This window comes from Anas acuta, chromosome 11, assembly GCF_963932015.1.
Source record: "Anas acuta chromosome 11, bAnaAcu1.1, whole genome shotgun sequence".
Lineage (NCBI taxonomy): Eukaryota > Metazoa > Chordata > Aves > Anseriformes > Anatidae > Anas > Anas acuta.
The window spans coordinates 10362254-10649462 of record NC_088989.1 but is presented as its reverse complement, the minus strand read 5'-3'; the positions used below and the strand labels follow the sequence as shown (position 1 = coordinate 10649462).

Sequence of the window (287209 nt, the reverse complement as noted above, 5' to 3'; positions counted from 1 at the left end):
GCAATTAGCAATATAAAGGGTTGCACCTAATGGATTACAATCCAATTCAGTTAACAAATCTCTGCAGACACACTAGAAATAGCATAGATAACAGCCAAGGAGAGAAAGAGAGAGCGAGCTTGGGGGAAGGTCTTGCTGGACTTTGCCACAACAGCAGGATACTTCCCCGTTTTATTTGAGGAAAAAGATAGGAGAGAAGATATTTGATTAGATATAAGGTATTTGTATATATGTATAGAAGAACAAGTGCACTGAAAGATCATGCTCAGGGGTAGTACTCCACCTGCAGATCTGTACACAAACTCAGGTGACAAATGTGCCAGCTCCAATGGTGCAGACTGCAACACACTTTGTGCTATCCCCTTCCTGATCTCTGAGGAGCTTTCTTGGACTGTCTTGTCAAGACGTTGTTGTCATCTTGTGTTATGCTCAGCCCAAGTAAACTAATGTGGGTATCTGATGTTTTTCTGCCAGTGCCATAACAAGGAGGAATCAGAAAAATCTCATGTCTGGTGGTACAAAGTCAACAGATCAAGGGCAATTCTTAACTGCATTCACCTTTCCTTAAGAGATCACTACTCTTGCTTGTCCAAGCCATTTAATCATACTCTGTGTGCAACAGCCTTTAGAGATCAGCACATAAAGGGCCGGGTACAGCATGCATGCAGCAAATGGGTACAGGGAAGGCAGGCTGGGAACAACAACAACAACAACAAAAAAGACAAGACAAAACAAGCACCCACACCAATCATCTTCTATTCCGTGCTTTCGTGAGGATCTTTGTTACTTGACAATAAGCGCTAAATCTTTTGAACAAACAGTTTCTAGCCTGAGGAGACCACAGACTGTTTGCTGCCCTTTATTTGTTCGGGGATGGCATTATTTCCTCGCTACAGCTGAGTGGCAATGTTTTTTAAAAAATGGTTTACCAGAACAAAGTGCTGCAAATACTTGTCTGGGCACAAATGGCTTTGTTTGCCTGACAGGGAAGATGTTTATATGAGTAACAATCACTCCTGTACAGGCATCATAGAGACAACACATTCACAAAAGTGCAGTTGGAGTTCCACACCCGTTCATGAGCAAGCATGAGCACAGGCAGCACACTGGCCTCCCAGTGATGTGAGTTGCACACCTTCTCAGGATGCGTTTCCACCCAGAGATTGCATTCCCAGGCCTGCAGAGAAGTGACCCACCACCATCCATCTCATCTGTCTTACTGTTGTCACCATTAAATTAAGAACTGTTTGTTTCTTACTTAATTTACCTGACATTTATGTGTTACTAGAAGACAGAAGTGTCCTGTATGGGAAAATGACTCTTGTACATAGTTTGTAGACTTGTGGTTGGACAACACACTATAAGGAAAGTAGATCCAAAGGTCACGGTTTCTACAAAAACTCACCTCCATCACCACAGGAGTTGCAAGCTGGCAACACAGGCAGGGCTTTTATGATGGCATCTTTTGCAGTCCTGCACAGGGTCCCCCACCTCCTTTCTGCAACAGCTCCCCAGCTGTGGAGACACGTGCCACATGCTCTCACTGCCAACATCTTGCACAATTATCTTGCAAGCCTTTAAGGCAGACTCTGCTGCCTATTCTGGGCTCCTGGAGAGGAAGGGAAAGTGAGTGCTCCCGTTTTAGCTTCAGATTATTTAAAACACATGACGACAGACGCTCTGAGTAGGAAGGGCCTTTGGCTGCTTCTGTGGCACAAGTGCATGCAGATGCACACACACGGCTCCAGAAGATGGGGAGCAGAGTCAGCACATTTTCTTGCACAGCTATGTGACCCTGCTGAAGCCCTGCTGAATGGTGACACATGAAGAGTCTCCTAGCTCGAGGTCCCATGTTCCTGCCAAAAATGCCACACAAGAAAACCATGGAAACAACCGCATATTAACACACGAGTAAGCAAGAAGGGAGGGAGCCTTCAGTACATCTTCAGTACAACTCCTTGTCACAATTACTGCCACATACCGGACACAATTTGCCCAGTATGACTGGAAACGAGCAAACAAATCCAGTCATACAGCAAAGAGCTATACCATATCCTATCAAGTAAGTGTCACACTTCAGTGTGCCACTGTATTAGAAAGGATTTCCCACAGCTTGGGGATACTGCCTAATCCTATAATCACCTCTCAACTCATTAGTCACCACTGAGAGTACAGTTATCAGTCTCAGCACAGAATGAGGTTGAAGTTCAGAGCAGGAATGGGAATTGCTGGAAACCAGCATTTCTGAAAACGGCTCAGAGCTACACTGAGATACGCCTACTGAAATAGGTGCCCACTGGCAACAAGCACAGATGAGAAGATGGATCTTCACAGGCCATGGTCTGATCTCTACCACATGCTCCTACTTTAAGAGCAGTTATAACTGTTCCTCATTGCCTGCACAGATAGCCAGGCAAATCCAAGTATTATTTCAAAGTTCTTAAATCTGAACCTTAGCACAAGCTGGATCAGTCTGTGCATACACAATTAGCCCTCACAAATGACTCAGGGAAGACCTGATGTGTAGCACATGCTGCCCACACCTAGCAGGTGATGACCACCATACTTGCAACTACGTTATTGCAGACTTCAGCCACTAGTAAATTAGAAGAAAAAAAGAATTAGAACGCATATAAAAAAAAGGAAAAGTTTTCCTGATATTTTTGAGGTATGATTCACTGCTGTTTAAGACTCCATATAATAAAATAGCTCTAAAATACAAAGGTCTCATGGTGCTACATGGAGAAATCTACATAATTCCCAATCTACAGAGCCCTACTAAAAGCCAGTCTTCTTCACAGCTTTATCCCAGATTCCCCAAGACTTCCTTCAGTCCTTTTTGCAGCTCCAGAAAACATTTTGGGACATAGACCCTGAGCATACACCCATGAAATCCATTTGTCACCTACATAAGACAAGCACATGCATATTTTTCAAAGCCTCTCACGCTGCAGGATGACACTGCCTCCATGCCTTTAAACATTTCCTTCAGGCAGGCATTGGAAGGCCCCTCAATTAACCATCTAAGGTGTCTCCAAGAGTCCATTATTTTGCTGATACTACACACATTTTACTGCCATTAAAGATCTGTGCCCATAAATACCCAAAACACTGACAGATGCTTGAACAAGATGCTGTAAGACATAACAGGGAGTGACCCTGTCAAATTAGAAACTGATCCCACCTCTTGCCAAAAGCAACCATCACAATCCTGGAGTAAAATGCTTCTGCTCTTCCTTTTCTTTTTTGAAACAGGTCTCCCAAGCAGATACAGAAAAATGAATGCATTTCAAATACAAATGCAGAGAACACACAGAGTTACAAATGAGATCACACACTTGCTTCTGTTCTCTCCAATTCTCTGCATGCCTGTGCTTAATTTTAGTACAGAAACCTCACAGTTTCTGTCGCACAGTTTATAGAAACTAGGGTAAGGACACTCCCATCTGTAGAATGGGCCCACAACGATGGCTTCTCACTGCAACATCAGCTGGGAAGCATCTCACTGTGCAAAAGGGAAGTCAGGAGAATAAGTTCACCATTGGAGTAGAACCTGCAGGGAAATGTCTGTTGGTTAAAGGGCAGCTATCACAGCAGATAGATCTGCAAGACCAGTTTAATTTGATTCTCTACCTTACCAGAAAAAAAGCAGCCATCTTAAGAATGCTGCAGTTCTATCTGCACCCACTTGGGGCACTTAAAAAAATAGTATTTGTATAAAATAGTACGTATTACAACAACACAGCAAAAGGATTAAGCCCCTAATCACACAAATTGGAACTAGGAAAGGACAAGCATTCAGACAGTAAAAACAAACCTAGAACATAGCTAATCTCAGCTGAATTATTGTAGCAGCCTCTTTAAGGAAGTGTTGTAGCCATTTGTCAGGCTAGAATCAACTCAGCATCTTGCCTCCCAGAGGCAGCTTTGTAAAGACTTCTTACAGTCTGGGAGGCACCTGCTCAGCAATTAACAGCATGGCATCCATTTAGCAACACCTCCTCCTTTCAACCTACCTTAAACTGGGCTAAATTTTTATTACCCCCATATTCTGTTCATTCTGAAGTGTCATTAGTATGCAAAACAGAATTCAGCAGGGGTCAAGGATCCATCTTCTTTCATATGAATCATTACAATAGGGACTCACTACATTAAAGAGAGTCTCAGTGAAGATATTTTGCCAAGATGTACCTTTCAAGAACATGAATAGGACAGTTGACTACAACGTTCTAGTCTAATAAAATCTTTTGAAATGCATCAGTCTCATCAAGTGCAGTGCCTGGCCCTACAATATGTCAAGATTCACTGGTAGGCAGGTTTGGGGAGTCAGTTGAATTGTTATTTTTTCCGACCGCTGCCTTCCCAGACAGTGCAACTTACACTGCAGGATTTTTTGCAGATTCATCACAACTTAGAAGTTTCATATCCCAGACTATTATCTATGCAACATTTTAGATGGTTTCACAATTTGAGCTGTACTGCCGGTCTAGAGACCTGGCATAACATGTCAACAGATGGTCTCTTTGGCATTTGGAGAGCCTTGCTTTTTCCCCATTGACCAGATTTAGGAATTTGGCCTGCACCAGATACCAGCTTATTTTACTAGCTTTCCCATTTTGATATATGAATCAAGAGTCTCAGTCCTGAGCCCATGCTGAGCATGGGCTATACAAATGCAGAACAAAAAGACATCTCATCTTTTACTCCACTTTGAAATCAGTTTTTAGACATCTGACAAGATTTTTCTCCCTTGCAATGAGCAAAGACATGGAGAGGTGTAAAGAGAGACAGCCTTTAGGAATTAAGACTCACTGTGAAACTCCCCAGAGAAAGGGCTGAATAGATCAATGGCAGGCCTACATCTGAAACATGTATTGGGACACTGCCAAAAAGGAATGTCTCAGTGTGTTTTCTGCTTTTATTCATGTACCAAAAAAAAGTTAAAAAAGTTAACCAGACATGAGTAAGAAAAACGAAATAATGTGTTTTTCTATGCATTGTTTTGTTGTTTTTGCAGCAGTTTCATTTTAAGCCTCCCCACTCAAAAAAAAAAAAAAAAAGTACTCTGCATTTCAACCTTCCCTTTTGGGTTATGATGTTACCAGTATTGCTTCTATATGCGCACACATTCCTGACAACTCAGTAGTTCCTTGCAATTCCCCCCCAAAAAATATTTCTGAGGACAAGAGAAAAAGATCATGCAGACAACAGGGAGACATATCCCGTATGAAACTGCAAGGCTGGAAAAATAGAACTCAAATACATGCCTATAGACAAGGCTACACACATGCCCTCACATGCCAGCTCTTACTGTCATGCACAACACACCGTTTTCACATCGGCTATTGCTAGGGACCTCAGATCTAAAAAAGCTGAAGAGGCCATTCGATGCCTAATCACCCATGATTAATTCAAACAGAGCCTTTCCATTCACAGGAACACTCCCTGCTTCTAAACGAGAACTGCAGTGTTCTCAATTGTGTCTCAACATGCTCTATGAAGTGTTATGAAAGAAGACAAGAGATTTATCCTAGAGGAAGACAACAGACTACTAGTGTTTTAATAAACTTGTACACTTAGTCCTTTATGAATGCAGCCTCCCATTATCTGTGCCAAACCAAAACTGCTCACCACATGCCTCTGGGATATTCCCTTTAGAGTTCTCAGCCCCCACATTAACATGCCAAACACGCTAAGGTTTAACTTCTTTGTCCCTCTCACAGACCCATCTGTGATTTACTTGGTGAGACCCTGGTTTCAACATGTGCAAGTCACACTGAGAAAAATACATTCTAGCAGGTCTGCAGCCACACCTGCTGTTCTTTGTATAAACCTTTTGTATAAACCAGGCACAGTGGTAAATCATGCACAGTGGAAGCCCATTCTCACCCATGCACTACAGCAGACAAGAGATGAGTATGTTCCCCTTTGTTAGACCGTAGCTTCAGTTTACATGTAGATAGAACCATTTCCCATAGCTAATCTTTCTTACTCAAGGAAGAACTTAGATGCAAGGTAAGGATTTCTCAAAAACAAATGTTATTCCAGACAGTTTACTTCTGCAGTGTTCAAAGTCATGCACTGTACACCTCATAGAGGGGAGTCAACAGACAGATGGAGGAGGCTGTGGGAGGGGAAAAGCACACACATTCACCAGACTTTGTTACAGATCTCAAACTGAGACACCAAGAATCATCATTTCAAACAAGAGGTCACACCCAGAATCCTTGGATGACACTCCAAGCCTTTCAATGACTTCACGTGTGGTCTCAGTCACTCCCTGCCTCAGTTTCCCCAGTTGCACAATCATAATGTAGTTCTTATTTGCTAGCAGTAAGGAAATATGAGTGACAAGGGGGTTTGTTACTTGCTGTCATGTTTCAACCTGACACAATGCCCATGATTTACTGCTTGGTTTCATGCAAGTATACTAACTTTTTTCCACAACACCAGAAGCTCCAGCCTCGGCCTGCGACACCCAGTTCCACCTGAAAATCCCCAGAAACACTGACCCCACCCTCCACGGAAACTTCATAACCAAGAACCACATCAGCACCATCCACCAAATCATTTCCGTGACCACAAACTCAAAACAAAGTGTGAGGAGAGGCATAAGCCCAATATGCAGTAACAAAAGCAGCTCCAGGTCTGAGCCCAGGCAGCAGGAGACACGCGCACACATTGCAGTTAGGCCTCTCCCGTGACCTCAGTTATATTAGCCAACCTTTTGATACTGCAGTTCTAGACAGCCAACAACACATACACATCCCCTTACCTAAAAAAGAGATGTTGCAATGACAAAGAGAGATGCTATCAGCTTCCAGGTAAGCAATGACAAATAAGAAACTAAGATGGATAATGCAAATGTAGGCAAAAGAAAGCAACCAAACATCAGAGAAATACATGCCAGGAGGTATATGCATATACAGTCCACCCAAGTCTCTAGATAATGAAGCACTTCCTCCCCACACACGCCATGATGAGTTTTTACAGCATTTACACTGTGCAAATACGCAATGACATGAGGCACGCAGAGCCTTACCTGCTACCCTGGAGGCTTCCCCAAGCAGTGCTGCAGGCTCTGCTAGGACAGGGCTCCCCTCAGGTGCCTTCAGAGGATGGAGAACACATGAGTGCTTCACTTCTTCCATCACCAGAGCTGCCAGTCTGCTCGCTCCTGCAACAAGAACAAAAAAAAACATTTAACACAACTACATGCACAAGCCCAAACACCTCCAGCCAGAAAGCAGGTCTATGAACTAAAAAAGCTTCCCTGGGTTACACAGGGCACTTTCAGCCCGTCAGAGATCCTGACCTGCATCAGCTGAGCTCTCTGGCCTCACTGCTTCCAGGTGGCCTTCAGTGAATTCCTCCTTCAGCTGTGCTAAGGAAAATATATTCCTCCCAGTGTTTCACCTACGAATTAACACCCCCTTGAAAGAAGCACAGTGATCCCTCATTTGTTGTGTTTGCAAGCAGACTCTAGGGCCTGTGGAGAAATGAGAGCTCTCCTAAGAAATGAGGTGGGGCAGGCAGAAATTTGGAAAACCCTTTACCCTCCTGGTAGACCACAACGTGCCTTGATAGCTGTTTTTAAATTAGCAGTGTGCTTCAGAAATCATAGGGCTTGTAGTTTTACAGCATATAAAAGCCCTAAACCGCTGTAAATGGCCACCAGCTGAGGCAGCGTGAAAGCCATGAGAGGTTATGAGCCTGGAGCTGAGCTGTGTCAGAGCTCTTAGCTCAGGTTCCTCAGGGGTAAAAACCCTGAAATTTGCAAGATTGATACAGGCTTTATAACACCACTGCACATCCTTGGGATACTGGACATTTTTTAGCTCCTGCAGGTGCACTGGCCATGCTGGCAAATCACCCCTCTACACCTGCATTGTATTCCTGGACTGTGAAGCCCCCCCGCAAAAAAAAAAATAAATTAAAAAAAAAAAAATCACCTTTTTAAAAAAAGGCAAGGAAGCTGGATAAACACACAATGTTAGCCTGTCTTCTGAGCCAAACCAAAGAAGTTGTATGTTTAGGTCTGTGAGTTTTCCTGATACACCACAATGGTCATCTTGTGTCTTGAAACGGACCACATAGCTGATAGAAGATTTCAGCCTACTTGATTTCCCAGTAAGAATCCTTGGTGTTCATCTGTTCTAAGGTCTCTCCTTCTTTATCAAAAAAAAAAAAAAAAAAAAAAAAACGGAAGCCATAAGACTAAGACTGTATTCATTCCTCTCACTCATCACTCTTAAGTACCAAACCTAGGATGTCACAGTATGATACAGCTTCCATCTCAGTTCCCAGCTTGTCCTTAAAGCTGATGAAGTCACTTGTCCTGTAACTTGATAGTAGAACTCACCAATACAATGCATGCAACTCACAACTGGCTGCCAGATGGCAGGAAAGCCATGCGATCTCTATTAACTTTACTAGATTTGAACCTGGGAGTTGCAGAGCCTCATATCTCACAGCCAGTCCTCGGCCAAATCCATTCCCTGCTGCTCTCCTTTCTTTGAAGATTCAGATTTCATTCAGACAATGAGACACTCACTGTTTTAGCCAAATACCACCTCCAGCCTGCACTAAAGTAAATCCAAATATCCACATGAACGATGAACACAAACTTAACTATGTGAAGCTTCAAAATACGGCATCTGAGCAGACAGTTGGAGATGATCTCTCTATGACAAGTCCAAGCCACCTACGCTGCAATGGTATTTATACACCAGCACTGTCATCCATGAAAAGCGCTTTGAAGGCAGCAATGATTTTAGTTTCACAGGTAAGTGTAACTGTTCATGCTGTAGATTAAAAGCCCTGTGGCACAGGTTTGTTAAGCAACCCAAATCTGTGGTAAAGCTTGGAACAAAAAACACTCTCTGCTTTATGGTGTTAAGCCGTAACTATAAAAACAATTTTCCTTTATATTAACACCTCCTCTGCCCAGTGTCATTGAGATTAATGAGATAAAAATTGCACCAACATAACTGGAATGGAAATTAGTCAGTAGTTCTTGATAGGATTGTTTTCATTGCAAGGTGATACTGCCTTGCTAGTGTCCAGCTGACACATGCGGAACTGGCAATAGCCTTGTGGTCTTGCATCAAGCATGAAATGATTGCACTCCCAATTTTCCAGATGAGCATTAAATGACATGCATTGATTTTCTCCTTAGCCCAGAGGTGTCCTTCATGACCTGGGACCTCAGGCAGTTGGCCTGAGCGCTCATGCTAGAACTGGAGATTTTGACAGAAAAGCCCTGTTAGATGTTACACCATAACTTTGTTTGAAGGGTGTGGAGAAAATGCTGTCCAACCTGTTAACTGAGTAAAAGGCCCTTTGAACTGTAGTTACCTGTTAGCACAGAGTTCGGTTGGGCAATCTTAATTGTTTGCATTTGATTAGACATATAAAGAAAATGTGAAGCTGCGTCACTTTGAACTAAGATATTTTCAAAAAGACGTGAATAAACATCTCAGGAACATGCTGTAGGAACACCTAGAGGTCTCTACCAGGAGAACAGAAGAGAGATAACAAAGGACAACCCTTCACACTCAGTCATCTGGTTGTTCATCCATTCATATTGTCACCATCCTCCTCTACACTGCAAGTGATTTTTTGATAGAGAACAAAGGAGGAAAGTCTTGAATGGACAAAATACAAAATCAGTATCCTTGCACAGTTCCTGGTCCTCATAGTTGGGTTAGATTCTCCCACAACAACTACATTTCGGGAGACTGAGTGTTCACATTGCACTTGGACCAGATCTGGACTCACATGCATGCGTGCAAAGAGACACAACAATGCAGTTCTTGAGGGGTTTTATGGGACTGGTGTTAATATTAAAAAAAAAAAAAAAGAGCACGGAGTATTCTGGTTACACAGCATGCAAGAATCCCACACTCTCTGTGGCCAGGCTCTCAAAGGGTATTTACTATGTGTTGGGGGGGGGGGGGTGTTGGTAATGGGGAAACTATCACAGCTACAGGGAGGCAGCTAGCTTGGTTCAAAGATCAAACACTGCGTATGTATTTTGGAGGAAAAATGCAGTGATGGCTAAGGGAGGGAAGACAGGAAGGGAAGAAGATATTTAATGCCAAGGGGCCCAATGCATATCCCAATTTTTAGCATCAGATCTTTTGGGTCTACCTACATTTATATGGAACAATTCCTGGGTGGTGAGAGAGAAAATAAATGTAGTTCTGTAGGCTATATGCCAGAGTATTCATAGAGCTGTAGATAATTTATAGCTTACCAAAGACACTGAGATCAGTGCTTGGACCACAGTGGCTATTTTTCAATGACAAGGCACAGGTCTATAAAACACAGAGGAATGAAGGTCTATCCATCCATTGGAGTCACTCATGGGACATCAGGTTTATGATGCCAGGGAAAAAGCTTCCCGTTTGCTGCCTCCTGGCTCTGCCCCATGAGCTGCAGTGGGTCGTGTGCACTGCTAGTGTTTCAGCTTCTTTGTTTGCTTACAAAGCAGATGTTTGACAGGCACAGAGATAATTCCTTCAAGATCTCTAACAGCTGTGGCCAGCATTCAGATAAGAGGCCCTATATTTCTACAGCCACCCAGCCAAGGCCTTATGCAACGTGGTTAAATTGCCCTTTGAGACACTGCCTTGCCAGCTCGAGTAAGTGGCAGACACCTCTCTACGGGAGAAGAAAATCAGTCTTTTGTTAGACGTCAATTTGCTTTTCCTTTGGGCTCAAATTTTGAAACGCTTTATTTTTCTTTTTGTATTGTTTTTGGGAGGTTTTCATAATGTGGAGTCTTCATGCATCCAAACGTGGGCTACTTCTGCCCCTGCCAGCCTTCAGTGCTTGGTGTGGAAGCAGGTTAGCTCTGCCTCTGTAGGAACACAGTTTTCTTGAGGTCCTTGCTGTTGAGTAGCCATTTTCACAACCCTAAGTCCTCCTCCTGTCTGCCTGACAGTTTTTGCTCTGTGCAGGGCACAGTCTGTGTTTGACATGTGGAGTTTAAAGGATTCTCCTTCTGGAAATAAAGTATGTTTCTGTGACCATATGATTAAGGAAAAGAAAAAACAGGCTGAATTCAGCATAAGCCTTTGGGTATCCTTTAGGAAGAAGATGACAATCCCAAGACATTTTTGGACACAAAACAGGAAACGTGGAAAGGTAAAATACAGAGGTACTCATGCTGCATGGATACAGCTCAACATGGGCCTGGTATTGTACCCAACTTGAAAAAGAAAACCCAGTATCAAGGATCAGTCCATACCTATGGTGTCAGCACAGCATCTTGGTTCACTGAAATCCAGGCTTAGTACATCCAGCTCAGAATTTGAACACACACCCTGTGTACCACCAAGCAATAGAAAGTCAACCTGGCACATTTCACACGTGGTTTTGGTTTTCAGATCCTAAAAGTACTAGATCATGTGCAGAGGGCATGGAACAGTTGACAGTTGACCTTTAAATTAGGAAGACTTTGGAAAAAAATGCAGGTGGAATAAAGCCTTCCATGTTCTCAGTGAGGAACTGACAATAAACCTGAGCTTCATCAGTCTAGACATGAATTTCCTCAGGGTTGATTACTATGGGAGTGCTCATCACAAAGGCAGATCTAGGAAACAGAACAAACACGGGGTGAAGTTCAAAACAACAGCACATGATCACACTGCAAAACAGGAGTCATAAAAAGCCGGAAGAACTACTAACACTTCACCCTCTGATTGCACCTCCCTTCTGAGAACTTCAAGGTGGTTCACTAGAAACACGTCAGATGCTGATGCCTTCACTCATACACCTTGCTATATGTGACCCTGTACAATTTTATGATTTAATGCAATAGAGTAAGTACAAAGGGATCAGACTTTTGCCCTGGCCAATGCAGTGTCAGTCATTTTAAGAATGATTTTTATTGATGAAAATGTTGAGTCAGAAATTACCACCACTTTCTCTTGTCATTAGTTTTCATATCCAGAGTCCAATGTAACATCAATTACAAATATAGAAATCCAGTGATCAAGATAGTTGTTAAGGAGAAATGGAAAACTGAAGTGTTAAGCACCACCTCAAGTGGTTGTTACAAGACATATACAACATTATTTACTGCATTAAAAGATACGAAGAGCTTTGACCTACTCTTACACCTGCTCATTCCGATTCAGTTGCAGAATTGTCTTAATTCTTTCTTGCATGAATGTGGAAGGTCACTGAAATCAGGCCCATGGAGGTATCAGTAAACTGCAATATTTTGCTCTTCACACAGAATCACAGAAGAAAGGTAACCTACAATGGCAATTCCACAGTGGGAAAAACATGATGGTCATGATGTGGCATATTCCTATCATTTTTATGGTGATCCTAGTAGAAACACTGACAAGGCTTCTCCTGGCCATGGCTGTCATTGACAAGGATTTCCTCTTGCAACATACTGCAGTTCAGTTAAGTGATAATTCTGCTAAGGAACAGTGTCTATATAGCAGTAATATGTGTGAGTTGATCCTGCAGAAGCTTAGCATTTAAAAAAGTAAAAATGTCTCAGATGCTTTTGTGGTGATTTCACAATAGTGAGAAATGAAATTAGATTGGATGAGATTGGATTTGATTAGATTATTTTTTGTTTTGGACCATATTCCAGGGGATTTCTGAGCACTTGAAATCCTACCATGAAGCCATTCTGCCAAATGCGAAAGCTGGAGTAGAATTTCCCAGAGCTTTTCTGCTGTTTTCCTCAGCTCCCAGGTGCACATTGTGCTGATTCTTCCCCTTTCTCTCCTTCCTCTGAATTTCTTTAAAGGAATGTTTTGGGAAAGTCCTGCTAAACTCTGATCAGACTCATTGAGGTATGAACTGCCTGTACGTTACCTTCACAAAGACTTTGACCTAAGACTAGGGTTTCTCTGCTCTGCTATAATCCAACCAATATCACTGAAAACTCATTAAACTCTTCCTGTCTTTACATCATGGTCAACTGTTAAAGTGTCCCCATTAATAACAGAGATGCCTCATTAGTTTGCCGTGGGAATCAGATCCAATTAAACACAGTACTTTCACATTGCAGTCACCAGCCCACAGCTAGTGGGCTAGCAGAAGAGGTAAGCACATCAGAGAGCAGCTGAAATGCTGAGCAAGGGGAACTGGATCCTCTCATCCAGCAGAGCAGGTAAAGCCATGGTTGTCAAAGATGAGGAGGAATGCTTTGAAGCAGCAGTGTAGATCTGGGAGCTGTTTCACAGGAAATATCTTCTCTTCAGTGTTGCACATTAATCAAGTATTTCCATTCCTAGTGGATCTTACTTCTTGGTTTTTAGCTTACAGATGTTCTTCAAAATGGTTCAGTTCTTCCCTTTCCCTGTACAACTGCTCAATGTGGTCACAATTTTGAGACAAACTACATTAGTCAAGGGCAGAACTTGAACTTCAGTGCCAGAATTTTGCATTTGCAACATTTCTGCAAGCACATTTCTTTGTTTCAACCCTCAGGTCAGACATCTAGCTGATATATATAGAAATTACTTTCCATGGACCCAACTAAAATGAAGCTGAGTGTCCAGTGAGAGAATTATTGTTTGCAACTGATTGCACTCAGAGTTGCAACACACGGGAGAGTGGTTGTTTTTTTTTTTTTGCTTTTTTTGCTCTTTTTTCCCCTTGTCATCTTTGGAAATTTCACAACCTTCAGTTAGCCAGACTGAGTCTGAGATGAGGATCTTGCAACACTTTTATCAATGCCACTGAAAAACAAATCCATATAGCGTCATAACTTTCATTGATCCACCAGGTCGGATCCAAGCTGATAGCAGCTCTGATGAGATCTCAGGAAAATGAGAGCCAGGCTTGTTGATTCAAAACTGGCTGGAATTGCAGCCTGGCAGCTGCTGGTTAGCAAACAGACTGCGTCCAGACTTCACTCAGTGCAAACTCTGACATAGCAGTCAGTCAGGTATCTATCTTCTGGGATAGGGCTTCTCTGGTCCAGGACTTTCTCTTCACAGTCTCACCTCTGTGAGTAGCCAAGAACCCAGCGGTGAGACAACTGATTGATAAAAGGGACTTGAACTCAGGGAACAACTACCTGCTGTTGTTGCATGGGCAAGGGAACACGTTCAAAAGTGCTACATAAAACAGTATACTACTACATACATTTAAAATAAACACAAATATATCTCATGCTGAGCTTCATGGACCCATGAAACTGGTTGCTGCAGGACATTATGGAGGCCAAAGGCATGAGTGTGTTCAAACAGAAGATCAGCCCGTGGGTGATCTCTAGCATTAACCTGAAGACCCACAAGGAACTTGTGGCTTAGAAAGTCCCTAATTTGCTGCTGGCTGTAGCTGAAAATACAGGCTTTAGCCATACCCATTTCTTCTCTGCCTGCAAATAACCACCACTGGCCACTATCAGCAAGAGAAGCTAAGGCCCTGATCTCAGGCCGTATGGTGAATTTTGTGTTGCAGCCTAGACTTCAGCCAGTGAATCAGGATTTACTGAAATTAATTCCACATCAGGTGCTGTAGGTATTTACCAAGCTACAGCTATGATTTTTCTTTTCATAACATAGCAGCACATTCCAGATTTTACAGGCACCTGTGTGAATAACACCTAGTTAGCATGCCTCATGAATAAAGACTGCAGACGGTACGGATTTTTCTTATTGCTTCTCCAAGTCTTGGATTTGCTCCATAATCTAACACCGATTTGTGTTGGAATGGTCACTGGAGCGTAGAGTACCTACCACTCACTTCACAGCAAAGGAGCAGCGGTGTGTTAACTGCAGATTTGTTGGTACTTCTCTCTCCTGCAACTTCACCACTGACCCTTGCAATACTGACACAGCACGACGGGACTTTGTGCGGGCTGCCTGTGTGGATGTGTGAGTTGGTTACACAAGTGAAGGATGTCTGGGGAATGTTTTAAACCCTTGACCTGCTGCAGCTCTCCAGACATGGATTTTTCCAGCAGATTTGTGCAGTAATAGAAAATTGTCACAAGCTTGGTCCTGCCTGCCTGGGGCTGAGAGTTTGAGCCTGGATCTAACACAGGACTTAAGCACATGAGAATCTTTGCAAGATTCTTGCTAAAACTTAAGCATGATTGTACAAGCTCTTGTTGGAGCTAGACCAGAAAAAAAAAAATCAACACCAAAAAGCACCAAGACACACAGCTACAGCACAGAAATCTATACAATTGGAATTTTTGCTGTTAATCACAATGTTATCAGAACAAACTGAGTTATCTTTCATCACCCAAGTGTTCATTTATCAACCCCAAAATACAGTTGAGGATAGTCTGCCGTAGCATCTGTTGAGGAAAGACCAGTCAGATTACATTACAAAGGGATTTCTAGGCCATATCGGACTTGGAGAAAATGATGGACGAAGGAAAACATGCTCTTAGCCCAGCTGGGCACTTAAAAACAGCATGGCCAAAAGTAGAACCACACATCCTGAGGAGGAATGGCACAGACCCTTTAGGAAATGTTGTAGGTAGACAAGTAACGTGCAAAACAGAAATGAAAAACCTAAGGAAGCTCAGCTAATTTCTCCTGCTGCTGCCATCAGGATCAGAGGGCTGGAAACTGCAGCTGCAGCCTGTAGGAGGGATTTGACAGTAGCTCCCAAGAACAGCTAGCATCCCTACCATGTCCCTCCCTCATGGCAGCAATAGCCAAAACGGCCCCGTGGGGCAGGGCCAGCCACCTGACTTCTACCAACATCCTACCTGTGAGTACTGTCCTCCTGTCTTCCATTGGCTAGGTAATTAGGGATTTCCATTGCATTTTCTACCACTTGCTTCCACCATATCCATCATCATCTTACCTGATCAAGGCATGTCAGGGTTAGGTTTCAGCAGCGTGTGTCTATCACACACCTTCCTATCCGTGACCAGCAACACTGTGAGTGTTGCTACCCATCCAGGTAACCCCAATCAAGGTTCACCACTTCTGCACTTGCAAAATGAGAAGAGCTTTAACAATGTTCTCATTTATGCTCTTGGTATATGGGACCTGGGGCTGCTGGTTTTGTTTTTTCTATTAGTACATTAACGTGGAGTCCCCTATAAGCAATGTCATCTGGATGTCTCGTGTTTTATTTAGTGATAGCACACCCAGAGCCGTGACCACTTGTGGCAGCACATGCAAAAAATAACCCTACAGAAGATAAGAAAGCCACTGGAACAACTGACAGCCCAGGAGGCAGCAATCCTGCTTCTGTGTGACGTGTTCCGTACGAATAAACCATTAAAGAAGGGAAAAACAAAACATAAGGACTAAGAAACTCATTAAGCATTAAATTTTCCTTTAAGAGCTGACCCTGGGCTTAACACGGAGACAAAGGATCAGGGACTTCACACCAGTTTTCTCTCCTCCATCCTGTCTTTTGATGGGCGCAAGTGAGAACGTGAGCACTGACCTTTCCTAGAACCTCTTCCGATTTTCCTGGAAATGAGTCTTCAGTCACATGATTGTGTTTTGCTTCTCTTTAGGAATTCCAGATCCTGAATGAGGCAGAGCGTAAACAAGGAAACCTGATACCTCAAGGACACAAGGAGGGAGAGAACAAGATGTCCATAGGCACACTGGAGTGTGTTCAAGCATTGCAGTGTGTTCTGTGGTTTGTTTATGAATGTGTGTGGCTCTGGGTTTACACACACACATATATATACGCTCTTACAGAGTACATACTGTGATCTTTATTTTTTTTAATCCTGCATCACTAAATGCTGCCTAGAGAGAGTCCTGACCACAGCCCTGTCTTTGTGTCTGCAGCTCTGTGGTTTCAAACGCAGGTATTTTCTAGCAGGAGGCAGGGATTGCTGGGCCTTGTTTGTGGGTGCAAGCAGGTACACAAGCTGCCATGCAATACCAGCCTCTCTTGGCTGACTGGGTATTAAAACCCTGTTTGGCTTTTAAGGAACACAGCTGGCTTTGAGGCTGGTGTGGAAATAAGGCTTAGGGGGGATGCTGGAGAGCAAAGGGAGGATTTGGTGGGCAAATGAGCAGCATGGTTAAAAAACAGATGTGACAGATTCTTCAAAAAGCACAAGGAGAAAAAAAGAAACAGAGAATCAGGTGTAGCAGGAGGATTGGTAGGCCATGCTGCTGAGACCCTTGTCCAAAGGGAGGAAAATAACCACAGGGGAAACTGAACCTTTACACCAGAGCATGCTCTTTCTCCTCTGAATCAGGAGACAGTTCGCAGTCCCTTGCTAAACACTCACATTAACTCCAAAGAGCTCCATAATCCTAAGGCATTTTTAGCATTAATGTTAAATATTTACCTCTTATCAGAAAAGTAGCCTAAAACCTAATACAGCTGGAAGCCGTCTGTAAGTGGGGTCAAAACCAGCTTCTTCTCCCTTCACTTATTGCAGAAAACTTTTAGACAGTTGGAGACAAACCTCTCTATTGAATCCTTCTCAAGTGAGGAAACTTGTTGCCGTATGCAAACTGTTGATGAGAAGCCCTGTTTGCTTAAATCTTTTTCAGAGGCACAACCCTCAATGGTACTGTGAGAGGTACGTGCACAATCACGGCAACCAGGCCATGAATTACAGCCTTATAAAACCTCACTGAAGTCACTGGAAGGATTCCCATTGATCCATTAGGTTTTGGATAAGTCTTGAAATGCTGCAACTGAACTGAACAGAGCATAGAGACCTCTTCTCTCTCTTAAAGGATTTTTCCTGATACAGGAATTTTCCTTTGTGTATCCAATGCCATAGGAATCAGTGATCAAAATCTCTGTCAGGAAGAAAAGGTGGTTTGTTTTGTGTGTGAGCACTGCTGCTAGGGCTTGGTTTGGGCTGCCAGGTGCTGTCTCACTGTCTTCTGACTGACTTTGACTGTAAAACTTTGTGGTGTCCCCAAAGTCTTGCAATACCAACACAGCTGTGACTTTAACACTACAGCACCCGCTATGTCATTGCTCTGTTTCAGCGCTACTTTCTGTAAAGTAGAACTAATTATTATTATATGTCACTAATACTATCGGTACCCAGACTAAAAGGTCTAATAAAGGACTGGAAAATTCTTGAGGAAATATGCATAGAATTGCAACACGACACTAATGTTCATCGTATAACTGAAAATTTAGCTCCCCTACCAAATCAATGGGGCTATGACATTCCTGCTATCCCCTCCTGCCCAAGCACAAACAACAAATCACAAGTTTTCCATCCCAGAAAGATCTGCCTGCGTGCAGCTCCTACCCTTCAATAAATGTCAGTGTGCTTCCTTGGCCATGAACACCCAGGAAGATGCTTTCAGTCCTCTGCAGTGTCAAGGTGAGCAGCTGGGCTGTGACTGGGGAGGAACGGACAGGCCAGAAATCAGCCCAAACTCATCTCAGGCCAACTTGTTCATGCAGCCATAGCCTGGAGCTGCTACAAGATACTTCTGAGCCCACGTTTTCATCTCTGGATCCTCCGGAGATAGTTCTAATGTTCTGAAACATCTCAGAGGAAGATTAGAAAAACAGCCAACAGTAGTATCGTGTGCCAATCAGCAAAATGTTTTCCTGACAGTCCACCAGTGTGTGGATGTGTGTGGATGCCTGATGGCTTATATCCCTTCTGATATTTCCTCTCCTATCATGTAACTGTGAATCCTCTCATTAGTCATACTGTGCCATTTCCAGCACATCGTTTAATCCTTCTTCATCAAAACACAATTTAAACAAAGATTAACCTATTTGAAAATGTGGGTGCTGTTGTCACTTCCTTCTGAGCCATATTTATTCACTGTTCTCTTCTTTTTTCGGGTAGTCATGCCAGGTAGCTTTGGATGAGTAACATATTGTTCGCGTGTTGCTGTCATGTAGCCAACAAAGCCCCAGAGAAGCCAGCAGAAGTAAAAATAAAGCCCATTGTGTGATACTGAAATAAGCTTTTCTACAGGAGAATGTGTGCCCTACCCTGTCAGACAGCTCTTTTCCATATCATTCTCTCAGTCCCTCTTTGGAAAACATCCTGCTTGCTTACACAAAAAAAGCACAAATCCCCTAGATCTCACACAAAGGAAGCATAACATTTCCCTCAGAGTCACTTTATGAACCAACAACAAAAAAATTGCTGCAGATACAAGGTGTTAGAGAGGGGATAGAATATTTCTGCTGCAGCTACAGCCACCGTACAGAGGAAAATTGCTCCTATTCACATCAGTGCGAGTGCATGCCCATTTCTTGGCTAAACAGTCGTGCATACACCAGGAATATCTGCAAGCATAAGTTATTTTATGTTAATGTTGCAAACATATTTGCAAGTATAACTACGCAGCTTCAGAAATCTGACCTGCAGTTTTTCTGTGTAGAAATGGCCAGCAGAATGGACTGTACGTGCAGCACAGATATCATTTGGCTCATTGCTCAATGCCCACAGGGCCAGGGTTAATAAAGCAAAAGGGAACAGAGCACCAAAGCACTGTGATAACTGTGTGCACCAGAGACTATTTTACTGGCTTCTGTGGAAGAGCTTTCTATCATCTAATTGCTCAATATTCAAAACAATACTTGATACTGCTTGTTCAGAGATCTACGGTTCCAACCAGAAAAATATATAGACTGACAGAAAGGGCAGTGTTGGGAAAGTCACAGCAGGAATTGCAATGAAAGAAACATCTAGCCAAGAAAAAAATCTGTGATCAAACGCTATGAGGTAAAGGTTGGTCTAAGATCTTTAATAAAACTCAGGCTTTGCATAGGAAGGGTGTAATTCTGGAAGGATTAAGAGGTCTCCACTCTAATTTGAAGTGGGCCACATGTTATTCCCATCAGGCAGGTAGGAATGAAGGTTAATGGTCTGCCCAAGGCCATATGGCAGAGGAGTAACCAAATGTGGAGCCTAGACTTTTCTCCTTATGATGCTCTTTCCTGCCAGGTCTGATTCCACATGGTGCTCAGCACCTCCTGTTTATTCACTCCTGCACGTCCTCAGGTTCTTTGAGAGAGCTCCTGCACCTGGTCTGGGATGGCCAGAAGTCATTACCAAACAGACAAGGACACTTTCTCCTAGCTTAGGACAGTAGTTCAGATATCATTTGTAAGGATACCTGTAGGGGAAGAACTTGTGACAAGGGAACAATCTTAAACAGGAGTACAAGAAGGAAAACAAGACTGAATTCCTACCACATTTTGCACATGGGAAAAGTAGAGGGAGCAGGCTAAGAGAAGCATGGACCTGCAGGTGGAAAAGGAAGCAGGACTGGAAGGAACAGGGCTGGCAATGAAATGTCAGACAGCTCTAAAGGGGAGCCCTGTAAGATCCCCATCCCCCTGTCCCCTTGGGGAGGGATTTGGGGATCTACACCAAAGGGTCAGGAGGAGGAAAGGGAGACACTTGCAAGCCAGATGCAGGCAGGATGTTCCCCAGGGCCAGGTCCAGCCATGGGAAGGAAGGAACCTGGCTGATTTGTGTCCCAGCTGTAATTTTACCAACCAGATGGCAGAAGGCTTAACGCCTAGCCCAAGGGTAGGAGCCCGTATGTTTTCCTCCAACAGCTATGTCACCATTTCTCAACCCAACCTGAGGACCTCCACTTCAGCATGATTTTCTGTCATGGAGAAACCAAGCCAGACATTGCCATGTCAGAGAGCTTTGGGTGGGCATCACCATCCCTGTCCATGGAAGAACAGTTTGAGTCAGCCTTTTGCAAAGTGGTGTTTAAAAGCAACAGGACAGGCCTACTTTCTGAAGTCTCCCACCCTCCTTTATCTCTAATAAAGGGTTGAAGAAGGTCTCAGCTGGCCATCCAGGCTGGGCAGACTTCCCTGAGGTGGAAGGGCAGCACCCGACACAGCTTGCTTTGCACATGTTTTAATCAGCAGAGCAGTGCTTCGTCAGTACTCTCACATGTGCCAGGAACAATCCTCCTACAGAGCTGATAGTGATATTAAACAGATTGAGAAGGCAACAAGGCCCAACCTCATCTGGGTCAGAGCTCCTATTTTCAGGGTTAGACCCAGAACCTGACGGCTGGACTGTCTCAGAAGATGACTTTCCTCTCAATTCAGCTGGACACAGTGAACAGGCTCTGTCCTGGGGCAGAGGAGGGGAAAGAGTGATGGGAACCACCTGCAGAAACCATGGCTTTTTATGATAAGCCATCGAAGGCTGGGTTTTCACACAATTCCTTGAATGCACAAGGAATTGCACATCTTTTCTCTGATAACTTCATATTTGTCCTTCTAGGCAGTACTAGGTCTTTGCTCCAGCGCAGCGCTGTGACTGATGATACTAAGAATGCTTCACTTGGGCAGCTAGGAGCTCATACTTCTCTTTAAATTCTGTATGGTTTATAAATATATGTGTGTGTGTGTGTGTGTTTGTGTGTGATATATGTGTGTATATCTACACATGCATACGTATACATCTGTACATATGTAGACATACACATTTATTTGCAGATGAAGCTGTGGCCCACCTGTTGATAGCCTGTACATCCCCCTTAAGGTACAGGGAGAGGAAAAATAATAACTAAAGACATTGAATAAAGAAACACCAATTGTAGAGGCTTAACCCTACTCATATCATCACTGACAACTGAAGTCCCGTTGCCTTCAGTGGGGTGGTAAGCCTGGCAGTCCTCTGGTACTTGGTGATCTGTGCATAAAACACTCAGACAAATAGCTCCATGTTTGAGTTTAAATTTTAAACTCTTTTGGACAAGAGACTCTCTCTGCAGTGTGTCTGTAGTAATATGAAACCTGTATTGAGGTCTCTCATAAATCCACTACCCTGATAGTAATTACAGGGATGATCAGTAGCAAACTCCCCTGGCAAGATACAGCTGCCAACTCCCCCAAATAGTGGCAGGGAACTGCCCAGGGATGCTCCTAGTCATATTTTCCTGTCATTTACGCCATTGGAAGCAGGCAGAAAGTCCAACGGAGCCAATGAACCACCGTTGAGCTGGGCGTTCCCTGGGACCCATACCCACCCCCAAATTAGACAGCGATGTGCCAGAGCACGAACAGAGCCTGCCATGGGAAAAGTCTTACTCTCAACCACTTCCCAAACTGCTGCGCCGAGTGCAAGATCTCTCACCTGGGGGTCCGATCCTGCCCAACACGAGTAGTTTAGGCACGGACTGCTAAAGATCCCCTCGCTTCTCATGGGCCCGTGATCAAGTTGTAATTGCTCAGCTATTGCATCTGTTTGCATAATTAAAACCAGCTGTCGGTGCACTAGCTTCCATCCAAGAAATAGCTGTGCAAATACATTTTTTACTGTTAATGTAAAGAACAATTTTGTGGCCTCTGCCCTAACTGGCCCTTCAAAAGTAGCATTTGTGTTTCAATTCCTTCCAAGTTCACACAAAAACATAAACCCCCAGAAAAGTCTGTTCCTGTCCATTCGTATTATTCAGCACAAGAGCTGAGAGGTTTCCCACTTGTATGGATTTATTGCCTGGTAATTATAGTTCAAGAAACCCATTCACAGTAAAGTGTGTCCTGGATACTCCAACTCTTCCTGGCAAACCAAAAGCTTAACATCATGAGGGGTATAAAAATATAAGCAATCATGTTTGAGTCACTTTTAACACAACAGATTAGTTTGCAGGGTCTGGCAGTGTTTATAGCATAAATCACACTTTAGAGATGGGAAAATACTCCTAGATTATCTAGTTCAACTGCTTTTTGCTAGAATCTGTTGCCTTTATCCAAACCTAATTTGAGAAATATCTACGTATGAGATTTCCACCATTTTCCTTTGGGATTATCCAACAGCTTGACAGAAATCCCTGTTAGGAAATATACCCTGACATTTAAATCTACAGTTTCCATTGCTCAGTTTAAGCCTTTTACTCCTGACACTCAAACCTGAATTACTTAAAGTAAGCACCCTATTCCCTTCCCTCCCTTCTTTCAGTGTTCATTGTGTTTCTAGATATTTGCAGAGGGTTCAAAGGTGCTCTTGTTGTTCACCGTTTCTCCCAGATAGCCCCTTGGATGCTGTGGAGGAGGACATTTGCCCAGCTCCAGCTCCCTCCAGGTCAGGGATCACTCTGGAGCTCTCAGACAGTTTTGAGAGGAGAGGATCTCTAAGGACAGGTCAGTGGCCGAGGCAAACAGCCACTCTTGCACAAGGGAGCCATTTCCAGTATTTCGAAGCATTCCACTTTTAATAGGTGTTTTCCATGCCCTGGTAATGCTTCAAATCACCTTTCCCTTAGCTGAACCACTCCTTGGACAAGAAAACAGGAGCAACCAACCGAGACGTGTTTGGAGCTAAGGGCTGCTGCTGTTTACCTGCGTATTTTTCTTTCTCACAGAAAGCGCTCGGTACGTTGTGGCCTTGACGCTGAGCGAGGAGAGACCGTGTGTATGGGGCATGTAAAGTACATATTACCCACTTTAGCCAGGACTTGGCAGGAGGCCCTCGTCAGAGGCAGCTCAATGCACAGCTGGGCACCCTGACTTCCTCCTCCCAGCCCCCTGGCTTCATTTGGGACCTGAGACACACGGGAGCTCTCCCCTCTGCTCACTCAGTGCCCTTGTGGGGACACAAAAGGCAGAGAAGTGCCCAAAGTCAGCGACAAAATTTCCACTGACTCCCCCAAGGCTGAGATTTTGCTTTAAGTGACTGTTCTTCAAAAGCAGTGAAGGATTAAAACTGTGCCACATGAGCGCACTGGTTAAAATGAAAGACTTGCTAAGCAGATACAGGGTCCAAAAAGAGTTACAGAGGTTCAAGTTTCCAGTTCAGTGAACCCTGTCAGCTGTCCCAGGGCAGTGCCTTGCTCAGGAGGAACAGACTTGCTGTCAGCACACACACCAGTGAGAATTAAAGGCTGAAATTTCCAAAGCTCAGCCTCTTGGAGGCACAAAATCTGCTTGTTCTTACACTGGTTGGGAGCGGAATTCCTACCAGACCTCAGCCTAGGAAGGCAAGCACTCTCCTCCAGGTTCAGAGAAGTGAAGTTGTCTGGATCTGACAACATCTGGCATTGCCACAGCATCCTCAACATCCCCTCGGCACCACAACCCACACAGCAAGGTGTGAGGTCTGCCGGGAGCAGCACCGTGTGGTGGCCCCCTCCTGAGGAGGGGGATCAGCACTGACATGCCACCAGGCTGCATCGTTCCCTCTGCATCCCCGCTTTTTGGCAGATGTACAGATATCTTGCAGCAAGCACTCAAGCATTTCATTGCAGTTTAACCATATTTTAAATGAATGCAAAACAGCATCTCTCTTCAAAGATTTTTAGAAAAAACACGTGGACAAAACTAGACAGCTCCTTTCTCTTGTACTTTTATCAAAGGCAAAGCTTCTGCCTGATCAGCTTCCAACATGCTGCAGCAAGCACCTTCTCATGGAGATGAAGTATTTATAAAACAGCGATCCAGAGCAATGGTAAGACCAACTCAACAGGTAATGTCAGGTTCAGCTGCTTCTGTGCCCACTTTCCCTGTGTGGAAATGTCACTAACTAAATAAGGTTTAAGCACAGCCAGAGGAGCATCTCAGCCCTTCCTACAAACCCCTATTTCTGAGGCAGTTACCTTCTTAGAAGCAGGACACATCTCTCCAAGGGAAATCAGCTCTTTATCTCCTATCTTAGAGCTTACAAAAGGGCCCAGTGAGACAGGTTTCAGCTGAGCTCCTGCTGACATCCCACTGCAGAGCTGGCCCTACCAACACAGGCATGGGCACGTGTCAAATGCCCCCCACTTCGAATAAATGGCACCTGGGCATACATAGATTTTTGGGTCAAGAGGGTTTTGGTGATGCCAGCAGGCCAAATGACCTCACGTTACTCCCACTCCTCATGTACACTTGGCACATTGATCGCTCTGAACATGTATTGCAAAATGCCTATATGCTGGTGGGATCCCAAGCCTGTAGAATAGGAAGGTCTTAAGACAGAAAATGCTAGGGTGTGAAAGAACATCAGTTCTGGATACAAACACAAACTCATGGCAAGGTCCAAGGAGTTTTTCCTTGTTCCAAATATCAGAACATCACCTTGTGCTTAGCACGAACACGTGGGTCAAAAAGCCTGGAGCCTTCTGACAGACCCCAACCCACAGCACCACATGGCTCTGCTCCAAGAGTGCTGTGGGAAGACCTACACTGCGTCCTGTCATCTCTGCAAGCTATTTCATCAGTCACCAGGCTGTTCTGCAACACGCTGAACAGCAGAGTTGCATAAGCTCAAAGAAAGTGAAGGCAAAGAGCAACTTTGGCAATCCCTGCCCAGGACAGTGAAGGTGGTGAAGGCTGGGAATGGTGCTGCCGTTCAGTCACGTTACAGGTGGTGATTAGATATTTGCAGAGAGTTTTGCAGGTGTTTGCGATCCTGAGACAAGGAAGCAAAGGCTCTGAAAGGAGATTTGTGTGAGCTCTTTTATTGCACCAAGCTGGGTGACCGAAGGCAGCAAGTGGTGTCAAGTTTCATGGCTGTGGTTTCTCCCTTTGCTGGTGCTGATACCACGAGATAAAACCATGGTTTATAACACCTCTATCAGAAAAGTGATTATCAGCACTAATCGTAATCAACACTCCTTTGCAAAACAGCTCTGGTAGGGAGCTGAGCTTGAGGGAATGGATTTAAATCAGCTTCGTTGACATTTGGCCTGATTAGTATAAAATTGGAAATGGTCTCCTATCTTGTTTAAAGCCTGGACACCTCACCACCAGGAGAACCAGTCTTTGGATTAGGTCAGAGAGGGGAAACAGCTACACACCATGTTTTCTTGCACTTCTACGCAGCCTTTTCCTGTTCTGAAAGACACCTCACAAGTTGGCAGTGGCTCCTTTGAACAGACAAAAATAGTTTATTTTTGGCATCCCATCCACAGTATCTCAATTAAAAGATGCCTCGTGCCTGTCACCGAGCTCTCTGAAAACCAATGCATGAAGTTATTTTACAGCAGAACCCAAGATGGAGTTATTGCATCCTCATCTTGTTTTCATTCCTCCATGCCTATATTTTCTATGCTCTCCTGCTTTGAGGACTACAGATCAAAAGACAGTTTCCAGAAGCAGAGACAATGCATCCAGATAGGAATCAACTCATGTGAGCAACCTGGACAAAACACTTGCATTCCCCAGGCTGGGATCTTGGGACACACCCGACCTGTTTCACATTAAACACAAGTGAGGACAGTCCCAATGAAAGGTGCTGAAGTGGCGAAGGCTGAAGTCCTATATTGATCTCCCAAACGGGCAATAGCAATGCAATGTGCCCCGACCCTGACCCCCACGACCAGCTGCTCTCTTCAGCCCTGGGCCTCTCCATTGAGAAAGCCAGCACAGAGTGTTACCAGCCAGGCAGAGGACATCTATCTAGCAGCTATGTGCACTTAGGAGACTATCAGGAGATGGGGGTGTTTAACACTGCTGAACATCTCCAAAGTATTTTTATGGCCCATAAACTGGCTTTACATTATCCACAGGGGGTGCTTTTTTGCATAAGGGCAGTACCAGGGTTTATTTCCAGCAGTTCTTGCAGCAGCATCTTGCCTGCTTCAGGGATGCTGGGGAGCAAAGCACCAGTTTGCTGATCACAGGCAGTAGTGCAGCTGGTCCACAGAAGAATATTACCTTCAATAAAGATTAAAGGAATTAAAAGCTGACTCAAAAGCTTTGTGACAGGATACAAAGTCTTTTTCCCTGAGATAACTGGTGCTATTTATATAGGGTGTTTTTTTGTTTTGTTTTGTTTTTTTGACTAAGTTACAAGAGTTCAGGTGTTTCCTAGGTTAAACAAGCCACATTCTTGCCACTCAGGGCTTCAGGCAATGAAATCCTAACAGCAGTTGCCTTCTGCCAGGTCTCAACTTCAGGGCCAAGGCTTGGCCATCCTGAAGTGAAGACTCACTTCCTAAGGTGGCATTCCCTGCTGAGTCACAAACCACATCTCCATTATCATCCCAACAGCACAGTGGTAAGAGTTATTTTACAGGCAGTCTCGAAGACAAAATCCTTATGACAGATTCAAAGTCAGAGAAATAAAAGTAACGCAGGAGGAGAAAAAAAAAAAAAGGAAGAAATTAAAAAGCAACTGCAGTGCACTGATTGGGGCCCTTTGGGATGCTCCAGGGGAGTCGCCCTGGGGGCTGACAGATAATCCCAGGGCTTTGACTCCAACAACTTTTGCCAACAGCATCCTTTGGTCCTAGTAACATAACCAAACACCTCAGAAAGGGCTGCTGGAGACATTCAGGTTCCCTTGTGGCTAATTATAGATTTTAAAGCCATGGAGGGAGCGGGTGTTTCCCCTGTCAAAAAAAGGAGTATAATTATACAACTCCACACCCCCACGCTTTCTAATGCGACGCACATAGGAAATCTCATACATCAACTACAAAGTGTGTATTGTTCTATGTCAGCAGATAAATAATTCACCATCTGAGGACTTGGAAGCTTTTCTCTTAGCTCAGGATTATTGTTCCACTTGATGCATGAAGTTGGCAGCTTTTCTTTCTTCTTCTTCCCAAGAGAACTGGATCACTCCAAGACTTGAGTAACATCCAGGCTAATAGCTCACCAAGATTTTGAGAGAATGTGTGTGTGTGTACACACATGCATGCCTGTGAAAGAAGTTAGGTGGAGAGGTGATTTCATTTCTCTTTTATTGTCGTTTGTTTTTAATTATGTACTTTTCTTCCTTAAGCGATGATGTTGCAACTGTTGCCTCTTGAACATCTTCCAGACATGTTTAAGATCTATGATGCTCTATCAGCCAAAAGTTTCGAGGGAGGAAGAAAAGGCCATGTTTCTGGTTTATGAACTGTTTTTGTTTTGCTTTTTTATTTTTTTTAAATTCAGCATGGATTTATATTAACACACATCTGACCACAACATTACTGTGTGACCAAGGCTGTCCTTGCTTGACTATTCCAGCAGGGAAAAGAACACGAGCTTTCTGGCAGGCATGAACCCGTCTCATACCCCATTTCTTCAGACCAAGTGGAAGTCCAGATCCTTATCTGATAGCCCCATTCCTACTTCTCATTAGTGCAAAATAAAAAAAAAAAAAAAAAGATCAACATGGACCTCTGTCAAGAGAGCAAATTCCTAATGTGATTATGCTTTTATTCTGATATACTTAAGAATAATTAAAATTCTCTTGAAGAGGAATGTTTTTCATTGACTTCAGAAGGCTTTGGAGGAGAAACAGTCTGGAGGTTTTTGACAAAAATGTTACTTTGACAGAAAATGCAGACTCACTGAAATTGAAACAGTTCCTGGGAATAGCTATCACAGTGACAGCTCAGGGAAAATGTTATCTCAGGTCCAGGGTGTACTTTTCAGAACCAGAGCAGGAAGCAAAAGCATGAAGCAGCAAAGCACTGTTAGCCAGGCCATCCACCCCAACACGGGAGACTGATTCAGGCTGCCGATTGAAATGTGCCTCAGCTTCCCCAGGAGAATGCAAATGACTGAAGCTTTAGCTAGTTCCAGTGGGCTGCTTCTGTCCTCCAGTTTGGGACCTGTTGGTTCACCTCACGATGGAGCAGGACTATTTTAGAAGGTTTCAAGTGTTCTTTAGGATAGGGGGGGAGGGGGGGGGGGAACATTTTCCTGCCAGCTGTACTGTAAATCAAGCCATGAAGTTTGAGTTGTATTTCACAATTGTTTTTAAATGTAAAACAAGATGCCCTCAAGGCTGTGCTCCAAAGACAGCTTTGCCATCAGCTTTGATGAGCACTCAGCTATAAATCTGTAACCCCACATCTCATTAAAATATTGCTACCTTTCAGAGAGAGGGAGAATGCACACTCTTCCTAGAAAGAAAAGTGAATACTGCTCCCCCTCTAAACTCTGGACCTCTGCATATGTCAGAGATGGAGATGCAATTGCCCGGACATAGCAATATGAAACAATAGTTGTCCTTGAAAATTAGAGAGAGGAACTCACAGTGTTAAGAATAAAATTAAGAGAAGGCAAGAGAACTGAAGTTTCTACTGCTGCAAAACCAACTGACCAAAACCTCATCTGGCATTAAATGGCACAGCTGCAGTGAATCCAACAAGGCAATATTAATTTACACCAGCTGAGAAGCTACTCCAAAACTTGTTTGTAAAATAGAATCAACATTTAGGGTAAGTTTCAAATGCTTTAAAATTGGGAGGGCTCAAATAATAAAGGACCTTCTGGGCAGAAGCTGTGTTTGAAAGGGACAGAAGGCAAGGCAGCTGAGATCTGGCATGGTGCTGTGTTCAAGCACATGCTGGGAGGAGATGCAGATGAAAGCTGTCCTTCTAAAAGTCAGTCTGCATCGCGCTTCACTCACTGGTGCACAGCAGATTGAAGAGGGCATGCATGTTCTTGTGCCAGAATTACATTGCGTACAACGATAACTCAGCAAGAAGAACAAACGAGTCTGTTTGCTTTCTTGAAACAACATCACTGAATGGCTTAATGCATGTCAGAAGGGCAAAAAAATATAAGTTTTGTTCTCAGCTGTGCGCAAGAGCCGATGGATTGAGATGGGGTTGTGCAAGGATTGCATTAAACCCCGTGGTACATTTCCAAGCCCTGTTTGCCTGAACAATTGACTCTGAGCACAGACACTTATCAATAGAAGCCTAAACAAATTTCAGAACAGGCTTTATTTTATTTTTTTGCTGACTTGAACATCAAGGTGTTCCAGGGTTGCGGTTGCTGTAGCAACAGGAAAGAGCTTATTAAATGATCAACCTGAAGGCCAAAGCTATCAGAGCTGAAATGACCAAAAGTTAATGTTTAACCTAAATCCTCTTATTTGTTTAAAAACATGCAGCTCACTTTGTATTAGCAGTTGCCTTGTGGAGCTACTTCAGAAATAGCTGTGCAGCCATGAGACCATCAAGATTTTCATATATATCCCAAATAAAGTCCAAATCCTCAGTGACACAGGCTCCAACAGCTGCCTCCTACCACAAATCATCTAACACCATACTTAGGAAAGGAGCCACTTCCTCTGATAACTTATGTTGGACAATCACTTGAAACACGTCTAAGGATATTGTTCTTAAAGATCTCCACAAACTAATGGCATTACACATTACTTTAAGAGCTAATGAGAATGAGTGTGATTCATTTTTAACCTCATTAGAGTCTGTCCTTTGGACAACTGTTCTGGGATGAGTTACGTTTTGCCTTGGGCCCAGTGAGTAGAACCAAATGGAGATTGCTGCAGCAAAATTAAATGACCCATCCCCTCCTATTGCTTCAACATGTCTAGCCTCCCTCGGTGCTTTTTCAGATGCCTGGCAGGTTACTCCTTTCCCAGCTTTCAACATTAACTGAAACTTTTCATCAATGAAAACCTGTGAACACCCAGGTGGGACCCTTTAGCTGAGGCTACTTTATGCTTGCCCTCCAGCTGAGCAAGAACACCCCAAGGAAGGCTGCAGAGATATCTCACTTGGTCATCTTCTACTTCAGGATCAAAGTAACACATCTTTGGCAGTCGCATACTAAAGGAGGTCTTCTGTAGACCACTGCTTTTAGCAAATTCCTGCAGCTCTGACCTACTCTGACCAGGTCCCACATGTCTGACTATACCTATCCCTGTTGGACACAGCCCTTAATGAAAATTAAAAGGAAAAATGCTTCTCTACTTCCTACTCCTAAACTTAACCAAAAAAAAAAAAAAAGTTCTATCTGACTTGGAGATACTCCTCTCCCAAGAGGGAACTGCGGACAGATCTCAACTGCAGATAGTAGCCACTAACACAACACATTGTAGTCAGGAAAATCACCATGTAAAATTAAGCTGTGAAGCATGATTATATTGATCAACAGTTTCACAAAAACAATATTTATTGGCATTGCGGGTGGAAGAGGGGAACCCAAAGCTCTATAAATACATTAGAGGAGCCAGGCCCAGGCCCAGCTGCCTGTCATGTGCTCAGATCATGCTTTGATGAAAGCTTGTCATCAGCTTTGCACCATTACAGCTGGAGGTAGTTGATGGGAAACTGTCTTAATCTAATGCAAAACAATTTGTTTAATTATAAGGATGTACCATCCTTGCTTGAGCTGTTGGGTCTCACTTGCAGAGCTAGGAAACTGCATATAGAGACTTGAGACACCCAGACAGTCCTGAAATTGGCCAGGCATCTTAACACATCGCAGTCAGATGTTACCTTGCTTGCTTTTTGCTATCCTTCTGTCCCTCCTTCAGCAAGTTTCAGCTGACCTTGTGAGGGGCAGAAACATGAGTGGGACTGGGAAAGCCATACACCATAGATCGCTGGCAGTGATAAGAAGTCTAGAGGAATCATCAGGATGGTCACATCCAGTTGTGTTTGTTTGTTTTCCAGCTACCTCTATCCTACAGCAAGCATACCACACTCACTATCAGGGCAGCCCAACCCTTCCCAAAGACCCTACAACAGGCACAGTCATCTTCAGCTTCCTCCCTGCCTCCTTTGTCCTTTCCCCCCACATTACAGCTCTGCCAGTAAACGAACACAGGTCCAACCAGAAAAGGTTCGCTATGGGTCACCTCTATGCTGAAGCTGAGAAAGGACTGCTCTGCAAGGCAGCAGAGCTGTTTCCACAAGGGTGAGGATTAGAGCACATGCTGAGCCATCCTGAGGAGGAACCCTCCAAGTGGTAAACCCCAGAACATAAACAAACAAACCCACCAAGAGCTCAGCTTCACTACTGCACTATCCCCTGGCTGCTTTCTGAAACCAAACTCCAAGGAGGAAGTGCACTTGGACTTTGCATGCACATGGTCGGCGTTGAAAGAGGCTGGGAAGGATGCCTGTGAGTTCCTTCTCCCAAAAACACTCCCCGTGTTTCAATCTAGCTGCAATCTGCAGACCTGCAGCTGTCGGAGTCAGCTCTCCCCATGCTTGGTAATCCGAGGCTCTGCAAGCAAGCGCTCGCTGCTTGCCTCTCCTGCCTTCCTAAGGCAACACTTGCTCAGCAAACACAAATATGTTTACTGTGGAAACTTTGTACTTGCCTTACTGCCCTCGCTCTTTGCCAGGTGTTTTTCTTTTTATACCCACAAGAGACACAGAGCCATGTTCTAATATAGAAATATAGATTCGGGTGCAAGTGTTTATTAATAAACAGGCGGGCAAATCTATTTGCTTACTGCCTCATTTGAGTGATTTATTCAGTTATTTTTAGACCTCATAGTCTTAAAGCAGCAACATCAGGGACTGGCTATTGTAATAAAACCAGGCTAGAGCCACAGACTAATTTTTCCAGAGAATAAAAGATAAGTACACACAAGGGCACCCCGCACCAGTTAGCTTTTTTTTTCCCCCTCTCACCAACTTAAAGTTAGTGTTTTCCATGATGTTCCTGAACCGCTGGGGATAGAAGAGCAGAAAATTCAGTGGCCAGGTAGACTATAATCTCTACTAAGGGCTGCAATACAGAATCATGTCTAAGCATCCTGGTAGTACAGAAATATGCTGCTCTAAGCAACAATATCTATAGAAAAAGAGTTATGTACATACACATGTGAGCATAAGAAATCAAGTTTTTATACTCTGACTTTAAAAAGGAGTTTGAGATATACCTTAAAACCCACTAATATCACTTGCAAGGTGGAAAAAAGAAAAAAAAAAATGAAGTGCAAAACCTCCTGTCCTCAGGGGATTGCTCTCACTTCCTGAGGGTGCAGTCCTACGCAAACCTGCATAGAGGGTCCTGAAGGAACATAGTCAGATGAAGAAGAGGCTCATGAGGATGAGATCCAAAGAGTTCCTCAACTATTACAGGTGAGGGTCTGAAAAAGGTTTCACTGATAAGGCTGTTTTTGGTCCCTGCCTCCCTCTGCCCACTGTGTGGAGCCTCCCTGAGATGACTGTCATAGGCTTTGCATCCCCCAGGGATGTGGGCTCAGCTGAACTGGCGTTTTCGCTGTTCCTAGCATCCTCCTGCTAGCCTGCTGCAATAAGCAGAGATGTTTGTTGATTTCAGCCAAATAAGCAAGCATAAATGCCAGTAAAACAAGACATTGCATATAACCCTCATCTGGAAGTTATTTTTGTTTGTATTTATGTTCCCGCATGTTGTCAGGGTGATGTCTGGGCTCAGGCCCACACGTGGAAAAATCTGGACTGTGCCCTGCTCTAGGAAACTCTCTAGCTCAGAGGCTAAATTGCATTTGCTCCTCCCCACTTCCCCAAAAACAGCCTATATGCTTGCCTTTAAAGCTCAGTGTACAGCCTCTTCTATCCCAAGAGAAGGAAAATGAAGAGTTGAGGTTTGTTTTCACAGTATGACAGTGGAGCAGGAGGAAGTCCTCAATTCCGTGCCAGGAGAAGAGAAACAAGCACGCATCCAGACAGGAGCAAAATCCCCTGAGTCACACTTTGTGGTGCAGCCTAGTTCTGGCCACCTGAATTGGCCAGGGGCCAACTTCACATCCCCCTGGGCTAGGCCAGGCTCAGCCCAGACCCTCAGCTCAGACACCTTGGTTAGAGCACCTCAGCTTCCTCCCAGCCAAGCACAGTTCATCACCATGTGGCTCAAACACCAGAAAACAGTCTTCAGCCACCTGCCTCAAGCCTCTTTCACCCCTACAACGACCCTCTTCTCCTCAAAAACAACCTCAAGGGGTTCAACTGTGTCAGTGACAACCTCCCCAGCACAGTACCTGCTGAAGGCTCGTTCCTCAAAACATCTCTATGCAGGGCAGCTGCTCCTCCCTGCAGTCTCCTTTCTTGAAGGGTCTTTGAGGGGTCTGCACCCAAATAATTACCCCTGGCCAGCCACAAGCTTTAGCAATAATTAGCAATTTTAGTTGCATTAGCAACTCCACTTACAGGGGCCTGGAGGAGCCTTCAGCTGAGGTCTCTAATTAGCCCCAGGCCCTTGGGGGAATCACACATCCCACCTGGGGCCAGCCTGAAGTCATCAACCCTGAGCAGGGAGGTGCTCAAGTGCAAACAGGGTGAAGCCATGGCTCTGACAAATTCAGTAAGAATTTAGCCTTTGCTGACAGAGCCGAGACTTCACTTGAGCGAAACCTTTTTTTTTTTTTGTCTTGGTCTCTGCACTCAGAGCCTGAATGGGACAGGCTCCAAATCCGTGTCCTGCTTATCAACCTGGCAGCCACAGGCTCACAGATCAAACATGAGGCAGGACATCAGGTCTGCAAATCACGTTTCCACCTATGTCAAGGCAGCCACCAGTGTCCCTGTGTCTGTCTAAAAATGTAGGGGAGTTAAAGCCACTGCATTGCCTAAACAAAATCTCTGACCAGAAAAAGCAAAGCAAGGTGGAGGGTACAGTTTAGAAACGACTGAGAATATGACCTAGAAGATCTGAACATCTTTTCTCTGCAATATTTTCTCTTTTCCCTCATGATGGTAGCTGTCACACTGCAACACTAGTCAGAACTGTCGCTGTGTTGTTGCTGCCTCCAACTAAAGGCCCTGAAAACTTTAGCTGAGTCTTCACATCTCTCCAGTGTTGCATTTGCCCTGGAATATGAAAAGGGCCTTGTCATGAAAAATCATATTTCTGGGGTTGCTGAAAAGTGAGGGAAAAGTCAAATTCAAAGATAGCTGCTGAGGTTTGAACAAAAACAGACAGTTCTCCTGAAAATTCCCATTTGACAAAATATATATCTGGGAAAAAAAATAAATAAATAAAAGACAAAATCTGAAGCTTATTTGACAGGAAAGTTTTGACTGGTGGAGGAAGACCTTGACCAGGCAAGAGAGTAGAGACAAAGGGGTTATGGAAAGGGGTTATGGAGAGTCGTCCACTGCCTGTACTAACCTTTGTGACCCATGGTCCCAGGGCTCCTCCATTCATGTGGACACAGATGTGACTCGTAAGGGCTCCTCAAGGACAAAAGTTGAGAGAAGTGCTCTCACTGGATTGCACTCCTTGCTGCATAGCTACATGACCTCAGTAAGTCCCCAAACAACACCTCACTTAAGTAAAACCCTTAGCAGACTATGAAGTTCTGCATACTTTTGTCTTTTACATTAGCTTATCAATAGAGCTTTTCTGGTAAAATCAAGATGTTCAGTTCACAAGGGAAGCTTCAGTGGCAAGAAAACAAAAAAGGAGCACCATTTCAATATGGCCAATTTGAGGGACCAAACCAGCAGCTCTGGGACCCGAACCAGGACAGCCAACATTCCCTGTAACTGCCTGCCACCACATTAGCAGTTCAGCTCTCTCTCATGCTCCCTCATATCTTCTGGTGAATAATTTTGGCATTTCCTACTGAAATTGAATTATGTTTTTTTCTGGGCAGCCCTAACTGTGCTTTCTTTGTCCTGCCCATCTGATTAAACTGCCTGCCTCTACAAATATACTGCGTCTATGTCACAGAGACCCTACTTGTGAGGTTTCTGGGTGGATTACACGTACCTAAGCAGTCACTGTGAACAAGGCAGGCAAAAACCTGTTTCTCAGCAGCACATCTCTCTAGCTAGTGACTAGTTATTTGTTGATCAAATTAACTGCCTTGAAAACAATAATTAGCACTTATCACAACAAAGAGTAGAGTTTATTAATTCCAACACAAATTATCTAGTTGCAGAAGTTGAATAAAAGATCAGAATAAACAGCAGAGATTAAATTGGACTAGATCTTCTGTACCAACTTTCAAAATGAGCACTCTTACACAATCTGAAATGTTTGTGTTAATAGATAACAGCTAGATAGATAGCTCACATACCGTGCATCAGTAACTGGTCATTTTCTTTAAAACAAATGAGTTTGAGGAGATTCCTGATAAGCAGAAAGTTTCAAAGTCAAGGAAGGAAAGGTTGCAGGCAGATGAATAGGAAGACCCAGCAAGGTGCACATTGGATTTTAGCACAAGGAATCCTCTGAGGGTACTTATCAGCTTCACACCATAATGGTAAAGTTTTAAACAGTGTAGAAGTGCTTTATGGAGTGATAAAGTCAGCAATAAAAGGAAATCAAGCTGAACTTCTTGCCACTTACTGTGGGAGCTAACAGGGCCCCCACAGAAGAAGAATATGAACCATCTGCAGAGGCCACTTAGGGCCATTGCAAGGACTCAAAAATCCACAAGCAGATACAGCCAAGCTGTCCCTTCCTGTTCCCCAGGGTTCTGCAGCAGCCACAGGGACCACAGTACACCTGTTCCAATGTCACTCATGCTGCATCAGCAAAATGAACACATTTGTCACCCCTTGTGCTTGACCTGATGGTTTTCTACAGTACAGATCCTAGGCCTATCCAGAGGGCTAAAATGCATCCCCAGTCCTCTCACAGTGTGCTTCAATTAATTGCATCTACACATCAGTGTACATGTCTCAAAATCACATCATGTGATGAAGGTCTGGGTCTGTGAGAAGGAAATGTTGTGTTTGGGTTTGCTGTACAGCTCCACTACAAGCTGCCCAAGAAATACTAGTCAAATCATTTAAATCCATTTTCTGCCTTTGTGCAATGAAGGTGACAACTACTCTTCAGGGGGCTTGAGAGGCTTAAATCCCCAGTGGGAAGCACGTTCTGCTCTTCAGCTGAGAGATGCTAGTGAAGTGCCAAATATTGTTATTAATTTAGCACAGCTAATTTGTTCCATGGAGATTAGCATATGACTGCTGAAGCCAAGTGAGGAAGGTAGCTCCAGCTCTCCCTGGATTCATGGTCCTCCACCCACCAGGGATCCATGGCAGGGTATCAGGTAACTCTCATGAAGTCATCAGGACTGATTCTAATTTGCTAATCATTTCCTGAGGCATGACACAGATTGATTCACATTAAACTTTCATGGGTGCCTCTGATCTCATGCACAAGCTTGGACTACCCGCAAGGCACTGCCAGCAATACTGAGCAAGGGGCAAGCACTCGGGCAGCTGGGCAGTGCTTGGGAAAGGCTGTTATAGGCTTTGGTGGCCAAAGAAAACCCACTCTCCCTTGAAGAGAAATGTGTTACTAATGTGTGTTTATTTATCAGCTGTTGGAATACACAGCAAGGAGACTAAAGGTCCCAGGTGGCAGGTAAATGAACACCCTCCAGTTGTGCCATTAATTCCTAGGGAGCGAGAGGAAGAGCTCACCAACTTGCCAGCTGTAAATCACTAACTGGCTTTTCTGGAGAGGACAGATTACTCCTCATCTCTTCCAGCCGAAGCTGGTCCTCCCCAGCAGCCCTTGCCACTTCCAGAAGAGATGGACATCTATCTGCCTTTTCATCATCAGAGGCTGTTCCCCCAGCAGCCAAAGCAGAGGGATCTCACTGACAGCAAGGGGCTCCCCGCATCAGCCCTGCCCCAGGACGTTCACATCCCATCTCAGCCCCATAGAACTGCAACACTACGTGGTCAGACCCCAGCTCCCATCCATCAGCCCGCGTGCAGACGCGCTGCTGCCCTCAGCACAGTCCGGGTGTTTTTCCAGCCTCTCTGACATAATAAAATTTCCAAGCCCTTTGCCCTCCCTGATGCATTATCTGCCACCAGGGACAGCCGGGCTGAATGAATCAAGCCCCAGCCAGCTCTCTAAGGTCCAGGACATGCTGTCCATGGAAAAACAACACACAGCAGAGAAACAAAAAGTGAGAGACTACCTGGCTGCCACTTATAGTCTTCTCAGAAAAAGCCAGCAGTCAACAGCCAAACCTGAACATTCACGTCACTCTTTCGCTTATGGAAGGCAAGCGTACTGAATGCCTGGACTCTTTTCAGCCCAACAGTCCCATCTCTGCATTTGCAACCATAACATTGGAATAACTAGCAGGGCTCAAGCTGGTGCCCGCTGGAGTCCATAGGAGATGCAGGTGCCAGAGGCTTTTTTAGATGCAGAACAGTGATTCTTTGTACCTTTCTTTCTGTGGGTTGCAGGACTCCACCCTCAGTCACATGCAAAACAATTCCTGGATGGATGTTTCCACTAAAGACCTCAGAGTGTTTTGTAATTATTGAGTTTCCCGGTATCCGCGTCATATGGATAAATAACATTTCTGCTTATGGAAGTGTTAAGACTCACTCGAGACCCCTCCAAGAATCAGCTACAGCGTCAGGAAAAGTGACATCCTTATAGCAGGAAGGCGCCAGGGGACTCAGTGTGATCCCAGCCCTGTCTCTCCATGCCTGCCAGCTGCCCAAGGCGCAGCCCTGGGACTCCCCTCCATGCCATCCCTGCCACCGAGCTGCAGTTGCCCCAGGGCTCTGCACTCTGACTGCCGCTGGCTGCTGGCCGAGACCACCCTCCTCCTACACAAGACGCAAAGCCCTTCTGCGCGCAATGAGCCTGTCACCTATTCATGCTGGAAAAAGACCAAATGGGGTCTGTTACACCATAACATGCTTCACTTTCTGTTTTCATTCCCCTCTCTGTTCCCTTCCAGGAAATTACAGGCCACATTCACCTTGATTTTCTCTGCCTTTCAGGACAGTTACAATTCCAACATGAGCAGAGGAAGTTACTGTCATCGAGTTCAAGCAAGACGAGTGCAGGTTTCTCCAACAGTTACTTGTCACCCCCGCATTTTACTCCCATTTTACCTAACGACTTGGCCCTGCAGAGATGCAAACACTGCCCTCTGCTCCTGCTGGCCAGAGGGCTGCTGGATGTTGCTCTGCACTGCAGGATGCTTGAACAGAGAGCTGGGGCTCAGCAAGATGCTGGCCAAGGCATACACACTCCATAGGGCAGGACAGGTGAGCTGATGAAAGCTCTCCACAGCAATGTCTCCAAGGGCCAAGAGGTTCATCGAGCTGTAGCAATGTAGGAGACCAAGTATTAACATGGGCTTTGAGTCAGCCTGACCACAAAACCATTAGAAAAGTGGTACCTGGGCAGGGAATGCAGCAAGAGCTGGAGGATGCGCTCTAGCTCCAGCTGGAGGAAGACCTGCGGAGCTGGCAGAGCAGATCAAAGCTTAGCCCTGGGAAGTACTGAGCACTGAGTAGCTACAAACCTTACAATAGAGAAACATTGGACCAGAAGAGTCACTAAGTCCTATCTCTGCAATTGCATGCAAACACACACTAGGTGTTAAGGCCAGAAGATTCTTTACAATATCTACTTTTCACACACCACACACCCTCAGCCCCTTCCCCCAGGCAAACTAGAATAAAACTAAAACCTGTGGGATAAGAGACTGGTAGCCACAAAAGCACAGATATCCCAGAAGAAACGACTGAGGGAAGCCAAGGACCTGCCGGGATCTGCGGTCCCTGCCTTAGCTGGGAATATTTTTCCCTGGGTAAACCATGGCAGTCACTGTCCTTGGCTTGCACTGAAGTCAGTGGGAGCTTAGCACAACTCATTCTTTAAGAGCAATGTCTCTGAATAACAAGAAAACACAGCATGGCAATCACTGAGCCCAGTGAATAACGGGTTTCATAGGTGCTCTCAGAAGGGGAGAAGGAAAATCCCGTCTGGCTCCAAACAGCTTTCTATGTGCATTGGCAGGTCCTTGGTATTTCTCCCAGACGGGGAGGGCAGGCCCGAGCCAAGTGCCCATGGTACAGCACATCCAGGCTTACATAACCCAAGGGGCCCAGGGTAATAATTAACACTGGCTTATTGCCACTGGCTTTGTGCTGGAGTCACCTGGCTGTTTGGATTAAATGTATAGTGGCCATTTAGACAAGGAGAAGGCTCCCAGCACAAGGATTTACGTAGAAACAACCCCCAGGGAGGACTGTTGCAAACGTAATGTGGTCAGGGGAGCAGGACCCTTTTTAGGGAGCTTTGCCTGGGTGAGTCCCGAGCGCAATGCACCAGCAAGCGAGCTCTCATTTCTCTCTCCTTGGCATCCTTTCCAAAAGCAGACACTATCAGCACAGCTCAACTTTATCTCATGTCCCGTCTTTACCTTTCTTTGCTTATCTGATGTCTCACTTACACGTCCTATCACTCTTTGCTTTCTATAACCTTCTGTTTGCTATTGATACGCGGTCTGTGCCACTGTCTGGGGCAAAGGAGATTTGGGACTTCTTGGTCCTGTTCCCACTTTCCCTCTGCTTTGCTCTGTGGTCTCGGACACATCATTCCACTGCACTCTGATTAGCCACAGGTCATACAAGTCAGGTCACCTTACAGAAACGTCACTTTACTCTTATTCCTTACACTTAGTCCTTACCTTGAGAATGACCTTCCCAAACAACGGTTCCTCCACCACTAGCTCTCATGAAGAGTTTATAAACAGCCAGAAATTGCCAGTAAAACCATTCAGAATCATAGAGAGCACTCACAAGTGTTAAGGACTGGCTCGCAGTCATTATTCAAAGGCTGTTACACTGCACAGGTGTCCATTCATGCCTCAGAAAGCCAATTAGAGATGTTTTAAGTTAATGAGACAGGTATATGCATAACGATGCCATGCTGTGCAGAGTTGCCAAAGCAAAGACATGATAAACCTATCTACAGATGTATTGTCGAAGAACTTATATATATGCTTATCTTCAGGTGGCTTAAGGCAAAGCCACCTTTTTCTCATGAATTAGCAAGACCTACAGCCCAGCCTAGGCAGGCCAGTAATTCCATGTAAAACAAACACCCCAAACTATTTTTTTTAAATTTCTACTTTTTTTGTGTGTGACAAACCTCTGAAAATACCATTACTTTTCATGCAGAATTAACTCTCCTTTCACAGCAAATATGAACCCGCTCTTCTGAGCAAAATGCTGAAACTTTAAGACAAGCTTATATTTCCCTACAGGTAAGTATCTAAAACTAGGGAAAAAAATACAGAAACACACACACACACACCCCACACAGAAACTGTGCTTAGAAAAGGAAAACAAAAAGTAAGAGAGAGTAAGTGTTTCATGGACAATATTCCAAGCTAAAACATAGCTTAGATCTTAAGATTTCTGCACTGCTGTGCTCCAAGAGTGGGTATTTTGTATTACTCCACTTCAGCTGTAAGTACTGCCTCTTGTAGAAGAAATAACAACTTCTGCCCTAAGTACCTTGCAGGGTGAATTACCCAACATTACAGCAATATCAGAACTCCAAAGGAGATGGGGAGGAGACTGAGACACTGGTTAAAATAAAGCAACTTGTTTAATGCATAATGTCTGTAGGGTGAGAACAGAAGGGAATCGGAGATCCTCTTGGTGCAGGTTTGCTAATTAAAGCTTCTATGCAATCAGAACTCTTAAAGCAGCTGTCCTTAGGACTCTGGTCTTCAGGCTACATCTCAGGAGGTAACAACACCACAGAGTGACCAGAGCTTGCTCTGCCAAGTCCCTCAGTCCTCTTGCCAGGCTCATAGGAGTGCTCTAGGAAAAATAAAGGTCTGGAGATCCATGGCTCATCAGCTGGCCTGTTTTGGTGGCTGTACTTCAGGGAAATGCTTTAATCCCCACGTGCCCATTAGTCTCAGTGTGATTCTTGCTGGGAGAAGCTCTGGACCCGCTGCACCATTGCTCCCATAGAGACTCAGAAGCGGACACCAATAACATTGCTGGTTTCTTCTTCCAGTGTAGGCCGAGAACCCGAAAGCATATTGCAAGAGATGTCCCAGCTTGCAAACCACAAGACTATCGTGTTCGTGCCTGTGTTGTTGCCCATGGGAAGCAATGGTTGTTGCAGGACAGGGCATCTTCTCCTCAGGCCTGAGGCATGCTTCTTACCGCAGGTTCCACACATCTCTCCTTCAGATGTGGGATTCGCAGCAGAGCCAACTGAAGCGCCTTGGCACCAAGACCTCCACCGTGCTGAGCCATTCTTTCACAATCTAATCCCGTGACTGGTCTTACTGCATGCTCCTTCCATCCGAGGATCACATACACAGCAGTCAAGTCCCACAGTGTCACCACGATGAATTGCCATCCCCGTTTGACAAGACAGGGAACTGAGGCACATGGCAGTGGAGCCCTTTGCCCTGGGTCACACAGCGAGTCACCATCCCAATCTCAGACTCTGAAACCCTCCTTCTTCATGCTAGCCCCTAGAGCTTGAATTTCCTCAAAACCTGCTCACTCTAATTTATTAACCACAGTCTGACTGAGGTTAATAGTCAGCTGCAGACCTGTTCCACAGCCGTCAGAAACCACAGACGGCATTCGGGGCCCAGCGGCTGCCAGGCGAGGCGTGAGAGCTCCGGTGAAACATCTCGCACCTCCCAAGAGCTTTGAGGTGAGGAAAAACTGAAGGCGGCTTGAGGTCTGTTCCATCACCTCTCTGTTACTCAGCACCTGAAAACTTACATCCAGGTGAATCAAAATTTCATGCGCTAACTTGATTTCAACCACTTTCTTGATTACAGAGCTGGCTACAAAGGAAATTAATGAATAATAATTTCAAAAAGGGATATAAAATTTCCATTTTCATTTTATTGTCAAAGTAAATATATTTTTATGAAGAACAAAAGAAAATATACAGAATTGTAACTTATGTACACTGGCTTTATAGGTATTTTTGTTTCCAATTTACACAAATTTTGATACGTTATTAAAAGATATTTTATATAGATATGCATCTATGTACAGTTTTATTTACATACATTCATAGGATGTGATATAAACCAGTCAATAGATGATAGCTCATTTATATTAATTTCTAGAGGACAAAAGGAATGCATTCGCTTTAGCTAGACCTGCTGTTCTTACACAGCGCGGGCTCCTGCTCTGCCTAGCACTAGGACGGCAGTTATCTATTTCCCATTTTGCCAACAAAAAGACAAACAGATGCTGTCTGCGAATGGAAAGGAAATGCAACATCCATTATAAAATCGTTCCTAATTACTGTATTCTATTTTCTTCTAAAGCTTCTTACAATCGCCAGAGTTCAAAAGGAAAAACAAAACAAGAAGAAGAAACACAAACAAAATCGCTTGCCTGCTACCATCTGATTATTTGCTTAAATTCCCTTCTTAGCCATCTGCCATATGAATTTGTTTCTTTTGGCTACTGTTCTCACCCATTTGCCCAGCCCAGCTGCGTGGAGCTCTGACATGGCTGTTGGTAAGGGAAGGTTCAGCGCTGAAGCTCACCCTGGGTCAGAAGATCTCCTGGTGCTGTCCCACCAGGCCATGATGCTCCCCTTGTTCCCAAGTCACTGGCACACCCTGACAAATGGTCAAGGATACAGAGGCTCAGCCCCAGCCAGTGTGGGCAGGGGATGCTCGGGATGCCCAGTGCTCACCAGGACCACTGGGCACCTTGGGGTTTCTCCTCAAGGATCACACAAGAGGACAGGAGTGGAGATGGGAGCATAGCGCAGCCATTCTTACAAACAGCTTCCTGTTGCTTTACACTCTAGACAACAGATCTTCTGCTAAAGACAGTGGATGCTTCCAAACTGTCAAAGGAAAGCAGCGTTTCCTTTGATGCGTGGGCATCCTTTCACCCTCAGTGGCAGCACAGGACAGGAAAAGCATGCACATGATACGCAGTGAGCCACACCAAAAGGCCTCCACGCCAACCCATTTCACCCAGCCTGAGCTTTGGGTTTGTTTGGGATATATCTTTGCTTAAATATATACATATATATATGTATGAATATATATACATAAATATTTATATATAGCCCTAACCGAGGAAAAGGTAAATGTGAGCTGGAGAAATGAGAGAGGTGTGGGGGTGCATTGCAGCGCTTGCCTCTCCCTCTCCCCGACTCCCACTGTTCCTCCTCCTATGGCCAGCCCCTACAAATCCTTGGCTCAGGCAACCCAAAAACAAAGGAGTTGTTTTCATTTCAAAAGGAATTTGCTGTTTCCAAACTGGACAAATAGAGCAGCTTAATAAAAACTCACAATGAATGGCCTGTACATGAGCAAAGCCCTCAGGAATGCCAGGGCTATAATTAACTAGCTGCAAGCAACTCTTACATTTTCATGTGCAGCAGAAAACAGCTAAAAATAAAACACTGTAATTTCCAAAAGAAGCAGCAGGAAAGAAGGGAAAGATAGGAGGAAAGGAAAATAACATCCTTAAAAAAAAAAAAAAAAAGACAAAAAAGGAAGAACACCCCCCTCCCCTGACCCAAAAAGAACTTCATTCTCAAATCATCTTTAAAGGACATGGGACACTCAGACATGGTGGTATCAAGTAACAGCATTGACTGTTGTGTGAAGACAAATAAATTATCACTAGAAATATAGTGAGCAAAGTGCTGTCATCGGCTGCTGTAGGACGGCTGGGCGGGAAGGGGAAAGCGGGACTGATCAGTTCACGGAGCGGACGGAGCGGTTGCTTCGGGGGAATCGATGCACCTTGACGTGTTTGGACAAGTGGTCGCTTCGAGCAAACTTCTTCTCGCAGACGGGACACTGATAGGGTTTCACCCCCGAGTGGGAGCGCCTGTGCCGAGACAGCTCATCTGACCTGGAGAACCTGTGAGAGAAGAGAGGCCTTTTCAGACAAATTAATAAATTCTCTTACAGCCCCCAAACCTCCCCTCAGGCCACTCAGAAACTCTGCTTGTGGCAAAGCCCAAATATGCAAACTGAAAGGGCCAAGACACACGACAGAGCCAGTCTAGTCCCAGCCAGAGGTCAGCAATAGTGATGAAAACACACAATTCACAACCTCATCCCATGTAAACTCAACTTGGCACAATGCATGGATGCATCATTTGTAGAAACCTTGCCCTAAGTCCAATCATAAGGCTGCAGCTCAAATAGATGGCTCTGCTCCTGATCCCTCCACTAGTCCCCTTCAGAGCCAGTCCCACAGCCTCCCTCCTGCAAAGCCAAGCAGAGGTAACCACCAACATCCCACAGGTGAGGTCTGCTCCAAGCTCCCACCAGCACTACGGCACATCCATCTGAGATGGGCTCCAGATAACAGCCAGATATAGTTACCCAGAAGCTATCCGGCTTATCAGATTCAGCTGAAAAATTAGCCTTTGCACATGCTCCTGCAGGCTAAATGAAGAGCAATTAGCATCTCAGTACCAGAGATGCTCAGGGCTGTAACAGCTGAAATCCAGGTGGGCCCCATGGCCATTAGCACAGATACTTCAAGAGCAAATTGAAATCAAGATGGGGACTTTAATTACCAAAATTGTCTCTCAGAGTCATTTTAATTTCAGATATTCCCCACTTCCCACCTCAACAGAAAAATCCCCAAATCCCACTGCTAGTCTCATAGGCTTTATTGAACTCCAATCAGCCAGTCCTTTGGTCTGGGCAGCAGGGCTGGCTCTGTTTCCAGCTTGGACATGACTGGGAGCCACAGGGTTAATTAGCACTGTCATACTAAAACAGCCCTGTCCAGATGGGTACAAAAAATTTGCTGCCTGACAAAGGGCAATTAAGTGTTTTGTTGCCAGCACAGTAACAAAGAGCAGCACAGAAAGCGAGCTTGCAAGAAATGGTATCAGCTGTTTATTTACAATAAATAAATGAAGTCATGGGCAGTAGTGGAATAAATGGGGGAAAGAACATGTAGAAAAATGTGCCCTTCTGGAGCAAAATATCACATCACCAACCGGGTGAATACGCTATTTTTATGAAAGGGGAAAAACAGGACTGCTGGGCTCCTATGAATAAGTCCTTCATGCACGAAAAATAAGTTTCCACATAAAGGTTTTAATTAGCAGTGATCTCCCGCCACTAGTTGCAGAACAGGGCACGGGCACTGGGAACACTGGGAAGAGCTCCTTCAGTTCCCACAGCTCTTCAGTCTGCTGCTGCTACCCTGAGAGAGCCAGCACAGAGCAGATGCAAATACTCGCCCTGGGCAAGGTGCAGTGTGGATGCATCTCCCCCTGGGGCATTTCTAGGGGAGATTCCTTCACCTGTTCTCTTACTTTTCTGCCTTGTCCTTGCTGTGGTACCTCCATGGTGAAAGAGTCAAAGTTATAATCAAGAGCAAAAGGCAGGTGCTCTAGTGGAGCCACCAAGCCATCCCTTGCCCAGGATGCATCTTCTTCACAATGGCTACCACAGGAACTTCTTTTTGCCTCTGGGACCTGCAGACTTGCGTGCTGTAACACCCCTGCTCCTTCCATCCTAGGCTTCCTGAAACCACATTCCGGATCTAGAAGCAGCAGGGCCAGGAGCTTCTCCCATGTCTCTAGCAGCGAGCAGGTCCCAGAGCCGCATCCCTGGGGTAATGGTCTTACAGAGCTAGAAGCAAATGGGATTTGGCAGCGTTCTGGAGAGAGCAGGTTGTTGCCTGTGCAGGCTGTCTCAGAGGGACTCAGGACTAGGAATAGACCAGTTGCCAGTGATGGCAATGGCAACCACATCAAGGAAAAGAAGGAGCAGCAAGAGGAAAGCTCCTTTGCAAAGAGCTGCCCTCTTATATATTGCCTTATCATCTAGGGAAGGAGTAAAACCAGATGTGGTTGGGTTGCTTTGTCCCATGTCCTTGGCTGTTAAGGTCACCATCTGCAACAGAAGTGCCGTAGCACATGGCTAATCCCGCACAAGAGCTCCACAAGTGCATTTCAATGGGAATCGCATGGTGAGTGGGGGAGAAGGAGGTGCACATTGGGAACAAGCAGCTCTGCTCCTACCCTGGGAGCTCGGATGAGTTCATCTGATAAAAATACACTCTGCCTCATAACGATGTCCTTAGCTGAAGAGGCAGGAATGTTGCAATACTGTTCCCCAGCAGTCACGGAAAGATCAACTTACGAGCCCACAGAAATAAACCTCAAGCTATCGGTGTGTTTACAAAAAAACAACGCAAAGGTTAGGACAAGGAAGCCGGGAAGACCTGGCGGCCTGGCTCCACGGTGAAATGATATTTGCAGCACATTCTGGCGCTGAAAACACCCCAAGAACCAGGCAATCCCACAGCAACTGGAAGAGTTGCTTCATCCCCCTGTCCGGTGGGACCCCACAGGACCTGTAAGCGCATCTCCCTTGGAGACAAACCTCAGAGCTCCCTGGTGTGCAGGACACGTGGCCTGTGGCTCCTGGCTACACAAGGACACGTGGCTCGCAGGGCAGGAAAGGTCAGTCACTTCAGCTGATCCTCCACGGCCCCCACCATGGCCACCAGCTACTGGGCTGAGCCAGGCTGTACCTCTGCTCTGCAGCGGAGAGGCTCTGGACGTGCATCCTGACCTGCCCCAAGCCTCTAACCCACCCCCTACCCAAACCTCTGCCACCTGCAGTGCTCCCAGCCCCAGGATGCGCAGGGCCCTTAAACGCTCCGGCCTAACCCTGCAGGTGTTAGGAACAAGGGCAGTTTTGGGTGCTGGTACCCAGCAGAGGGACAGTGAGAGCTTCTGCGGCTCCTGACACAGCATGGCTGCTTGGGCCAGCCCGTGCCACAGCCCCGTGTGTTGGTGGGGATGTCTGAGGGGCAGAGAACCAGTGGCTGCCAAAGGCACGAGCTGGCCAGGCACGGTTCAGTGCGCCAGCCAGTCCAGTGGGGTATTGAACTCAACGGGTCACTGGCCACTCCTCACCACCTCCTCTGCACCCTGCAGGAAACATTTCTCTCCCTGCACCAGGGAAGGGCACCAGCAAAGAGGATTCAGCCTCCTCCAGGGCTCTGCCACTGTCCTGGGGACACACAGCTTCCCTGTGGCAGCGCTGCCCAGTGAGCAGGGCGAGCTTTAATCCCCTCCACTCAGCCGCCTTGTGCTAGGCAACACTTTGTTTTGTTTTCGAAATGACCATCTTCAGCGAGCTCAGATCTCAAGTGTCTTTGGTGAAAAATAAATACACAAGCACAAGAATGTGGGGGAAAGAGGGAGGGAAGCAGAGCCCTGCAGCACTTCGGTGCTTAAATTCATTTGAGATGATACAAAACTGGGAGAGGACAGAGAGTCCGGATGCATTTGACATAAGTCATGCGAGACCACAGCTCTTGTTGCACTTCTGGAAGAGGTAAACACGCCTTATTAATGAAAGGGGGCTGAGCAATTCAGCGCTCTGTTGGGTCTGCCCTTTGGTGTGGCAGTGGGATGCACGAAGCCCCAGCTAGCAGCGAGGAGGGAGGAGATGCCTCCCTCCCTTCCCACCTCCATGGATGCCCTGCTGAAATCTGGGGGTGCCGGGGGCCAGGTACCTGCCTGTGCCACGTGAACACAAGACAAGCAGCCAAAGTGAGTTTGCACAGCTCCCCCAGCAGCTGCTGGTGAACAGGAGAAACTCCTCATAGATAAAGGGATTGATTCATCCCTAGTGGGCTCCTCTTCTTTAAGGGGCTTGGCTGGCAGACAGCAAAAGGTGCAGATGCTCCGTGCTGCTGGAGCAGCACATCTCCTGGCCCATCCAACGATGCACCCCGTGCTGCAGCAGCAGGCACCCGGCTGCCAAGTCAGCATCCCTCCCTCACTGCTTCACGTGTTTCCCTAAATGCTTCCCTCTGGTTCTGCAGCCTGGAAAGCAGCAGCCCTGCGGGAAGACAGAGCTAGAGGTCACCCAGAGGCAACACTTCAGACTCCTGAGCCTGAGCCACACAAGTCACCGGAAGCATTGGCATAAATCTCGGCATGGACCAGACCCAAACTCTCACGTGCCACATGCATTTGCCACGGAAATGAGGGTTTTGCTCACATCCCAGCACGAGGAAAGCCAACACGACACCTACAGGCACGTTCGCAGGCAGAAGGCAGATCTGCTGCCTGCCTGCACGTACGCTGACAGCCGAATAAACAGGAGCAGTGCCCCTGTGACAGGCCAGGAACCGCACCACCTGCGCCTGGTGGGACAAACTGGGGAACAAGGGGGCTTTAATTTCAGTGCATTTCCAGCAGCAGCCCCTGAGCCCAGCTCATCAGCAGTGCCACAGGCACAAATGAAAAGAAAATCCCTGCCTGTTTATACAAACACCACAAACTGAAACAAGGAAAAAAAATATCAACAAAGAAATCAATTGCAATGATCCCCCCAGGCCCCCAGAGAGGCTTCAAACTAGTCCAGTTTGGGAACAGAGGATTCAGCCCTATTCTGACCTTTTCCCTCAAACCAATCCAGCCATCTCTAATTGCTGCATGTCTCACATAGTTGCATTTTTACTCAACGCTCTCCTGTTACTTTTTACCTTGTCTGTTCCCCATGATCACCACCCATTTCCTCATTAGCCATTGCTCACTGAAGCTCTGCAGGATATTCTTTGAAAGAAATGTGGTTTAATTTACTACAAGGGAGTTAAGACTATGTTTTGCTCCCATCATAATTTGTGGTGCTCTTTATTAACACTAGCCAGCAGGCAGACTATTAGCACAGCTAATTGGAAAGAGGGATGAAGGCCTCCATCAAAGTTTCTGTCAAAAAAATTTCAACCTTTTCTCTTAAAAAGTTTGAATGCTTTCTACTGGTATATATATATATATATATAAAAATAAAAAAAATCACCTCTACTTTTGTAGAGATCACCTGTACAAAACGTTTTGCTCAATCAAACCTGCAATCTTCCATTCAAGCAACACTCAATTCCATCTCAGCCTTCTGGGTATGTTGTTACATCTGACAGCTTTTTGCAACTTTGAGCAGCACCCACGCATTTTTCTCAATCAATGCAGAGAATAAAACCCAGAGCAGGCTGGAGTGCCAGTGCCAGCATTTCCAGAAGGAACAGGATGGAGTGCGTTTTCTACAAAACTGCACAAAATGCTCCTCTTAACTGCATTTACATGTCACAGCCCTTCACTGATCATGCTTAACCCCCCGCAGCTGGAACCCCACACAGCTATGCGCACCCTGATTCTGTCCTAAACCACCCAGCTCATTTACAGCCCTCAGCTGGTACCAGCTGAGCATCTGCTGCAGCTGGTGTGTTGCAACCAGATCCATGTGACTGCAAGGCATTGCCTGCAGTAACAGGCTTAATCTGACCATCTTGGAATGAAATATAAGTTATAATGGGCTTTAAAGACACTCATACAGCTGGTGGCAGCAGGTGATGCTCTGCCACTTAATTTATCTAAGCCCTTGGATTACCTAATAGTAAGAAAAAAGTTCAAATTCTCAAACAAACCAAGCCACTTTTGGGAACAGAAACTGTTCAGAAATGAGTGCAAACACTGAGAGTGCTCAGAAAGTTCAGTGAAACGAGCAAAAGGGCGAGGGGAACTGGACCCTGCTGCACCCCAATACTAACCTCCATCCACAACCTGGCCACGTGCACGCAAAAGGCTTTTCTCCTGTATGCCTCCTCAGGTGGGCTTTCAAATGGCTGCTTTTCGTGTACATCTTGGTACAACCAGGGAAAGAACATTTGTGCATTTTAATGAGTTCTGCTGCAGGGTTCTTTTGAAATTTCTGACCCATGATGATTCCCGTCTGACCCTGGATCATGCCTCCTGGCCCAATTGGCTTGGCGGCGATGGGGACGGGAGCAATGCGGACAAATTTAGAGGACAAGTTCAAATTGGATGACTGCACTATCTGGGGCACAAGGGCAAATGTCTGTCCTTGGATGTTGACTAGGAGCTGTGCAATTTTAATGTTGTCTTGTGCTGGTCCTTGGGAATTAGGGCTGGTGTTGGACTCCTGTTTGACCTGTACAGGTTGAATTTGGAGCATAACCGGTATCCCATTCTCCATGGGCATTCCTCCATTTGAAGGCTGGCCACCTTCCGTCGAGCTGCTCAACTGTTCGTTTTTACTCTCTTTTAAGCTAGCGCTGGGTAACATATGGTCTTTTTGCTGTAGCGAGGCAACAGAAACTTGGCTGCAAGCTCTCAAGTCCTTGGTCTCACTTTTAGGTCTGTCTTTGAGCTCCAGCTCCATGTTCTCTTCCAGAAATTCCTCAATTTCCTCAAGTGTGGGCTGAAATGGTCCAGAGTCTTCCATATCCACAGCAAATTCAGGCAACCTAAAGTACTCCTCTTTGACTATGGGCTGAAGTCTCCTTTTGTCCCACCATGACATGGCGGTGTTCCCCAGAGATGCCTGGGACAACAAGTAGTCTAAGATGCTGTCCTGACTCTCCGCACTGGACGTGCTCCCATAGCTGGAGCTGAGAACCTGGGAGTCCGGGCTGGAACAAGAACAAAAGCTGGACGAGTCGCTGTCATCTTCTGACAGGGGAGAGGGCAGCATTTGGTAGGACCTCACCCCTGCCGTCATGTCCCCAAAGTATCCCAGAGAAGACCTCATAGATGAAAAGGACTCATCGGTAGGCAGCAAGTGATCCACCATTCCTGGGCGATGTCTTAGGGTATCCCAACAGCATATACCACGCGGCAAAGGTTCAGGTGGGAGCCTGGGTGCAGGGAAACAAAACAGCAGCAGTCAGAACTCAGTTTAATCATTTACCTCCATGAACTAAACCTCGCAAAGCCCTCTAGCTCGCAGGAAAGTCCCAAGCATCCAGCCTTGGTGTGCACATGCTGCTGCACGCTGCGATACGTCTGTACCACCCCCAAAGGACTGTCAGGGCCTAAGCGCCTCGCAGGATTGCACCACATATTTGCAAAAGAATTCTTTCAGAAACCATTTCACAACCATGTGTACTCTAGATTTACAGCTCCCTTCCAGAATATTACTGGCCAGAGGAAATATACTGTGGGCTTTCACCTAACAGTGAAACTGAGAGCCAAAGAAGGGAATGGAGAGGGGAAAAAAAAGAAAAAAGTATTGAAATTTTTAGCACCCATAAAAAAAAATAATCAAGTTTACTGCTGGTATCCATAAAATGCAAATCCTTTCCTTATCTTGTAGCTTTCCACCAACCTTATTTTTAACTTCCTCCGTTCCACAAATATAGGCTAATCAGCGGAATGCAAGGATCAATCTGTCAGGAGCCAGGAATATTTAGTGTGCTTCAGCATTTACTAGGCGGATTTTCCCCTCCAGATGTAATGAATCAGTGTGCCAACGTCATCGTCACCTGCGCTGCCCTTAATCAGGCTGGCACGGCGCTGAGCTAATTGCCACGGCCTGGCAAGGCAGCTGGTGGCTGCTTTCACCCCATCACTCTGCGCTCCCATCTCTCTCTGGCGGTGGAGAATGAGCTGACCCCAGCCTCGTGCCAGTTGCTGAGTGGGGAGGGCAGCCCCGTGCCCGGTCTCCCCCATGTGGAGGTGGCAAAGGGGCAGTGTCCCATGGGGCCACCCCGCCGTGAGCCCTAACCCCGCTGCCACCCGTGCAGACACCGCGGCCAAACCTGACCTCGCTAGCACAGCCGGGCACATCCCGTGCTTTCCCAGTTAAGCCCAGCAAAATTCCCAGTACAATTACTGGGGAGGCAGGAGGGACAAGCTGTGGGTTTGTTTTCTTCTTTTTTCAGCCCCACCCCGGTGGAAAAGAAAAAAAAAAAAATTGCTTACGGGCTGGAGACTGTGCCCCTTAGAGAGCGACTGCAGAGACCTCCGGACGGAGCAAACACTGGCTCTCAGTCATCCGCTCAAGGTGACTGATTGAAAACAGAGCTGTATATGTGCATAATAAAACAACTCTTTCTGTGGAAGGTATGCGGAGCGCAGAGATAGAAGTCATTTGATCAGCCTATGAGGTTTTGTGTGTGTGTGAATTAGGAGGCATGTGACCAGCGCGAAGGAAATGCCAGTCAAGCTTGTTACACGCTGTCATTTTCCACAGGCTCTGCCGCTGCGCTTTGGACGTTTTGCCATGAATAGTCAATAGCTCCCAGTTTTGTGCAGGGAAGGGGAAGCTTGTTATTGCTACTGCCGAGCATCCTTGCTGCCTGAGCTCCAGAATTTGCCCGTCTTTGCCTTCTCTGGAGAAAAATCAAAAGCCATCTATGTGCTTAGCACCTAACGCGGCGCGAGATGCTTCACGCAACACCCTTAAAGAGCTCCATCCCACTGGCAGCACCTATTAATATTTCACAGGAAACAAGGAAAAAAACACCACACATTTCTATATTTCTTAAAGACACAGCTTCCTCCCTTATATGCACAAGTGGACGCAGAGACAGGTTGACAGAAAGAGACTTAAAAGTAAGCCAGCATTTTCCTGGTTTGCACAGCCCGTCAGCCAGCTACACCTCTGACCCGATAACAAAATACTCACATGTGCTGAACACGAGGAAGTTCAAACAGAGGTTAGTGGCTCTGCTTTGCGACCTCAGACTATAATAATCTCTTATAGTAAAAGTGAAGAGCCAGGAGAGCCGTGTTTAAGACACATGACGTCTCTTTTTGTAAAAAAAACTCTGCTGGAGGAACTTTCCCTCGAGGCAAAAGTCACAGAGCTGAGCGATGTGAAACAGAAAACCCAGTCTGTTTCTGAGAAGTTTTTGTTGCTCCCAGTAAGAATTCACCCCGGCAGCTCGCTTTGTGCCTGCACCAGAAAGGGGTGACTGCCTTGTGACACGGGAGGCAGAGAGGAGCTCTTGCCCTCAGCTGCTTTCCGATCCTCCCTCGTACGTCTGCATTGCTCCAGCCTCAACTGCTGAAGAACAGTGCTGTGAGTGAAATCTGGACCACGACGTGTTTTTTCTAAGAAAAGCTGGCGTGCTCTGCATGCGCGGGGAATGAGCGTGCACTCAGAGCAGCTGGCAAGGTTTTCCAAAAAAAAAAGGCAAAAAAAAAAAAAAAGCTCAAGTTTTCTTTAAATGCCTGCAAGAACTGGGAAGCCACATATCAAAATATCCATGGATTTCACAGGGAATAAAACTAAATCTTATTTTGAATGGAGACTGAAAAGAGAGTGGGGAAAAAAAACAACCGAGCCCTAGCAGCTGCTGTGAGCAACATACCTCAGCAAAACCCAGGCAGCACGCTCATTTCCCCATCGCTTTTGACAAGGAGCAATGTCACTTGGTGTAACCAGAGTCGTCTCGAGAAGACAGGGGACTGTCAGAGGCAAACAGATCCAGGCACATCGCGGGCCAGAGCTGCTTTCTGCGCGCTCGCAAAACTTGCACAGCAGCCAAGAAGATTTTGGGGAATGCCTGGAATGCGGGATCGGGCCCAGGCTCTATTTTATCCTAAAGGCCAGACTAACAACTAAAAGGCTTTCATCCCTACTTTGTCTAAAGCCAAAACCAGAAGCTTAAAAAACAAAAATAAAATAAAATAAAAAAAGCCAGGGCTACGCGAGCTATGAAAACTAATGATGCTGTTTACATAAAGCACTTTCATCCCTGGGAGGGATGAAAACATGTCAGAAATGTAAGCACCTATACAGGGAGCTGAGTGCCCGAGCCACTGGAAAACAGCCGCTTCTGGAGTGAAATAGAGCAGCTGTTCAACAGCGCACGGCAACGCGACGGGCTCCAACTTTTAAGAGTTCCCTAGGTTGTTATGATGTCCCTTCTGCCAGAAACATGTTGTTCTGCTTAAAATTTGTCCGCCTAATCACCAGCTTAAAGGAATACAGAGAGAGAAGGCATATTCTGTCTCAGAATAACCTTAAAATGTGAAGTCCCGGGAACTTGCTGCAAGATGGGGACCCATTTCCCAGCACAGATAACACAGCAGTACCTGCGTTCAGATACGCCGACAGTCATTTCCCATGTATGTTGCTACAGCTCTTTCTAGTTTAGGACTAATCTGTTTACTGTTTTCCCTTGTTCCCTGGAAGATTTAATATCTGTTCAGGCTGACTCGTGCTCCACAGACAGAGCCATAAACTGGGCAGTGAATCAGGGCCAGCGTTTCTAAGAAATCAAATGGAAATGCACGGGGAGGTAATAAAACAATAATTAAAAAAAAAAAAAAGGAGCCAAGAGCCAGGGAATCCGTTTACTCTCAGCCCTGCTGCAAGGTGGCTGCACTGCTTATCGGACACTAGGGGTAGGGGGCTACACTTAGGGGCCTCCCTGGCTTTTTTCAACGCCACTGCTTCTGGAATGCTGTAAAAACCTTCCTCAAAGCCCTGTTTTCACCCCGTTTTCTGCAAAGTGCCCACCTTTAGACCCAAACTTCGGTCTCCACGAGCGGCACGCACCCCGGGTCGCACCAAACTCCCCAAACACCGCACAGTGACAGCGGTCGGGGGGGACACAACCCTCACCCCGCCACTGCCAGATCTCCAATGCTGCGAAGTTGTTATTATTTTCCCCTATTTTATTGATCCTTTTTCTATTTTTTTAGCAGGCTTTGGTAGCTCTCCCCCCCATCCCACCCGGCCGGGAGCAGCGCACCCCCCCCCGCCGCCCCTTGTGCACTGCCCAGCTCCAGCCCTGCTGCAGCCCCCCCGCTGCCATATCCCACCCTCCCCCGGTGCAAACCCTCACCTGAACTCCTCCGCAAGCCGAGCCGGGGCAAAAATCACCCAGAAAAATGCAAAAGCAACGACGAAAAGGCAAAGGAGCGCGGTGCAAAAATATAGTAGAAAATGCAAAAAAAAAAAAAAAATTAAAAAAAACAAGGCCGAGACCCCCCCCCCCCAGGGAGCGTAGTAGCCCCCAGCCCAGCCCACCCCCCGGTGACAGATCCGAGCCCCGAGCGGTGGGCGCAGCTCCCCCGGGAGGCGGCTGCACGGGTGCGGAGCGCGGCGCGGGCCGCGTAGTGCTTTATCCCCGCGGGCCGGGCGGCCGGCGGCGGCGGGGGGGCCGGGGAGAGGCTCGCCCCGCTCCGCCGCCCCCATTGGCCCCGCGGCGCCGGGGGCCGGCCCCGGCCCGGCCTCGATGGGAGCCCGGCCCCCGCCGTGCCCGCTGGATGCTTGTGGGGGGGTAGGAAGGGGGGTGCTGGGGATGGGGGTGTCCCCCGTCGTGCTAGCATATGGGGGGCTGTAGGCACGCGTGTAGGGGCTCGGCGGGGGGGGGTATGTGCACGGATATGCACCTGTATGTGCGCTGTGTCCGTATGTATATGCAGGGTATGTATGGACTGATATGCACTGATCTATGCGCTGGTTACATACATATAACCAGTGTATATGTACGTGGATGTGTACATATATATACATTCGTTATATATATATATACTGCTTACATATATACACATGTATTTACATATATACACTACATATATACATGGATATATACACAAGTTACATATATACAGAAATAGGTACACTTGTTATATATACACATACATATACACTTCTTGCGTAACTACATACATGCACACTGGTTACATATATCATAGAATCACAGAATATCCTGAGTTGGAGGGACCAACAAGGATCATCAAGTCCAATTCCTGAGTCCACACAGGACCACCCAAAAATCAGACCATATGCCTGAGAGCGTATATAGATGTATGTATACACTGTTTACATATATATGTATATATACACTCATATATATATACACACACACACACTAGTTACATATATACATGGATATATACATTTGCTATATATATACATATATATACTGGTTATATATATATATACACACACACACACACACATACACACACACATACACACTGGTTAAATACACTAGTATGTATGTATGCATATATGTATATACAAACTAGTGTGTATATAGATATATATACAAGTACATATACATTAATTATATATACACAAATTATACATACATTTACAATTTAAGTATAATTTACACATAAATCTATACATTTATACATAAATTTGTAATTTATACATAAATTTACAAGTTTTATATATGCAAATATTCATGCAATATCATTGGGGGGATCAGGATCCACATTTAACACCCACAGTGGTGGAGCCCTTCGAGGAAGCTACTGTTCGGACGCACAGGGCTGCCAGCTCCCACAGCAGTGGGTTTCCCTACTACATCAGAGATATTTCAAGTCACTTTTTTTTTGTTTTTCTGATCCTTGGGAAGGCGCAGGCTGGGCTGGCCAGGCACAGCCCAGTGAGATAAGTCTGGGCACCTTTCTGAGGTCTGCACTCTGATGCTGCAGGACTGTGGGCCGCAGGGCTGCAAATTGCTATCCTGTAGGAAAAATTAAGCATTAACGTCATTTTATGAATTTATGGGCAAACTGAGGCACAGACGGTTGAACCAAATGTCTGTGGTAGAACCAAGACACAGCTTATTCTCTTTTCAACTCCAGCCCAGTGCCTTGAAGAGGAAAACTCTCCTCAGTCTTCATTGCTTCAGAATTGCTAGCAGCAGATTTCACACTTTGGCAAACACCAAACAGCCTCTTCCAAAAGGACTTCCAGGCAAGACAAGCCCCAACAGATGTAGCTGAAGGACCTGGGGGTGCCCAGGCAGTACCCAGTGCCTAAGGATCTGAGGGGATGCAATGGCCAAGCTGGGCTGGGCAAAACCCTGAGGGGTTGCAGGAATGGTCTCAACAAAGTGGAAAGGCTTTTCTCATTTCAGGCAGTTTTATTCTACTAAGTTTGCTTTATCAGAGATTAGTGAGGTTTTCACCTTCCCTTGGTTTAGCCAGAGGAATTAGAGATGCAATTTCCACTTTCTCCAGATGCTCAGTGCCCTTGCAACCATCCCACGTGCACAGTGCTGACTTTCAGCTTGCAGCATGGAGCAGCGTGCACACGATCGCTGTGTCCTGCTCTCGTGCAGGGACCTCGCTTTTCCATTCCTGTATCTCAATGAATAATACATAAGTGCACATTCATCAGATTCCTACATACTATATTTATATACAAACACCGGGGCCAAATTCTGCATTAGTGTAACTTCACTGATGTAAGAAGCATTGCATCGGTAAAAACACTGGCCTTGAATATTTGTACCCCAAATAGATCTTTAGCAAGTCTTGTTTCACTGTTTTCTACCCCTTCGTTCCCTGAGTAGGTGAAGTTTAGCTTGATGCAATGCAAAGGATTTGATTTAGATATAGCTAAAATCCCAAACCCTCAAGGCTGGATTTATTGCAATCTCAATTGCTGGTTTGTGCAGCTACAGAACTACCTCAGAATGTTTAATGCCATGAACACAACCCAGATTTATAGTCTTAATGTTATCATTATGACCTAGAAATGCATTGGGACACATTAGTGTTTGCTCTGAATTTTGGACAACTTCTTTAGATTTAAGTTACAGTAATTTCCAACTTTTTCTTGGTCACAGAAGGGGTAGGGAAATCCCATGTTTACTCACATGGAAACAAACCAGTCCCAGTTCTGCTTTCAAGCTGCTTCCACTTCACCAGCTCAAAACCTTTCTGTTTCCCTGTCAGTATCCTGCAGCGCCGGATGCATTCAGCTCTTACTGAAGCAAATACAGAGGCTGGTGTTTCCAGAGGGCTCCAGCAGAACCAGATGTGCACCGCTGCTGCCCCTTGTGCTGGTGCTAGCCCTGTGAGGCTGCACACAGACAGAGGAGGGATCCGTGTCTTTTTCCCACCTGCTATGGACCAGTCGCTTTGAGAGGCAGGTGGCAATTTGGTAAACCAGGTAACGAGCTTGTGAGTCTGAGCCCAAGGACACCCATGGGATGAATAAACACAGCTTCAGTTCATCATCACTCAGGGAGGAGTAACTTTAACCACATTGCAGAACCCTACAGAGCTTCATACCCATTCAGTACAAGGCAAGAGCAATCCTTGGGAGTTCAAATGCAATGGTAATAAACAAGCAAGTGTAACTAGGGCCTCTATATTTCTCCTGGAGATTTCCCTGGGAAAAAAAAATAAAAAATTAAAATGCATGCATGCAACACATACTGCCAGAGGAGATGAGTCCAGGGCATCCAGGATGAACCCCTGACATGAGCTCACTCACCCACCGTGTGACAGGTTCTGGATGCACCAAAAGCCTCGCACATGTCCTGATGCCCTCAGCCATGCATGTGGGATCAGCTGTGCTGGGAAACTTCAGGAAAGTTCTTGTACATTTGTGCAGAGGCTGTGCCTTGGGGACTTCTGGAGGTCCAGCAATTTTGTAGAAATTCCTGCTCTGTCCAGGCTATTGGACATCAGGACACCCTGGACAAATAGCCAAAGTCCATTTTTTTCTGACCAGACAAAAATTCTAGACAGACAAAGGACATGCTAAAAACAAATAAACAGGATACATGAAGGCACGCGTTCTGATATTTCATTTCAGCACAAACAATTTAATTCCTGTGCTAACCCACTACCATGCAACAGAATAATTACAAAGGATGCAAAAGTTGGTGTCATGTGGAGCCCAGATCTGGGGTCATCCTTGGTGAAAGATGCCCACAGCCTCATCCTCTACAGCATCTTTTCTGAGCAGATTTTACCTCAGAAGTTTTTTTTCCTCCTCGCACAGAGCCTGTTGTGAGGCCTCACATCACACTCCTGGTTCTGGGGTCCATAGAAGTGCTTTTGGGCTTAAAACCAAAATTGAGATTTAGAAGCTGCAGTGGCAGTGCCAGCCTCTTCTCCATCCATCCAGGATAACTGAACAAACCTTGCAAGCTGCGAACTGATTTACTGATCAATTCCTTGGAGCCCCATGACAGTGAAAGCAAATTGGCACACATCTCAGCTTTGCTCAAGGTTTTGGAGGCACTCTGAGCTTTTGCATAACAGCAGGAGAAATGCACATATTGAGACTTATCCTCTGATCACTTCTGGCTGCCAACTTTTCACAAGAACCAGCAATGACTGTTGGGCTGGGCAGGCTTTTGGGGATGATCTTTTGTGCCGTTGTCACCGATGTCTCACGTCAGCTTTCTTCTGTTCGGTGGCTTTATTTGGTACTGCAGCAAAACTGAGCCCATGCTCACTGACCTTTTCCCCTGCCCCATGCTTTTTGTGCATTGCTAGGTGACTTCCTTCCCCGTCCAGCTCGTCACCAAGTTCTTTAAAAACCAGTTGTCACCTCTATGGCTTGATCATGCCTGGGGAATTTCCATTGTCTCTTTTGCCACCTTTCAGGAGAGAACTTCAGTCAAACTGGTTTCCCTGCTCAGACAGCCTCTGTGGCATTCCTACTGCCCCACCAAACACCGGGCTAAAGCGAAGTTAAGGCACTTTCCATTGTCCTTTGTCTGATGGCTGTGTGCTAAAGATCCAGTCAGGAAAGGCAAATAAAGCTCAGCATTCAAGGCTTTTAAAACTTTCCTGGGGATAATAATAGCACTGCATTGTAAAGACAAAAAAAAAAAAAAAATCGGGTTGAAGTTGTTCCCAAGTTGCTGTGCCACGTAGCACAGCACCAGGAAAGGTGGGAGAGGGAGCAAGAAGCTGCTCCGTGCTCAGCAGTTTGCACCTCAGGCTTGTTTGACTGCCCACACTTTGCCTTTCCACATGTGGCTGTACCAAAACTGATTTTTTTTTTTTTCCTGCCTCAGGTTTTCCCATCTTCTGTAAGTTTTTTTGTAGTTTTGCGTTACAAATGGCTTCTCGCTTTTTGAGGGGACTGGAAGGGAAAGTGTTTGAGCTTCAGGGATGGGCAAAAAGAGGGTTTGGGCTGCACAGGGTAAGTGCTTTGCTGCCTTAGAGGTCACCTGTGGTATTTCTGCCCCAGCCCCTGCTATTCCCGTTACTGCAGCAGCAAGCTGTCAGCAGTCTGGAGAGCCAACCGGCCGCTTGGCAGAAGGGTTAGCAAGGCGGAATTGATTACTTGCACATTTCCATGTGATTTACAAATCGCGGCCGCTCTTTCCCAATGAGAAAAGCAAAAACAATCAGGCGAAGAAAAATTAAAAGAGTTCAGCTTCTATTTGGAGATTTTCCTGAACCAGCCACACGCAGACAGATCCCATTCCTCTGCCACAAAGCCAGTGGCAGTGTCCGACCGAGCCTTGCTGGGCTGCAGCTCTCAGCCCTGGAACAGTAACAGCCCAGGGCGAGTGCCCAAGCCTGTCAAACTCTCCAGTAACGTTACAATCGCTTTAACTCGGCAGTCCTTGACACTCACAGATAAGGACTGCAAGTTCTTTCGGTACTACAGAAATATTGACACAAAGAATATGTTTATCCCTGACTGTGGTTCTGCAGGACAAGGTGGAAACGGCAACAGCAATCTCAGGGCTTCATTTCTTTGGCCTTGCAAGGGCATCTGTGCTGCAGAGCCAACAGTTTATTGATTCTTTCATATAAGTTTTTTTCTTTCCTTAACTAGTTTGGAAATTATGTGGTCTTTTCAAGTCAGAGTTATAGGCCTAGGCAGGGATAAGATGGAAGAAACTTATTTTAGGATTTTTGTATGTTAATGCCCTTTGGAATATTAAAAACTGCGGAGAGCTGGCGAGAGTTTCTGATTTTCTCCCAAACTTTCTGTTCATTAAGATACTGAGAAAGAAAATATCAGCTGACTTTCTGGCTGCTATTTTTCCAAACCATCTTTAACCAGGTCCCGTTCCAAACCTGGCTTTCGATGCAGACCCCCTGGGTTTTAATCTGTGGTCAAACACACCCAAGAGCAGAGCTGCACTATTCTGAACGGCCAAGGGAATCAGGCCATCTCCTGCAGGAATATGGGTGTGCTAAGTGAGTGATAGACACGCTGTCCCATCACTGCCTCCCCTGATGTGATGATATGAAGCAGAAGAGCTGGGCCTCAGCTGTTTAAGCCTTGGTCCCACAGCTGCGCAGGAGCTGATGCCTCAAATGTGACAGATGAGGCTCGTTCCTAGAGGTTCAAGAGCAAGGCGAGCAGCACAGCCCAAGCTGTCCCTTGTGAAGATGACTCAGGAACAGGCAGGTCTGCAAATGTGACAAAATCCACTGACTCACTTCAAGATTCAGCACTTACCTCTCTACTGCATTTAGGAAAGCAAAATAGACTAGAAGACATACAGGAAGATCTGGGACATTACTAAACCTGGCTCCTGTTCAGGAGTGGATCTGCAATAAACTGTATTCCCCTGCCCTCTCCTGGAAGGAATACGCCAGAGCTGGGTGTGTTTGTGCAGGAGCCTGGTGCTGAGGACTCCAGGGAAGTGGCTCAAGGTGGTAAGAGAAGATGGTCCTTTTGAAGACAACGTTTACAAAATTGAACAACTATGACTGTGTTGTATCCATCGTATGTTGCCAGTATCGAGTCTGCCAGAAACTGGCACATCGCAACAGAATTTGAAGGTTTTCAAGGAAGAGCTACCTTGCCTGTCTGTCCGTTTACATTGAGTTGGGAAACAGAGAGGATGACCCAACCAGTGGAATCCAGAGCCTCTTGCTCACCTTAAATAGTAAACACAAAGTCCACACAAAAACACTGGTAACCTTCGCTCAGGTCACGGAGCAACAGCGGGTCAGAAATGCAACACTGCAACACCAACAGGCATGTGCCTGGGGGCACCAGTGCTGGACAGGCAAATGGGAGCCCATCATTTGGCCAGAGATTTAGTGAGAGCACAGCAGGGAGGTTCAGTCAGTCTCTTTGGAAGTTAGAGAGATGAGACAAAGCCAAAGTCCACAAAAGTGGGGAGATCTAAGGCTGGGGGTCTGGACCCTTTGACTGTGATGTTACTCCAGACACTCAGCTCAGTGTGTGTGGCCCATTTACATAGGATCAATGTTGAATGGATAAGATGCTTTTGTGAAGTTTCATTCTTCTCCAGCACCACCTGACTGTGAGCCACCAGAATTACAGCCATCTTCTTCCAAAATGCCAAACATCCAAAGCAATACTGGTCCTGTTTTAGAAAGAGGACTGATTAGTGAATTGCTGCTGTTAAGATCAGAATGGGAGCAATGAATCCCAAAAGCTGAGTGTGGACACTCTACAGGTAAGTCTACAGTTCAATAGTTACCACAAGTGCACTGTATAACCCGAAACATCTCACATGCTTTGAGCTTTCTTTGCCATTGTATTTCAGCTCCTCTAACATGCAGTAGAGCTGAATTACCTCCTTGCTGCTGAGGTGCTGCTCAGCACAAAGGCAAATGGGACCATGCCTTGCAGACAGACCATGAGCAAATACTCCTATGGAGAGGTGGGCATTAGCTTTTAAACTCTGGGATATTGCCCCAATCTTCACATTGGGGAAGTCAGTGAAGACCACGATAGATACCACATAATATCTCAACAAGCTCCACAGGTGGTTTCTTTCCCTGCTCCAAGCACAAGGCACGTTTGCTGGGTTTGCAGCATGTTCAGCACATTTCTTTATCCTCCCCTTCACCCTCTTATCAAAGATATGAACTTCAATAAAGCAGTTCCAGCTGCCTCAAGAAGTGAGAAGACTCCTATTTCCTGCTTCAGCACAGGGGTTAAGAACAACGTTTCTGTTCATCACAGAAATAAACATTAAATGAATGTTGAGTTATATCCCTCCTGTGACTAATGTTCTAGCTTGTTTTCTAAAGTTAATTCTTCATACACTTTTTTTCCCTCTTGTTCTGCCTTACATTTGTCCAGACTCCCGTGTTCCTGGGGGAATAATTACCCACTCAGCAGTTACTCTGAAGTCCAATTGTAATAGCTGGCAAAACTCCATTCTTCCATGCAAGCTTTCAAAATAATACTTCAACTTATTTCAAATAGCACCACTCTCTGGAGCTTCTTCCCAATTTGTTTTGCCCTGGACTGAGATTTATTTCACTGCTGTTGAGAGCTGACTGCTTTGCTTGTCACAGGGCAGATATTCTCAACAGAATAATTAACAACAAACAAATAAACAAGCCAGAGGGACTGCTCATTTAAAAATGATCCATTGTGATGTAATGTTCTATTTCTTCATCTACTGAATCCTTAGTAGCAATGTAAGCAATGAAGAAAACACAGATGCAGACCTGGATTATACGTCCTCAAAATACAGACATGATCATAGGAAGTGTTTTCATTCACACCAGCCCTGGACTTGTCAGAAAGTTTGGGGAAATTTTAGTCATGCATCCTGTGATCTAAAAACGCACATTTTCTTATGCTGTAGGTGTTCCTGGGCAAAATATTCACCTCTACTAGCATCACAAGAAATAACTAAGGGCTGAAATCAGATCATTGGCATGTATTTTTTCCCATAAACACTGCTTTGGAGGAAAACATGTCCTTTCCCAACTCTGCTCCTATTTAATTAACGTCTATATGGCCAGAAGCAACTCACCTCATCTCCTTGTTCCTCTTTTTTTCCAATGGTTCCCTGAGGATAACAGTCTTGACGCTGAACAAACTGATGTTCATAAAAAGCATTTTAACTGTCTGGTGCAGAATATGTAGCAAAAAGATGATGACAAAGCCTTTTCTTCAGGACACCTGAGTTGTGCCAATGTCACAGGGAATGTGGCAGCTCCTGCAGGAAGAACCTGCCATCACTGCATGGGAGAGAGCAAGACATCTTATTTAATCATTTCACTCTTCTATAACCTCTGCTTATTGACATGATAATTCAGTGTTTCCTTTAAAAAAATATATAGAAAAATAAAAAAGGTTCTAAACCATTTCACATCACCCAATAGTTGACAAAGCGGATGTGGGATCTGTTGCAGAGACACAGAGCAGCACCAGCCCTTGGCACTAAAGCTGCTTTCCCAGTGTTGGGGAGCATTTAGGTCTATTTTTGTTTGTTTGCTTTTGCTTAAGTCTGTATTTAATCGTGAGCATCCCACAAACTAATGCATGCAGTAGGGCTTCTCTGGATAGCACTATGGCTCCTGTCAATAAACAAGTATCAACTCCACTATTACAGTCAAGTATTGGTCATGCTAACTTGCCAGGTTTAGCTAAAGTTCACCACTGTAATTCCCCTTTGCAATGGAATTCCTGTCTAAATATCACAGCCCCTAAGGTAAATATCGGCTAGCTGCTGCCCTGCAAAGTATCGCAACCTCGCTAGGGTGACCAGTAAAGAAAATTATTTTTGCTTTTACCCCCAGAAATAAATAGCTGTCACTGATGAGAGAACACAGAAAGCATGTTGGTTCTAGGATGTCAAGTTTTTCATTTTTACCATGCAAAGTCAATTATAATCACAATTATAAGTTATTTGCTGATGGGACCCACAGCAACACCAGTACTACTAACCAGGAATTTCACTGGTTGGTGCTGCAAGGGATAAAGAAATCAACTGCAAACTCTGGATCTTCATTAAAATTGATTCAGTAATTAAATATTTACCTTCAAGACTTATCTCAGTCCTGTTTCCAGATCAAAATTATGATTTTTTTTAAGGATACTTCCAAAATCTAAACTTGGGAGCGGATCTTTTTCTGTAAGCAGCTTTGAAGAAGAATTGAAGAATGTGGGCATTCATATAAAAATTGAAACCGTCAGTCGCTTTTTCTTTCCTTCTGACCTATGTGCAGAGCTGTCAAGATGGACCCTAGCCTGGGCCAGCACTCAGCTGACTAGCCGAAAGATTTAGAAGCATCATTTCTCCGGTTTGGGGTTGGAATCAGTCTGGGCTGGTGAGGCGCAGGCAATGCTTGTGATGATGCCAGGAAGTCCCAGCAAATCCACTCCTGCTCAATGCCATTTCACAGCTCTCCTGCCCTGCCTCTGGGGAGTGCAAGAGGCCTGGGTGCCTCGAGGTGCAGGGATGGAAGCGTGGGCTGCCCTGAGGATGTGAGGCTCTCCTCCTTCCCTGCAGCAGCAGGAAACCTCCCTGCTGCAGTCAGGTGTAGCCGGTGTATCCACCACCCTTATATTCCACCATGGTGGGTTGGATGCAAGCTGAGGCTGCTGTTTTATCCATCACTATTGCCTTCAGCAGACCTCAGCAGCAAGTATTCACAACGGCTGCTTGTAGATAATGTACTCTTGTTCTCTTAATCAGAGCCACGGGGATGAGCACCAAGCCAAGGCCAGTGATTTACTGGCACTCTCTGTGGTGCTGGCTGCTGCAGCTCCATGACAAAAGGCATTCGCTTGTGCCAGCCCGAGCCCCAACCTCAAGAAAGGCTGCAAATTTGCTGGAGTTTTATCCCAGCCACTGCCCTGCTCACAGGTCAAAACACAAGGATCCTCCTTTTAAAAGCAACTACCATTTGCTTCCAGTCAGAGGTTTCCGGAGCTTCAGGGCCACCCATGTTCACCGTCGGTAACCTATTAATTGCGGGTCGAAGCAGCAGCAGCTGAACAACCTCCAGCGCGCCTGCAGCTGCTGCAGCAGCAGAGTGCCAGGACGAGGTACAGTATTGCAGCCCTTGACGTCACTCCAGCAGGATCAGTCTGCCCGGATGGGAGATTGCGCACAGCCCCCCCGAGAACAGATGCGTTGTGCAACACCAGGACAGACTTCGCTGAGGAACCGGGCATAACTCTGCCTCACAGCGCATCAGCTCAGCACTGCCAGTAAAAGTAAAGTAAAGTAAAATAAAAGTAAAGTAAAATAAAGTAAAGTAAAATAAATGAAATCGGTGCAAGTCTGCTCAGAAAACCCTATAATAATTTGTCTTCAAGCAAAAACATTTCAAAAGAGGGTACACTCACATGCAGTGTCAAAAAAGATAGACAAAAGGGCTGTTTCCCCTCCCAAGCCAGAAAGTTTGCACGGGGCAGAAGTAGAGGGTTTGAACCCCCCTTGGACTTGCTGTTTGGTGTTAGGACAGTGCAATTGGGCTTGGGCAAGAGAAATAAAGGTTACAAGAATCTCAGGGATCAATCACTATGGATAAACACATGGAGACATTTAGGTCTTTTCTGGAATCAGAGAATCAAGGAAAGTTCACGAGGAAGCCAAAAGGGGATGAAGTTTTGAGGAAAGGGAAAGAAATCAGAGCCCATGGTGCAATAGGCACCAAAGGAGCTGGACACAGACAGGAGCAAAGCAAGCCCTGAGGGCTCCCAGGCAGCTCCGTTTGCTGCTTGGAGCAAATGGTTCACTGCTGGACTCAGGCATGGGCTGTCACCTCCAAGGAGAATGCTGAGGGCTGGCGTTTATGCTAAGCCAAGAGAAAATGAGCAATGGGGAGGGAGCAATGGGCTCAAAGAGGGACCAGAGAACTGTAGTGGCAGCCTGCCGGGGCAGCTGATGGACACATCCAGGCGTCCTGGGTAGGGCCCAGCAGCAGTGATGCTTTTCTGGAAACAGGGACCAAAAGGTGTCCCAGCCATCAGAGCCCAGTGGGTGAAACAAACCCTCATAAAAATACAAGCCAGCAGAAAAGCTTCAGCAACCCAGAAGAAGAGGTACAGAAAGGAATTAAAATGCTGAAAAGTCACCTTGAGCAGAGGCTCCTGAGCCACACTGGAAGGCAGCTGCCACATGGGACAGGGCCAGCCCGAGAACTTGGCACTTTTCAACCCTCTTTGGAGCCCACTGAGACCCAGACAGGAGACGAAAAGTTTTCACAGCTCAATTATTGCAGCCTCCTCCTCCTTCATCCCCAGCTTTGAGGAGAAAACATGCCAGGAGCCTTCTTTGGCTGATTTCAAGGCCACGTGCCTGCAGACGAGCCACGTGGGCTGCTTCACGGGGCCATTGTGAGCAGCTGTGTGTTGATGGAGCTGCAGGATTTACCCTCTGAAAAGAGACCAAGACATGACCCAGGAGGAGCATAGCACAAAGTCCCAGGTCTAACACAGTGCACAGGAATGGAAGGTAAATGAGGCAAACTGATAGTGCTCGCTGGGCTGATCCCAAAATGATGCTATACATTAAAACTTAGAACAACTCACAAGACCTTCAGTCAGGAGCTGGGCTCTGTTCCTCCTGCTGTAACAAAACCTAGATATATTGCAGTGGTGGAACTGCTTGCTTCACTCCTTAGCAGTGCCAAAGACAGAAGATGATTTACAAGACACTAGGAACAGCATCAAGAAAACAAACAAGAGACTTCAACTAGTCCTTGAGAATGGTTTAGCCATAACTCAGGCTCAGAAAGCACTGAAAAGCCTACGGGAAACTAAAGAGTAAGATAAGGGAAATCTAAGCACTCTTATTTACAAGACCTTTTCCCACAGCTGCCACCAATCTCAACAGCTTTAACGAGCTCCATTAAAATTTATTTGGGAAGCTTACAAAGGGGGCGCTGGCCAGAGGGGTTGGATCTGAAGGACCCGCACCAGATGGGTTTGCTGCAGGGTACAGCCTGGGGTAACTGGGCTCAGAGAAGATTGCTCCATGTATCCCACACGCAGGGCAGGCCACTGGAGAGGATGCAGCACAGCGAGGGTTTGCAGGCTCCTTTCCATGCCTGGGTGGTGTCCTGCTGCGATACTAAACTTTGAATGGGAGCTGCCGTATCGAGAAATTTCACAGTAAGACAGGGGCTGCCAGTCTGAGCCTGAACCAAAGCAGTTCCAAAGATTTACCTTGGACATACTACTGCTGACAGGGGGAAAAGTGATGGGCAGGCAGTGAGCTCACTGAGCTGCACCGGCTGCTCCTCCGCCACCAGGCTGACCGGTGCCAGCATTGCACAACCCCTGGGGAGACGGGGTAAGAAGGGAAATTGTTGCAGTGGGCACCTGAATGCAATTGAGCCTCTTCGGCAGTAGAAATGGCTCTCGTTCCTGTGCCCTGACTCAGCCTCCCAATGTTGCAAAATCCCTGTTCGTATCATATGCAGGTGGTAGGGTTTCCAATTTAGAAGCTGCATTGGAACAAGAACAGAAGAGGCACTCAGGGGTGAGTGCTTAACCTGGCACAAGCCTGCATTCAGCAGAGCGAGATTGCTGCCGTACCCAAAAGAAGCTCCCATCAGAGGCGTTGAGCACCACTTCCCCCATTCTCTGCAGGGAAAAGTCCTGGGTCAGGATCCGTCTTATGTCTCTGGGGTGCATGTTTAGAGATAGCAGCCACTAAAAGCAACTCTAAGGATCATAAAACCTGCAGTGGTGCAGGCCCCAACCCAAAGGCAATGACACTGGTGCTTGCTCCAGACAGTCCAATTGCACACACCATTCTCAGGGCAGCTCCATGTGAGGTGGGGATGGGCTGCAGGGATGCCAGCTGCAGAATCCACATTAGGAGTTTGTCTCCTTTTGGGAGAAAATGGGCACAGTCTGAACCTGAAACCAGCTGAGAGGGAAAACAGGACAGACAGCAGATCACCGCTGAGACCTAGATGGCAAGGAAGCAGGGTGGACCCTGATAAGGGGAGATGCTGGTGCTATGTGGGAGGTGAATATAAGGAGACAAATATCAATTAACTTTATCTCCTTGCCTCAATAATCAGATATCGGCACATGAGCCAGTCACCCATGGCTCTCGGTAGTCAACAAGACACCTCCAGAAGGAGGATGGGCACTGAGAGCTCAACACAAGGAGTCAGACGGAGCCGCTTACCTCAGCCACTGGCCCCAGGAGATGCCTGTCTGCAGCTGAGCTGATGGGAAAGGAGGTGTCATTCAGTAATGACAGCATTAACACCTAGGAAGAGAAAGCAGCCAAAAAGCAGAGTTACATTAGGATTAGTATTGGCAGCATTGCTATGAAAGAATGCCCAGAGGAGGGAGAGGGTTTTTGAGCCCTGGCTGCAAAGGGGCCAAGGACTGGCAGCATTTTGAGCATGACCAGCTTGGTGTTGCAGAGCAGGGACCTTTGCCCCATCTCAGTAAAGACAGAGGGTCGCCGCTCAGCGGCACCCGTCCCCTTTGCTGAGGGCTCTGGGGAGCTTATCCCACCCACAAGCAGTGATGGGGTAAGCGAGCTGCAAGGCGTCTTCGGGCGAGATGCCTCGGCTCTAACGGCACATGCAGGCAGACGCCGCTGTGCAAAGTGAACTTTATTCCATTTGCAAAACGACACAAGCTCCACACGCTGCCACTCGGCTGGCTGCCGGCTGTGGCTGTTGGGTCAAGCTTTGTCGGAGGGATCTGACTCACTTCTTGCATCAGACTTGCAAGAAAATGAGTCAGGGATAATCTCTAATATCCCAATCGGCCTCCCTACATCTCCTGCCTACGTTCAGCTCTATTTAGGGGGCTCTTGGGGAGCTGAATTTGAGGCTCATTCAGTACAAATGCAGGTGGGAAATGAAAGTTATCACTCAAGGAGGTTACCAAAAGAAAAAGAGACTAAGAGAGATGTACCAAGGAAGCATGGAGGAGTTTGCACAGGGTTGTTGCTGCTCCTAGTTCCCTGGAAGGCAGAGGACTGCATGGCATTTAGATGGGAGCACTGGTGCTCAGGAAAGCATTGCAGGACAAATCTCTGCTGGGATTGCCAGACCTATGACAGATTCAGTGAGTCCAGCAAGGAAACAGGATCTGTCCCTGATGGAGAAGGAGGAAACTGGGAGTGTGAAAATGAAGGGAATAGCAGGAGCCTGGGGGCAAGCTGTGTGCGAAGCAGAGGGGAAGGACTGGGACTTGGAGCTGTACAGAGGGAGCCCCAGCCTGCACCCATGGAGCAGGGAGGGCAGGGAACAGTAAAAGAGCCTCGTTACCCAAATGATGCCTTTCCCTCATCTCTTAGGGAGGAATCAGAGACTAGGACGAGATTGAGGAACTGCCAATCTGGAACAGAGCAGTGGTGCCTGCAGTCAAGTACCCAGCTTCCAGAAGAGGCAAATTTGGATGCTTTAGAGGAAAATCTTCGATAGCATCCCAGTTCCAGGAAGAGTGCAATACGTTGGGTGTTTACTCGTGTTGGGATAGCTGCAGAACCATAGCAGGGCAGACAGGCTATTTATAAGCGTATCAGATATCAGCTAAGCTCTTTGCACTTTCTATGGAGCATATATCAAGATTAACGAGAAGAAACATGGGCTGAGGGCAGCAAACAAGCAGAGGTTGGAGAAGAGGTGTCCTTTAATACAATGCAGATGGGAAAGAACAGCAGCTGGCCCTGTGCCCAGTGCTACTTCTAAGACCTCTCAAAGCTGAGGAAGATCACTTTATTACCAACACTGTGAGAAAGAAGGGTTGAAAATGCTGGGTTTGATGGCTTTGCATTATTAAATGGAGAATTGTTTGCTCCTAAATATATATACATATATATATATGCACACACACAAATCTATTCATAGATATTTCATTAAGCTCTTCTAAGTACATGCTGTGTGTAACAAAATAATAAGCCAGATAAAGAGTTAACTCTCTATAGATCTCCAAACCTACTAGGAGGGAGCTAGAATACAGATTTAAGCAGACAGAAGATGATACTTGTTCCAATTAATGTTCCAGCTAGCATCTGCTCTTTTTAATTAGTTGAAGTCTGGTTTTGTCTGGAGACAGAATTGCTGAGCAGAAGCGTGCTGGCTTCTTTTCTGCTTAGTTGGCTATTCTGATCTCTCTTGGTCTTTGGAAACTTTTTCTACACTTCACAGAGGCTAAAAACTATTGTGCACTGATATTTGTGTGTGCCCACAGGCTCTCTATAAGTTTCACTGCAACCAGCTTCCATCTGGAGGGAAAACAGGCACAGGAAGAGTTTTTACAGGTGTCCTCCCCACCACACACACATTTGTGCATTGCTTCACTTATCTGAGACTCAGTTTTCTTCTGCAAGCAAGAATTCCTGTTGAGCAGATGCAGGTGGATGGAGAAGGGTTCCCTAGGACCTGTTAACCTTCCTGTTTTGCTCGAAGCTTGCTGATCCTTCACCTCACCCTTTGTAACATGACCTTTGAGGATCTGCATGTTTCAATTACGCACAGATGAATAATTTACAAGCCACGGCTGTTGGGATAAACAAGCCCTTCTGCTCTGTCCAAGCACTAGACAGCTTGTCTTAAATTTCCCTCACTTTGCTGAAACCTCCACGACTTCAGCAGCATTCAAAAACTTTTAAAGGAGAAGCTGGTGAGGGAAAAGCAGGATGGCATATCACAGCAGCAAACAGCACTCACAGCAAGTATTCCTCTTATCTCTGAGCAGGGCACTGACCTGTTGTACAAACTCCAGGTAGGAAAGCCACTGGCAAAGCAACCTCAGATATAATATTTACCTAAGAGGAGACATTTCAGTGGAAAACAAGCTACAGGATCTGCTGACACCCTGGTGGAGAGAACAGCGGGCATTCACGCAGGTGCAGTCAATGGAATAGGAACAGGATGTGGAAACTTTCTAGCATTTCCAAGTAACAAGGCTGTTGTTGCATGAGGGGCATGTTTGCGCTGTCTGTGATTGCAGCTGAGCAGCTACGAGAAGCTGTGGATCTGGGGCTTGACCTGCCAGAGCCCCACCGTGCGGCATCAGAGGAGTCACTTGGTTTCTCTGCCCCACTACTCCATCCTTAAAGCAGGGAGGCAAACAGGCAGGTCCTGCAAGGAAACAGCCAGGCTGGCACCACATGTTTAGGAACTGTTTTGATGGGTACCTGCTGACGCCTAGTCCTCTGGCAAGGGAAACAGATCCCATGAGCTGCCCTGGGGATATAAGCTGCAGTTTAGGACCACAGATAACAACTCCTGTCAAAGCTTCTCTGGAGAAGACGGACAGGACCAAAACAGCTCAGCAGCAAAGTGAATAACTGGGTTGTTTTTTCTCTTTAATCCTTTCCACATGAGCAGAAAGGGTTTGGAGCCATAAAGCATGTGCTCTCTCTTGCAGCTCTCAGAAATCAGCCCTTTACTTTACAGATCCTTTTTGGTCAGATCCGTATGCCTCTACTGAAGGAAGGGAGCCTGCACCACCACCTGTTCTGCTAACAAAAAGCCACAGTTTTGCTATCTCCCTAAGCAGAGACTGGCACTGACAGGGCCAATCCCACCTTCCCCCCGCCTTTGATCACGGTGATCAAAATAAAAGGATTGTTTCCTCAGGCAGGGTATTTTTCAGCTGGACAGTCACAGCAGCTGTACTTTTGCCATGAAGCAAGGGCCAGGAAAACAGCTGGAACTGTGCCGTAAGAGCTTAATGTAAAATCATGAAGTTGCAACCTCAGGTTCCTGGGTCATTTGTCCCTGCAAATAGCAAGAATTTATAGCCCTTGTTATAGCCCTGGTTAGGAAAGTCTCCTTGGCTTCAGCTCCGTGGCTCTCTTTCCAATGGGCCAAGCACAAACTCCTAGGCCCCAGACGTACTTAGTTTTGAGGGAAATCTGGAACCACTTTTCAATTTGGGATTAGGTCTAAACAGGTATTCGGAACTGGCCTTGAAATCACAACTATGTCATGTATTTATCATCCTTACCAACAGAAGGCTGTGGAGCCACTCAGGGGCCCAAGCTCAGCCTCCCAGATCTCCTCCCCGCCACCTGGAGAGTCTGTGAAACATCCATTCTCCGAGGTTTTCAAAACAGCTGTGCAAGGCCTTCAGCAGCCTGATGTGACTTTGAAGTTGGCCTTGCTTGGAGCAAGAGGTTCGGCCTGAGACCTCCAGTGGTCTCTCCCAAGTGGTATTGTTCTGTGGTTCTGTCATCTTCAGCTGCATTTGCATCATGCTCTGCTAGCCCACTATCAGCAGACAGATCAGCAGGTGTCCCCACACTGACTAATCCAGGCCAGAAGTCAGAGAGCCTGAATCAACTGACGCTTCAGCGTTGGCTGCATTAGTTCAGGAGACAGAGCAAAGCCCAGAGCTTATCTGCATGCGGTTGTCTAAGAAGAGTACCACTGACAGTCATTGCAAGGGAGGATCCTTGCCACCATGGCACGTGCTAGAATAAGCTCTACGTTGCAAAAGAAGCTGGCCCAGGTCTGGAGAAGGTCCTAAAATACAGACAGCAGGGTATTTTCTCCTCTTCTCAGCAGGAAAGAGTCCACAAGCTCAGCAGAAAAAAGAGAGCATGAAGTACAAATCATTGAGCACTTGCTACTTGCTGTCCAAGTCATTACACAAGTACCCTCACAGCAAAAGGATGGATGACAGGGGCTGTCCTGTCATTTCCACATGTAAAAGTATTTATCAGCTTTCAACCACCAGATTGAATCCAGAATAATTCTTGTTGCAAGAATATCACAAATTCATCTTGGGTGAGGCAGCCCTGGAAGACACTGGGTGTGAGAATCAGTGGTAGGACTCAAAGACCTGCGTGAGTCCTGCTCCATCAGCTTGTTTGCAATGATGAGAGCTGAGCTCACAGGTCTTCTTGAAGAGCACCCTCTGGGGACACAGAGGATGGGCCAGGTTTTTCTTGGTGCTCATCATGTCTGGAGACCTCACCTGTATGGTAGAAGTGGGAAATACAGATCACTGTGCCAAATCCCTGTCCATGGCAATACAAGGTTGCTGCCACCTCGTGGCTGGCTCTGACCATCCAAAGGTCACCGGGCATGTTGTTCCAGCTGGAAAATTTTACATTAAGATAAAAATCCCTCCTAGAAGTAAGCTTCGGCTGGGGGTAAACAGCAGTGCCTATAGATAGACCCCATGGAACCAGGGCGCCTGGGTATCACAGCTTTGCTGTGCACATGAGGTCTTTTGCTTACCTTCTGCACTAGTTGCTTATCCCTGTTTGGGATGGCTCCAGCCCAAGTCATAGTACCTCTTTTTCTGTCAGGCCACCACTTCCTTGTGCCCCACAACCAAAGGAGACAAGGAAACATCCACAGTTTTGTCAAGAGGCCCTGGGTTTGCCGTGCACATGGAGCAGTTGGTATGTGTAGCAGTTCAGCACGGCCATTACAACAGTCAGGTGCTGGGAAGGAAGAAAATCTGCAGAGAAGCAGAGACATGCTTTAGCCCTAATGCTTGATCAGGTGGGATGGATATGGTCTCCCGTACTGTTTCTTTATGGCATCTTTCATTGAGCTGCGGTGCTGATGCAGGGATGTGTACTGTAAATAAAGCACAGAGGAGAACCACCTGGTCAGTGTTCCTCCCTGAGTCAGTGTCTATACAGAGCTCAGCGGTGTGTACAGACCTTGCAAGAAGGGTGTGAGCAGCTGTAATTTCCCCATCTCTTCGCCACAACCAACCTGAAGCTACTCCCCTCTGAGCAGGGAAAATGCACAAGAACAGTCACCCTAAGAGACCCGCCAGCAGAAAAGCACCCAGAAGCTCTAAGACCACACTGAAGCAAAGTGCTGGTTTCATCACCTTCAGTGGAACTCTTACACTTTGTGCTGTGGACACTCACTTGTGGATCCCTCCTCCTACCCCGTGTGCTACCTTGGAAATAGGTTCTGATTTCTTCTTCTTCCTCTTGGGATGTTCTGGGTTCTGCAGCCACACAATTCAGCAGGAAACAGAGGAACAAAAGCTCCAGAGAATGAAAAAGCTGCCAAACCATTTAGTATTCCTGTGCCATTTGCTGTTTACTAAGGCTTTTCCCCTTGTGTGGTACGTATTGTGTCTCACTTTGAAGAAACTGAAGCAGAATACTTAAATAAATGAGTTCCCCTTGAGAAGACTCCAGGCAATGGGGAGATGGCTGCTCAGTGACCTGTGCAGTATCCTGGGTACACAGGGAGTTTCCTGTAAAGATAAGACTACAAAGGAATATTTATTTATCTAGATACTTATTTAGCTTTCATCTCTGGCAGCATTTCTCAATCAGCCATTTCAAAATGTTTTGCCAACACTAATTAACCCTCACAGCACCTCTGTGCTAGTAGAGAAGACAAGCAACACCTTCAAGAAATAAATGAAAGGAGCAAAGAAATAACCATATCTTGCAATCCTAATCCCAGGTCCTAACAAAATCATCCCCTGAAAGCCCCCAAAACATCCTTCTGTTGGAAACACAAGAGGCAATCTGCAATTCTTATCATGTAGCCTGTCTTCCTCAGATCTGCACCAGGGAAGCACTGTCCAGACATTTAATAAGACCCAAAAATGCAGTGCCCTGAAGCTACATTGCACAACCCGGAAATCCCTAACGAGCTACAGCACCAGTCAGCTGCACAGCCTATGCCACCAAGCAGGCTTTCCCATGATGTGCACATGATATTTATTCCATTCATTAACTAAGTTAATGGTGGCCAAGAATAGACCCCAGATGTCCTTCTGGCCTTAAAAACTTCTTTGCCCTTAAGGAAACAAAGAGCCCAAGTGGCTTATGGCATGTGCAGGATACAAAGAAGGAACCAAAACTATGAAGAGCTTGTGCATTTCCAAGAATTCACAAAATACATCTCCGATTTTAAATAATTTCCCCAAACAGGAACAGAGATAAGCGTTTAGGAAGGATGGCACAGAATTGAGCAATGGTTATATAAATGCATCATTCATTGATGTAGAGATTACGCCAGACAGAGCTGTAGCTGTTCCAATGTCTTAGTCCTGTTATCTATTTCTGTGATGGCTACTGCTGTTACTACTACTGCAAATTTGCAGTTCTGTAATAAACTGGTATTTCTGAACAAAGGCCATTTGATCAGAAAAGTGCGTCTTAAATACATCTCATTCCTGAATTATTTTTTTGGTATTGGAAATTACTTTACAGTCTCATTTTTGATACATACTCCCAAGTACATTTGGAAATTTTCCCCAAATATACCAAAGATAGCACTTTTCTGCATCACTGCTAAAAATCAAAGTAATCATGTGCAGAATAAAGAGAAATTTCTTTCTTTATAAGCATTTTCCTTCTGTTGCCTGAATCCAATCTTTCAATAATCAGCAATCATGGAAAAGAACAATAACAATCAAATGAGAGTTTGCACTTACAGAAAATCATGCTATTTATTGCATGACTTATTCAGAGGGAGAAAGCTGTTTGGAAACCTATCTGTAAATGAAGGAAACTGCTATTTCCGAAAGCTGAAATTATATTAATAGAAAATCTAAAGAGTCTAGAGAAGAACATGGTCCATTTGGAATAGACTCAGTCTTTTCAGAAAAAGGAAAAAGAAAATATGGTATTTAAAGATCTTTCCCTTCTTAAAATATATTACTTTTTTCAACTGATAAAGTATCAAATCATCTTTCAAATTACGTGACTTTATGGAATGATTATTTGGGTTTCTATAGCATTATTGACTTGGGGAGAATCCAGTAAATGTCAGTTCATTCACCCACACCACGTCAGCCCTGAACTGAGACTGTTCACACCTTGTGAACAGAAAGACCAAAGCAGAGAAAAAAAAATGGTTCAAAGTCACATGGTGACTAAAAATTACAGTCACTTCCACAGTCCAGGGCTCCAACTCCCATCTCCTCAGCCCACTGCTTTGCTTGTTGAGACGAGGTTAAATGCCTGATTTCAGGCCAGGTGGATCAAAATAAAGAAACCCAGCAAGGGGGGAGCCTTTTACACCTGAGAAGTTTTCTCTCTTTACCATCCAGATGGCTGGTTTGTACTTAAGGGAGCTGCCTGCTTGGCAGACACATAGCATCACCTGTGTCGGGAAGCCTCCCGGGAAGACCCACCTGGCTCAGCCCTGTGCCATCAGGGCAGGGACGCTTGTCCCTGCTGCAGGGAACCTGGGCCAAGGCATCCCTTCCGTGCATGGGCTGGGTGCCACCCGACAGCAGGCGCAGGGGTTCCCATGGTAGCACAAACAGAAGGACAACAGCCGGAGCTGAGCCGAGCTGTGCTGCGTCTGCTGCACCGCATCCACAGCCGTCCACAGAGAGGAGCCCGGTGGAGGTCTCCTTTGGGTGAGAAGCCATAAAAATAAAGGGGTGAGGGCAACTGCAGCATTTTCTTTGCTTGTCAGCATCGGATATAACTGTGTTCAGACAAGCAAAGGTACTGGGGTGTTTCAGTGGGAAATCACACGCACTAACGGCCTCCTCCTCTGCGTGCCAGCTGGGAAATGGGACACATCTGTCCCTGCAATAGCTGCCCCACAGCTCAGAACTTGAAGCAATTTCCCAGTGAGCACGAGCCTTCTCTGTGAGTGATGTTATCATTTAAATTATTTGAGTATATAGCACATATGCTTATCACATACTCTGGGAACGTGGTGGATGGATTTTATTGTATTATTTTTAGAATTGTTTGCATGTTTACTTTGGCTTTGTTTTTTTTTTTGTTTTTTTTTTTACACAGCAGATTGGTGCTTGGAAAAATCACTGAATAAACGTTTCAGTAGATTAAAGCCATGAATGCCTTATCTTCTGATTCACATACTACTGGACATTGATGTGTAACTACTGAAACATAAAAGTGTCAGAAACAATGAAATATATGCCAAATGATTCTAGCAACAAAGTATTTTTCATTAGCATTATAGAGCTTAATAATTATAATTAGCACAACTTGCGCTTCTGTAGCTTTTGGCATTATTTCTAAAGTGCTGTGCAAACAATCTATTAAAAAAAAACAAACACCAAAACCAATATCCTCAAAACAAAAATACTTCAAAAAATGAATATTTATAAGTTAATCTTAGCAACAGGGCTTTGTATACTTTGTTAAGTGTATTACAAAGCACTTTTTATCTCAGGGAGCTTCTCTGACAAATTATTTGCAATATATCAGTATCTTCTGTCTAGTCCTGCTTTTCAGTCCCATTCCCTGTAGCAAAAGTTGGAATCAACCACTTGAACAAAAAGATTTTGATGAGAAGGTTTTGGGATTACAGAAGCCAAGGTGTGCACTAAGAGGGCTGAATGTTTGCTAGAACTGCTCTGTGTATTTCACAAAGTGTATTCATCTGAACATTGCCTTCCTACACCTGGCCTGATGGGTTTTTCCTCTAAAACTCACAACATCAGCAAGGTTTATGTTGTGGCAGGACACAGATGGCGGACCCCTAGAGAAAAAAATCCCATGAAGTTACACCCAGGTTCAGAGAGACATGAAATCTAAGTGAACAGTCAAGGATGCTTTTGGAAAAGGTACTTCAGGATCTGAAAAGCAGAGAGAAAACATTTGGGGCACATTCAAACAGCTTAAATTCTACCTCAGTCTCTGTCTCTCATCAATGCTGAAAGTTTGACACCTCTGAAGAATAAGATACTAATTGGGCAGCTGCAGAAACACAGCCAGTAGAAAACACAAAGCACCAAGGACGTACGTGGAAATTAGGCCAGATGAGTTTAGCTCAAAATACATGAAAACTGGAGGCTGTTCAGAGCAAATAATGATGCTTTAAAATAGCCTTAAAACTAGTGCAAGCGGAAGAGGATATTTTCTGCTGTGTCTTATACCAGTGTGGATCAGGAATGGTCCCAGCAGCAGAATTACATCAATTGAACTAATACCTCCCTGGACCCAGCTTGCTGCCTTTGTTGATTACAGGGTAACTGTAACAATGATCTATCTGTTCTTTGTGAGTGAGATCATTACAATTATGTCTTTTCCCCTAGGACCTACAGCAAAGACTACAAAAGAGATTGGATTCAGAGAAACAAAACGCTAACCTTCAACAGTTTGCCAGCCTAAAATTAAACACGAATCAGTTCCCTACAGCATGTCTGTGTTGTCCAGCAGTCATTCAGCCTTATCACAAGAAACCCACAGTACTGGAGCAATTTCTGGTAAGAGCTTTAGGGAGTAAAAATGTTGCTTGTGAACCAGCATGGGCAGATGAAAGCATGGGTTTAGATCAGAACTGGAGCTGTGAATGGAACAAGAAAAGGCAAGGGACTCAAGCTGCTTATTGCCTCCAAATTGTTTTGTCTTTGCTTTCCTATCATTGCGTATGTAAGGAGGACTCTTGTTTTACACAGCCTTCACATCAGCCAAGGATCAGCATCTCCTGTTTGGTGTCAGAACACAAACATTTTCCAGTTTGCTGAAGCTTTTTTTAATTCCCCCAGATGCAAAAAGCTCAGTGGTTAAGATCCAGAAAGCCCCTAGGCCGTCACTGCATCACTTACTGGCAGGTCCCAATTGATTGATTTGTTTATGATTTTCTTTGGGCCAGGGTCAACGATGCCATCTCCACATGAAGAGTCAATCTCTGAAAGTCTCTCTTCCAAACCTGCAATGGAAACATACCTTGGGCTGTCAGGTAAGGTCATGATGCTCTGGCAGCTTTTTGTGGTTAGGTCAAAGGAGAGGTCTGTGTTCATACTCTTCTGCTCATGATCAGGTTAGACTAACTCCCAAAAGCTTCAGGAAAAGTTCTGCCTGAGGAAAACAATGAACAAATACTTCAATAAATGAGGTTTGGAAACAGGAAGATGGACTGTAAGGGAACACAGCTCTTGCTCTGCCATCAACAGCTCCTCAGAGAAGGGCACAGGAATTAGTCTGGTCTCTGATAGATCTCCTAGTCGAGCCAAGATCTGAGGTCCTTCCTGAGTTTTTATTGGTCTCTCAGACACTGATTTTACCTTGAGCATTTACCCAGGCTGACTTTATATCACAGTATTAAATCATGAACCAGAGTCTTCCTGCACAGGGGCAAAAAGCATTCTGCTCTTCAGACTTGGGCCTGGCTAAAGCTTTCCTGATTTACAGATAAACCAATTCTTTTGAGGCTTTGACAATTAACTAAAAGCTTATATTTATATTAACAGGTATGACCTATGTATAATACTTTTCCAATTACCTCTCCTGAGGACTAGGTACCTACCAGTTACAAGAGAGCTGGAGAACGTCCAAACAATTGACACTTGTTATATTGGGGCTTCTAATCTTGGAGTGGGATTGTTAAATGCTAATGTTAAATGTTAAAGTAGGCAGTCAGCTGTCACCACCAGCCAGAGGCATACATTGTCTTGGATCAGGAGATGTGCTGCTGTGGTCCAGCACAGCAGTGTCCCTTTGCACTAGGTCCTGACGTTCTGCCTTGCACTTTCTACATCTTTGTCTATTTCTTGCAGAATTCCCAGAAGAAAATGAAAACCCAATGAAAAATCCTTTTACAATTCCTCCAGATCTTGATGTTTTCTTAATAAGGGACAAGGAAAGAAAAAAGGCTAAGGAGGTATGTACACGTTTTACACCTGTGTATATAGAAGGGGCTCACTAGGGGAGGCAACCAACTAATACAAAATGAGACCAAAGTTTACTGCATGAGAGAAACAACACCTGCCATATTCAGCTGAGAGTCCCCCAGATCAGCTACAAGTCCACTGAGGTCCATGATGAAAGATTACGCTTACCAAGGGCAAACGTGAGCATAGGCTTGCTGGTCACTAGTGCACTAGCCTGGAGAGCTGGGTCCGTGGAACATCTTTCTTCCTTATTTCCACTGTGGATTTTCCCTAGGGCATGTGATCCAAGTGGAGTAGGAAGCATGGAGAGCTTATGGTGCCCCTGAGAGGCCCGAGAATTTAGACGATTGCAGAAGCCAGGCAGTAGTGTGGAAGCAAGAGGTTTTTGTTTCTAAATCACAAAGGGAAGGCTCCAGACAAGCTTAGCCAAGTCTCCTCACCTCACCAAATGATGACTGATAGTCTGTGTTCAGCTTAGGTTCAATGTCACAATGTAAATATGGGGAAAGGCCTAGTAGGAAGTGCACTAAGGATGTCTGCTGCCTGATGTCCTCAGCCTAACCCAGGCCCACACTGAGCAGGGAGCAATGAATTATAGACTTCAGCCCACAGCTTTGACTGTGGGCTGAAATCTGTAATTAATAAATAAGACATCCTCAATTCAAACCTGAGGGTTTACATGCCTGTGTGAAGGCTGGCTGAGGTGGTACTGACCGTGGGCTGTCCTGTTCCCTTTGACTAGGGGAAGGATGAACCTCTGATAATTTTCATTCTGTCCCAGGAATAAACCAGGAAGGAAAAATGAGGACATTGAGTGGGTACAAACTGTCACAGCTAGTGGCTGGATGCAGAACGCAAAATCAACAAACTAATGAGAACAGATACTAAGAAAAGAAACTAAGTGTTTTGGTTGCACCAAGAGGGGGTATCACTGAGATCAGTCAGATAAACCAGGCAAACAGGCATCAGCAGGGTATCAGTTGCTGCTAATTTCTAGACTGTGAATAACCACTGATGTCATAAAAAACCACAGCAGACAAAACACATTATCAAGCTGTCCGCATAACTGCCTCCTCCTCGTAGGAACGTGAAAAGATGAAGACCATGAAAATCCATGAGAAAATGACATACTCCACTAAAGTAAAAGCAAAGCAAAAAGGGTTCAGGAAAGCTCTGCAAAAGGAGGAGGAAGAAGAAAACAGCAAACAGGCAACAGATGAAGAGAGACTGAAAGCTCTTCAGGAGTGTCTTTCGTGGAAGATAGCCATTAAAAAAGGTAGGGAACAGTTACCGTCTTTGTAGCAGTGCTGCTCAGCTGGATAACAGACTACATCAAAAGTCACCCAGGGGATGGGACTAGCAGTTTGCTCTAGCTGACTTTAGTGAGCTCTTGCAGACACAGTAGTTATCTGCTGCATCTTTCTAGCCCTTGTGTGGCTAGGCTGTCTCCGTCTCGTGCATTTACATATGCAGCAGGTGTCACCACCACAGTAGCTGGGGTTCTGCCATCCCCTGTGGCCACAACAGTAGCTGGGAGTCCTGGGAAGCAGCACAGTAGTCAGCTGAGATTTTGGTGGACCTTGTGTCATGGAGACATTTCCACTAAAATCGACATTTAGGTTAGCTTAGTAGACATGACCCTAAATTCCTGCCTCTAATGTGGGGAATAGCTTTGCCAACTGAGCCTAACTGATGTCAAAATGGTAATAAAATAATTGGTATTGCTGCCTTCTGTGCCAACCACATCCATGCTCACAGCAGCCACCATATTCACTGTTCTTTGCATGACCATATCCCCCCCAAGTCTGATGAACTTCTTGTCTTTGTTTCAGATTACCCACTAGAAAAGGAGACCTTCCGCAACTACATAAATGACAGAAGAGAAGTATTTTTACTTGAGGTACTTGGCTTTCTTTAAGGACGTTGTTCTCTGATCACTTAATTATTCTTCCCTGTGTTGCTTTTTCCTCCCATTGCATAGATGTTACACTAGTAGAGCATACATGAGACCTCATGAACTGATTGTCCAAACCCTGTGTTAGAGGCTCTTAATCTATACATAGGCCAGCAACCCACAACTAAGAAGTGAACATAGGTCACTCACACCACCCAGTGGCAGCCATCCAACGATTTCCCCTTCATTTACAAGATGTGCAGATACACTGACCTTTTGGCTTTTGCTGTACCATACGTAGTTTATAGCTGGGAGCCTTTACGAAACCAAAATATGGGAGCCGTGCTGGAATATCCCCATTATTCACCCTTATTGCTTTACTAAAACACCACTGAATCAATCTTTATCAGCTAGGAGTTAATTCAGTGCTGGGACTTTTTGATTCTGCCTTCAGTTTCACCACTTATTTGTTGTGTTATCTCTGAAACACCTCCTGGCCTCTGTGTACCGAGTTTGCACTAAGACATATCTTGGTTTGAAATCCTTACCCTCTCTGCCAACAACTAGAAGGCAAAAAGGGAAGCAAGAACGAAGCCAAAACACCACACAATTAACACCAATGAACTGATTTGCCTTTATGGGTTCATTTCAGTATGCCATGGCAGTGAAGAGAGAGGAGATTCAAAGGTTGGAGAACATAGCAGAGAAAGAGGAAAAAAAGCTGGAAAAGGCTGAACACCGCCTGGAGAAGGATATTGCCACGTTTGATGAGTTCCTGAAGGAGAACCACAGAAATTCTGTTCACGCCCTGAAAATGTAAAGGACGTTGAGGGAACCACACATATACTCTTTTGCATAGGACAGCAAGTTTTTTGCTTGACCTCCCCTGAGGGTTTGGACTAGCATCCAACCTCAAATTCTGTGTGTCTGGGTTTTCCCAGAGTTACAGTCCCAGTAGCATTTTCTCCCCACACATTCAATGAAACATGAAGGAATCAATAGTAGGGGAATCATCTTATTGCAAACACCCTCGATTTGGCTGCAGTGAAGAACCTAAAATTGTCTCCACCGCTTCTGTTCTCACAACACCCTTATGACAGGCAGATTCTTCTTCCCAACCCGTCACAGCAGGAACAGTTCCCTACGAGAAGCAAGTTGGGCACTTTGGTCCATTACAGGTATCATAAAAGCAGAACAGCAAGTGATGCTCAGCAGCAGCCCAGTTAGGGACCCCTTGAACAGAAAGGGGACCCCACAAACCCTTTACCAAGGCAAGTGGGACCTTCAGGCAGGAGCCAAGTGTCACCTGTGGTACATCTGTACCATTAAAAATATATACATTTATAGGATTCCTCCCCATCTTTGATCTGTTTTATATGCATCACAGCTTACTACCTGCTTATCGCTAAATTGTTTCATGGCTTATTTTGTTGCATTCTAGCGCTGAAAAAGAATCTGCAGCAAAGACAAAGAAAATAACAGAGATCCTGATGATCAATTCCCAAATAAATAGTCTCCAAAGGTAAGAGCAGCACATTATTCTTGCTCAACCTTTAACAGCCCCTACAGCACTATACCCTTACAGTCCTTGGGGAGGGGAGGGAAGTTCAGAAAACAGTACTATTTCAAAAGTCAAAACATTTCAGTGATTTCTAGACAAAACATTAGAGCTTTTGTTTTCCAGATACTGATTTTGTTCTCTAAAACAATTTAACAGTTTAACAAGTTTAACAGTATTTTAAAAAAGAACTAATCTGAAACCAAAATGAAATGCCTAGTCTCAGATTAAAAACAAATAAAAACTACAGCAAGGCATTTTAATAGTGTCTTTAAAAATGATAATTCCCATGACAAGCGGAGCTGGCAAGATTTGTATTAATTTTTCAAGTAAAAATTCTATTATTTGGCATCAAAGCTATAAAATGTGGCTTGGGGGTTGATTCACTGACTGAAAGACTGAGTTTTTTTTAGAGGCAGCAGGAGCACTTGGTAATACATTAATTACTCACTTTGTTAAATGCTGCCATGCTCCCTCCTATGGGCAGCGTGCAGGGAGCAGGTATTTCTTTCCTGAGGTGACAGATACTTGGGGGAAAGTAAAAGAGCTGAACCAGTTATCACCTACCAGCCAAGGCACAATACCTCATCACATGCATCTTTTGAGCCCTTCTGAAGTAAAACAGATATCTAATGAAGGTAACTTGACTGCTTTATTTTAATATCCCTTCTTGGTGTTTGCTCACACTGAGCTCAGAGCCAGGTCAGGTCCTTTAATCTCACCACTTCCATCTTCCACACCAAAGGTGACACAGGCCACATCAAACCCCTGGAGATACCTGCAGAGCGTGGGTGCTCTCTGCTGGCTTCCCAAGGCGCAGGTGCTGAAGTTTGGGTTGGACAAGACAGCAAAATGGAAGCATTTCTTTTCTTCTAAATGTACATCTCTGCCTCTTCATCACAATTGACACCATCAGAGTGTATTTTAATATCCATCGGTGTATTTTGACACTGGCCAAGCTGCAGATGGCAGCTGGTCACCACTCCTATCAGAGATATGTGGGCAAGGGAGATCTCTGTTCACTCCCTTCTAGCTGCACAGGCCTTGCAGGGTTGACAGATGTAAAAACTGAGCTCCAAGACCTGCTGCTCAGATTTCAAGACTCTTCTGGAGATGTGGGCAAAATGCTGCAGCTTTGACATCAGGTAACTCTCTCTGGACATGTGCAATTAGACCTGAACTTGTCTGCCTGTTTTTCAGGCTGGCCAGATGCCAGTCAGCCAGACAAACTTTCCTAGTATTGTTCCTGTATTAGTAAGCCCAGTGCCACAGAAGAGGTCTGCCCACAGAGATGTGACCAGAGGGATTTCAGATGAGGAACTGCAGCGCAGGTTCACATTTGTCTGTGTGTGTCCACAAGGACATGTGCCTTCTTGTCCCTTTTCTGAGTGGAGCTGACTGTCAAGAGTTAGAAAGAACCTGCTCAAACAGGGGCTTTCCTTCTTGCTAACACACTTTGCCCACTTCTCTCACCCTAGTGAAATATCCAGATTTGAGAATACTCTGCAAGAGTACAAGATCTACAAGGACTTCCTCTATCAGCTATCTCCAAAAGAGTGGCAGGAGGAACGTGTAAAAAAGCACACAAAGCAGTTGAATACAGCCTCCAAAGCTAACCAAGAAAGCGCCTCTCCTCTCAACGCTGATGAAGAGGGTAAGTGCCATGGAAAAGCTCCCCACTCCTCAGCAGGCCAGCTCCATGCTCTAAATGTACACCTCTTCTGGTGTTCAGGCCCAGGCCTGACAGCTGGGTTAATGCTGCCTGTCTGTACACTACAGGTTATACAGATGCATCAAGTTCTCTGCTGTCTGCAGAAAGTTTGAATTTAAAGCTGTTATGTGAGATCAGGCCACAACTCAAAAGCCTCCTGAAGCCTTTCTCGACAAAAAAGAAGTAAGTACAAGACAACAAAAAACAACAGTCAAGTAATATGGAGAACACTCAACTGAGAATCAGGAAGATAAAACCTACTCCTCACCTTCGCTCTCAGCATGCATAGGTCTGGGTCTTATTGGAACAAATCAACATATCAGATGTTCCAAAGATGTGCAAGTCAATACTTGTACACCTACCCCAAAAAAGCTCCATCCCCAAATCCTCTGATAAGAGCCTGCACAGGGTTTGGGCCCTAAGGTGACCCTAGGAGGAATCATAGACCTTGGGCTGGAGCAAAGCTTCTCTGTGGCCTGTTTGTGGCTGGGTTACTGGTTCCCGCTGTTGGCCACATCAATCCCATCAATGAGGTCCACATTGCATTGACCACCTGCTTTCAATAAGAGACTTCCATAACACGGGCAAGCCCAGACTGAGCAGTGGAGAGCAGGTGAGAGTAAGAGACAAGAAGGGCCCACTCTTTTTTTTTTTTTTTTTTGGAAGGCAAATTGAACAGTTGCCTGGAAATGCAAAGCATGGGCTTGTGGTGATTCTATAGCCTCCTGAGGCCAAAAAACACCTGGTTAGCAGTAGAGTTTAAGCCAAGTCTCTACCTGCAGGGCCAGCTCCTCGGCCTCCCCTCAGAGCACTGCAGGTGCCAGGCCCTCCCAAGCGGGGCTGCTTTGTGCCACCCCTTGTGTTGCCACTGCAATTACTGGGCTGCTGCCATGTGGCAGAAACAATAAATACGCAAGTGGGTCTGGCACGAAAACCATGCAAACTGAGGTTTTTCACCCCTCCCATAGCCCCGGGGCAATAGGTGCGAATGAAGGCAATGAGCAGACTGCTGCCAGTGCCAGAGAGGCTCCTCTTGCCTTGCTTTTGCAGCTCAGGCTCATCCCTGGGGCTGAGCAGGGAAGAAAGAGACTGCAGTGCTGGTAAATGGCAGATGGCTGTGCAGAAGAAGCACTTAACAGCCTTCTCCAAGGGCAAGTAAAAACTGCAGACTCCTGTGGTGGCCACAGCATGTTGTTCGGGAGCAGTAGCACACTCCACACAAAGCTTTCTCTACATTTACTGTGCTGCTGTGTCTTTTTAACAAGTCTTTTGCCTCAGCCTTCTCATTACCCAAGAGCCCAGCTTCCCACCACATTTAAAGGCATTTGGATCAACACCCTCAGGTCAGGCTCCTCTGTTGAGTTCTCACCCTGCTGGCCAGCAGAGCCTGGAGCAGCTCAAAAAACATCTTGCCTGAGGACAGACACAGCTCCTACAGTGCATCTTGGTGTGGCCTCTAGCTCCTACTGATGCCCAAGCAGCCCACAGACAAATGGGGGGCAAACCTGCAAACATTCAAAGGACTATTCAGGAGCAAACAGCCAACACACAACGGAAAGGGAAGCTGTCAGCTACCTGCAGCTGAAACTAGAAGTTGTTTGAGGCGTCAGTGTTGGCTAGTTGCCATGTTCATGCTATACTAACAAGGTCTCCTTTGAGCTGTCATTTCTCTAAGAGCCTGATACACAAAATGCTTTTTCAGAAGTTCACGGGAGGAGCGAGAGAGCAAACCCTGCTCAGATGAAGAAGATGAGGTCAGAAGTCTTTATACTGAAACATTTACACTTTGTTCTGTGTCATTTATTGATGTTATTAATTTCTCTCACCTTCTAACCATTCATTATGGGGTTGAGGTGTTATTGTGGCCACTAATTGTAAATGTATGTTTATATATTCATAAACATTCATGTTTTTAGAAACCTTCATTATAAGTATCTTCATATAACTTTCCTCCGCTGCTTTCCAAAAACCCACCATCACTTCAAAGCTTGCCAACCCACAACAAGATGATATGACATGTCACAACAGGAGGTTTTGAGATTAGCAACGTTACCGTTTTATGTCCAAAACCGAAGTTTTCTCACTCAGATGTTTGCATCACTTTTTACTTCCCGAAATTCAACTTGGTGCAGCTACTGAGGTAGTGTCAAGCTAAACACCTGGCAGGAAAGTAGGAGACATTTGTACGTGGACAGCCAGGTACCTCTTTACATGCAAGAACAGTTTGACAGCTGGGGCTGAATAAGCTCTTCACTTGCTTTATTTCAGTTTGTGCCTGTTTTCTACCATCTGTGCAAAAACTGAAGTAAGAGCTTCCACTGTTTTACATCAGTTGAATGAAATTAAGGCAAAGCTAACAGCATCACCACCCCAAATCAGCCAGTGCAATAAGGCACACAGACTTTGTGTAAGTCTTGCCTCTCTCTTCAAGTAAGCCTTACCTCCCTCTTTTCTTGAGTTCATCACATTGGCTGAAGATCACAAATCACATAAACCTTCTCCATAACAAGGCAAGGCTTCAGAGACAGGCCTGGTCCTAGAGAAGAGACAGAAGGTTTCAGGAGTCAAAAATCAATGCCCAGAGTTGGGTGCAGAGCACTCAGCTTTCTGTAGCCACAGCCCCTCCAGCCCACACTGCCATAAGAAACCAGAGAGCCACTCTGCTGAGCAACAAAACTTCTTTAACCTAGGGCAGGGTCTACTTGGTAGTTTCCCCTAAGTAAATGCATTTTTTTCTTTAAAGGGAATATAGTCATGTCTGAGGATCATGCTTGGCTGTCCTGCTGGGGGGAGCCACAAATAACTCCAGTAGGCAAAGGCACTGGTGGGCATTTCCCTCTTTCCTCATTGTGCAGTTTGATCTGGAACAGAGAGAGAGGAGTCACAAAATCATTTTATTTGGATATTAAACTACTGTTATGTTCCAAAGTTTTAGGAAACTTCTCTCTCTCTGGGATTGAACTAGTTACAAACAGCATGTTGTTTAGGCAAAGTTTTTCCAGAAAAATAATACTTTTTTCAAGTCTTTTCAATTTTTTTTTTTCAACACAGTTGATAAAACAAACAAGCAACAACAACAAAAAACACAAGGAAACTTTAGGGCACCTTCTTCCAGTCTCAAATCAAAGCAGCAGAACTAGAACAAGCAGAGGGCAAAAACTCATCACATGTGCTTCCCTCTCCAGGAGCCTGAGCTATATTTTACTGATCCCCAACAACTGCTGTCTATTTTCACGGAGATGGAGGAAGAGAACTTGTCCTTCATCCAGAATTCCCAGGAGATGGAAGAAAGTTTGGATGAGCTCCAAAACACTTTCATCACCACACACCAAAGAACGTAAGTGTGATCCTGCAATTCTGTGAGTGATGGGAATGGGGTCCCTGTGCCCCGGCTTTCAAGCACAAGTGACCCCCCTCCATCTACTAGCACCTTCCCACCAGGCTGCCTAGTCCTCAAGGCACAGGCCGGAGAACTGATGCAATTAGCATTCTGTGGGGTACACACGCCAGGAAGTATCATGTAATTCTCATAAGAAAAGATCAAAGCAAGTAACAATGAACCTGGAGCGATCCAGACCAGCATCTGTTTTGACTCAATGCAAACCCTTCCCAGAGGAAGCCAGCAGGGAACCCGAGTGTAATTGCAGCACAGTATTTGTACGGCAGGTAGGCACACCTATTCCCATTTGCAGTGCACCTTAACCCCTTGTGAATGTTTTTAAATGCAGTCTACTTCCTGCATCAACTCATTAGAAATTCTCAAGTGTTATTTAGCTATGCTATTTCTCCATCCCCCACACCGACACAGGAACTGTTATTCCAGAAAACCCAAAGCTCTCTGCTCTCAGAGCTACAGTGCAAGCTGTCCAGAAATGGCATGTAGTGTTACCTCCATCTGCCGGCAGCAGGAGGGATGGTCCTGGGCTGGAAAGCAGAAGAGCAGCCAAGGGGTTCTGAGATGCCTTTTTCAAAATACCTCCCTTCTCTTCTGGCCTAGGGAGCAGGAGATAGGACAGCTGAAGCAGGATGTGGTCAACCTCAAATCCACCATCGCCAAAGAAGAAGAGAGGGCAGCAGATCTGAAGCACAGAGTTCAAGTCTTTTCTTCTGAAGAACACAACACTGATGTCCAGGTACTCCTTGAGATCAAGGCAAGGTGGGATAGCATGGCAACGAGCAGTTCCTCTCCACTGACTATAATCATCCTGGGTAAAAAGGGACAGAGGGCTGGGATCAGCACTTTTCTCAGCAGTGGAGCTGCAGCAAGGGCAGGTTTGGGGCACAGTGCAGGCAGCAAACTGGGACAAATGTGCCCACACCACGCAGCTGCCATGAGGGGGGAGGAAAACCCACAGAGGCACCCAGGCTGCTGCAACCTGGCCTGGGCCACAGCAAAGCTGGGATGAGGAGGCCAACATAAGAACAGCTCAATACAGCCATCCACCCCAGGCACTGCAAAGCAAATTGAGAAGCAAACAACTGAGTTTTGTTGAGGGAATTGAAATCTACTGGTTTCCTTTTCTATTCTTTTGAAGGGATGTGGTGTTTCTACTGGGCAGAAGCTCACTGGTGCATCTCACCTTATCTCCTCTTATCCCTAGGACAAAATGCTCACAAGCTTGAACAAAAAGGTGCAGGAGGTCTATAACCAGTGCATTGGAGACAATGAGGCAAACCTGACGACACTGCAGATGCTGGCAGCGATAGAAAAACGGCTCAACAATTTATTGGACAACCTGGAGAGAGTCCCACCAGAAAAGATAGCACAGATTGAGAAAGCCAAAGAAAAAGAAAGGAGGATAAGGTAAAACAAGACTCTCTGGAAACAGGTCCTCTATTTTTAAACATTGAGGGTCAAAAGCAAAACCACTGAAAGAACTAAATTTTTCAAATCAACCCTGGTAACTAACAGAAATATGACTGCCCAGATAACCAATAGATCCCATTTTACTCCTGTGTTGCTTCAAATTCATGGTACTGACAACTCTTCATCAGCAAACAGCAGCCACAGCTACGTTAGAAAAGACCTGGAAGGTGCCTGTGTTCTGAACTGAAAGGTAAAATCTAGAAAAAGATTAAAAAAAAAAAAAAAAAGTCTTCTGAGCAAATTTGATGAGAACTGTAATTTTAAGAAGACAATTTGCATTAACAGTTAAAGTAATTGGATAGAAAATTAATTCTCTGTATAAGTACATAAGAATTTTTGGCAGCTACACCAGTTTCTAAATGTTTCTCCTACAGAACTCTAAATTTAACTTGTGCTTTTTAATGGAAATAATAGCCAGTTAATACAATAAATTCAGGTTTTGAGACATTGCTATTGCTTCAGTTACCCACCTGAAAGTTCCCCTTGCAAACTGCAAAGAGAGCTGGAATAAATGGAGAGCTGACTGGATCTGGCCATTCCCAGGTGAACCAGATTAATCAGAAGATAAAGTAGTTTGAGCATTTAAAGCCAGAACAGTGACATTCTGCTCCTGCTTAGTTTCTTTCTCTGTATTTTTCTTCACCTTTGTAGTAGAAAGGGTGCAATACTTCTTCCTGATGTTCTGTGAATGATTTTGCACTCGTAACTGACAAACGAAACAAGACACACACATAGCGTGCTCTGGGGATGGAAGAGAGGAACCCAGGAAGGAATCTGACCAACCCCTACTCCTGCCTCCACACCCCCCATGCCAAAAAACACCATTCAAAGATCATTTAAAATCCAACATCATCTATACTCAACCCCCACACTCCATTGCTCTTACGCTGTTAGAGGACACATATATCAAAAGGGTACTCTGTGTAGCCACATCTCTGTGTAGCCATGCACGTTTAAATCCTTTTTTCATTCCCTTCAAAAGGTTCAGAGAGGAAAAGCTAAAGCAACAGAAGAAGCTGCAGGAGGAAAGATTGCAACGGGCCCTGGAAAGAGCACAGGCAACCGTAATAATAAAGGTCAGTGCAATAATCCATAGGAATATCTTGTCTCCATAGCCTGCCTCAGAGAAATTGGGGATACCCTCAAGCATTCAAGGGAAGAGCTGTTGCAAGGAGGCCTCCACAGCTGCATGGGGATGACACCCATGCTCAGGTGTAGGCCAGTTTACAGGATTCATATAATTTAAAACAACTGTGAGAAGGAAGCTGTGCAGAGTTATTCCAGTTCTGTGTCCTTCTACTGTCTTCCCATTCTTGTGCCTTGATCATGTGGTCCTCTCCATTGCTTGCCAATTTTCTCATTAAGCTCATTTCAACTTGATAATCTGGCAATATTAAAAAGAAAAAAAAATAAAAGAAAATAAAAGAAAAAAAAAAGAAAAAAGGCAGAAAAATCAGCAAAGGAGAAAGGAGGCAACAGTAGGACATCCTGCAGCAGCAGCAAGCCCCTAGACCAGCTCGGCTGTATCCTCAAGCCCTACTTTTTGGTGCATAGTCCTCATCACAACAATCCAAGACTTCCCTCCTTAGGGGTATGTGCAGAACCACAGGCCAGGGCTCCTGCTGCACACCAAGTGAGCACATTTCACAGGTCAACGTGACCGTGAGGGCAGCCCAGCTCTGCCACACACCAAGCTGGTGCCAGGACAGGTGACCAAGAACAGGCACCATGAGTCCCTGCTACTTTACCGAATATACAACAGTTCTGCAGGCTCCCTCAGATTCCAACTTCCCACCTTCTTGGAGCAGTACTAATAAGGCTTTAATCAGAAAACAGCTGCAGGAACATCTACAGTCTTTATAGAAGCTGAAGTACTAGCACATGAATCATCTTCAGGTGCTTGACGCTTACACTTTAATAGAAAAAACATGCTGAATAGACACATTCAAGCCTGCCTAGAAAGCAGCCAGCAAAGGGCCATGGCTCCAGGCAGCAGGAGAACCCCATGGTGTGAAGCAGCTGTAGCAGGAGCCACAGGGCTCATAGATGCTGCTCAGCACAACACCAATGTGCACGGCCTCTGCTTTCTCTGCAGCCTGGCAAGAAGCTGATGTTCCGCTCCAGCCCACCCACCAAGAAGGAAAAGAAGAAGCGCAGCCAAGAACAAATGGATAAGGAGAAGGAAGAACTACTCTATTATTTCACTTGACAGCACAGCCTTTGCTATACCACGTAGGGCTGATAATCATTCTAGAAAAAAAGGTTTTCCTAGATTTAGTCTGTTAAGAGTCTAAGCCATTTACTCAGTGAATGAACTTCAATGAAATTCCGTATCTTATACCACAAGATCCCAGGGAAAAGAGCTAGTGACAGGTAAATATTTTTTAGCCCCCGATTTTTTGCTTACGGAAATAAAATTTTCTCTCATTTCATTGCAGGCAACAATGTTTTTCTCATTCAGTTCTTGAAGCAGAAAGCTTTATTCCTAAAAAGCTGACTAGTGAGATTTATCACAATAACGATTTTTTTGTTATGGTAGAACTAAGTCAGGCACTTACCAGACATCTATTAAAGTCACAAACGTGGTGAATGACTATAAAAACAGAGGCTATCCCTTAGCCTAAAGGATGGGTTTTGTTATATATCAATAACTTGAGCAAATGAAAAAAGCTATACAGAAACCAAGCTATTGACCATTAGCTTTATGTCAGATGCATCCATACAAAGAACACCACCCAGTGACAAACTGACCATAAAAAAAAAGCTTTATTAACCCTTTTGCACCAGCAGTTCTTCGGGTATCCATTGCCAGCAATGGACTTCAAGCCAAGTGATCCAATTTTCGGCCCCCAGAGGTTAGCGCTTTACATTCATTTACAAAGCTGAATGAGGTACATTTTCAGAAGTATAAAGATTCATTTGCAAGTCCCATAAAAAGATGGTATGTTCCTTGGCCATTTTATTAGATTAAGAACTGGTATGGTCCTTGAAAACAGATTAACACAGGCAATGGGAGCTTGAGGAGTTTCAGCTTCCAGAGAGAGCACAGTGACCACTAGGAAAAATACCAGTAGTCCCTTCAGCATGATTCCTCCTCAACCCTTCTACCTCTCAGGAGTGGATTCTATGCTGTGGTCACAGCCATCAAGTATATCCCCTACCAATTAGCGTGGTTTCGAAACCCCACCTGAGAGGGTTATGATATTCCCTGGACATATGCTGTAAACTCAGGATGAGAGGAACAGAGAGACCTCAATGCTCAGATAGTTAAGCAAAAGATAGAAAAAATAAAGACCGGTTAAACCAGAAGATAAAATACTGCCTACAAACCAGGACCTGAAGTTAAATGTAACCTGTAAACTCCCCCCTGCCCCCTCCCATCAACCAGAAAAAAAGTATTGTTCTGGACACATACATAGTTCAAAAGGCACAGGAAGTAAAAGCATTTCTGAATGACCTCGTGTGAATTCAACATCAGTAAAACTGTAAAATAAATAAATATGTGCAAGATTAGAAAGATCACAACGTTCTTCTGCATGACATATCTTATTTCATAAAAAATATACACATACGTGCATACACACACCTCATTGAGAATAAAAAACAGTACATACACCCTTTTATCAAATTCCTATACATAAGTTTATAGGCATTCAGTACATTACCATAAGAAACATTTAAATTGCCACCTTAAAATGTAACCAAATGGTGGTTTTCCCCCCTATACAACCCTAAACTTACTTAACTGTCTGCAATCCAATCCAGGGAAGTACAGTACGTACAAACTCTTCCCCCCACCCCCCGGCAGAAACTGCAGCTTTTCAACTGGACAAATCTAGTAACAATTCTTTTCCCCTCCCAACATATTCTAACAACTGCATATTCTGTAAACCAGACGGAAGCTCCACATGCATGTGATACTCTGTGATATCAATAACAAAAAAGTGTTAACAGTGTTCCATGAAAAAAAAAAAAAAAAAAAAAAGGGAAAAAGTAAAAAAAAAAAATAAAATGAAAAAAAAAGGTAGTGGCCAGTTTACAGCTAACTTGGCAGCAGTTCATAGATGAGATATAATCAAGGTGCTTAAAATTTACGTGACGGTCAACATCTCTCCCAAAAAAGGGAACACAAAGATAAAACTAACCTCTCTCAGACACTGTTGGAGTCTTAGCTAATCACTTACAGTGAGTACAGTTCTATTGCAGTTCTTTTTTCAAGTTTTGCTGGAAGAATTCAGCAGATAATTTGGGATGCAGGAGCAAGGAAAGGGAGAAACTCAACATGAGCTACAAACTGATTCACAGCTAAGTTAACATTTAGAATCTAGCTTGCTAAAACAAAAACTTTAGAGCATTTCATTTTCATGGTGTAGGACATTAACTTTGTTACATGTGACAATTTATTCCAGTTTTCTGCCAAAACACAGGGGCCAAAACAATCTGTGTGTGCACATGTGAAATACTTGCAAATTTTAACTTTTAATTTCTCAATGCCACTGGTTCCAGCAGGAGACCAATGGAAGGGAAGTTTGAACTGTCATAGGCAGAGGTTTATAAATTTGTACTTGTTAGCTGTAGAATACTTGCTTTCCTGTGAAAACAGTAAATATTACCTCAGTTTGAAGTTTAATACAGTACTTCTCCCTGAAACAACACTGTACAGCAGCCTGCCTTGGTCTCTGTGACCGTTAGGCAGACAGGTTATACTACACAGGCACATCAAGTAGGATTTACATTTTTTTTTAAGGAAATCTTTCAGCTGTAACTGTCTTTAGCAAATTGCAAAGAGTGCAACCATAGTCCAGTACTCCTAGTTTTCATATTTTCCTTGGAAAAAGACCCACACAGTTATCTCACTTTGTTGAGACGTGATTGCCCAATTTGTTTTCAAGTAATAGTTCTTAATAATGGTCACTCCAGATCCTGTAAGTTTATTGTGCTTCCAGTGAACTGAGAGTTATCAGAACCTGCATCATCTTCAGTGGAATTGTGTGGCTCCTGTTAAAACAAACAGATAGCATGAAGAGTTCAGTGGTGCTCTAGACGTTCTTAATGCTTATCACTAAGACTACCTTGACATTTATCCAAGATCAGAGAAACACTTTTAACTGTTTAGAGGAAACCCAAAGTTCTCCTACTTTAGGGACCCACTCAGACAGTGCCACTCCATTTTTTCTTTGGAAAATTTCACACAAATATTACTAAGGGAGATAAAATTTAAAATCACTGACTATTTGCTTTCCCTCTGTTAACGCTCTACTACAGCCAATGATCCTAGTACTCCTGCACTTCTACATTTATCATAGTAAGGTGCTTCTCCCAAATACAAAAAGTTATTTTCTATCCAAGACACACACACACTTGGTAAGAATACTGCATGGCAGAGTTTATCAAAACTATAGCTCCACATGGTCAAATAGAAAATCTGGGGTATGTATATCTGTTAATCACTCATTGCTGCTTGGCTCTCAGCTGCTCATATTCACTGACAAGCAGCTTACCAGAACAGCAGATAACAAAATATTCATGCTAGCAGCAAGACACCGAGCCATGTGAAACTTTCTGCATTTGAACAACTGAATTTCCACTGACACTCAGTAGTTAACAAGCAGTCAAACCATGGATTGCAGAACTGAGCAGACTTTAACAGCCATTCTCACATAGACACCTCTTTGACGTGTAGGACCATGATCTTATTGCCCACTTCCCACCCTTCATGTAGCCTGTTACAGTTAAGAATATCAATTCTGATCCTCTTTCTTGACCTACTTAGTATCTGCAGAATGGGATCAGGAAAACAAGAATAAGGCACTAATAAATTAGTAATGTGTAGTTATTCATTGCTCAGTAGCAGAGGAAGAAAAACAAGTGGCTATGATGCATCACAGGTTGGTAACATACACAAGATAAAACTCGCAGTGCAGTTCTGAACTCCTAATGGAAAACGAGGTATTTCCATTAGGCAGAACATCAGGGTTCACAGTAAGCTATATTCACTTTCAAGCAAGCCAATAAAACCCAGCAGCTTAGACATGCTCTACCTGAAGTATGTGAACAGGTAAATCCACTGTAAGCTGAGAATGTGATGAGGAGGACTGAGAGCTCAGTTGAAAGGGTAAATCTCCCTCTCCTGAGGGATCATCCTGTGAAGGCAGAAACATGATGCAATTACAAGACTCTGAAGCATCTCAGCACAATACAGCAAATTTCAATCAACCTTAGAGTCTTAAAAGATCTGATAAAGCAACTACTCTGTACTAGTATAAAGCCTAGACCCACCAAGATATGAAGAAAGCTAACTACCACTTAAATCCAAACCTATAAAGACAGAGACAAAGAACTCTGCCCATAGCTTCCTCCATACCAAATCTTAAGTGGAACTTACCTTCCCTCTGGATAATACGCAGATATCCACCATACCAAAAATGTACTGCCCAACATGCTCCACCAACCAGCCCACATGGATTATTAAGTATTTAAAAAAAATAAATTCAAACCTTATTTCAGTAGTTTAGAGGAACACTAGTTTAAGCTAAAACTTCATTTTGCAGAAAACTTTTCGTGTCAGTTTTATTTACCTTGTATATGTGACAGAGCAATGCAAGAATTTTGGTGGAAGGTAGGGACAGGAGTGGAGGTGGGTTGTCAAAGGGAAAGACTTTTTTTTTTCAAAGAGGAAAAAGTTCAGCTTAAGTTGAATAGGATGCTCCCTACAGTTACAGTGCCCATATGGTCCAGACTGGACTGAATGTTAACACTAAACCAAATAAAAATATCTTATCCACTTGTGCAATGCATTGGGATTCTGGCTCCAGCTGTTGTATGACTGAACCAGCTGTTCTCAAGGCACTTCTACACCTCCCTAAAGCCACATTTCATGTAAACTTCCAGGAGAATATTTCTTAAGGGGCAGTCATACCTGAGCTCACAGTCAGTCAGATTTGTCTGTAAATGTGCTAGCTCAAGTAACAGAGACGAGCATGTTTGTCCTCATCAGCTCTTACCTGTAGAAGCTGAATTTGCACATACTGTGCTCCAGTGGCAGGGTCCCTTATTGTCAGCCCCCCATTTGGCAGAACAATGTTGCCACCCAGTCGACTGCCAGTATTGGATGTTGAGAAGTTTGTAGGGCTTACTTTACCACCCTTGCTTTTCCTCTGACCAGAGCCAGAAGCCCCTGAAAAAGACGGTTTAATATTTAGATAGCCAGAAGCAAGTTGCCAAAGTTTCTTGCTAGCATTTTTCAATTTTATGCAGTTAATTTACACTGCACCACTAATTAGCGCTACATAGCAAACGCCTGGAACAGTGCAATATAATTAAGCACCATCTCATAGCTAAAAAGGCCAGACAGCAATCAGCTGATGAACTCCACCTGCTGACTGAGCAGTTATCTTTCTACATGAATGCCATTAAAACCACATCACAAATTGCTAAGCTTAGGGCTCTCCCCTCTGGTAGAACAGAAATACCAGCACATTTGTTATAGTGAGGAATTAGGAACTAGAACTTTGTTTTCTATTTTTAATTTTGCAACTCATTTCCTGAGAAGTCATATACACAATTTTTCCAAACTGAAAAAAAAAAAGCATAGTGAAGCAATGAAGTTTGCATACTTCCATGTCTGCATGACCTAAATTTCACCCTGCTCCTTACAAGACTAAAATCTAACAGAGATGTTTGAGTATTTCTGGGTAACTGAAAAAATAAGTTCCTTAACACTGCATAAACATTGTTACCAAGCGAAAAACAGAAGCAAGAGAAATCCAGCTGATCTTTTCATTGTCTGTACAGAATAAATGAAAACCCACAGCGTAAGACCAAAAGCGACCTTAACTTTTTTCTACACGTTTTAATAAGAAAAAATAAAAAGCAAATGAAGAGACAGAAGGATCATCTTTTTAAACATCGCAGAACATAGGGTGCAAAGTTCTTTGTAAACTTACTGTGAATTTGATATTCCACAGAACGTCATTTTCTTAGTAACAGATGGTAAACCATAGGCATAATTATTTTAACTACCAATAAATGGACGGGTTATTTAAGAATGTACTCTGATACCTGCTCCCATTTCACTGCCAAAACCCCTAAATTCTTGTGTTTAACAAATTTAACAAAATGAGCATCTTCTCACCTGTGCTGCTCCCATTCCCTTTCTGTTTTCTTTTCTTGGCTAGCTGAATGGCTCTGTAGTCTGTTCTTGCAGACCCACTGCTCTCCTGAGGGGATAAAAAAAAAAAAAAAAGAGGGGGGGGGGCAAAGGGTACAAAGTGTTTTGAATGCAAGAACTAAGCAAGACAATGAGAACAGACTAATGAATTCCCAGTCATGGTTATCTTTTATATTGCAAACACTGAATTCCAGTTTCCCATGCTGTTCACATTAGGGTTTCAGTAACTTACCTGCATGTAGTTAATAACTGGAGTTCAACACAAAAGGAAGTTAGCTCCATATTTATAAGCTTTCAGATTTTAATATGGTAAACATCACAATAGAAAGAATACCTCATGCTGTAAATAAACAGGCTTCCAATAACATAAGAAAGCAGAAAGGAATGACTATTTGAAACAGCTATGGGAATGAGGACTAAGATGAAAATGTTTCAGTTACTCTCCTATCTTAAATCTTTTCCTGCATCTAATGTACGTGTAATGTACATGAGATCATCTTGTTCCTGGGTTTTCTTGTACATCCCATTTCATTCTCAGATGGATGGTTATTTTTTAAATCCATTATTTTGAAAGGTTTTCCCTCCACTCTCACCACCAGAATTCCAATTGTTCTTAACAGAACTTATCACCATGTTGATCGCACTTCTGACAACACACAATTCAACATAACATCTTACATTCTTCATCCAAAAAAAAAAAAAAAAAGTCGAAACACATCACCTGCAAACTCCAAGAAAAGAGTCTGCCTATAAGGTGTAAGTAGCAATGGATAAATTCAGGGTGTCTCACTCATCTAAAGGTAAACAAGTATAGCTACTGCATACCAAAAACGAGCTGCCAGTGACTGCGCTAAGATCCATTTCTTTCTGAGCACTGTAGCTTCCTGGAGGGTTGGAGAAAACAAATTGAGTCACTACTTTGCTGCCCTCTTGCTGACCAACAACGTCCGAGCTGGGAAGCAAATTCCGTTCAATTTTAGTTGGCGTTAGTAACTCAGGCACGTTGGTACCACCAAGGCTACTAGAAGGAGTCAAAGTGGCTGTGTCAATTGTTAAATTATTGCTGGATGTCAAACTGTGCACATCTTGACTGGAATTCCTCACTGACAGAGACGCTAGCGAACCCAAGGCTTCTGCATTGACAGTCTGTACATCATCCAAATTTAAAGTGCTTTGCTGTAGAACTGTTGTGCTGGTTCCCAGCAAGAGAGAACTGTCCAGGCTCTGCGGCATGTCACTGCTGGCCACCAGTATCAAGGGATCAACCGCCTGACTTAAAGAACTGTTACTGACAGGCAGGTTTCCTCCGAGAGTTGAGCCCACCGAAGCAACATCTATCGTGACTATTCCAGAGTTCACTAACGCCATATCTGTTGCAATTCCAGAATTGTTACTTGACACGTTGGAGAACAGGGACACCAGGTCTATGTTGCTGAGATCACTTTGTCCCGGACTAGTAAGTTCACTGCTGGGTGTGAGGGAGCTGGTTGCTTCAAGCTGAGTTAGGAGATCTGCAGCAGAATACAGTTTAAACATCTTTAATTGCTAGGACAAACAAAGAAGATAATGCTATGACTTATCAGGAGAACGAGCTATTAGGATACAAGAACATGGATAAGAAAGTGCACAAACAGACAATACTGTCATCTGCTCTTGGGGAACACAGTGAAGATAAAACAGCAACAGTATAGTAAAGGCAACTAATCTTTCTGGGCAGGGTTCAGGCCCCTTTTCATCAGACAACGGGGATGAAAGAATATGAAAGATCAAAGAAGGAAGCTTTTAGGAACTTTTAGGTGTTCAACTGCACCTTGCCACAGTTTGAAAAAAATTCGTTACCTGGACTGAAGTTGTGCTGTTTGACCATGTGTGTCTTCATACTGTGTTTGGAAGTGAACAATTTATTACAGCTTGATACAGGGCAACGCGTCTTTAATGAGTCCACATCCTGAAGATGTTTTTTGGAGTGAATATACAGACTACTACGTGCTGAGAATTTTGCGCAACAGCCTGCAAAAAGATACAGAAAGCTTTATAGATTCATCTAGCTTCATTTTGATGTTTCTTTTTACTGTCTTAACAAATCAAAACGGCTCTGCAGAACTCTATGTGTTGCTTTGCAGTGTCTGGACATATGTTCAGAGGAATCAGAAGACAGCCAAACATACATTTTCTTGTTTTACACTGAGGATATCTCAGTGGGTAGAATAGTTCAGCAATCTCTTTTCCGACAAGAAACGCTAAATCATTCAGTGTAAAGTACATCCCTTCCTTACTGCATCATCTTAAGTGAAAACTCTTCATGCTGGCTGCTGGAAAAAAAACATTAAAAGGAGAAACAATCACCAAGGGGAGCTGTTTTACTTTATGAGGAAGAATATTCAAGATCAGACACAAAACATTCACATTCCTGGAATCTTACTGAAGCAATGGATGTAGTGCTAAGAAACTCAGAGAGTCAGTTAGGTTCCCATGTGACCACAAACCACAACAGAAAACACTCACACTGCCTTTCCAGCAGCAGAGCCTATCACAGAGCAACCACTGAACACCCAAGATCACATCACAGCAGCAAAACGGAGCCTTGGAAGCGCTGGATGGTATTTTTCACTGCTTTTGATGAACAAAGCTTCTGACGAACCAATCTGAGCTGCAGAAACTGAGCATCAGAAGTAGGATTTTCCAGAGTAAAGCAGTTTTTTTTTTTTAGCATAAAAGGAAAAAAAAAATCAACCTAGAGCAAGCCCTGTTTTCTTGGCAATCCATAAATTTGAAAATGATCCCTCAGTTAAATTCAGTTACTTGTCTTCTGTTTTACCTCTTCAAACTGTGTTAGAAGACTCACTCTAAATTTCTCTGATCCTGTACCTAGCTTGTGTCTGGGGAAAAGCACACAACCTTTAGGCTATATGTACACCAATTATCAGTTAATGCAAAAGTTGAACTATACCTTCTACTGGACACTCAAATGGTTTTGTACCAAGGTGGGTTATGCTGTGGCCTTTCAAGTGTTCTGCTCTTGTGAAAGACTTCCCACAGCCTTCTACTGGACATGTAAATCTCCTGTCATCTTCATGTTTCCTACAAAGGAAGGAAACCACCAATGGCAAGATTAAACCCGCTGCTTAACTTCTGCAATAATAATGAAAAAATAATAAACAGCAAGTGACTGAGAAGAGCATAATCGGAAAAGGCTACCTTTTATGTCTCAGCAGCTTGGACATACTGGTGAAAGACCAGCCACAGCCTTCAAAGTCGCAAATAAAAGGCCTTTCACCTTAAGCAAAGAAAGGTTACATTAATAATATAATACCAAATTACACACTGCTATCAAGAAATCTCAAAAGCTGCTTAAATTCAAACAGATTAAGACAAGAAGACTTGACCACCCCCTCAGGCAAATGATTTCTGAGTAGCGATGCTACCTTCCCTCTCCTAAAGTCTGAATGTTGTTTAACACAAGGACTTTGCCTTTTCTCACATGTACATGGGAGCAAGGATTGTTATCAATCCATCTTGTGCTTGTCAAAACACATGGTCTTTCCTGGTTTTGTGCTCTTTTTTCGTTCAGCAATCACGGTCCATCCTGCCTTGTTTGTTTTCTAACACCAGACCTTCCCCAGTGTTCTCCTAATTTTCTCCCAAATACTCTTTCCAAATAACCCACAGCTATCTTGAAGTTGCTTCAATAACCAGTGAAGACATTGTTCAAAACAGAAACATGACTGAGGATTTTTTCCTGTTTCCATGACCTGTGAATATATGTTGATTACAGTATAATGAAGTACTTGTATTTTCCACCACTTCTATTAACCTTCACTCAACAAAGCAACACTTCTTGAAACACATTGTAAAGCCATGAAACCAGGAAAACAGAGGACAGTAGCAAGTACACAAAATTGTCTTAAAAATACTAAAATGTTGGATTTCAGCCTACCAGTAGTTCTTCCAAGTCAGGAGTGCTTGCTTGTGTTGAAATATATCTTTGTGCTATTCCAAGTCTTAGTACAGATGTTTTACATGTTCTGAGTATCTTTTTTAGCATCTTATTTTGAACAAGATTAGAATTTACACAGTGATCTGAATGTCTATGAACTTGGGAATAGAGCTATGATAATTTTTATGAACAAGCTCACATGCCAAAAGCTGTATCTCTTGCATGTCAATTGTTATCTCAGATTGGGGCAGTATGTCCCGTGGACTCCTAGAATCCCAAGAATCAAACATTTTCACTGCCTTTAAGTAACTCATGTCTTTCTTCCTCTCTTCAAGACTGTCGGTCTTTCCAGCAAACTGAAATTCATTGTTGACACTTTCCCTTCTACATACTTCCCCGAGGTGCAAATTGCCCCTATGAATACCTGTGTGACTCCTCATGTGGATCTTCAGTCGGCAGGCCTTGTCATACTGCTTGTTACAGCCAGGGAAGGAACAGGAAAACTGTTCTTGCTCTCTAAAGTGGGCTCGGTTGTGGGAGAATAACGCGCTCACTGTGATGAATGTCCTCTCACAGCCTGAGGAAAGAAGGGAGACAGCGAATCAGCTTGATACAGGAGTAGTTCAGGAAAGGTGTGCTGCTTTCTTGTGTTTTAGTTAGCGACCTTCATTGTCTTCCTGGATAGTACATCCAGATACAAAGAAAAAAACTATGATTGTGCTGTTTTTTATGTTGTTTGTATCAATTATAGCTACTTAGACAAGGTGAGTGACCAGAACACGTAGAGCCCGGCCTAGGGCACACAGCCAAAGACCTGTGCTTCAACCTCAGGCTACCACAGCCGTAAGGAAGGTGCAAAGCTCCCAGATAACCGGTGGGGGAACAGGAGCCTGCTGGAGACCCAGAAGGCGATCCCAAAACCGAACGGGGGCTGCAGAACAACCGGCGGGCGGGGCCGGGAGCCCCCATCCCTATCGGGTGCCAACCCCAGCGGGTGAATAAAGGCACGAAAAGCCAGGGGACGATCGCGGCGCTGCCTTACCGGGGAAATCGCAGCGGTAGGGCCGCTCGGGCTCCAGGTGGCTGCGGCGGCGGTGGGCGGCGAGGCGGGCGGCGCTGGGGAAGCGCTGCCCGCACGCCTCGCACTTGTGCGCCGCCTCCTGCTCGTGGGCGCGGCTGTGGGCCCGCAGGTTGTAGACGGTGGTGAAACGCTTGGAGCAGCCGGGAGCGGAGCAGACGAAGGGCCGCAGCTTGTCGTGCGAGTGCAGGTGGCGCCGCAGCTTGTAGGCGGTGGCGAACGACCAAGCGCAGCCCGGCACCTGGCAGCTGAAAGGCCGGGCAGCCGTCACCACCGCCGCCCCCCGGCCGTTCTCCTCCTCCTCTCCTCCTCCTCCTCCACCACCGTGAGCAGTCAGGCGGTGCAGCCGCAGCTGCTGCTTGCGGGGAAAGGCTTGGCCGCAGCGGGGCTCCGGGCATGGGAAAGCCGGCGGGGAGCGCGGCCGGGGCCCGCCCGGGGGCTCGGAGGAGGATGAGGAGGAGGCTGAGGTTGACGAGGCGGCCGCAGGAGGAGGAGGAGGAGGAGGAGGCAGCGCGGAGCCCGCGGCCTGCTGCTCGGCGCCGGGCCCCAGCGTCAGGACGCCGTTCTCGATGCGCACCACCAGGCTCTGGTTGTTGATGGTGATGGTGCCCGAGAAGGAGCCTTCCTCCTCCTCCTCATCATCCTCCTCCGCCACCTCACGGGCCGCCGGGGACGGAGGCTGCGGAGGAGCAGGAGGAGGTGGTGGTGGAGGAGGAGGAGGCGGCGGCGAAGAAGCGGGGGCCTCGCCCTCCTCCTCCTCCTGCTGCTGCTGCTCTCGCCCCGCTTCCCCACAGCCCGGGCCGGCCTCGGCGGCGCCGCGCACCACGTTGAAGACGAGCAGCAGCCCGTCGCTGTCGGGCGGCGGCGGCGGTTGCGGCCCCGCCGGCGGCGCGCAGGGGCCGGGCAGCGGGCTGGAGCCAGGCTCCGGCTTCTCCTCCAGCAGCAGCACCGGGAAGCTGACGTAGAGGCCGGGCGAGGAAGAGGAGGAGGAGGCTGAGGAGGAGGAGGCGGCGGCGGGCGGCGGTTGCCAGGCGGGCGGCGGGGCGGCGGGCGGCGCGGCGGGGCCGCCATGTTGGGCGCCGGGCCGGGCCCGGGCCGCCTCCGCGGCGGGCAGCCCCTGCGTTTCCATCTTGGGGGTCCCTGTAGCAGCGGCTGAAACCGGAGCCGCGGGGCGGGGCCGGCGCGGCCCGCGGGGAAACGCGGAGCGCGGAGCCGCGCGGAACGGAGCGGAGCGGGAGGCGGGGAAAAGGCGGAGAGCGGAGTTGCGGAGCGGAGCTGCTGCAGGAGTGGGGTTGGGGCTGTGCTGTCCTACAGAGGCACCGCTGGAGGTGTTTTATTGTTATTATTAATGTTAATTCAAGGGAGAAGGTGTGGCAGTGCAGAACCATGCAGCCATGGTGGGAGAGGTGGAATATGTGAGTGGTGTAGCAAAATGTGAATGTTTTGGCAAAATAGCCCATGCGCTGTTATTAGGATCATGAAAACAGCTTTATGAACCAGCCCTGAGGGATGCAAATTATTTCCCCCACGTTGAAATCCTGGCTGTGCTGCTCCCTCACCCCAGCCCCTCAGAGAGGGAACCCAAGGGAGGGAGTCCAGCAAGAAATCCTACAATAACTACCTAGAATCATTAAGGCTGGAAAAGGCCTTCACAACCACGTGGCCCAACCCTCACCCTGCTGCCAGTGTCACCAACAGAGGGACAGGCAGAAGCGAGTGGCTGAAGGTGGTGGAAGTCCTAAAAAAACAAACAAACAAACAAAAACAAACAAACAAACAAACAAAAAAAAAAAAAAAAAAAACACTACAAAGGTAGTTAGTGCATAAAGAGTGGTGTGCATTTTTTTTTTCCCCAGTTATTTGGAAGAGTTTCTCTTGCTCCAGTCTTAAGCAAAATGGAGAACTCTGTAGTTTGTTGTAGAAATAACCTAAGTCCCAGCAGATGGTGCTGTGATTCTTCCACTGGGCAAATTTCTCCTTTCCTTGGAGCAATTTTGCATCAGATCTCCAACAGCAAGGATGGGGAGCTGCTGTCCAGCCACACTTGGCTCTGGGGAAGCTGGCACTTGTTGCAATACCGCTGTAGGTGCCTCTACTCTGCACCTCCACAGCTGTCTGTGCAGAGGCTGAAGGCTCTGGGTGCCTGAGCTTAGCCTCCCCAAAATCCCTGTTAGCCCCGTGCTGACTGGGTCAGGGTCACTCCTCTTGCTGGCTGCCCCTGGCCATCCTGATCTCACCTCTGAGCAGCTCTCCTTCACGTTTTGTTTTTTTTCCCACTTTTTTTCCTAGGAAAAGAAAAATGTGCCCAGGACCTACTGCTCAAGCCATAGGTTCATCCCAAGTTGATGTCAAAGCTGAAGGATAAAACAAAAAAAAAGCCACAAATCTAATTTGCCATTGCCAGGAGAGACTTGACAAGATTCTAACTAGTATCTTGCTTAGGAGTGCAAGCAACAGATATCAGAAACTTTATGCAGTCAAAAGCCATTGTACTTAGACACACATCTTGCATGTTGTTCTTCCTCCCAAGGCTCTGATGTTCTCTTGCCTCTATCTGCAGCCACACAAAAGGTTTTCAGACAAGTGTCTGTGTTACGAGGAAAGCATAGAGGTACTGCAGCTCATAGGAAGGACACCAGCCTGTGGCAAGCTTGGAACCTCACTACAAAAATTCACTACTTCTATATCCACTGTCAGGATCGGATACAATGACTGCAGATGCGTGGTTTGAGAGACTGCTCTGCCTGCATTGAGCTTTTCCAGTGGTGAGGTCATCTACCTAGAAATGACATCTGCATCCTCACTGAACAAGGCAGAACAATTGCTCATTCATAATCCCAGTTTCTCTGCAAACAAGCAGAGAGCAGAAAAAAATAAGGAGGCTCAGCCGAGCTCAGAAAGGGAATCTTTGAGCACACAGAAGCCATAGGCCAGGCCAGGGCAAAATCACCTTCTGTTTCCTCCCAGCAGGCAGGAACAGGTTGCTGTTCCCCTCTGCTTTCCCAAAGGTACTGTAAACCTCAGTTCACATGTGTTGAGTAATTTGAAATATACCATTAAAGGACCACAAAGTAGACTAAGAGTATACACATAACTACATGTACTTTATAACTCAGAAATTATCATTGCCTTTCTGTAATCCCTTTGCCATATTCATACTAATTAATAGACAAATATTTCATAGCCTCATCTTCAGCTAGAAGCTCTTGCATATACCTTCAGGTGCCATGTCTCCCTACAGGTAGACCAGAGTTACAAACTCCCAGGGACTTGAGTGACATTAATATAGTCATACTTGCAAGGTTATGTCCTTTTGGCAGTAAAGTTGCAAGGAGGAAAACAGGGTTCCCTTGTTTTGTCTAGGATGTGAAGGTGAGCATGCTGGCAGGTGTCTCAGTACTAAATAACACAATGGTGAAAAACTCATGACGACTATGGAGCAGCTGTAGATTCTGTAATACAGAAAGCCATTATATTCTCTGCATGTTCCTTATAACAAAACAGTACCCCAGTTCTTTGGGGCTATGAAAACTAGAGTGGTTTTGTATGATAGTTACTGAGATGCCAACTTCAGGCCCAACCCAGTGTGGTTATTAATAATAGGTAACGCATAACATATGTCAAAGCAAAGGCTGTCAAATCTGGCTGTCAGCTACTCACATCTCAATCGTACAACTTGTCAATGTGTGCGTTTTTTCCATAATGTAAAGCAATTCCAATGAACTGCAGATTGCACTTCACAGAAGGTTCAGCTGCAAGCAGATGCCAGACTCTCACTATTCGTCTGGAGACACACACAGTATGTGAACAGAGTAAAGAACTGATTTCTGATTAAAAAAAAAAAAAAGTAAAAGGTTTTCTTTGCCTGACACCAGAGGCAATACAGGGGTGCAGAGATTGCACGCTTGTAAGTGCCACAGAATCTAACAATTATTTGCTTTCCTGAGGCCTGACAGTTCAAAGGACTGCAGCTCATCACTCACCTGCAGCAGGCAGCATGGGTTTACCTGTGTAACCCCCACCTTCCCACCATGGGGTGATGGATCCCGTGCCAAGCAAATCGAGTCCCAGGCCGGATCAGCGGTGCATGTCCAGAATTACGTGCACACTGAGGCAGGGACTTCTGGCACTCTGTGTTCCTGTCAGAATGAGGCCCGTAGGCAAGGGCCATACTTAACGTGAGGCTAATGATAGCTGAGAACTATTTTTGTACATGTACCAATATGTAAAACATTTCTCTGTGTGTGCATATATAGATATACATACATGCATCTGTCGATATGTATGCGTATAGAGAGTTCATTCACAGTTAGCCTCAGATTTCACTTCAGCCTCATAGCTGATTAGAACAAAATATACTTCAGTGAGCTACTGTTAACAAATATAATGGTAAGTTCAAGTGCAAAATAGCAAGTTTCTTTTGGTTGCATCCAGGCATATTGGGGTCTGTGTCTTCCTCTCTCTTTCTTGGAAGAAGAGAGGCCAAAAGACCTTTTTATCTCTCCCTTTATAACCATTTTCTGTGTGAAGGAAGCCCATATCATCCTGTCCTTGATGCTTTAGTTTATTTCTTATGAGAAAAAGTCAGCTGGCACTCAGGATCTAGATTTTATGAAGGTTTCCATCCATTTGGAAACTGCTCAAGTGCCATGCGCTTCTACAGAAGAAACCCATTGGTGTTAGGCAGCAAAGCACACGGCAGATTCAGCAGCAGGGCACCATCTCACACTGAGGCAGAATTTGACTCCCACTAATTTATTATGAGCTGTTCCATGTTTTTCTGGCCTTAGTCTAAGATGTTTGGAAGTGGTCTACTACTTACCACCCTCTGGTTCTCCTCCACCACCACCACCCCTCCCAACCTTCCTAAATAATTGGCACTAGATTCTGTTCTTTTTTCTCAGGTAACAATTTCAGGGAGAAACACATGCAGGCAAGCTGCACTGGCCATTTACAGTTTATCTGTCTGTTTCTGTTGCAATAACTAAATGTTTTTATGGTGATATAGAAAAGTTTGATTCCAGCACATGTAATATTAGTACATACTCCTACAGCCAAAGAATAAATCTGTTTTACAAATCAACATGTTGACTACTGGATTTCATGACTATTTGCTGATAGCAGCAGACTGAATTAGGACACAGTTCCAATTTCCAATTCAGAGTCTGATCTGCCAGAGCTAAGAAGTCTCCTCAAATTCTGAATTATCAGGAATATTTTTATATATATGGGACAAAATTCCAGTTTATTTTCTTAAAATGAACGATTTCTCATTGCAAATACTCCTCCATTTTGTTAGTGAAAAGGCTGTTCCTGACAACAGTGGACCTGTCACAGACCAATACAGGCCTGCACTATTAACAAGGAAAAAAATAACAACAACAAAAACTCACATGGAAGAGACAGTTGCAACACATTTATCATTTGCACAGGCAGGATATCAAGGAAGCAGCTTCAAATGTTTCTGCCAGGATAACAGTGCACTTGGAATACCACTAACTTTGCAGGGCTTGCTCTAAGATGTCTTCATCTGCCACCTTTTGAGGAAGAGTCACCTTCAACATGACATTCTCTTTCATTGCTTGGCAGATCGTTTCATAAGCGTAGTCATTACCTGACCAGCAGCGTCTTGCGACCTGTCAGACAAGAAAATCAATGAGTGTAAAAATCGTACATTTCTCATGCCACATCCCATCTTATGCGGTATTTGTGCAAACACTGGCACCCAATTTCATTACAATAAATCTTTCAGTTCTGCCAGTTTCTAGTTTCCTTACTAATTTTGGAAGTAATTTGTTAATAGGTACTTCATTTTCATGAGTATTTGGTTGGTTTTGAAACATTTTCATGCAGAAGCATATTGCTGGGCTGATAACATTGGTAGAGCCAACTTCCCAAAATTCTCTCTACAAAAACTTACGTACTCCATCCCAGTTTGGTAAAAACAAGCCTTTTATTTAGATACGAGTCTGATTTAAACAATCAATGCTTTTTCAGTTGGATAAATAAAAGGATAAATGACACTCAATGCATTTTCAAAATACAAAATCACGGAGCCAAATTCTCTGCCAGTATGTATGAGTAACACTCCACAGACAGGCAGTCTCTTTCAATAGCAAAGTTCTGCATTTAGGTCTGTGTACAAGAAAGGTACCCCAGATGAAAAAACATCATGTATTGGCACAAAGGAAAGAAGCACTTGCTTGTATCCAATGCACTACAAGTCTCTGCATTATGAATTGCATATCAGAGTGTGAAATGTTCAGGCTCAAATGTGTTCAAGCAAGAAAATCACTCGGTTCCAATTTAGCAAAATATTTACACATTTGATTAATGTAGGGCTAATAAGAAGTTGCCAGGATCATAGCAATAACAGCTAGAAATGACCTTTCAAGTCAGCAACTCAATTTCCCTGCCACTCACCTATGATTATTCCTGGCAGTATATGCCAGTGAATGTATATAGTGAGTTTTACTTACTCCATTGGAAACATCCCAGCTGAGCATCATCTTAGCTCGTTCTTCAGCCTCTGTGGACCCATCCAAAACCAGGCCAAATCCCCCATTGATCACTTCACCCCTAAAAATATAAACATAATAGAATTCAATCAAAAGAACTGGAGCCAATCCCACAAAATCTACAGGAGTTAATTTGTTCAGTTGCACTGGACGAAGGATGAAAAAAGAAATTACACTGAATAAGAGAAACTAACAGTGACCTCTTCAATACTTAAAAAAAAAAAAAAAAAAAAAAAAAAAAAAAAAAAAAAAAAAAAAAAAAAGGGGGGGGGGGGGGAGGGAGAGATAGTTTCCTGAGCTGCATAAAACCTATTCTACCTTTCATGTAAAGTTCTGCTAGCAGTGAGTATCTACTCCAAGCAGGTGTGCCAAAAACCAAGCTTATGCTGTGTTTCCTGGGGACCGCACTTTATACTGGCTCTAGAAGCAAGTAAAGAAAGGTTAGCACTTCTGATGGACTAGAGAGTTACCTATCTTAGGGTATTTTTGAAGGTTAAGCTGTTCGTGTTTGCTACGCTAGAGCCTGCCATAAACTTAGCATCATGAGGATTGTGTACTTACTGAAGCAGACAGATGGATCTATTTATATTCTCTCAAGACAAATGAGAGAGCATCTCTAATTAAAAAAGTGTTAACCACTGCTTAATGCACATCTGCCTTGATCATTTCAAAAGTTGTCATTCATTTTGTATGAGATATGTAGATGTTTAAAGACACCAGTGCCAACTTTTCAGGAAGCAGACTTATTGGCAGAAGAAGAACAGAAACATGCTCCAAACTAACAGACCATACTTGGGAGAAATACCAGTCTGGTTTTAAAAGGACAGGGAAAACACAGAGAAAAACATCTTGTCTCACTTCAAAATCTGGTCTGCTCAACTTCCTATTTTGTTGCATATGGTGAATAGTAGAGAATACAGTTTGAAAATTATCTATTGCTGTAAATCTGTAAGAGACTTCTAGCACTATAACCCGGCATCAGCAATGTGTGAGATGGGGCATGTTTTACAGCAAAGCAACATGTGGTGTGAGAGAATATTAACGAAGGTCCTGGAGGAAAGATTTGTCCTCAGTGTTTTATAGTTAATAGAATGAGTACATTCACAAAATTTACTTAGAATAACATCGGACATACCTACGAATCAGGCAGAAGTTAGGTATCCAGAAAAGAATCATTTCTTACATTTTCCAGCAGTAACTTTTGCTTCTCAGGAAATAGGAAAAATCAAGCTGCATTGGAGCCTCAACAAACTTGATCTGCTTTGTGAAACTAAAACTCACATTTTTCCCCTTTTCAATGTTATGTTGTTAATTATGTGATGTTAATTCCCTTTCACTGGTTATATACACTACCTGAGTGATAAGTAGGACCTTGTCACATAGCTGAGCAAGAGACTCAGAGCTCCAGGTGTCACAATGATTCTACCCATTATTGGAACTCCCTCCACTTTGCCATTGTTAGATATATTGCTATTACAAATACATTTTTTGTTGAAAAAAAAAAATTTTTCAACAAATGTTTGTCATAGCAGAATATCAGAAGATTAATCACTTTCTTATATTTAGCAGGAAAATCTGAAACAAAATCGTGTTTTAACTGAGATGTTTGAATATTCTATCCTCTGACATTCAAAATAAAACATTTCATTTTGATTGACACTCAACATGTTTCAGTTTGGAATTTAATTCCTAGGATTTTCTTACTGTGTGAAATCTTTCATTAACACTGCTCTAGGTCTCATTTTGGGATGAAAACAAGCATCCAAACATTTGTATTTCTTGCCAACTCTACTTTTTGAATGGCTCATGTTACTATCTTCTCCAAAAGAGGTGACCAGATTGGACTACAATATTACAAATGTCACCATATGAAGACCATGGCCAGTTACCACACTACACTCTGCTTCTGTTACGTACAGAGACCAAATTGACAGTAAAGAAAGACTAGCTCGAAAGTATAAGCTCAGAGTACACTTACAAACATCAGTTATGGCATCAGGATCATGGTATGATCACACCTCAAGGCAGCCTACTGATGATTTCAGACAATAAGAAGATGAGACTTCTGAATTGGTGCTTTGTAAATATTATTCACACTGACAGATGATGTTCTGTCAGTGGTAGAGATCCCCTCCATGCACAGCATCCCAGAGAGCATCCTTTGAAGCTCAAGCATCAGCAGTGAGTGTCTGATCTAGCTTGCACTCCATAAATTCAAAATCTCTCCATCAATTTCCATGGAGTTACCCCAGTGTAAATCAGAATTACTCATCAGAATCTGTCCTACTGTCTAAAAATCACTCATAAATTAGATGTCAACATTTGTTAGGATGGATTTTCTAGCAAAACCTCTCACTTTTAAAGGGGAACTCTCTGCCTTCATTAGCATTGGGTCATATTTTCAGGTAATTAAAGAAACATGTGGCATTTTGACCTAAGCTACCTCCTATAATTTCCAGATGTCTCCTTCTAAGGTGATCAAAGAAAACAAGGCCTCTCTCACAAACAAGATGTCACACTGTCAACAGCTCAGTTCAATTCTTAAATTACTTCTGCCTTTTTGTTACTATAGGTTACCCAGGCTCCATGCTAACATATATTCTCCTGCAAATAAAGAGGCAGCAAGAAATGAATAACATTCATTTGCTGTAATTATAGTCAAGACCATGTTAATCTTAAACCTCTACAACAGCACATGATGCAGATTCCAGCTAAATATTAATCCTGCTTTTTTCCGTTTGCCCACCAGGCTATTGTGCAGGATGTCAGAGCAGGTAAAATACATCCCTCTGGTCTCAGAAAGAAGACACAGCAGATCTATCAACAGATCCAGGCAAGCCCAGCCTCTGCAAGGAGGACAGGGAGCTTGGCACAGTGCAAATGCTATTTTCTGAACTCCCTGAACAAAAACAGTACAATGGCAACTTCATTTCCTTCTAATCATACGCATGTTTGTTTATAAATATATGTTTATTGCTTATAAATATAAGCTTTCACATGCTTCACATTTCCAAATCAGCTGACAAGAATATTTTATCAGGCACATGGAGATTTCTTTACAACAAAGTCAGCTGAATTTCTACCTCCCCAGAGAGAAAGCAAAACAGTCCTAAAAACTAGAAGCATCTGTCTTTCAGGCAAGGAAAGTCATTTATAATGGTTGGGGGATGGTTTTGCTTCTTTTCCCACCTTTAAATTATTCCTCTCTTTCTCCTGAGAAGGCAGAGGGGCACAGTGCTTTAACTAGCCCGGGTGGTGCCGTGATTAGTTAAACCAAGCAGAACCACCTGTCGTGCCACGGCTTTCGGGGCTCTGCAGACCGCGGCATCTAATGACATGACATTGTTACTGCATCTGAGTCCCAGCATGGAGGCTTATTAAAGCTCATGCAGAGACAGGACTAATTTTCAGGCACCGCATTCTTCACTGAAGCACAGTCATTTAATCACAGAGGGTTAGGACTACTCCTGAGAACAAGGTGAGCAGACACTGTGCCACAATGACAGGTCACTAAGCAGCCATAGGAGCTGGTGAAGAGGACAATCAAGCCCTGCTTTTCCATTGATATTTTGATTTCAGTGAATAGTCACATGCTAGCTTCCCAATTCATTACATAAATGACAGCACCTTTCCTCTGCCTGCAGGGACAACTTCTTTCCAATGATGCAGTTTCACTTCAGAAGCAACAATACAATGAAACTGTATTCCCAGTTTTTCCAGAAGTCAGGGCAGTCTCACCATTGATTCACTCTGTTTGAATTGCTCAGAGGGCTAGGAATGTGCAGGAGGGATTGGTTTTATAGAGGCCAGAAAGAGACAGGGAATAAGATCATCTTGATTAAGCATCATTAATGCACAGAACACTCATGGCATAAGCAATTACTTAAGCAATTCCAGTAATTATAATCACCATGAAAACATTCCAAGTATTTTGCACAACAGTTAGCGGAAAGTGTTTTTCTTCTCTTGTATTCCATAAGCAATGTTTTAGAAGGTTAAACTCAACTAAAGCCATTCAGACAGATCTAGTCTGCTACTATCTGGAGTCTGACTGCAATAACCAGAATAAGTGGATATTCTGGTATTTTCCATTCAGAATTATGGAAGTTGTGAATAAAATCCTGACCGTTGTGGTTGTTACAAATGAAATCAGTAAAGTCAGATTTTCACTCCATGTGTCTAAGCCCGCAGAAAACTTTCTTATCCCATTGTTCAGTTTTGCTCTTGCATACCTTCTATTCAGTAGCTACTTCACTGAAAAATCAAAGGAGGTGGAGTACAGGGGAGGGAATTCTCCATCTGACTTGAAGGGTTATTTTTCTAGCTCCAGCTCATCCAGATGAGTAATAACTAGGTATCATCAAGTGTCTCTGAGGAAAACATCTGCAACAAGTTCTTTAGTTTGCTGCTGTTGGCATATTCCAGAGCTGGATGAAACAGTGAAGTAAGAGATCACCAGAGTATTTAATAGAGGGTTGTCCTCCTTTTGACTGGCTACACGACAAAATTAAGACATGACTGTAAATGGCAGAGGTTTTGCTGGACTGTGCCATAAAGAACAAACAAGAGTTAAATACTCTGTAGTGTACCCAGGCTTTCCTTTACCCTTAGCCTGTGCCAAGCCAGAGTAGCCTTTTAGTAGCATATGAAGGAGATTAATTTCCCTCTCAATAAATGATAGTTCTTTCATTCTGCTTCTTAGTCGAAGCATTTATCCTAGTTCTGCATCTTACGTGAAGAAAGTGCTTAATCAAGTCCTTGCTTAGTTGTAGTCTTTTATGGTACCACGCAGAAACAAGGGGAGAAAGAAGAGTGGGGGGTTTGCTGGCACCTGAGCTGTTTTGTATCAACAACCCCTCGTTGCACTTTAGCACATGGGCATTTATATTGGGGTCCTAAGGTCACAGATTTAAATACAGCTTAAGGGGAAATCTAAACATAATCCATCCACTAACACTCTGGCTGTGCATGTGTGAAGACAACTTTGGAAACGGGATCTGTTCAAAAAAGACCATGGCAGACTGTCCTTGTTTTGCAAATTAAGTTCTCCAAACTGTGCTGTGGCCAATGTCCAAAACACTTTTTCTTGACATATGGACATTAATTAAGAGAGCCTCATACAACACCACACTTTACCTTATAATGCATCCTTCCAGCCCTTGTCTCCAAACCCATCCTTCCCATCATACTTCTCCAGTCATACGCACACCTCTAAAATTCACCTCCTGTCTCTTGTCCCCACACACATGCACAGCAGTGATAACTGGATTCAGAGTCCAGCTTTAGAAAATAAAAAAGTAAGTTCTTACCAGCCAACTCCACCACCGTTGTGCAGTGCAACCCAGGTTGCTCCTCTGAACGCATCTCCTACAAAGTTTTGTACTGCCATGTCTGTGAGGAGAGGAAAGGAGTTACCAGGGCTCTGACATGCTGCATTTGTTTTTGTTGTTGTTGTTGTGCTGCTCACTTCCTTCCACTGCCACCTTGATTATAGCTGATTGAAGGCAGTGTTGGAAGCAGGGCTTACACACAGCTTCTCTCACATATATAGTAAATATCTCATGTTGGGTGGGGGGCAAGAGTTCTCCCCATTCTTTCTTTCCTCCCTACACTGCAGGAACCAAATGCTGATTTCACACCGTGGTTTACAAGGAGTTTTATGTATTTGTGATCCAGTTCAAGAAACTGAAGAAAGTACCGCTCCTCAGCTGGAAGGTAGCTCCTGAGCGTGGAAAGAAATACAATCCTCTCCTTGGGAGTGCCTCAGTCATGGAACAGGCTGTACACATCCACACAGAAGATTTCAAAGTGAGGAGACACTTGGAAAATTACATACCTCGTAGCTCTCAGGAGAGCCTGAGCTAAAGTATTTTCAGATCAGACTGAGGAGTTAATTCAGCCCTGTGCAGAAAACCAGTCTAAAGCTAACAGGTTGCATTTTAGGAACAGTCACAATGAAAATGATATAAGCTGCCATTCTCTGGACACAGGAATTTCACCCTTAAAACTGGGACTGTTGAAATCACATGGGATGTTTCTTTTGTTTTAATAAATGAAGAAAAATAAATGTAGGAGCCAAATGTAATTTGACTAATGTTAAATGCACGATATCTGCTGAAGTGTTCACTACAACTTGCGCTAAAAGATACACCCAGAGAGGTGGAAAAAGGTACACACTGAGGATAAGAGTAAAAAAAAACACTTGTCCAGATTTAATTCAGGAGCAATAGATTATTTGCTAAGCTTTTAACAGCAAAAAATGGAACATAGCAAATGTCCCTAGTCACATTTGTAGACCTACAGTAGTTACACGTCTGATGGAAAAATGAGTTTACTTGAGCACTAATCTATGTTAAACCCTGTCAAAAGCCCCATTATGGCATCTTTTATCTGGCATTATGTCACTTTAATAACCCAATTATCATAATTACAGTGCTGTCAGGAGGAAATGGGAGAGATTCAAATCCCTATACTCTAAAAATGTACAGATTTCTTCCTCAGCCACTTGCATGATAAGAGTGGAGCTTAGATAAGGAGCACGGTAAATAGACCAACAACGTAATAACACTGTGCTCCTTGGTTTCAGTAAAGGTCACTAACTGTGCAAATGTCTGTGCTGAAATACTCTGCAGAGCAGCGATGACCCATTTGACAGGGATCAGACTGAGGTACTTACTGCAAAACAAAATGACACAGGCAAAGACTCAAAAATTCCTTTTGTGCCAGAGAGGAGCCAATTTCAATCGAACTAGCTCAAATTTGGCATTAAAACAACAGAAAAGGAGGGAGAGAAGAGAGAGGAAGACCTAAGATGCAAGGTGTTCTTTAATTACCTCCAGAGGCTCATCTGGAAAACAGTTAGACTTGGTTTTAAAGACCAGTGAAATCAGTGGTCAACAGGATTTGGATAAGCTCATGGAGAAGGCAAGTAGTTCATTTAATTCACAAAACTCGAAGAAAAACAGATAACATAGTAAGCAACCGGGTTAGCAGGCCTTGTTTCTATTTGCCCTCTTCTGAGAGCATTGCCTGGTGTTTACTTATATGGTTAGGCTCTTTGGTGGAGACTTCAATTTGGATTGCTGTTCTCTGTGCAGCTGCACCATTTTCTCACAGCTTGGCAGAAGCAAACATTATTTCAGGCCTCTATCCATCTGGCACATTAGAACCAGCCAACATACTCAGAAAATGTTGAAGTGGGACTGATAGGTACTGCTAAAAGCCTCGTTTCATCAAGCAGTCCATTTAAGATAGCAGGGAACTTTTCTCCTTAACATTGAGCCATAATTTGTTTCTATTATGAATTCTCAGTCATAATGGGAGCCATTCAATATTCTCAGCTACCTCAATCATAATTTCTCTTTCTACAGCAGCTTGCATCCTCCTCTCTGAAGTCACTTCATGATTGTCAGTTCATGGCATGTGATAACACTACCGGGCTAAAATTATCGTCATCACTTCCACTTTACGGATGGAAAATTGAGGAAGATTTAGGTTAAAAACATTTAGTGCTTCACTCATTCTTCACATCTGCAGTCTGATATTTGTTGGATTTATTTTTTTTTTTCTAAAGCACCATTTCGCAATCTTAAGAGCAGATTCTGGTTAGCTCAGGTCAGGTTTCTTTTGAACAGAGTATACATAATTTGCCCACAGTCACACTGAGTGAGCAACAAGGTTTGGAATATAATCCAGAACTCCCGACTTCCATTTTTGTGCTTTCACTAGCAAAGTATGTATGTACCCTTATGCCCAGAAAAGTTCCTCTCAGAAACTCCAGACTTCTGAGTCCTTGATTTTGCTTTAAGCAAAATGCTACTATAGATCTGATTTTGTGCATCCCGAGGAAGTACTGCTGTAATTCTGGTCAGATCACCTCTTTGAAAGAGTGAGGTGCAAAATTAAAATCAAACACAAGATGCAGTCCTCTAAAACAGATTGCTCTCCATTTACAGTGAAGTAAATCTGGTGCATCTTCATTGAATTGTCATTGTTTCGAGCCTCTCCTATTTATCTAGCTCTACAGACATTTCTTTATCTCTTGACAGCTATGTCACATTCACAGAAAATCTGATTAATTGGGATTATAGGGTTGAACAAAAACATTTCAAAATGTTGCATAAAAAAATTCTCTTTTAAAGCAATTTTCTTGTTTGCCTGTACAGACAAGTCTCAGATGTTCTGCTGACCTGCACAAAAGGCTGATCCATCATAAATGTTTGACGTTTCTCTGTAAGGACTGTCAGTCCCGCTCACATCATGGTGATCTCGGCTGAGGACTACTGGAGCCTGCAAAATCCAAGGACAAGCAAATGGAGTCCTTCATGGACTGGAAATGTTACCACAGATCATATTTTGCTGAATTCACTTTATCTGAAGTCATCTCAAATCTCAGCTTTGTTCCATCTCCTAAACCCCCTAAATCTCCTCTCCCTGCTATTATTTATTAGCAAAGAGACATTGATATGCTGCTTGTTCATGAGAGTCATCCTCATTTCATAGCCAGCAAAAGGAGTTTGTTCTTTTTGTCAGTGCCATCCTCAAACAGGACAGGAAGAAGAAGAAAAGTAGTGTGGCAATTTCATCTGAAGCCTTTCTTTGCTGAAATTTCAAAGACACTTCAGAATGCAAAAAATCTTCCTTCACAAGTAGTTATTTCTCTGAACAACAAATAGCAAATATTACTGTTTTCATTCTTTTGGAAGACTTCAAGACTAAAAATAAGGCAACAATGAAAATTAGTGATCTCCTGCATCTCAAACAAGTCCATTCTTGATTTGGAATTTAACTAACAGTATGAATCTAGACCAGCTGCAGGTCTTGCACCAGGCTTCTGTAAGAATAATTCACTCTTTTGGCATGGTTTGGTCTAGAATTAGCTGGCTTTGTTTTATGCCGGCAGTGGATTGGAAAATAATTGAAAATAGAAATGAGTACCCAGCTTGCAAGAGGCGGAATGGAGATTTGAAGAAATGAAAAAAGTACATAAAATCTGAAGGGCCTGGGAGTCTGACCCTGTCAGTCACAGCTCCATGGGAGTGCTCTGCCTGGTCAGGTTTATTTTTTAAGACTAGCTTGCAGTGATGTTCGTTTTGAATCCCGAGAAGGTCAACAGCTCAACATTCGAAATATTTTAAAAAACATTTTCTGCGTAACAAAAACACAAGCCTTCCCTAGCTGGAATCCATTTTAAATTTTACTTGAATTTGCTCCTTTTAATATGGCAATTATTGTAGTTTGGCTATAAAAGAGATTGAGATGAGTAAACATGCCTAGGTCTGCTGCTGCTGTAATACACCCAGCAGGGACACTGATGAGGACTGTTTAAAAGCAGGTATCACAATCTTTCAAAAGTTAAGGAACAATTTTGAATTAAATCAGTAGATGTAATAATATGGCTGAAAGCAAGGGATTGAGGGTACGAAACACTGGGCAGTGGCATGGCCTCTTGTTATGTGTCATCTTGGGGCACTGCTAAGGAGTTTGAGACCCTGTCTTGTGTTTTCAGCAAGTCACAGTGTGGTGCCTGCAGTTGCTCAAACATAGAATAAAGCAAATTTCCAACATGAAATAAAGGGCAATGTATTTCAGTTTCTAAACCTGTCTCTTCCTTTACACAACACAATACTGGTTACATACAGAGGAGGACTGACCTTTAACATATTTTAACAGAATGGTCCCACGTAAATGGCAGGCATTTCTGCTCTTATTGATTGAAGCTTTCTTTTTCCCACCTGCCACCCTAGCCTCAGATACTAAACACAATTACTGGACCATATCAAGAGGAAAAAGGCAAACCTTAATCCTTCCTTCAGAAATCGCTCGATTAATAGCCACAGCTATAGACACACGACCCCTCTGATCAGAATATAAGATTCTAGCTTGAGAGCCGACAACCTGCAAAATAAAAAAGCCAGAGTGATAAGGTTCTCTGTGCAACTGGCTTATCTTCAGGTCCCAGATAGATATAGTCACAGGATTGCCTCCTTCTGTAGGAGAAAGTACAGATTATTCATTCATCAACATCCAGCTTCCAGAAAATATAAATTAAAGCCCTTCTTTGAACTGAGTTTTATCTCCACTTGCACAAACAGTGAGATGTATTTCTGTATTCAGCCACTACTGTCCAATAAATCCCGTTTTTAAAATCAACCTGATTGCTAAACTATAATCCCCCTATCAACAAACCCCTTATCGACATCTGAGAAGCAGAGGTTTGGAACTGGTGGTGGTGGGCTGGAAGGGAAGAGAAATACAGAGACAAAGAATGTCAAAGAACATCTGTCCTGCACTGCTATGCTCCTCTCCAGCCTTTACTCCACAGACCACTCTGGTTTCCAGATGAGGAGAGCACATGTAAGCCCTTCAGTATTACCAGTTAGCTTCACAGTGAGAGCCTGCCCTAAAAGAAAAACAAGGGATGTTTCATTGCCATCCTGCTTCCCATAATATAACATACCTGTTTTGAAAGGGGAACTGAGAACTGTAGGCTTAATGAGGTTGGGCCAAATGAAGGACATTTTGAATGGTGCTGAAAGGTAGTTACAAATCAGGTGGAGAAAGAATCACTAGCCTGTTTCACTCCAGATACAAGACTACAGCTTGCTGTATTATTTTAACATTTCCAGATGAAGAGGTGAAGGGAAAGAACTGCTTCAGCTCACCCTAAACCCCTGCTGTGGAGAGATGTTTAGTTATGAGCCCTGGTATTTACAGACAGTGTTTTCATTCATACACATTCCTACTTTTCACTCCAGCATTTGAAACTGTCCTGGACCAGGAATGATCATTTGTGCTGAAGGAGGTTGTGCACTTACCAAGCTGTGCCTGCCAGCTTCCCGAATCCAGCGGATGTTGTCATGGTACTGCTGCTTCACAGATGTGCTCACTTGCAAGAGAAAGCAAGAAAAAATAGGTTTTGAAAATGAATGCAATATGCTCTAAATTTAATTTAATTCATCTGACAGCACTAGCAAGTCAAATTCTGCTGTGAGATATAAGCACGCATATATAAAGTGCTGTAGAGTCCTCTTCACAGCCAATGCAGTAATTGGTAAAATATATTTAGAGAAAGGTATGAGATGCTGTGGAGCAGGCAGTTAGAATTATAGCTCCCATTCAGGTCTTTAGCAAACTAAATTAAACCTTGAAATATGGGCTGCACATACTGCTCATTTTCAGTGACCTGGCTTGCTGCCTACTAGATGACCAGACACTTTCTGAGCCTTTGCTAAATTAGTAACTTCAGCAAATTCCATGATATTGGGTACCACAGCCCAGTGTTGCATCAGGTAGTAAATAACTCTTCTGAGCATCTATCAGAAATTCTCAGAAGCAGCTGGTAATATATACTTGAGGATAAGTTACATCAGTGCTTGGGATATAGATTTATAGGATTGCAATTGCTCTGTACTGAATTGCTCGTGTGAACATTCTTATCCCAAGATAAACCTGAAGTCAGTCATGTATATCTTACAAACTGAGGTACGTTGCCTCACATTATTAGAGCACAAACTGCACAGAAAGACTTACGGGTTAGCAACTGTGTGTAAATCCACCCTAGACCTTGTCTAGACACGTATGTTATCTGAGAATTGAATACAACATCTTGAACTACTCTCCAGCTTCTCCTCTCATTTATACCTGTGCAATTCCATCTCAATCAACCAAACCAAAGAGGACAAAGAACAAGGATATTTGAAGTGAAAGACAGGCAAATATGGCACATATCAGTCAGATACATGGCAACATCAGTATAGCCAGCTGCCTCCAAAGGCATGGCACCATCTGTATCACATGAGTAACTAAAGGGAGGAGTGTAGAGCAGCACAGAAGCATTGTCTTATTATCTTAATTCGGGGGGCTTTCACAGTTATGACTTTCTACAAAGAGTGCATGTGAGCACAGCTGAGGTTACAGTGCTTAGGAAGTTACTCCCTAAAGGCGTAGTTACAGGCAAAGATTGGCCTAGAGTTATGTTGCATTACTTTGGCCTGAGAGACACAGGCAGCCACCAGGACTCAGCTGGCATGTGGCAGCATGCTAAGCCACAGTGACTTGCTTGTGCACCGGAGCTCCAAATCATAATCATTTCTGCAGATGCCAAGACAGCATGTCTCCTACCTCTTCCCAGCTCTCACCCATTTACAAGTCAGATTATAACGTACAAATGATTTGCATTTGCAAGTCAAACTGGAGTAACTGCACACTGCTAACTTGAAATTGGCCAGGTAACTGAGCAGAGTGTTTAGACTGCTATCTTTCCATTTAGGCAATATGACAGCATGTAAAACTAGAACTACTTTGGGTTAAACATATCGTTAAAGAGAAATACAAAATACATTTATTCTTGCAGAGGAAGGCCTTCCAAGACACAGCTTTAACAATCCTAAAAGGACCTGTCAGGGCTTTATGGGTTGCTTCCAAATGAGAGCTTCTAAACACTGTGATGAGGATTAACGTGTCAGCTCTTAGACTCATAGGGAGTGAAAGACAAAACATCTGCTTGTGCTGTCCTAGTCGGATTGTGCTGCCATTCAGAAGTTTCAAGGAAACATCTTCTAGAATGTAATGGGTAGTATTAATTTAGGTTATTACAGACATTTTGTGAGAGTTTACAGGTGTTACTCTAGAAAACCAAACAGTGAAAGAGTTCCTTTCTACCATTTTATAAACCATTGAGTTCCTTTCTACTATTTTTATAAAACATCTCAGAATACTTAACATGTTTCATACCTCGCTGTGCATGGACTTATAGAAAAGATCCATCTGTTAATTCTGTAGAACATCACCAGAGGGGTAGCCAGATGAGCAAACTGCCTACACGCACATATCTCCACACAGCATGTCTGTCTCTCCCAGACAGCTCCAGTAACAGTCATTCTCTGTCCTAAACTGCAGAGGTGACCACCAGTTTGGTTTTCATCTGTTAGCCCTGGGGAAGTGAAGAATCCTCCCTTTTATTTAGGCCTTCCTGCAACTGAAAATCTTACAGCTTTTTCTAGAAAGAGCTTAACTTTCTAGAAAGAGCTCCGTGTGTTCCATTTGCTAAACTGCTGCCAGCCTTCAATCCCACACCCCAAAAGGAATCCCTTCCTAAACAGGCAAGGCAACCATGTTACTTCTGGAATTTCATGGTCTCCTGTGCTTTTTTAGGCTTTTAAAAATACTAGAAGACATTGTGTATGCAGCAGAGGAACAGTCCTCATTAACACAGAGATTGCTTCCCTTTTGCTCTTGGGAGATTTGTGTTGTTGTTAACAGCTCAGCCTCCAAGCTGCCAGAGAGGTAGTAAATCCAAGTTACACTTCAGTCATCAGTGCTGCATCTCTTGCACAAATGCTAATTTAAAGCTGAGGTGCCTTGGCATTGGAAGCAAATAAAACTATATTGGATTTTTTCAGTTTGTGAGGTTTAAGCATAAAAATTCATCTCCCCAAAAGAGGAAGAATGCTTAACATTGAGTTCAAGGCCGGGTCAAAAGTTTAGAGTTGGAATACAATAGACTTCAGCTCTGTGGAGTTTTCTTTCAACCATCACAACCAATTCTTTTATAAAATTCAAATGCAGGCTCAGATTTTAGATACATATGCATATGAGTATATCCAGACCCTGGAATTTGGTCTAAGCTCACGTCCCACAGGGACTGAACAGCAAGTGTAACAGTTAAGAACATGAACCCATGAATGGCTGTTTATTTTCTGGCCAAATTCTGTTTTCATTTCTCTTTGAAATCCTATTCCCATTGTCCTGCCAAACACAACAGCAAATCAAATAATAGCATTGCTAGCATTTCCCTTAAGCCTGTTTTCACCTGTTGGGATTTTAAAATGCCATTTTAAAATTTGAATTAAGAATATACGTGCAAGAGTTCAATTTTTATTTTTTTATTTTATTTTTTTTAAATGTGGAAGAGAATTCTCTCCTCAGCTTTACAGTAGCATCTGTAAAAATACCCACATACTATTGTGCACACAGTAACCGATCCATTTCCGAGTCTTGCAATGCAAACCATCCAAAGGTCATGCATCAGTTCAGTCTTGAGAGGTGACTGGTGATTTCAGTACACAGCAGAAAAATAGCTACATTATTTTTTAAAGAAACTACAGCATTTTGATATGGAAGAGTGAGAGTGTAATTCCTAGATACTGGTGCAGTATACACAACCATGAATCCCAATTTGGTTTCACAAATGGCAGAATCAGCTGCCACTTTATTAACAAATAGCAAAAAAATTTCAGATCTCAAAATTGTAATCCCAAATAAATGACACTGGATGGAGCACCAAGCCCATGAAATCTGGCTTTCATGCCACTGATCTGCTTACTAACCTCTCACAAACCTCTGTAGATTCCCATATCTCATTCCCCTGAGAGACAGGGGCAAAACAATTTGATTCCTTTATGAAGCTCTTGGAGACCTAATGAAAGATACTGTTTGCCTTAAAGTTTCAAGGTGACAGAGTACAGGAAAATCTTTAACAAATGAAAATAAATACTCTTAGCCAAAACTGAAGCAATAGTTTTGGGATCAGTAACCTCACTACTTGGTGTTTTTACATCTTACCTACTGGTTACATTCCTTATACGAGTTTTGGGAAGAATGAGATCTCCTGCCCATATGGAACAAGCAAAAGACTGCTTTCTGTGGTTTCAGCCAAAAGCCATCACATGTTGTACAACTCAGTTCACTTTTGTCCTCAAAAACGTTCCCAGTGATGGGGGCATGGGATGTTGTCTTACCTCCCCGACGAATGGAGTCCTCCAGCACAGACATGGCAATTGAGTCAGTGGTAGCAAGATCCTGTGGGTCACCTGAGGTACAAACCCAGCGGAATGGCCCAAATCCCAGGGAAAATATGTCCCTGGGAAGAGAACATGTTTCATTAACAGATGGTTGAAATTCTTTCTTTATTTATCCTGGCTGCTAGCAGTGCTTTTCTTTCATTAGCTGGAGACGGAAGAATTTCAAACATTTTCAATGAACTAATCTAAACAGAAGCATCAGGAGCCATTAACTAATTAAACAGTGCCGTTTCCTGCAGCCAATGACTGGCGTGTAAAAAATACAGTCAGACAACAATTTTGATAGAAATGTTGGACAGTTCAATCAAACAGGTGCACCATCAGATGAATTGCAATTTTGTTTTCTGTTTCATAAAATTTACTATCTATACTATCAGACTATTGTAGGTTTGAGAAAGTGCCTGAGTCCAGACTCATCTGTTGTCCACATTGTTTACACACAAGAGTAAGACACTTCATTCGAGCTTCAGAGAATCTGGTGGGTGCCTACATTCAAGCTTTTATACACATAGTACAGGCAAGCTAAGCATGAGTCAGAAGGTGTCATAACCAAATCTTTCAGTGGATGTCCTGAGCTCAGGTCTTTCTATCTTTCTACAAGCTTGAGTGAGGAGTGCAGCTGGTGACACAGGCAGAAAAAAGTCTTATTTCAGACGTGTTTTGAGTTCGGTGCAGACATAGGCTCCAATGATTTGAAATTATGCTCTACTGCTCTGAAGAGACAAGCTCTTCAATTTAAGCTCTTAGAGGTGAATTTGCAGATAGTTACAGTCTGAGGCAGCAACTTGGCTATTTTCTTGAGTAGAGCTGCTTAAGGAAAATTGATGCAACAAAAGAGAAAATGCAACTATTCATGTAAAGGAATAAAGAGTTTTGTTTTGGCAATGTTTTAGCTTACTGTTCAGACATCTGGTATCTGTTTTCATAAGGCTTTTTAATCCAAAAAAGGATAAAGCTTTTACACCAAGTTAACAAGACTTGTCATGCCTTTCACCGCAAACTATTAGCAAAACACCTCTGCTATCAGAGTCTTATACTAGTCACACACGTCCTTCCAGGTCTGTCACTTCTTTTCCTTGTAGCTCTACTGAAACCAATAGAAAAAAAGCATGATGCTTGTAGAACATCCTCCTAAGCCATACTGGGCACTACTCCAAATTAGAAGAGAATTAGACTAACTCTGACATAACACCTGTAAGATCAAATTTCCTACTGCTGTAGCTGATTCCTTTTCATTGTACACACTACACTGCCAGATTTTCATTAAGTGAAGTCTCCAATAACCATAAAGCATTAAAGTACTTTAGTCCCAGATCTACCCAACGTACCCCATGATGTGCTGAACGTAGGAAGGATATCTGAATTCTGTTTTATTGCCTCCTTTTTTCTCAACATCAGCACCTATAAAAGGATTTTAGAGTCATCAGTAGCTTGATTTTGATGAAAAAATATAAAATATATAACCAGACTGCACCTGGGTTCCCATGAAGGCTTTCTCTTAGCCACAGAGGAAGTAAAGGACCCCAGAGAACAGTGATAGAACAAGAGGGACTAAAGAGTTGGCATAACGCTGTGACCAACCCTATCCAACCAAAGGATAGGGATGGAAAGAGGTATTAAGAATTGCCCGTTCCCATCTAAGAACTCCAGAATCTACTCACCAGCCCTTTGAGCTTCCAAGAGAAACGCATTGCCATAATCCCAAAAAAACATGCCCTTATCAGCTAGTCTGTTAATAGCAGCCACATGTCTCCTCAGACTGAAATAAAGAATGAAACCATTATTCCTGATTGATTAAATATCAAAAAGAATCATATCATGAGCTCACTAAAGGCAGGGAAGCAGTGTAGAGACAGATGGAACTAAAAAAATTAAATCAGACATAAACCCATAAGACATTTAAGATACTTTCAATCTCTGTAGCACCTGTTATCCCCAAATCTTGAACTGATGCATAGCCATTGCAATTAACAATTAACAGTGAAGGGTCATATCTTTCAGCAAAGAAGTGCAGCCAGCTCTGAGGACTGAAAGCAGTAACAGCTTTTACAAATATGCAAAAACAATTCAAAGACTTCAGAGAGAAAGCCTGCAAAGACAGAAAAAATTTAAATGGCCAGACATCACTGTTCTGGCCTCTCCCTTGGCCAGAACAGCCCAGATTTTCCCTTTGCTTGGGTATAGTGGACTATACTCAAGGATTGTCCTGATACCTTTGTCACTTAGCAATATCCAGTTCTTATCTCAATGTTTACTTGCATGTGGAGTTGTACATGCAAAGGTGTAACCTCTTAGAACTCTAAAAAGGTAAACCAATGCCTAGCAAACTAAATTGTGTCTGTTTAGGTCTTATCAGACTCTTCCAAGAAATTCACCTGTTACCTTTGTCTTAGTCCATATGATACAGACTTGGGAAACTGGAAAGGTTCTTGTAGGTTCCTAATCCAAAATCAAATAGACTACATAGCCATGTTCTAACTTCTACTAGAAAATAGCTCTCCAGTGAGAATATTTGAGGTGAACAATAACAGAGTCATCTTTGTTTGTATATAAATTATACTAAATTGTTCCCTTTGTAACATCCAATTCCAATTTCACTTGCAAACTTGTAAATCAGGAGTAGCTCCTTGAAATCAAAATGCTAAAGAGAACTTGGTTACAGTTGCAGAAAGCTGGGAGGACTGATTGGGAAAGTTTGTCCCCTTATTATATCATTACATAAAAAATGTATCACCAGCCACAGCTAGAAGTGTGGTAGGCTACATGGATTCCTGGCTTACGGTAGGCTACATGGATTCCTGGTTTACCAATTGCTGTTTTATGCCTTAGTCAGTGAACCTAAACCAATTGTTAGTCTACATGGATTTGTATTTATTGCCTTGGATGTTTAAAATCTAATGCAATTTAGGAATATTCAGACGTGAAATAAATCGTAAGTGTTCAGGCCTCTGGATTTTGTATGCTAGTGATGACTACTAAAATGGTGAGTAGGTGACATGTCTGCCAGACTTCGAGTGACAACCGTGTAAGTCCAAGTCAGCAGTTACTAGTGTTATTGCTACAATAGCTCTACCCCAGCTTTCTACTGAAGGGCAGTAACTCATACTTAAGTGAAACTTCTTGTGAAAAAGACAAAGATCCAATCACTCGCTGAGCAACAAAATTTAAAGGTTAGAATATGAATCATCAAAACATTTACCTCTCTTGTACCATGGTCCGGAACTTCCCTGGATTGGTGGACAGGAGCTGCTTTGCTTCCTCAAAGCCAAGCTGGACTGGATAATATCCCCCACTGAATGGGTTATGACATGAAGTTTGGTCAGACCCCAGATCAACTAGCAGCTCTCCTGTTGTGTCCAGCTCATACACTAGCCTCTCCCTAGAGGGAAGGAAAGACAATAAATGAAATGTTTGAACAAAAGCTGTTATCTCACATTGAAGCTCCTCTTTCAGGCAAACTCCTTCCATCACAAAAAGTTGTTTATGAAGGCATGCCATGGCAAGCTGGCTTTATTTTAGCAGTCAGGAAGTGGGAAACTAAAAGTTGCATGCAAATCTTCATCACCATATACTTCACATTTCCCTGCACAGGAATGCCAACAGGTAAGTCAAATGCCAGTGAGGTTTACCATTGAATAAAGTCACAAGAGTGCTAGAATTTACATCCATTATCTGATTATTTTTATTCAATCAATGCCTCAATATTTCTATTCCTCACTGAAGTCAAGGCTATTTGGCTAACCAAGTAGCAAAAGCTTAGGAGATGGAGAAATTCCCTCTTCATCCAAGGACGAATTTTACTGATTTCTTTCCCTAAGAAATTCACTGTTCCATAAAGATAGATGATGCATTTCCCATGCAACTGGAAAATGGGACACAAGGATGAAAATCCCTCTTTTGACAATACAGTTTCATAAATATCTAGAGTCATGAACTCAGCACTACATTTAATGCTGCTTCTCTTCCAAGTCTGGGAATTAATCCCAGGTTGACTTAACAAACAAGAACATTAATATATCCATATATGCTACTTACCACAGATCCACCACATTCCCATGGTAACCCAAACTAAGGGCAATTTTATTCTTTCTTGCATCTCTAGAATAGAATTTAAAAAGACAGGTTGAAGAAAAAGTACCTCGTAATTCTGACTTGCAACATACAAATTGCAAACAAAACTATAAGTCTGTATGTTGTTTCCAACACTCATCTGGGCAATAGAACTTCTGACCTTTAGGCAGGTTGATTCTTCAAGTGTAACATTATTTGTAATTGCTATATGCATGTTCATGAAAAAAATATAGACATTTAACATATGATATAAACTATATGAAGCACTGGTAACTGCAAGTTGTAAGCACTGGTAGTCACTAACAAGGAAAGCTGCTGTTTGGAAGGATAGATTCACATTCAAAAGCAGACCTAGGGTAAGAGGTGGTGTCCTTCAACCTCTCCCCCTATGCAATACTAAAATAGCACAATGCAGAAAGATGTAAAGCAAGGATTAGGGAGCAGAGATAAAGTAACTGAATGTTACAAATCATACCTCAGACGAGCAATGCAATGGTCCAGGTTGTTAGAGATTTCCATGAGCCAGCCTTGCTTGTAACGTTTCAAAAGCGCTGCTTCATCAACCTAAGACAAATAACAGAAGATCTTAAAACTCCTGTTTCTCCCATTGAGTCCCTTTTACTTTTTTTTTTTTTTAATAATAAAGTAACAAGTGAGTGAAAGGAATAGCCCTACATTGGCCTTAAGATGAAGTGATTGTTCAAATACTTATTTTCCATCTCTGATTTTTACCAATCCCATTCTCTATCAGTTAGGGTACAAGCTAGAAAAAAACCTGACCTATCACTTCTCAATCATATTTTACAAACCAGAAATTCTCATTAAAATTGTGCAAGAGGTAATATATTTACATCAATTTTAAGTGATCTTTAATGTTTGTTTTGATGATTTTCATTGAAAATTGTAAACTTTTTTTTTTCCCCTAATAACTCAGACTTTTCTGCCAGACTGCCCAGGACAAAAGAATGGTTTGCTTTTGACTCGCACTTTTGTACTTTGACTTCTGGTTGAAAATCTCAACCAAATATGGGAAAGAAAAGAAGAAAGTATTTTCTTGTCCCAGCTGGCTGGTGCCTCTGTGAAAAATGGAATGGATCAAAACAAAACTACGCCTTCAATCCCCTCTTGCTTTGAACTTTGAAGCTCCAAACAAGCTCAATCCCAAATTGGTACTCTTCTGGAACCAGTTTGTGTGTATGCACCAGAGACAACAGGATAAAAATATAAATGGATAGACAAACTGTGGAGGCTTTGGCACAGATTCCATATTAATGATTCAATGCACAAACTTAATGATGCATAAACATCATTAAGACATTTATAATGAGTTATCAGTGGCATAAAGCAAATGGCAAAATTAATTCAAGCAAATTTTCTGTGGTGGCAACTGATTTAGACACCCAGAGTGTTGTGTGTGCGCACAAGAATGCATAACCTGAGTATCTTACAATATTACATTAAAGCATTTTTTACTTCTCTATAATCCACCCCCATCATTTCCATTTAATTATTTCTCATTAACAAAGTATTTATATGTAAATTAAATAAGTTCTGTATTCAGGAGTTGCTTGAACACCAGGAAACCTTTTCTTCCCCAATTATTCTTAGCATGAGAAACCTTCCATCATTTCCCACATCAGTAATAAAGACTGTCCTTCCAAAACCCCAGATTATGATAATAGCAGTGTCACTACCAATAGAATTATTCAACAAAAAAGTCAGGTGCCGTGGGGGACAGCTGCTTTGGGAATTATTTAAATCAACACAGGGGAAAAGGATATTAAATGGCCCATATGAATTACAGGAATGGGGTTCATTTAAAGCTCTGCATAATACAGATCAGATCTATTTAAATCTGTTACCACACCTTATATACTTTATTTCAAACCTCTCTGACAGTCTTGGAAAGTCTTTCAGACTTGCTGGCACACTCAAAGCTAGCTTCCTTTGAACCATCTTTTCAAATATGGGATTTTTTTTTTTTTTAAACTCAGTTTTAAAAATTGCACAAACATGATGAGCTAATGTCACCTCCAGTGTAACCCTAGAGAGCTTAGCACAGCTCAGAGGAGATCATCTGGCCCTCCACACAGCTATTTCATAAAATTACAATCTGCTTCATGTCAAACAGAAGAGGTAAAAGACTTGCACCATTAATCCCTTCTGTCTGAGCTTCGGAAGCCCTGGCTGACAAAATGACATCTCTTGCACAATTCATCAATGCCATTTGCATAAATAGTTCCTTAAATAAATAATATGTACATATATATAGCTATCCACATGTGCTCCTGAGACTCATTTCCGACAAGGATCATCTCACAGGAGATAAAAACCAGGCGATATTCAGTCTCCTGAACAAAATCATCTGCAGCCGTGGAGATGAAAAGGACAAAGGACTGCTTTGAATAGCATTCACTGAAATCTCTCCTTTTGTATTCTAGCATTTGAAAGTTCATGATGACAGAGTCAAAGTCTGAACAAGATAATTTATTCAATAGTAATTTATTCAATAATAAATTTGATCTTCATTCAATCTACCTGATGAGATCTCAAACACACGCAAAATTCATGTTGTGCAAAAAAAAATATTTTTGCACCATCATTACAAAATAGATCAAATTCTAACTTTCCATGAGTAAGACTTCTGCTAGCCAGAGTGGGACAGATTTTCTGCATGCCATGTAGGCAGTCTGAGCCATTATGTTTTGAACTTACAATTATTACAGGTTAGGTTGCAATATTCTTATCCTTGGGATTGCAGCAAGTGGCATGTCCGTAGCAGAGGTCTGCCAGCTAATTCTTTTTATAAGCTACTTTGGCCGAGAAAGCTAAACTCCCACTCTAGTCTGCTCTGAAGTTATTTTCTGAAAATCTTCCTCTGAAGCAGTAGCAAGAGCTGATTACCTACCAATCAAAGAGCCCAATGCATTTTGGTCAGCTCTTATATCTGTTCCACTAAGAATGTTTCCCCAGTGTACTGAATTTAAAGGTTGTCAAGAAGAAAGAAATGCATGGAAGGGTTTATTACTTCTCAATAGTCACTATCGTTAAAGAAATTCGCTACCATTTTCACAGAATTGCAGAGCAACATTTTCAGTTAAAAACTACTGCAATGATTTTATAGTCCAGTCTTCTGATTTGTTGGAACAGAATTTCGTGATAAAAATAATAGCTGAAAATGCAAGTATTAGGAGACCCTAACATTACTTTCTTTATATAAAAATCTATTTTACTTGAAAACTATACATATGAATACTTATCAAGACTTTGTTCAGGTTCAGCATCAGATATATGATACTTAGAGATATCTATGTATCCAGTGGATCCTACCATACACTATTCTAATCACTCAAACATTAGCAATCTTTGAATTGCAGATCATTATTAGATTCTCTTTGTTTATGGAAGGAAACAGATGGGTTATTTTAACATATTTGGAACAGAAATATTACATCAGGATGGAAGACTCTCCAAAACAATATAAGCTGTGGGTGAGCTTCAGGGAACAGTGAAAATGATAGCACAGAACTTCTCCCCAACAGCATTTTCTCTTAGCAGAACTTACCTTTGTTGTCTACAAAGATAGACAGTCTACAACTGAAATTCAGTGCTTGTAATTACCCTCACCATTTTCATGCTGAAGCCAACTTTGAGTTTCCCAGTTTTACAAAATCTCGTTGACTTCAGAGAATCACAACACTAAGCAAATTTGTTAGTCCCAACCTGGATGACTGAATCATACCACCATAATTAACAGGTATTTTCACTGCACCTGATAAGGGTGCCAGAGGAATTAAAGGTTAATTGTAATATAACTATCACTTTTTTAACCCGATAGACTTTTTGGCAAAAGAAGATATAGTTCCCATTGGAATTGCCTGTGGAAGTTATATCCTTTCACACATTCAATGATGGTAGTTCAAGTGCTGAGTATGGCCTATCTAACAGAATCATTCTGCAGTATTTGTGAAGCAACTATAAGAAGTAACAGTTCATATCTTTACAGTACAACCCAGTGGGCAAACGGATAGAAGGTGGAATAGCAGTGAAAGATGCTCAGCAATGGAAAGACATACAGATCTTGGAAGGCAGTATCTTTTTTTGAGTTTGTCCTGACAGAGTTGATAGAGGAGCATATGTGATCAGGAGAATGAGGCTTCTAATGCAGCGCACGAAGACAAGATGACAACAAAAGAGAATTGCTCTCACCTCTGCGATGATTCCCACACACCCAGCAATGACCGCAGCCTTTGCTTGAGCCCCACTCATCCCTCCAAGACCAGAAGTAACAAACACCTTTCCGGATAGGTCTTCTGCCTTCAAGTAGCGACGGCCTGCATTCAGCACTGTGAGCTACACACAACACAATATAGCAGTTATCAGGAGGTATTTCTTCAAGGGCCACATCATATTTTTTCATTAAATTTTGGTCACATTTTCCCAATTAATTTCCATAGGTACCTGTAACACATGGATGTTTGCAAGCAGGACTGTTAAGGGGACTCACAGGCACTTATTTCCTACATCCAACTGACATTCTGTTCCTTTTGGTCAATTTATACTTCATTTACTGTAGCTAGATGTGATCTCAGATTGAGACCTTGACAATAGATTCCTTCAGGTCTGCTTTCTGGTTATGTCATGGACTGAGTAGAAAGACACTGCTTTTTTAAGGAGCAGGCAATGAGAATTTCTTTGATAATTGGAACATCCTCTCACAGCAGTCCACACCACTCCAGTCACCAGCCACTGCAGGAGATACCCTCCTCCAATAGCTATCAACAAATAAATCTTTCCTTGATTTCTTACCACAGTCCCATGGACTATTCCCTGAGGTCCGATGTAGCAGTAGCTTCCTGCAGTCATCTGGCCGTACCTGGCAATATCAAGGAAAACAATAAAACCAGAAGTTACTGAGGCCAGAAGGAGGGCTGTGTACCTCTAAATATATTTCTAGTATAACAAAAACAAAACGAACAAAAAGAAAGAAACATGTCAATCCCCTGTGTTTCTTTTTGATGCTGAAGGTCTGGCATTATTAAAATCCTAACCTAACTGACCTTCCTCATCTTCAATGCACAAACAGGCTTTCAGAAGATCATTTAACTCTTTAAATTATTGAGCTCCAAAATGTGTAGAACAAAAGAATTGAGTGTAATTTTTATTTTAGCTTTTAGCATAGCAACTAAGACTCAAAAAGGCTCCTTTTCCCATTTGAGCATATACCACTGGATTTTAGTGGCACTCCCACTTTTAAGTCACAATTGTTTTTTGAAGTTGTAACCCCAAAATCATTGTCCACATTCCTACAAAATCCCTGAGAAAGCAGCAGTGAACATACTCTGCTCATGCCTTTTCCTTTCCTCCAGCATTCTGGTCTATATACATCCAGCTCTCTCATAGCTTAAATTGGTTCTCTCCATCATACACAGCAGAATAACAATCCTGTGCTCATTGGCTAAATGAGCATTTAAAAAAACGGACAAACAAACATGTCAAATATATTAAAAAATATATAGCTTTCTACTTCAAAGCTCTTTCTTAGTGTAGAATTAAAGGAAAACTTCATAACTTATGTGTTTTGTTTTTTTTTTGGTTGGTTGGTTGGTTAGCTGTTTTTTTTGAAGATTGCTAAACAACCACTGCAAAGTGTAACTAGCCCAGCCTATAATTAGGTTATGATTATGGCTTCAGGGTGTAATTCAGCCAAGTCTTACACATAAACCTAATACTAATTCCTAGCAGACCTCAATGACAACCTTATATATGTGGTTGAACATAACTCAAACCCCTAAGCAGTTGCACTTAAGTGTGCATTAATGCTTTGCAACATCAGGAGTTTATGCGGTGCAGTTGAAATCCACCTGTATTGGAAATTTTAACCAGCCATTGCTCAATGCCTGAGTTAAATTTTAAATAAATATTTTGTATATTTTAGTAGTAAGGTATCTTCTTACATTGTTACTCCCAAAGCAAACATCTTCTCATATTCGTCTCTGGTAGAATAGTTGGGAATAACCTAAGAAAACAATCAAAAAGAAAATACAGATAAGCAAATTAAAGATTTAAGCAGATCTTTTTCACCACCTGAATTTTCCATGGTCAAACACACAAAAAAATAATGAAAAACAGAAGTAGTAATTCAGGGGGTTTATTCCATGCATTCTAGTATTACACAAAATATATCTGATCTTTCCATCAGCATGGCTGTCATACAAATCTTAAAGAAAGCAGTTGTCTAGCCACAAAACCAGCCTACAGAGAGATGAATATTGAATAGCTCAAGAGGACAGGCAATGGACCAGCAGGGACATTTGTCTAGCTTGCCTTCTGAGCAAAGCAGTCCAGGTATCTAAGCATTTGATATAGGTCATCTGTTTGACTGTCGAGGACTTTCATGCCTTCCAAAATGAGTCTAGATTAATTGTTTTGGTCAAGAATACGTATAGCTCAGGCTGAGTCAGAACATAAATCCTCTGACAAGGCAAGAATTGTTCTCTCCATCACTGCAGATCAGCCTGCTTGAGGTGAGAGTGACTGTACTGGAACAAATACTGCAGAATTTAGACCCCAGATTCTTTGGTGTGCTATTATAAGTTCAGGTAGCACAAACAATGTTTAATTCAGCAGAGACTTGAAAAATAAACCAAAGAGGAGGAAAAAAAAAAGAAAGAAAACAAGATGTTAACACCTACCATGCCATTAGTAATGATTAACCGAGGAGCATATCGATGGCTGGGAAAGAGTCCCAGAGGATGTCCACTGTACATTACTAATGTTTGCTCTTCAGTCATCTCTGACAAATACTGCATTACCAACCAGAACTGAAAGAGAAACGTATTCCGTCACTTTCCTTGCTTTCCATCTTGCATTATGTTTCTTCATGAAGCTGCTAAACAGAGTATGATGGCAGCCACAGAGATAATGAGGTGTATTCACATACAGAGTAACAGCCAGACATTTCAACACATTCTTGCTTTTAATAAAGTCCATTAAGAGACATCGCTCAGCAGGAAACATAAATCAACTGGCAAAGGTCTGAATAAGTTCCAGAGTAATTTCTGCAGTACAAACCCCAGAAATGCTTTGCTAGCTTCTCAGTGCATCATTTTTAAAGCCATTCTAATTTTATCTTGAGGTTAACCATTTGGACCTAGCAATTTTCTGGCAATCTTTCCAAAAGCAAGCTGTGAAATTTTCACTTAAAAAGAGATCAAAACACCCATGTATAATGTTGAGCCTAACCTGATATGGTTAAATTCAACATCTTCTGGTTCTTGTCATCTCTTCAAGAGATCATCATTACAGTATGCACTTAATGAAATAATTTCTCAAAAAATAGCTTTCACTATGGACAATGAAGAGAGTCCTAGAGACACCCTGGAATCTAAATAAATGCATCTCAAATCTAACTGCATAATTCAATAGTTACTCTTGATCTGTGCCAAGAAGTAGACTTGATCATCTAAACTGTTATAAATTTAACTCACATCCATTATCATCTACTACAAAGCCCATTATATTCCATGGGAATTTTAGTATGAGCAACCAGGTCCAAGAAGCAGCTGTTAACTGCTGTTAACACATTTAACTTTTGTGGCTGCCTTTCACCCATATTAAAGGGGTACAGATTTGAAGCTAGTCCCTTCTAACCCAGATAATTTCTAAGATGGGTTTAGCAAGTTAAGTTGGGCAGGAAAGAATTACTTTTATGTTTGTTTGTTTTTGTTTGTTTGCTTTTCATTTAGTATGTTTTATGAAAAGTTTTGAACTTGTTCCAGTACAGAACAGGTAACTAGCTGTGAAAACTTTAGCAGGCTGGGAAAAACTTGTAACAAAACCAGAAGCTGTGAGATACTTAGTTGTATCTTTCAGTCAATGCAGAAATATCTAATAAGTAGGAAGGAAAAGGAAGATGGAGTCTGTATTTCCTAGCCTGCAGGCTTGCAGACAAGTTAGTAAGGGGAAATTTACCTCTGGTCATATTTTTCTCTTTAAAAGTCATTCAGTAGAAATGCGTGTGGATGACCAGCCTGTGTGGATGATATAAACCAAACTCAGCCTTTTCCCTAGGAATTTTGCAATGACAGATTTTCAGAAAGGATGTTGTTTTCAAGCCTCAGAGAACAAAATGTTCCATCATAACGGAATCATTCATGTGATTTGCTACTCTAAGCAAGCAAAAACAGAAAGGTTTTGTTTGCTGTGCAACAACTGCAGGTCAGAGCTCTAACTTGGATGAGAACAAGAGAAGAGAAAATTTCTGACTTTGGCAGAGCTTCTACTTCACCTTGCAGCCCAACATCCGTCTTAGTGATGTCAGCCCAAGCAATGCCACTATATGAACTGCTGGCACTGGACATGCAAGAAATGCTGTAAAACTTTCATGCAATGCAATAACTGGCATAATTGACATTTATGAATTAACACAGTATAAAGAAATGGTGTGCATTGCCATAGTACCTTTACTGTAAAAAGGTACAGGTGATTATTCAACCTCAACAGCTACCTAAGACTTCCATTAAACTCCCATTTACCAGATCTGGAAACTGAACCATGATTTTTTCCTTAGCTACAGATAAAAATCACAAAGAAGAAAGACCACGTCTCTCAGTCCTGTGCTACAGTGAGGAATCCATTTCTTTTTTCCTTAATGATGAATTTCATTTACAGATTAGTTTTGCTTGAAATTTTTAATAAGCATAAAGCGAGATTCAGATAAAGTCACAAATTTCTTCTCAAAATGTTTTTCACATGCATTTTGCAGTACTTGGATTAAAGCAAGTGTATTTAGTGCCACTTTTGGATGGACAATTATACCTTAAACATCTCAGTTCAGATTTCAGACAGGACTTTACCCACCTGCCATTAGTATCAGAAGTCCAGAGTTAGGCCTGAAAATAAAGTGCACTATGACCAGCTAGCATGCAAATATTTTCAGCTCATCTGATTTTATTGGAAAAAGACTAAGGACTACACTTTCTTAAAGCCATACTGTTTTCTTTTTTTCTTTTTATTCCACTATATATTGTGCAAAAGTACTACAGAGAAGCAAGCAGAAGTTATACATTGTTTCCTAGAATTTATTCTGCCTCTAAAACTATCTGTGCAAAGTACAGGCACATACACATGCATTATAGAAAGACAAAGAACTTTTACATCATCTTACACAGCTTGATATGTTTAAAATACAGTATTTTTATTGGGCTGTCTGTGCTCTCCTTACTAAATAAAGCTCTCCCCATCTATGCAGTTCATAACTGGGCATTCCTCTATCCAGACAGGATGTTTTGGAGTATTGTGAGACAATGACTGCAAGAATTATCACAAACTCTGCCTAAGCAGAATGTGCCTGGGGGACAGTGAAATGGGTTTAGTGAAAGAAGCTGCAAAGCCAGCAGTGTCCTACCTGTGCCCAGTTGCTGAAGACCTGACCATTTCCTCCATAAGTGACAAGCTCCTGGGGAAACTGAGAAAGACAATTTAACAATAATAACACAATTATTTTTCTGAAATGTTTCACAGTATCTTCAAGTTATTTAAAAAAAAAAATCTCAGTAATAAATTCTTTCTATAGTTTATATAGCTTATTGCACCAACACTATTAAAAACAGGGAATACCATCCAAAAAGTTAACGGTTAAGCAATAAATAAATAAATAAATACTAAAAGTCTTTTTCAAAGTAAGCATCTATTATTGTTACAATGGCATTTTGGTGATACAGAATGCTTGAAAGTAATTCCTGGATTGTAGGTTCTTTAACAAACATACACGCCAGTAAAATCCCTTAAACTGAGCCTGAGTAAGCTTCCAGTTTGGTTGCCACTAGCTTTTACGGATGGAAGAGTCTAAGACCAGCAGGACATTGCTGAACGGTCTCTTCCCTGCCATTTGTAGAACAGATGCATTACACTGGACAGTGCTTGTAAGAAGGGACTTAGTCCGGTAACCCTCTAGTAAATCTGTCCTTGAGGCTAAATTTGCCAAGCTACAGGAAATATCAACACTATTTTTTCAACATATGTTGTAGAAGCAGTGCACTAAGAGCTGAACTCTGCCTATCTCACAGATAGCAACCAAGCTCCTGAAAATAGTGGGAGCTGGAGTGAGCCTTGTTAGTGCTGCAGAAGTCCTCATAGGTCTAAATTAGGACCCCCTACAGAGACTGAAGAACTATGCACAGCACAAAACAAAAGAACTTAGCAAATAAGAACCACATTCCAAGGTATCAAAACCACCACAGAAAAAAGGTAGAATTGCCTTTACTCCCTCACAAGGTTAGCCTCACAGAAATGATCATTCTAGCACATCACTCTGCAAAGAGACTGCCTTAGCACTACTAAAATGTGCCTGCCTAGCTAACACAGCAGCCAGCACCACAGAATCAGCAAAAGGCTTCTGTACAGCTGAAATCCTATTCAATCCACTGAAGGAGCATCATTTGCACAAGGATTAATTCTACCTATATGCTTACATTCTCCAATTTTTATGTTAGCAGGAAGGAACATGCAGATTTGTTTCTGTTCTATCAATCTAGCTTCCTTTATTATCACCGTAGCTTACCTGAGCCACTGAGGGATCCAGATTATTCATGATCATCAGCATAATGGCAGCAGCTGACTTGGTTTTGCAGGGATAGTCTTTGATGGGGTACGCTCTGAAATTGTATTCATCAGAGGTCAGGAAACAAACAAGGGACTCATAATGGTAGTAACAGCAACAAAACACACCACAGAAACATCCCTGCATGCCAACACATCCCTTTGAATTACAGGTTTTTACTCAAGAGGGATTAAGAAAATAACGGAAAAAGTGCAGAACTGATATGACGTGTATCTTAACAAGCAAACCAGGTTTCAACTTTTAATCAGAAATAAGCAAAGAAAAAAAAAAAAAAAAGATCACATTCAGCTTATCATTTGCTGAATTCATTAATCACAACTGTTTATTAACATGGCAGCCACAAGCACTCATTGCTTTTCTACATGAATTTTTTGGTTCACACTTGCACTGGCCTCTATAACCCAATTGCCAGGCCAAGCAGCTCAGTCCTGCAAAATACCACGGGAAAGAGCAATGGGAAAAATTGTCTTCAGGCTCACTAGCCCTTGTTATTTAAGATCCTATCTAAGAAAAAATGCCCAGCTTGAAATTTGGTTCCAAAGAAACTCTCAAACACAAAACTAGTTAGGAGAAATATGCAGTCCAGCTTTGCAATACCTTTCAGACTCTCTTCCAGTTGTTGTCCCCATAGCTGATTTCTGCAAGAGCTGACCCCAGTCTAGTGTGGACAGCACAGAAATATGTATGTCTGTGGAAATTAAAGTGCTTTCTAGTTGCTTGCTTTATTCAGATTTATGTACAGACATTAACCAGACCCCTGCTGGATGCAAAAAGGAATCAATCAGTCTAAAAAAAGCAGCTAGCCCCTGGCAGCCCTCTCCAAAACTGTTCTGCTTCACAAACATTAGCCCCATCAGCCCTATAATGAAGCGATGCTCCAAGATCAACAGGCACAGCATATTACAAACCAGGGTCAGATACAGGTTCCAAGGAAGGAGAAGAGAGAGAAAAAATAAAAAAGTACTGCCTCTCTTTTAAGCCCAGGAAGACTGGAAAATAACCAGCCTCTCACAGCAGGTCCCAGTGCCATCCACAGTGCTATCACTATTTAGAGTCAGTTCCACAGGTGAAAGCTGGTAAGCAAATGGTAGCCAAATGCAGTGTGAACCCCTTAGTTCTTACCTCATCTCAATATCTGGAAAGAATCTATACATGTAGATATGGCCATACAGCCTGAGTTCTTCAGCAAATTCCAGCACCAACTTCTTCTGTATTTCAGGTGGGAAATAGCGTAAGGCATTACGCAAAGCAAGCTGCCAGGAAGAGAAAAAAAAAAATAGGTAAAAGAGAAATGGAGGTAAGTGGGTGGCCCTGAATTTTAGTCAGCTGGAAAACTGCCCCAGCTATTACAGAGACGATTTAATTTAAAAGGCCAACCTCACACCAGGGGAGCTTCCATTCCTGCTTTCCCATTGAAATATTCCCATCTGCATCTTTCCTTGTAAACTCATTTGCTGCATGTATATAACTTTCCCCTTCCCTCCCACCCCCCAAGTCTTTATGGAAAGACCTCAAGGATTCGTTAAGTAGTGTTCAATCCTACAGACACTTGACACAGATGAATCCCTTCCTACAGTGCTAGGGGGCACTGAACTACCAAGAAAAACATTGTCCAGAAATCCTTATCCCGAGATCCTGAACTCTTAGAGGCACTGAAGACCTTACTATACTTTCTGTTAAGAAAGAAACCTTAGCCTTGAATTATGAGACAACAGATGAAGATATTCTTGGCCTAAGTTTTATTAAAGATTCACTACATTTAACATACTAATGTATTACAGAGAGTGGTGGTTTACATTATTTTATTGAAGCTACACGTATCACTTCTAAATTAGCTAAAGTGATTAGTAGGCATTGAATTAAATTCTGCAGATGATACTAAGTGGCTTATAGTCCCTATGGCCTTCAAAGACATCACCCATAGTTTGCAAAGTACAGTGTGTCTTTTTGGATGAAAGAAATCATAAATAAATCACCATCTTTAGTAACAGTCTGTTAGTTAAGTCATGTCTCTGTATTCCATGTCCCACTTGATTAAAACCATAATGAGAATAAAGACTTTGTAATCTTTAAAAAGCCAATTTCACGCAAAGATGCCAGAAGCTCTTATAAGTTCCCCAATAAATGAAAACACTATCCAAATGAATCTTAACTGAAGAGATTCACAACTCACATGGAATTTCACATCTTCATTAGGATGATTTTTAAGGAGCTTTGGAAAGGATAGGAAGGGATCAAATTTGGTTTCTGGTCTGATAACAGCCTAAAAACAACCTGGAAAGACCAGTTTTGGAGACTGCTGACTATAGCAAGGATAATTCATATTTGTAAAACCTGCTGTTGGAAGATCAGAGAGTTATGGAAGTATTTACTGGAAGAAGTGAAGGGGTTGCATATAGTACAGAAAATAAGTATCTAGAACAAAGGCGCATAGAGCCATGCAGCCCGGGTATCTTTACTCTCCTTATTCTTCTGGGAGGATAAAACATATTGGTATAAAATCTGAAAAGCTCTACAAAGCCACCTTCTCAGCTTATTGACAAACCTCCTCATTTAACATGACTATACTGTGTCTCTTTTGGCTAGAGTTCTCCAGTCCCTTCATCATCTGAGCATGTTGGTCTCACGTACCTTAGAGCAGATGAAGTACAATGCCCCAAATCTACAAACACCTCATACTAGGATGTTCTTCTTGGTGTACTTGCTTCTGAACAGGAACATGGGTCAGACCCTTTCAGACCAGGGATGCTAAGCCTGCAAATGGGCTTTGCTATTCTACACAGAGAATGACAAGGGGTAAAATGCACTTAAGACAAGCGAACACAAATTCCACCTCCATATACTGCCTTATTCTCCAGCTAGATAAGCAGTCATTTTTCAAAAACAGGCTATTAAACACAAAAATCCCAGCTATATACACACTGTGACAAAATACAAGGGGACTTTCGAAGTCTCAGAGGCAAGCAGCCATCACAGGAGGCTCTACATCTAAGAAATTCCTACAGTGAGAATGAAGTAAGCTGTACCCCATGCAACAACAAATCTAGTTCCACAAGAGGAAAAGAGTGATATGGTGAGGAAAAAAAAAAAAAAAAAAAAAAAAAAAAAAAAAAAAAAAAAGTTGTTGCATTTTTCTGCTACAAAAAACTATTAGGATGAAAGTGTTTTACTTGCATCCTGGCAAGGATCACCTAGCCTTTGATCAATATACTATTTTTATTATAATGAAACTGATGAGAAAATATTTTTATTTGCTCTAAAAATACAAGAAGGCGAAATCTGTTTGGATTTTCAAATAAATTCACTTAGAGTGAGCCCCTGTACTGTTAGTGTTCCATGCTAGCAGAAGCCTGAATTTTGATGATGCAAACATTAATGAAACATGAACTTCAATGTTACATGAAGGGTGAGAAGGGCTCCTGGGTTGCACAGACAATAGAGAGCTGATTTTATAAAAGAAGACTAAGACTGTGGCTTGTTTAGCTTAACAGAACAAAGCTGACGTTTGATTGCTGTCTTACTGCTGGATAAGTGTCAAAGCAGGAAGGAGCTTCAGGGAAATGCTGGGAGAAGAATAAATAGCTGTAAATTAGCCATGAAGAAATGTAGTCTTGAAATTCAAGGAATTTAAATAACGAATTCTGAAGCAGTCTCTCAATAGCAGTGCTGTGTCCCTTAAAATTGCTTAGATGGAGCCTGACTGCTTCATGAAAAAGCAATTGCCATGTGCATCAGGGAGAATTTTGCATATTCATGATTGAGTCATAAACTGGATAACCTGAGAAAGGCATTTAAGGAACAAATTTAAATAGACTGATCATCAGGCTTTCATGGTAAGTCAATACAAGGCCATTATTCCTTAAGTTTTATTAAAACACCATGCAAAACTCTATTTTGACCTCTAAGATTAATTTTACCCATAACTGACACATTCCGCTCTGATATTAGACAGCATGCATTTGATATTTAGGTGTTCCTGTTCATAGCTTCCTCAGACAGCAGCATGAGCTGCATTTGTCTGCTCAGTACCTCTGAAAAATCATGTTTGAGATCACTTATATCTCAAAAAATAAATAAATAAAAAACATCACATTTCTGAAACTGATACGTTGCTTTTAAAAACCTACTGTGAATTTTTTGAGCTACTGATTCAGTTCAGCTCAGTGCAGTGCAAACATCTGATGGAGAATCTCGTTCTTAGATCTATCAGGCAGCGCTAACATTTAATTTTGGTTCATAAGCTCTAATCACTAGTAGAGGGTCCTTTTTTGGTTCTCGTTGGCATTTACACAGCAAACCAAGATCTTGCTGCCATTTAGTCAAGATTTAGTGACTCTCGATGTCAACTAAGTACTCCAAAGAAACCATGAAATCCAGCTCCAGTTTATCAACTGTTTTGCTGTGGGATTCTCTTGAGGAACCAAGTATACCAGCTTGTTAGTCCATTGGTGTTTGTTAGAGAGCCACTGCCTCTCTCAGAATGGCGTTCAGTCTTCTTTTCTAACACCTTGATCAAGACTTCCAATTTAAGGATCATGAGACAAAAACAAACAAACCACTAAGATTTGCATTCACCCTATTTACTGGGGCAAAATATTTTGCCCCATTTACTGGGGCAAAAGGGAAGCATGAAGAGAAGAAATGAGAACCATTCTTAGTTCTGCTTTTTCCCCACTAGAGATGTTGCTTGTCATCCAATCTTCTGTGTGATGACATCCAGGTCCAAAATCATTTGTGGTATTATTATCTAAACAAATGTAAAAGCAAAATTGTGATTGCATGTATTCTCACTCATAGGCCGTAGCTCAGATCAGCTGTTAGGAAGTAAACACAGCAATTTCTGAGTAGCAGTTGCTATAAACGTCCCATTGGCTGGGAAAGTATGCCAAGATCTCTATCATTCAGACTTTCCAAAACAGAAGGCACCAGGCTAGCCTTCCCAATCCATATACAAACATCCAAAATCAGCCTAATTTCTAGGCATGTAAAGCAGCCATTAAGGACAAATGTCTTGCTTCTTCTCCAGAAAATTCAACGGGAACTTCATGTACCATACATCTTCACAGGCTCTGGTTTTCAGCTTTTTATACCAGGACGTCACAAAGCAGCAAAGACCAGCTGCTCCCTGAGGGACAGGGAGACAAGAAGAATAAAACAGCCAACAGGACAGGCACCTCACCCACCATGGCCCAGGCCCATAATGCCCAAGGGAGGTAAGCAGGGCAGCCCAGGGCTGGCAGCCTGGTTCAAACAGGAGTCTAGGTCATCGGGCAAGGCCATGGTGATGTGCAGATCTCAGTGAAATCAGGAATGCAGGTCTGGACCAGATGATGGTTACCAGAAGGAGATACAGCTCAGAGATTACCAGAAGGTCCATAACGACAAGGCAGGCTCAAGGTCAAGTCATCCTACAGGTTGGGGTCCAGATCAGTTAGGCCCCTGGCTAGGCACAAGCAGACCCCCATGACAGAGCTCTAACATAAGCCAAATCTCCAATGTAAGTAAAATTAAGCTTAAATGGAGCCCCTAAACCTATGGGCAGAGGGTGTGTGTGTGTGTGTGTATAGCTCTCAGGTGAGGCTGGTTAGAGCCATCACAGCTTGTTAATTCCCTCAGGGCCCTGGGACAGAAACACAGGTGATAATACAGTCAGCTAGCAGGTGATCGTGCTAGGGAGAAAGAAACTGTAATGTGATTTGGCTCAAAGTTAGGGGAACTGCTACATGGATGAAGACGTGACGTTTTTTCTGATTCTAAGCAACACCAAAAAGCGTACATTCTTCCTAAATGGCACTGACTTTACTGGAACGTCAATGAGTATCAAGCATGCAATGCCCTTGTTTTGCAAAGGACACAGCACACGTAAGATTTTAGGGATATTTGCTTTGCAGCATATTTACACAAAGATACAGATGCTGAGAAACAGAAAACCAGAGTTTCCTCTTGCGGAGGGAAAGGGAGAGGATGTGGATGTTACAGGCCTCAGGCAAAGAATGCAGAAGGAAGAGGACTCAGGAAACATATAAACAAAAATCAGTTCTGAGAAATAGCTTGATTTATCCAAAGAGATTAAAGTTGATATGATAGGAGGAATTGTATATCTTTCAGCAAGCCCCAAAACACGCAGAACTTTATAAATCTTGCCTATAGGATTTCTGTTACAGTCACAAAAGGAAGCCTCAAAAAATTAAAAAAAAAAAAAAAGGCACTACTACAGATCATTAGTGTAAAAAAGGGTAACATCAGAATGAAAGCATATGAAGAGAGGGACAGATCCTTACTGTGAGAAAATTAGCAGAGCATTATTAACTTCACTACTGTCAAAGCTTCCCATGAACACTTCAATTAGAAAATGAACGCGGTGTCATACATAATGACAAGCCTCACAATATGCTCAGCATTACACACTGCCAACAAAATCTGGAAGCCTGTCTCAAGACTTACGAACCACCTTGTAGACAGACAACCTTTTCCCAGCATGAAACACCTCTTAAAAAAGAGATTCGGCCTTTCAGATATAAAATAAATACCATCTGAGCCCCTAACCCTGTTAAGAGTTTAAGGTGGAGGATTAAGAGTAAAATAAATCAGAAAGGAAGCTTTTAAATTTTTAACAGGCTAATAAAAGACCCAGTCAGCATGACCTTTTATCACATGTGGTAGATAAGAAGGAGAGATGAGGGTAGGTTGTTAGACAGTAGACGGACCAAAAAAGCAGTCTACTGCTGTCTCCTTGAACACTTAAAGGAGGCAGGAAACAATTCCAGTTTCTGTATAGGAAACTTTGTCATTACCAATCTTTCCCCAGGTAAAGAGTAAGGTTTGGCATTGTTTTGTGAGATACCATCTTCCCCCTCCGATGTTGACTTCTCATGATAAAGCAAACTTCTCCTGGGGAAAGGAATAAAGTGGAGATGGCTGGCAATGTTCTACCATGCAGTGAAGATCACCCCCTGCTCCTTTATCTCCACAACTATCACCACAGCTTCCTTCCGCACACTCAGTAGCTACACTTCCACCTGACTGAGCTGTCCCAGGCACAAACTGGATGCCTCTGCCATGAATGCCCCTGACATTGAAGTAAATCCTTTTTGGATATCTCACAGCTGTTCTTCCTTCTACCCCTTGGCTGGGCTCTTCTCTGCTTGTGGAACTGGACTTCTGTCCAGAAAGAATTTCTGTGCTGATGCCAGTGAGGAACTCCCACGAGGGCAAGGAAGTTGCGTGTAACTTGCTAGTGGGGAATGAACTTCTGCATTCTGACCAGAAAGTCACATTGTAAGTTACATGTGATGAAGCAAAAGGCTTTCAAACTAAGAAACCAACCTTATCCCATCATGCACAAAATTCCTAAGGATGTCCACCCCCTTGAACATTAGTTTCTGCTGCTGTTTTTTTTTTTTTTTTTATTAAATATATATATTATTGTCTCTAGCATGAAATAATTCAACGATTACTTTAGAGTGTGCACAGACTATTTAAACAAAAAGCGGCAGAAAAAGAATTACACAACTAAAGACAAATAATTAACTCAATCCCTTACAAGCTTGTCTAAATGCCAGGATGCTTCAGACTGCTGGTTAAACTAACTTATCTTTGGATCCCTATGCAAACATACAGATACATAGTTTGAACCATGATGGTGATTTGCCACACTTCATGTTAACTGTATTTGAGGGGATAGTATTCACTCCCATACATATGCAGCGTTTTTGCAGCAGCATTCATAATTTCATCTCCAAGGAACAATGCTGGATTGACAGCATTGAAGTCTAAGGCCTCTTGTTTAGCTATTTAAAGTCATGCACAATGCTGCTGTGTGTCAAATTTCCCTCATATCAATCAACTTAGGGAGAAAGAGAAAGCAAGCACACAGAAAAGTTTCCAGTATTTTGTCTTACTATTCATTACTGAAAATATAACACCAAAGAAATATATCTGCTGGCACTCAGAAGAGCATTTGAGGCGATCAGGTCTGCTGCTCCTAGCTGCATTTATCTGAAAGGAAGAGAAGTGAGGCCTTGTGAAACCCCATGTTACCTTTTTCTCCTGAGCAGTGAGATTAGGGGTTCTCACAGGTGCATGGGGTATTCCTTTCCTCCGACCTCTGTTTTCAGGCAAAGGGTTTAGAGGAAGGCCACGACAGATTTCCTTCAGGCTGGTCATAGTTGCTGAAGAAATACAAGGAGGAAAGGCAAGGCAAGCCGGAGAGATGCAAGGAATGGAGACAAAGGGTGCAGGCAAACAAGATGCTAAGCGACTGAGATGTGCCACCACTCTGGGGCTATCTCCAAGAGGACAGCCCGTCCTCTGGCTTTTGCAATCAGGCCTGTGGAGCACAGAGGGCAGGCAGCACAGGTGACACACCTACCCCCTCTGTGCCATGCCATTGGCTCTCCTGTCCTCCTCCAAAATGAATGATTCACAGTTTTGCTGTTTGTTCTCTGGGTGCTTTGTCAGGTGGTGCTGTGCTAAGCCACCAGAGCAGTCACTTTCCACAATATCTGGCTCCCCCAGTACTCCAGCGAAAGTCATGGTCTGGAGCATGAACCTTGCTTGAGACTTCAAGGATTGTGCTTTTACACTTCTATAGTTTAGGAGCTGACTAAAGCAAATCATCATTGTTCACGTTATTGTTCATACACACCGTGCAGCTAAGATGTGCATTCACTGCCTGACACCTCTGGGTATGGGCTGTTCCTCAAATATCATCAGGCTGTCTTCTGGACAGCAGCAGCTGTCAATGACAACAGCAAAATGTCTCCCTTAGATTTTAGCTCCTCTTAGCTCACAGGCATGCCTGGGTTTTAGTAGTACTAAACTGAAAACATTAGCTCTGTTACTGCTTTCCTCAAGACAGGCAATAATAGGGAAGAGAAATTAAGGCTTTCAGTTTTAAGTCACTTTTATAACCCACAGTCAACAACAACTGGAAAGTCTTATGTTGTTGCCATCCAGACATCACTAGTAAATGAATATGCTTAACTTTGACTTTCCACTTAAAGAGCAACATGAACTTTGCTCCCCATTTTGAGTTGTTGTTTAAATTATACAGGAGCTTCTTGACCTTTATTACATCCACGGAACTACAACTCACGGCCAGGGAATTTTCTCAAGTGCCACAGTTTAAGCCTGATGAAATTATCTGGAAGAAACTTTTCAGTTTGTTACAAGCCTAATACCTAAGAATAAAAAAAATGCCATGTTATTTTTTTCACAAAGGCAGCAATCAACAAGCAATGGCGACAAAGCACAATTATTAAATGACAGCATCTCATTAATGTCACACTGCCTGTAGCTCTAGGACATACTGCATTTCCCCAGCTCCCACTGAAGATGCTTGAGTTGAAAGAACTCAGAACGTCCCAGGGGAGCTGAGCGCACCGCTCTCAAACCCTCAGAAGGATGCTGTCACTTATGACAGAGAATTATGTTTTGTAATTATACAGTATTTTAACTGTTTTCAAACAAAAGGCAAAGACAAAAAGGAGAGGAAAAATTTCCTACATATTTTAAAATTTTCTATTTGGTTTTCTTATTAAAAATGCACAACAGAAAAAAAAAAAAAAAAAAAAAAAAAGGAAGATAAGGGTAAAGTTAGAAAATTCTACTCCAATACATAGCTAAATAACTCTGCCTTACATAAACATTCCCACCCCAAAGGGAAATAAATCTTTCCTTATTCTTCTTTGTATGACCCACATTCTGCAAATCCCTCTAAGGTCTGATCCTGTGCACACATGGGCACGAGAATAACCTCGTCTACTCCCATTGAGCCTGCTTCCCTCCGTGACATCAAACAGAAGGTAGTGGTATGACACTGCCTTAACAGCTGAAGAAAGAGAGAATAGAGCTGGGGGGTGGTTTGGGGAGGGGTTGTCACTCCCTGAATTAAAATTATTTCTAGGGCTGTGCGCTTTTACCCCTGATGCTGGAGCCTCGCTGCGTGTTGGAGTTACCACCTCCAAAAAAATCTGGGGCTGGCAAATCCGACTTCAAGGTCATGCCCTGTGTGAAGGCAGATGTGTCAGGGGTGGTGCAGCCCCCCAGGGAAGCCCTAAGTCCCCTCGCTGGCTTTGCCCAGCTCGTGTCTGCCCTTGCCTATGGAAATAAACCCGATGCTCGCTCCCAATCGCCCACCTTGCGAGGGACAAATCCCCCCCCAAACCTTCCCCGCTGCCCCAAAGCCTTGGGGCTGCCTTTGGGGTGCCCTGGGGGGGCGGTGTGGGGCTGCTGTCATGTGCCGGCAGGGCTGGCAGAGGGTGCTGCAGGGACAAGGGACAGCAGGCAGCAGCCGGGGCGGGCTGATGGGGCTGCCCCCGCCCCGCACAGCCACGGCCGGACAGACGGACGGGCAGGCAGACAGACGGACAGGCAAGCAGGCAGGCAGGCTCCTGGAGGAGAAGATGCTGCCGGGGAACAACGCCTGCATCTGAGCGCACCGAGGACCAGCCCAGCCGACGCGAGGAGGTGCGGAACCGACCCATCCTCCTCCTCCTCCTCCTCCACCCTATAAAAAAAAAAAAAAAAAAAAGCACATATAAAGAGAACAGGAAGAAGATCACATGTTATAATAATCCCCTCTGCAGCCAGACAGGACCAGAGAGGCGAACTGCCCGCTCGGGACCGAGGGATGTGCTAGAGGCAGAGAGGAAACTTGAGGCTAACTCCCAGCCCCGGAGGGAGGGAACCCCAACCCTGAGCCTCGCTGCAGCCGGAGGGAGGCAGGAGCTGCCCTCCAGCCCCCCTTTTTTTCCCCGCACCTGAGCGCAGCCCCTGCCCCAGGCTCCCTCCGGCAGCCCCGACCCCGAGCAGGGGTCCCCCGGCCCCGGCGAGCCCCTCCCTGCTTTGGGGTTTTGCTCTTAGCCCCTGGCGCTCGCTGTGGGATCAGTGGCTTCCGTGCCAGCGGAGGGAGGAGGGCTAGGAAATAAAATCGAGCAACCCAAACTGAAAAGAGAGAAGAGCCAGGAAAGCACTTGCTTCTCATCAGCTCTCAGCGAGAAAAGCCAACTCTCTTCTTATGACCCTCTGCTGCAGGGAGCAAAGGGGAAGCGGGTTTTGGGGCAGAGCTCCCACCCAAGCGGGGTTCCCGCAGCCAGGACCCCATCGCCACCCCGGCTAGCTGCGGGGGCTGCCAGGGGGGGTAGGGAAGGTTGCCAGGGGGAAGGAAGCCAAAACGAAGCTCCAGCAAAAGCAAGGAGCAGCAAGGAAAGTTTCGGACTAGCATCCGCAAGAGAGCGGAGCGAAGAGAGCTCCCCCGCGTCGCACCAGCCCTCGATGGTGCATTCAGGGGGCTGCAGCAGGGATGTGAACATCCCCGGCCCGCTGCATGGAGAGGGGTGAAGACACGGAAAACCCTTGTTATTTATTTATTTATTGGAAGCGATGTACGGGTGACACCCAGAAGGCATCTGAGCCCTGAAAGAGAGAGAAAAAAAAAAAAAAAAAAAAAAAAAAGCCTCCAGACCCAAAGGAAAACAAGAAGAATGAGACAGCAGCCTTGACCCCTGCACTAAGAGGAAGGTGAGCAGAAAGAAAGAAAGAAAATACAGAAAAGCCATGCAAGCACCAAACCTGTAGTTTACTGCAGCTCTTTTTTGCTTCACCGAGGACAGATATTTTACTGACAGCCATGCAGCATAAAGGCATCGTGCTGATTGTGTTCTTGGAATATTTTATTTCTGGCCACGGAGGAGCAGGTAAGCAAAATAAATCAATATTACCATTCATGAAACAATTTATCCTAAGTTGAGCAAGGGGAAAAGGAATAGAAATCTAATCTGTAAAGTATGGTAATTTTTTTATGTCAACCTCATTTTAGATCGCATTTTTACAAGGAATCTGTGTTAGTCAATGTATACAAATGCCTCTTACTCCTTGTGATACACAGCTTTACAGCTCAGCTTCCCCCCAAAGACTTATAATAGGATGTACTGTTTCATACATTTTGAAAGGGAAAAGGTGTATTATTTTTGTGAATGGAAGAAAAATAAGGAGAAAGAAAGAGGTGGATAGATTGAGATATGCTGGATGTTTGTTTTGAGGAAGAACCACTGCCTTCCTGGGCAGGACAAGAGTGAAATGACAAGATCCTTGGACAGCACCACTGAAGGAATCTGAATTATTCTCTGCTAACTTCATTTTTCATCATTAAAAGTCAGAGACACTTCTTAGGAATTCCTGTTCATCCAAGAAAACCCACTCATTCAGTTTATTCACTGATTCAATAGTTAACATGCAGTGGACAAGATTAAATCAGTATTAGAGAAAAAACAAACAAACAAACAATCAAAAAAAACCAAAAACAACAGGGTAGGGCAGAAAGAGAAGTTGATAAGTTGTGTGTGTATATGTGGGTGTACAAATGAGCATACATAAGAGTGATATAGCTGTGCTGGTATTCACATAGGCTTCTACAAATGCCTGGATTATGATAGAGACTAATTCCTTAAGGGAAAGGAAGCAAAGCATTAGATTGCTTTCTTTCTGCTATGGTTTAACAAATCTTTAAGGTTAAAAGGGATGAATTATACAGATCAGCCCAGAAAAAATATAAACAAGCGTTGTTGACAAAACAGCAATATGTCCTTGGTGACTTTCTCATTGGGATACTGGCTTGGGATCTGTCTTTCTGCAGAGCAAAGCATACCAGTGGTTTAAATTTCACCTGCGTGCTCAGAGTATTAGGACTGGAGCAACGCTCCTCATGCAGTGATTATAAAGTGACTGAAGTGTTCAGATACCATGCAGGCTTCGGTAAAATCAAAGGCAGATCAGGAGGCTTCAGCTCAGATTATGGCTTAGTTAGAACCTTCTTAATAACACAGACATTAGATTTCCTAACTGCAGAAGTTATTTTCTTAAAAACTGAAAATAGCTCATAAATTTAAAGTCCTGCCAGATTATCCTGTGACTCACTTGGGAAAACATTTGGCTATCACAACATTACAGGGACCGATTGGAGGGAGGACACGGTATCCTAGTCCTCTTGGTGTTTTATCTTGGGCATTCACTAGTCTCCTGGGCTAGGACTCTCCCTGCAGGATACATATGTTGAAACATAGCACAGGAAGGTTACGGAGATGTCTTGTAATCTTGCTGATGCTGCTGCAGAAATCAGCCTGCTATAAACTAAACTTAATTTGCTCTGTATCCAATACATAAAGTGAAAATGAATCTTCAAGGAAAAGCAGCCCACAGCTGACCATGTGGAGCTAAACACTCTCAGAATAACATTGTAGGACACTGTGATTAACAGCAAAATAATTGACTATTGAAGGTGACGACACTAAGAATTCAAAGTCACTTTAAGTTAATATAGACTGCTTGGCCAAAAGGTTGCACAAACCACCCTTCTGTGAAAGCCTAAGGGCTACCTGTTCATTTTTAATTCTTTTTTCTTTTTAAGAAGTAAGGTAAAAATCTTGAACTGACCTTAAATCTTTCTGGGTCCTAACGGAGGCAGGGACAGTATTGCTTGGACTGTGGCTAGTTCTGGGAATATTTAGCCAATCCGTGTAAAAGGAAGCAGACAGGTGTACAGAGAAGTATGTCCATCATATTCTATTAGCCTACACAGGAAATTCCTTTTTCAGCACTATAGTTGGTCCGTCCTGGTCAGAAGTGAAACAACTTGCTGGGCAGTTGTGTGGGGAGTACCTGGAGTACAAAATTTGTGGCAAGTGGCATATTTGCCTTCTGCCACCTCTGTGCAGAGGAGACAGCCACAGTTGTCAGGATTGGCTCCTTAGATCTTTAAATACAATGCAAGGGGAAAAAATCTTAGCTGTTAGGCTGGAGGAGTCACCTAGGTTTTATATTGTCAGACGTGGACCTTCCCCTCATCTTATGCAGGTGTAGGGCCTTATTCCCTTCATATGAAGCCCACAGCAGCCTGAAAACTCTTGCATATGGGGCCAGCTGCTCACAGGGCTGACAGCAGCCAGGTCTCTCCCTTTGCTCCCGGCCAGCCGCAGCCCTCCCCAGGGAGCAGCACCCAGGGTGCTGGGCCAGCTCTCCTCCCGATGGCAGCCCTCCAAAAGGGGGCGTGGTGTGGTCAAAAATGGCCATTTCTTGCACCAAGCTTATGGTCAGCTGCAGGACCTCATTATCCACTGGGTTTGGTTTCCCCTGGGCTGGGATTGTTCAGCTCTTCTGCAATAAGGGTGCAGGTGCTGGTGCCCACTGCTGCTCCAGAAAGGATGCTGCAGGCAGACTGCAACTGCCTGCAGTGAAAGAGAGCCCAGATCTGGGATCTTATTCTCATTCTGCCCATGCCTCAGGCCATGGGAGCAGTTTAGTCTTGTAGCATATTCAGAACATCACCTTTAGGGTATTTATAGAAGGCTAGCTCATCAGCTTCAGTTGTGAGGCTACTCACAAATGGGTGACAACTTGCCACACTTGTTGCATGCTGGCCCCAGACAAACCAAAGGGTTGTAACACTTCTGTTGAAACCAGCGTTGAGGACCGAAGTCCTAGATTTGATTAATAAAACCTTGAGCAATTCATGTCCCCAGGATAGTAGGCTTTAGAATGGCATTTAAAAGTCTTTGCTTATTAAGAAAAAAATTAAGCAAATGTAGAACAAGTGAAATCCAGGTTGGACACAGATGGTAAAACTGCTCCATCAAAAACTTTGCAGAAGATTTTCTGCAAAGATCTTCTATTCAGAAGGGTGAAAGTTGCTCTCCTGTTTCACTGTAAGAGACTCAAATGCACAAAATTACAATTTTTGCATATGGAAAAGAAGTAAAACCCCCAATTCAAATCACACAGAAAATATTAGGCGTTTTTCTAGTCATGTCAGCGAGCTTTGACTCAGTTGCCATATGACCTTTCTTCTGCTGGATATCCATGGAGGGCAGAAAAATAAATAAATAAATAAAACATTAGATATGTTTTTAGTTAATATCCATAAGGTTACAAGACCCTGAAGGAAGACACCTCTGTTTGAAATGGTGTCCCAGCCATATCATCAGTGTGACCTCCCCTAAAATGTAAGTCTCCCCAGCCATCAGCTAACACCATTGTTAGAACACGTGCCAGCCAAGTGCCACTGACCTGCCGCTTTGTGGCACAGCTCAGAGGGAGCAGAAAGACAAATAGATTCATGATATCACTTCTGGAGCCAAGCTGTCCATCATGGAGTATAAGCTAATCAACTTCAATACCGGGCAGTGCCCGTGCACAATCAAACTGTTTCATTTTTTATTAATTATTCAGTGAGCCCTCTCGGGTTAAGTTGCTTGTTTGCCTGGCTGCTGTTTCTCTTCTGCAGCAGTACCCCCTCGCTGTCCAAATTCCACACTTGATGTTGTTTCCGCAGAATGGGTGAGTGATGGGAAGGCTGCACTATCCCTTCAGCCAAGCAATGTTCTGCCAATTGATTTCTTTAAATGCAAAGTTTTTAATCAACTACAGATTTTGTTTTCCACCATCCCTCCTTCTCTCAGACTCCCTTCTGATAATTTACATGTTGCTCTTCTCCCATTTTCCTTATGGCACAGCAGTTTGGACAGAAACTATTTATCAATGTTGCTGCATTAGCTGGCAAGGCAGATAAAGCTTCTTGTGACTGTTGTTCAGGAGAACAACCACCATTCTTCCTCCTTTTCCAGGTTCAGATAAAAACAGCTGAAAAACTTGGTGTGGGACTGATAGCCCATTAATGGGAAATGTAAAAAGCAGCCATTCCTTTTAAAAAATGTTTCCTTTTTTACTTTCTCACATTCTTGTCTGCAAAGCTTCCCCTGTGCAACTCCTTAAATTTAGAACTCCAGCATGCCATTTCCTCTGTGAAAGCATCAGTGGTGTGGTGCATCAATAAAGATGGACTTTCTTTTAATTACACTGTATATGAATCCATAACCCAATAGCATTTGTAACACGAAGCCACTCTTGTTCAGAACTAAGCAATCTGGACTCTTGTCAGAGCTAATGCTCATTCAAAGCTCAGCTATAAAGCTGGTCCCACTACAATTCTCTGGAGGCACAGATGACACCTCTCTGCAGCACGGAGCAAAAGCACTTACTATCCAATCTACTTTAAATGCAGAAATTGCTGCACTTTCCTTATTTCCAGTAATTTATACTGAACAGCTGAGACATGAGCAAGTCAGACCAGATAATGTGGGCATTTAAGTGCCACTTGCAAAGACTTTCTTGAGGCATTGCAGTTGCAGGACATTTTATTTTTGCTGACCTGCAAGGATGGATTTATCTTTATCTCAAGAACTGTGCATGACTCAGTGAAATTCACCCTCCAGGCAGAAAAATTTGGAATGTCAATAGTTCTGCAAAAAGGACAAAGCTCTAAAAAACTTTAGGTGAAACCTGAATCCTTTCCCATGAAAAGACTCAGAGAAATTGCAAGAAACCTTCCAGGTAAAATGTCTGAACCTCATGGTGTTCCCCTGTTACTCTACTAGCCTCAGATAAGAAGTTTATGTTCAGAAAGAAAATTACTTGACGTGTTTGTCAAGCAGTTAGGGTGGTAAGAGGGCTTGGTGGAGGATCTCCAGCAGTGCTAAGAATCAACTGCTCAGTTGCAGATGGGGAGCAAAGAACAGAACAAGCATCACCATCTTCTTTCCTTTCATTTCCAGCTGACTTCTGAAAGTCCTCATTTTCTTCATTCTCCTCATTCCCACCTCATGGTGGGACAGCTTTCATTCCTTCAATCCAGGAACAATTAGGTGCAGATCAGACACTGCTGCCCTCCAAGCTCTGCCAATCTCCTAGGATTTCATTGGAAGACCCAAATAAATCTTGGCCATCCCATCATAGCCAATGGTGGAAGACCACCTCCAACAGGAGGAAGCCTACTATGTCTCCTGACAACTGTCCTTCCCTGAGACTCCTGCTAAAACTGTCTGCAAGGCAAACACACATTAAATCCAAGTGCCCCTGAAGGTGGCTTCCATCTATTTCTAAGTAAAGAGCATTTTTGGATCATCCACTTCCATGCTACCTGAAATTTAACATCACCTTACACTGTATGTAAGCTAAAATAGCACACACCGTTGGTCAATGGGATCCAGTGGATGTGCAGCAGCTTGATTATTTGTCCTAATCCTGGAATGCAAAATGCATGAGATGTTTTCCAAAACAATATCTATCCCTTTCTCTTCTGGCCTGTGTAGAGCTATCATTAAGTAACCAAAGACAGAAGTAACTTAGAGGCAAAACTGCAGGCTCGATGCATTTTTTTCACCTTAATTCTTTGGGAAAGAAGAACACCAGCTTCACCCAAATACACTTATGCTTGGGCTAATTTTGTAAGGCTGAATCAAAATGAATTTTTTTTTTGGCCTAACTTGATTTGAAAATTTATTTTGCCTGTGGAAAGACCAAATATAAACTGAGCGGGGATTTTAAAATTTGACCTAGAATCTTGAACTAATAGCTGACCTTTGAACTGCTCCTAGATTACCCAGGGTTTACGGTCATCCTATGTTTCATTGGAAGGGTCATTTCCTGTAGGACTTATATTGAGTCATCTGACTTGTGACCTCTTGGATTAGATTTGTGACCTTGCAAGGTCAGTCTTTAACTCATTCTGGACTGTTAAATTGCAAAGAGGACATTGTATGTCATTAGAGAAACAGTTTTCTCCAATTTGGTAATAAGGTTTTGGGAGTGACCTGTAAATCCAGTGTCACAAAACACTACTAATTTCCAAACAATATTAGGATTTTGTAGTTGTCCTTACCTTTCCTAATTTAGAAATAAGTAGATGCATACATTGAAGATACCAAAACTTTTTTTTTTGCTGTACCCGCAAACTTGGCAAACAGAATGTATTCCCCTATCTCCATGTCAATGTGTTAAAAAAAGAAAAAAGAAAAAAGAAGAAAAAAAAAAAGAAAAAAAAAAAAGACTTGATTTTCAGCTCTGATAAGTATTAGAAAATCCACCTCATCTCAATAGGAGTAGCAGAAATTCAGTGCCTTTTAAAATCAAGTCAATAACATATAAGTATAGAGATATAAGCTTTCTTCACGTGATTTTATGTGCAAACAATGTCTGCAATTTGTTGGACAGGAATCATCTCTTTTCTTAATGAATCTATAATGTACAGTACAGTTTAGCTTAGCTTTCTGATTACAGTAAAATAAACATATTGCACAGATTCAGCCCTCAGATATGCAGCTGTACAAAAGTAAGAGTAAGAAAACACAAGATTCCTGTAGTTAAATGTAAAACTTAATAGACTGATGCAACTGCATTTGCAACAGGTATCAAAGTTAGAGCTTCAAGTGCTTATGGGTAAAGGCTGAGTTTTCTGAAGATTTCAGTTTCTAAGTCAGGCACCTAAACCAATGACTAGATTTATTGAGAATCTCCCTCCAGACTTTGCGTGAATGAAGCTCTCCTTAGGACAAGCCCTCTTGGATGTCGGTCCCCAGAAGAGGACTCCAAACATTTGCACGGTCACCTGTCTTACAGCTTGAGAATTGTTTGAGGAGTTCTGCTTAGCTTTATTTCTTATGCCTGTCTTTCAGATCCCATGAGGCTACAAGCTTTCCGCTGTAATGGCCGTTCTTGCAACCCTCCGGTGGGAAACCTTGCAAGAGGGAGGACACCAGTCACCCTCACCACGTGCGGGCAGAACAGCACAGAACTGTACTGCTTCTACCCAGACCAAAACCTCCTCCACCTGGCCTCCCGTGGCTGTGGGCAGCCTCGCTGCACCAAATGCAATGCCAACCAGCCTGATAACTCCCATCTCCCTGCTGACATGACAGATGATTTCTTCGCAAATCCAGTCTCCTGGTGGCAGTCTGCCCAAGGGGTGCACAGGGAAGAAATCAGGCTGGACTTCGAAACGGAGTTCTACCTGACCCACGTCATCGCTGTGTTCAAGTCCCCGCGTCCAGCCGCGATGGTGCTGGAAAGATCCCAGGACTATGGGCAGACTTGGAGGCCCTACAAGTATTTCTCTGTCAACTGTACAGCGACTTTCGGGCTCCAGGATGATCTCACTGAGGAGGGCTCCATGTGTACTTCCAGATATTCAGATGCAGTGCCCTGCACCAGAGGAGAGGTAAGCGATAACTAAGGTTTGGACAAAGTTTAATGTCAGACAGTTAAAGACTGGCTGAGACTTGGAGAGTACAAGCTCAGAGAGACACTGTGCCTATAAATTAAGAAATGTAGCCCCTTCTCAAAGGCTTTATGTTAAGAAAATAAAGGGGAAGAAATAAAGAAATGATATATCAATGAAAACGAATGGAAATGTTTTAGCAAGTTTCTTTTATGAGAGCTGCAGAGGATAAGATTAACATTTTTGCCTATTTTTACATTGCAGATGCCAATAACTGAAGTAAAACACCACTAAAAACAGATGTAGAAAAAACACACATTTGTAGAGCCTTATTTATCCAAAATGTTTTCCTCCTTTATGATGACATGAACAGCACTTTCAAATTGTCTTTCACCATATAAAAGGTCCTGAATGTTTTAAATACTACCTTCCCTGAACATTTCATGCAATGACTCCTGCTGGGGATGTCCATTCTGGTTGTATCAAGACATAGGCTCCAAAAATGAAACCATTTAGAAACAGGAACTCTGACTGAGCAGCCAGATTCCACTGTTCAGCAGGGGGAAAGGGTCCTCCTTTGGTATAAATATTCTGATTAAATATGCAGAAGGCTTTCTTTTAAAATAAATGCACAATTGTTCTGATAAATTCCTCTGAGAAGAACATAAGTGTCTGCTTAGTAACCAGATTATTAGTTTAGTTATAACCTTTTGCATTTATTAATCTCAAAACAATTCAGATGGGAAAGAAGGTAAGTATCATTGGTGTCTTTTTTTTTTAGAGGAGACAGAAAAGCACACAGAGAGACTGTGAGACATTCCTGTAGTCCCGCCAGAGGCTGGAATCCTTTCACTTCCTTCTCTCTTCCTTAGAGAAGTCACAGTCCTCTTGGTTTCCCTGTCTGGAAGTGATCACACAGGTTTGGCAGTAATACTTGCTGTAAATTAAGCTCAGGTGTGAGGTAAATGATCCCAATAGCCTTCAGAAAAACACAGTGGTTTCAGCAATGCACTTCAAAATGCACTTGAGAAGAAAGAAATCAGTATCCTACACCTGAGACAGAAAAAGAGCAGCAAGGAGAGACTGAGTCAACCTTTGTGCAACAAGGCTGGGAAACATCTCTGAGTACTGGAAATCTGGAGCAAATCATCTAACTACTGTCTTCTTCCTGGAGTAGTAATTCTGCTAGTTAGTTATTAGGATACAATGAAGTCATATACATCCAATTGTCTTCTGTAGAGAGGTTAGAATTTGCCACGTCAATACATAATCTAGGCAACAATTGTGATTTTCCACTGTTTTGTGCCATCCAACGAAAAATCTGGAAGTACTTTGCAAGATCTATATAATGATCTTCAGCACGCATACAACAGTCCTGTTGCCATTTCACAGATGGGGAAGCTTCTATAGAAAGGTGGAAGTGGTTTGTGGTGAAACAGGACAGTTCTGGTAAAATAAGGAATAGAATTCAGGGTTTGAGGAAAATGGCTTGGCCTTAGACACAAAACAACTCTTCCTTTTCTATACAGTATCTCCTGTTACCCTGCACTATATAGGGTTTTGTGCTTGCTTAACCTTGGGGAATATCATTAAGACCGCGTGTTGCTGCTGAAACAAATCCAAGAGGTGGATGGCAGAAAATCAAATAATAAAACACACATCCAACAAAAGCCTTTGTCATTACAAGTGTCAAATAATTCTTTCTACTTGGGCAGCAACCACACCAAAACGAATATGCGTATCTTTAATCAATTCACGCTGTAGTAGTAGATGTTAGAAAATAATAGTAACAGTGAGAACAGTCATATATTTACAGGTCATGTCCTTGCAGATCCCAAATACTTTCATGAACTGTTACATGAATTGAATACATGCAGAGGTCACTTCCTCTATGGGATGGAGAGCTGAAGCTTTAAATCAGCACATGGGAATCTGTACAGCTACTTAACAGAGAACAAGCTAAACAGTTTCACAGCAAATAAACTCAAAAGGATTCTGGAGTTCTGAATAGACTTTACAGAGAACTCTTAACCAAGCTATCAAATACTGCTATGGCAAGGGTGCAAAAGCGTCAGACTTTTCAGGTCAGCAATATGACACAGCAGATTCTTTTGTGAATGAAAATAAAAGGCAGCAGAGAGTAGTTATTTAAAGTGATACCTGATCAGATTTGCCTGAGTGACATTGCTGCTCTTACTACAAGTCTCGTGGGAGCTTTGCCCACACATCCCAGAACTGCAGCTTTACAATTTATTTTAAAGATGTCACAAAAGTCACAAGGGTATCCCTTCAAGCACTAACTCCCAGCTGAGGTGGATGGAAGCTGAATCCCCATCAGTGCTTTGTGCAGTGTTCTCTCCTTTTGCACCCTCACTCTGACCTATCCAATTACTGATGGTGGCTAAGCCTTGGAGGGCTCAGGAGCTCACATCACAAGCTGACATTTCTGAAATGATCAAAACTGTTTCCAACCTAATTTCTAATTCATGCACTGAGATGAATGTCAGTTTTCTCTACTGAGGGACAGTCAGGTTTTTCTTGGGTGCTGTTCTATTCACTTTCAGAAGAGACGCAAAATTCCCTTTTAACAGGGCACAAAAGGAATCAAAAAGAGGAGATTGCTTACTAAGAACACTTAGGTTTAAAACCCATGGGAGACACATCATGGAACAAGATTTCTGGTCAGCTGGCTTCCAGACCTGAGAGTGTGGGTGGGTAAAGAGAAGGTGGCAGAGTTGCAGTAACCTACAGGCATCTATAAACTGACACGCGTGTCCCTGAGTCAGCACACTCTGGTGAGCCTTTAAGACCACTGGAAGAGTCTGGGAGCATAAAAAGAAACATGGCAATAGAAAAACTTTGAGAAGCTTAGAATGGAAGCAAAATCCCTTTGCGGGGGTGATATTACAATGTCACAAAAGAACCCAATATATCACTACGTTAAGCTGTATCCCCCTTTTTTGGTAAATCATCCTTTATCTTTCACCTCTTGTTAGGGTCACACATCTCTACTTCAGACGGGGTACAGCTGAGACAGACGGTGTCATACATTCAGGAACAAGTCCAGTAGAAATGCAAGGAGATGATTTTTAGTGTCCCTTTTGCAGTTTTCTTTTACTCCAGCATTAATTATATCCCTTGCTCCTGCACTTTTGGAGATAAAATCTCAGATCCTGGATCTCCCCATCTTAATTCTTCTGACAAAGAACTTAGGCTATTGATAGTTTCTGATTTTGGAGTCAGAGCAATTTATTCACTGCCAGTTGTCTACAAATCTTTTGCTTCACTTGTTTCATCTCTTCGAACAAGAGCTTCCATTGGCTGAATTCCCAGGACATCATTCTTGTCATTTGTCTCACCTTTTAGCCACAGCGAAACCTATACTATTAGCTCATTAGTTACGTTGGGCATCCAAACTTCCAGCTACAGTTCCAGCACTCCAGTTTTCAGCAAACTGTTTCTTCCTCAGTCTTTGTAACCATTAGAGATTAATAAGGAGCCTCTAATTCTCAAGCTTGTTCAGCAATGTTTAGCAATGTCTATTAGTTGTTATGTTTGCACCTGTACTCGCTAATTCTACATATTTTATAGATCAAATTTACACTGGTAAGTTAATCACCTGAAGTCATGTAATGTTGAAATCTAAAAGTGAATAGGGAGCCCGACACTCATTCATTCAAACTTTGCCAGTTCAACTTAGCAGTCCTGCAGTTTACTAGGAGAAGCACTAGACATGCAATTTCTTTAATCATTTGTTTATAATACCATATACAATATGTTTTGAATTGCAGCAAGGGAAGAAATAAACTACAAAGCATGTTCCAATCCCTGCAAGCATTTTGTTTTCTTTCATTGGTGTTGATCTGCAAGCCACCTGAGCATGATACATTGGTTTCTTGCCACTCTTTCCTAGAAGTCCTTGTTACTGAATATGCCAAAAACCTGTGTCTCCATAGGCCTTTGCCAGTTCCAATACAATTTTTCCTCTTTGTCTCCAAATTGTAGCTGAGTCAGGGCCAACCCAGACTGACAGCTGGCCCCAAACATCATGTCAAGGGTTTGAATCACGCCTCGATAAGTCAAGTTAATTAGGGGTACAGCAGTCAAAGTGGTTTTAAAAACCAAGCCGTTTTTTCTGTCTAGCAACCCACTTGCCTATCATAACCCAATAAGCTTGTTACAGGGTCTTTCCTTCCAAAGTGGTGGTGTGTTAGTTAAGTTAGCACAGTTCAGTCTCTAGTTTCTTGGGTTACAAATGAAGTAGAAGCCTAAAATGAACCTTCAGGTCAGCCATTGGAAATCTAACTCTAACCCAGACAAAAGGAGAAATTACCACCATGTTGCATCAGATGTTAGTGTGAGTTACAGTTCATACACCAGCTGGGGAAAACAGGGACCAAAATGTTTCAACCTGCATCCTGACAGCATGTGCAGTTAAGGAGTGCAGTCAACTATCTGACAAATTAAGAGCAGGTTTTTAATAAACTGGAATATTGGGAAACGAAAACAAATGTTCTCTTCCATCTATAGTGATGTTTGCATGAAAGGAAGACATTAGCATGCAAAGCTGGGTGTAACACTAACCTGCTTATAACCACAAGACCCTAAAGAAGACTCTACCGCTATTGGGTCTGGCTCGAGGAAGGTAGTTTTAAATCAAAAGCTGGTTCGTTTATGTGAATGTCTGCGTGACAGATGACACCAACGAAGTGTGATATAATAAACCCATTACTGGAATTCACTGGGGGCTGGAAGAATTGTGTATGGCTGAATTAGGTACTGGTTTCTATGGCAACAAGTTAAATGTGCCTTGTGCAGAAGACCTGTTCCTTCCCCGTTTTGTAGCCTGTGGTGACCTCTTTAGGGACAGAAGTCTCCAACAGCGTCTTTTATCAAAGATAGTGGACTTGCTTTGTAGCTGAGAGACTTTTAATCACTCTCCTGAACACACTCTGTGAGTGTCAGATCAAGACGTGGTGTGATGGGATGCAATTCTGTCTGCTTCAAAAGCCACCGGGCTGTTCAGACAGAAGCCACAGACAACCCTACTGAAGATCTTTGCCTCTGCACTGACACTGTGGATCTCTGCTGCCTTTCTCCATCTACAGGGACTCCTTGAGCAATGATTACTGCGATGGGGAACCACTTGTGCATTAAACCAGGCCAGGGATGGGGCTCTGTGTGGAATGTGTGTGATCCTGCTCTAACAATCCATGATTTTTGCTGTCTTTTCTCAGGTTTTTCTTTCAATGTATTCATACCAAACCTTTTGATAAACAAAGGAGGATCCCCCTCCCCTCCCACACATACCTCATTAAGTGGCAGCATCAATAATTCAAGAGGTCACCACTGAGGCTTCAGTGACATCTTAAAGGTCTGATCTCATACAGCAGTGGGGTCACTAAAAAGAAACATGCTCAGCATGTCACGAGGTTGAATTCCTAGTAGCTAAGGTGCAAGGGCAGGGTCTTGCACTGCAGTGAATTGTCCAACAGTCATCAGGGCTGTCCTCTAAAAGTTGTATGATGTTATTCTGACTTACAGATGGAAAAGATTCCAGGAGGGATTAGTCACTCCTGAAGGTAAGTGCCTGGTTGTTATGACTAGGGCCGTCTGTTCAGCATTTCGTTTAACTTGAACTGTAGAGGAGATAAAATGCAGAGGAAAGTTGAGAGGAAGCAGTTAACACCAGCAGTGTAAACAAACAGATAGCACTGCCAGGCCCTGCTTCCCTGGAGGAAGAATTAAGGGGCTCAAGTATTTGTGTCTGAAGGGAATTTGAACTGACATGAGACCAGTCCAGGATTCCCGTCCGTGACAAGTGAATTCAGGAGTGCACCAAGTGTCCTGCTCTGACCTGGTATGCAATGAGCCATTTCAGAGATATTTGGCACCTTATAAACCAGCTAGGAAGACAAAATAGTATTTTGAGCATTACTTCTGAATTTCCTGACATAATAGGCAGCAGATATCAAATCGATTTTTCTTCCTGCCCTGTTTTATGAAAGCTTAGTGAAAGTCTCAACTGTGAAAAAAGTTCTTGTCTAAAACATTACAGATCTTAGAGATTCATTGTTGTAATTTTTGAACTCCAGGCTAAAAATCACTTACTGTTTGCTCTTTTTGATGAGTGTTGTCCACACCTTACTCTCCTGGTGAGACTATATTCTTTACTAGATCTTTTCATGTGTAAGATTTCAGCGAAGACTTAAAGATATAAGTGGCTCCACTTATGAGAAATGGATGCTCTCCCATGAGGATGCAGCTCAGTAGACACTATGTGATACTAATGATAACTGGGTGTTTTAACTTTCCCTGACAATTCGGAGGAGTGAAATGAGACTCTTGTTCTCAGCCCAGGTCCCAGTAGGGCTGTCTGCGTCACAGAATTCCTCATGCCACCCTCTGCCATTTCAGAGCAAATATCATAACTCATCATGAAAAAGGACACTGCGCTGTGTGGGAGCAAGGAAGTGTTTTCAGATCCTCATGTAAGGTGATGCTGTGTAGAATGGAAGGAATTTTGTCCATTCTCTACATACGGACTGCAGACTGAATGGTTTTGTACCCAACAGTCTAGATTTTGCACTCCAAATACATTATTTGGCTTGGTACAAGATACTGCTCCTTCCTACAAACCTTGTTTTTTACACAGATGTAGAAATTTGTATCTGCAGATAACCTGAAGCTACAGGAAACATTTGGTTCAAGGAAGAAAAAAAAAAAGTCTGCATGGTTCTTCAGATTCGTCTGTCTCTAATCACAATTGTGCAGTCTTTCCCCATCATTGTATTGGCAGCGACGCCTAAATATTAATATTAATGCCACACTGACTGGATTACTGGAATAACCTCAAAGCAGATGCAAATTGAAGGGACATTGACCTGTCCTGTTTTGGAAAACACAGAATGGATTCAAGACACCACTGTATTGAAAGTAGTTGGTTTTACACAGATCAGATAACTTTAAAAAATCAAATGGACAAATAGATTATTTCTTTAACAAAATTTCATATTCCATGCTGGCTACTAACTTTTTTTTCTGCAGAAGACAGAAGAGCAGGGGATCTTGACTAAGAAACCCTATTCCATGAATCATCAGAATAAGCCTTCTGATAGCTAAGAGGGTACCCAGATTTCTTTGTGCTCTAGGCTATTTCAAAACAGGAAAAAAGGCTGCTTTTATAGTAAAGTCTACTGTTCCACAAGATGGAAGAATTTTAGTCAAGAGCTCCATCAAATAGATCAGAGGATATTTGCCACTGGGTAGGAAAAATTCTGAGACACAATTGTTTACTATTCCTTTATGAGCAAAATCAACTCACATGAAAATCTCTTAATGAAGAGGATTTAGGACTGATGAGAGTTTTTATTGCAGCTTCCTTCTGATGGGCCTAGTATAAGCACACAGACATTTCTGACCTCATTAACCTGATTGTGTGCAACATGATCAGCATAGCTTAAGGATGATTTGTAATACCAAATTCTTGTTCTGCACAAGGATCTTCTTTTGTAGGAGGCCATGCATTGGCTCTGCCCTCCATTTGTGACTCATATTCCTTGACCTTAGGCTATAAGCTTGCAAGGGGGAACCTTTGCTGTGTCCACATCTTTTCTGAATAATACTGGCTGGAAGATCAGGTTAAGAAAACAGAATTATCTGCATCAAGGATGGAGAGGCAAAACATGTGGCAAAAAATCAAAAATCTGAGGCACTGTCTCTGGAATGAAGATGATCTTTTGACTGGGGATAAAACATCACCCTCTGTGAAGCTGTGCCAACTTGCGTACGGCAAAACCAGCCAGCCCTTTAACAGTGGCTATCATTTTTAGCTTTGCACACTTACAGCATTCTCCAAACTTCTTTGCTCTTAGAAAGGTCAGGAGAGGACACGGTACTGACCATCTTTTTGAGGCGTAGCTGATTGACTTTTGAAAATGAGAATGACAAATATGCGCTTGATAGCAGATATGCTGATAAGCATGAATGCCCTACTCAGCATTCGGCTCCAGTGGCAGCTCCTGATTATAAGGGAAACTCAGGATCTAGGATGTATTTCCACAAAGGGTCGAGACTATAAAGGTGCTGAATACCCTTAACCTGCACACAGTTCTATGGAAACCGAAAGATTTCTAGGGTGTCCTTACATTACTCAGCCCTTAGCAGACTTAATCACCAGCAGATTTTCTTCTGTAGCTGTGCATATGCTATTTTTATGAAAACTACATCCTGATGCTTAGAGAAGTGACTGGGGGATAGCCTGTTACAACAAGAAAAGATCTTCCATAGAGCTTGACACCAGATAGAGACTTATATGAGAAATATCCTTGTGGTAATAATATCCCTGGGAAGCTGTTTTCAGAGCTTGCATCTTAATTATTAGAACATCTTTTTCATCACACTTTTTAAATCTCTTTGACATTAATGTAATGGAAAAGAGCAAATTTGCAAAACGTCTCTGGGAAATGAACAATTCACATGTTTTTCTTAAGCTAAGCAAAAGGCATAAGCCAAATGCCTATGTGTACAGAAGGAATCTCCTTCATGCGCTTCAGAAAGCAAAACACGACCTTGTGAAATAAACAAAGAACAGATAATACAGTGAAAATGAAGTGTCTCTTCCCACAGTGTATGACTCTAAGAGTTCATTAAGACAGATCTATTTCTAATCTAATCTTTCAAACATTTATATCAAAATGGTTGAGATTGCTAAACTTGTCTTTGACCTATTATTATTTTTTAAATTTTGAATGTATTGAACATCCATCTGTAGTGATTCTAAGAGAATTTACAGATATAAATTTATTAATCTTCCTCCCCTCCTGTTAAGTACTCAAGTACTTGTATCCTATTCTTAAAAAATGTAAGCAGGACATACAGTAGATGTACATGCTAAAGGAGTACTAAATACTGATTAAAACTATGTTACCTCCTCACAAAGTGCAGCTCACCTAAACCTATTTACATCGTCACAACATATCTGTTTAGACTCTGCTGACACAATCTTTGTTTAATTAAGTCCTTGATATCTTTGACTGGTATAAGGCTAGGGAAGACAAATTCTTTAATGGTTGTTGAATCCAAGAACATCTAAATGGCACTCCCAAAAGATTTCACTAGTGTTATGTCACCCAAATCAGATCTTTAACATTTAACAAATCTTGCTTTGGGAGAGATGAGGACAAACAAATCCAGCCTTATCGCTGAGCTTATTCCAGGCAGAAATGTGTCATGAATTAATCATACAAGCAAACTCTTGTATCTCAACTGGAATGGAGCACTCTTTTTGCTTAAAAGGATATTGCAATCCCTGTGGGACAGCTAAGCTATTAATATGTCTATTCACAAACAAAATTCAGAGTTCTAAGGAAATATGGAAATGCCAAAACAGCTCTCCTGAAGACATGCAAAGCCTGAAATGAAAATATCTGGAAAACAATAAATCCACAGGAAATCTGATCTTTTTTCCAAGTTGTAAAGCAAAGAAACAAAAAACAACCCAGCTTCATGAAAGCAAATGTCACCATGCTGAAGAAGAGCACCCAACAACTGTTCTTTTGCCCAAAGAACTCAGTGCTGTCTGGGTACCAGTTAAGACATGGCGAGGATGGATGATCGACTGGAGATCCCAAGATGTGGACATCTCTCTAAACTTATTATGTATGCAAAATGATTTTCTACTAGCACAATATACAACATTTCCTTCATATTAATTGTAACACAAAGCAAGGCTATTGCCAGCAAGTAGAAGTATAATGCTGGAGAAGCACAGCAAAAAAAAACACCACAAACAATCCTTTGGCCATTATCTGGTCATTTCTTTCAGAGGAGCCCAGTAAAAACTCTGGTTCTTCACCTCATTCACCCTTCCTTTCTGTCTCCTGTGAGGAAATGCATACCTGTTTACAACTGGGAGCTCTGGTGCCCAGATACATTAAGCCTCTTGCTCAGGCTTGTATAAGGATGTCACTGGCAGGACCAGTGCAGATCTTGCAGAAGCTAAAAACATATTGGTTACCTGTTTTCAGATCTCTTGTCCTGGAGCAAAAAACTCTAATATTTATGTTCTTGAGCCAGTGATCTCTTAGGTATCCTCTGTTGAGCCATCCTGAAAGGAGAGACCATTTTTTACTAAGCATATATATTAGAGAAGCCACAGACAAGAAAGTCAAGTGTGAGAATGCAGCTTATAAAAACTGGTAACTGAACAGATTGCTTTACCCCTTGGCTCCTCTGTTTCACACCAATTTAAAACAGCTTCACCAGGGCTTTTAGCTATTAATGTCCTAGTAGTTAGTTTTTAACCCTGGGAAGAGGGAGAAAAGGTTCTTAAAACTGGCTTCCAGTAAAAAGACCAGACCACCCGGGATTAGGGGGAACCGGACAGATGAGGTTGGTCTTTATCCTTTGAATCCATCACAAGGGGAATGCTAGGCACCAGGACAAAACCAGATGGGCCATTTGCTTATGGTTCCGTTGACTGGGGGAATGTACACATTGGTGTGGAAAGGCCCAGGCTATTTTGTCATGGCTTCATTGGTCAGGGGAATGTAGGCACCTGCACTGCACAGCCTGGGCAATCTGCCCATAGTTCTATCAAACAAGACACCTCTCATCACACCAAACAGGGCTATTTGTAGCTCTGTAAATAGCTGACAGTACAAGATAAGGGAATTAAGAGAAAAAAAAAAAAAAAAAAGAGAGAAAGAAAAAGAAAAAAGATCAGAACTAACCAAACAGAAAATGCTGCAGACAGGTGGGAAACGTACCGCTGCCTTCACTGTGTTACTGTCAGGTGCAGCTCTGTGTGAAGCCTGGAAACCGATGCTGTTAATTTAAGGGGTTTTATCTCTCCATGTGCCATCAACATGCAACAAAATTATCTTCCAGGTGTGTACCACAAGCTCTTTCCTGGATCCCGTGAGCAAAACGAAACAGAAGTATTTTACATGCTGCAAGTATTTAAATTGGTTGGTTCACCAACCAAGAAAGAAAGAAAAAAATAAATAAATAGAGAGAAAGAGGGAATCCCTATGGAAACAAAGCTTTCACTCCACTAACAGAGTTAGTCAGACAGAGACTGTCACCACTCATTAAGCTGGGCCAGAGAACCCTCAGGGCAAGTCCCTCTGCTATGATGGAGAAACTGAACCAGAGGAGAAAATAGCTCTTGGTTTGAAGTTAGCGTATCCATAACGGGCATCTAAGCCTGGGAATGAACGCATCCAGCCCTCTAGCTCACTGCTACGGACTGTGGCACAGCTCTCCATTGTCACCCTCTCCCCATAAAACCAACAGAGACAAACACACCCTGAGACATACAGAGGGGCAGAGTGGTACATGAGCTAAAATGCAGCAGACAGCCAGCAGACAGCAGGCAGGCACAAAGCCCTCCTATCCTGTGAGCTCGCTGCCATGTAGCTATTTCTCCTCTTCCAATGAATAAACCAGCTTGCTTTGTTTGAAAACAGGGTTATCTCAGTGCTTACTCACCCTAAGCCAAGTTGTGTTTTCTAGCCCATAGTCCAAGTGACCGTGCCAAAAGTGTGATCACAGTTCTCACTTCTGTCACAGATCCACTTCGTGCCTTAGTTTACCTAGCTCTAGAGCTCATACTAAAGCCATATTCCTAAAATGCTTCAAGAAATTTCAGTGTCAATACTGTATTTATACCAATAAACCCTGGGTTTCTCCAAGTGACATTCTGTTGTCACTTGGCTCAGAAACACAAGGAAGTAAACAGTGTTTGACAAGTTTCCATATATTTTCCAACCTGTAATAAGTGACTGGGCCCAGTAACCCCACTGACAGAAATGTAAACTAAAGTGTTTCCTGTTACACACTCAAGATGGAATGAAAGCAGGTATGCAGTCACGTGCTGTGTGTAATTTTTGTCTTTCAGGTGATTTATCGTGCCTTAACTCCGGCTAACAAGATCGAAGACCCCTACAGCCCTGAGGCTCAAGATCTCCTGAAACTCACCAACCTTCGCCTCCTTTTGTTAAAAAGACAGGAATGTCCGTGCCATGGCTCAGGATTGGTAGAGAAACCTCAGAGGTTTGCCCACTACGCTATTTATGACCTGATCATCCGAGGAAGCTGCTTTTGCAATGGGCATGCAGAAGAATGTGAGCTTGCCAACCGGACGGGAGACATGGAGAACGTGGTGAGTTGTAGGCATTCACTGATTTCCTAGAATCGTTACCTGCTTGTGCTTTGTCTCCATCCGACTGTGGATTGTGTGTATGGTCCTGTCCCATCTTCCTTAAGCCTGTCTAAAAAAAGACAGCACTCTTAATCCACTTCAGTGAAACCTAAAACACTCCGGGAAAAGATTTTCTATAATCCTTTATACAGTTCCAAGCTTTAATTGCATCACTAGAGATGAGATTTTCCAAAACCTCTGAATCTCCAAACACCTATAAACCGTGAGGGAACTTTGTAACAGAAACAGAGGTCCAAATACAGGGATTGAAATCTACCTGCACAGAATGAACCAATCTCTTTAATGCAAAGAGTGCCCTGACTTACCAGAATTTTATTATTAGATCTTGATTTTCAGATTTTCTGAGTTTGTGAGACATGAACAGCTCTGCCATACTTAGGGTTTCAGTCTCTACTTTTAGTTGTCAGCCTTGTATGTTTTTGTTAATTTCACTGCATGGCCAGAGGTGTTCAGGACCTGAAAATATTTTCTCTTCCCTCCCTTTTTACTATTTAACTTATTTGAAAATGTTAGAACTTAAAACAAAAAACAAAAGGAGCCAAACTTCATATGAATCATCTTCCATAGTACTATTACTGCCCCCTGTTCAGTGTTTTATATGCATGCTCAGATGTTGCTGTTCAGGGGTTATCACTGATGTCTACATTTTGATTTAGCTGCAAGTATTATGCAGAAGAATGGTAATACCAGTCACAGGGAAATGATGCTAACCCAATACCCAGGTACTTCTAAACATGTACATCACAGACAGACCTCAAGCCACTTTAAACTAGCCAATGATTCCACTGGTTCCAGTAGGCTGTCTATCCCTGTAATGCATTTTGAAAACCAAAATAACCTTAATTTTTTTAGTCCCTCATGCACTCTGACAAAATAGATGTAAGAAATACATCCTCAGGTAACTTCTGTCCATTTAGATGTGTGGCACTTGACATTTTGGTTTATTTTCTTCTGGAATGTATATTCATTGTTTTTCAGCTCTTCTAAGTTGAGACGTAGATATTGTACAAATAATTAGGACTGCATGATTTCACAATATTTGCAAAATCATTTCTGAATCTGTACCATCTGTGGTATAAATCTAATTTACAGTACTCTAGTACTGGGTGATGTCATGAGGCTCTGTTAACTACAAATATAGACCCACATAGGACATAACTGTGTGGAGAAAACCTGTTTAAAGAGTGCATCCTCTCCATTGCAAACTGTTAAATACACACATGGTGAAACCAAATAGATGAATAACAGGCTAAATGAATACAGCTGGTAGAAGAATAAACACTCTGTCCATCAGAAGAGGAAAACAAGATATTGTGTATGTTACTGACATAACCATTGTAAACTATGACTGGAGGTTTTTTTACACCGTTCACAAGGGAATAGAATCTTTGCGTGCCATCAATGACTTCATGGGGCAGAAGGTGAAGCAGTTTTGATGAAATGCACTTTATGAGTGAGTCATGTCTCAGGAGACCAGAGGGTGGATGCATCCCAGCATTCAACACAGGCACAGATATTATCAAGTCTTTGCCTAAGCAGGGATTCAAAGACAGCAGGAAGTAAGAAAAGCCTTCCAGAGCTTTAACTACTTCTTGAATCCTAGGTGAGGGCTGGAAAAGACTGTGATTGAGCTGCTTTAAGTCCTTGCATTAAGGTATGATCAAGCATACCTAATCTGTTCGCTAGCGAATGCCCATTGAAATAGTTATTGAAAATCTCTAATTAGGGAGATTTAACAGCAGCCTTCAGTAGTTGTTACCATTCCAACAGTTTGAAAGCCCTTCCATGGTGCCTGCCTCAATAAGGTGGTTCCTTCTTGTCCCTTTTCCTCCAGTGATCATGGAGAGCAGTCAATTCTCATTCTGCTGATAGATCTGGAAGGTTCCTACCAAGTCCTCTCCTGGTTTTTGCTTTTTTGTACTAACCAGAGAAGCATGAAACCTCAGTGGTCAAAACTGAAAATTCTAACACAAGTTCATACGAGCCTGAAGTAAAGATGGTCTTATTATTTTGCTGCTGTTTTCTATGCTCTGGTCATTAAATCTTAGCTCTTTTTCATATATACAGTGAAAACTGGCTAAAATGACGGTATTCAAGCAAGTGTATAACTCTGCATCTTACAATATGGTAACCTCCTTGCCTACATACAGAAGGAAAAGGTTTCTGTTGTTGAGTGGCAAACACCAATGATACATATCAAATTAGCCAAACTGCACTGCAACAAAACTCTTCTTCTGGTCATCTTCCAGTTCTCCTTTCTCAGCAGAGAGATGGAAGGTGCTCTTCTTTCACACAAGGACTAAAACAGAACAGAGGAAAAGGATGTTAAAAACAAACACTGCCTGTTCAGAAATAATCTGGTTCATTCCACTAGCCACATCTAATATTTAACAAGCACATGGGCAGAGAAAGTCTCAAGACACAGAGTTTATTATGTGGCTAGCGTGGGTGATAAAACAGCATGAATGCAGAGCAACTTCAAGTTTCCTGCGTTCTGTCATGTAATTAAATAAAATGATAGAAAAAATACAGACCTCCACAGAAAGGTCTAAGTAATAGGAGTCAATGTCTCTTAATATTTCAGAGCCCTCATGCAATGGTCTTTTCTGTACTTAACAAAAACAAAAGCAAGTCCATGTAGAAAACAACTGTAATTACTTGTCATGGGATAGGCCCAAAAACTGAGATCATTCTGCACTTAGGTCTTGGAAAAGATGTAATTGTTAATTTCTAAGTCTGCTTTTCTTACTCTTGAAAGAAATCTGTTCCATTTCTAATACTTGTTGCACTGCTATACTGTATGGAGACTAAATAATGGAGAAAACGAAAACAAATTTCTTGACAATTTTGAACTAACGCTTTTCAACTCCATTCTGGTGGGTCTTGACGATTTATTACTAGTAGATAATATATCAATCACCAGTTTATTTGTGGATCTGTCAATTCAGTCAGGACAACCCATTCAGCTTCTGGCTTTTCTACAGAGGCTGCCAATAAGAAATGTAGCTGTATGAGAAGTAATGTCACAGATGCCACGGTGTCACATCTAATGATACAAGACAAATGCAAATTATCATATTAACCCTCCAAATGGCATATAATTATTCCTACCTTGGAATCCTAGATAGTGTCATGTATATTGACTCTATTTGGCCATAAGTCACTAGTGAAAATACTGAGTAAATAAGGTGCAAAGGATACCATGGAAAAGTCTTTTGGCTTCTTAGTTGGACTGCAAACCACTAATAATTACTCTTTCAACATGGCTTTTTTTTTTTTTTTAATTAGTTTACAACCACCTCAGTGCAATTTATCTAGATCTTATTTCCCATATTAACTACTGAGAGAATCATGTCAGACAGGAGAAAAGCTTTGAGGAATGAAGATGGGAACAGTAAGCAGTAGTCAATAAACTTGTGGGCAAGCATATATTGAATTTGGGGTTTGTTGCTAGAGACAGTGATATTCTCTTTTCTACTTCCCTTCTTCAGACCAAAGACAAGAGACACAGAGATGCCATGCCCAACTTAAATAGTTTCTTATGATAACTATGGACAAAATTCTTCTTTCTTAATTTCATTGCCTGTAATATTCAAACTTTTTAAGGCAGCTCCTTTGTCAGTGAACAAAACTGTCTATTGACATTGTATTTTGGTGAAGAAACTGCAGAGGTGCATTTGCTTTTAAGTGTAGGGCATGAATATGCTCTTATGAGGGAAACAAATACTAGGACCTAGCCACCTGAACACATCTCGTCATCTTCCACCATTGGATGGAATGGAAAGTAATCCTGTCCAAGATGTTGCTGATGAAGAGTATACAAGGGTATGTGTTGTTTTATAGTACATGCTTCCTTTAATAAGCTCCAGCAAAGTTAGGAACCTTTCAGGTTTATAATCTGCTTTGATGACATATTTTAGCTGAATCCAGGGGGGCTTCCAGAACTTACAATGTTTACAAAGCAGAAAGCACACATGGACAATTCTGTCTGAATCTAGACCAAATTCCTTTCCATTTGCCAAACATTTCACAATTCTCTTTCTGGTGCATGGGAAATAAGCATGGACGGAGGAAAGCAAACGTAGATTAAAATGTTACTGACTAAAGCATTAGTTTTTTTTTTACTCGTTAATTTTTGGTACCTTCACTGCCAGGAAATTCTTACAAGTTGCCTCGGATGTTTCTTTTCCTTCTTCATCCTGTTTACAGAGACAAACTAGACTCCCTGTGGGTCTGATCCTCCACAATGAAGCAAATGGAAAGTTTTCCATTTACTTCAAAGGGAGCAGGATCTGGTCCTAAGTAAGATTCCTTGTTTGGCATAAAGCAGGTTACATAAGGTAAAACTTGTTTTTCTACAGTGATTTTCTAGGCAACTTGGCTGTCATCTCTCTTGCAAATATTATCTCTTCTTCAAATATCTTGTGCAGTTCTTGATAATCCCTCAACTAAGTTTTCACATTATCTGATCCACGCTGTGCCAGTCTGTATGATGTCCAGCACTCAGAGCTGCCAGGAAGTGCACTATGCTGCAGCTGGCAACTCAAAGAGCAGGTTTTGTTTAGAAAAAAGTTAGTCTGAGTATCAGCCATGTGAGCAGCATTGTGAATGTTAAAAAGAATCACAAAAGCTTCAGAATAAATTATAGAAACAGATGCCTATGCTGATATGGCCAACCCCCAAATCAGCAATTCCTTCTGAGATGTTAAAAAAATCGCATCCAAGTGAAAATACCATACAACATTTCTGGTTTTGATGGCTCTTCACCAGTAGACTCAAACTTGAACAAGATGGTCATGCCCACCCTGACAGCATCCCTGCTACTTTGCTGTTTCAGCTAGAATAGCAGGGACATGTGTAAGCACTACTTCACCCTGACATTCAGGTAAGGTTCAGGTAAGGACAGGTCTGCCCACCCCCTACCTTTCCACTTAGCACTGGCCACTGAGTTACAGCCAAGAGCAGGAGGAGTTTTGTGCTGCTCTGCAGCCCCATACATCTGCACTGGCTAACACGTCTTTTTGAGCTCTGAAATGAAATTAGTCTAAAGGCTATTTCATCTAATGAAAGACAATTAATTTGGCTACTCTGGTGTAAAATATATGATGTCGTACTGTACCTTGAATTCACTTGTAGCACATCAGGTGTGTAGACTGCACTTCTACTGATTATAATTGGTGTGTTTAACTTGACGTTCATGCAGGTTCTCCATAAGCACTACTAAAAACCTGTGGTTTGCCACCACAGCATCTGGCATTCAGACCATCAACATGAGGTTTTACGTATGGTTTAGAGAATAACCACAATTTTGATGGTATGATCCACATCGTGGTTCAGCCGGCAGGAATTCTGCAATTATAAAGTCAACAAGTTTTCCTTGCATTTTATTATTGTTGTGGAAATATCTTTTACTACTGCTAAAGTCCAAATCAGAAAAACATGCCTATTCAGGAGTGGTGTTTAAACAAATGTCTAAATGCTTTCCTGAGTCAGGGCTCAGGGCAGATTCACCCATGCAACACTCATACTACGTTTAGGAAACTGTCTCTTATTTTTTGGAATGGGGTAAACAATTTCTTATCTCACATTATTAGCCTTTAAACGGTGTTTTTCTTAAAAGCATGTCTATGAAAGAGCTATTTAAAAGTAGTTTAATTTTATTGCTTAATTGCTTTAATTAATGTTTTTGTTGTTGTTGTGTTTTTAATTGCTGAATTGATGTTCTCTGCCAATTTTATCTCTGTGAAGGAACCACAATAACCCTGCTAGTAGAACCATTTGACTGCAAACAGTTGTAAATATGCTTTAGGGCTGGTAAAATATGCCTTACAATTCCTTCAAGAACTGCTTTTCACAAGAAAGCTACGAGAGTCTGTGTATGTGTGAGAGGGAGAAAAATTTGCTTTATCTCAGAGATACCAGCCACCATTCTGCTACCAACACTTCTCTAATGTCCTGTAGTACAGCATGTTTCTGAGTGTCTTTCATTTAAGCTCCACAGAATGTACACTGTTCTGTCTCTAGGTTAAATTTGACACAGCCACCAATGCTAGGAAGTTGCTGTGATGTGACAGTCGTAGAAGCTGCTGCATTTGGCCTCATACATTAGGACCTTGTGTTTTTAAGCTCCCCTGGAATGAACAGTCCGCTATGTTGTTTCTGTCCTCAGCTCACCTACCTCTCACCACAACAAAAGTTTGCAGCCTTTTACCAAAGCTTTTCAGGGCTTTTCAGCCCATGCACTCAGCCCTAGAAACCTAGTAATTTCAACAAATTTTTCTAGAGTTGTACCTTGTGGGTATGTGAAATTTGCAGTTAAGTGATTTGGAGGCAGGTGCACACAGAGAGAAAATTTTCACAGGATCTTTAAAAAAAATCCATATTACTCTGCATAAAAGTTATAAAATCCTACATCCATTTCCTTGCCTTGTTTCACCCACTGGGCTAGAAGGGACTTGGGGATGAGCCTTATGCCCATTAGGGCTTCAGAGTCCTTCTCTTGCAACATACAAGTTTTCTGCTAAATTATGGACTTTCTCTCCCCTTTTCTCCATCCTGTCAGACAGATTCCTTATAAATTTGGCTGGTCCAGTGCTATGTCAGCCCTGCCCTCCCCCACTCTCCGAACTGTAGCCATCTGCAGAGGAGCTGTAGAAAACTATTTTTCTCTTGGCTTCATCTGTTCCATTACTCAACATAATTTCACTTGAATGGGAGCTATGCATGTTGCCAAATTTGCTTAATACTGAGGTAAAAATTCAGAGAAGAGTACACAGGCCCACACTTGGAGTGGATTTTGAATCTCACACCCCCAGAGCCACTATGGATTAACCAGCAGAAACTCATCTAGTCCAGACAGTGACTCAGGTATTCACTTATTAAAATATTAGCACTTGCTCCACTTTCTGCTTCCTGCTTTCATAAGACAGTCCCTCAGATACTGTGACCTGTTGTAACTCAGGGGCGGCATTTCAGCACGACAGCTGTTACTTGTATGCCGCTTGTTATAGACTGATAATGGAGTTGTTGGCACTGTAGGTAAAAATAAAAGGACACCAGCTCAAAAATGAAGAAAAATCAATCTAGCACTGAGGAAGAAAACAACAGGAAAACAGAGAAATGTGGCCTAAGGCACAGCCAGGCATGTGTGTAAAGACAGACGGAGGTGAATGCAGGCAGAGGATGGAGTTGTGTCTTGAAACTGCCACAGGCTGAGGTTGGCCTGCTATATTCCCTCACACGAAGCATGGATTTTGTACCTCTTCCGTTCTATTTATCCTGTTCTTTGTTACTGTTCAGATAGGGGCTTAGCGATGCCAGTCTGAATATGCAGCTAAACACTGCCACTGATTTTTTTTGTCACTATTACCTGGTTAGTCAATTTGGAACTGGTGGCAGCTTTCGCTCACTGCTGTACAGGCCGTATTTTCTCAGATGGCCTTGCCGCAACTGCCCCAGCTCTCCTTATCCCTGCCAAGTTCCCTCAGACTTAATTTACCAAAGCGACCGCGTACAAGCCAGAAATCCAATTCCCTCTGAAAACACCCATATGTGTAGTAGTTTTCAGACACACACACTTGTTAGACCTTTCCCCAGAAACCAGCAAGTGACATAGGAAAATAATGGCTTTTTTCATTCCTGATTAGAGCAGGAATTTGAACTATCAACCTACCCATGGCAGGCACTGTACTCCCAAGCCACTCATTCCCTTAAGTATTTGAAACCTTGAAAAAGTTGACGTAATTTTTTAATTTGGTCTCTTAGAAGTCAAATCTACTCTCCTCAGGACCTGATATTGAAAAATTTATTATAAATCTGCACAGATAAACTTCTTAATTAGAAGAGACAACGGAGTACATTTGAACTGTGAGGCAAACAAAGGGGAACAGGAGACACTAGTTTGTATTTAACCATTCAAACAACCCAGAAAAGGTCATTTTACTAAAAACAGGTAAGGGACCAGCCTCTGATGTCATTGCAAACTGCTGTATCCAAAATTGCTCTGGCGACATTACAAAAGTGAATACAGAGCCCAAAGACAAACATTTTCTCTGAATCAGCAACAGTTGCTCTGTTCTGGAAGGCTTCCAAATTTAACCTTCATTCATTAGAGAAAAAAAAATAAAAATAGACTGAGAATAGCCCAGGAGAAAGACTAGCAACCACAACATTTACTGAAAGGACAAAAGGTAAAAGAAACTGAACAGGGAGGCAGAAAAGCAAAATGCTTGAGGTGTTATTCTAAGCTGAACAGAGTTTAAAAAAATTAAAAAAAAAAGTGGGACAGAGATGGCAAATATGCACTTGTTCTCTCAGCTGCAGATCAGAATTTAGGTGAAATTTTGTACAGGCAAAGGTGAAAATGATGAAATTCATGGTTTAGTGTAGCAGGGTGAGCTAAGTGATTGAAATTGATCATTCAGGCATTAAAGTCTATGAAGCTATAACCTCCTTCGAGTCATGACTCAAAACTGCTCAGGTGGTAGATGTACAAATCACAGCCTTTGCCAGCAATACCAGACTGTTATAACAGCACAACTGTACAGTGAGTCAGATCATGGAATTAATCCAGATTAAGAATATTATTGCCAAAGTAAAAAAAAAAAAAAAAAAAAAAAAAGCATTTTTAATTTTTTTTAGTATGGTTAAGTTTCACAGTCCAATTTACACATGACTCAAGGCATGATGCAAAAGGTAGTAACATAGACAGAAGCAGTACTAAAAGCAGAAATATCTTAAATTGTGCTTGCTGACAAAGACTTCGTATCCTAAAACCACTGCTTGAGAACATAGCCACTATACCAAGACACAAAAGCAGAGTTTGCTTTCAAGTGGCTGCTAAATCCAATATGATTGTGATTGAGAGTGTAGTATAACATTTTGGTTCCTGTCCTGGACTAATAATATCTTCAGACTGCCAGCATATCAGCCTGTAAACTTTTAACCTTTGCAAAAGCTGATTAAAAAACTGGAAGTTTGACGTAGACAGAATATTAGTATTGAAAGCTACAGTTTTCATCTTTCAAAGCTCATAGCACGCATTAGTGACATGAATAACCTTGGCAGAAAACATTCTAGAAGCTAGACTGCAGGAATACAAACCATCACAGGTTATGAACATAGTACTTCTGACTGGTTTTATAAATGTGGTAGTTTACATAATCACACGGTCTGCCTGCGAGTGCACCTATTTCTTTGATCCATTTAGAACAGTAACTTTGGAAGGCACCATTCAGTTTCAAACACATTTGTCAGACCAACTGAGCTCTTAATACAATGATGATCCAATGAAGGGGAACGATCATTGGAGATAACTAGAGTTATCACAGTAATGAGGAGAAGCAGATGGAGGAAGATGTCATGAAAATAAATTCCTTATTATTTCTGAAGTACTCAATTATCGCAGCAATAAGCATTGTGGAAAGGCCCATATAGGCCTAAATTCTTTTATATCTACGGATCAGTAAGCGCTGAGTGATGTGGTGTCACATATTTCATGTTAAAGTGAAATATTAGAGATGTGAGACACAAATCCCCTGGGTCTTAATCTTTCTCCTGCTGTACCAACACATTTATATGTATTCACATAAATCTCTGTCATAAACTAATCAGGCTTGAGCTGAAAAATGGCTAGGCTTCTTAAGTGACTGCACGAATCTCAAATAAGTCTGTGTTGCTCATACCTCACTTTCAAATCCCCTCTATCTGGACCAGCTCCAAGCCTAGAAAGAAAAAATATTTTTGCTTTCTAACAGCCAAATATCATAAATCTCCCAATAACATGAATCCAGTAGTAATCAAACAATTATCAGTGTCCTGAAGGCTTTAATAGGGTTTTAATGGCTGTAACCAGCCCCACCTGGGACTCACACCCATGCCCTCTCTCCATAGGCCCAGAGGCTCCATTTAAGCTCAGCCCCGGGCCTGTACTTTTTGTTTAAGCAGTGCTGTAGGTGTTCTTGCCTGCATATCTGCCCCCTTGGAGGGATGTTAGCCTTGTGCTATAGGTGGTTTCCCTCCTGGTAGAGCTGTTACGTTTGTTGTAGCTTGTCTCCCTTTCTGCTTTCAGTGTGGGTTTTGGTCAGATGTTGTAGGCTTGGTTCTAGGCCTGTCTCTTGCTGTTCTTGAAATTAGGGCACAGTCTCTGCTATAGTCACTGTCAACCTATAGCTCCATATCCCTCAATGTCCTTGCTGTTCCATGATAGTCATCTATCATATCATCTGCCTTTACTTCTACCTTGCTTTCTAGAACCTAGAAAATGTGTGTCTCTCCCTTAAATCTGTATTTCTTTAACTATTTTATTTACTGTGGTTTGATCATCCAGTGAGATCCTGTGCATCCTGAGGTCTTCTGTTATGCAGAGAGAACAACCTGCTTTTTGGACCCACTTAAGAGCTCTTAATGTTTTTCAGCAGGGAATAACAAGTCGGAGACCAGCCTGCTCTTGTGGTGTGGAGTGTGACTCTCACATTCTTCCTTCCCTGAGCAGATATCTCATTTCCAATTTTATCTTACAGTTTCCTATATATCGTTTTTGTTCCTTCCTGCACTTCCATTCCTGGCTGCCTTTCCTATCTCTTCTTCTCTAACAGAACACATTGCTTCTCCTGTTACTTACTGCTGCCTCTTCTATCCTCATTTCACATCTTGGTCAGGTGTAACAGGTCTCTTCATAACTCAATTTCTCCTCCAGTCTTCCTGTCATTACCACTTGCTGAGTTGCTTCTTTGCTCTCTTCTTTTGATCCTCTTTCTGTACTTGTCACTTCATGTTGTGCTTTCCTCCTTAACTATTTTCTCATGTAAATGCAGCACGAGATCACAGAATCACAGAATTTCTAGGTTGGAAGAGACCTCAAGATCATCGAGTCCAACCTCTAACCTAACACGAACAGTCCCCACTAAACCATATCCCTAAGCTAGATGGGATGATTCTCACTGACTAAACATCTTCCACCCAGTCACAAGAAACACAGACACATTTGCTTTCTCTTCAATTATCCTTTACTGTTTTCTTAATGCTTATCAGTGCTTCTTCCCTGCTCGAAGCCAGTTATCCTTCCATGCATTTGGAAGTATATTTGCAGCTGTTCAATAGTAGAGATTGTAAGCAGGAAGCTTCCTTTATGCCTTTGTCTTATCTGCAACATGTCATCCCTAGATAGTCTCCACAAACTACAACTTGCAACAAAACAAGTCAGTGGACAACATCTATTTACCTTCAAAGAACAACTTAATTCTTTCTTCCTCATTGAACTTTCCTGTTTATTCTTAATAATTGTTCATGAGGGCTCATACCATCTGTGCTGTGCACTGTAAGCACAGGGTTCTGTGGAATAATGAATATTTGATCATGTCATTCAATGCTAAAACAAGATTGCATGGTTTAATTCTGCCATTTCCCAGCTGTATAGTCTCTATTCCTTTCATGTGATCTTTATTGTATAAAGAAAGTGTATATTTTGTATACCTGTAATCATTTTGAAAAAAAGACAATTTACAAATGTTGTGCTGAAATACACAGGCATTTCCTGTAAACTAAGAAATTTTTGGTTCTAGTCTGTTTTGGAATTAGTTGAAAAGTTCAGATAGTCTGAAGTTTGGGGTCACTACAAAAAAAATAATTCTGTAGTTCTGAGTCAGGCTCGCTTTTTCCTCAGTTCTGGTCCTTTTCTCTGTTCTATGGCTTCTGAAAAGGACTCGTTGCTTTTAAGTCACTGTGTTCAGAGGGGGAACTAAAAAGCCTGAAGAGCCAAATTCAAATGAAGAAAAGCCAAACACTGTTTCTTGTTGGTATTATTGTTTCTCTGTAATTTGTTGTCATATTTAGTACTTTGAACGTGGATGACTTTCTTGGACAAAGGTCTGGAGAGGCATCCCATAATGTGCTACATGCTGTATCCTCCTGAGGTTTACTGGTGCTGAGCCCTGACAGAGAAATGCATACCCTGAAGTCTGTGCTCAGTCTTCCGTGAGGAGGCAGCCAACCGCTCTGTGCAGCAGCAAATCTGCCAGCTGGCCAGAGAGGGGCAATGGCATCAGCTGCAGCCTATCCCCTTTGCTAGCTGCATGACATATCTGGTCTGGGAGGATTAAAAACCAGGGCAGCAGAGAGCAAATTGCTGCAGGGAGATGGCTTTGGGGGCAGGGGAGAGCATTCACTCTTTTGAACGTTTGTCTTGATTCCAGGCTACCTGCTATGAGGGACGGGGTTGAGGGAGAACAGCAAAGGGGAAGTCTGACTTTCAGGAAAGACTGTGGAGAAGCATAACTCACATTAGTGGTGAGATTAAAGGATTACATTCAATTCACACCACAGTCAAAATGAAATCTCGGCTTCTGCTTTTTGTGTAACGTGCAGTGGGCAGAGCTGTGATGGTGGTTACAGAGCTTAGCATCCTGAATCACGCATGAGGGAGAGAGTCTAGTCCCAGATTTCATTTGCTACTCTAGAACAAATGTCTCCCTCCATGTGAAATACATGCCACTAATTGACAACTGCTTTTGTGGTGGGCAAGGAACAAGATGTACGGTCCCAACTTTCCTCAAATAATTTCTCAGGGGCCTTTCTCTGAGGCATTGCAAACATATTGCAATCTTTTCTTAATAAATTAACAACAAAAAAAATGTGTAAAGCACTTCTTGGATATAGTTCAATTATAGAATCTCATGCACCTGTAGTGGACCTGGTTATTATTTTTGTGTATGAAACTAATTTCAATAGTACCTTTCCATTTGAAGGCTGGACTCACCCAGTTTTTGATATCAAGTTTCTAGTGTGAATACCTGATTTCAAAACTGATATGTATTAAAATATTTTCATGAGTAAAGTTAAATTATTGTATTCCACTGAAAGCAGGTAAGTATAGAGGAAGTAAGATCTTTCTTCAGATAACTTTTCAAGCAAATAGTCCCAGAGGAAACTACGCTATTCAGCCATCTCCAGTCAAGACTTTTTATCACTTCACTGTTTCCCCTTCAAATATTTGGTGAACTTCTATTTCCTTGCCTAGGTAGGTTCATATGTTTAGTTTCTGTAGATCAACTCTGTTCTTCATCCACACCAGTTTCTGTTGAACATCTTCTAGTTTCTCATTATCTGGTAACAATATGGTCAGAACTGAAAGCAGTAGCAGAGGTACAGTTTTCTCACAACCGAACAATAAATAACTATTTCCTATCTACTTAGAATCACAATGCTTTTTCTTACACAGCCCGAAGTTTAACTGGGTCATTCCTGATCATCTGTTCTTTGCATATTCATATGTAGGCTGGTAAATTGGTGCCTGTTGCACCTAGGTCTATTTCAGCATCTGTGCTGTCCTCATAGAACATGTGGTTTGGATTGTTTCTCTGTGGGTCTGCTGAGTGGTATTTTTCCAGATTTCACAATTATTTTTGCTCAATTTTTAACTGTGCTGGGAGGTCCCAGATAACTTGCTTGTTTTTCTAACAATTTATAATTTAGTAATTCATGATGATTTAATTACCATCTTCCAGATCACTGTTAGTACCAAATAAGACAGGGACCAACACCCTCTGTTAGGCTGTGTTCTGTTTTCCTATGACTCAGCTCTGCTAAGCAAGCCTGTATTTGACACTGGAGGTTTCTTAATGGAGTAAGGCAGCTGTGGAAGAGCTGTGCAGAAGTCCCAGATCTTCATGAGGCTGTTGGGCACTCCACCATGTTAATGCTTGTAACTGTTTGACTGTGTTCTCTTTCCCGACAGGTCCATGGGAAGTGTGTGTGCAGACACAACACAGCAGGGGACCACTGTGAGAAATGTGCACCACTATACAACGATCAGCCTTGGAAGCCAGGAGATGGAAAAACAGGGGCACCAAATGAATGCAGAAGTAAGTGGGAGGGGGTTTACTGATCCAGGGCTTCAGGGTGAGCACTGACAATGACAGCAGGCAAAGTTCTCTGGCTAAAATGTCATCAATTCACATTAATGATGCCATTACAGAAATGGTGGTAAATTGCTGGTCCTTGATGGAATATTTCAGTATGTTTATTGTTTTACTGCAGCTGATGCATTTGGGCTATTGGTAAGCGGAATTCATAAGGCAGAAATCTTTTTGTCCATGCCTATATCCCCTCCTGCATTTTAGCATTCTAGGGTTTTGTGTAAGGCTTACGATACCATCAGATTGGTTTGTGTTACTATGAGAACATGACACAATTTGCAACCACCCAAGCTTCTTGGGTGTTCTCTGTGTTGCAACTTTGAATTTTTTTAAATGAAAATCAAGGATTGCAAGCAGAGGAAATGTGTTGTTTTCAGATATTTCCTCTATGATTCACAGTAGGAAAATGATACTATTTAAATAGCATTTGTTGTGCCTATTGGATAAGCCTGAAGTATGTTTCCCTGTTTCCCATCAGAGTGTCGCTGTCACAACCATGCTGACAGCTGCCATTTTGATCTGAGTGTTTGGCTGGCATCAGGAAAACGCAGTGGTGGAGTCTGTGACAACTGCAAGCATAACACAGAGGGACATCGGTGTCAAAGGTGCAAACCAGGGTATTACCGAGATAAAGGGAAACCCATGTCTTCTAGCGAGGTCTGCAAACGTAAGTGATTACTGTTATGTCCAGTGAAGATGAATGAGTGGTGGAAGCCTGTTGAAACAATCAACAACTATGGAAGTATTACTGTCCTTTCTTTGTATTTTGTTTCTAGACTTCAGTTTTCTGATCAAAGGCCATTTTTCTGATTTGCTGTGTCTATTCCCCTATGGTGTCACAAAGTATTTTTTTCTGCTAACTATAATAGTTCTCCCAATGCATTACACCCTAGTGAAAGTGACATTCCTCTTGTGCTTGCATTTAAAATAATGCGATTCTATTTCTCACTTGAGGTGCATTTTATTTAACTTTTTCCTGCACCTCTCTTAAGGCTGGGTGCCTATGTGTAAGCTAGTGTTAAATTCCCTTTGATTATGCAACATCTGTGAACATAAATGTATATGATAATGGCTACAGGAGGTGTATATCCATATGGGAACAGATGAATCAGAGCTCACAGACTTATCTCTAAATTCTACAGCTGTATTATGGGGTGCTCTGCCCAAATTAATTGCCTCATTAACACTTCAGCAGGATGTGTTAGGAAGTAACTCACACGCATGTATAACCTCTGGATCAAGGTAGTTTGCACCCAGACAGTCTGGAACATAGCCAGAACAAGCCCAAATCTCCCTTACTATAGATGTTCTCTGAGTATTCTGCCAAGCTTCACACCTCTTATTCCATCTGGCATCTATTTGGGAGGATGCTATTTTCAACAATGTACGTGATTTTGATTCTCTCTTTGGATAGTCTTTCTTCCCTTCAACTCAGACATCGGTTGCCAGCATGGAGAACTGTGGCCTCCGTCATCCATACTCATGTCTGTTGGCAGCATATGCCTTTGAAGCTTTCCTAACACCTTGATGGTCTTCATCAAGATTTCTCTTAGACACTCCTCTCCCTGGGACTAATGGCCTGTGATATTGCTTAAACTTTGTGTGAACAGCACATCCTATGCTTCTGGTCTTCTGTATACTTTCCACTGGAATATCTTCCCAATTAGGGCCAGTAAGGACTGCTTCCACACAACTCTTTCTCTTTGATTTCATAATTTCCAAAGAAAACTGATAGACAGGGTTACGGTGAGTTTACCTAATTTACTCTGTATGCCATAGTGTTCTACAGTGGTTTCTCTTCAGTCCTGTTTTTATTCAGTGCAGATTTTCTACAGGGAAATGTTTGTAACGGGGATACATCTTTATGCCAGAAGATTAGTTTTCAGTCTTATAGTATCTGAAAGTATTTGTGTATGAACACTGGTATACAGCGGTCAGGTGAAGGTGTAATAACCAACATTGTGTGTAATATTAGATAACCAGTAACATAAAGGTGCACTGGAGAGAAGCAGAAAGAAAAAAAAAATGTTTGAAAATAGAGCCTACCTGTGAGGAAACCCTAGAACAGTCTGCCTGGGTGAAATCAGACCTTGACTCTACCTCTGCATCTTTTGTCTGGTCCCGTTACAAGCCTTGTAGTGCCTCCTGCCAATACTCTGCATAGCAAAAGAAAAACTATTCAGAGGGATAAGCAGAAATTTACCATGCTGAAAGAACTTTATTCCTATCATGCCAATCAAGCACAATAACATTCTTTTCACCTGGGAACATGCTGCTGCCAGCAGAAGTCCCCCAAATACAATTGTTTCCACTCTGCCTTGTGCAATCAAGCCTAGATTGCTGCCATTCCACTCTAGCTACCTAAAAGTTGTGTGTCTTTTCCAGCCTCCCTGTACAGGCAGTGGAGAAGTAGTAGCAGGGTGTCCAGGGGATGATTTATTGTGTTCCAACATAGACACCTGTGACAGATGAACTGAATTGCCCTCTAAAGTGCAATTCTATTTCTTTTCCCTGACTTAAGAGGTATTCTGGATCACTAGCCTGCATCAGAGTTTCTGTTGGTTGAGATGAATCTAACAGGTTTGACCAAGCATTAACACCAATAAGTAAACCTGACTTTATGTGTGCATAACTGAAGTCACCGAAACCTTTCACAGGCATGTTAAGTAGTGCATGAATGCTTGCCATATTAAGGTATAAGGGAAGGCCAGGCAGTTCACTCTCAAAAGCATCAACTTTTATAGCAGATTGGTGTGTGCATGATGCTTGTACTTGTGTGGAAAAAGAAGGGATATTCCAGATATAATTAAAAAGTTAAGCTTATGTGTAGTGAGGAGTGTGTGTATTGGGAGAGGGGTATTGTTCTGCTTTTTCTTATCTAAGGTGAGGAAGACAATTCCTACAATGCCCTTTGACAAATTAACAAGGTAGCATTTTGTACGATGAAAGAACTGATCCCCAAACACTTACACACTGCCTACATATCACATGAGAAAGTGTGCACTTTGTTATGCTGTACATCTGCAGATAATTTTCAGGGAATATTACCATGCTTTGGACATTATTATCAGTGATAGCAAAACTAGGAACCATAGTGCAGACAGGCAGAATTGTTTTGGTTAGAACAGACTCAGTTTGATAGAGGTGAGATTTGAGATTTCACCTTCAGAACCACCATCATGTCCTTATGCCTAGTGCTGATACTGGAGTCAAAGACTCCATGCAGATCGATAGACAGACCATCTTCTCCAATCTTTACATTGCAAGATCTGCATTGCTATTAAATGTAATCTGGTGTGGTATGAGTAAATTGTTCAGGTTGTATGACCCTAAAAAATGGTTATTTGTTAAAAAGTTACTGTTTTTTTTTGTTTGTTTTACCTTGTTAATAAGTACTAAAAGCAATAATCATATCGGGTAGATTTTTCTCAGCCTGCTGATCATAAATTGAAGAGCTGCCAACGCTGGACCAGAATGTGAAGATTTGCATGTACCACTTCACAGAATAACAGAATAGTTGAGGTTGGAAGGGACCTCATCAACTCGTTTTGAGAAAACCATGCAAGCAGCACCAGACAGACAACACTAAATAACCCACCCACTGGGCAAATGCTGAAAAGCAGTAATAAACTGCAAACAGCAGGCTGAATGGATTATTTTGGTGAGAGCAACCTGGTCATCAGCTTCCCATTTTGAAATCAGAGAAGAAAAATCTCCATGGGAGATCAAAACTTGACCCATGTGTACAGTGGATACTGAGCTGGGAAAGGAAATCTGATGAAAAAGCTGAATGAAATGCTGTGCTAATCCCTTTGAGAAAGCACGCTTGAAGAGTGCTCTGCCATCCAGAGCAAAGTCTAGGTTCAGCTGTGGCAGCCCCCTCAGGCTCCCAGAAAGTGAACAGGACGCTGCCCAGGCCCAGAAAGTCTTTAAGCATTAGTCATAATAATGAACAGCATTGTCTCTTAATCACTGCTAGGAAAAAAAAAAAAAAAGTTGTATAACAATTGGATGTCCTGGCACTATCCAAACCACCCTTTGCTGACCTCCAGTATAAGACTGCAAAGACATTCCCTTGAAAAAAAAATAATAATCTGTTGAAGTTTGACATGTAAGTGTGAATCTGCTATTCCTTTTCATCTGCAGAGACAGCCCGCCTCTGATCCCTTTGCTTCTCTTCTTCCAGCTGGGGATGAATGAGAGCCAGGTCATGTACAGAGACTTGTTTCAACACTGTTTAGATTTATTAAATTAAAAAAAAAAGAAGGCATGAGAAAAGTCACAGAGCCAAGCCTGGGACACCTGCTTGTTATTGGGGGTGACAACACAGGATTAAGCAGTTTGAATATAGATTTGTGTGAGAGCTTTGACTCATAAGCCTAATCGTTTCCTAACCAATGGTTAGAAAAGCTGCTGTATCCTTGGCTCTTTCCTGTGGCTTATTTGGAGGCTTAAAGGATCCTTCTGAAATGGCACCATCTTTTGTACTCACACTTTGCTTAGCTTAAAAAAAAAATGCAGGCATGTAGACCCATTAGAAAGGCTCTCCAGGAAAACAAGCTTTCTACTCTAAGCACAAGGGTTGAAAATTAAAATGTGACCAGATGCACATGCACACACATTCTGAAAAGCTCTGCTGCTCTTCCTTTTACTTCTGCACAGAGGGAGTAAACTTTTAATTGTGATATCACAAAGGCCTGATCACATCTTGGTTCAGTCTGTCTTAACCAGCCCTGACCACACACACAGCTGTCTATCTTATTGCCTTCAGTTAAGAAGCATCATTGGCTGAGTCAATCCCCACATCTGACATGCTTTAAAAATTGCTCTGACTTGGTCATATGCTCAAAAGATGCACGTGTATATATTTCAGATTCAAAAGGCGTTGTTGCCTGTTTTTCATCAAGTAGCTGGTCTGCTCACAACTATCTTCTGCAGTGTAACTGCACAGAAGTTTAAGGGGAGATGCCTCAAAGTCCACTGATCTACTTGGACCTCTTGCTATTTTTCTATAACGTGGTACCACATTGTTGCAACCCATATTGCATTTTACATCTGTGTATAATTACATGGAGAAGACAGCTGTGCTGAGGGCAGACAGATTTATCGAGGATTTGAGTGGAGACTGTTGTATGAACAATTTTTTTTTTATTCCTTGTCTCCCTCTTTTACAGTATGTTACATCCAGTAGAGTGACAAAAAAAAACTTAGGAGAGTAAAAGCCAAGAGGATGCTGCTAGTACACAGTGAAGTGTTGTTCATTACACTGCTGTCAAGGGGAGAACCCATACAAACCAGCCATCTCTGGGCCAGAACTGTCCGCACACCGTCCCTAACATAATTGATGATGCCTTTGACAAACAAGGCCATTGTCATGCTGGCTCGTGTTTTGTTAGACAGGGAGGTGGATAAAGAGAAGACTCAGGTTTGCCAAGAGGAAAGAAGCAAAACTCTGCCGGGGAAGGTTCTTTGTTAAATATTGGGAAATGTGAAAGGATGGGTTTTTGGAAACTTGCATTTTTGTTCTTTTAGTTATGAGGTTTATTTGCAAATCTATGATACCATTAAGCAGATAAAACCCAGTCGTCAACAACGGCCCCTTCAGCATGTGGCAAGTGAGCTCTTATTTGGGGAGTTTCCTTAGATGCATAACTGATTTTGGCCATAACACTCTGTAAGCCAGACAATGTACACACCCAAGCTGAAATGCTAAATAAACACAGACTGAGTAAAGCATTTGCAAGCCACTTGTATAACTCATCTGAAAGTGTTGTACATTTATTGATCTGGCTTGCTCTCTGATCCACCAGAAGGCTGTCCATGTTTCTAATTGGGAAATATGCCCCACAGTTCATTTGGGAACATCAGTTTTCATCAACTGCAGTCCTGAAATAAATTAAAAACCAAACCCAAAACCCAACAACAAACAAAACAACAATAAACCATGCTTTTTTCTACCTCCTTATCAGCTGTCAATGCTGTCATTCACTGTCCTGCAATACTTTCCCTTGGGGATAGGCTGGGAGAAGGCCTTGTCTTGAATCAGAATCTGGACTCAGTAATAGGGAGGCTAATGATGCTAAGGATATACCCATCTGTTATGTGACCCTCACAGATAAAACATGAAAACTGGAAGTAAAATAGGAATGAAGACAGATCCAGAAGTTGCAGAAACATGAGGAATTTCAGGTGAAAACTCCACAGGTAGATCATATCTACAGAGATACTAGAATGAAATCAGAAACCTGGATTCAAGCCAACACAGATGTTGGCAACCTCTGACTTCTTGTCAACCTCAGACAACTTGCATTAAAGAAAGAGTGTTTCTGCTCCTTATCCCCAAATCTATGGCATCCATTTTTTTTCAGTGGTGGATGGAACTAAATGTCTTCTTTTTTAGGATGATGTAGTCAGCCCTGCAAAAATCTGGGCAAAAGTAATTCAAGTTGAGCAGTGACAAATCAGAACTTGCCTTTGAAACTGTCAATGCTAATGAGCGCTTCGTTGTTACACCTGCTCTCCAGAACTGACAGCAAAATCCCTGGGTTTGCTCCCAAAGTCAAGACTGCTTTGTGGCAAACAGGCGAGCCTGCTGCCATCCGCCAACCAGCTCATTGTGTTGAGTACATTGCCCATGACAGCACGCTTATTTTCTGTCCTTAGGCTATTGTGCTAGTGTCCCTTGAAAACAACTGACTGAGATCTGTCTACAGCAGAGTGTAATAATATTATTAAAAATACTGGCATAAAGAACACAGGGCATGGTGAAAAAAATAACTATGTAGTAAGCAGATCATAAGAAAAATGCCTATTAAACAAAACTGCTCACCCTTTTTCTCATTCTGTTTTTGGAAGATATTTTTTCTTGAGCATCAGATGTGAGGTTCCAGATGAAAGTGAATCTGCACTTGCTACAGTTAACACTCTTTGTAGTCATATACTTCCCCTCCCCTTGGAAAATGACGTGTGGAATCAGAGCATTCATTTGTTCTAGTATCTGTGAGCTCATGAAGAAAAGTAGTTTGATTAGTAGCAATGATGGGCAAACTTCAAAAGCTTTGGAGATCATGTTTGGTTCAGATAACCATCCAAAAGGCTGGCCCCTGATCCAAGCTATCCAAACACCTTGGGTGTCCAACATTTAACCGAAAATCTCTGTTAAAGCAGGTCTTAGCCGTAACAGTTTTATTTCTCTCCTTTTCCAGATGGATGATGTAGTGATGCATTTACTCCTCAGTCTCTGCTACAAGCAAAAGCCAGGGCACAACGCTTTGTTAATATATAAGTTCAGCTTAGTTCTCCTTTTAATCTAATTTGTTTGAATATCAAAATGGGTGGGTATGTTTATTGTTTTTATTTTACCTATGCAGAGCTGTTGGCACAAGGCTTGACCATTTCAGCTTGTCTCTTCTCTGATAAGAAGTCAACTGAGCCTGGCTTTGTACCACTATAGATATGGATAATATAGATATGACTTTCCACCTCACTCCCTTATGCTGTCACCTTGGGAATATACTGGTGGCATGGGACTATGGCAATTTGTTGTATTTGAAGGCAGAATGGCCATCAGGAGCTGTAACTATACTGTTGTGTTGTCTTGAGTTGCCAAGGCTGGTGTCAAACAGGCAATAGAGTTGAAGATGTTTGGTTTTTATCTCTTGTATTGCCCTTCAGCTATATATGAAGCATGTTTAGTGAGTTTAGAGATCCTCTCCCATTCTGTCACCTTTTCTTTCAAAAAGTCTGCTTATGTATTTGTACAATAAATTTAATGAGTTTCCCCACACACGTACAGTACTGCATGGTGAGACATCCCTTAGATCTCACAGTGAAGGAAATTTGTGGACTTCTTGGAGGCAGAAATTGAAGAAATATTTCAGGTCATGTGAACCACCTGTGTAAGCCACAACTAGTCCCAGAAGAAACACTAGTTTGTTTCATAGGAAAGAATGCAGGCAGTAGTTATCATTTGAGACCATATCCATGATAGTGCATCTCTCTGTGAATCACCTGAAAGCTGCTTGAGAATTGAACACACAGTGGAGGCCCCCTGCCACTGCTTCAAAACCCTGTATGTTCAAGATTTGTGGAGCAGGAAAGAATTGACTTTCACACACATGGGTCTTAGTTGGATGTGTTTTGCTGTGCTTAATGAGTTATACAGAAAAAGAATATTGCAAGCATAGGCTGACAATGCAATGGTTACCTGCATCGTTTCAATATAAAACTGCTGAGTATCAGGAAGAGGGAAGGGGTCTATCAACCTTGCAAAAATGTCACTTAACCTGATGACCCCTGGGCACACAATCTCAGTCACCTCTTACCGTATTTCCATAGCTTGCTCCTGCCAGCCAATGGGTTCAGCCAACGCAACTTTCAGCAGAAGCTGGCGATGCCACCCCAAGACGGGATTCTGCTACTGCAAGCCAGGTGTGGCGGGCCCCAACTGCGATAGATGTCTCATGGGCTACTGGGGCTTTGGAGAGAATGGCTGTCGTCCTTGTGACTGTGCCAGAGACTGCGACCAGCATACTGGAAACTGTTTCAATGGGTAAAGAAGCCCTTTTTTGGGTTCGCTTTGAGATGGGATTCTATAAAAATGAAACGAAATTTAACTGAAATAGTGCAGTGATGACAGTAAATGGAGGATGCTGGAGAGGACCAGGGGATGCACATAGTTTGAAAAAGTGGCTGTAAGTCATAAAATGTATCTTGGATTCCATTTGGTGGCTGGCACACTTGTAAACCCATTGTATTATCCAAGGCAAACTAGAAATGATGACTTTTGCAGTAACAGGCAAGTCCACAGCACCAAAGTAGTCTGTACAGCATTTCTAAATGCACCTGTTTGCCTTGGAAATAAATGTAAGAGTCTGGAGTGCTTGCCTTTCCTCTGTGACCAGGGTAAAAAGATACAAGGTCTCCCTTTTTGTTTCTGGAAGGCAGGCATCTGCACCCCAAACATGCTTTAATCTCAGTACAGGAATCTCATGGCTTGCTTGCCGACTGGCTGCAGTTTTATTGGTCCTGCAGGTGTCCTTAGTTCCTAGTAATGCCAGCAAGTGACCACTAACTTTGAGTTACTTGGTTGTTCAGTAAAAATAAACAAAATAAAAAACCAACAAAACCAAAAATAACCTAAAAAAAAAAAAAAAGTAAGAAAGGCTCAATACACAGTTATTTCATAAAAATAGTAAGTCAGCATTGCTGAGGCCTAAATAAAAGCCTAGATCTTGTGGTTTCTCTGTATGGCATGAGGTTTTGCTCTTATTTACACTCCCAACCAGAAGAGAGAAAGTTTACCTGTCTGGATGCAGCTACATGCTATGACCACTTGCTTCCCACCCACCTTGTGTTCTAACCGAGTCTTCTCTTTTTATTCCCTTCCAGCTATGACAATGAGCCATTCTTTAATATCCCCATTGGGGGACGAATCCCTGACCTTGTGCAAACACCAATTAATGAGAGTGAGGATGAGTGGAAGTGGAATGACCACGAGCAGGGATTCTCTGCCCTGAGGCACCCAGGTACAGCCCAGAGTCTGGGAACAGCTGGAAGCTTCCCTCTGTGCCAGCTCTTTCTTCTCTTCACCCCTACTTAAATTCTCCTACTCATCTCTAGCTCCAATCTGTCCCCCATCTGCTGGCAATATCTGCTGATTTGAACTATCGTTGGTTATTATTATACCTACATTGTTATTTTCCAAACAAGGCTCTATTTTTTTCTAGCACTTTGTTTTTGGAAACTGATGAGACATAATTAAGATTGTGTGAAAAAACACGCCCCATTTGTGGTCCTAATTATAGTCACAATGCTTATGAATTTGCACAGCTTCTCAAGTATTCAGTTTCCCACAACTTCAGATGCCATTTGTAAAAATACCACGTCAGCTGTCACTGAAACGCAGCCACGTCTGGGGTGGCACGCAAATGGTTTTAAGAATAAGGAATTCCTCATGGCACAACAGCTCAAAAGAGAAAGCAAAGAGTTACTATGCTGTATCCAGCTAATGTCATAAAGTAAGCAAGCTTTTAGAACGAGGTGGAGTCTTTAATACTTGAACTGTTGTTGGTTTTGCTTGCCACATGTGAAAGTCAGCACTTACTAGCATCAACGACTTGGTAAGGCCCAGAGGTAACAGTGCCACCTGTTTCATATCAAGACTTCCCCTGAGAGGCATATTACCTTAATAACAGCAAAGTTCAGCATTTCTTAGCTTATGTGATTGAATAAAATGTATTTTTACTTACTTGATTTATACCTGGGTCCAACAAAACTCTATTAAATATCAGTTTATTATCTATATAATAGGCCCCATGAGGGCCTCATTTTACTCAACAGTACTGATAAGATGTCAGACAAATTATTGTATCATCTAACAAGTAACACATTTGCAAATAACTGAGTTCACTCTCAACCTTCAGATCCACCCATATTATAGAAGTTAGATACATCTAACTTTATAACTGAATAGCATGTGCTTTTCTTTCCTCTCTCATGTCCTGGCTCTTCTCCAACACCTTGTGTTCTGTGGTTTTCCTGCTAGAAAAGTGTGTGTGCAAAGAGAAGGTGCTTGGAAGTGTCACTGACTTCTGCCAAATGAAATATGCTTATGGTAAGTGAGTGATGTGCCCTCAAGGTATGATACTTTCACTATGTTGTTTATGCGTGTTATTAGCTGATAGCAGGGAAGGATTACAGAATTGGCAAAGTCATGAAATAAGAGGTAGGATTTCCTCTGCCTTTTTTGTCCAGTGACACATCCAACTTTTGATCAGAGCTGAGCAGTGAATAGCCTATTTCATACCAGGTTCCTTGGTGTCTCCTTTCCACTTTCATTTTTTGCAGCAGGAGTGCTACAATTTGAAGTCTGCAGAATGGTTGACCTCTAGATCAAGAATAAATGATAAAAGCCTTGCATATAACCTGCCATTGCTTTTGCACTCATTGTGCAGGCTCAAATGGCCATGCTTGCTTACCGAGAATGTATTTAATACCGTGGGTTATGAACACCTGGTTCATACCATCACATGAAGAAAGGAAGGCTTTGAGGTTTGATGTGCTTGTGTCATGACACAACAAAGCCTGCTTGTGGGGCCTATCTGGATGAGTCTACTCTGCCAAAAAGTTATGGATCCTACCAAGTTAAAGGAGCAGAAATTTATCATGGCAACCAGATGTTAGACCACAAAACAAAAATACTTTTTCTGGCTTGTTGTGCAATCATGGAATTTCACCATGTGACATGCCTACAGTCTGACAGGAAACTTCCTGACTTCCTTCCTGTGGAGGAGACAGTCCCTTCCCACAGGACACAAATTTTGAAAGGTCAGAGGTAAAGCTATACAAATTCAACACAGGTTTTCAAATTGTCAAATATAAGGCAAATAATCAGTGTGCTTCTATCAGACTGTTAACAGCTGATCTGTTTTTGCACCCTTCCTCTGCCTACACACAAGTGCTTTACTATGAGTTCCAGGTGTTTGACAGCAACCCATTAAAGAGCAGTTGATAAATAACATGGTGAAAGGATTAGGTAATTCAACAGAAAAAGCCAGTTTTCCTTCTCTAAACTCATTTAGAAGGAATTATGAATGCCATGGAACACAACTTCTGTAAAACTTCAGTGTTTTTCATGTCTTCTTCCAAGGTGTTAAATCGCTTAGAAATTCATTGTTGTCTTATCTTGATGTTTTCTGGCAGTGATAAAAGCAAGAATCCTATCAGCTCATGACAAAGGGACGCATGCAGAAGTTGTTGTGAAAGTGAAGAAGATCCTGAAATCAGGCAAAGTGAAAATTGCTCGGAGCAACAGAAGCATTTACCCCGAATCCTGGACCAACAGGGGATGTACCTGTCCCATTCTCAATCCTGGTAAGGACAAAATGCTTGTAGCACTTGTTCTGTGGGGTCACACTCAGGTGTTCATCAGTCTCGTCTATATCTGCACTGCTGCAAATCAGGAATAACTCCTTGGAAAGAAGAAAGTCACGTAGCGTGAGTGATAGAGATCAAAACCAACTGTGGTAAAGCAGTTCCAGGTAACATAAAGCAGAGTAAACCTATTTCTTTCTGTGGACTATTAAGAAAAATGCCAGCTGTAAGGCACTCCAGGTTTAAACACTCAAAGCCAAACCACGCTTCCTTGTGGTGGGTGTGCTAGGTGGAACCTTTATCTATTGGACAGTAGCTAGACTTAAACTATCTTCAACAGCTACTGTATGAGCAGTTCAGCTACTCCAGCCCACAGCTTGCTTCCCCTGTAAACAGTGGTGACAATTCTGAGTTTTCTGATAACAGTTCATTAAACATCTGTGAGACACAATGAGTGAATGATCACCTATTAGGGTGCCCCATCACTGCAGGTTAGCTCTCTGATCCTGCTGTGAATGCCTGATGGTTCTGTTTCCTGAGGTCTGAATTGCTGTAGTCTCCCAACTGCGAGAAGGGAGCGTGGATTGCTGTGGCAGAACACACAGCTGTCACACTGAAGAGCCATGCCAGCTGAGCTGCATAGGGCACGTAGATTAATCCAGCCCTTCAGGCTGCTCAACAGCCAGCCCGCATGCAGCCTCTCTCAGGCACTTCAGTAATTGTGTTTATTTTGTTTCTCTCCAGAACACTGACAATGTGGTCTTTCTGTTGCCAAGAGTTTCAACTCTGAGTTCCTTCTTGTCTTTACTCCAAAAAGTTTCGTTCCACAGATGGAACCCAAAGAACTGCTCTTTGGAAGTTAAGTGGGTGGATATAAAAAGGTTGTCTGCCTTCCATCAGGATGGATGTAGAAATCTCAGCTAAGATCAAACAGCCAGCACAAAATTTTACAATAACAAGTAAAATTAAACAAACAGAAAACAGCAAACAAAAAAAAACTATTCTTTGTGTATGACTTTAAAACACTTTTCTTCCCTGAACACCTCCACATAGAGGCTGCTGAAAATAAAAGATCATAAACTGCCAGTGTAAATCTAGTCGTGCATAGCATATTCTGGCACTGGCAAAACCAGAAAATACACATGTGCAGTCCATGTTCCACACATCTATTAATAATACTACAAAACCAAAATATCCAGCCCCACACGTAATTTGCAGTGGGTGCCTCTCATTTCCTCCAAGTTCTGATCACTGAGGGAATTGTAATTGTCACAGTTGATAAAATACAATGAGTGCTTATCTATCTAAGTCAGGGACAGGATTTTCAGTGGTACTTGTTCGTAGTCTGCACGTGCAGTTACCTACTTTTTTGTTCACAGACTTTGTTCTTTGAGGCCCATATACCTGTATCTTAAAGTTATAGGTCTAGAAGTCTGGCTTACTATTATCATATATATAAATTGAATTCTGCTACTCATTATACCTATACAGGCCAGAAGTAATGCTACTGAAGCACGCAGAGTTAGACTGGCTTAAAACAAAGGTCAGAAGTAAGACTCAAAACTGGTCACCTGCACACTGAGGCAGTGAATTCACAAGTGGTAAACCCACTGGAACTAAATCAATTTGTAATTGCAATTTCTGCACGTAATTGCATGACATTTAACCCGTGTGGCCAGGAGTCAGCACTGACAACATGCCCACAAAGGCATGTATATAGGTAAGACTGCACGTGCACAAGCTGGGATATAAAAACTGCAGGAAGCTAAATGCCACAATATCACATGCCAGATCATTAAGAAATTGTGAAATTCTGAAATTCTGTTTAGTCTTACTCTCTTCTTAGTTTACTTTTTTTTTTTTTTTTTTCCTCCTTTAAACTAGGTACTGACTACCTTATAGCAGGCCAGGAAGACTCTAGGACCAGCAAACTTCTTGTGAACATGAACAGCTTGGTTAAACCCTGGAAAGCACATTTGGGAAAACAAGTAGCAGATATTCTTCGAACTGGGTGCAAGTAATTTCTGCTTCAAAACTTACAGTGATGAACTTTGCCTTTTAATAACACTGCAGTGAAAGGTTTAGGTAGTTTGTATGTTTCCATTCATTGTGCTCCTAGCTGAAGTGACAAAGGCAGGCTCACCACCCTTTCTCCTTTCATTTCCCTGGACAGAAAACTTTGGGACATGACTTTTTTTTTCCAGCAATGCACAGCCTTATCACACAAAATGAACTAGTGCATCATATGTAGGTTGCAAGTCAGTTTTTAATTTGAGCCTGATTCCATGTATCCAGAGAATCATTTTACAAGGCCAAACTGAAGCTATGGATCAGTGTTTCCATACTTCAAGTCAGAGCCTGATACAAGCATGTATAAGCTGCTTACATAATGCATTCATTACTGGGGTGTAGTTTTCTTTATGTAAGTGACCACTAACAGGCAGCAATTTCTTTCAGCTTTACAAGTGGCATAATAGTAGACAAGTATGTCAAACATAATAATTACCTACAAGAGCTCAGATATTTTTATTTACCATCGAACTGTTGTTATGCCAATATAACATGCTGCTTTCTAGAGGACAATATTATCACACTGCTGAACAGAAACTAACATGGGACTTAGATCGGACAAGGCTCTATAGATGTACATTGCTATCATCAGTGCTTAGTGATGAGGCCTGCTGCAAAAAGCAACTTGATTCCAAATCCAACTTGTGCTCTCTAAGGTCATTTTGCTCTTTCCTGTAGTACTTGAGTCTGTAACACCACACAAAGGTTTCACAATGATTACCACCAAAAAGCCTTATGCTAGGAAAGAGCCAAAAGAATTGAAGAACGTCAGCTGCTCTACTGTTGAATTTGTAATTCTACAAAAGCTACAGAAGTAGGCGGAGGTAAATTGGTTGGCTGGACTGCGTTTTAGATGAGGTAGCTGTGAGAGAGATGTGGTACTGTTAGATGAGGTACTGTGAGAGCAACCTGGCTATTCGAGCTGTGCTCAAGACCACTGCCATTTGATTTGCACTTAGTGCTTTCATTCTGCTTTATTTGTCTTGGTCATACTCAAGGTTAAGATCTGAACCTAGGCTGCCTTCCCATCGCACCTGAGGATTGCTTCTCCCCCCAGAAATATAGGGGAGGTTAACAGCTGCCCTCTAGATAGTAGTTCTGTTCTGTAAAAGCATTCTTTCTAAATCTGTTTCACTGTTCTCCAAAGGAAAGGAGAGGTAGCTACTTAAATTGTTCCCTAACACAGCATTTTGAGGAAAGCGTAGTTCAAGACTCTGTCTGTGGGAGAGGGGACTCACGAGCAAATGAAGCTCATTGGAACGCCTTCCATCGTTAAGTAAAGCAAAAATTACAATGGATTAGTCTGTACTTTCAGGTGGTTACAAGTGCCACTTCCGTATATTTCTGCTCCATGTCTATTACTTGAGCTCTCAAGAAAGATGAGGTATCTTAATTTAGCACTCCTTGACTGGTGCATGGAGTATCTAGGAAAACCTTAAGCTAATGCACAAGGATGTCTGTTCCAGGCTACATTCAGGCCATCAGTTTGTTCTCTTTATCACTGAGAACCTGAACAAATGAGCTTCATTAATTCCATGTCAGTTTTCCTTTTAACTTTGTATTGGTTGAACAGCTGAAAAATCTTCAGGTCATTTGGAAGTGGGCGATAGGCAGATATTTACAAAATGAAAGCACCGCTTTTCTCCTAACTGTGCGTAGTGTTTCTTCCCCTTCCTTTTCAAGTGCTCCCCTTCTCCATTGCCACTGATATTCCTCTTCCCTTCTATTTATTTGTTGTTGCTAAACTGGTATCCAAGTATATGGCATCTCCAACAAGCCATTTAATTAATGCAATAAAACACATTTTAACAAGGATATTTGGCTTAATTTATATTAAGCTTATAGAAGTTAAAGCATAACAACTGCTTTCTTTATAGTCTTCAGGCTGTCTGCACAAAAAGATTGATGATCTTCCTTCCAAGTAGCAATAAAGATGTGCACATTAATTTATACTCTGTTCTCAAAGGGCCTCTCAGTATAAATGAAAATCAAGTGAAGGTTTATAACTAAGTTAAGGAACATGCTTTTCAACACAGACCATTTTACCTGTGGGGCATCCCATTTACCAGTGATCATATTCCACTTTGGTTTACAGTCAGTATTGTATTAAAGCAAACTTCCATGTTTCAATTTTTGTGCCAGATGGATGGTTTTGTGGAGAGAGTAAACAGCTGCATAGTTCCTTCTGTGGGCGAAAATTATTTGTTACAGGGTCATTCACAAGTATTTCCAGCAACTGCTAGGAGAAATACCATCTGTAACGCAAATATTCATACCCCAGCATGTTCTCTTAGGGCCTACTGTAATACAGCGATTAATAACTACCATACTGCAAACACTGCTGTGTGCAAAGATTGCCATCAATATATCACACACTTCAAATATCTCAAAACTGGGTGACATCCATACACAGTGAGGTGTGTGTAGGGGGTGACCCTAAAAACATTCGACCAATTTATTTTCCTAGTTTCCCATTTTTTTGGATCTCAAATTTATTTGCTCATAGCTGTATAGTTAAGTGTAATTTATTCCCTCTATTAGAAACAATGCACATTTTATTCCAACTACTAGTTCTCATTTAATGGCTTTGCTCTGTATAGTAACAGGTATTCCGTAAGTATGGAATTTAATTTCAAAGTACAAAATGAAAGCATATGATGGTGAGTCAACACTGCAAGTTGACTTTTTATGTCTCTGTCTGCTGATCTGGTATCTGAATTAACAGAGAAGAAAAATCAAAGAATGAAGTTCCAGCCCATACTATCACATGCAATCTATTTGTTCTGCAGTGTTAAAAATCCAAGTAGTCTATCTGAAAATAAGTATTGAAAATTAGTCAACATGAACTGCAGAAATCAAGTTAGATAGAACAGCTACTGATTAACATGCTAATGAGAAAGTTTAAGTGATCACTATGTGACTCAGGAAAGGAAAAAAAAAAAAAGTTATTTTCTTGCGTATTGGTATCTGAAAAGATGAGCATGAGACAGCAAGATGACAACTGTTTTCCTAGCAGGAGCCGTTACATATTTCTCAGAACAAGTACACACGGTCATGGCACAATAAATTAACAACAGCAAAAAAACCCTGCCACAGAAGATCTCTCTTTCCAAGAGGAATTGTTTTGTAGGTCTGTATTCAATATCAAGTATCTTGTGCCCATCTGTCATAGGTGGCACAACAATATAAATAGCACTAACATGGAGAAAAATATGTATTTGCCCAATACAGAAGTGGCTGGACAGCTTCTTTCAGTACTAGCGCCCACCTTAAAAGATGTCCCCATGAACAACCCTACAACACCCACATGGATAAGGTGTCTCAGGAGCAGCAGCAATCACATACCAAACAGTAGCAATAATGCATCACTTGGAAATCCTGCATAAGGATTAAATAAAAGCATTTACCCACAAGACAAATCTGGAAAGCTGTGGAAAATTTGTAATAGTGCAGGCAATTGCTTGAAGGGGAAGCACATTTAAGTTTCCACAGCAGCAAGCTTGGTATTGCTGGTCAAAACAGCTCTCTAGCAGCTGTACAGCATGTGCAGCCATTAACACATGGTCACTCTTGCAACACGTACCCCAAAGCATTAAATTAGTTAATTAAGTGGCCATTGTGAGTGCACAGCCTTAACTCCAATGTAGTAACATATCATTACTAATGCTTCTTCCTCTGCTGCTCCTGGCAAGCAGCTAAGGAAAATCTATCTACGCACAACCTTGTGCAGTGCTCTTTGGAAAACGGCTCATTGCTATGAAGAACAAGTTTTCTCTGTAGTGTTTACTGTGTCTCATGATTTTTCCATGCTGCTTGATGTAAGTTTTCTTTGAATTAATATAATTCATCTGATGTGCTCTCTGAAGAATCCCCCAAACCTGGAAGAGCTAGTGTGTTATTTGTTAAGTGTTACAGCACATTCTTTTTTGTACTTAAAACTTCAATTAAAAATACTCAAAACATTTACAATGATGTGAGGTTTGGGATCTATTTTTAAAATTTTAAACCACACAATCCTCAAACCACATGCACATTAATTCTTTTAAAATTAATAAACCACAAGCATTACAGACATCAGGCTCTTGCTTCAACAGTCAGGCATAGTCAGGCAAATGGAGAAAAGCATTTAGCCAATAAGGCAACCATGATGGTTTTTTCTACTAACTTGTGAAAAAATGTCCATTTTGTATTAAAAGGTACAGACTGAACACAGAACAAGTGCTGTTGATTTATGCTAATCCAATAGCTGATTGAAATTCAATGCTGCAAGACCTTACATGCAGGTACTTGCAGGTATTTAATTCCCCATTAAAACACATACATGAAGTTTTACAAGTTTGAAGTCTTACCAGGTTCTTAACCACTTCTTTGCACATAGTTGATTTCTGGGATGCAAGACATGAAAATAGAAAGGTATTTTTGGTACATGGAAGATGCCTTACCTATAAATGCTCAGAACTTAGAAGGCTGCTTGTGTTAGTCCCCATGCTTAAAACCAAACCCAACAAATTATCAGAGACTTACCTTTGCAATTCTTTGTTGTAGTTGAACTTATTCTTCAATATACTGTGCAACTGGACCTCTGAGGCCTAACCTTCTTTCTTCATACAGTAATGACATGATAAATACTGCCATCACACTTTTGTCTTGCAGCTTGTGATGGGAAAGCCATGATGTACTACTTTTAAATGCACAGGTCTGAGTCCTGAATTAAAATTTAGTTTTAGGAGATTGTCCTACATTGGCTTATGTTGTCAGGGCAGCACTACACCTGACATAAAGCTGTTACATGGTACCAGTGTTGGGGGACAACACACACAACAAATTCTGGTAGACCAGATTCTCAGGACAGTGGCTCTTCTGTATTTAAAAAAACTAAGCCTAGCTCCGAAAATACTAACTCAAATATATTCAAAATATGGCTCTTCATGAGAAAAATCACAAGCACTGAGGGTATTTCAACCTTTACCTGTACAGGTAACATCTGTTAACAACATGTGTACACATTCCCAATATAAAAACAATGGTTATAAACAGAAGTAATTCTGAACCAGAATTACTATATATACAGCGTTGGAAATGCAAACTACAAGCACCAAACCCAACTATCAAATTCTGCCAACCCTAGCTTGTCCCATGCAATGCAGTCCCAAATCAGAACAGTATCAGCTGTATCCAACCTAGGTCATTTTTAGGCTCTTTGTATCTCAATGAGAAAGAAGGGGCCAAAGAAGGGAACAAAGCACCTGTAAGAAGAAAGGTGACTGGCTGCAGTGGAAGGGGGATGAAAAGAAAGCAGTAATAATATTTGGAAGTATATGAGAAGGGGACAACATAAAAAGGAAAAGGAACAGCGTGGAAACAGCATGGTAACAGCAAGAAAAAGCACTGGAAACAGATGCAGAAATCCAATACCCCTCTCTCATACAGCACCCTGTGAAAGGAATAAGATTATTTTGAGAAGATGCTTTCACCTTCTTAGGAAGCATAAAGGACTTGCCACTTTCAGAAACAAACAAATCAACAGGACCTGTCATCAGATCTGGTACAGCAAATCCTATGACCCTTCAAAGCGTTGTGGCATCCGGGTTAATCTGCACTGTGCAATCATTACAAATCTTCCTGTGCTCTTTGTTTTGGCTATAACAGGGCCTTCGTGAATGGTCTGCGCGCTGATTCATCAAGACTAGTCTGTAATGTGTTATTTTTTATTTATTTTATTTATTTTTTTACTAAATACATTTGTTACTGATTTAGAGATTGTATCTCCATTCAGGCTCTGACTGCTGACCATAGCTTATGCTAAGAACATGGAATTCACTAGAGGAAACACAAAAAGAAATAAAGAAAAAGTCCAAGGATTCCTGAGGAAAGTAAAGTCAGCAGCAGACAGGAGAAAATCAGAGCCCTGTGTTAGGCAGCCACGGCTGTACATTCTACGTCTGACACTACTGGAGGAAACATGTCACCTCATGCTTATTTTCTCTGAATTGAAAAAAATTTTTTTTTTTTTGTATACCAAGAAGCAACAGATGCTGCAGTCCCCATAACAAGGAGGACAAAAGGCCTATTGTTTAATGATTTCAATTAAATTAGCAAATGGCAGAAAATTAAGCAGCATTCCAAGCATTTCAGTGTTGCGTGGGGCTACTTTCAGTGGATCTGAATGCCTGAAAAGGCCTTTCCAGCTTGAACCACTGGCTGATGCACAGCATACTCTAACCATAAGCCCTTGTGCTTCTGGCAGAGATAGGCACAAAACCAAAAGCAAGCTTTTACTGATGCTATTAGCATGTTAACAGCAGCTGTCTGCACCGCTCAGTGTTAGTAAAAGCAGTTACATATTACATTCATTAATACTACAATATTTTAGCAGTCTTTGACATTATTTCTTGGTCTTCATAACATCAAGATATGTCAGTATTTGAGAGACAAGCTTCTCCTTGCATGCTTAGCTACAGAACTAGAACTCCAGTCATCTTACCCTAGCAGTCAAAATTAGTCTACAGTGAAGAGCACAAACCCACTAATATCTTACCATTTCAAGCCTACAGAACTTTGTGCTCTGGCTATGAATTTGATACCAAATTACATAGTTTGTATTTCAAATAGCCTAACACTTATAAATGAACACTACTAGGTACTGTTTGATATTACTGGGAAAGAATTATAACATTGGTATTGTAATTACTGCTGTACTTTTTGACCCTTCCTTTACTGGGGAGGACTTTTCTCTTAAGTTCTCAGTATTACTAGCAAACCATCAGCTCCAGACGGGTTACAAGCAGTTAAAAAAATAAAATAAAATAATAACTGCAGACAAGCTAGCACTGTTCTACAAAATTAAGTCATATTTAATGAATAGAGCTGATGAAAAATAAAGAACAAACTGCTGGTAGCTTCTCTACACTGTACGACAGTAACGGTTAGAATTTTAATGAGAAGTAAAACAAGTCTAGGAAGTATATACTATCCTTTTTTCTTCCCTAGGAATAAGAAAGTAGGTCCTACCTATTTAGATAACAACTTTCCTCAAAGAGATTCATTGACATGGGATCAGATAAGTGCCTTAGATGAACAGGAGACATTGCTGTAAGGTTTAACAAGGACGTTCTCAGTAAGAACTGGATAGAATCTAGATCTTGTTTCCAGCACAGCCCTGCCAGATTCCCAGATGTAACGATCCTTAAAATAAACTGTAAGATATACATCTCTCTCTTGATACCCTTGTGTACAGCATTCCTACCTAGTGCAGGGAAGAAGGCAAATAAAGGTCATTTTCACATCTGAAACAAGGTCATATCTCTAGGAAGATTACTAAGCACAAATTAATGCCAGGAAGTGGGCTGTATAACAAAAGAAAAAAAGATAATCAGCAAATAATTTTAAAATGTTCTGGAAATACAGTCGTAACTAATTTTAATCATTTTTCAGGAACTATATTTTAGAATATACAGTATATTAAAATATTTGCTAATAATAGGCAAGTGTTACAGAATCTTTATCAAAAGATGTGACACTTTCTCCATTATTTAAAGGTTAAGTCGATTGCAGGAACAATCCCATCCTAACAAGCAAGTTATCACAGATTATATATAAATTTGTGGCCTGCATCATACATGGGTTCCAAGTGACTGACAGCAGCCCTACCCAGCCTTCAGAATTACAGCTTGTTTCACCCGTGCACTAAGCCTGGAATTACAAGGACGTGAAGCATTACACACTAATATTGTACTTGTACAAGGCAGTATTTTAGGAGCAATGACAAAAATCAGTTAAATGGATAAAATCCAACTAGGATTACATTTGCACATAACTGTTTGCAAACTGCTAAACAGTTTGCATTAAAACCATGTTCTCTCATGTCTAGACATACTTTGTCTTGCTAACAGTTCCTTCCAGCTAAACTCTAATCAGCATTTCTCGATACTCAACAGTGTTTTTGTGAGTTTTTTTTTTTAAAGACAGAGAACAGAAAGGCACATAATTAAATAAAGATCAATTCTTTCATACTGAAATCTTTCCTTCCCTCCCAATGATTACTTTTGACCTGATACATAGGAGTACCTGGTAAAGCATTCCGATCACGGGAAAGTAACCCCATGCAAGCAATTTCTCAGAAACATTTAAATCTACAACTCACACCCAAGATTTTGTAGTTCACTGAGACAGACAGAGAACCTACGTATTATTTATACAGCAAATAAGAAACACATTAGAACAAGACAGCATTATACAGCTACAAGTTTTCTATCTAGACAACAAGACAACTTCTTATCTGTTTATTTCATGAGTTTGCCACACACTACGTGGGATCATTTTATCATCCAATTAAACTAGATGATAAACTAGTGAAAAAAAAAAGACGGGGCAGGTGAAAAAGACCAGAAATGTTTCCACTTCTAGAGGGCTTATCCAGAATACAAATGCAGTGAAATTATGACACTTTCTAATTTGACAGGGAGAGGGGGGAAAAGAAAATGAATTTCCACACAGATGGCTTGAAGATTATAGCTGAGTCCCTTTCTTAAAACATCTCAAACACATTACATAGAGGTTTTCAAAGCTTCTAGTATAAAGCCCTAACATATACACTGTATTTGTACCAAATCTAGCACAACAGGTTACCAAGCCACAGCAGGTTCAAACAGAAACAACTCCACCCTAAACAATCCTTCAAATACGTTAGATTATATGCTGTGATTTCCCTCTGTCCGTATAGCTTCAGGATCCTAACTACTGTGGCACCAGGATTCTTATGTTTTATGTTGTGTACACAGATGCTATAAAACACTTGTTACAGAGGACAAATCCAAAACCTGTAGAGCATTGAGGCAACGTGGGAAAGAAAAGCAGAGAAGAAAAAATCCAAGACAAACAAACAGGTCTTAGAACAGAGCACCCCTTCACAACCTGCTATTGCTCCGTCACAAATAACGCATTGGATTTCCATTTGAACAACCAAAAGCTCAGGTGCATGTGACTTTTTTTGTATTTGGTGCCCAGTGTTTATCTGATTGCCTAACATTTCATGTTCATGGTCCAACTGCCTATGTGCCAAGGTTTATCACTGCTGCTTTTGTGCTTATTTACTCAGGTTAACTTGGTATTTGTCTTCCTGTGCATGAAAGAGTCAGGCTGAGAAGCTCTGTCACATCTTGTCTCTTTTAAAAGCACAGATGCTGAGTACCTGCTATCCATCCCCCCAGAACTGCGTTGTCAGCGACTCAATTCCCTCTTTGCTTACAACTTTTTTTGAGGATCCAATGGCAATACTGAAATATGAGCAGTTCATGCAGACCTTAAAATTTAACAGAAATTCCCTTCAGACATACAGAAACATCACTCCTAACACTGAAATAACTTATGCAAACAAGTTACTAAAACATTGTGAGGAAGCAATGTTGCTGAGCACTCAAGACTGCTGCACACAGAGACTGGCAAGTGTTTAAACATTACTAGACTTACTGCATGCTTTTATGCTTTAGTTAATCAACACATGGAGAAAACCTGCAAGGAACACTTCCTGAAAGGCACTGGTAATATCATTCGCAGAGCCTTTATTTTGCTATGCAAGAAAAACAACATAGTATTCCCTTATCCATAGGTATTAAACTATAGTGGATTACTATTAAATTATTTGTACCTCTAAGCTAATTCTCACATAGTTTACTAGCTCTTCAGGTCCTCTATAGCGCTGGTTCATGATCCAGTAACTATGGCTACTACAAATGCTTTACAATTTTTATACCTTCTCACTTGGAGAGAAATAAAGCAGCAAATGATCTTCACAACACACAAATTGATTCTAAGTCTCATCCTTGCAGAAGAAGCTCTCCAAAATACAAGCAGCATTAGTTTAAAAACAAAACAAAAACAAGCAAACAAAAAAGAGCTTTCAGTGAAGGTAAAAAGTATTTGCTTTTTAATATGCACTTAAGTCACAGTATTTCTTTTGAGATCATTACACCAGGTAACATTTCCATTGTATTCTCGAAGTATTTTCTATAAGCCTGTCTAAACATTAAAGGAGTAGGCATTAACTAAGGGAAACAAAAAAACTGTGCTTTCAGAACAAAAATAAAGCCAGTGATCAACATTCTTTCTATTCATTTATATCAGTGGTTGCACAAGAGATTGTTTTTCAACATTTAAATGCCATCACAATAAGCAAACAAAATCAAAAGCAGCACATACTTCATTGTTTTTCTGGCAGTCCTTACCTGATGTCAGTAGTAAAATGCAACCCAAATCTAATCACACCATTTGAAATTATCTTACAAATTTTTGATTTAGGCTATTTTCCGCATCTCGTATTCTAGCAAAAAAAAATCATTAAGGAGAAACAATCATTTAATGCAATTTCTATTAACAGAACAGAAATACATTACAAAAGAGTAGCTACTGATCAGAGCATACTGAAATGAATACAGACCTGGTGCGCTACCAAAATTTTTGCTGACAGTTATGTATATTTAAAGAGATTATTCAAGTCAAAACTCAAGGAGAAACTGAGGTGTGAGAACAGCTGTTAAAGTATTAACTGTGTCCGGTAACAGTTCACACAGCACACACACATACTGGTTCTTTCTGCAGTATTTATTTGCGAGGCTGTAGCACTGAGATTTCTCCTCCTACAATAAATTACTTACTATGATACAGTGTATAGAACAATGGTAAAACATTTCTTGACGACTCAAAGGACAGACATACTGCAAAAGTCCACGCCTCTGAAAATGAGAAATGGAGACAACAGCCTCCTTGCCATCTTCATTAGCTAGATCCTTTCTCTTCTTTGGCAACAGAAGCCTCCACAGGAGTATCTTCTAAATCTTTGCTTGACTTCTCTTTCTCGTCATTTTCATCTTCTTGAGGGTAAAGATCTGGGTATTTCTGCATGCATTCCTGCATGGCACGGAATTGGTCCACACAGTCTGATCCCTTTATTTCTTCTGTGCTATAGTGGAAACAAGAAAAGGCTGACTTGAACTGCTCCCCACAAGGACCACTAGCCATTCCACCCAGACACGGGCAGTTCCAATTGATATCTCCATTGGGCAATATCAAGCCTGAACAAACAAAAGAGAGAAGAAAAGTTAAATGCTCCTTTCAAAAATTAATTTCATTCAATGAAAGCTGCTAAGCTGCAGGTGTAAGTGGAAGTATCAGGAATACTATACTAATTCTGTAGCTTCAAGAGCACAAAACACCTCATGTTTCCTGGCCCATTTGTTTCTCTCTGATCTTTATGATCCACTATTGGGCACAAGTGAGACTGTTTCTGTACCTATGCCTGAATTAAGGCTTTGTCTCTTGACTACAAACGACTTAGAATATGCTAAGGCAATTCCAAAAGGAATCAGAGTCAAGTCAATTCACTTGCCAGACTCTGTCAGGGAAGCATGCAAGCCTTAAAATCACATCATACAGGATACAAGAATCTAATTCCTGTATTAAAATTAGAATTCTTTTTAAATCAAGCTGAATGGATGCTTTTTTTTTTTCTTTTAGATGAACTCTTGAACACTAATCCAGAAGTTCTTTCCTCAAAATTTGAGCAGGAAATCCATAACAAAAAAAATAAAATCAGTTTCTTTTAAGACATGCAAAGACTAAGTCTCATACTGCAGAACAAAAAGAAAAGGAAGAGCGTGACAGTCTGTCTGATCCCAGAAATCAAACAGCAGTTTAGATGACAACTGAAAGTGAGTTAAGTTGCATTCTAGACACTAAATAGACTGGAGTAGCTGGAAAATTCTGCTCCAGAACCAATAAAGTCACCACAGAAATACTTCAGTGATGGAATAGCAAGGTGGAGATATAAAAGGGGAATACACTCTTTGATATAACAGCTGATTTGCATGATGGAGTTCAAACAGAAAGCCAGAGAATTCATTTGCTCTGTATGTTTTCGAAAAATCCTTTACACAGTCAGGTAGGAAAACTGAATATGATGGACCTGTTAAAGTGCACTGCTAAAGTTGCTATTAATAAGCAATACAACTTCATTCCCTTTCTCTGCTTTGTGAGAATGTACATGTAGTTATGTTCATCAGTGAAGAACAGAAAAAGTTCTTTAATCCAAGCGGGTTTATTCTTGACTTGAACAGTTTTCTCCCCTCCTCTCCAACAGAAGACTTCCCTAACTTCATCTCCAGACTGATTTCCTGCAGGAGCATAAAACTGAAGTTTGTTTTCCCTTTAGAGGAAGGTGAGCAACTACCATTATTAGATAAGTATGTATCAGTTCTGCTCTGAACAAGAAATTATATTTAGGGCCTGATGAAACTTAAGATTACCTAAAAAAGCCTACTTAATATCTTTGTCCTGTGAAATCATGAATTTCCAGATATGTTTATTGGTGTATTAACAAGAACAAAAGGAAAATTTTACTCAATACTTTGCTCTCAGTCAAACCAGTTCAGCAGAAAATTCACTAAGTCAAATGTCAGTGCTGATCTCCTTTTCCTTCAGGAGGTAAGTCTCCTTAGCATGACTTTGTCAACTACAGTATTGTCATTTTTCATAGATCAAGCTTTATTCAGCATGACAGTTTTGTAAAATATCTGCATTAATCACCGTACTGACAAGATACACCTAGTACAGCGCACTGTGGCACCTCTAGCTGTCTGGAGGAGAAACAGAACAGCTGAGACAAGGAGATTCATGGCTGGTGCCAGATTCCTTCTTGCCAAAGATGACAAAGGAAAAGAAGAGTTGTTGATCACGCAGTGTAGAAGAAAATTGGCTTGCTTTGTTAACTAGACTTTGAAGTCCTATATTCTTCTTAACATCAGCCAGACATTTTTTCAATACTCACAAAAAACAGAAAACACAAGAGGAGTTTTGAAAAGTTCTTGAAGATAACGCAGCAACAAAATTACTTATAAAATACTTCTCTTTAATAAATACAAATTATTTATTTTGGAATCAGAACTACTTGTGAGCATGCAAAAAACACAAACACTTCCTTGCTGATAATTGCAACAGGATGCATACTTAAGTGATTTAGCGTATCAGTTAGAGAGTAACACAGTTAAAATAGGAGCAGATTTTATCCATTACTCTTCCCAAGTCACAAGTCTATAATAGACAAGGTTACTATCTTTAATTCTCTGAATTAACACTTCTTTCAAATGCAGCCTGAATGTCACTGATTCAGTGGGATATAATGTATTTGAGCCTGCACTTGGGGGAAGAAAAAACACCTGTTTACATCATGGGGGAATCAAGACTTGGGTTAGCAATCAACCGCTGACCTCATGCAACCTAACTTCTCTTAGCTCGTGGGATGTGCTAATATCACGGATGAATGCAGAAACATCTGCATTACCTACTGAAATCTCATAGCTGATAGGACAGAAGTCAAAAAAAAACCACCAAAATACAGCTTTATTTTCTTCTCAAAGACTAATGTCTGTTAGTGCCAGAGGCTACGTATGAACAATGCAATAATAGAAAACAACATACTTATCTTAAGGATGGAAAAGGCTCCTACCAAAAAAAAAAAAAAAAGCAATGCTTCAAATAAATTAAAAAAATCAGTTGTATTAAAAGATACAGATTATTATACATCTATATAATCAATCTACTCTTTCTCAATATGACTGTTCTGTATATAGTACAGCAGAGAAGATAAAGAGACATAACCGTATTATGCCACAAAAAACACTGGAAACCAAGTCTTCTATTCAAAGTAGAAACTAAATTAGAAAAGCCTGCCTGTTACTTTATGTACAAAGCCCTTTCCAATCTTCTTTTAAATAAAAACCACACAAACCAGACCTTCTGCACTTCAACGTATTCTAGAACGTTTTGCCCATGTGTCTTTGCTGCCACAAATTTCTCTCCCATTAGATGCAGCTCATTCTGTGATGTGTGAATTGTTTTGATCTGCTGCATTGTAACCTGAGGCTGTTCAAGTGAGAAGCTTTCAGAGAACCCTTAAAACACAGCAGCAACTAACCACATACTAAGAATAAACTTATTACAGTTTTTAAACAGTTTCACATTCTGAATTATACAGACACACACTGTCACTGTAAGGTGTCCCTGATGTAACCAGCTTCTGGCTTTCTTTGTTCTCTTCTCTATACTTTAGGAAGAAGGTGATCTAGCATACCATAAATTCCAGATTGCTAGGAAAAAAACACAAACACTTCCACCTCTGTTCTTCACCACAGCTTTTCCATTCATAGCAAAATGCATATCAGAGGAATCAATTAATATGGCATTAAAAAAAGAAACAGCTCCTTTAATTTTTGCTAGTTTATAAACCAAATAAATGGCACAACCCTGTATACTCCTTGCATATGTACAAACAGAATAATTTGGGGTAGAAGGACAGAGACACAAAACAGAGGAGTCCCTCTTTGGAAGCACCAAGAGAATGGTATTTTATGTTTGCATTCTGAATCTTCATAGTATATCTCTGTTAGATCTGAGACAGGCAGCCTTTCCTCTTAAAATCCAGTGTCAAAAATAGACGCTTAGTTGCAGGACCAATATGCATTCTTATGCTGTTGCTAAATATCCAGCTTTTGTTAATAGAATATCTTAATTATGACCAAAGGAAGACCATAAATGGTTGTAGTAGGGAAGATGTACAAACTTTAAACTACCACATGTAGCATCAATGCAGCCTGCATGTTCTGATTGCTTACATTTATTTAGCTCAACAGCAAGCTTCTCTGTTTAGGCGTACAACACACAAGGTGATTTAACAACTAAGCAAACGATAAAACTTTCCAAAGGTTTCTATGTGCTACAGATGTAGTATCTAGGAAAAGTATCTTCCTTTGCTTTATTTTGCAAGCAGTCGCCAGTTTTTTTTTTTTTTAGCGGAAACAGAAAGCCACCAGCCAATGAAAAGCAATTGGGAACTTAATGCTGCCATTTAATCATTAGAGGCTGTTACCTCTTCACATAATAGACCAATAACAGATTATAGGCAGGTCTAGCATGGCATCAGCAAGTAAAGCACAACCTGCCTGAAAACGTAACAGGTAGAGGAATTCCTGACAGACACTAAGCTGCTTTTAAACATTTTTCTGAAATAAGACACAGCCACCTGATGACTTAAGGAAACATGAAGTTTCTATATTCTCTTCTCATTATTCTCATGTGGGTCATTATAAAACTAACAGATTCTGTTCACATGAAATAAAACATTTGTGTATATGTTTGCTGCTCATACAGTTCTAATGAAACCAGGATAAACAGCTAAAGTGCACGATTATTTTCACACAGATCCATGTATAAAAACAAAGTTATTTTAACGACGCAGAAAGATATGGTTCAAATTAAACTACATATCACATCAGTTAACAAAGCATCTCGTGTGCTACAGCTGCTAAACAGTGCTTAAATGCTGCCCTCTAAAGGTCACACAGCCACTTGCATATCTTCAGTTTCTAAAATTTCAGTCTCAGTTGAGCTATAAGCAATGAAATCGCACAAAGTGACAATTAAAAAAAAAAAAAACAAAACAACAATTTCATAGACACTGAGAACATTTTATTAACCTAGGGCAAAATTCAGTTAATCATCATGATAGGAACAAGATATTTCATTCACCCATTAGAAAAAAAATAAAATACGCCCTATAAAACCAAAATATTAAGAGTCAGTCTCTGAAATATTCTGATCTCTTAAGTCTCCTGAACTAATTCATTTACAGGTTCAATGTACTTTCTGTAAGATCTGCAATCTTCATTGAAAACTTGAGCTCACCTCTTCTCAAGACAATATGGTTACAGATGAAAACCAGTAATTTGAACTTACCTGTCATACGAAATAAAAACATTTTACATCTATTGATTTTTTATTGATTTTTACATCTATTGCCACTTGTATCATATAGGGTAAGTGATAAACATGTAATATTAAATGGGATAACAAACAGAATTTACACTTTTTAAGCCCTAACTATATTAATACAGGAAAGACATTTTTTTTCTGGATATCTCTGGTTACTAACTGAAATTATAAGAGATCAAGTGATGCACTTGAACAGATCACTTTGAAAGACCATTAAAAAATCAGAAAAAAAAAAGTTTGAGTGTTTTTTTACTGAACAGTTTTCTAAATTTACTAAATAGATTGCTTATTTACCAAACCAGTTGCCCCGCTATCAGTCTGTAAAAGTGAATCAATATTTTTGCTCCTACTTCATAAAAAATTTGGTGGTGTTTTCTTCTTTTTTTGGGGATTGTTAGATTATCATATATTTCATATGTCACTTCCTACTTCCAGCCTGCTTACTACTGACCTTGTTCTTCATAAGGGTCATCTGGGTCATCTGCAACCAGTTCAGCACTGCTTGGTGTCTCATGGTCCTCCTTGGTCACAAATATAATTTTGTCTTTTCCTGTCATACAGGAGACAAAAAGCAAAAGTTCAGAGAAAGCTGGGACAGAATGAGTCATTTACAAAGCTGGTGAACAGCACAAGATGAGATATTCAACATGATGCTCTGGTGGTAATATTGAATGAATTCTACTGTACTTATTTATCACCTTCAAATACAAGTTGTTGGTTCACAGGAACAAACACAGAAAAACAATCTGGAAAGTATTCACAGGGAAGGTGCTAAAAACTATAAAAAAGACCTTGAAATAAGACCAACAATAAAATCAATGGAAAATTAAAAAGATTAGGTAGTAATTTATCTATAAAAATGATGAAAGAAACTGAGCCTGTTCTCTTTGTACCACTCTCATGTACCTGTAGGAAATTTTTCTTTTCCTATTGACTAATGAGAATAGGACATAACCAGTTAAACTGATTTACAATAAACATTTGCATAAAGCACAGTTAGGCAATGCAAATAAATGTCTACAGAGATTGCGGCAAGTCCTCACTAAAGAGAAACAAGATAAAACAGGTGCTTATTTTTAGAGGAGACCAGAATCAACTATCAGGACTCAGAAGCAGTAGAAGATTGCACACTATTTCTGAGCTGTGACAGCATTTAACGTGCCTCAATTAATTTTATTTTAAACACCAGCATCCCCCTCCCCACCCTAATGGAGGTAGGGACTGACACAGTGTGGTGACAGGAACTGGGTGCAAGCAACCTGAGAAAGGAGGTGGAGAACATGAAATAGTTTGGGAAGTGTTCTTTTAAAGCACTCATTTAAATAGTGTTAGCATACATAATAACAGATCGCCCATTTGTTTGTTAGAATATACAGAAGCTATCTGAAATTCTTTTCCTCTACAGTTCCAGTTTTTGCAGCAACAAACCGCAATGGCTGGAGATCACAGCACAGCTCATTGAACTGTGAAGTTAAGAAGTTGTTTTGAAACAAGCTCAAGCTACTACTCTCCTAGAAGAACTTGCTCAGCTGAGGGTCGTTAGACAGAAAAAGGAGCAGTGAAAGCAAAACTATAATGAATTACAGGCAAGCATTCAGGAGGATACTCATTAAGATCAACAGCCTCCATTAGAGGCCAGCGGCATGTTTTGCAATTATTATGTGAATTAAGTACTGAAGAGTACCTTAACGGGGTTGAACCAACTACACCGAATGGTGCTGCACACATTACCAAGGGCAGAAAAGCCCCAGAGCACGCTTCCTGCTCCGGTGCCACTCCTGATTTAACAAAGAGGTTCTGAAGGGGCAAAAAGAGGCTTGGCTGGAAACCAGGGCAGAGTTTCCCAACAACTCTGCAAAACTATAAAAAATGTTCAGAGGCAGGAAGGTCACTACAAGGACGTGGTGTATTAGAAATTAGTCGCTCCTTGCATCTCAATGTGACCTCAACCAGCAGCTGCTCAGGGCTTCCCTTGGCTTTGCATTCAGACATGTCTCACACATTCAAACGTGTCTCAGAAGCAAATAATTTTAAGTTCTTTTTAGGAAGAAAGCAGTTTTTCCATTTTTTTTTTGGTCAATTCTGCGTTGTACTCCAGCTCGCTTTACACCACAGAACACCTCAGGATTTCTCATAGAGAACTAGAAACGTATGAACTCTAACCCCTATTACTCTAACTGCAACTTTGTACGATGCCGTAAGCCAACTTATGACCCAGAACGCTGTTAAATTAGGTTATAAGCATGAAGCAAAGAGGACCATAACTTCAGGCTGCCTCATCACAGCATTCAAACAGCATTCAGCGTGCATCACCAGCTTGCAGACCTAGAGAAAAACCGCTTTTCAAACTAGAAAACGCTTCTTTCTAGCGTAAAACCAGTCACGTTATCAAACGAGAAAGAAAGAAAAAAAAAAAAAAAGCACCAAAAATCCACCCCCCGGGGCAGGAGGCGGCCATGCCTCAGGAACCCCAAGACCCCTGCAGCAGCCCAGGCCTTCCCCTCCCAGCTCCCCCCCACAGCGGCCGCTTTCCCTCCCCAGCACTCGGGCCCTGCCCGGCCGGACCCAGCGCACCTTCTTGCCTGCAGTAGGACATGGCGGCACCGCGCACACCACGGCAACGGGCGGCGGCGGCGGCGCGCGGCTCCCCCCACCTCACACACACGCTCCCGCCTCCGGAAGCGGCCGCCCGCCGCTGAGGCGTCCCCTCGCCGCGGCGGGAACGGAGCGGCCAATCCAGGCAGGACTACATCTCCCAGAGTGCTTCGCGCGAAGGGGGGGGACACCATTTTCTTGCTCCCCGTGTGGTGGCTGGGGACTACATGTCCCGGCGTGCACCGCGGTGGGGGGGCTGAGGCGAGGCGTGAGGCGGGGTCGGGCTGAGGCGGGGTCGGGCGGAGCGCGGTGCTCGCGGCGGTTCCTGCGGCTCGTCCCGGGGCGCTGCCCGCTGAGGGAACGGCCCCAAGATGTCGAGGAACGTAAGTTTGGCCCTGCCGCCGCCCCTTCTCGCTCTATGGGGCTCCTTCGGCTGCCCCGGGGTGGCTCTCGGCCGGCCCCTGCAGCCCCCACACCGCAGGGGGTGTAACCGCCGCTGTCAGCCTTTAGCGCCGCAGCAGAGGGTGGTGATGTCAGATCTGCGTTGATAGCCTTCTTTGGTGCCCGGGCAGCTTTTATTTTAAAGTATGCTGGCGCTGGTCACTGGCGAAGTAAAGCGTGAGGTGTTATTTATAGCCGTGTTGTAGCTGGCGTGGAATCTGGGAGCATTACTCAATTTCTCATCGCCTGAGCACGGGGCGTGGGCACCGGGTTGGGAGCGCTGGGACAGAGCTAAGGAGGCTTGAAGGGATGGGCTAAACAGCTCTTAGAGCAATTGTTTTCTCCGTCAGGCTGGAGTTTGTTTATAGTGGGCAAGTTTAGGCCCAAAGCAAGAGGCACTACTTTGCAGAGTAGCAGCTTTAACAAAGCTACAAAACTCATTCTGGAACAGAACGCCTTCCCCTTTCACACCGACACTGCGGTTTTGGTTTATCTCCAACAGTTCTCTGACACAGGCAGCAAAAAAGAACATGTTAAAATCACAAGTGAGGCCAAACCGGGGTTCCTGGAGAGGCTCAGCGAGACCTCTGGAGGCATGTTGATGGGACTTGTGACGTTTCTTCTGTCTTTCTACCTTCTTTTTACCAACGAAGTAAGTGAAGTACTGTCAGTGTTTATAAGCAGCTTTAGCATGTCATAGCCAAGTTGACATTCAACTGGTTTGGCATGTATAGACTTGCTGAAATTGTCATGCTAAAGTTTTAATACTGCAACCGTGAAAATAGAATGATATGTCTGGAGAGTGTGCTGCTTATGCTTGGGATGTAACAGAAGTGTGAAATCACAGGGCCACAGGTGTTTTTTCTATAGAACAGTGTGACAGAGGCGTAGGATGTGTGTGGTGGGAGGTAAGATCCAAAACCTTTGAGATGGTGGGAAAACAGGCTATATATAGTGTTATTGAAAGAGGCTTCTATGAGACAGTCACATTCCATTCATCTCTCTTCTTGAGATAACACAGGGTCCTCATTTCTAGTGCTGTTACAATTTTATTAAATGAATTCATATTCCATGTTGCAAAAGTGAAGGTGTTAATTATTCTCAGTGTTACTTTGTCTTAGTTTTATATTTAAAAAGTAATTAAAGTAAATAAGGAATTCTTATGCCCTACCCTTGCAAACATGCATGAGTTTGGCAGTTTTGAAGTGAGGTATTAGACCTTCACTTAGGTGAATTTTCACCTAACACTTTCTTTTTTACCTCTACAAGAGGAAAAGCAACTACTGCCAGTTCCAGTGACTGTGCAGGAAAAAAGTAGTCAAGTAGTTGTACGGGCCTTTGGAAAAAGGATTATAACTAGCATAATTTTTGCAGTCATTCAAGAACGATAAGGTAAGAGATAAAGAGCAATAATTTTAGACCTTTGTAATAATAAACTATGTGTGTTTGTGTAGTTAAGTCAGTGTTAATTGTACTGTTGCATGGGTAAGAAGTATTGCAGCAAACTGTCAGATGTGGAGAAAGAGAGCGAAGGATTGCAAGCTGAGAGCTTGCCTTGAGTCTGAATGTAGAAGTCCCAAGGGTCTGCAAATTGCTTGTCTGCTAACCTTTTTCACAAAATACTGCAATATCGTTGTTTCTCTACAACTTGATTTTGTTTTTCTTGATTACAGGGACGAGCTTTGAGGACAGCCAAATCTCTTGATGAGGGACTTTCTCTTGTGATCCCTCTTGATAACATTCACAGTGTGTCTCAGCAGAATGAGGGGAGACTAGTACACTTAGCTGGTGCTCTGAGCACATCAAAGGTAAATACAACCAGTATCTTGAAGATAGGAGAATTTCAAGCTTGGAGGGAAGAAATTTTGCTGGCAATTAAAACTGTTTGTTATCCAGGCAGAAAACAAGTAGCTTCTTTCGGCTTCTGTAAGAACTACGTGCTACCATCCAAGCTATAGTTCTTGGCCAAAATCAGGGAGGTGCTGCACAGCACCAGTCTTCATTCTCCCAAGCAACATGCTTTGTTTACCCTTCCACTAACTTGAAGGATGATTTCGGTTTCCTTTTGCGTAAGGAAGCTGCTATACATTCATGGCATTGTAAAGTGTTTATGCTTTTACAGTACAGACGGGATAGAGATGCTACCTCTTGTGTTTAAGGTATTTAGTTCAGTTGTGAAGTTGTTAAAGATTTTTGAATGAAAGAGGCTGTGTGGTGGGAAGGCAGCACTGATGCATTGTGTTGCTCCTTTGGCCATGCAGAAGTAACAAACTGGAGGAGCTTTGGTCCTCTATTTCATCTTCTGGGACTTTTGCACATTGTCGCTTTGTTTAGAAGTACAGTTTTCTTTCAATTCATGTTTTCTAAATAACGAGCTTTACCTTTGCTCTAGCAAAGTAATAAAACTGTAGTAGTAATATAGTAATAAAAGCAATCAGTAATAAAAGTATAATGTTTGAATTTGTGAGGAACAGAATTTATACTGACTTGTGTTTTCTTTATATTTGACGTAGCCTTTGTTTGATCCCAGCTATGGGCTGACAATCCATGCTGTCAAGCTTAAGCGCACAGTGGAAATGTACCAGTGGGTAGAATATGAAGATTCTAGGTAAGTGAAAGAAACTTCTAAAAGTTGTTTATGAAGATGTTGTCTTAACAGAATCCCACTAACAAATACTCCTTTTCTTTCCCCGCTCACAAAGCCAAAAAAAAAAAAAACCCACCTACCAACCAACCACACAACAGAACTCTGTCAGGAGAGGTCTGGAATTCTTGGGGTGTTTTATGGAGTCCCTTTAATTTCCTTAGAGATGTCAGGTTTTGTAGATGGCTGATGTTGCGGAATTTGCATTTGATAAAATCAAAGATGTTTATAAAATGTTTCCACTTCCTGATTTATATAGTTTGTATGGGGTTTCTTGACCTCTGTGCTGTAGCTGTGGCTTTTTGTTTTCATTATTGTTGTCCTGTGCTGGGCCTCTTCAGAAACCGTTGATTTTTGGTCATATGTGTTTTCAACAAAGTTCAAAAATCTTAAACAATTTATGGAAAAAATACAAAACACTCCTGTTTTTCCCAAAGGAAAACAGTTGATTGCTACCCTTTCTAACGTTCCTAAAGCTTCTCTGAAGCTTTACTAAAGCCCATAATATTCCCTCTCTGCTAGTTGTTTAGCCAAATCAGTATTGTTGTCCCTGAATATTTGATCCTGATTTTTTTAAAATAAAATTTTATAATCCTTTTTTTCCCCTGTGATTACTAAACCTTTCCTTCTGTTCTTTAAAACTTGAGCATAAACCGTGAAACCAATTCTTTTATTTCTTTGCAGAGAGTATGAAGAAAATGGTGAGATTAAGAAAGAAACCAAGTATACATACAGTAAGTTGATTAACAAAAAGTCCATTTTATGCTCTTTGGATTTTTGTGTGTGTGTATTCTGATTTTGTTGTAAACCCTTTATTTTTTTTTTTTCACTAGAAAAGAAAGCTATTTGAAAAAATAGCAAAAATTCTGTTTCCTAAGAAGATGGCAGGGCCTCTCGAAGTAACTGAGGAGATACATGCTGTAAGAAAGCAACTTCTCAGTCTTGTCTTGGAAATCCCAGGGTTCGGAATAGCATCCAGGGATAGTGTGCTCCCATGATAGGACCCATAGGGCCCTCGGTGATGGGAGATGGGCAGAGCTGGGAGCACAGTGTGTTGAAAGCTATTTCTGAGATTGCTCTTCCAAAGTGCTGTAACTGGGCATATGTCAGGTGTGAGCAGAAGAGAACAGACAGGGAAGAATGGTGTAGCTCCAGTCTATAAAGGCAAAATGTTGAGAGTCTGTTTAGGTGTTGATACTAGCTAATGAAAACCACCACCACCTTCTGATGTGTGCTGTAGTTTTTGCCAAGTATTTTTTTGGTAGGAGCAGAAGTGGGAGGATCATTCTGATCTACCCAGTGGCAAAAAATTGAGTCATTGTGTATCTGGAGATGAGTCTCTCTGCTTCGTTTATTTCCAGTTAAAGCACGTGGATACGTAACGTGGGTGTGTGGTTTCTGGGTGTGATCACAAAAATTTCCCAGCTCACTGTAGCATGGGGCTCTGCAGCATGGAGATCTATAAGGAGCAAAGTTAGTGGTGAGTGTGAGCTATCAAAAATGGCCGTTTAAAAACAAAACAAACACAAACAAAAACTGTGGTCTCAAGATTGTTGGATTCTGTCCAGTAAAAGTTGGTATTTTTCTAGATGTGGTGGGTTGTCCTTGTCTGGCAGCCAAGGGCATATATAACTGATCACTCATTTACCCTGCAGCCAGATTTGGCTAAAAAGAAATCTACTCTGGGGATGTGGGGAGCCTGCTGTAGCCCAGATGAAGGCGGTGTTAGGCATTTTTGACAGTGGCAGCTACAGATTCCATCTTTATCTTGTTTGACTGTGCTGAAATCTGCTAGTTCCAGCAGAGCTCACAGCCTCTCCTTTCAAAACCAGTTTGATCCTGAAGAGTGGAGCCAGGGCTCAAAGTCTGATCAGGGAAGATGCCAACAGCAAAGCTCCCACTGAGTGAAGATGAGTTACAGTTTTATCTCTAAAATCTTCTTCTCTAAGCCCTTCCATTCATTGCTAATATGTTAGGAGGCTAGATTTAAGTGTCATTACAGACTATCACATTTTGTCTCTTGATGTAAAAAGTATTACTGTGAGTGTAATTATGTAATTTAGAACTGATTGATTGAGAGGTGTCTGCAGTAACTAAGATTTGAGTGGCAATTCTTTCTGTCTTATCAATCTTCATATCATTTTCTTCAGATACTGAATGGAAATCTGAAGTTGTGAACAGCAGGAATTTTGATCGAGAAATTGGACACAAAAACCCAAGGTAATTTATCACCTAGCACAGTCCCTCTAGATTCTGTTAACGTATGCAATCAAAGATGAGAGCTTTGCACCTAATCTTCATGACACATGGAAAATGTTTGCCTTTTTGTATTGGAGAGAATTTAATCATAGATAGATAGCAGTTTAAAGCTGCCTGGTGGAAGCAGCATTATGCTACTCATTAGCCATGGCTGGATATCAGGCTATTACTTTACCTCTGGACCATATGGTCTCCATGTGGGAGAACTTGAATGGGTTTCTTTCTGACTTTTATTGTCCTTTTGTGTAGTCTATTGCTAGTTCTTTCTTCTACCACAAATTGAGTGGGAATAGCTGGCATCCCATGAGCTTGCCATACCACTTGCATGCTGTTCCTCGAAGCTAGCATGTATGAGCTCGGGCATATTTGTGGCAATTATCTCTATATAATCAGTTTTGTATTTCTCTCATCTGCAACATTTTAATTACACTGCAGTGTGCTGTTTTTAATGCTAAGTTTTAACTTGCTTGTTATTCTTAGAGCACCTGCTAAGTTCCTTAGGATGCAGGGTACCATCTGGCAAAAAAAAAAAAAAGTGTAAGTGACAAATACAGCCAGAGAGATAGGAGAACCAGGATATGAATAAAACTTAGAACTCTGCCTAACCTCCAGAGCTTTGTTTTGGCCCTATGGGCACATCCAAATAAACTGTCCTTTATTTGGAAATACTGCGTTAGGAAGAAAAATGAAGACAAACATGTTTTTAATTATAAATCCCAAGTAAATAGACCTGTTTAGATGAGAATGGAAAAAGGATGCAGATGACATACCTGCTTTGTCTCTTGTCCCCACGCACACTTTTTTGTTAATGAACGTTCAGTGAGCATTCTCCAGTAAATGCAAATCTGCACTTGAGAGTAGGGAATATTTGATGAGTTCTATTGCAGTACATCATTTAAAAAGTGCTGCAACTAAGAACACTTCATCTCAGTGAAACAGCACTATATATGCAGACATGATAAACTTTAGAATACATACCTGGCATTAATGAGAGCATTTTGAGTGTGTCTTCTTTCTTTCATCCATCCATCTTACTGTTTATGCAGCTTAACAGATTTTATTTTCAAAAATGTCTATTTACTGCTGAGGAGAATCCAGTAGGGCCATTTATGAAAATGAAGTCAGGTCTGTAATTAAAGGTTTACAGAACTGGGAGTTTATTTAACTTGGCCATGATACAGAAGTACCTTTATCTGGAGAAGGTTTATCATCTATGTTTCTTAATTTAGCAAATAAGATCTAATAACTGTCAGCAGAAGCTAAATAAGTTCAGGCTAGAAATAAAGTGCATTTAGATGTGTAGTTAAACATTGCAAGTATTCATCTGGGAGTGTGATTAATCATTGTCACTTGAAACATAGGGTCAGTGCAGAAAAAAATGGTGAATTCCTATGGTGTGGGTGGAAGGTTAGGGCAGGTGATGAGACAGTCGTACCGTGCTTTAACTCACTCTAGTGGTTCCAACAACACAATCAAGTCAGGACACAGTTTCTTAATGGATTTGTTCTCATGTATGTCAGCTATTTAGCTCTTTGAGTTTCTCCTGGTGTTTGACACAGTACCTTTCATGTGCTTTATATTACATACTGCAAGTCAAGAATTTGTTCATAATTCTGGAACTAATCAGGAACTCTTTCTGTTCCCCAGTGCCATGGCTGTGGAGTCTTTCACTGCTGTTTCTCCTAATGTCCAGGTTGGAAGCTTTGTCCTTTCCAAAGGTAAGAATTGCTTTGTACTGACTTCATGTCTTCTGTTAGCAGCAGACTTCAGTTCTTTCTACAGTGGCAGTCATTTCAAATGAAGCCAGGAAGCCAGCCTGCAAACTGGCTGTTAGCCACCTGACCTGAGCTTGTTTCTTTATTCTGCTTAGGTCTTGTGGATAAGATTGATGACTTCAAGCAGTTGAGCTTGTCAAACCTTGAGGATCCACATGCTGATGTTACCCGGGGAGGAGATTATTTTTACCACAGCGAGAACCCCAGGCGTCCAGAAGTAAGATGAGAAAAAAAACTAAAGCAGAAATTGCTATAATGTGAAAAAGAAAGCTGGGGTATGTCCAATTTCTGTTTCAACATGTAGAAATTGGGGTACAGAGTACCACATAGGGCAATACTGCTAGTATAGTCCTTCAGCGAGAGTGATTGTCGTGAAGGAAGCTTCTGATTCTGCTTGCATCTTCTCTTTTTGTTTGCTTGCTTGTTTTTTGTCTATCATGCTTTTAGATAGAATGACATGGGATGGTGTTGGGAGGTAGGTTCAACCTGTGTCTTGCTGTACTGAACTGAGTACAAAGAAGTAGCTTGTTCTCAGCTCGTGCTGCCTGCCTTCCTCTGAAAAAAGATGAAATGACAAGGGATGAACATAGGATCTCTTTGGTGTTAATGTCTTCATGCAGCTAAAACAGAGGGGATATTGCAAAGCTGTGTTTGAGCAATCACATTTTGGTCTCAAAAAAGTGCAGCTTAGAATTTCTACAGGATATCCTCTGGCTTGACATAAATGCTTAAAAAAAGTGACGATACAGAAAGAGCGTTCCGATGCGCAGTTGTCTTCTCTGTGATTCTCCTTTGTAATGAAATCTTTCTCTGTTGATTTGAAATATTCTCCTTATTTGTAGGTGGGAGACCTTCGTGTCTCATTCTTCTATGCAGGTCTGAGTGGAGATGACCCCCATTTGGGCTCAGCTGATAAGGTGGGTCTTCAGCTGCTTGAGAATTTTTCAAATTCTGTCCCTAACTCAGTAACCAGTAAAATTATTTTTCTTTCTTCCAAGGTGACTGTGATTGCTCGCCAGAAAGGTGACCAACTTGTTCCATATCACACCAAGTCTGGAGTTGTCCTGCAGATTCTCTACCCTGGCGATCTGTCTGTGGAGGTAAGATACCACAGTGTACAAGTGAAGGGTTAAAACTGCTGATGGTACTGCAGAAGCAGCAATGGAATAAGCTCTCGTTCTCCCGCAGGCCTGTTCTAGAGGAAGAGATAGCTGTTGTAAACATTGGCTTTTCTCCATGGTTTATCTAGGGCAAAGCGTTACAGCCTGTGTTTGCCTTCCTGCTTTCTGCATGTTCTTTGTGTTGCAGCAAAATGCTGTGCTTCACCTGCTAGCAGTACATAATTTGACTATAGTTATTCCTACTTCTTTTTCCATTTTAAGAAGAAGCTGTAGCTAAACTGTAGTTAAAAAAAAAAAAAAAAAAAGTCCCCTTGTAACGGTGCTGAACATCATTTGCTCTAAGGACTGTTCCTGTGCCTTCTCATTTTGCATTTTATTTTTTCCTTGGTAGCTCCCCACTTACACACACACAAACACATGCTTTTGAAAAGGTCATATGCAAAAACAGTAAAAATCAGGCTTTAATTAAATAAACCGTAGGAGCTATCCTCTCTTCAGCCTCTCTAAACAGGGAGTTTAGGCTTGCTTGAAATGTTTATTGCTGTTCTGGCTGAGAAAGAACCTTCAGGCAGTGCATAATGCTCCAATAAATCCTGCATGCTCCAGCAATTTGGTGATTCATTTACTACTTTTAGTAGGTTGGTTTCCATTAATGATTGCTTTATGCCCTGCTGCAAAAATCCCAGATGTCAGGAATTTACAGGAGCTTCCAAAAGCAGTTAAAGTGTAGAGTTAAAGTGTAAGAGTTGAAAGAGTAGCAGTAGAATCAGCTCTCTGCTGTGAGCTCTGAATCTTCATTAAGTAGAATTTTAATTCCCTGGAAACGAACTCACTAAAAATGAATAAGTTCTAAAGTATTTGTACATACAAGTAGTCAATCAGTCATACGTGTGTCTTTTCCTATGAGTGTTGTATTATTTCTTAGCCATCTGCATGTGTAGTTTTCATTACAGAGGGAGAAGGGGCACAGAATCCATTTTGAAAAAATCTTTCTTGGAATTCTTGCAAATAGATGTTCTGCTTTGCTTGGTGAAATATACACATATCTTTTATCTTTTCTTCTCAGCATACTATTTTTTTTTTTTTCTTTCATGCACTTTTCCTTCATTGCATTTTCTCTCTTCCTGCAAAGATACCGAAACTAAATCTTTAATGTTACATGTACTTACTTGTGCTCTCTTTTTCACAGTAATGTTCAGTGTATCCATTTGCACCAAAATGTGTGTGCACTCTCTCTCTTTGGTTATAGAGAGTATCAGAGGGTGCTTATCGAGCTGTCTTGAATTGGAAAAGTAGAGGCTTCGCTTGTGCTGTGCTTTGAAATCTCTTGTAGTGTGCTGGGATATTACAGCCAAAAAAAAAGCCGTAAAGAATGAACTGCAACATATCTTCTGCCGGAGAACTTGTACCTCTAAAATACTCCGACTTGTTCAGAATTCACTGGGAAGAGTTGGATCAGAAAAGAAGTTGAGAAACAGACTGCATGTAATGGCATTTGTTTTCAGGAGGTGTTTCAGAAAGAGCACGAGAGTAACACCATGAAGACTTGGGCCCTCCGTGCAGCTGGCTGGCTGGCAATGTTTGTAGGCATCAACCTAATGACCCGAATTGTTTACACTTTGGGTAAGTTTGTGACAGAAAACTAAAATGACTTAGAAATAGGATCATAATCCACAGAGCATCGTCTTTTACTCAGATGTGTAATTAATTTGGAGGCCAGGAACAATCTTGTTTGATCTTAGATTGTATTCAGTGTGAAAGTCCCTGTAAACAATTGCGGATAAATAGGATCCCAGCACCAGATGGATTCTTTGTGAAAATAAATAAACAAACAGGTATCTCTCTGCCAGTCTCAGAAGATCCCAGCCTAGCACTTACCAAAATTAGAAGCCAAAGCACAAGCTGGGCTGGTTCTTTCAAGTCTTGCTGTGGCTGCTGCAATCCACTTACTTTCTACACCCATATACAGGTGGTCTCCCATCAAGTCTTAATTAGTAGTTTTATAATAACTTGTCTTTAGTTATTCTATGCTACTGTGAGCACAGCAAAGAAGTTTTGGTTTATCCTTTTAACTTAGAAGAATGTTGGAATAAACGCTCACTGAACAGGAGAATGGTGCCTCAAACTTGCATAAACCTCAGACATCAAAGCTATCATTTGCTTTGATAATCTTTGATACTCCTTTTTATTTATTTACTTATCCATATGCATACAACTGAAAGCTTTATTTTTGCCAGAAATTCCTATTTTGCTTGCATGTTACATACGTTGCCTTAGACTTGTTTCATAGCTGCAAGGCTATCTGTCTACGCTGCCTCTTGAGCGTTGGACAAGACCTCAGAGTTAATTTTGCATGACTTCCTGTCTGAAGAGATGAGGATACCATTGTCTTAGATGGCTAGCTGTTGCTTATCTATCAAATGCCTGGAGGATACTCTGCTGAAATGCCTCATCCAGTGTCCTTGGTAATAATTTGAGTCTTCCTTTTGATTGCAATTGTTTATGTGTGGATCCTAAGAATGAATAAGAGTTGTTTGTAAATGATAATCTTGTCAACTACTTTATCCCATTTAATTCTTCCTGCAGTGGACTGGTTTCCTGTTGTGAGAGATCTGGTTAACATTGGATTAAAAGCTTTTGCCTTCTGCGTAGCCAGTTCGTTGTCACTCTTGACCATCTCCATTGGCTGGCTCTTCTACCGCCCTCTCTGGGCTTTACTGATTGGATTGCTCTCTGTAGTTCCAATCGTGGTTGCAAAATCCCGTGTTCCACCAAAGAAGCATCAGTGAGAAAGAAGCTCTCATGTTCTGCACTGATTCCTGGCTAGAAACTCTTCAAGTGCATTTCTGTTCCGGTTACTGCAGCATGCTTACAGCACATTGGGGTTCAGCAGCGTGCACCAGCAGCTGGGGAGGGCCATTCATAAACATATTATCTATGGAAGAGATGACTGTAGCATGCTATTTGTAGGAAGTCAGTGATACTGACTTCAGGAAAAAAGTATTTTGGAGCATCTGTATTCATTCTAAGTCAGAGAAAAAGCAGATTATCTTTCACCATTTATTAATTCCCCCTGAACTGGCAAATCCTTACCAACAGGTATATTACCACTGTGTGTATTATGGAGAAAGTGCCAGCTTCATCACATGGACTGGGATCTGAAATCCTTGGGAAATAATGTGTTCGTACCTATCTCTGACAATCCATCCCTCTGCTACCTTTTCTGATTTGTACAGTCATGTGCTCTTCTTCGGCTAATGTATTTGGAAGTGCATTGTTAAAGGAAAAACAACTTTGACAATATATTTTTGTAAAATATATTCTTTTGGACTCAGTATTTTTAAAGTTAACTTGAAGTCTTGAGTGTCCAGGTTAGCCGTGCTCTAAGACAGGGAAGTTTTGCCAGAACGCAGTGATTTTCCTCAACTTCTTTTAAAAATCTCTGAAGCTGTTCTCAGTTCAACACCCAAAATGGTAATGTTACATAAAAACTTCAAATTGCACTTCTTTAAGGGGATACTCAGAGATCACTCACCTTTCACTTTAAAAATAAAACCTGTTGCCTTGAAACAAAACTGATTAATAATCAAATATATATTCGTCATAATATTTGGTGTGTTTTGCAATACATACTGTTTTTTTTCTTGAATTTCATTTAGCAAGGACAATGAAAATGCTCCATGAAATTAAGTCATGAAAACATTTCTGCCTGATTAGCTTTCATAGACTTAGTAGCTTAAACGTTGCGCTATTGTTGTATCATAAGAACACTTTTCTTGTAGAGTTGTGATGCTTACAGGTTCCTGTTGTAACTAGTACTTGAGACTGTATTCCCCATACCAAAAGAATTTAAGTTGAATATACGTTGAAGCAAATGTTTCCTATAAATGGTACTAAAATAGAGATCTGATTTATAAATCACAACCATTTTGAGAAGTAGGAATTACGTTATTAGCCTTAATTATTTTAATTTTTCTGGTATTTAATGTTGTCAATTCAATCTCCTGTCCCTGAAAGCAGTGGTAGCGAGTGGAAGGTTATAGGAAGTGCACGTAGTCTCATGCGTGTAGCTGACATGCATTGGTGATCCTGGGCAGTCTCTATCTGCTGCCCTCTGACTTTTACTGCATCTAATGAGAAATTGCACTTTGGGGAGAAAAAAAAAGCTGGACTGCTGTTTTACTGATGATGCAGGAAGCTAACCAGTATTACTATATTAGAGACAAAGATACAATTTTCTACAGAAGTGCTGAGCTTTTGTATGTTTAATAAAATACAATTTTCAGAAGGTTGGTCTGCGGGCTTCTTTTTTTGTTACCTTTAAGCATGGCACACCTTGTGTCCAGGTACGTGGAAGGTTAGTTTGTGGCTTCTAGGCGAGCTAGTTTTCTACTGCTGGTGAAGATGGGTGTTCAACTGGGTTTTGTATAACCTGCAACTATTTCCCCATCTTGGGAAAACTCTTTCATTTTTTGCATGCTTAGTTTAGGAGCTGGCTCCCTTTGCAACCAAGTAGCATCCTGCCTTCTGCAGTCATTTTGTCTCTCTTTCCCCGCTGACTGTATGTAGCGACTACTCACAACTTCATGTATTTAAGTATCCCGAATTAAGAAGTGCTGAGTCACATTGATACAAGTGATATCAGCTCTCAGTTTAAGCAGATGAAAAATTACTAATGCCAGGTGGAGCTGGACTTCAATCCTTGCATTCAAAGCACTTGTCTCAGGGTGAACCCTCCTCCATACCCACACAATGATTAACGCAAAACACACTATCGGCTTGAGTCCACTGCAGTGTTAATACTTTATGCAAGACAGAGACTTTTTCGTGAAGACTTATGAACAGTTTTTACCTACTAACCAAACCTACAGCTCATGTTTTTGTTTGTTTTAGAACTCAGCAGCAAAAACTAAAACTCAGAATGAGTATTGCAGTTCTGCAATTTCCTGGGACCTGATGTGTGATGTTTAGAAATAGCACTCTTACAGTGCTCTTTGTCTCACATAAGAATCCTTTCAGGTAAAACAGCTGCTGCCAGAAGGGAGGAATTAAAGACAGCACTAGTCTGTTTTAATACTTTATTTTATTCTACAAATACAGTACAAAAATAGATTTTTTAGAAACATAATTAAATGAAAAACATTTTCTTGCATTTTAAAGTCTTCCTCTGTAACAGCATCCAGCAATAAGTAGACCATATTTCTCTCTTTAAAAATATAGACTGTCAGTTTAATTTGGTTTTAAAGATACTGCAAAAGACAAATCAGAGTTTCTGTTTCTAAACTGCAGGAAAAGCTTGTATAGATTTAACATTCCTCTCAACGGTTTTTAAGAGCTTAAGTACTAGATAACATTTTAAAAAACCTCCCTGGTTTCACTGAATTTCTTTTCTGACAACACTGCCAGATTTACACATTTTTTTTCCAGAACAATACCAAACAGTCTTGATAAAACAAAACTGAAACACGTATACATTTTAAATGACTTAAGATGACGCATTTAACCTTAAGTTTGAAACAAGGACAGGGCTTCTTCCTTCTAATGCACAAGATTTCTGAAAGTAAAGGAAGGCTGAAGACCATAGGCTAAAAAGCCAAAGCTGAGTTTTCACAAAAGGCACATGCGTTCTTCAGAAAGTAAATTTTTGGATTCCTCTAAATCTTGATTGCATGTTTCATTACACCTTAGAGGAAGTATTTCCCCCTCTGTGATGATGAAATAGATGGTGAGACTAGAACTCTACCTCACTACTGATTTGGGTAAAGTATGAACTGAAAGTACTGAAGAGGACATTAGCCTTGGCCAGCTCACCACAGACTGTTAAACAGCAGCTGCATGCTTTAGTTCTGGACAAGTAGGTAAAATGGAAAGGAGAAAAATGGGAAGGGATAGTGCTAATGAAACGCCTCAGAAAATGGATTTATTACAGTGCTAAGTGATGCTAAGTGATACTTACAAAACAGAACAAAAAGAGACCAACTTCATTTAGAGATCTTAGAAGGTCCAACTCTGCATCTGCTTCTCCTAGGTTCAAGGATAAAGGGATGAACTTAATCATCCACAACAGCAAAAGACATTCCTGATGCAGAATTAGGTTGGTCCCTGATAGCTCAGAAACACAAGTGCACAGAAGAAGATCTTAACTGGCATAGGATACATTTGATGTGACAGTTATGTTCTTGCATCTGGAAATGGTAAAGAAATGCTTGTTTTGATCACAGTTTCTCAAAAGGAAACAACTGTGCTGCCTCTCCCTTTTTTTCTCGCTTGCTCTTTTTGGTTGTCTGCTCTTCCTTCTGCTTCTCTACCTGGCGATTTTGGGGCCAAGAAATTGCCACATCCCGTCCTGCAGTTCCTGAACTTGGACCTCCTTCTTCATCAGAGGAGAATCCTGCTCCTTTCTCTGTCTCAGGTGCAGATGGCTCAGTCTGAACAAAAAAAAAAGGCCATGAAAATGGAAAAGGAAGCTCTAGGAATCGCTTGTAACTAAAAAGGTTCATTTTCTGTCACAGTAGCTCTCAATGACATTACAAAAGTTGGCTGCTCTTGTCTGGGCTTCTCACCCAAAGCAGTGTGTTTCTATTTCTGAACATCAAGCATTCTTCCAACTCAAGCAAGTGTTTTAGGTCACAGAAGAATAAAAATTAACCATCTTTAAAAAGATCATGCTTTTCACCTTTCACAACAGGGAAAGGATTAAGAACTAATATCTGAGTTCATACAAAAGAGCAGCCCACTGACATTCTTATAGCTACATACTCGGCTTAGAGGAAGAAATTTAGGAAAGGAGTATATCAAAACAGAAGAGTAATATAAAAATAAGAGTGCTTTGTTAAATAGTAGTCTCTTGTAAAATAATACTTAATCTTTCATGACTGTTGGATTTTTGGTGTAGATTTTTTTTTAACTAGTTGTTAGTCAAATATTAACAGGAAAGAGAAAGATTTTTGAGCAATTACATTCTGAAGTTCTACACTCTACTGCTGGAAAAATAACACATTGGAAATACTGGAAGAAAATCGCTCTGTAGAGAAATATCTTCCTGAAAAAGAATACAGCAGAAATGCAGAATACCTTGATGGAATAGCGTTGCTTCAGTCTCTCTCTGATAAGAAGTCCTTTTGTCAGCAACTTCCAATTCCCCAGAGCTCTCTTCTCACGCTTCTGTGTGGTATTAATATTGACAAGAAAAAGAAACGCTATTTCAAGTTCCAATGTGTTTACATTAAAATATAAGTTTTAAGACTTTAAATGGCAGTTAAAAAAAAACACACATACCACCAACTTAAATGCATCACATTAAAAGATTATAGGCTGGTAGGATTCTTAGGAGTATGATGTATTGGTGTCCGCTTATCTGCTAAGCGTATTAATTACTGTCACTTTCTGATGTGTGCACTCACTGTGTAAAATACACTGGAGCCTCCTCAAAAAGTTTAACCTCATACATGTATTCCTCACATTTCCCAGGAGCCATGGAAAACTGTTCCAAAGTATGCACTATTTCAGATAAAAATACACCCTTGTATTGCTTCCCATTGCAGTGCAGACAGCAAGCCCCAAATAACGCATTTGGGGGATGCCATTAGCCTCTTACCATCATAGAACTGTGTCCACTGCTTACATAGCTGACCTTTTGTCTGCAGCTTAAATTAAACAGTAAGGAGGCTGCAAAAATAGTTCTCACCTCCTTCTCCTTCTTTTCTATTTCTGCTTGTTCATTCTCCCAGGCAGCAATGAGCACCTCTTTATATTCTTCACAAACAACGTAGCCATCAGTACTAGGAAGGAGAACAGAATCCTCTGTCAGCTACTAGAAGAAAAAAAAAAGGGAGCAAATGCCTGCTGACCCAGCCAAACTGAAAGTTGATGAATACTGACAGAACTGACTAAGCTGTCTCATAGGATCTAAGTGTGTAATTCATCAGCTATACTCCCCACACAAGTGCAGACCCTTTAAGCATATAAAGTCACTTCTGCTTGCCAGGGACATTAACTCTACTACCACAGCTAGCACAAAAGAGGAGGACATGTCCTCCTTAGCACAGGGGATACTGCTTCTGCAGAAAATCAAAATTCCTCAGCTGCAGCAAAGCACCTTTACGTACACTGGGTGCGAGTAGCCACCATGAAAATCAAATCCTGTGATTGCTTGAGCACAGTCAATGTCCAGCTTCCGTGCCAATCTGTTCAGGTTGGGGAGTCTGAGCTGCACACAGCCAACGGGTAACATGGATGGCAAGAAGAGATAGACGTTTCCATACTCATTCCGAGGAACCTGTTATTGCAGAATTAAAGAGAAATGACACTCCTGCCCTCTGGAGAGAGGCGAAAATCCCCGCTGCAATTCAAGGTCTCTCCTCTATTTCTGGCCTTCCACATTCATAGTACCATATTCATATTCACATATTCATATTCACATGAGAAGGCTCAAGCCTGTATTTTAGCTGCATGGTTATCTCCTAGTTATGTTCTCCAACCAGGCCTTGTTACTCTGCCTGTAATGCACAGAATTAGCAAAACAAAGATGGGGTAGGTAAGTTGGATCAACTGAATTAGAAAGTCAGCTGCCTTTCATTACTCAGCATTACTTGGACTCAGGAACGAAAGGCCTCAATAAAACTTTCACCATTTCTCTCTTGAGTACAGTTACCTCAGAACACTAAACCTCAGTTCAGATGTTACTGACTGATCTCACAACTCACATACAACTTCTGGAAAAATAAAGCCCACTGCTTCATACAAAACAATTCTTTTAACACCAACACTCTGCCCTCCTGGCTACCTTTCCATCCACTGCTATAGGCGGCTGGTACTCCTCTGTCTGCCAGCGACCAAACAGTGCCAGGTCCTCTTTGTCCCGGTTTGCAGGCTCTGCAAGGCGTGCCTTCCTTGCCTGGTTGGAATATCCCTTCACCATCTGTGCAAAGACAACAATCAAACTTATAACACCACAAAAACAAGCTGCCAGTGATTTCAGACTTTCCTGGGACAAAAGAAGAGGCATCAGAAAGAAATGCCTATTTTCTGTCTTCAGTATCTATTGCTTATAATGGTAACTCATGGTTCCTGTATGGTACAGGGAGCTAGATTCCCAAGTTGAAATGGAAGAGGATGAAAAGGGTGCAGTTCTGCTAGACACCCTTGGAGTGGGAAGAACAGACAGCTGGGCTTTGGATAGAATGTATGCCCAGTAGGTGGACAGATTCGCGGTGCTGCTACGACATGCAAGCAAGTAGGAAATCTACGTCTGCCAACAGAAAGAAGACAAAAACAAAATAAACCAAACCAAAACAAAGCTTCAACTTCAGAGGGCAGACATTGCACAGGAGGAAGCCAAACTCTTACCTTGTAAGGTACTTCTCCAATCCTCACTACTCGAGCCTGCTTTAGCCAAGTGTCCTTGGAGTGGAGCGTGTGTACACAATCTCTAAAAAGGTCCGAAGAAAACATTTATATTAGAGACTTTCAAACCATTACTCACATGCTAGGAATAGTAAAAAAGCTGTAACTAAGTGGTATGCAAATGCTGTCTGAATTGCTAAATGTCACATCCTATCCATGCATGTGGCCTGAGACTGTTGTTGATGCCACTGTGGTCTTAACACCAATTAACTCTTCAATTTGTTACAGAGACACACTCCACTCACCTGGAGTAGACAGCCTCTCCCCTGCAGTACCCTAGGATAGCAGCTGACTCAGGATAGATTGCCTGATACTTCAAGAGATGCCTCTTTAGTGCATAAAGAGGGTGGTTCTTGTACTCTCCAATTGCTGTTGGTAGAGGTTGATCTTGAAGCTTAACCTGAAACTGTAGGAATTGTGCAAAAAAGAGTGATTTTGCAGCTCTCTTGTATTAACCTTTTAAGAAATTAGTAATCATTATAGTCTGTATCAAAGGAAAAAAACACCAGGAATTTTATCAGGTGAACCAATGTACCAAAGCACTCTTGTTGCACGCAGACACTTAGATGTGCACCCAGATCTATGTATCCTAAAGACTCTCTCCAAGAAGTGTAATGCTAGTCTGTACAGAAACTCATGCTGGTATGTTTTCAGAATGAGCTGTCCAATACTTTTGCTATCTGTATTTCTCTTAACAGCCTCTATCTGACTATTATTTGAATCGTATCATTGTATATTCTACTTAAAACATAAATATTTCAAGTTCAATAGAAACTGTTACTAATGATTTTTACGTGAATGAGAATCCAAGGACTGAACTCATGGTATTAAAAGTCCTGAAAAAAATCATCATCATTTACCTCCTTTTCCTCCTTCTCGTCTCTTTCCACAAAGGGACTTCTATATGGCTGCAGCGTGTCCTCCCACCACTCAGGGTCCACACGGTTCTTCCTCGTTGTGGTCATCCACACTGGGTCATATCTTTGTGTCACGTCCTTGACGCTCCCATCGTTGTCAAATCCAACAACATAGTAAAGTGGCTTTGTGGAATATTTGAAGCACTGCTGGGGCTGACCAACACTGCCATGAACGCAGTCCACACACACCCACTTGTCCTCACGCTCAAGGTAAACCTCTAGCCACTGGTCTGTGCCAACGACTTTCCTTACCAGCTGCTGCCCATCATCCTCATCACTAGAAATGATTTTGTTCCTCTTTCTCGGTGCATGAGGCAATGCTGGAGCCGTGCTTTTGGCTGGTCTGGGCTCAACTCCAGAACAATTTTTGGATTGCTTTGATTCTGAAGTCTCAGTTTTGGGGCTTTTGATAGACGTTAGCTTTGATTTCTGGGAGCCCAATGACCTTCTCTGTTTTTTAGATACAGTTACGAAATCCTCATCAGAGAGATCACTCTCCTCCTCTGAAACCTCAAAGTCAGAAGCACTGTCCTCATCACTTCCACTCTCTTCTTTGTAACACACTTTGGAGGCCACTCGTCTCCTGCGATCGTTCTTGGGCTTGACGGGCACATCTTTTTCCCCTAAACCACTCTCCTCATTACCAATTTCCTTCTGCTCCTGGCTGCCTGAAGTCAGCTTCGACTTGTGTGTCCTTTTGGTCCGAGCAGTTCTGGGTTTCTCTGGCTCCTTGTTGTCTTCTTCACTCCCTGAGGATTTCTCATCCTTCTTGGCTTTTTTGCAGGGGCATTTTTTTGCCACGGCTTTGGGTGTTGTGCCAGAGCTTTCCCGCCCTTCAGAGGTACTGCTGAGTGACTGCCTCTTGGATGAGCCTTTTCCCTGCAAGAAAGAGGCTAGGTCACTTTTACCATAGTTAACAAAAAGCAGGGGAAAAAAAAAAAAAAAGATAACACTGAGATCAGCATGAGGTAAATAAAGACCAAAGGCATGGTCAATTTGCATATCTTAGGGACTTGAAAACTTGGATGAAGAGAGGTGTACTCCAGCAGCATTTCCTGTCTAAGTTTTAAAAAAAATGTTCATCAACTGAAAAATGAGAGAACATAAAAAATACTTTGCTTAAACATACAAAATAAGAGTTTTTTGTTTGGTTGGTTTTGTTTTTAGAAAGGATAAATCTAAAACTTAAGGGTTTGCGTCTCCTGTAGGACAGACAGAAGAACACTATTACCATCTTGGTTCATGCAGTAAGTGATTCACTTCAAGCTGCAACAGCCAGACAGCTTTTGCACTCCTTTTGGGGAGTGACTGATTACAGAATTCTACAAACCCTATGAAAATTACCTTTGCTGTTGTCTCCTTGAGAGGAACAGGCTGAAGAGACAGCACAAGGCGACACAGTAGTTGTAATGCTCGGAGAATAATTAAAAATATCTGCAAAAGGAAAAACAAAGCGTGTTTAACCTTTTTTTAAGGTACATGGAAAAAATCTCAAAACTCTTTGACAGCTCACAAACCATTTTCATTCCTAGCTTTTACCCAGCACTGTAGACACTGACAAAGACATGCAGGTAGCTCAGCTGCTATAGTATCAAAGCACTGGACAGTTTTCTTTGGCTCTTATTTATGGTACAACAGTGACAGAGGCACTGCTGTGAACTCACAGCTAAAGAACCAAGAGGCTAAATGACCCATCCTGCTGGAGCACGTGGTGAGTCACCATAGTCCCATCTACAGTATCAGCCTCTTGTTCTTGAGGCAAACTGAGTAAGATGACTCTAAATTCTCCTTCCCAAATGTGGCCAAGGCCAACAACATACCATAAGCTGAACCCAGCAGAAACACCAGCTATTCAGAAAATGGCATTACAGTCACAACCGAGTGCTAACAGCTGCGACCCAGCACCTGCTTTCCTGCATGGGACTTCTAAGTGCCTAAGCCAGGCTTGCTTTGTCTTTACCTCCTGTCCCAGGAAGTGGCATCTCTATTTACACAACAGGGATGCAAAGACCACAACAACTGCTTTGTGACACAGAAGCTGCAACATCCAATTTATCAGCAACAATGCAAAGCTGCAAGCCACACATCTGCAAAGCAGCAGCTCTTTCAGTTCTTAGGCACAGTTCATACTGAGGAACTTAATCACAGAATGACTCCAGACAAAAATACAACAGAAAGAAAAAAGCAGGGAATACACTAAATCACCAACCTGTTTTCTCCAAATTCACCCCTCAAACACCACCTTGTTTGCAATGATCTAGCATCCAAATTCAGCAACCAACCCTGCAGTTCCCAGTCACTTACATGAACCAACTCTTCATCGTCTCGTGCAGCATAGATGGCAAAGCGCCTCTCCAAGGTTGACTGAAGGGGCTCTCCTTTTTCAATGGAGAGCTCATCATTGACAGTGAAGGTTCCAATAAACCTAAAATGTTGAGACACCTACTTATTGTCTACCATTGTGAGTATATTCTTACACTTCATAGTTCATCCTTTCCTTCTTCACAAAGAACAGCTTCTCACTCTTGTATTTAAAATCACTGAAAATTTTTAATTACATTTACCCCTCTCCCTGAACCCTTATTCTACATTCTGTATGACAGCAGGACTAGCAGAGTATTTTACCATTTCACGAAGTTGGAAAGGTAGAGAATGTCCACTTGGCCTGCAGACACTTTTGTGAAGTGTGTGGGGATGATGGACAGACCAATGGCATGAAGATCTGGCTGGCTGCAGATCCTGTTCCTATAGAAACCATTCGCTAATAAACACAACAGGTGAACCTGAGAGAAGAAAGTTTCTATAGTGAGTTCAAACAAGGTTTTCTTTGCTGGAACTACTGTCCATGGTTAAAAATGAGGATACCTCTACTGCTCCTTTTGACAGAGACAGGCAACTACAAATAAGATGGGCACAGGACTGTCATCTAATCACCATCATAATAGAGTAAAGCCTTGAAGTTCCTGTCAGTGCCTCCTGCTCGCTTGACTGACAGTTTAACATGAATAGAATGAACAGATGCACACAATGGGGAAACACACCCCCTACTCACATCTGTTTTCACTTGGAAATTTACTAACACAGTCATGAATGTTTCTAACTTACAGTTCAAGAGAAGTCCAGTGAGCATCTGTCTGGACTACAGCCTTTTATTTTTTCTCTTCTAGCCATGACCCCAAATTATTTTGATCAAAAATTACTTTCTTCCTCATTACAGACCAGTTCAGAGATCTTACATTCATTTTTTCCTCTGCCAGGTTTCTTTGTGACCAATACCTTATGCGTGTCCTCACGAACCTCCTTGCTGAAACGTTTCATCATTCTCCGAAGATAGGTCTCAAACTCAGATTTCCTTTTTTCTCTGCATAAGATTACAGAAGAAATGGATGTTGTAGTTTTCTATGGATCTGCCTTTCTAGATTCATGACATGCGCTCCACTGCCTTCCCTGTTCTTACCTTCTCTCTCTTTTCTTACGTTGTTCTGGCGTTTCAATCTCTATCTCAACCGGATTGCTTGGCAGCGCCACCGAGGAATGAACAGCAGCTTCTTCTAACTTATCTGTGACAGGTTCCTGGAGTTCTGGAAAACCAAACCAAAACAAAACATTACTAAAAATACGCAAATATGGAATATTTGCCATAGGAAGGACTGACAATGGGTAAAAACCCACCCACTCCTCCTCATGTGTTCAAACAACCTACAAAGAGAATGTCCCCAGTAATTATCAGTTTCTGGATTTTCTGTAACACAGTGTCTACTCAGCTTTTTCTAGTAACTGGGGGATGATAGTCAACTGCCACTGAGGAATCAGCTCAGCACAGTCTAATGACAAGTGACTGCAACAAGCAAATTTAATCATGAGAAAGCTGAATGAGCAGATACCACCCAAAGAGTACTTGTACTGAAAAAAAAACAAATAAAGAAACAACAACAACAAAAACACAACTGACTTCACTTTAGAAGGCATAAATCTATAGCAGCAAATTATGAAGATTATGATCATCATGATTCTTACAGGTTGTTGGTAGAAATCTCATTGAACAGCTCAGTTGATTGCACCTCCATTTTTCTTTACAAGTCAAGAGTTTTGAATCTTCAGACCAATTCATTCTTTGCTTCTCTCAGTATTAGACAATACTAATAGCTAAGAAAGTGCTATACATGGTAGCATAACCCTAACAAACACCAAAAAATTGTCACATTCAAAGCTTTACCTTCAAGTCAGTTGTCTGGTTTTTTCCTACTTTGGAATCATTCTAGAAGTATTGTGAGATATGACCTTTTAATATAGAACATACATGGAACCTGGCACATGGAACATACTCTGTACACTTAGAGTATGTATTTACCTGAATCCAAATGGGAAATAGCTCAAAAATCAAATTACAAAAAGACACACTGTGTACAAGAATATTTACTGCTTGGAACAAGCATGCAATTGTTACCTTCCACATCCTCCCATTCATCTTCACTTTCATCATCGTCGTCATCGTCATCAGTATTGTCTTCATCCATCTCCTTTTTAACAGAAGATTCTCTCTTCAACTTTGTCTCCCTCTGAGGGGGCTTCAGTGAATCACTATTAAAATTACCAAAATGGTTTTAGCATCACAAAGTTCAGGTGCTTGTTTATTTAAAAAAATATATAGAAAGAAAACACTTAAAATGAGGAAATATATGAAGCATGACCTCTACATCAGTAACAACAGATGCAAAGGTTTTGAATATTTGACACGTAAACCACAGATGTCGTCTCAGAAAAGCAAGCAATCTTTGCCATAAATAACCACAAGCTCATCGGGCAACATTTTTTCAGTGCAAACTTAAATCTTAGTTCTGCAAGGTTGTTTAGGAAAAAAGATGCTTGAACCTAAAAAAAAGGTCCCATCCTTTTTAACAGCTTGTATAAATGAGTTTTTGGAGAATTCGTTCATTGAATAATTTGTCCTTACCAAACCTTCAAAATGTACTGGGATTGGAACCGTTTCTGTCTCACTATGCTAATACCAAAGGATCTGGTTGGCCAGTGAAGTGAGGCCAGTTTCATTTCTTCTTATTGATACATTCCCTATAGAAATCATGGCAAAACCATACTAATGTCGTATTTGGATTCCTAAAAGACACAGAGGAATTATATGTTTAAAAGTTTCTGCTCATCATCCTACACCTTAATCTCAGGGTCATATTTCTATTCGTGCTAGATTCCATAAAACCTCCCTCACTCTATGTAAAGAATAGAATAAAATAACATCATATATTGAAACCATTGTTTTGAAAAGGCTCAGATATTTGCTTCCCATACAGACGGTCTTCCTCAAGGCTGATTCTGCAATCAGACAGTATGTCTGTTAAAGTGTGTGGCACAAATGAACTAAACTCGACTTCTAGCCTAAAGCAATCTACTTACGTGCATATTTGCAGCAAAAGGTCCTAGAAAAAACAACAAACAACCAGATACAGAGAGCTCCTGTATACTCTAATGATAAATAATAAGTAAACGTACCTGCAGGTTTGCTCTTTGCTATGATTTCCTTTATTTTCTGTGATTTTTTTATTTTCTTTTGCTAGCAATTTTACCCCTTTTTGTTTTGAAGGTTTATTTGCTGACTTGGAAACTCCAGGATCAGAGTCTTCTTTCTTCTTTGTAGCTGGAACTTTGGGTTTGTTCTTCTTTATACTGGGCTTCTTCTCTTCAAAATCATCTGCATCGGATAGAAGAAAAGAAGCTATGTCAAAGGATCAAATCTCACCTCCATAGCAATCAGAAAAAAATACCTCCACAGACTTCGTTAGAAGCAAATTATCCACTAGTTACATAAGAAAGCAAACGCTCAACATGAAGAGCGCATCATCGTTTTGTAGGAAACAGGCAAGAACTGCACAACAGCTCCAGGAACGCACTCATCACAACGCAGTGAACAAGAAGTACACAGAGATCCCTGCGGTCCTACCAGTGGGCTCAGTTAAAAACAAGCCCCCTGCTTATCCAAGCAGCTTCTCCCCCCTCCAGCCCCACACAACGGCCCCTGTCCCCCCTCGCAGCCAGCCGAGCCCCAGGTCCTGGCGATGGCCGCCCGCTCGCACCCACCTTCCTCCTCCTCCTCCTCCTCTTCCTTCTCTTTCTTCACCTCATCCCGCGGCCCCCCGGGACGCTTCTTGCTGGCGGTCGCCGCCGGGATGGAGGCTTTGCGTTTCCTCGCCATGGCGCTACAGCGGCCGCAAACACCCGGCCCCCTTGTCTGCCCGCCCCACAGCCCGCCCCGGCGGAGAGGAAGGGGACGGGGAAGAGAAGGAAGGGGAAGGGCCATAGGGGCTCGCGGGAGAGTGTTTGAAAGATGGCGGATGAGGTGGATCAGGTGAGCGGCTCCCTCGGGCCGGGAGGCACCGGGGAGGTCTTCGCCGAGCCCTGGCTCCCGGCCCCTGAGCGCTGTGGTGGCGGCGGGGCCCTTCCCGGCGCCTCGCCGCCATTTGCTGGGCTCCTTCCCTGCTTCCCGCCTGCTCCCCGCGCCTGTGAGGAGAGCGAAGGGGGGCGTAAGATGGAGGCGGCCCGCCGAGGGGGTTCGGCTGCGCAGCTGAGGTGTGGAAGCCGTCGGCTGCGCCTCGCTGAGGGAGAAATGGGTGGCGTGCTGGGGGTGGGGGTGTAAAAAGGTGTTCACGCTTCTTAGACGTGGTCCTGAAAGTTTGCCTTCCTCACAAGAAAGAGACTTCAGCTCCCAGTGTGGCCGGGTCTCTAACCTGCGTTGGGGCTTGGCAGATCTGAGGTGTGGTGCTCGCCTCAGCTGGGGGTGTCCGTGTCACCCAGCTGGCTGATGTGGGCTTGTGAAATGAGTGTGGTTTTGTTTTTTTAGCCAGAGCAGTGTGGTGCTACAGATACAGTACTTTCTGTTACCATGCTCCTTTGTGCAGATTAGACTTTCTCTTTTAGTACTGACAATGCTTGTGGATTAAAAAATACAGCTCTTATGACAGTATGCATGAGGCACTTTTTGGTGCAAACTAACCAGACTAACAGACTAACTAGTCTGTTAACTAATTCTGTACAGGCTGCTGGACATCTGTAGAGTGTTAATATCATCTGCACTTAGAGTCACCAGGAAACAGAGTGTTTCAAAACAACCAGCTTCTGTGTCCTTACATGTTTGTTTTCTTTTTCAAATGCTGAGGAATCTAGAAGTTCACAGTCATCTTTATAAATAACTTTTCTTTATTGTGTTTTTTAGCAACAAACAACAAATACTGTAGAGGAGCCACTTGATCTCATCAGACTCAGTCTAGATGAGCGAATCTATGTTAAAATGAGGAATGACAGAGAACTGAGAGGCAGACTACACGTAAGTAAAACTCAGAACACTACTATGCTTACTCAGCCAAGCACTGGGCAACATTTTTTATTTGCAACACTTTATTATACAAGCTTACCTGTAACATTCTATTGATTGTTCAAACAATTAGTTTAAAAGCACAAGTAATTAATTGTATCTCATGATTAAAAGTGGAGAAGTGGCTGGAGAAGGCAGGTTAAAGGTTATCTTAGTAGCAAGGGTTGAACCCTTTCTTCTTTCAAAAAGTGTAATATGTTCAGGGGCAAAATTGAATTTGTTCAGTACTCTGCTCTAAAAAGCTCCTCTAGAGATTTAAAGATGCTTTTTTTTTTTTTTTTTTTGCCTGTGGTCTTCTAAATGATATCATGTAATTAATTCCTCTGCTTCTGACTTCTGTTTCCATGTGTGTAAAGTAAGTAACGATGCAGACATCTTCTTGTAAAGGGCTCTAAGGTCTATTTAGACAGAAATACCAGTCATTATCAAACAGCTTTCTTATAAGGCATGCCCGTGAGGGTATACTGGGATATGTACTCTCCTGGATTCTCTGCAAATTTCATTTAAGTGCTTTCTTCTGAGCGTAATATGTCTCTTTGTAGAAAGCCAGTCTGTCTCATTAGGTCTGTCATTCTTCCTGAATACAGTACAGTGTTGTGGAAGAGAGCCAGTTGCCCAATGTATTAATTAGGTCTCAAACTCATTTGGGAACACAAAGATGAGAACAGATCTGTGATGTGCTGGTGTAATTCTTAATGTGCTTTTGTAGAGTGGAGTTTGTGCTTATTTTAAGTTTTTCTAACACTGTATGAGTTACAGTTTTCGTGGCCATTTAATTTGCCCCAGACAAATTCTGGGAATGTAGACTGATGGAAGAAATTTGTTTTGACATACTGGTACATTTTGGTCAAAATCAGGCTAAAATAATTGTCTGAATGTCTTGCTAAAATTGTAATTTTATTGAGTTTGAATTTTTGAAGAAATAATTAACTTTATTCCTACAGGCATATGATCAACACTTAAATATGATTCTGGGTGATGTAGAAGAAACTGTAACAACAATAGAGATTGATGAAGAAACCTATGAAGAAATTTATAAAGTAAGGACTTCAGTGTATTTATCTCTACAGAAAACTTTTTTCAAGCTAAGCTATGTCGTATAGTTAAAATAGTGTATTAATAACTACTTTCTGGACTAAAATCTAGCAAGTTTCAGACAAGTTGTGGTGAAAGTCCAAAGGATGTGGAGAGACTTGCTGTTGATTCTTTTGATCTCGTCAGCGTGACAGAGTTATACATCTGAGCTGACATTTGTCGGAGTTGTTTCTGGTGTTTTGTTATGATTGAATTTGGTCTTTGGTGCTTAGCAGGTGTTCTGTAAACGATCTTTTTGTAAATTTAAACTCTTCTTTCCTTCTTCATAGTCTACCAAAAGGAATATTCCGATGCTCTTTGTCAGAGGTGACGGCGTTGTGCTTGTAGCTCCCCCGTTGAGGGTTGGCTGAAGCAACCAAGGATTTAACCTTGTGGGAAGGTTTCAGGCCCTTGGACAATGGTTTGTGTTTTGATCATGTGTCTCAAAACTGTGTACACATTTTTGTAGGATGTTTTTGCCTGTTATTTTTGGAAGGAGAACAAATTTATCTTGCAGAATGTGCATGTAGTCAGTTGAAGCAGTGTAAAACAACCACATTTCCCTGAATTAATGTAACTGCTGTAAATTGGCTGTCTTGTCACATCAGTAAAAAAAAATCCTTTTTTTTTTTTTTTTTTTTTTCAAATCTTGGGAATAGCGGTGTCTTTTTTTTGTTTCAAATAAACTTGGCTTATCTTTCAGATTTGACTTGTCATATTTTTGTTGAAGATATTTTTATGTAATAATATAGTCCTAATGCTATATTAGTTGTGGTATGTGGATTTACTTTCTGAGAAAGTAGTAATTTGAGTGTGTTGTGTTAATTTTTGTCCTTACTAATACTTAAGTCTTGCAGATTAACATTTATGGGGGGGACAGCATTACATTAATCTATGGTGCTATAATTTATGGCTTTTCTGTGTTCAAATTCTCTAGCCTTATCCTTGTGGCAGGGAAATTTTATGTGTGCGTATATATACCCACATGTGCATCTCCCACTTACGATACATGAAGAAGTTTTTATAGTGTTTCAGATACTTCTATTACAGCATTATTAACAGAACAATGGTTTGCAAACACGTAAGTAGGGAACAAAGATGCTCTCTCACATGCTCTTGAGTTTCTCTTGAGTTGCCTGTTGCATGCGTTCATTTTCCACCATCTGTGGCTTGCTTCAGTTCTTGAATACATGAAATTCTGCAAAATGCTTAAGATGCTCGTTGGTTATCTGCTGCGAAGGTGTACTGGAACCCTGAACAAAGTCCTTTTCTTAATACGTAGTTACTCAGGCTTGCGCTACTTGCAGATTATTCTCCTAGGGGGATAAAAAGGGCTTGAGTACAGTTACTCTATGCATTGTTTAAGTATGTTTGAAAGGCATACCTAGACAACTGGTCTACACTGGGACACTTTTTACAGACCTTGACTCATGACTTTATAAACTTGTCTAGGTTCTTAGGCGTTCTTTATGGTTGGCAAAAGCAGCTTGCTTTGTCCCTGTGTCCTACAAACAAAATATTCTTAACTTACAATGTCCATAACCTGTGACAAGGGTGAGGAATGCAAGATCTACCTTGGTAAGCTCCAAGCTGGATACTTTTTAAAGGAATGCTAACTTTTTTTTGGCAATAAATTATATATAGCCTCAAAATGTGAATGCATACTTCATACACTCAGAAATAAAGAGAGTAGGGACTAATACAAAAACTTCTGGCTTAAAGGCAGCATCTTTTGCTGCTCTCATGAAATGTTCTCTAGCATTGGAATAGATATAAAAAGTAGTAATGGTAGCTGAAGTAGTGAAGCTATTACTGAGAATTAGTGTTAATAGCAATTACGTTAAACTTTTTATCACATGTAGATTTACATGTATATTCCTTTTACTGCAGCCTAGAAAGGACAAGTCATTCCAGTTGTATACACATGCAAGAATCTGTTACCTTAAAGCTGTGCACAATGTTATTTTCATATATAGGTACCTTATATGCAAAAGAGAGGAAAAAGTACATCTACAATTTAAAATTCTTAACATTATTTGAACGATGAGAAGGTATGCAGTGGCTTTGTAGTTGGCTTCCTTCACTATATCATCCTTGTTTTGAAGTTGGTCAGGGCTGGTTTAAAAACAACTGTTGTCTGTGACCTGTATCTCATCCATCCCTAGCATGCCACCTCTGCAAGAGTTAGCTCAACTCCTGTTCCATGGGTGCAAAGCTCCTTGATGTTGGAAGAAACCTATGGATGCTGTAATAGTTCCCCTTTTGAATTGATACAAGGATGACTGTTCTGAGATCCTCTTTAATGTATTATCTTTTCTCCTATTACTCCAGAAAGCCAGAATAGATAGATACGGGGAGAGTAAGAATGGGTGAACATATAGTCTTCCAGTTTCCAGGGATCTACAAATCTGAGAAGGGACAGTTATCTTTCACAGAACCTGATGGAGTTTTCTTCAATTAATGAGTCTACATCCATCTAGCAGTCTTGTATTATTACAGGATGTCACGGGCTGAGTACATGTTCTCTGAAGAAATACTTCTAGTTTTGCCTTTGTATAGTTCAGACTTGGTTTTTAACTTGCCACCTGTTACTTTCATGTGATGCCTCTTTAATTCTGTGCAGCACTGCTGTCTTCTCAGTATTGAGATAGCAGATTACGTTTACTTTTTCGTCTTTTCTACTCCTAATTGTCCTTCAGTTTTCTCTTTCCTAGACTGCAAAGGGATTTCCTATTTAACTGTTTTGGGGGAAAGCTGCTCCATTCATTTTGTACTATGATTTTTTAACTGAAGAACTGATGTGATACACAAGGTACAGGTACATCAGGAACTTCTATGCTGATAAATTTTAGAGTAGATAACTGTTAACAGTTATGCATTTTGAGAATGCTAATGGAGATGTGCGGTGTAAAGTTATCTTTACTTGAACCATATATGCCTGCATAACGTGCTTATCTATCTAGTAATTCTTACTAGACATTATAAACTATCAGCAGAGCTGAAAAGTTAGATTTAGTAATACACAACTCACTGGAATCCCTATAGAAATCTTTTCAAAGTTTTCTCAACACCTTCTGCCTCCTTTGAATTTTTAAGTAACAGGTTATGCATAGTGGTTGCTCACTCAATTATTGTCTAATCGAGTCCTTGGTTATTTGTGGTCTGGTCATAATGATCTATTATTACATTGCTGAAATGTCCAGCAACATCTTTTACTGACCATTGAATTTGAAATGTGCTCTTCAGAGTGGAAGCTAGCTGAAGGTCCTCTGTGATGAATGCGGATTTAAAAAAATAAAGTTTTTCTACAATCTTGTCTTTCTGACTGTTGTTTTTATTCTTTTGTTGCATATCAACTGTAATCTTACCTGCATACTTGCACTTTATTTTTCAAACATGAGGAGAGCATACATAATGTATCATTAACTTTCCTAAAGTAACTTCTCAAGACTTCTCAAATGCCTTTTTCAGCTTGTCTCATGGCTTTAGATAGCCAGAATTTCATTATGTGACAACTTTTTAAAGATTCTCTCTTTTGTAGTAGCTTTTTATAAATAATAGTAACATGTCTAGTAACCTTCCAGTTGTTGCCTTTGGATTTCATCTTTTTTGAGAAGAGTAACTTCTCAATTTATTGTTTTTGCAGACAGTGCAGAAATTCTTTAAACATTTGACTCCGAGTGGCTCTTTTATTACAAACTATTTATTTTATAATTCCCATTCCAGAAGTGCTGTTATAGCCGGATTCTTTGCTGTCCTGTTAATTTTGTGAGCGTCAACTGCTTGTGAAATTCCTGTGCAGACTTCTTTGAATTTAACTCCTGTAGAACGCTAGGTGGTGGTGTTGTCTCAAACTTAAGCTTGGTTGGCTTTGCCTGATTTTGACGTATGTAGCCTGTGTCAACAGGCCCTGTGGTTGTACAATTACTCATTTGTTTTTAATTAGTATGGCACTTGCTGACAGTTTTAAATCAACTCTGCTGCTCACCCATAAGTCAAAATCAAAATATGTTTTGATGTTTATGTAGGCACGGAGCAAGTCCTCAGAAGAGTTGAAGTAAAACAGTATGTGTGTCTTGCATTGTGAGACTTCAAAATGCACCAACTCCAAGCTAGCAGTTTTGCTAGCAGCATTAGCTGAAGCAGTATGCCATCTAGAACAAACCGCTGTGGTTAACCACTTTGCTGCTGAGCACTGCTTGGAGATGAACAGCACCCTGTTGTGCATGGCATACAGTGCTGCTCCTACACCCCCCTGCTGCAAGTGCTAGCTGTACAGCTGGAGAACTTCCCTGCTGAATTAATGGCATGGTGAAACAACCTTTGCTTATGAATGTACGTACATCGGACTCTAGAGGTGAAAATGTCTCATTTTACTTCTAGTCACCAACACTTCTTCTGGAACCAGAGAAACATATTTTGATCCAGTCCACGTATCTAACAAAGACAGAACTTTGGTTTAATTCATGTTTTTTTTCAGGTTGTCCTTGTTTTCTTTTAGTTGAACAGAGTTTGTTTTCTGTTTCATTCCTTTTCCCTAGCACAGGACAAGCCTAGGATGTGGATAATAGGTTCCAGTAGGCCTTGAGCTGTGTGAGCAATGGCAAACCTCTGCAGGCACTCAGGGCTGGAAAAGCAGAATATTGATCATACTGGGAGTTCTCCAATGACATTGTATTCTCCTGTGTTTTGTTCTCGTTCTATAGGCATTAGGAATCTATAATTTGAACTATTTGAGAATAGCGTTTAAGCTTCTAAGCCCTTAGAATTCTTATTAGAACTGGAGCACAGGGAAGGGAGCGTGATTCAGTGCAAGATGACAAATGCTGTGCATTGTTTTTTGGACTGATGATGACATGTGCAGAAAATCCCATCAGGCTTATTAAGGTTTAAGGCATTCATGCCAAGATCATCGATGGGCTGAATACATCATTACTGAGGGTGTAGGACTCCCATGTTTCTAAACAGGAAGCTGCTTTCATATACTAAACAAAAAGAATGGGAAAGAAAAATAGAAAGTTCTGCAGAAAATTGAAGCACAGTGTCTAAGCCAGGCTTTTTTGGGGGGAAAAGAATGGGTGGAAGGAAGAGAATAGATGATGTGGGTTGGAGCGGAAAACGAGAACCACTGACGGAAAAAGATGTAGTCAGAAACCCTGTTTATGAGTGAATTTTTTCATTGTTACCCAAATTAGTTTGAATGGAAGAAAGGCCTACTCCCAAATTTTGGAAACTTAAGCCAAAAAGCCTATTTGGTTTTACAATGGTATTTGGTTTATGATGTGACTGCCTGCAACAGCAAGGGCCTAGGCCTGCTGACTGTCTGTGTGGGTAGACAAACTATTGCAGGAAGCTTTGAAAGACTTGGGTGATCATAACTGATCATGAGAGGTTTTTAGCAGTGTTTTCTACTGCATGGTACTTGGTAAACGTGGATATTTACTTAAGGTGCATATAGAAATCTTTGGAAGAGATCAGAATATTGCAATGCAAGCACTTTTTGAGAGTTGGGATGTTACTTCATCCAGAATATACGGTGGTCCTTAGTCTAACACCACTTTTTATATTCTGAAAGTAAGGGATAACATAAACCTTAAATATATAACTATAGTTAGATCATAAAATACCTTCTAATCCCTCAGATAATTGATGTATTTCTAGTTTCTCTTTGGTTTTAATGAAGAAAATTGCTCAAGGTTTTATAGAGCTAGTTTTTGAATTAATTGTCTGATAAAGACCTGTGCCTTCTGCATCTGTGCTGGCTAAACATGATGCTTTCTGATCAGTCTGTTGGTTCACATCACCCGAAGTCCCTGTCAGTACACAGTTCTGTACAGTAGATGATGTAGTGCTTTGCCCAGCCTGTTTCCAGATGATTTGATCAAGGAACTTTCACAAAACTTTTATGAAAGAAAATGTGTTCTTTTAAAGAAGAAGTTGCTGCTCTAGATTCAAGTCAAAGCTCCACTCCTGTCGTGAGGGAGCTGCAGGCCACCATGAGGCCTCCTCTCAGCCTCCCTTGCTCTGGGCTGAACAAACCAAAGGACCTCAGCCGCTCCTCACACATTTTCCCCTCAAGACCCTTCACCATCTTCATAGCCCTCCTTTGGACACACTCTAGTAGTTTTATGTCTGTCTTATATTACGGTGCTCAAGACTGCATGCAGTGCTGGAGGTAAGACTGCTCTGTAACACCCTGAGCCTGGCCTATCAGCCGATTGTTCACCCATCATATTATGTGTTGTCATAACTGAATGCATTACTGAATTCCTCCAAAGCCTCCAAATTTCATTGGTAGGGAAAAAATCAGAACCAATAAATAGTGGTCTAAGCCTTGATTTCCTTAAATTACATCCACAGCAGGTGACTGTGGCTTTGTCGCTCCTCGTATAATTGCTCTAAGTAGTGTTTGTGCCATAAGGTGATACAGCCTAGGTAGACCTAGCTACTTTTTTGTAGCAGCTATTTGTTAGCTCATCCTGTGCTGTAGGTGGTGTAGTAAAGCAGTGTGCCACAATGTTTTGTAACACCTATATTTAGTACTTCACTGTAAAAGCTGCCTCCCCTGACTGCCCAGATGTTGGTTGCATTCCAGTGGTTACCAGAAATCTGAGGAAGAAATGAGATACCAACAGATAACATCTGAGAGCTAATTTGATTTGTTCTACATTTGTAATGCATTCCTCCAAGCTAAATTCCTGTGGACTGAGGTGCTGCTTATATAAGGAAAGAGATGCAAAGCTCTGTTGCAGCCTGGGAAAATACACTATAGTTACATTGGGCATAATTTTATACATTTTCATACTAAACCTTCCAATCATTGTTGCTGTCTCTTGGTGTAATTCAGATATTCAGGGAGTTGTTTCTGTATCAAGGTTGTCCTATCCATAAAGCACTGGCCTTAATCTCAGTACCAGCTAACAGAGATTTTCCTCGTGATTGAATGTTGAGCCTTAAAACCAGCATTACTATATGGATGCAGTTTCCAGTTTCATAGCATGCTACGGATAACACAAGAGATGCTTATCCTCTGTTCTCAGTGCTAGACCCAGCTGTCATAGAGCTATTTTTTCTTCCTTGAGGCAGTGATGTTTATACAATGATTTTCCCATCATGTGCAGTTTCATGAGTTAAGGAGAAATATTTTACATGTGATGTTTCAGGTATTGAATATGAAGTTGTATAACTTTCCAGTACTTTTTCTCTGGATTCTTTCAGTACCATCATCCCACAGGAGGGTTCCCTTATTATGAAGGATTCTGATGTCTCTGGGATGAAACTTCCTGAATAGGTGTTTCTTCATCTTACTTTTAACGTTCTGGTACTGGTCTTGATGCACAACTCTCAAAACAGCACTGTTCTTTCAAATCAACACTACTGCACTGAGAAGAGAACATTATCAGTCACACAGACAAATAATAATAGCATCACTCTTATGACAGAGATCTGCTGGTACTGGATCCAGTGTCCCTTCTACTGTCTGGATTCTTTTGGCACGGCACTGTCACTTATAATCTAGTTTTCTTTTCTGAAAGGGATTAAATCCATTCACCTGATTCAAAATAAATGACTAGTTACAAAAAAAGCCATGTCTAAGGAAGTAAGCAAACACTGACCTAATCTCCGTGGTATTTTTCCTTGTTTTGTAGCCTAGAGCTGGTTAAGTTGTTTGTCAATGTCCAGAATATACTCTAGTATGTACTTCATTGTAAATGATGACAATTTTTCTCTTCTTTTCTCCTCTGATTTGTAATTGTTTTGTTGTTTTAATGGAAAACTAATAATAAATGTCAGTGAATGCTTGCCAAGCATCTGCATGGTTATGAAATTTCTGTAGACACTATATTCATCTCACAGGAGAAATGTCAGTACAGTTGGGATCTGTTGATATCTTCTAGCACATCAAGCAAATCTCTGAAACTTTTTAAACTATACTCAAACTGCAGCTGCAGCTTTGATCTGATGATAATCTCAACGTACAGGCAATAGAAATGTCAGGCACATGATCTGTGACATATTTATAGTAACCTAATAAAAGCACGGTACTGATCTACCATAGCGATTGAGAGAAATTATCTGTTCCTCTGATCCTGATACCAAACCGGAGATCAGCTGGGAGATCCACTGTTTGAAAGATCCTAGTGCAGGCAATTCAAAGAAGTGGCAGGCTTCTGTATTTCCTCCTCTACAGTGCACCATTTTGATGCAGGAAGCAGTAGGTGGATTCAACCAGCATCAGTATAAGATGCTTAGCAGCAGGAGGTTAATGGAATGATGGCTGCCAGGATGGTATAAGTATTAAAGAATATTTTACAATTTAAAGAGGGGAGGGGTGGAGAAAGATTTCCTCTCATGCTGCTTCAATCTCACCAGTTTAGGGCACTTTATTTTCTTATTTGTTTTTCATCTCAAAGGCTCTGTCCTGGTCCCTTGTAGCATGTAGGTTTAGATTTAATTTTCAATCCTCACTGTAGTTTCACGTTCCATTGAGATCTTAATGAGATGGTGTGTGATTGGGGAAATCAGATAAATCTGGTGTTGAAGTATGAGTGGAGGAAGATGCAATGCATAGCTGCTGACATCCTTGGAGCAAGAACTCTTAAAGCAATATATAATTTCCAATTTCTGGCAAGCTGTATTCAAAGTTCCTGAGCTCCTAAACCAGTACAGCAGACAATCAAGAAGAATAACTGAAGTTTGCCTTTGCAAATCAGTAAGTAATCTAAGTTACTTTAAACTGTGGAAAGACATGAATTAAAACACTTGTCTCGACAACAAGAAGAAGGAAAAAAAGCCCCCAAAGAAGCTACGCTTTCTCTTCACTCTTCAGGGTCTTATGCTCCAGAAAATTGCGTAGGAGAAAAAATGTCTGGAATTAGATATCCTGAAAACACATGTAATGTTTGCTTAACTTCATTTGGTTAGAAATTTTATCCTTGCCTGGTTTTGGAGCTCACAGAAAAGACCCTCAAACAGATGTACTGAGGTAAAAATTAATGCAAGCAGAAGTGTTACAAAGGAAAAGGCAGAGCTGGGATTTGTGACCCATTGCTGCCCATGGGGACTTGAATCTTCATGTGTATTAATAATTTTCTTTTTCAAAACCATCTGTTGTCATCAGGTATTTAATAAAGAAGTACGGCCGTGTAAGGAATGATTTAACTTTTGGCCTCTTTAAAACACACAGGTACATCTCTGAAGCGTTTGCTTTCTGTCAGGATGTATCTACCTCAGGAGCTCGTGTCTCCTTGTGATGAAAGAAAGGTGTTAGATGGTGAGTTGCAGAGCATCCTTTCAACTAATTGTCCACCCACTTGTTTACTTTAAAGTAAGCCTTTTCTGTGGCATTAGCAATTAGTCATTAACCCTTAGGGTTCTTATTTCTGATGAGAGTTTATGATGATTGCACATCCAAAGCCACAGAGTTCTATATGCAAAGAGGGCATCCAGATGTTTAAAAACTTTTTTTCTGAGTCTGGAGGTATAATGTATGTCTAATTTTCATAGTATTTTCTTTTTCTAGCTGTAGACAAACTCTCTTGATTCCTGCATTTCTCTGCTCAGGGATGTTCTGCTTTTGGAGGAGAATTGATTTTGTTTCCGCTCTTGAAACCAATCATTACAGCACTGCTTGAATTCTCATCTCCGGCATGCCTAGCTGATGCAAGTCTTCATAATCATAGAACCATTAAGGTTAGAAAAGACCATTAAGATCAGGTCCAACCACATGATGAGTTACTGTGTAGGTTTCTCTTTCTCCCCCTCCCACTCCCCCAAGCCACAGTGAACTCCAGCCAGCACCTCTGTCACTTTGAAATGCTTTCTGAAGTTTGGGTCTCCTTTCTTAGAAATGAAACCACATACTGACTGCTTAAGGACGTGATCTTCCTTGTAGTTAACTCTTTAGGGACATGTGACATTTGAAAGAAAATGATGAAAAGCTTTGCAGCAGCTTGTCAAAATAAAGTCTTTATTCGAGACCACCAAGGAAATTAACAGGATTTTTAAAAATTGCATTATAATTTTAAGATATTCCATACTTCATTTTTGGTCCCTTATGTATGTGTTCTTCTGACTTGGGTCTAATGCCTTTTAGAGCTGATCATTTTTGGCTGGGCTCTCTTTTCACACCATTACCTTTCTTTAAAAACATGGGGTCTCCCTCCAGCTTCTGCATGCAGTATACAATAGTTCTGGATCATCAGTCAGTCAGCAGATTCCCTCTTGCTCAGGAAGCCTGCCTCTGAGTTCCTATGAGTCCTTCTTGAATTTTGTAGGTATTCTGTTTTTAAATGTCTGCTTTATTTATGTTGTGCTTTTGCTCTCTAGTCCTTTTGCTCCTTAAAGCTTTAGATGTCTTCGGCCAAGCTGGAGGAATTCAATTGTCTCTAGGATGGAGATTTCCACTTGGCAAAATCCAGTGAGTTCTGACATCCTGCGTGGCAGTTATCAACAGTGGATTCCTGGATTCACAGTTCCATAATACTGGGGCACTGGGGGTCATTTGCAGGCTTTTCTTACTCATAAACCTTTCTTTCCCATCTGCCCAATATCCCTTCTATTTTCTGCACAACATTCCCAGTTTTGCTGACAGATTATTTGTGGGGACCTCACTGTGACTCAGTCTGTGAATCAAGTTAAGAAACAGGCATGGTGGGTGAGGGAGAATTTTCAGGAAATTTTCAGTTATTCAGAGATTGCTGATAACAGTAGGATACTATTGATACAAGTATGATAAAAGGAGGAATTGTTCGTGTTGTCTGAGCAACTTGGGGAACTGACACAGGTAAAAGAATTATACCTTCAACCTGCATCAGTTCTCAGGTCAGTTCACTGCTGGGAGCAGGAAACAAGAGCTGCTTTAGCCAGCACTTCAGCTGGGGAAAAATGTTCATTAAGTTCCTGCTTAAATTAACATCAGAGTCCCCTTAGTGAAGAGTTGAGGTTTCAGACTCCACTCTTTCATTTGGTAGTGCTGATAAGTAGGAATATATATGAGAGAATTCAGAAGTGAACATGGAGGGAGAGAACAGTGCTCTCAGAACAGAATTCCCAGGGAGTATATGGAGGGCATCCCCCCTCATTATACTTGGCCTATTAATAGTTTAGATATTAAAAACAAAACAAAACAAAACCAGAAACCAATAAAATAACAAAAACTCAAATAAACACATTTAAAAGAAGACGATGTTCAATTGAAAGCTAGGATTAATGTTCAAAAGTTTGTCTTTTTCTTATTTCATCAGAAGCGATGCACCCATGTCTTATACAGCAGAATTGTGAGAGTCCTATAAGGAGAGATTGTAAACAGAGCATGAAAATATTTGATGTACATGTCCAATTTGCCTTGAGCAGTGTTTTCTCTTCCACCAGACCCTGTTGCATAACTGTTCCCTTCAGTCTGGCTCGTGTGTTTATGAGCTGGATGGTTACATGATGAACTAATCAGCATGTTTTCTGTTTCTAAGGACTGGTAAATTTTAGTGAAATCTAGAGGTCTCTGTATGTAGGAATAACATTCATAGAAGCAAGGGTTAATTTTCATAGGATTGCTTCCCAGAGATTTCTCCAAATATTCTTAGTAGTTTTTTTGTGTTCTTTGAGCAGTAATTGGGACAAAGAGGCTTGTCATATAGATAGATAGATATAGATATATTTAACTGTTCTACCAGGGAGTTGTGTTGGGTGATAGCTAGTCCTTGGTATGTGTTTAAGAGCAACAGAAGCAATTACTGCAGGTCACACTGACCTTGGGCTAGGTTCCTTTTGATTTTATGTTGCTTATTAATTGCCCTTCTAACCCAACATCTTTTGTTTCCGATTGAAAGCCATTGTAGGAATGTAATAGCAAGGGAAAGAGGAATGCTTCATTCATAAATCTGAGAGCATTTACAAAGGAGGCTGTAAATTATTATCTAATTTATCTTTCATCTCAAGAAGAGAAGGAAGGACACTGTAATTAACGTTTTGTTCAAGACAGCATGCTGAGACAGTGGCAGGGTTGCAAATAGGGTACACTGCTGTTCTCTGTAAAAGATCTCAAATCCTAAGTAATGGGCCCAGTAATGCAGCCCGTACCATGAGTACATGGATCACTGTTTCCACTGTTTCCCCTGTTATGTCAGTAACATGGAAGGCGGTGGTGCACAGAGAGTTTGGCATTGCCAGACACTGTAAGGTATTGGAGGAGGAATTAAACTGAACCTACCAGGTAAAGTTTACTTTCCATCAATACATAATGCAAATGAAAGCACGTGATGTTACTAAAAAGTAAGATACTTTTAATATTAAGTGTTAATCTTAAAGATAAATAATAAAATAAAATAAAAAATACCTATCCTGAATAACTTAATCTCTTTCTCTGCAGAGAGCTGATAGTGGTTGACCATACTGCTGTAAAGTTCAAGTCAACAAAAGGTAATTCAAGAGATAGAATAGAATACTGGGCTGAGAAAAGATATGTGATCCCCATGTTTGGTCCGAGCTTTGGGAATCAAAAATTACAAGTTTATTCTAAACTTTTCTTACTCTGTTATCACAGCAAAATCACTTAGATGTCATTAGCACAAGTTAAAATTGTGTGATGACTTTTGCACTGGTAGCTTTGGATCTGCATTAGGCAGCAAACTGACTTAATTGAAACTCTTAGCATGCAAATTCTTTATATTTCTGCATTTTTAGTCTGTACTTTGCTATTTCACAAATGTTTTGAGAAGAACTTATTTATAACGTTTTTTAAATAGTGTTACTAATAAATTATTATTATAATTTTCTACTGGCAATCCAGAAAGGTAGGTTATGGTACAGGGTTTATTTATTAAGGTTATACCACCAAATCCTCCAAAGGTATTTAAGACATCCAGCTACAACTGCATTTATTCAAGCTTCATTTTTTAAAAAACTCCATGTTATGTATCAAAGGGTCTTATGATATGTTATCTACTGTGAAAATTCCCATGTTTATGTGAAATTTTGCAAGACATTTCTTGCTGCTTTTCTGGACACCTTTGCAACAAAGCATATACTCAATTTCTGTATGATTTTGGTAATGTCATTAGGTTTTGGTGATGTGGGAGGAAAATGCATTTATTTTGTACTTTTTAGTGATATGTAAATGTTAGCATGGGGCACACTTACATGTATATGTGAATGCAATTCATGAAAGAATCAGCAAGCTGATGGGTGAATACATACACAATCAGTTACGAACTTCAGAATAAGCAGAAGCTCTGTGGGAACCATGCTGGTTACAGAGGGGTAAGTAGTCTCACCCTCTTGAAATCCAAACCAAGCCCCTCCACTCAGTACTTACAGATAGCAAGCTGGGAGCCTCCACAGTAGTGGTGTGACAGGACAGCGCAGGAGGAAAGGTACAGGCCCTAGCATGCGATCCGTGTTAGCTGGGAGCCAGATGGAACACCTCTGTGGGCTGTACCTCAAGTTGCTGAACATGAAAGCTTCAGCAGTGTGAAACTCTGCGTGGGCTGTTTGGCCACAGGCTACATTCACCAGCCCGCATGTGCACTAGAATGTAATGCGTTCCAGCCTAATACAGATTGTGCTTCATTTTTGTTTGTTTTGTGTGTGTCTGGTTTTGTTTTTAAAACTGTTTAATATAATGGAACTTGTGATTATCTGACCCTGACAAGGACTCACTTAAAATGCATTAGTCAAGGCCAAAGGAATTACCATTTCACCCAAGGCTCACTCTAGCCCATATAAGCTTTCTCCTGTGCTGAGAAACTGACAACTCAACTGCAGACGAACCATCTTTACTGGAATGATGTTGCTCAGATTGATTCCAGGCATTCTCATTTTAGACTCAGGGTTGTACACTGACACCGTGTGCTCCCCTTGGGCACACTTTTACACTTTAAGTGAGAACTCCATGCATAGCTCTGACTTCTTCAGGCTGAATTTATAAATTAATGCACCTCTGGTTATCCTCTGTGGCTTCACTAAGGAGACTTGTATAAATTCTGAAAGAGTATTACTTTTTAGAGAAATAATCCAAGCAGTTCAGAAGTGCCTTCCAGCTTTACAAGGTAACTCCTTTAAAATATCCAGATAACCAGTGAATTCTGGTTTTACAAAATGCAATGTTAAATAATTTTCAGCAAAGGTTCAGACCATGAAGTTTGTCTCTGGCAGGCTCAGGCTTCTTCCGTATATTGATCCTGGCTTCACCTTTCTCTCCAGCTCTCTGTAAAGAATCTGCCTCCACATTTGTTGAGAAATCCTTTTAAAGGTAGATGGGAATTCACTATTAGTGTTTGTTAGAATTAGTGTTTGATACTGAAAATTTCGACTGATTTCGGAAAAACATCCTGTCTCAGATGTAATGTTCCATTCAGATCTGTTGGGGACAGTGCATTGTTTGGATTTAGATGAATGTCAGCATTTGCTTAGCTCCTTGTCTTCCAGTTCAAGGAAACACAAGGAGGCTTTGTCTTTTCACTGTCCTCACAGAAAGCATCTGTAAAGGTGATGAGACATAAAGAGTGATCCTAATACAAAATACTCTTCATATGTGATTATGGGAACGAGCAGATGCAACGGAGGATGGAGGGCTGTATGCATGTAGCAGCTCTGCCTTGGCTAGCCTGGTGGCCTTAATGACTTGATGATGTGTTGCGGGGAGGGGGAGAATTTTTCCTGTTTTTCTCCTGGATCTTCTCCAATCAATAGATTTCCAATAGTTACACGATGGAATGACAAAAATGATCCTGTTTCCTAAGAAATGTCTCTGGTGGCTAACTTTTTAAAGGTCTGGGAGTTTCCCTATTGAATTTAATAGGGCCTTTGGCTCATAAACACATTAAACAAAGAAACAATAGATCCCTAGGGGAATTTTAAAATCTGAAGTGTAGGAACTTTAATAATATTATGAAGAACTAATATGTCTGATGTGGAAACTTAAATCTTAGGCAAGAATTTTGAAAAGAATGTTCGAAGTGAAGATTTAATTACATGATTTATTGTTAATCATTTATTATTATATATATGGTGCCAGGGGCATTCCTGGTGCTTTACAGATGATTACAGAATAGCAATTCTCAGATCAAAGGTCCTGATCATGCAATCTTTATTCATGTAAATATTGCCCATGGTGCCTGATCTTATTCCACATTAAAACTCAATAATCCCCCCCTCAAAACACCCCCATCATAAACAATTAAAAGAACTTCAGCAAGCAAACACTCATAAATTATCCTCCCCAGAACACTGAATGTTTTGGTGCCATATATTGTATGGATAGAAGATATCTATTGTGTTTTAGCAAAACTCACATTTTTCTGCAGCTTTAATTCTTAATTATGGTGTCAGCAAACATTAAGATTATTTTCATGATAGCGGTAGCTTATTTCTGGAACAAAAAGCATCCAGTTGCTTGGCCCCGTGTGTTTCAGACACTGTTGATTTAATGGAGCCAATTTACTTGCATTAATTGTTCCCTCATTGACCAGTATGGAAAGTTTCACCTTCAGAGGCAGATGCTGAATGTGAAATGCCCCTGTGAGCTATGAAGATGCTGAAATCTCTGTTTGCAGAAGGTTCTGCTTTTCTTTCTTTCTTCCTGTGACAGTTTGCACTCTACGGGAAATGCCACCAATCAGCAGTGCACTTAAATGGTTTTCTTATTCTTCAGCTGAAATGGCTGCTGTTTATCTACTAGGTTGCTGTAGGCAGCCGCAGAAGTGAACACAGCTTGTGCAGCAGTCTTTTGGCTTATGTCTTTGAGACATAACAGCTCTGGTGGAGAGAGATTGAAGCGATTGTGCACAGAAGGCAAAGGAAGTATTTTTCCCTCCATCTGTTGCAGGATTTAATATAGCTTTTTGCAGCATGTTGGCCTGTTCCTCTAAAAGCAGTGGCATGTAGCACACAGAAAGGTATTCTAGTTAGCAATGGGTGATGGTCTGCATACCGAAGATTCCAGTGGAGTGATCGGGATTCAGATTCCTATCTGAGTATCATCGGTCTAGACAGTGGGTAGGGAATATTGCTAAGGAGGCACTTTGGATGATACCCAACACTGAAAACACCCTCTTTATTTCTTTCAAGGTTGTGTTTAATCATTAAGATTTAAACGGCCTAAGGTGTGATATAATTCCTCAGGATGTTAATGAAGTCGTACTCTGCAGGAATGGGCATTGCTCTGGCCAGTAGTAGCATTGCACTGACCAATTTTGTGTTCACAGCTAATAACAGGGAAGCGCTTTTTCATGCAACTCCTAATTACCTTTAGAAACTTACTGCCATGAGATAGCATTGAGGTCAAAAGTCTAGGTAGGTTAAAAATGGGATTAAGGCAATTTATGGAGGGTAGGTCAATTGGTGACTCTTAAACACAATAGTTCTGGTGTGATCTCCCCGTCCTAAATTATTAGTTGCTGGAGAGTAGGAGGATGTCCCTGGGGAAGAATTGCTTTACATACACACCCTATTTCTTATGCTCTTACCTGACTGTAGAAAACAATGCACTGGGCTAAAGGCAGCTGTCAGCTGGCTCAGCATGATTTTTTTTACATTCTTACGTGTTCCAGGTTCTTGGAAACTTGTGATTTCAGACCCTAATAGCACTATTAATCCTCTTTATATTATATTCATAGCCACACAACCCTTTTCAAACACCCTAGCTCCTGTCTCCACATGCCTTGGGTTGAATTCTCCAGAAGGGCTGGTCTGTAGGTGCTACCAATTCCACACAAAATTCAGGTTCCCCCAAATCTATGACAAATCTCCAGAGGGACAGGAGATTCACTGCTGTCATGGATCCTCCAGAGGCTGCTCAGATTCAGCACCAAAGAAAAGTTATCTCACCAACCTTCCCAGCTGTCTGCTAGGTCTCTCCTAAGTCCTTTGGCAGCAGGCAGTTTTGAGGTATAAAGCTGAAGTATGGCTATGAAGTGATTTACAGTGAGGTACAATGGAAGGAATTGTGAACTGGAATTAGGATTATCTAGACACAGAATGTGAAGTTTCTGGCCAAACAATATAGTATCACTTTTGGAAGACTTCTAAACCATATAATATTGTATTAAGGATCAGCTTGATGGTCATAGGCAGGTTTGGCTGTGAACAGCAGAAGAGATATTTCTGTCTTCCCCCTTCTCTTGAGATGTTACAGTTCCTAGTCTAATGCATTAGCAAAATCTGCAGCTAATTTCAGTTCACATGAATAAAACAAGCTGTATTGTGTGATATCTGAATAGGGCTGCACATACCACTCAGTCCTGCCTGTTGTGGGACCAGTGAACTCTGGCACAAAAATGGGGTAAACAGATGGGAATGATAATAGCTGCAGCTCCCACAGCTACAAGCACCTCTGATCATAAGCCAAAGACCTTCTGGTTGAAAATAATTTGGGAGTGGGACAGGCTCATCCCATAGGTTGGATGCAGTCTGTAGGCTGTCACTTTCTCTGATCTAGACATCCGTAGTATTCAGGTCTAGCCGGAAGGCCCCTAAACATGCTAATTTTCGTTAATTATTCTTGTTCATATTCTGGTAGTGCTTAGAAGCCCTAGCTGAGATTGGGACTCCATTGTGGTAGGTGCGGTGCTAACATACACACCGTGTTCCCTTCTCAATCTGTCTTGAGTTCAGCAAGGAGTATCGAAAGGAAAATGGAAGTTAAAGGTAAGGGGTTACTGATTTGGGTTGTTGTAGCTCCACTGAACACAGTGGATGTCGTCAGGTTGAGGTTTTTCCCAAAGATTTGTTTTCCTGGAGACTGAAAGCATTCTCCTCACTTTTTGAAACAGCTCCAGATGCACTTTTTTATCTGCAATGCTATGCATGGATATAAAGCCTCACGACAGAGCCAGAAACTAGATAAGTGATCCTGGCTTGACTGGAACCTGTCTTCAACAGTATGTAGAAAGAGAAAGGGGGTGCATTTTATTCAGAGCTATGTTTTCTAAGTTTTCTATAAATGAATGTTTAAAAACAAGTGACCTCCTGGAGGCCTCAGGATTCAAAGAGTAACTCAGAAGTGTCCTACAGGGTAGTGTGACCCACAAAATATCTATTACTCATTCCTCTCTAACTCTGAAACTGCAGTGCCTTTGTGTGTGTCTCTTTCTTGTGTTTCCTCTTTTTTCACCTCTTAACTTGAAGGCAGTAACAGGACCTGTGGCTTTGCTCCATGCATGTCACTGCCTGCAAGAAGAGCATGCAAATGAATAATAGTATTTCTTCCTTGAAATTCTTTCCTTGAAGTGAAATTAATGAAGATCTTTGCTGGGAAATCCAATAATTCAGTTTTGTGGAGAAACAAAGGACGGATTTAGACTTTGATTGGTCCCTTTTGCAGTTGTTTCTACAGTAATGGTGGAGCAAAGATGGTCCTTAGAAAGCCTCAAGGAAAAGGAGTTTTTGCACACTTAAATTTTGCTCTTCCAGCAACTGATTAGAAGCCAGTAAAGCTAAAGACAGGACAGCACTGTGATCAAAATGTGAAAAAGGTCATAATAAGAATACCTTTCTAGCCTCAGATGCTGAAAGGGTCATCACTACCAATTTTTGCACCAAGAACTGGGAGCTTTGGGACAGGACTTTGTGAAGGCCCTCAGCTGAAAGAACAAAATCCGTTCACCACCGAGCAAGCTGCTGTGCTGCTTCTTCAAGGGTGGGAGGTAAACACACACACAGGCTCTAGAACAGCACAGGAGGTGCGTGGTAAAATGACGTGCTTATTCGATCTCATCATTAAGCAGTGTTCACCAGATCTTGGTGGTGTTATCATCAGACAAGTATTCTCTTGTAAAATTGATACCTCCCCGACTACTACTTAATAGTAATGTAATAGCTGTGTTGAAGTCATGGTGGTCTAAGGATAGAATGGAAGCTAGGCACTCAGAGAGAGATGATATCTTTTATTAGGTATTTGAATGCACATTCTGCCTTCCCTGAGAGACCTTAAAAGAGTCTAGTGGACAACTTTATAGCATAAGCTGATGAGTGAAAAGGATGTTTTCTCACCCTTAAACTTCTTCTCTTTGGGCGGGGTTCAATAATGATAAAGTAATGTAAAGAAGCTTGCACTGTTGTGTTCTGCAGTGTGTTTGCTGGGTGAATAAACAAAGGACTTCAATCTCCAGCACTGTTCCTGCTCCGGTGACTGCTTTGTAAATGCTGATGGATGGATCAGGGGAGGATATAAAGATAAAAGTCTGACACATCTTGCCAGAACTGAATTCATGTATGGATCGAAAGTGAAGTGTAACTACCACCCAGATCAAATTCTTTCAAGAGCCAGAGCTGTCTAGACCAACAGCAGATATTTATTTTTAGGGTTGATATTTGTGGGTTTTATTAGCAATGCTGCTTTCCCTGGGGTAAAAGCAGGGGAGAGAAGAACACCAAATCGTCTTGAGCTTCTATTGTTAAAGCAAGCTTTATTTTTTGTGGGGTTCCTGAAATATTCTGAAATATTCTCTGCTTTAAAATGCCTTGAGGAATCAGTGTAATAAAACTGGCATTTGAAAACCAAATGAGGTATTTAGAGAAAAGGGACTCTGTAACTTAGATAAAGAGTATCATAATGAAGTGTTTTTTTCTTGTTTTACTTCCGTTGAGACAGTTCTGGGCAGTTAATTTTACCACTAGTCGTGATGTGTAGATAATGAGGTTTGCAGGTTAGCTCAAATGTAGATATGGATCTGTTAACTACAGCAACACAGAAGGCAGATTTTGGGTCCATTCTACTAACGGTACCCCTTTTTTAGCAAATTGGGTAGCCACTGCTATGCTCTAATGTGCCTTACTTCTGTATTTGGGTTTGCACTCATGAAACACCTGCAGACAAACCTTTCAGGTGTAGGAAGCACTGACTTCTTCATTACGTTCAGCTGGGTTGTGGGCAATGAGCAGGAGGTGTGTCATGAGGTTTTCCAAGCAGCTTACTCAAACTGGAAAGCAGAAGAGATGAACTTGGATGTTTTGTCAAACGACTCTTCTCAAGGACATGGAGTGGGATCCTCACAACGTGATTTCACCACGGGAGAGTGGGTGCTAATACTCCTCTTTGCCAGTAAGGCCTTCTTAGACTTCCAAAATGTTCTAAAGGTCTCACAGAACACAATCTCTACACAAAATCAGGTTTTTATTTCTGCAGCATTTTGTCTGAGCAGCACCGTTCTGGCCAGCAAAGCTCAGTAACTGCCTATTCATGATGTAGGAACATCCCGGCGCTGGAAATCATTTGTGTTGCATCGCTGACCTCCAGCAGTTGCTCTGAAAAACTTTCCATCCAAAGCAGAGGTAAATGTGTCTCTAATACCCTCTTCAAAGTGAGTTTTTTGGGAGTTTGTGAATCAAAAAAGAGCAAGCAGCATGGAATTCCTGTTTGGTATCTGAGGCGGCTTATAAGTGGAAGAAGCAAGTTCATTTTTAGTTACAGGTGGGTGGTTGCTTTTCCCCCTCGTGCCAGCGACTTAGCACTACAGCTCCCTGGTGCTGCAAAATACCAACCAGCACAACCTTCCCTGCTCTCCAGACGTGCCTCCACTAGATGACAGTGTTGTACAAAGCTAGACTGAGAAGGCTCGTGCCCAGTCCTGCAGCCCTGGGTGCTTCGCTCTTGATACTGGGAGCACAAACAGGTCTCTGTCTCCTGTATGAAATAGGTGTTTGGTGGATCGGCTGTCTAACTGCACAGGGAGATGCTGTGAATGAGAAGACACCGAGAAGTGCTGTGAATGTGTCAGCTGGTTGTTCTGGGATTACAAACAGGATTCAGGATTCCCACATGTCAATGGAAATGTCTACATGGAGAGGACGGAGTTTCAACTTTGCTGTGATACCTGTAGCAGCAGTTCCGAGTGTACAGCTTGGAACAGCAGACTTCTCTGATTTCCCCCCATATATATATATATATATATATGCTATAGATATATATATACACACACATAATTATCATTGCTTACAGGTAGCTCAAAGACTGGAATGAAGTCTGTTGTTTTGAAAACACAGAAGTTTTCCTCCTGGGAGCATGAATTAGAATATTAAGCGGATGTGGCACCCCAGGTATTAGGGAGGAGTATTGCCCATGTTCTCACGTGGGGAATGGGATCCAGTGGCCAACACTGGAATATTGGCTGCTAGTCCAGTGAGGAGAAAAACAGATTAGAATTTATTTTGCATTTTTTTTCCCCCAGTTGTGTCAATTCCCTTTTCCTTTGACATGCTGTTTCTCTCGTTTCTGGACAGATAGTGGAGATTTTATATAGCAGCGAACAAAACAAATCAAGTTGATTGGGAGCTTCTACCTTCTGTCTCAGGGCTTAAGAACAAACATACGGATAATTTTCTGAAAGTCAACAAGTTTGTAGTGGATAAAAGAAAATACTTTCAGCCCCCCTAAAACAAAGGTCTTAATTACATGTATACTGTGTGGAAAATGTTGCAGAGGATATTCCGTGTTGCCAGGCTTGTTTCAAGACATTTGGGATAAATTACTCTATAAAAGAAAATTTTACAGCTGCTTTACGTTTTGTTTAAGCTTTTAAGAGTAAAGACTTTGTAAAAGCTGTCTTCCTGGAGCATACATGTGTGGAATGATGTGATTCTGTCTGACCCAAGTATTTTCTTCCCACCTCATGCCTGTTCTGTTGTTTGTATATTTGGAAGCTTAAGTACAGAGAGCCTGGATGACAACACAAACATAAATGCTTTGGCTGTGGTATGGGAAATGGCACCTGGTCCATTGATTGTGGCTTTGCAGAGTGCAGCTGAAGCATATATCAGGGTGATGCTGCTGCAGTCTGCAGTAACAGGTGCAGTGTATGGTTTGTGTGCCTTGGAAAGGGACCCTTCCACCTGCACTGTCACATTTCCCTCCTCTTTAAGTCTTTTCCCATATTCCCTATGGGCAGTTGGATGGTGGTTCAATGCAGTTTCCTGATGTGTTGATCAACACAAAGCCCAGAAAACACTTGTGGTATTCCTGTGCCATTCTCTGTGGCACAGCCATTCCCACTGCTTTTTATGGGGTTTCCTCCTGTGCTCCATCCTGGCCCTGTAAGGATGTCCCCTCCTCCTGATGTACCTCTTCTGTCCTACCCCATGGCTGTAGCTTCACAGGGAAAAAACACATTCTGTCCTGTACCACCCAGATTGCTTGGAAGACCTATACTTACCTCACACTTTTTATTTTTTTTTATGTTGCTAAATAAAGCCCTCAGTACTTACCAAGAATAAGTAGAATTTAATGGCAGGATTAGTACTGCAATGTTTATAAAGGTCAAGATAAGGAAGAGGTCCACAGCAGCACCCTCCCAACTTCAGGAGAACAAAATCACAGCAGAGAAGGTGCCAAAGCAGAACTGAGGCTTGGTTAGCCCTGAAATTCAAGGACATCTGGATCCAGATAAAAAGCTGTGGTCAGCTTTCTTCTCTAATATGAACTGAATTCAAACACCCTTGGACTTTGTGTTGAGCCAGTTCTGGAACCCATCCCCCTCTCTAATCTCTATTGATCTATGCCCCTTTTTGTGTGTAGCTAAATTAAGAGAATTTGGCGTTCTAACAAAGTGGCTAAGCCAAACACTCAAAACTTGAGAAATGCAAGAATTTAAGTTGTTGCTGCAAATTCATTATAGCCTTTGGGTGTATGCATTATGGCATTGTCTTTAATCGCAGGCTCACATACTATAAATGTATGCTCTGTTTAAAGTGCAGGACGGATACTGTTCACTTAGTGAACAACTATTAAATATTTTCTTTTATCTTCATTGTTCAGTGTGTACCCCATGGCTTATTTGCTGCACACTATTCAAAGCCTTTTCTCAATACAGAATTATTAACTTCCTTGGGAGCTTTCCTTCAGCAGTCATCGTTATTGTATCTGGGTGCTTCACAGACATGAAATAACCTATTTTCACAATGCCTCAATGAAGTGAGGGGATACTGCACCCCCACTTGCACAGATGGCAGGCGGAGATATGAAGATGAAGTGAAAACATTGCCAAAGATTTTTGACTGTCTGGGACTTGATTTTTTTTTTTTTTTTTTTTTTTGAGTTCACAGCACTGCAAAACATTTTCTATATTCAGAGCATAGGTCCTACCAGTTTCAGTTCTAGCTGTAAGTGCTCAGCAGTTTTGCGGATCAGACTCTAGGGTCTCCTGTTGGGTCCCTAAGAGGATGACTAACAAGCTGCAAAAATGTGGATTAATCAATTTGCTTGGCAACACACACAAACACTGTGCTGGAGGCTAGGGTAGCGACCAGTTCTGCAGGAGCAGCTTTCATCCATCTTGAACAGAGACCTAGACTTAGTAGCACCCAAAGAAGAGACTTGATTCCTTTGCTCACAGCTGAATCCTCAAGCCCCTTTCTGCAGCTGAACCCTGGAAATGAACCATCTGTCACCCTTGCACAGACTCTTTCACAGAGTCTAGCTTCGCCCTCTGGAAGCTTACTCTAGTGAGAAGGGTTTCTCCAGAAAGTGGTTCAAATCAGTAGCTTAGTTCGGTTAACCTGACCAGCAAGCCAGTGCAGCAAGTCCTTCCTTCACTAACTGTGGAGGGACCTGAAGAGGAATATCCTCACTAGACCCAAGTTACTCGGTGTAAATGACCTACCTGGGTTTCCAGCACTGCTATCTGCTCTGAAGCTCCACTCAGTGCATTGCTGGCCTCTCAGTCCCAACAGCTGTGTCTTCTCCCCCTTCCCTTTATCCCCAGTTCCTACACCAAAAGGTGTAGGAACTGGGGATAAAGGGAAGGGGGAGAAGCCCTGTGCTCCCTTTTTGCCCATCCTGCAGTCCTCACCTCACCAAACTCTCTTTCAGACAGTTTCTTTCTCTTCCTAGTAGGCTTGTGCTTTTTACCTTCTGCATGTAGACAGTTTAACTATTGGTACTACCAGCTTGGTAGCAAGGTGGGTATTAAAAGCTCAGGGCAGTCCTGGTCCTTCCCCTGCCTTTTAATGTTGGGATGTATCTCAAAGGGATGGGAGTAAGAGTGCACAGAATAAAAAACAGACAAATAAACAACCCCCCCAAAACAAAACACAAACACAACAACTCCAACAACATAGTCTTGAATGCTGCATGCTCAGCTTAGAGGTAAAATTTCCTTGTTGCACCCACCCGTTCCCATGTAGATACTGCCAGGGAATAGAGATCTGCAGTGAAAATGGATTTTTTTCCCCCTTCAAGAAATGCTGTTTAAAGTTTTTGAAACACAGTTTCTGAGTTTCACAGGAACAACACAGGACACACTCACAATGAAAACTCTCTTTTTCAGGATCTTTTGGGAAGTGTTGAGATTTCCAGATTTTGTTTTAAACATAGCCAAAGCAATGTATTTTTCTCCAGTTTCATTCTTGGAAAAGGCAGAGTGTTTTGGCTAAAATTTCCCTTAAAGTAAATAAATCAGCCAACGAGAGGCACTCAGCATGGAAAATTTCAGCCTGGATAGCTAAAGGTTGGCAATGTTTTCAGCAATTGAAAAGAGGATTTTATAATGAATGGGAAGTGTCAAGCAACCTTTGTAATAATTGATGCTACCAGCCCCTGCTTATAATAAGTACAATTATCAAATGTTTCAGTAAAATCATCTCTGTCCCAGAAAGAAGCTCCATATTAGTGCCAAATCCTTCAGGCTTAATACCTTTGTTACTAAATGAAGCCTCCATTGCCAACTCCTAAGTACTTAGAAAGGAATGTTCTACTTAATTCCCATTCATAGCTGTAATTCATGACTAGTCTGAACTTTCCGTGCACCTGTAAAGGCGCTGTTTGTGTGTGTTGTACTGCTGGCAACGGTGACCGTAGTAAAAGGTACAGAATAGATGCCACAACGAAAACGTTTTCCTAAGATAATAGGAATATTAGTCAATTAAAGCAATCCAATCTAGATCCAAATCAGTGGAGATGGTAGGAAGATGAGGTAAGTGGCACTGCCGCTACCTGCGTGGTGTTCTCCAAACAGCAAATGTCACTCTCCAGTCTTCAGTAACCCTAATCTGATGGGGAGAACACCAGCAGTGGCAATGAACATGGGGTATCGGTGGGTAAAGGTTACTGAAAGCTGAGCCTATCTTCCTTTTGAGGGTGTGTGTGTATATGTGTAGGCGATGAGTTCTGAGATTGGTTTTCAGATATAATTCGGAGACCAACTGCAAGGAAAACAAATTAGAGTGAGGAGCTGTATTCAGGTAAAACGCAGCTATCTCTTGAAAGGGAGACATCAAAATGGGGTCTTCTCTCCCAGCTGATTTCTGGGCAGAGTCACAATTACGGGCTTGGTAAAAGCAAACACATTTTTTTCTGCTCTTTGCCCTGTTCTTTCTTTAAAAACCAAAGCAGCATATAGAGAATTGGACAGAATTCCTCCTTTAGGATGCTTCTTATTAAGTTGTGATCGGTTCCACCGAGGTACCAGGAGGATTTATTTTCAAGGAGTTGGAACTGGATGACTGGCTTTGAAAGCCTGCTTTTGCCTGCAGAGTCTCTGCGGATGCTGGGAACAAAGAGACCTAGTCAGAGTCCAAAAGTTGCACAGTAGATTTGCAGAGGGAATTAAAAAGTTATTTGTCCAGCATTTATTTTTTAATCTTGCTTTTAGAAAAAAGAAATTAAGCGCAGTAAGGAACAGCTTACAAGAGAAACTCTGCCTCATTCATAGGTGTGATGCAGACCGTGTATCTTGACACCTCATCAGATCTTTAACTTAATTGCATTTCTGCAACTTGTGGCAACGTGCCGGATTGCTTATATCCCATCAGCTTCCAGCACTGAATATAGCAAGTAAATATGTAGGAAAAGTCAGCTGAGGAGGCTAAAGAAAGACAAAACAGAGACAGAACACTGCTGTCCTATGTTAAATTTAGGGGAAAAAATGTGGCAACAATCTAAGATTTAGAAATGTGCCACTTCACAGGTTTATTATTTTTATGGACTGGGTGTCCCCTCCAGTCGCTCTGCTTTGTCCAGGAATCGATCCTGCAGGCCACACAAACTCGCAGCATTAATAGCTCTCTGGGCACCCAAGCACCCCAGTTTTTCAACATCTTCTCTCTTTGATCTGTATTTGTCTAAGAAAACCCTTATAGTTCTGATGAAAGGCTGAATTTTTGAGTAGAAGATACTCTCCTTAAACGGAACTATCAAATTGCCAACAATGACCTGAACAAATATCCAAACCACTTCTAATGAATCCCAATGATTTGTTTCAGTGCATTTCCATTTGTTACCTTCAAAATTCATAACCCTATGAGAGTCCCCATAGAAGTGGAACTTTTAGTCTATATAAAGCTGATTATGATCAGCCTAGTTTTATGTCTTCCCATAATGCTTTCCTCTATCAATAGTTTAAGAAATGTACCTATTGATTTAAGTTACCAGGACACTTCTTTTTCTTTTTCTGAAAACAGATGCTGTTAAGTTTTGCTTCAAGCTTATTATAAGTAAGTGTAGATTCAAGTAACTTCTTCAGATTTAAGGGAGGGTCCTACTCCTCTGTAGACTCAGAACTGAAATTCATGGCAATCTTCAGGACATATTTGGAATTGATTTTTATCTGACCAGACCAAAATTTAGGGAAATTTTAGGTCTGGATATGGATTAATGATTCATATAAGATTTCTAAAATTATCACTAACCAAAGGACTGAGCAATACACCTGCTGTTTTTCTCTGTGATTATCTTTTTGTTGTTGTTGTTTCTTTCTTTTTCTCTCTCTTTATTTTATTTTATTTAATTATTTAAGATGGTAGAAGTGGGCAGCAGAGGCCCTGAGCAGGAGAATGATTTCAGGCACCAAGTGCAGTATTCTACTAAATCACCGTCTGTTTTCTTCACCATTTGCCAGCAGTTGGCAGAAATATTTCACATAAATGTTGCTTTAAACTGTTTTAAACTCCAGGAGTGGTGACTTTGTTGTCTCTGCCTACCAATTTCATGTGATCTTAACAAAATATTGACTTCAAACACAATCTTTGTCCCTGAGTTGTACTCCCATGACATTTTGTCCATGACTCCTGCATTGTAAGTATGCTGTCTCAGAGCACTGGATCCAGCCCCTTCTTATCGTGATAACAATGATAATTATTTAGTTCTAGGGAAATACTAGCTTAAAAATCAGTGTAATTTGCAGTACTTCGTAAGCCAAATAAGAGTCAAGAATGTCCCTCTGTAAAAATATTTAAAACATGCCACTTCAGATAGGTTGTCATGTTCCCGTTTAAAAGATTCCTTTTATCCTGCAGAGATCATACCTGGAATGACCACTTTTCACTCACTGATCTTCAAACACTTCATAAAGGAGGGAAAGATGGAGAGGTTCCTGACCCTTCATTTAATGCCCTTTCAATTTGACTATGCTGGCTGCCACTTAGCTTGCTAATAAAAAAGTCCAAGCACTACATTTTGTGCTAGAGGAGATTACATCTCCTTTTCATTGGTACAAAGCATTCAGGGCCAATTCTATTCTCCCCGAGTACAATGGTAACACTCCCAATGAGGGGCAATCAGTCCTGGGAGTCATTTACTTCACCAAATATCTCTTCAAATTGCTCTCTCATGTCTCCAAATATATCCCTCAGTTTCATCACGCTGTTTCATCTGTCGCCTCAGTACACAGGCTCCTGCAGGGGTAGTACCAGTTCCCTTCAGATACTTGTAATCCTGCTGCAGCACTGTGCAAACTGTGCTGTTTTTTTCCTCTTTCAGTAAGAGAAATGCATTTACAAGGTATGTTCTGTAGTCGTATCGACCTATTCTTTTTAAGGGATCTCTGCCTTCTTATCTTCTTCACTTGACTGTGTTCTGAAGCATCCTAGTGTTCTTAAATATACATTACATGTCCCCCATTTGATTGGCATAAGATATAAAGGTGCAGCTGTTGGTGAGGTGCTGGTGGGCAGGACCTCTTTTGCAATCCAGTTTCCATACAGAGTATTAGAAAAATTACTAGTATTTAAAGCAAACCTTTCATCCATGAGCAGGGGAAGGACGTGGCAATTACTAAATTTCTTCCCTCATTCATTTCTGTATTTTCCAAAAGGTAACATTATTCTTGTTCTTAAGGAATATCAGAAAATTATTTATAAATTCTTAATAAGGCAAGAGAGAAAGCACCTCATGTTCTTCCTCTTCTCTGAGTCAGCCCTCATGTGGTAGGTGGTGCAGATGCTACAGTTAAGCACATCCAAAGACAATCCAAGGCTTGCTTTCTTTTATTTTAAAGACAGACAAACAGCATCTTTTCTTCTTTTAAGTTAATTTTTGACTGCAACCCATATGACACTTTTAATGTTGAAATTTCTCCATGACCATAAAGAAGCCTGAAATTGTGATTCACTCTCAATATGTTGCTTGTCACTCTGATGCCTTCTAATATTGTCTTAGAGCCATCACCTGCAGGGTTTGGAGCTGGACATGGACACTGTCCTGTGTCATGTCGTGTTCTGTCCATGCCTGTTTTTACTTTAAATTGTATCCATGGTGTCAAATGTCATTTAGAAACATGCTGCCAGGAAAGGATTGAGAGTGATATTTAGCTTCCCTAACTAAGATTCTTTTAAAAAATCTACACTGGATAGGACACATCTTTTAGGGGAAAAGTGAAGATGGTGATATAGCTGAGATCTAATCCCTTGGAATAAGCGAGGAACAATAAGTAAAACTGAACAGTTTTCCAGGAAGAGCAAATTTGACAACTGAGTCCTTTAGCTAATAAGGGATACATGTGCATCATTTGCAGCTTACACTTGTGTACTCAGCCTGTCCACATTTGAGCTGCGTCTCAACAGAAATAATAATCCTGATGACTTTCTGAGACTTATGGCTTTGAGACGCGTTCTGTAAACAAAAGAAAAACATAGCCAGTCTAGAATGGTCTAAGCCGGATGAAATAAAACAAAGACATCATCAACAGAAAAGTACTTTAAAAAATGATTTTGAATAGACTGGAGTGTTATCCCAGATTTATGGTGATTGTGCCTCTTGAAGCAATCGCCAAGTTTATAGGCAGTTTGTGTGTGGTTTTTGAATGCTTGGCACCAAGTGACATTGAGAGAGTTTTTTTCACATGCTCTGCCTCTCCCGTTAATTCCAATTCCCAAGGGCTCCTCAAAGAATAATTTCAGATACTGTTAGCTAATATGTTCATCTGCATAATTTCATCTTTAAGATTTTCTCCCTGTTAAGCGTGTGATCAGTATGAATGTTTGGGGAGGTCATTATCTGAACTGTGATCTTAATGAAGAGGATGAGGTATTCATGTGTACATCTTGAAGAGCTCCAGCGAAGTGCCGAAGTGCCATGGTATTTAAGAACTGCCTAAGGCACACTTTGTGCCAAGAGACAAACTGAACACCACAGGAAGAGGGAGTAAATCAAGGGATCGACTGTTGCATACAATGCACGGATCAGGACAAAACAAAAGGTTACCTAAAGCACATTTATTGGATTTTGACATATGTCTTTAAATGACAGCAGTGTGCTTCCCCCATCAGAGGTATTACTCTAATTACCTTGGTTTTAAAGTTGAGCAGCATTTGGAGATAAGATGACACAACTTGAAGCCATCAAGCTGGGCACTAGCTAACCCATCCAGCTTTGCAGGCTCATCATTAAGGAGTTCATCAGGAGCTTCCTGGTGAGATTTTTTTCTTCCAAAAATGCTGATTTGTCAAAAAGATTTGTAAAAAAGAGCCTTGTTGGAGCAGGTGTGGAAATGAGCCCTGCCCCAGCAGTGCTGCAGAACTCACCTGCAACAGGACTGAGACAGGATTTACATCCAACTCTGTCTAATTAGCATTAGGGATTTCAGTTTGGGTTTTCATTGCCAGGCTGTAAATCAATGGTCTTGAATGTGCACACATACTCTAACTAGTTCTGGCCCAATTTGTTTTGAATTATTTAATACAAAATAGAAATTCCCAAATAGAAAGACTGAGTCAGAAACTGATTAAAAAAAGAATGGTCTGGGCATTTAACTGGGATGACCCAGGGACATGTGTTATGCCTGAGTCAAGCATAGCAAGGGCTTGAATTTGTCTTTTCCTCATTCCTCATGAGCACTGAGTGCTGAGCAGGTGGATGCTCTGAGATCGATGTTTTCCTTCCCCTCCTGGCCCCTAGCTTGGACTTTTGCAGCTTGTTTTTGAAGTCTGCAAAGAATAGGCTTTCTGAGGCAAAGCCAGATGCAGTGAGACCCTGACCCTGATCAGGACCTGTGGCTGAAAATGAAGCACATCACTGGCAAAGGGTATCATTGCCCTCTGGAATGGACAGTCTGCCAGCTTGATGATACCTCGTGTACTCTGTGGCTATGAAACAGGTGGAAATTTTCTAACCCTGCCAATTTTGATTCCTGCATTGTCAGTTCTCATGATGTCCTCGTGCTGCACATTTCAGGATGTTTAAACTGTTCTTAAAGCTCTAGTTCCTTAAGTCATGTGATTTTTTGAAACTCCTGTCTTTCATAAAAATAAGTTTCTAGGCCCTAGTTTGCAGAGAAAACATTTAGGACTTGAATCTCCTCAATGGTTCAGATACCAGAAGACTGAAAGGGGGAAGGAACAAATACAAAGTAAACAACCAGACCTAAGGGTTCCTGACTTTTAACCCACGTCATTTGTTTTGGCAGGCTGGAATTGATTGTACTGTAGGATAGGTTGTTAATTTGAACTTTCCTTTTGAAAAGCAAGAGGTTGAAGAGGCAAATGAGAAGGCCATCAGCAAGTGCCCTTAAAATTACATTCCAGTAAAGAAATGGAGAACGGTACTGGAGAAAGGGAGAAAGTTGTATACAGCACAGGGGAGACTTCAATGAAGCTGAAAGAATAACAACGTAAGAGGGCCAATTCTACCTTGATAAAAATGAGATAATTTGGAGTGAACAGCCTGGCATTCCTGTGCTGTTGGTGAAATTGCAGCTCTACCCATAGCTGTGTCCCATGGAATTATCAACGGTGTTTTGTAAGGTTCAGTATTTAGAGCATTTGGACTGGCACCCATAAATGGCACAAACTTCAGGATGACAATTATTCACAGAAGCATAAATTGCCTGCAACATTAATATAACACCAACTGAAACATCTTCACAATGTCATTAGGATGTGAAATGGATTGTAATGCCAGTCTGGGGGGAACTGAAGTGACGCTGTTCGAATGTGAAATTTTAGGGGGGAACAACACTGTGCTGGTCTAAGGTTATTGGTTACGGCATTTAAAATGTGAAATGCCATGAAAAGGCATTTCAAAGAGAGTTGGTTTGTGGAGACCAACAGCACTATAATATGTGGGGTATAACAGAAAAATGGTTTCAATGGAAGTTTGCAGGGAGAAGGAACAATGTCACTTTACATGGAAAAAATATTTCAGTGCAAGTCCACAGAGACCTGTAACAATACTGTTTGGGTGTGAGATTCTATGGGAAATGAATTTCAGTACCAGTGTGTCAGGCTGAATAAGGCCATTAGATTATGATGAGAAAATCATTTGATGGAAAGAAACAAACAATAGGCACAGAACAGTTCATCAGTAAGCTTTCATTTGAGGCAGCAAACAAAACCCAACCTTTCCTCTTCCTTAAGCAATGCCTGCTCAGGTTGGGCTCCCAAGGGAAAGTACAGGATTTTAAGCACTTGGTGACCCCACTTGGTATCTCTGGCTGGTGAAGGACCAGCCAGAGGATTGGACATTTGCCTCTTCCTCCCCTGGGCTCCCTGCTCCCCAGCCTCTTTCTGTTCTGGGGAGTGCATGGACCAGTTCAGAAATTCATGCCTCCTGCTTTGAAGCAGCTACCCATCTGTTTTGTTCTGCAAAGATCAGCACGAAGCGGCCCAAGCATGGGCCATGGAAACAAGCATCATGTCAGGGACATTGTTTTTTCGTACTCACTTTCTCTAGGTACAGTTGTAGCAGGCCCAGTGGGGTATATTTGATCCAGATTTGTTTCAACAGCCCCTGCTGTATCACACAAGTCTGTTACTCCCTCCCCGTGTCCAAACATAACCACGGTTTAGGGAAATGTGAGCTCAATCATCCTGGCTGTCTACAGCCTTGGGATTTCAACAGCTTATAAGATAGCTGAAGTTTGCATTCAAATCTAGATTTCACGGTTCCAGCCAACTACCTCAGCAGAAGAATGTACCAAAACAAGGTTCCCGTTTTAAAAAGAGAAGGACGATTTCCAGGCAAGTGATTCACCTCAAGTCCTGTAAGCACAAATTCTTGGAAGATAGCATGAAGTGACGTCTTTAGCAATTGAGGTTATGATGAGACACCTCAAACATTCTTCTGTGTTTCCTATGTATCATGGATATAGAAACAGCTTTTAGCTGCCAAGGTCATCAGCTCCCAAGAAATGCCATAGATGGTCGGAACAGGAGGTGTGAGTGCACTGATTCAGTCAGGGGCTTTGAGAATATGCTCTGCAAAGCCACATTTTGTGTAATTTATAGGCAGGACATTCCCGAATATAAGAAGCTGTTTGAAATTCTGGTGGTGCTTGTTATATTAGTACAAAGATAATAGTTACAAACAGGACTATAATGTAAAGCATTACTGACTTGGTAGACAAAGTACAACGTTTTCAGAAGTGACAGCTCTGTATGGGGCTGGTGTGCTCAGCAAATGATGGCTGGCTTCTCAGTGAAGCTCACTAAGCCCTCTTCTTCATGGCAATCCATTTGTTCAGCAGCTCCTTCCCTTGCCATTCCAGAGGGACACCTAAACTACTTCTCATTTGTCATGAGTTGTTGCATTAAATTATTCATATTCTGAATAAATGCGATGGCCTTCTTCCAAGTGCTCACAGCAAAAATAAAGAATCATTGTGCAGATTGTCCAGAAAGAGCTATTTGTCTGAAAGAGAGAAATCAACAACTCTGAGACAAGTCCCACACTTCACGTCTGTGCCACAGCCTGTGGCTCACATTTCTCCTGTGGCTCAGGAAGATGTGTGCTGCGAAGTACAAAGGCAGGTCCAATTCTGGAAGGATATCCAGAGTCAAAAATCACTTTGCATCCATCTCTAGTGCTCAGTAAACATTGATGTGAAATTTAGGGGAGGCACCGTGGCTCTAGTTTGTGTTTTTTTTCCTGTAACGATCTGCAGAAGCAGTAAATCATTTCAAGAAGCATGTAGTCATGGCAAATGACTCAGTTCTTTGTGCTGATAAAAGCAGAGGCTTCACTTCCTGTCTTACAGGTTAGCTGATTGATTTACATGTACAATATAACAGCTCCTTTTCCAGGCTTCCCAGTAGTTGTGTGCAAGTGGATGTGGAATGGGAACTGATGAAACCTGAAGATAGGGACCAGATTGTGATCTTAATTGCTTCTGAGAATGGAAACAAATCTGAAAACTTTTCAGATTTGCTAGATTGTAAAGGAGGAAAAGCCAATTTATAAAATCTTGTAACAATTCAGTGGAATTTTTTATCGTTGTTTGAATTAATCATCTGCCCGTCATTAATCTTAATCCTTGGGAGAAAATGAACAGCCTGTGTCCCATTATCTTCCAGCAGAGCTCCCTGGGCTTTCAAACTTTCTCTTGAAATGGGAGGAAATCTTATCTGTTGCATTTCTTCACAGCCACATTGGCAAACGATCTTGGGGATGTTCACAGCGTGGCTGGAAGCAACATAAAAGCAGAGCCCCTTATTATTATAGATGCCTTGGTTTTAGATGTATCCTCCCAAGATCTTGGAGCAGCAGCAGCTTATTCTTGCTTTGATCAGCCCTGAGCTGATTCTTGCTTCTTGTCTATGGGAAAGCAGCAACAAATCTACTTTCCCCGGGGAGGTATTTGGAGGATACTGCATGTGAGAACCCTGGGAGGTTTTCCTCCCCACGTACTCTGTGCCACTGGGCCTCATTTACACAAAGAGTCATTCTACACAGAGAAACTATACAGGCTTAACAAAGTAATTTCCCAAATCCCTATTGTAAATTGGCACATCTCTGTACATGGATGTACTTACACCCCTTTAGTTCAACTGAGTAACAAACCAGCTGCAGTTAGTAGGATCTTGCTGAAGGAAAAATACTTCATAAAAAACAGCGACATATTTTGTACACCAGTTGGGATTGTAATTCAGATTATCAGTCTGGCACATCTTCGCCCCAAATCTCTTTGTAATTAATGCAGTCAGCTTGAATTTACATCCACAGAAGGGCAGGAACAGAATTCAATTCCTTTAGAATTACTGTTTTGCTGTTGCTTGATTCCCTGGTCTTTGCAGTGTGTTAATATTAATCTCTTATCTTGAACTGTTTATTGCTCTTTATTTTAATAACTAATTAGCCTATCATTTTGAAATGCAGTGTATTGGGAAACAGTTTACGTGACCTTCTGTTACTACTGAGAAAAGCAAATGAAGCATCAATTATACTTGTTAGCCAATGAAGAGGGAATAGAATTAAATCCACTCAGGCTGTACCAAGGTAATGTAAAGTAAACATTAGGTAAAACTTTACACAGAGCACTTTAGCTGCGGATCAAGATGCCTAAGGAGGTAGTGGAACTGATGTAAAGATACCTGCAGGACTGACTGGATACCTGCATCTTGGGGAATACTGGAGATAAAGAAATCAGTTGTGCTGCACATGATGTAGCGCTTTTGACTAGACGGCAAGATCCTGTTTCATTTCAGCTTAAACGACCCTATGCCCCTTCCTCTGTAAATAATAAATAATTTTAAAAAATGGATCCCCCCCCCAAAAAAAAAAAGAAAAAAAGAAAAAGGAATGAATGTGCATAAGGGAAATCAGATGAAGAGCAGAAATCACCAGATTTTCTCAGTACTGGAAAGGTTCCATTTTCCTTTCCCCCAAAATACACACATCAGAGGAATGAGAGATCTACACTTTGATGTTAACTCAAATCTATACAGTCTAGAGCACACACAAATCCAGTAATCCTTTGAGCTTCTGAAGCACAGATTTCTTCTCATTTCCCAGTGGTAGAACAAAGACTCCCAATGTATGTCAGAGATCCATCAGAATGGACCCTGTAGATCAGACTTGTGCTCTTCACTGAGTACCACACGCAGGCCATCACATTGAGAGCACATGCAACCATTTCGTTCCTTAAAAAAAAAAAAAGAAAGAAAAAAAAAAAAAGAAAGAAAAAAAAAAGCTAGCATTATTTTATTATGCCAGAGTCTTACATAACTGCGTGGTGAAAATGAGAACACAGATCTGGGCCGCAAAACATTCCAGCAATTCTCATTGCAAAAGAAACATAAACTTCAGCATCCATCAAACAATTCTCCCTCCAAATGAATAGTGAACATACAAACCCACCATCTCAGCTTGAGTTCCTTTGCAAAAGAAAGCCCTCTGGAGTTATTAAAAATAATAATAAAGTAATCCAGGCTCCCAACAGACAGCGTTTGAACATCATGTCAAGTTCCTATAAAGTAGCAGCAACACCTCCTTTTACTAATTTCCCTAAATCCCTAGAGGCTTCCCACTGCCACAAACTAAGCTCACATTCCATTCTGTAAACCTAGCAAGAATTGCAGTCCCAGTGTCCCCTGTGCACAGCTCTTTGAGGTCGGATGCTTTGGATTGTCTGGTTGTTGCTCATCCCTCCTACTGCGGCGCCCAGTATTTCCCTGCCCCATTATTTTCCCTGTACCCCACAGACTGTTACAAATGACTATTCCCCTGCAGGGTGTCATGGAGAATGACTTTGTCGGGACAATGTAGGGTCACTGACAGCATCAGGAGCGTGTTGAGTGATCTCATAGGGAGGGAGCACTGTTCCACTGAAGGCAGCAGTCTTCTGCCTTTCATTTGAATTGAACGTTCGCTCTGATGGGCTGGAAAACCCATCCCAAGATCTGTGCTGTGCTTCACGCAGAATGTGGCCAACTGTATTCTGTTCGTCTCTGTGTGTGTAATTCTCCTTCCCTTTAATCCCAGTTTTACCTTCCCTCTGTGTTCAGAACTCCTTCTTTATTTTCTTGTTGCTCTCTTCCTTCCATATTCCTGAACAGCTTCTTCCCCCTCCATCCAGGAATGCCCCATCCCTGGAAGCGCTCGAGGCCAGGTTGGATGCGGCTGTGAATAACCTGATAACCTGGTCTATTGGCAGGGGGCTTGGAACCAGGTGATCATTAAAGGTCCCTTCCAACCCAGGCCATTCTGATCCTGCGATTCCTTCACCAGAAAGCACCGCGCTGCTTGGCTTGGCTCTGCTCACAGAAACCCACCACACAGCTGCTCGGTGTCAAAGACGAGTCCCCGTGCGCTGCTGAACCAAATCCAGAGAAAGCAGAGAAGTGTGGCTAGCACAGGGTGATGCCTGTCACTCCTCACCTCCAAGAGTCACTGATGGCCAGGTGGAGCAGGAGCTTCATCCTGGGGGCAGGTGGGCTTCAGGTGGTTTTCAGGGAGCACCAGGCAGCTCATTTGCAGAGTTTCTTTGTTAGGAAAGACTGGGATGATAGTCCTAGGATGCTAGGAAGGACTAAAGGCCAGACAGCCTTTCATTTTTCCTACGTAAGGACCTCATGGTCTTTGATTAGGTTAACAGACACAGACATAGCACTGTTTGTACTCTTCCTTTCAGTGAAAGTCAGAGAATAGTGGCAGTGTTGAGAATCAGAGAGCAGCACATTATGAGGTTAGGTTTGGGAGTACCCATTTTTTTATCAGCTTGGGAAATAAGGTGTGCTGACCAGAGCCAGAGACTGGCTGCATTTTTGATTGTGTTCTGCTCCACTTTCTCCACCAACATCTTCTGCAGAAATTTTTAACTTTGTTTTCATTCACTTTTTCCTTACTTATCTTTGTAAAAATCATTAAAATAAATCTCCCACTCCCCTCTTGAAGCATTGTCATGACATTAGATGAAAGACACAATATTAGCATGAAGTGTTGTGGTTATTACTGTTCATTCAGCGAGCGCATTGAAGGGAAGTTTGTTTAAACTAGTGCTGCTTTGCCTGATTAAATAGTCAGCCATGAATGAAGCCACTCAGAGATGCATCTTTGGCCTAGTGCCACAGTCACCAAGGGTAAGAGCAAGGGCAAGCAGGGCTCCTCTTTTCCCATGCTAAGGTACAGCACAGCAGTAAATACTCATCAGAAATGAACACTTTATTCACAGGCAGGTGGCAAATGTACATAAGAAACCCAGCTTCCAGAGCAACGTGGAATCAAAGCCCTTGGTGACAGGAAAATATTTAAATTGGGAGGTAAAAAATAAGCAGAAAATGTTACAGACATTAGTATTTAGAATTGATTAGTATTTAGAATTGAATTTTGACTATATAAATATAGTCAAAACCACAGTCACAGGATAAGTTTGCCCATGTTTTCATATAGAAAGCAATCTGCAAGTGAAGCAGAGGCAGGTAGTGTCCACACATGATTCCTCTTTCCTCACCTCGACAAGTATGTTTACTTACTGCTCTGATTATTTTTTCATGGGATCTGAAATGGCTGGGAGAGCATCAGGTGGTGCGCAGTCCTGGTGAGCCACTGGTGACATAGAGGCATGGTACAGGCAGGGCTTTTCAGACAAAGAGAGCCAAACCTTTCAGAAGCTGTAGAATACTTCTGCTTTGCTGAGATCATTGGCCCCATGAATGCTTTCTGTGGAGTGTCCAACAGACATCCACGGAAAGCTGGTTTTGAAGAATATGCCTGTAGCCCGGGCTAGGTTAGAGGAGGTGTGGATGGCACCAGCACAGTGCCAGCAGCCGTGAGGACTCTGCTAAGGGAGGTAATTCCTGCCTTTCTCCCCAGCACCTAGAACTTCGAGTGGGAACTGTCAGCAGGAAAGGCTTCTAGATAAAGCCTGATCCTTTCTGGGTGTTAGGTGGAAGCAATAAACCCTTGCCAATGCTCTGACCATCACTGCTCAGAGCCTACAGGCTCGCTGTGCTCCTACCACACAAAGCCCTGCTTTCTCAGCTGTAGCTGTCACTTCATTCTTCTGCTCCAGGCCTCTGGGCACTTAAATATAGTCACTGTACGAGTGTATGAGCAGTGAGGGGTGCCTACACGTCTCCTCCTCCCACCTCCTGTAGCCTTCTTGACACAGGGCAGGACACGCTTTCATCCTGTAGCCCCAAAGCTGATTTACCATGTGAAGCAGCTCCAGTTAGATTTCGTTCTTGGACAGATTCCCTGCCCTGACTTAGGTGCCCAGAATGCGTGTCAGAGGCTCAGCATATCCTACGTGGGCAGTGAGTTAATCTGACAGATATACTCATTCACGGTGACGTCCCGGGCAGCGCAGCGGCACAGAATGTTCAAGCAGCATGGGGAGGAGGTGGTGGGACGGACGGGTGCCACCACCACCCACCGGGGCCGGGCCAAACCCCCTGTCCCCAGCAAGTGCCCTGCCTTTGCCAGCCCTTCTCGGAAAAGAGGTGGGCTGCCTTTCCATTCAGTGTGTACCCCTCCAGATGCTCCCAGGAGGAGCTTGTTACACAGAGATACACGCACAGTAGGCTCCCTCAAGTGGAGTAAATTATGTGTTTGGAGAGAAAGGGGACAAAATAAATACATAAATAAATAAATAAATAAATAAATAAATAAATAAATAAAGCAAAGCAGTTAGCATGATGGAGCTGTCGCCTCACTGCTCTTTTTGGGATCACAAGTGTGCAATTAGCAAGGAGAACTAGGACATTTTTCTTTGCCCTAAGACACCTACTGCAAGCTCCTGATGGGAGCCTGGGCGTGTACCTTGTTTTCAGACACAAGGGGCTCCACTGCAGAAGGAAAGGCTGCGGGATCAGGTAATGGAGTTGCGGTTGGGCCACACTGACTGAGCTGGGAGACCTGGGAATCCTGCTCTCTCGAATGTGCAAAAGGAGTGGAAGTGCACACATGCCCGAAAATGTGGCTTCCAACGTAGGTGTGTGCAGCATGAACGAGCCTGTCTTTCTGCAGGTCCATGGTGCAGGCCTGCAGGTGTACACAGCATATATCCCATCCCCCTTGGCATCAGCAGGAGAGATGTTCTCTAAGATCCTTCAGGGCCTTCTTTGAGATATGCATTCATTTATAGAAATATTAGAACCTGGAACAATTAATTGGAAATGGAGCTTCGGAAATGCTGTGGCGCAGAAGTAGAAATACCAAGCTGAAAAAATGATGTCCAGTTTTGTTCTCAGGCACAGCTTTAACAGAAAGTGAAGCTTCTGTTGGGGTCAGAAGTTATTCACAAACATCTCAGGATGAAAGTAAGGCTGTTAGCACTCACCCCCACTAATACTGGGGTAACTCTGCAAGAGGATTCCTATCAATCACAGCTGTTTTCAGCAGCAGTCCCAGGCGTTCTGTATTCCTCCAGAAACCCAGACTGCTGGGTAGCACAAATGCCCTTGTTATGTTATGACATGCAAGATTGCTGTTGTCTATCAAGCAGATATGAGGAGATTTCTGTGTCCTGTCTGCAGACCGTAAATAGGGAGTAGACAGGAGAGTTTTCCTGGTGATGCTAAACTAAGAGACCTGGCCATCAGAAATGTATTGTATGCAGTTGTTCTGAACACACAATGGTAGAGTTGCCAGGCATCCTGATAAACTGGGACAGTTTTGATCTCTATTGATTTGTCCCACATTCCTGGTAAATCCTGAACATCTGAATTTGTTACGCACTGCATCTGACAGCCTACACAGAGCACAATTTCCTTTCATGAACCTGTGAGGCTGGGAGTCTGCTTCCCCTCTATTTCTCCTGCAGGAAAATCCAGCTACATTTAGGATTTTCCTCCGTTATCTGCGCATATGTGTAGAGAGACTGGATGCAAAACAAACTTCTGAAGTCAAAGCTAAGGATGCTAGGAGCAGTCCTTGTTCCAACAAAGCATTTCTGAGTTAATCAAGACTGGAGCAGGATCCTGAAAGGGGATCTGTGAACCAGTCAGACGTTTACTGACTTCTTAGACATGAGAAGGGGGAGTGAAAAGCTTTACCCCCAGAAATGAGCAATATGCAAGACAGCCAAGAAATTTTTGCTGGAAAGATTTAGCAAAAATTATGGTGTGTGCTTTTTTAAAAAAACAGTTATGAATTTTTAGAGCTGGTTATGTTTGTGAGACATCTGGCTAAGTGTAGTTTGTTGTGGATGGGCCTCTCTCGGGTCAGAGTCAAGGCCAAGTTCTTCTGAGCTTCTTTTTCAGGGAGATGGATACATTCCCAGGTGATCCTGCCTTCCCTCCTGTTCCCTCCTCCCATCTTTACCTGAATGTCATGACTTTTTGATGGTAGCCTTCTCCTCCTAGCCATATGCTCTGGGTCCTCCATCCTCACTATCGGAAGATCACTCAGGAGGTTGCTATTTAGATCCTGCAGTGACCCACTTTGCAGTTGGCATCAGTAGGTGGAAAGATACAATCACGGGTTGAGGATCAAACTTGCTATGGAAGGCTGGCGATAGCTGCAGCGGGAACAGGGAAGGTTTTTGTCACAGCTATGGAGAGGGTGCTCTCCCACACAGCAGTGGAAAGGGCACTTTTGTCCGAAGACTGCTCCCCTGATCCCCTTCCCTCACCAAAAAATCAGTTCCTGCCTGTGAACAGTTACTCTCAAATTAGGAAATGAGATAATTTGAGAAGGGGAAAGCCAGCTTGTTTCTTGACAAGTTTTCTGGGGGAATTAACTTATCTCATTGACCCTGCCGCCCAGCACAGACAGCATCATGCATAAGGCTCCAGAAAAAATGTGAGATTTACATTTACATTTTAGAAATAATAATGAGTTTGTGCTTATTTTTATTTATTGTCTTGTGACCTAGCCTCCAGAGTTACTAAATTGAAGCTGAACTTTGTAGTCAAGAGAGCTGAAATCTTGTCTTCTTTTTTTTTTTTTTAACAAAGCAGACATCCTCAGTTTATCACAGTAATTAAAAAAATAGACAAGAACTAGGGGGTTAGAAAAGTTATCAAATACTAAGGGGGGCACAGATAAAAGGCTGCATTCTGCAGCTATAACCACCATGTGGGAAAGATCGAGAAGATTATAGAAATTGTCTCATAGGGGCAATTTCTTGAATTTGGATGTTGTGGGACTGTTTCAAAGGCTTGTATAGAAATTGCAGGTCACAAAATGAGAGGTTGCTTTTCAAAAATTATTTCGAATTCATAGAAATGGCATTGTTCTGCTAAAAACAATAAGAAGTTTGATAGAATACTTCTGGCTCAATAACAGAGTGATTTGGCAATGAAAGTAGGTCAGTTCTAGGCTTCTTTTTCTATCCTTTCTTTTCTGGGAGCTGGAAAGAAAATGTATTTTTGATATTAGAAATACAAAATTGTGAAATCTTGTTCTGGCATAGGTCAGTAACTCTTGGTATTTATTGAACAAGCAATCTAATTCCAGTCTCCAGAGTTCATTGTAAGACTGCCACTTTAAACTTCACTGTAAAGCGAGCAATTAAAAATAATGCATTTTATACTGGTGAAAATTACAATTACTGGTATTTAGGAAAGATGCCATCTCAGATATTAATATGATGAGGCCTTATAAAAACTGGTTAGATAGATACCCTTGGAACTTTCCAGAAGGGACTTGTCTTTACTAGAAAAATAATAATAAAAAAAAGCAGATGGTTAAGATGAGCTAAAATCCTATTGAAGAGGACAGAAGGATTTTTCCTATTTGTGTGTTAACAAGCCAAGTACAAACGGTTGGAGACGAGGCTGTGTTTTGACTTGTTGATAGGTGGTAATTTCAAACTGCCTTCTCAGTAACATTTTTCCATGCGAGAGGACTACATACGCCTTTAGAGAGAAGAGTGAGTGTACAGGAGGGAATGCACACAATGTCTACGTACAGCTGCTGTAAACATCCAACACTGATGCTCAGAGCAAATGCTGGCCCCTCAGGGAGCACTGGGGAAGGAGCCGATGAAGTGCTCTGATTAAGGGGACTGACGTGGTTCTCTGAAAGTCCTCCTGGGCTGGCAAGAACTTGTGCTCAGCACCGTGGTGTGTGGGGCTGCCCAGCTGAGGGCTGGGAGCAGGGACAGGTAGCACAAGTGCCATGAGAATGAGACTGAGCTGCTACCAAACCTGAGCTGAGGCACTTCAGCTCACCGTGTTCCTCCACCATCCCATTTTCCAGGCTACTGGCAGCAGTGAATAAAGCACCCTCATGGTGAAGACGTTCTCCAAGTACCCCCGTGTTACATCCTGAGGTGCGGTACCCAAAGCTGTTAGCATAAATGATCCAATGCCAGTGTCTTCTAGATGCTGCTTGGCTCATCCTAGTGGGTTTTGGAGACGTCAGTCTACACACACCAGCAAACCACATCTTACGCGGCAGGTTTGGGTTTGTCACGTGTTGCTACATGTGTCGCTGCCCAAATGCTTTGATATGCTGAGTGTCCATGTGAGCATTCCTGCCTGCCTGTGTGGCTCCTGTGCCTGGGGACTTGGCTGGAGATCTAGAGGAAAGGACACGTTGCCCTTTCAGCTCCGTTCCTAATTGCCTCTTTGAAATAGGGAGGCATGTGCGCAGCCAACAGCTGTCCAGGCAGTAAAATATATTCCTTTATTCATTATAAGAACGGGTTTTCTGGACCAGGCTAAAAATCCATGTCATGCTGTATGTACCCTGTCCCTAACCCTGGCCAGTGGTGGATACAGAAGAGCAGGAGAGGTGAGGAGCGATCCCCTGCCTGCCAGCCCTCTGAGCCTGAGAGCTAGAGATCTCCTGAGAGCAAAGCAGGGTTCCACCAGGGAAAAGTTGGCCCTTCTCAATTTAGGGATTTCAGGAAGATAGCATCTTCTCGTTGTGGTAGATATTTATTCTGGATAGGTTGCAAAAGCTCCTGAATAAGCTGATGTGTAGGTAGGGAGGAAACACATGCTGCAGTGATAAAAATACCAAACTGCGGCCTTGGCATAGTACTGCAGGTAAATTGCAGAGAGGGTTTGCTTTGTCCCAGACAGCAAATTCTGGCTGACATCTCTGTCTACGTGGCGTTAGACTCTGGATCGGAAGGAGGACTTTGATGGATAGGCAATGTCCGGTTTGCTTGCACGCAGTCACAGCGACGACACGAACACCGGCTTGCCAGTCAGCAGCATCTCAAGCCCACTCTTGGTGAGAGCCATCACCGGTACCCGTACCCGTATCTGTAGGGCTGCACCGGCAGGGGCTGCCCAGAGCTCAGGATCCAGCCCTCACAACCCAAAGACTCAGAGGTTAAAGCAGAAAGCAATAAAGCAGATCTCCAGCTATAGCACCGTGCGTCACCAGCCCTTCTGCCCCAGCCGCTGAACTCACAGCTGCCCTCGCGCCAGCTGCTCCGGGGGGTTAAGGCAGAGCCGCGGCCGGCAGCGCACGCGTTTTGTGCCTGGAAGAGCTTTGGCTCACCCGGGCTGGGACTCGTGTGGCTGTGTGGGCTGACAAAGAGCACGTGGCCCTTCCCC

The 287209-nt window shown here is 42.2% G+C and overlaps 9 protein-coding genes and 5 long non-coding RNA genes across 26 annotated transcripts; 5 read left to right on the top strand and 9 right to left on the bottom strand.

The window, feature by feature from the left end:
* Window positions 1-2008: 2008 nt before the first annotated feature.
* LOC137862589 (uncharacterized) lies at window positions 2009-33920 on the bottom strand. The gene is made up of 4 exons (XR_011100415.1): window positions 33545-33920; window positions 7316-7384; window positions 7043-7177; window positions 2009-3553 (listed from the first exon to the last, which is right to left on the bottom strand). It is a non-coding gene; the product is annotated as an uncharacterized lncRNA (long non-coding RNA).
* Window positions 12547-16681, bottom strand: LOC137862592 (uncharacterized). Its single transcript, XR_011100419.1, has 2 exons — window positions 16399-16681; window positions 12547-13984 (listed from the first exon to the last, which is right to left on the bottom strand). It is a non-coding gene; the product is annotated as an uncharacterized lncRNA (long non-coding RNA).
* Window positions 33921-42156: 8236 nt separating the features above from the next.
* KLF15 (KLF transcription factor 15) lies at window positions 42157-55167 on the bottom strand. Of its 5 annotated transcripts, none has more exons than XM_068694805.1 (3): window positions 54903-55167; window positions 49854-50960; window positions 42157-44177 (listed from the first exon to the last, which is right to left on the bottom strand). In XM_068694805.1, exons 2-3 carry the CDS (start codon window positions 50894-50896, stop codon window positions 44009-44011), a joined length of 1212 nt encoding a protein of 403 aa, XP_068550906.1. In that variant the 5' UTR covers window positions 50897-50960; window positions 54903-55167; the 3' UTR covers window positions 42157-44008. The 5 variants fall into 5 exon arrangements, with proteins under 5 accessions (XP_068550906.1, XP_068550909.1, XP_068550907.1 ...); XM_068694808.1 differs by lacking the exon at window positions 54903-55167 and adding an exon at window positions 53421-53646; XM_068694806.1 differs by lacking the exon at window positions 54903-55167 and adding an exon at window positions 52733-53101.
* Window positions 55168-57170: 2003 nt separating this feature from the next.
* Window positions 57171-65720, bottom strand: LOC137862435 (uncharacterized). 2 transcript variants are annotated; one of them, XR_011100267.1, is made up of 4 exons: window positions 64550-65720; window positions 63540-63747; window positions 58304-58506; window positions 57171-58198 (listed from the first exon to the last, which is right to left on the bottom strand). It is a non-coding gene; the product is annotated as an uncharacterized lncRNA (long non-coding RNA). The 2 variants fall into 2 exon arrangements; XR_011100266.1 differs by lacking the exons at window positions 57171-58198; window positions 58304-58506 and adding an exon at window positions 59530-62129.
* A 1202-nt stretch (window positions 65721-66922) lies between these two features.
* On the top strand, window positions 66923-72667 carry LOC137862436 (uncharacterized). Its single transcript, XR_011100268.1, has 2 exons — window positions 66923-68003; window positions 68554-72667. It is a non-coding gene; the product is annotated as an uncharacterized lncRNA (long non-coding RNA).
* A 4490-nt stretch (window positions 72668-77157) lies between these two features.
* On the bottom strand, window positions 77158-89587 carry LOC137862272 (uncharacterized). 2 transcript variants are annotated; one of them, XR_011100157.1, is made up of 4 exons: window positions 89094-89587; window positions 87646-87740; window positions 87306-87363; window positions 77158-79069 (listed from the first exon to the last, which is right to left on the bottom strand). It is a non-coding gene; the product is annotated as an uncharacterized lncRNA (long non-coding RNA). The 2 variants fall into 2 exon arrangements; XR_011100156.1 differs by having other exon boundaries at window positions 77158-79225; window positions 87313-87363.
* Window positions 78494-92759, top strand: CFAP100 (cilia and flagella associated protein 100). Of its 2 annotated transcripts, none has more exons than XM_068694126.1 (15): window positions 78494-78634; window positions 79024-79110; window positions 79928-80031; window positions 81125-81317; window positions 81874-81941; window positions 82588-82751; window positions 83377-83457; window positions 84972-85147; window positions 85273-85387; window positions 86910-86958; window positions 88390-88541; window positions 89202-89337; window positions 89806-90008; window positions 91054-91147; window positions 92167-92759. In XM_068694126.1, exons 1-15 carry the CDS (start codon window positions 78568-78570, stop codon window positions 92278-92280), a joined length of 1803 nt encoding a protein of 600 aa, XP_068550227.1. In that variant the 5' UTR covers window positions 78494-78567; the 3' UTR covers window positions 92281-92759. The 2 variants fall into 2 exon arrangements, with proteins under 2 accessions (XP_068550227.1, XP_068550226.1); XM_068694125.1 differs by having other exon boundaries at window positions 86907-86958.
* A 59-nt stretch (window positions 92760-92818) lies between these two features.
* ZXDC (ZXD family zinc finger C) lies at window positions 92819-104472 on the bottom strand. The gene is made up of 10 exons (XM_068694118.1): window positions 103221-104472; window positions 102603-102755; window positions 101440-101518; window positions 101192-101322; window positions 100081-100251; window positions 99067-99752; window positions 98206-98290; window positions 97076-97248; window positions 96113-96214; window positions 92819-95069 (listed from the first exon to the last, which is right to left on the bottom strand). The coding sequence occupies exons 1-10, from the start codon at window positions 104383-104385 to the stop codon at window positions 94983-94985; spliced, it is 2832 nt and encodes a 943-aa protein (XP_068550219.1). The 5' UTR covers window positions 104386-104472; the 3' UTR covers window positions 92819-94982.
* Window positions 104473-108652: 4180 nt separating this feature from the next.
* UROC1 (urocanate hydratase 1) lies at window positions 108653-147600 on the bottom strand. Of its 5 annotated transcripts, none has more exons than XM_068694119.1 (20): window positions 147314-147600; window positions 140396-140526; window positions 139214-139307; window positions 138059-138118; window positions 135345-135473; window positions 134607-134668; window positions 133459-133525; window positions 132859-133002; window positions 129125-129213; window positions 128614-128676; window positions 127778-127957; window positions 126240-126337; window positions 125907-125979; window positions 124516-124637; window positions 120592-120662; window positions 119573-119671; window positions 117964-118063; window positions 115084-115165; window positions 109736-109835; window positions 108653-108892 (listed from the first exon to the last, which is right to left on the bottom strand). In XM_068694119.1, the coding sequence occupies exons 1-20, from the start codon at window positions 147437-147439 to the stop codon at window positions 108752-108754; spliced, it is 2031 nt and encodes a 676-aa protein (XP_068550220.1). In that variant the 5' UTR covers window positions 147440-147600; the 3' UTR covers window positions 108653-108751. The 5 variants fall into 5 exon arrangements, with proteins under 5 accessions (XP_068550220.1, XP_068550221.1, XP_068550222.1 ...); XM_068694120.1 differs by lacking the exon at window positions 147314-147600 and adding an exon at window positions 144639-144785; XM_068694121.1 differs by lacking the exon at window positions 147314-147600 and adding an exon at window positions 144457-144477.
* Window positions 147601-149523: 1923 nt separating this feature from the next.
* LOC137862721 (netrin-4-like) lies at window positions 149524-202750 on the top strand. Its single transcript, XM_068695020.1, has 10 exons — window positions 149524-150972; window positions 157780-158321; window positions 170224-170487; window positions 184280-184406; window positions 184939-185127; window positions 192798-193011; window positions 193851-193987; window positions 195007-195075; window positions 196164-196334; window positions 198219-202750. Exons 1-10 carry the CDS (start codon window positions 150906-150908, stop codon window positions 198353-198355), a joined length of 1917 nt encoding a protein of 638 aa, XP_068551121.1. The 5' UTR covers window positions 149524-150905; the 3' UTR covers window positions 198356-202750.
* A 5556-nt stretch (window positions 202751-208306) lies between these two features.
* On the bottom strand, window positions 208307-216960 carry CHCHD4 (coiled-coil-helix-coiled-coil-helix domain containing 4). The gene is made up of 3 exons (XM_068695022.1): window positions 216798-216960; window positions 214675-214773; window positions 208307-209473 (listed from the first exon to the last, which is right to left on the bottom strand). Exons 1-3 carry the CDS (start codon window positions 216817-216819, stop codon window positions 209178-209180), a joined length of 417 nt encoding a protein of 138 aa, XP_068551123.1. The 5' UTR covers window positions 216820-216960; the 3' UTR covers window positions 208307-209177.
* An 87-nt stretch (window positions 216961-217047) lies between these two features.
* On the top strand, window positions 217048-229346 carry TMEM43 (transmembrane protein 43). The gene is made up of 12 exons (XM_068695021.1): window positions 217048-217201; window positions 217762-217911; window positions 218933-219067; window positions 219773-219867; window positions 220588-220637; window positions 222054-222123; window positions 223810-223880; window positions 224033-224154; window positions 224780-224854; window positions 224936-225037; window positions 226564-226681; window positions 227645-229346. Exons 1-12 carry the CDS (start codon window positions 217190-217192, stop codon window positions 227845-227847), a joined length of 1203 nt encoding a protein of 400 aa, XP_068551122.1. The 5' UTR covers window positions 217048-217189; the 3' UTR covers window positions 227848-229346.
* A 776-nt stretch (window positions 229347-230122) lies between these two features.
* XPC (XPC complex subunit, DNA damage recognition and repair factor) lies at window positions 230123-241690 on the bottom strand. Of its 2 annotated transcripts, XM_068695017.1 has the most exons (16): window positions 241471-241675; window positions 240886-241084; window positions 239828-239961; window positions 238838-238961; window positions 238657-238741; window positions 238006-238163; window positions 237685-237805; window positions 236725-236814; window positions 235324-236259; window positions 234709-234869; window positions 234407-234488; window positions 233844-233978; window positions 233167-233336; window positions 232746-232839; window positions 232133-232222; window positions 230123-231486 (listed from the first exon to the last, which is right to left on the bottom strand). In XM_068695017.1, the coding sequence occupies exons 1-16, from the start codon at window positions 241583-241585 to the stop codon at window positions 231274-231276; spliced, it is 2907 nt and encodes a 968-aa protein (XP_068551118.1). In that variant the 5' UTR covers window positions 241586-241675; the 3' UTR covers window positions 230123-231273. The 2 variants fall into 2 exon arrangements, with proteins under 2 accessions (XP_068551118.1, XP_068551119.1); XM_068695018.1 differs by lacking the exons at window positions 230123-231486; window positions 232133-232222 and having other exon boundaries at window positions 232746-232871; window positions 241471-241690.
* Window positions 241600-244537, top strand: LSM3 (LSM3 homolog, U6 small nuclear RNA and mRNA degradation associated). The gene is made up of 4 exons (XM_068695024.1): window positions 241600-241738; window positions 242603-242713; window positions 243706-243801; window positions 244126-244537. The coding sequence occupies exons 1-4, from the start codon at window positions 241718-241720 to the stop codon at window positions 244204-244206; spliced, it is 309 nt and encodes a 102-aa protein (XP_068551125.1). The 5' UTR covers window positions 241600-241717; the 3' UTR covers window positions 244207-244537.
* The last annotated feature ends 42672 nt before the right edge of the window (window positions 244538-287209 follow it).

Excerpts from the sequence above, each read along its gene's own strand:
- KLF15 (XM_068694806.1), bottom strand. Across the intron at positions 44,178-49,853 it reads TGGCCAGGTTGTGGATGGAG|GTTCTCCAGGTCAGATGAGC; the intron begins GTTAGTATTGGG and ends CTTCTCTCACAG.
- CFAP100 (XM_068694125.1), top strand. The coding sequence starts at position 78,568 with ATGTCTGTGTTGTCCAGCAGTCATTCAGCCTTATCACAAGAAACCCAC. Across the intron at positions 81,318-81,873 it reads GAAGATAGCCATTAAAAAAG|ATTACCCACTAGAAAAGGAG; the intron begins GTAGGGAACAGT and ends TCTTTGTTTCAG. Across the intron at positions 91,148-92,166 it reads AGGCAACCGTAATAATAAAG|CCTGGCAAGAAGCTGATGTT; the intron begins GTCAGTGCAATA and ends CTTTCTCTGCAG.
- ZXDC (XM_068694118.1), bottom strand. The coding sequence starts at position 104,385 with ATGGAAACGCAGGGGCTGCCCGCCGCGGAGGCGGCCCGGGCCCGGCCC. Across the intron at positions 97,249-98,205 it reads AGGGAATGGGAGCAGCACAG|GGGCTTCTGGCTCTGGTCAG; the intron begins GTGAGAAGATGC and ends CGTCTTTTTCAG. Across the intron at positions 96,215-97,075 it reads TGCAAATTCAGCTTCTACAG|GATGATCCCTCAGGAGAGGG; the intron begins GTAAGAGCTGAT and ends CTGCCTTCACAG.
- UROC1 (XM_068694119.1), bottom strand. The coding sequence starts at position 147,439 with ATGACCAGCCTGAAGGAAATCTGTCGTGGCCTTCCTCTAAACCCTTTG. Across the intron at positions 133,003-133,458 it reads GAATAGTCCATGGGACTGTG|CTCACAGTGCTGAATGCAGG; the intron begins GTAAGAAATCAA and ends TGTTGTGTGTAG. Across the intron at positions 118,064-119,572 it reads TTTCTGAAGGAAGGATTAAG|GCTCCAGTAGTCCTCAGCCG; the intron begins GTTTGCCTTTTT and ends TGGATTTTGCAG.
- LOC137862721 (XM_068695020.1), top strand. The coding sequence starts at position 150,906 with ATGCAGCATAAAGGCATCGTGCTGATTGTGTTCTTGGAATATTTTATT. Across the intron at positions 184,407-184,938 it reads GGCACCAAATGAATGCAGAA|AGTGTCGCTGTCACAACCAT; the intron begins GTAAGTGGGAGG and ends GTTTCCCATCAG. Across the intron at positions 193,988-195,006 it reads CTCTGCCCTGAGGCACCCAG|AAAAGTGTGTGTGCAAAGAG; the intron begins GTACAGCCCAGA and ends TTTTCCTGCTAG.
- CHCHD4 (XM_068695022.1), bottom strand. The coding sequence starts at position 216,819 with ATGTCCTACTGCAGGCAAGAAG. Across the intron at positions 214,774-216,797 it reads GTCCTACTGCAGGCAAGAAG|GAAAAGACAAAATTATATTT; the intron begins GTGCGCTGGGTC and ends CCTGTATGACAG. Across the intron at positions 209,474-214,674 it reads TGACCCTTATGAAGAACAAG|GCTTGATATTGCCCAATGGA; the intron begins GTCAGTAGTAAG and ends TTGTTTGTTCAG.
- TMEM43 (XM_068695021.1), top strand. Across the intron at positions 219,868-220,587 it reads GTAGAATATGAAGATTCTAG|AGAGTATGAAGAAAATGGTG; the intron begins GTAAGTGAAAGA and ends ATTTCTTTGCAG. Across the intron at positions 224,855-224,935 it reads ATTTGGGCTCAGCTGATAAG|GTGACTGTGATTGCTCGCCA; the intron begins GTGGGTCTTCAG and ends CTTTCTTCCAAG.
- XPC (XM_068695017.1), bottom strand. The coding sequence starts at position 241,585 with ATGGCGAGGAAACGCAAAGCCTCCATCCCGGCGGCGACCGCCAGCAAG. Across the intron at positions 241,085-241,470 it reads GGAGGAGGAGGAGGAGGAAG|ATGATTTTGAAGAGAAGAAG; the intron begins GTGGGTGCGAGC and ends TATCCGATGCAG. Across the intron at positions 236,815-237,684 it reads ACGATGAAGAGTTGGTTCAT|ATATTTTTAATTATTCTCCG; the intron begins GTAAGTGACTGG and ends TTCCTTTTGCAG.
- LSM3 (XM_068695024.1), top strand. The coding sequence starts at position 241,718 with ATGGCGGATGAGGTGGATCAG. Across the intron at positions 241,739-242,602 it reads TGGCGGATGAGGTGGATCAG|CAACAAACAACAAATACTGT; the intron begins GTGAGCGGCTCC and ends TGTGTTTTTTAG. Across the intron at positions 242,714-243,705 it reads AACTGAGAGGCAGACTACAC|GCATATGATCAACACTTAAA; the intron begins GTAAGTAAAACT and ends TTATTCCTACAG.